The sequence below is a fragment of the Anarhichas minor genome, unplaced genomic scaffold (assembly GCF_050575085.1).
Source record: "Anarhichas minor isolate MPS153535 unplaced genomic scaffold, ASM5057508v1 ptg000004l, whole genome shotgun sequence".
Lineage (NCBI taxonomy): Eukaryota > Metazoa > Chordata > Actinopteri > Perciformes > Anarhichadidae > Anarhichas > Anarhichas minor.
This window is the reverse complement of record NW_027466450.1, coordinates 1,094,417-1,332,856: the sequence shown is the minus strand read 5'-3', so window position 1 is coordinate 1,332,856 and position 238,440 is coordinate 1,094,417. Positions and strand designations below refer to the sequence as shown.

The window sequence follows — 238,440 nt, the reverse complement described above, 5'->3', positions numbered from 1 at the left end:
TTCAATTTGAAAACTTAATTATATATTATATTTTAAAATATAATTGATGTGTACTTTCTTTATTTGATTTGACAGTTGTTGACTACACAAGAGATGTTGTTACTACTACTAGGCTACTTGAATATATATATGGCACTAAATAGCGCAAGTTAGACATTATTGTAATGTCTGGACCTTTGCACGAGTAGATTTTCTCAATCTGGACCTTTTGGAATTTTAATTGAATACCCCTGCTCTATTAAATATTACTGATTCACTTCACTTCACTCTTTTTTATAACAAGTTCATTTTTATTGACCTCGCATTGCAATTCTTCTTGCATCCGGGTGTAAACAATAAATAAATTGTATCCTTAAAATCCTGTAAAATGAACAGAATCTGTGAAGGGTCTTTTACTTTGACAAAGTAGTCCTCTGCAGTTCATCTGATGTAGATTTTTCTCTGTGAGACTGTAAACATATGTTGTTAAGTATTAAGTTTACTGACATCCTCTCATGAGTTTCTGACCAGGAGCCGACTCTGAAGAGAAGGAGCCGGCTCTCTGCTGCTACTGGAGACCTTCCCCACAAGAGGAAGCGCACCTCCGTGGCCCGTCCCCTCCCTGAACATCCAGAGGTTTTGGACTGTGTCCCCACTCCGCAGCTTTCCACTCCAGCTCGGGACATTCCAGGGTCTTTGATTTGGTCATCAAGCAGAAGCTGTGGGAGAGACTGGACCGTCCTCTGTTTACCAGAACAGTCAACGGAGACGGACTGGTACACGTGGACGCCTCCTACCGGGTTGGAGTCTGCCCTCCCCTCTACGAGGTGGACATTTCAGGGGAACCAAGGCCAAGGACACCACCAAAGAGCTAATCACTCAGTAATGATCAATTAAGATCAGATCTGTAAATAATATTGCAAATAAGTTTAAGTATTGTAGTTGTAATTTAAGAAATGTAGTTTTATGGTAAGTATTGTAGTTTTAAGTTAAGTATTTAAGTTTAACTTGCAAATAGACAAACTCCTCTTCACTTCCAGCCTCTGTCACTCTGCTGCAGATCCAAACTCTGCCTCCAGCTGACAATAGCCTTCTCCTGCCTCCACCAGCTATTACCACCTAACTGCTGCCCCATGCTCCACCTGCAGCCTCTGAAGTGTCATGCTCCAGACAAGCTACATCAACAACTTCCATTGACCAGCATTCAACCTGATCCACCACCTGCAACCTCTGCCAGCCTCCACATAAAGCCTCTGCCAGAACATGCATTTGTCGCCTCCACCTGCATATTCTAGCAGAAGGCTGTAGCCTTATCCTCCACCTACAACCATCACCCTGCACCTCCAACTCCGCCTGAAGAATCTGCCAGACAACTGTAGCTCCACCTACAGCCTCCTCCATCAACCTGCACCACTGCCTCCTGTAGCCATGTGAAGACCTAAGAGAGGAACAGCAGGGACCAGAGACACACTGGTAAATAGAACCTTTCAGATAACATGCAACAACATAGCTGAGTAATAATCACATCTCTGGACTGATAAAGTAAAGCTGTCTTTCTGTTTACATTCTGACAGGTGTCTCAGAAGTATTTCCATTCGCTGACTGACTGTGATGCTGAACTCCATCGACCAAAGAGAGCTCTTCTTCCTCCCACTAGTCTGAACTCAAGGTAGTGTTGATCAGGTTGATGTATAGCAGTGTGATGGATTAGTGTCTCAGGGTTTAGCCATGTGTTTTAACTTCATGTGGTCATTAGATATGATCAATCCTGTAGAAGTCATTCAGTTAAAACGAGGATGTTACATGTTTGAGTGATCATCTTGGAATAATATCTGACGTGGAAACTCTTCATTAAAGGAAAGACCTCAAATGTTAGAAACTCTGTTTCCATTCTGAATGTAAACACTCCGACATTTGACTCTGAGTGTAATGTTTTTTTTAAAGGAGCTTTGGTGATGCATGGTCTTTTAATACAACACATTTTCTTTGTGGTTTTCTCCAGACTCTGTTGGACTTCACACGTCCAGATCTACCAGGAGCTGATCAAGGGCCTCCAGGACAATTCCTTCTACGACAAGAGTCATGTTCCAGAGATGCTTATTCCTCCTCCACATTCACCACCAGACTCCTGCTCCTCCTCCAAACTGAGAACGCACCTCCCTGTCTCTGTTCCCCACCACCAGTTTCTCCCCGAGCACGTTAATGGAGATCTGAAAGCAGAGACCGTCCAACAAGCTTCCTAAAAAATAACTTTCTCTGTTACTGTGTACCTGTAAGCCTTTGCACTGATGTTCATTAAATTCCATCATTGTCTGCAGTCATCAGATCAGTCTTGTTTGTGTCCACAGGAATTCACATGAAACAGATACATTCATATTAGAGATCCTACTGAGTTTGTGTGATTTTGAATGACATTTCCTCGTCACACTTTTATTATTATTTCTTATCTTTCTTATTTTAGTTTGCCAGCAGACACCTTCACTTACTTGTAATGTTTTGATAAGCCATCTTTTATGAACGGCTATGGACTATATACTAGCTTATAAATGCTTGTGTTTCTCTCATTATAAAAACATCATCCAGTCTGACGTTAGAAGTGTTAGTAAGTCACTAATGAAGGGCTGACTTTCTCAATTTCTAATATGCCCTCAGCAAAATGTTTCAGTCAACTGCAATTATAAATTCAAACACATCATTAATAATACATTTTTATATTAATCAATCAATTATGCAGACGCATCCCTTTGAGGGATCTGAATCTCTTGTCCTTTGCTGCAAAAGCCAAACGTGACACTAGGTGGCAGAAACTCCATTATTTTACAGTCCATCAGACACTAAGCAGTATCACAGGTAACAGCCGTTGTGATTGGCTATCAACAGTCAAGTGCTTGTGTTTGTGTGCTTGTGTTTTGGATTTTTAGTGGCTAAAATTTCTGTCAATCAACTCCAGGACCCTCCTACTGCATTCCTGAGTCTCTTCCGCATTGAACAAGGTGTCATAGCCTGAAATCGGCCAATCATAGGCTTTAGAAAGCTCCAACACACACACACACAGAGAGACGAGAATATCTCTGGAGGCCACATAAATCGGGCCCTGAGAGGTCAAAATGGCTCAACATTATGCCAAACTGCTGTATTAGGATAGATTGAACATTATTAGTGATAAAACAAGTGAAATATATAGTTATATAGTATATCAAATTAGAATAGAACAGCTGCAACAGCTGGTTACAAAATGAGAATTTGGCTTGACCCGCGTGACCTCTCTGAACTGAAACCTCTATAACTTTGGCCTGCTTCACTCTATCAAAGTAAAACATTTTGTGGAGACTTCTGACATGTTGTGCTATGATTGTGGAGTATTTTTAGGCAAATTCCTGCATTATTTCAAGGACAGAAAAACAATAAACGTGCTTTCTTTTCAGGCAAACCTGAAAACTTTCAATTTGAGCTGTGCCATCTTCATAACATATACACTGATATTTACACATCTGAACAAATATCACAAGTGTTTCTGTTATTATAACATCAAAACTATTCAAATAGACCTTGTAGTTAGAGAGATACACTCTTTTGAGTAAGGGTATGCAATTTTCGAGCAGAGGCCTAAAAATAGGGCTGGGGTTTAAGAGGTTAAATACCTTTTAAGTAGACTCTGTGCTCTGTACTGGGCAAAATGAAAGGCTGATTCTCATGAATATATTTGTAGAATGTTTACAATCCTTTCTTTTATTGAATAAACACCTCACTCATCATATTGTAACCGGTATGTGCAATGCATCTCTAATTTAGCCTGTAATAAAACTTGTAGCCTGCCGATACAAATGTCCACTGCAAAACGTTCACACTGCATGCACTAACAGGAATCTCTCTGTCTCCTGAAACAGAAACTCTCATCTGGTCAGGAAAGCATATTTGGGATGCTGTATGATAAATGTGAGATGCTTTATATTCATATTCGTATTCATTCAGCTGCTGTGGTTGGAATCTTTGAAGCTTCCATTAACTTCACCTGCAGTATTTGACTATTACTTTGAAAAGTCTGGTGTGATTCATTTCAACTGCATTAAAAGCTGTAATAGTGTCATTCAATCAAAAACAACGGTAAACCTTACAAAGTGTGAGTTTGAGATCTACCTCGGCCGGGTGTTTGGCCAAGTTAGTCAGTGCAAAGGTTCAGGCCACTGAACAGTATCCAGTTCCCACAACAGAAAAAGAGTTGATGTGTTTTCTTGGCCTTGTTGGCTGTTATAGGAGTTTTTGTAGAAACTTTTCAAAAGCTGTGGCACCACTCACTGATTAAGGGTAAGGCTACATTTGTCTGGTCACCGGGCTGTCAAAAAGCATTCGAACAGGTGAAAACACTCCTCTGCTCTTCTCCAGTTCTGGCTGCCCCACGCTTGGACAGGCAGTTTCAAATATAGGTGGATGCTAGCTATGGAGGTGCAGGGTCCGTCCTCATGCAAGCAGATGGCCTGGGGATAGACAAGCCTGTTATTTTCTTCTCAAGGAAATTTAACTCCTGTCATTTAAATTATTCGGTTATTGAAAAAGAAGTTCTGGCACTAATCCTGGCCTTGAAACATTTTGATGTGTATGTTGGAGGCAGTGGTACAGCTGTAGTTGTTTACACTGATCACAACCCACTGACCTTCCTTAACTCGTTGCAGTGATCCAACCAGAGGTTAATCAGGTGGTCACTCTTTTTGCAGTCTTACTGTTTGGATATTCATCATGTAAAGAGGACCGACAACGTGGTGGCGGACGTGTTGTCCAGGGCTCCCCAGTAATGAGGGTTTACTATGTGTTGGTCTCCTTGGTTCTCCTCTTGTCTTTTCCTAACCTCCTAAACTGCTTCCTAGGTGCACTGGTTGATGGGGCGGGAGCCTGGTGCAAGGGATGTTGGACTGCTGGAGAAGGTCAATGGTTCACCTAAGATGCTTTTCAGATCACAACAGAATTATTGGTAAAGTATATGGACTCTGGGATTCAGACAATTTTTGTCTTGTTTTGGTGTTATTGGAAAAATGTGTTGTATTATAGTTATGATATTTTGGTACTGGGATTCCCTTCAGGACCCAGCTGTTATGGAGGGGTGTGTGACCGTCCCCGAGCTGTTTACTTGTCGATGTGTCTCTTTAATAAAACAGATATCTGGAGGCGTTGATTGCTCTAGTTGGAGGCACCTGGGCCGGTGTTCTCCGAGTATGAAGCTCCGAGATTTTGTTCCCATTTATACAACATCTATTTCTCTCAACACACTCAGCACTCATGCACACACCCTACACCACTGATTTTACTTACTATCACATCCCATCATTTCCCTTGTTGTTTTGGGGTTTATTGCCATCCACTTTAGTTATAATGACTTACTTATTATTTGGCTTCACTCATGCCACGCTCATTAGCATCACCACAACTTACAGTAAATACTGGATGGACAAGTATGAGTATAATCCTCTGTTGCTGTTTAATCCATTATTTTACCAGAAACAAAGACTTGAGTCTAAAAAAGATGAAAACATATTTCTACACCAGAACATTTTTTTTCATTTTATATTGAGTAGAAACATGGAAACATGGACTAAAGACAATATTCTGCTGCATTGTTAGACACTAAAAAACATCATGTCAGAGGCACAAACATAAAAGCATGCAGAGTATGTAAATCAGTCAGACACAGCTAAACAACAATAAAAGACATGCATGCAGGTAGATGAGGGTCGACCGGCAATTTCAAGACAGACAGACAGTTGACTACAGACAGATCGAGGGAAGTTCAACACAGACAGATTTAGGACAGTAAGGTACAGTTACATTCTAGTGCTGACAGAGCTGGGTACTAACTAACCATTTCTTTAAAGGAGCTTTAAATGAACTGTATGTCTGTAGTTCTCTAATGGTCACTGGGATGGAGTTCCATTCTAGTGCAGCTTGTACAGAAAATGCAGACTGACTGAAAGCACTTGTCCTGAGTGGGATGATGCAATCCCCTCTTGCTGCACCTCTTGTGAGCCGATATGCAGTTGTTCTTGTGAACTGAGTTTTGATGGGATAGCACCACCGTGTGGCCATTTATAAAGCACTTCATATTTTGGCTGATAACTCCTAAAACATGAGGTCTAAAATCAAACTGGATTTTAATTTGATATGAATCTGCCCAAACAGAGTGTCTGTAATCCTAAGTGGTTGATATTGTTTAGCATCTTTCAAACTATACTGACGGCTTAAGTTTTTGGCCATCACTTTAATTACATTATTGTTTGGATATGCAAATAGAGTATTATCTTATCATATAACCAGGTTTAAATTATTGTTTTATTTTGCTTATATATTAGAGTCAATGTTTTTTTTCACAGCCATAAAAAAGAAAGAAAATTCTCTGTTTTTAGGCAAAAATGAAACTGGGATGTTCGGTGTATGTAAGTGCTTCTGAAGTGGAGATTTCAGAGTCTGAACAAAATAAATCATTAGTGAATAGGGTTAAAAGTGTAACTGACAGATATCATGAAACTTCATTACTTAAATTAAGACCCTTATTTTTGGTACGACAACCTTTTCTGAAATGTCTAAAAATGCAAATGGTGAATTATCATGTTACGTGTTGTGTTTTCTCCCCTCCTGCCCTTCTCCTTCTCTCTCACTCTCTCGCACATATTCCTAACCGGTCAATCAGGTGATTGGATTCCACCTGTGGGGGCCGGTCGGGCTGCTCTGTGGATGGCACCAGCTGCAGGCTGGCCAATCAGCAGAGGGAGAGCCGCAGATAAAAAGCAGGAAGCCTCGGAGTTCAGGGCCACTTCACTTCACACTGTTTTTCTGTCAATGCTGAGAGCTCTCAACTTGTTAGGGTTTGTGGTGAGAGGTTGCGAACAGTAGGTGATTCTGGGGTACCCTGTACATTGGCATACACATAATATATTTTCTGTGTCTAGATACACTAGGCTTATTGGTCGGTGCCTCATCTGTGTTTGGGTTTTGGTCAAGCACATTTAGATAAGCTAGAGAAGCCATTTTGTTTGTCTGATTTCAGAGGTTAGTTAGTTAGGCCAAGTTCTGTTATATTGGTTTCAATTGTTTGGCACGACCACACCTGTCCCCTCCTTTCCCAATCCTGTGTTAAGACTCACTCACCTATAACTGTACGTGAGCATAATAAATATTGTTTATGGTACATGGGCTATTTGTTTTTCATTTGGGTTGTTTTGTGTTAGTCCCTACTCCTTCCCTGGACCAACCGAACAGGGACGTAACAGTTCTTACAGTCTGTATATTATTAGGTATGGATATATTAATATCTGCTGCATGTCCCTGCAATAATTATGTAGAATATAAATGTGAATGTCTTTTTTTTTATATTTATGTGTCTGAATGATCATATAATAATTATTACAATAATAATAATGTATAATTTTGTAATCTAATCAGCCAGAACTCTCCTTCATATGAATTATATGTGATGTGCAAGCTGTTGGTTTAGACTGCTGACATATTTTAATTACTATTTCACCATCACTCTTAATTAACATGTTACATTAAATAACATGGTATTAATTAACATAAGCATTCTAGTCTGTAGCTTGTATAAGTCCAATGGCACTCTATGAACTCATGTACAAGCAACATCATCTTTATTCCTTAATCACAAGTTACATTTAAAAAACATCTGTGCAAAATATTTGACTTGTGTTATTGATGGGAACGTGGAGGTAGCAGGTACATAAAGATGCACAGAGGGCAGGAAGAGGGGGTCAACTTTTTATCTGGTTCCCTCATGCAGTCATGTGACCATGACTGCATGTGCTTTATACAGATCTATCTCTACACGGAGCAAAGTGGACATTCAGTCCAAGTCCTCCCTTCTATTCATGACTTTCTAATTAACAATCATGGCCCCTGATAAGTCTTCAACTGGTTCTTAGAAATATCTAAAAACTTGTATTAGAAATATATATTGTCTTATTGTAAATAAAGTGCTGCTTAAGCCATCAAGATAATCTGAAAGATGCTATAAAATATTAACCATCAAAAAAAAATGTATTGGGCAGATTCTTTATTTACCAAGAAATGCAGTTTGATTTTAGACCTCATGTTAGGAGTTATCAGCCAAAATATGAAGTGCTTTATAAATGGCCACATGGTGGTGCTATCCCATCAAAACTCAGTTATTCCCTTGTTCATGGCCGAACTACCCAATAAATGTCATTAGTCTGTTGTCTTCTTTAAACAATATCCTGGTAACAAACAGGACCACATCGCATACATGTGGTTTACATGTGTTTACTATTGTGTCTATACAATGCGTGTCTCTGGTACAGCTGATAAATCAGGCCTAATACAGGTTTAGGATGGAATATATATTATTTAATCACATCGATCATTTTTCAGAGAAAAGAAAATTGCAGAAAACATTGCAGCTGGAAAATAATGTTTAAATAATGACATAATTCTGCAACAATCAAGCTTTGCCTATATACATTGTAAAATAAATGATTTCAGTAATAACATCAGACATGATGGCATAGTGAGCTGGCAGAAAGCAGAGTCATCATACATGCTGATGTTACTAATATGTCGTGTGAGGGGGTTTTCTGTGCTCTTGTGCTGTCTGTGTTGTTCTGGGACACAGAGGCCTTTTCTTTCAAGAGATCATTCGTTGTTCTCTATCTTAGTGAGATTACTGTGGTGGGTTAGTTGTCACTGCTTCTAGCTGCCATGTGAAAAAGGCCAGCACCACTACAGCACGACCTGGTTTTTTTTTTTTAAATTCTACCAATAAACAGTTCAACCACTTACCTGCCGAAAAAGAGCTGCAGAGCATCCAGAACGTGTGTGCAGATATTAAAGTCATTAAAGGGTCCTTCAAATGAATGCCTTATCATTCCTTAATAAGAGACTTAGAATCATGTCAAACTAATTGGCTTCACCAAGTTAATTTTTTATTTTATTATTAAAATATTATGAAAATGATTCACTTCATGACAATACACATAAAAAAAAACATGCACAAACAAATATGCACAAAGACAAATCAGGTGGCATAGTTAAACTAACAAACACTTAGTCATGTTCAGTCAGCCATGGTAGTCGGTCTGTTAATCTGGGAGGAATAAAAATGTAAGAGTGGTCATTATGGAAGTGTTTGACCTCATTAATCTCAATCACGTTGCTGTCTTTGACACGTTGGAGGCAGACAAATAGGGCAACTGCAACTATGCAATTTAACAGTATGAAATGATATCTGACACTTTGCAAAATGTTCTGTTTCTTGTTAAAACCGTCTGTTTGAGGCAGGAGAGGCTGTTTATTAAACAACTGCTAAATCCACATGCTCTGCTTTGGACTGTTCACACTTTCGTACATGCGCAACAGTTGCAACACAGACCACGTGCAATCCGATGGTAGAAATGGGCCTCTAAACACAACTTGGATTGGCACCTTAACATCGATGTAAAACATGAAGCAGCAAGAAGGTGTCACAGATAGAACTGATGCTGTTTATACAAACTCAGAAGACTATATAGGCATGGAGGTGTTCAGGGCTTTTACTGTGGAGGTGCAGGTTTATTGCTTTTGACAAAAGTGGCTTTGCGCTCCAGCGTTACGGCCCTCCTTCCAGGCGTCTGGTTCAGTTCGCTCATGTCCACGCCCGAGTCTAAGCTGGTTTCTCGACTCTCGACTGGCCTTCGCCGCCTCTGCTGCTCTGACACTGCGTAATGGATCTCAGCTGCGGGTTTGCCCTCCAGTGATACAAACCAGGCTCGAGGAGGCTGAGTTGAGGGGATTTTAGAAAGTTCTGCCAAGGCATGCACGGAGTGTCTGCCGCTGGCCCTGATTTTATTCAATGTCCCTGGGACCGACGCTGACTCCGTGAGGCTGAAGTGACCCCTGGATGCGTTGGTTGAAGTTTCAGCCAGAGAGCCCTCTAGAACCCTGAGCTGGTCCTCATTTTCCGCTGCCTGGTTCTGGTTGGCAGAGGGACCTTTTGGCAGAGCCTGCGTAAAGCTGTCTTGACTCGGCGGCTCAGCTGCGGAGCCCGCGCGGGTGGCCGACTTGCTCCACTGGGGATGCTCCGGCTGCTCCTCCAAGTGGAAGAATGCTGGAGCGTGAAAAATGGCAACAGGTTGGTTGTAGAAAAACAAATTATCCGTCAGTGAGTCCGGAGCTCTGATCTGATCTGTGGTTTCGTGCAAACACATCAGATCATTCAGGGCAGTGTTTCGCTCCGGTTCGTTACGCTCCACCCTGATGGCCACAGCGTTGGGGTTGGCTATCACATCGGCGTTGTGCATAGAAATAACAGTGGCGTTGTGCCGATTATCCCCCCTGTCTGCGAATGAATGGTTCATTCCACCCTGTAGATGAAAGGAATCCGCTGAAGATACTTCAAAGTCTTCACCCTCACATGTTGAGGTGGTTTGGTCTTTTCTCATCGCTGGTAGGATCTTTGTTTTAGTTTCACTGAGCGAACGTCTGTAGACAGAAAAATAAAATGTATACGTGGCATACACTATGAGAACGTGGTAAAAAATACAGATTTTAGCATTAAACTTGGAAGAATAATGGATTTTACTGATATCAAAGTGCTTTTAAAGGAACACTCCTCTGAAACTGATGAAATACTCATGCCACGCTCATTAACATCACCACAACTTATAGTGAATACTGTACGGACAAGTATGAGATGGAAGCCTCTGTTACCTGCGATAAAACAACAACCCAACCAGGAGACAGGTGACAATAACAAGCAATCCTCCAAGGACAACCATCAGGAGAGATGAATGGTGTGAGATGAAGTCAAAGGGGATGGCAAGTCTGAAGAAACCTAAAGCATATAGATGGTCAGAAGAAGAGGTTTGGATGAAATATAAATGCAATAAAGATAAAAATGAACATGGTGCATGTTGTATCCAAAAATGTTACAAAGTCCATTAAATACATATTTAGCTTTTTTTTCCACTGACCTACGCCAGTTACAATCCAATTTGTTCTCATAAAAAAATCAAATGTCTTATAGTCATTGGGCTTTTTTTTGTTGGAAAAAATAAGTCGCCACAATCGGAGCAACTCCATTATACAGAACCTTTATCACACCTATCACAGAATCAATGCTTGTCATTCAATAATTTCCATCTGACACATTTTATTTACTACCACAACATTGCCCTGTGACCATGGAACATGCCCAGGTTGGTAGTGTCAGAAAATATAGAACACTGTATTACATTAGATGAACATATTTAGGGTGAGAACTTGCCTCTGGTGGATGACAAAGGTGCTGCAATCCAGTAACCAAGGTGAGGTGCTGTGAATGTCCACATGAGTTTTCCGTCTACTGACACCACCACCGTCCCGAGCCCCTTTCTCATCCATCCACCTATAGGAAAAACAAACAAGACAACACAACAGCACTGTTTGTACAACAAACTATTTTTCCACAACTACCACAATCCTGTAAGACCAGTTTGAGCAAATATGGCACAAAGTTATTTTTTTACCAACTGTTGCTTTAAATTACAATTCCCTGTAGAGGCCATGAAATCATCCTCACTTTCCCGACTCTTCTAAAATCAAAAAAAGGCTAGATTTTGGTGTGTGTGACTGTGACATCTACTCACCAGTGGTCCGGTTAAGGAACCATGCTGGAACAACATTGGAAGTCTGAAGCCCACAGCTGTCTGGAATGCTGAGGCTGATCTGTATGGGCCCACTCACATGCAGCTCCGTGTCTCCTGAGAAAAGCTGCACACTGACAGCCGCAACCGGACTCAACTCCACACTGACGTATCCTTGAAAACCAGAGGAGGTAAAGCTTAAGAGAATACGTGGACTAGACCAATGAAACTCATGGAATTATCTTGAAATATTCATGAATAAACACTTTGATTGAATGGTTCCATTGTAACATTGTTACAATTTTAATCCATTTAATACAGCCTCATATTGGAAAATGTTTGGTTGTTTTTTTAATGCAAAATAAATGAGACAGTCACGGTTAAAATTTGTATGTAGTTGACATATTGTCTTTTGTGTTATTATCAATTAATTGCTTTGTGAATACTGTCACTGTATACCTGATTGACTGCTCATGATGCCCAACGTATGAAGAAAGCTGTCCTCCTTTGACGGCAGCTTGGGGATGGTCAGGTACGCTTTAACAGAGGTGGCATTACTGCCGTCTGTCAGATTCAGCAGGCTCTTGGGAAACTGGACAATAGGCTGTGACGCAGCATCTGCAAATAAAGGAAAACATGATAAATAACAGGTGGAAATATGTGTTCATAAAATATACGTATTTTTCCATTAGTGGCGCTATTTTTGGATAGTATAATGTGTTTTTTTTAATCAATGCTTGTACTGACAATCAAAGTGAGAGACATAGAGAACATGAGCAAGGAAAAAAAGAAAAAAGTGGATTTAACAATATATACAGTACCAGATGTTTTGCCAGTGATAAGGACAGAATCATCGAAGAGCCAGATGTTCCCCTGATTCAGACCAAATAGTGACATGGTCACAGACGAAAATACTACAGCAATGATAAAAGAGGGAAGACAAGATGCAAAATTAGTAAAAAAGTACTTCCTTTAAAAACTTGCAGTCTTTCCACTAGATGGCAGTGTGACATTGTGTTATATCAACCTCTGCACAGAGGCAAGAAGTGGGTGAGTTCACTTTTCTGACAAGGGCTTATCTAAACTAATAAATAATAGCTCAAGTTTCAAGAGGCAGCGCTTCACTTTCAATAGAAATGCATATCCCTGTAAGGGGGCAAGCCTAATAATAATGGACCATCAGAACCATAGCACCGGTGGATGTACTGATCTGAGGGAACCTAGGGCTGAAAGAACATAGGGCTGAAAGAACATAGGGTTGAATGAACATAGACACGCTGGAGGCCCACACTCCAGACGTGGATTATTAAATGTTCTCAAAGAGCTCTGCCTGGGTGCTGCACCTAATTGGGTGTCAAATGCAGTGGGGTGAAACAAAATTTGGCCCTGCGATAACAACCACTTTAGAAAATCACTGAAGTATTTGAAGCTCATGTTTTCTGTGATTATATTTTTACATGACACTGTTTGAAGTGTCCCGATTTAAGAAAAAAGCCTGCTATCTATCCTTCAGTGCAGATTGTGAATACAGATCCACATGATGTGACTTTGTGTGTCAAAAAAAAACCCACCTCAACAGGCAGAGCCATATGGGACAGCAGATTTCTGAACTGCCAAGAGGAGAGAGAAACTATCCTAATGAAGTGGAGCCACTCAGTGGACAACTTTCAGCCATACTAAAAACAGTCAACATGTGCTCACTGACATTTCCATAATCGTAAGAGCCAATGATGAATAAAAGAAAATGACACTGCATAAAGCTCATTATCTGATTCAGCTAAACACTTTTCACATTGAGCACAACCACACTTTAAATATCTTACTTGGCATTCTGTTGGTTTTACAAGGCAGCAGTGTGCAAATGTAGCCGTCCTTGCTGGCCACAATTGTGATTGGCATCCCAGTCTGGTAAGGTACATGGAGCAAAACACCGCCGTCCTCCCCGGTAAGAGCTGTGTTGGTCCTGGTGTAGTTGATGTAGACCTCCACCACCGCCTGGGTCAGGTACTGACGACTCAGCACGCTGTTAACCTGGACCTTTAGGTCAAAAGCAGAATCTGGGTAAAAAAATAATAAAGATTGGGTTAAAAGACAAAGATGGATTTGGGATGGCAACAGTACTGCTTTTAGAAGGATGAAACAATTCATACAAGTTCAGATTCACACATTATCTACGAGGGATGGTCAGAGTGCAAACCACTAAAACACCACAAATTGCAGTCTCAAAAATTCCACCTCTGACAAACTGTCAGCGAAATGTATTATTATAAGCTGCCCCAAGGCAGTACTTGTTGTAGACGGGACTACATTAAAAGTAATTGTAGGGTGTTTGTTATTTTTTCATGCAGTACAACCGTATGCTTTAACAGAATGGGGTTACCTATGTTTCCAATTAACCTAGAAGGGACCTTATTGACAGCACGTTAATAAAAGTAATTTGTAGAATCCCTGGAGGATATCAATCAATTAATCCAGGAGATTTTATAGAGGTGGACACAAATACAAATGGTAAAATTGGCCAATTAGTTCAGCAAAGCGTGCATTCAAGACAACATTATGCTGCATCAGCATGCAGACAGCTAAATACAGTGCACACTTCCAATAATGTGATTCATGAAAAGGCTCTAATCGTTACATATTTGCAGGTAGCTTGTAGAGAATACCATCAGACTTTAGCGAGGCCTCCGGAAGCAAACAGCCCGCCCCGGACCGACCCAGATCGGGGTTAGCTGCCGGAGGAGAGTTCAGCACCTTCCTCCAGCCAGGAGCAGAGATTTGCCTCGCTGCTCCATCGGTCGCCCCTGGGAGCTAACATCGACACTGTGCTGCTGGAGGCCCAGGCCGTATTGCTGGGCCTGCTGGAGGGAAGGGAGTCACGGGAGAACCAGAACCAGGACTGCGTGTAGCAGACTGTCAGACACCCGCTGCAGTAAAATTAGGTTTTCTAAAGGGAATGTGGCGCTTGTGGAGGGAACCCCAAAATAAACACAACATTAACAATCACTTTCAATGAAAGCCAGCGTGTTTTCTGGTGGGTTGTATTGAACACCTGCAGTCATTCAGCTGTAAAGGTGGCATAGCAGTGGGTTAAAAAAGCACATTTGTGACCAGAAACAAAAATGTATGATGGCATGGACCTGTACAAATATGAGCTCCAACAACTAGTGATGAATCCATGAACAGTACTTCAAAGAAACTTCTCAGTACCAACCGTACCTACTTTGTAGAGCTGCAAAAGTCTGCTAGGACTGGCCAGCGCCCAAGGAATCTTCCTTCACATTTTACCCTGCTATGAATTTTCTCCACTGAAGTGACTGTCCTTATGCCGTCTGGACCAGAAAGAGCCAGAGAGTTTTGGGAGCCATAAATCTCAGCAGCCAGGCTCATCATCAACCCTCCACAGCTACACTATCATAGCTATTTAACGCTAAGAGGCCATAAAATGTCCTTACTGCCCTTTTTATTAGTAGCTAAATGCTGCAACATCGCTACAGCAGCAATCCTACCGGCTCATAATGTCGAAAAATATTTCTCTAATGGTGGCAATTCGACACTGATGCTGGTTGTATTGCTCATAATCCTGCTGTGAAATTATTTGCCAGAGCTTTACTGAAAACTCACAAAGCCATGCCTTATGTTACCAGCTTTCAACAATATTTCAGCAGGTGCCAAAACCAGATAACCAGATCGCCCCATATCATTGCCTCAAACAATTCCCTTTGATAATGAGCAGACAAATGCCAGGAGCTACCGCGCATGGGAGGAGTTGGCATCCTTTCTGCCAGAAATCTCCTTTGGTTTCAGCAACAAACCTATTTGGATAGGTTTAGAAAAAGATCATCTTTTGGGTTAAAATAAACCAAATCATGCACTGTGCACTGTGTAGCTGCCAGGAGTATGGAAGCCCATTTCAGCCACTAGGATAAAAAATTTAGATAAAACCTCCCGTAGGTCATTGATTTAGCATCTCAAAATAATGAGTTAGTATCAAAAAAATACAGACTAAGCGTCTCAAAATAATAGTATGTGAAAAATAATGAGAAACTATCTGAATAGTTTGACTTAGTATCACAAAGTTATGAGTTAGTATCTTAATTTTCCGACTTAGTATCTCAAACAATAATAAGTACGTACTCAAAATAACGACTTATTATCTCAAATGAATCACTGTGCATCTCACAAAAATGACTTAGTATCACAACATAATGACTTAGAAGCTCACAAGAAATACTTAATATCTCAAAATAATGAGAATATATCGACTTGCACTTCCTTCTGTTGCTTTGGTGGATATGGAAGACCATTGAAGTCATTATTTTGCATTTTTTACAGACCTTTTTTTTTTGTCATCACAGTGGCAGAAATGGGCTTCCATAGCAGTGCCTGTATTTTCATCCTCACTATGAAACACTACATTTGGCAGTGTTAGTGTCAACCCACTGGGATACATACACCAGTGCAGATGGACAAGAGGATGCTTGTTATGGGAGAGGCAGCGTCCGCTTTATGTGTGCTCTGCTTGTGGCCAAACATAACAGAAGGGGGTCACTAGATCTGAAGTGGAGGTGTTTTGTGCCAGATTACTATAATCTACGCATTTGGCGCACTGAACCATGGCACAAAGAGGTTTATGAAGTGGATTGAAATGGGCCGTCTGAGCCCGCCGAGGCAGATGAGAAATAGATGCCACGTTGTGTGTGTGTGTGATATTGCTTGAATACTGTTGTTCCCGAGCACATGACAGCCCCGGTGTCCAATAAAACTAATGCATTTACCCAAGTGAAGTGTTTTCAAACCATTTCTTTATCAACTTGTGAATTTTTTAAAAGACATTTTCATTCATAGCGCAAGGAAGATATTTCCACTGTTCAAAGACTAAATTGTGAATGTGGCAAAAAAATTTGAATGACAAGCTATAATTATAGAAAAACACCATGTTTGCATATCAAGCAAAAGGCACAAACATGTTGACTGGTCAATTCCATGAGACCACCAGGCAGCACAAACAGATGGTCCAACAGGGACTTATCTCTGCTGACCTCCCCCCCCCCAAACATGCTTGTTTGTGTGCGTGTGTTGGAATTAGGCCATACATTCCACCGACGGAGGAAAACACAAGTGCACCCTTTCATATGTGGGCCAAATCGCCCTCAGGCACGAGTCAGCAATATCAAATTGAACTGACACGGATTGAAGTGAAAAGATGCTTAGGGTGAAGGGGGGGAGGGGAGGGGGGGGGGGGGGGGACTTAATGTCCGAACAACCACCAGTACTGTTGTCAAATAACTGCAATCCTCCCCTGGGGTGGATGATTAAATCTTTAAATCTGTTGCTTTGCCCATCATGTAGGGACAACAATGAATCTCCTAATAGGTGTCAAAAGGAGTGGGTTTTTTTTTGTACATTTGTTTATCTGCATTCTCTCTTCTTATTTAAAAGTAGAAGCGGAGAGTGGGCAGCCCTTCTACAGAGAGCTAACTCTGTAGAGGAGGGAGGCTAAGAGGAGAAGGCTTGGCACGACACAACGCACTGAGGGGGGCGGAGAGTCCGGGAGGGTGCAAGTGACAACAGCATGCTTGGGTGCATTTCCAAGTGTTTTCGGCCGACGAAGCCGACCCGTGGATCATGTGGTGACGGATGGTAATGTACTCCCACAGCGGCATGAATTAGTCATGAATCGGTTGATGAAAAGGGTCACAAATCCCTCTTTCAGCTCCTCTCCGCCGCTCGGCTGTGAACAAGAACATTGCCATGACAAGCACATGCATCTGTGTGTGTGTGTGTGTGTGTGTGTGAGAGAGAGTGAGGCAGAGAGACGCACTTTAGATTTAACCATTTAGATTTATAGCTACTTGGCACAAAGAAGAAGGAGTGTGCTCTTCTGTAAACACTTGATTTGAATGACATGATAATGCAGAGTGGTATGATATTAAGGGCCCTCTGAGCTGAGCATCCAAACACATGATTAAAACACTTTGTATTAATAGACAAGGAATGCTGACATCTTTTTTATTTTATTTTTTACTTTTATGAATATTATGGCAATCTCCTTTACAAGGCTAACTGTCGTTATAATGTATGAATAATGCTCTTATGAACTGATTAATTGCTGTCTTAGTGGTGGGGATGCAGTAAAAAAACAACAACAAGGGACAGATGGGAGAAACCGTTACTCATGAGGTGACAGCAGCTCCATCATCACATTACTCATGAAGTGATCAGTAGATTTAGATACAGATGGTCCGACCAAATGAGGACATGGGAGTCTTTAATCTGTGAGAGAAAGACCTGTACTATGATGGTTGATGGAGTAAAAATAATAATAATAAAGTCTAATTAATACTAATATTCTCCTGCTACAATGTGATTTATTTTCAGCTTGCGTTAAAGATATGAAGCACATTTATAGGCCTATAATGATAGCTCTGACTATTGATACAGTGAAGGCCACACAAACCTGACAAGGCATCGCGCGCTTGTTGTCGGTGCTGAAAGGGCTCTTGTCTCATGTGATCCCGGTTAGAAGAGTTCCCGTCATTGATATGCAGAGGCTGTCCGGTCGGAGTGGACTCTCCAGTCGCTTTCCCATTCCCGCATGAAATCAGCGCAGATAGCAGACCGATCAACAGGCGCATGGCTTTGAGGGGGGGGGGGGGGGGGGGGGGGGGGACAAAACAAAAAAAGTTGTTGATCGGAGTCACTTTCCGCTCATCACAGGTCCAGTTTTCATCTAGTTTATAACTTGTACACGATGTGTGATGCCCACTCCACCGCCATCCCGACGGCTCTGCTGTCACACTGCTCTTCAAACTGCGCAGACAAGCTCCTCCCCTTTAAGCTGCTTGCGTTCAAAGACTCATTTTTATAAACTGGCTTTTAAAATGTCAATATTTGGACTGTTTACACTAATTTGTGATTGCAAATGTATTTTCTTATAAATGTAATTGCTGTGGTTGTGTGAAGCACTTTGTACACTTTCAAATATAAATAAAGTATATAATAATGATAATAATAATAATAGTTTTAATAACACATATTTCATTATATTCTTTATTTATCATTTTTTTAAGCAAAAACGTTTGCAAGGTGCTTCACATAAACACAAACACAGTGCAATGACAATTTAGAATGAATCCAATATGTGTACTACTACTACTCTAAGTTACTCTAATTTGTACATAATAGCTAAATGTTTATGTTTAGTCTTGTTCATGTTTGTTGTCCTAGCTATGTTTCTATTTATCTGTATTATTAGAGCCACAAAGACCAGAGTACGATTCCTGGTATCTTCTCATTCCTCGCCAATAAAGCCGATTCTCATTCTGTTAAAAAAAAACAAAAAAAAAAAACACTTGCATCAACTGATTTCTACCACTAGATGGGGATAAAGCTATGCTTTACCAGTTGAAACACTGAACTTTCATGCATACATTTATGAACATATCTGAAGAACATCGTGTCGTGATAAAAAACACACACACACTGGTGTTTAACCTCAAAGTCTGCCCTTGATTTGTACATGACTGTACTTGTGTGGTCAGTGGTGGTGGTAGTAGTACATGAAGTAGCAGTGGTATAGTCAGTAATATTACTACAGATGGTTAACAGTTGTAGTTCTGTGGGACTCCCCAGGTCTAATAAATGCATTCATTAAACATTTACCATTTATTCTACATCTTTTATTTCTCATCCTTTCACATGTTGTAATCACAAAATCTGTCCACACTGCAGTCTGCACGCCTACATGCAAGCAAAGCTCCAAGCTTGGCAGGAAATTGTACTTTCTCAGTCAGGCCTTTTTGTCCTGGTTTTTTTTTTTTTTTTTTTTTTTTTTTAATAGCTAGAAACACGTTTGAATGGAGAATGAACAGATTTATAGTGTGCCTTCTTCTTGTACTATTTGGTGCACTCTACTTAAATGTCCATCCTAAATGTTTCCAGCTTTCTTTCTTTTCTTATTCAGATTGTTTGCTTTGTCCTAATGTCATCTTCAACATTCAGAAAAGGCCTGAGTATAAACACCATTATTAACCCGCCCTCCTCTACACCCTGTACATTTAATCAACCTTTTCTAAAGAGAAGAACACATCAAAAAATACTTCCTCATTCAGTGTTTTGATGTTTGCTGAAAGCAATACAAATCTTCCATAGCCATTCAATTGGGTAGATACATGGTGACTGTGAAGGCCACAGCATAGGATTCACATTATTTTCAAACTCATCAACCCATTCATCGACCCCTTGTGTGCAAATAATATGTTTCCCGACTCTTTCATTCAGTTCCTTTTCTTTAATTTGTCCGTTCATCAAAGTCAAAGTGTAAAGCTATATTATGCACACAAATCATCAGCAGGGCGTACTGGGTGTGTGACACTTAATCTCTGATGACTTGAAAAAGTATTAACCGCATCCCTGCCCATGTTCAGAAACCGCATCAACTGCAGACTGGTGGATTTAGGTGAAACCTCGCTAACAAGTCAGAAAGGCTATCAACAAGTGGAGTCCTGCTGTGGTCGGCCATGTGTAAAATGAGTGACCCCATTTTTAGAAGAGACTTTGACATCAATTTGTAAAATGTTTTTCCGCGTGTTTCCTATTTGTCGACCAGTGAGTGACCTTTCCAACAAATTACCCATGTCATGCCCTGCTTCACTGTATCACATCCATTACGTCGCACCTGGAGATTGGCTCCCTCTGTGACGTCGGCCTGCGGAGCTTCCTGTCGCCAAACAAACCTGAGTGAATCCTTCCTCGGCTGGCTTCTTCGCCGTCATAGCTCTTCTGTGACAGGGCCCTCGGAGAGGCGGTGAGCTGACACATTTGTCCTCCCAGCTCCAGTCCCCTCTGACAAAGTATAAATCGGAGTCTAAACACACAAGCAGGGGGATGGATGACAGCCTGAGTCTCCGGGATCAATTTGCCACAAATTAGATACAGTAATGGTTCATTTCTCCTTATAAATAGCGGCATCTACTGGGACTGTTTTGGAAATCTGCTCACTTTCACCCTGAAAATCTGTGGCCACTCTCAGCTCCATCCCTGGCTGCTTTGCTAATCTTATCAGAGCATGAGTAGACTTGCTCTTTGTTTTTCTACTCACTGCCTAGTTCATTAAATTGTGCCAATAAAGCAAAGAGATTATTCTCTTCCACCAGTTTTTATTTTCATTTATATAAACATTTGGTCAGTGTTATTCAAAGTAAAATAAACTGCCAGTTACCTGTGAAATAGCAGTTTTCTCTGTCTTTAAAAGGTGCAATGTGTAACATCTGGCCACCAGGGGCAGCATTTCACCTCTATTACTGGATTCATACAATTCAAATGTACAATCAGTTATAAAACAAAGTCTCTGTACATTTTGATAGTTTGTTTACTGGACTAAAATCCAAAGTGAGTCTCCTCCTTCCTTTACCGTTAGCTGAATGCTAACTGAAGGCCTGTCTTCCGGAGCCGCAGCCAACCCTCCTCCCAGCAAAATGTTGTATTTTCAGTTCTGTTTGACAAGTTTACACGCTTATTTGAACGCCGTGTGTAATTTGCTTTAGATTAGTAACTAAGGATCAAGTTCAAGGTTATGGTTATTTTTTATGATCTTAAAGTTTTGTGTTGATTTTGTCATCCCTGTGTACAAAAGCGGTAGTGTTTCTGAGCACCACAGTCCCTTTAGAAAACCTCTCATATTTCTGGAGCAGGGTCAGACAGTTTGCCCCGCGCAGTCCTGGTCCTGGTTCTCCTCTCTCTCTGCCTCTCTTCCCTCCAGCAGCACAGCCTGGGCCTCCAGTCAGCGCGGTGTCTGCTGCCGATTGCCAAACAAGGGTGGGTATATATCTCTCCCATGTTTGGTCTAATGGTATATTTCAATGAAAGGTCATAAGGTCACTAAAAGCTATATTTTTCGTCCTTTTACAGAGATATCAATACTTCTTGCTTGTTGCCATTAAAGGCTAATGTCTGTAGGTCAAAGATGAACAGATAGATGAAAAGAATGATGCAGGATGAAATGTAATATTTTCTTGACATTGAATAAGTGTCGGTTTCAGTGCTATTAAATCCATTCGAATAAAAAAAAACCTTGTGATGATACCATGTTGCATCTCAAAATACCTTTAAAATGAATCTCTCACTTCTTACAAATATCACAAAGTATATGTCCTTGACAATTTTTTTCTGGTCATAGGTCAAAAGCCATTTTGGAAGCGACGACAGCCTGCCAGGTGACGTCTGCAGCTGGTGGATTGGAGTAAATGTAAGGCTTTGGCAGCTGTGCTCTCACCAGAGATGGACCAGAGGCAACAAACTGACGTGAGGGTGTAAGACAGGAAACGCGCCAAAGTGATAGACAATGTCACACGGGGATGAGCCCTTGCCCGGAGAGACAGGTGCATGACTTGCCATTAATGATGATAACATCAGCAAGGATTTTAGAGGTGTACTGACATGCCACGGAATATTATTAAAAGATAAAAAAGACTTTTGGTAAGTTTAGAAAGTCGGACAAAATGCCATTCATTGTGTTGCTCTCTGTAGGGGAGAGACTGCAGGACATTCCATCAGGACTCTGTTCAACTGCACCAACATTATTGAAGCAGAATTCAAAGGCTTTTCTTCAGAACTGTTTAAATTCCCATATAAATTTGAATGAAAGTAACTGTGACTAGATAGCTAAGGGATTTTAATTCAAGTCAAAAGTAAGACATGGTACTAAAGCCTCTACAGCTTTGTCAACTTCAAACTCCGGCGGCTTTGAATGCAGGACTTGTAACAATGGAAATTCAGGGAAGTTGAACGGCATATTGAATATTGGCACCTGATGCATTTCGGCTTTTTGTGTGGGTGTATGAGAAAGACTAAGGTGTTTTTTGTTTTTTGTTTAAGGGCCAGTGTGGAATATTTCGGGGGATCTAATAGCAGATATGGAATATAATATTCATAACTACGTTTTTTATTAACGTATAAGCACCTGAAACTAAGAATCATGGTGTTTTCATGAGCCCAGAATGGACAAAACAAATAACGGCTCCAGCGAGAGCCTTTTGCGTTTTTAAGTTACCTGAAGGCTGCCGTCGTTTTCTCAGAGGCGCTTCTGAAACTGGGGCAACGTGAGCCGCAGAGCGCACAACAATGGAACCGCCAGCTAGATGCCACTGAATCCTCCACACTGTCCCTTTAAGAAACTTCTAATAAACTAAAATGGGTAAAATGCGTAGAAGTCCATAGCTACTCTAGAAGAAGAGATCTATGGTACAGAATGTAGGTCAGTAAGTGCGCCACTTTGGTCAAGAATAGCTCGATATTATTATCTGCCATGCAATCTGATGCACATTTAATTTTCCACGGTATTAATCACAGTAGCAGGTCAAAGTGTTCAATCATTCGGTGACATTTCTCCATGTGCCATGTCTTGACCCATCTACCCGACCCATTTGGACTGTCTCGCTCCTTATACAACGCCTGTTGCTCTCCCCGCAATGTCGTGGGTCGGTGCGTTGCATAGACACGCTAAATGGGCGTTGATGCCGAGGAGAGGAGCACCGACCAAGCTGTGTTATTTGACGGTTGGAAATGAGAAGAGGTTGACATTGAAAATAAACAGTATGGCACCGTGTTCTTTTATTATGTGTTTAAAAGTTTCCTGTGTAGCACTGTGGACGTGTTTAAATGAGTCAGCTGTTTGTTTATCTCATACACACGCTCATCGACGCACAAGTGGGTGACGCGATACACATTCCTGCAAATAGTTTCACACTATTTCATGTATTTATTATGAACCTTATTTATACAGGTGGCAGAGATGTGCCAAGAAATGGCACAATGCACACCCAAAGGGCAGGGGAGAAGACGACAACTAGCTGGTACACATGGACGCAAACAATGTTGAATTGTTAAGCGTCAGAAAAATCGGACTTCCCAAATGACTTAAATGCTGACATTACAATTCGGAAACTGGTTATCACGTTAACTCTGATTTGAGGATCATTAACACGGATCCGAGCTGTAGATCGCTAAAGAAACCCCATTTCTCTAGCAGAGCACATATCCTGTCAGAACTGGTTGCCCACTGCAAGTGGTGAAATATTGCCTTTTGATAATGACCCACAGTAGTGTCTGTAAGCTGTCTTTAACTTAACATCCTGGGCTCCACCTCAGACAGTGGATGTGCATGAAGGAACGTCTCCTGACACTGTATTGATAGACTTCCAAGGAGGTAGGAGCTCCTCGGGCAACAACCATCATCTTTTCCTGTTCTGTAACACGAGAATGTGGCATAACTTTTTACAACCGTTGAAAGGCTAATGTGAGGGCAGTCAAGATGGAGATGTTAGATAGGGAGGGAGGCAGTACTTCATTTGTGGGTTGATTTAGAATGTATTCACCTGGTGCAATATGGATTTAAAGGTCCAGTGTGTAGGATTAAGTGGCATTTAGCAGTGAGGTTGCAGATGGCAAACTGAATACTCCTCCGCTCACCTCTCCTTTTTCAGAGCTACAGTGGCCTTCAGGTAAAAAAAAAAAGCGAGAAAGGCCCACTCTAAAGCGAGTGTTTGGGTTCTGGGCTACCGTAGAAACATTAAGGTGCAACATGGCAAACTCCGTGAAGAGAACCCGCTCATTCTAAGCTCATAAAAACAGGATTCTTAGTTTTAGGTTGATTATACACTAATGTAAACTTATGAATACTACATTCAATTTCTGCCAAAATCCTACACACTGTGTCTGCTGAATGAGTAGAATTCAGCAGTAGACAGCACTGCACAAAATGATTGGATGTCTCTACCCTGCAGAACATAGAGGATTCAGTGCACAAACTTCATTACAGATACTCAGCATCCCTTCTTAGATTAGCTAACATTTACACCGCTGTCTCCAGAAGTGGGCAAATTTGCGCTGAGCCTGAGTGGAGCTTTATGTATTAAGATGTACCCAGCCTGAGACATGAAACTCATCCCCAAAAGCCCTTTGCTGATCAAAATGCTTGTTGGTTGTTTGTCAAACAATTTATATTTTTTCATCCCAGAAGAGGTGGATGCAAATTTTTTTTTACAGACTGCATTTGTTCTTTAAAATTAACTGGATTTGGGGATTAGGGGAGAACATGAGGACGAGCACAATAGGACGTTAATTGATGTCGTTTATTCTTGCACTGTCAGTGCCGCTGCTCCACCAGTCCAATTACATCAGTGCTAATACTGACCCCCTGCTCGGCAACCGAAATAACAGGGTTTGGAGCCGACGTGCTTTCTGAGTGATTGATAGAGTTGGCTTGGAGAGTATCAGCTGTGATGCAGCAGCAAACTATCAGAGCTGACTTTCCATTAGCAGCACGCAGGATCTCATCCAATTGCATTATCAAGAACAGCTGCTTCATTTCCATAAAGAGGAGTGAGGGCCTGTTTCCCCACATGTTCTCTTCAATCTGTAACTGACCTGAACCTGTTTTACAGAAACCTATTACCTCTGCCAGTGGCAGTCTATCCTGCGTATCTTCTAACCATTTGAATGTCTGCCCACTTGTTTATGACTATTATAAATAAAAAAAGATGAATGTATTTGCATGGAATTTGTCCGTACTCTCTAGTTTACACTGTCTATCCAGCCTGGTCTCTTCAAATGGCATATGAACGACATGACAACTTGTCATTTCACGTGCAATAACAACGCCATTCTTGCATTTTGTGTCATTTTACGCCATATAGTCTGTACTGACAGCAATGAAAATGCAACTGTGTGGATATGGTACACTCAGAGCAAGTGACATAGTACATATGGTGGGAGGTAGGGCTTTCAACCAGGAGACCGGTGTTTGTGTTACTTTGAAGTTACATAGTTGATCTTTGTTAATTTACGTACTTATTTTAAGCCCAACTATAATGTTTTACTTAAAACGGAGTATTTTTGCTGCCTGAACCTAACTGTGGCCGTTTTGAGGTACAGACGTGGCTTTCCCATAACATCAGGTCGGTCCATCTCTTAACAAATACTAAACTTTTGTATACATAAATATGCAAGCAAATTAACCTTGATTTATCTTTGAAGTTTTTCACAAGTGTTCATACATATTCATAGAATTTATTGCAATTTTTCAAGCAATAAATGTATGATTTCAGACAAAAGCAGAATTTGTGTTGCTTGTTGATTTCATTGGCTGTAGCTAGTAAACTTGAATAGATTATTCAGCCTTTATTGTCATGGTACAGAATACAATGGAATTGAGGGCACTACTGCTGATCGGCGCAATTAAAAGACGCAGAAAAAACACCACAAAAACAAGACAACCTCAGTCAACACATGACCACAGCAGACAACAGGTTCTAAAATAGTAAGTCAAATAAATAAATACAATCTAATTATTCCACTAGAATAATGTAACCATTGAACTCGTATGAATATCATAATAGCACAAGAGCCAGTGGGTTTATGCTCACAGATTGCATACGAGGGGTCATTCAATGCTTGATGGACTTAAGTGTGCTTATGGCCCAGGGACAGAAACTCATTTTAAGTCTGGTGGTCTCTTTGCTGTCTTAACTTTTCCTGATTGAGGTTGATATTGAGCATTCTGAAAGAGTAATATTGAATGCTGGATTGGTGGCTATTAGCCTCATGTTGTGCAATGAAGGTTTAATCAAAAAAACATATCTTTTGTGGTTGATAATAATAACTCTTATTTATACAACACATATCAAAACGAGAAGCAATGTCATCAAAAGAACAAAGGATAGCATACACTGCAGATACACGCCATGTTTCCACATAAATATATATTTACAAACACACATGACTAAATCTGTAAACTACAAGTAGCCTACAGATCGGATCTAAAAGCAGTTTTTTGTCAACGCCCCCTGCTGCTGCCTGCTCTTGTCCACTTTCCAGGCGAGGCGCAGCTCATCTCAAATTAACCTATTATGTGGTTTGGAACTCATTCTAAGCCTTTCTTCCAGATCAGCTGCATTCCTGGGAATCGGTACTGCCACACCCTGAACCGGTTAAGTGGTTTAGAAAATGGATTAATGGATTCCAAAATAGCACCCTGCTTTACATTCATTTTATTAATGCAATGAACAGTGTATTAAAACTCCTTGCTGCCCTGCTCTGTGCAGGCACCCTGATTAACCACTGGAAGTCGGATCATTGCTTCAAAAATACACTTCCAGTTGTCTTGGTTGGAATACATGATCAAGCCATGACGATGACACATCTTTTAATTTAGTGACCGTCTGACCTTTTCTGTTTTCCCACCATCAGGTCTGACTTTCCTCTATTCATATTTTTAAACAATCCTGACTAGAATCCATCACAGCTACTCACTACTTTGAAAAAACATGGCAATAAAGTTGGCAGAACCTGATCAGGTAGCCATAGAGGTATTAGCTTCCAGAGGGAAGCTGGCAGATGAGTTATGAAACAACCATACCATCATGAGGGACTAGTCGACACATATGCTTGTTGTGAGAAGAAATGGGCTTAGTGGTAATATTGGAAAACCAAAACTAACAAAACAACTTCTTACAGGGCAAACGTCTCAGCCTTGTGCGGCTTATTTTCCACACAAATGTAACTTCACCACTTCCGGTAAAGTGCAGCTCACAGTCGCTTCCCCAAGCGTACGGGAAGCACCATGGAGCAGAGAGACAGTCCCAAACAGCGTAAAGGTGTCTCTAAGCAGGGGGGGGGGGGGCACAGAGGACAGCGACACAGAGCGGTCAAGTTAAAATAGATGAAGCTCAGCTCTTACCTCCTGCAGTGACTGGCAGTAAGTGCGATATTTGCACTTAAAGTAAGCCATCAGCTAACACCCTCCCTTTCAGCCAATCTAGGTCACCTTGTAGACATAGCCTCTGGGAGGGCAAATCAGAGTTATCCTATATGACTTCACTCCAAAGATAATGCAAACGGATTTGCTCAAACATTGGTAGGCACAATTCTGTCCTCCAAAAATGTTGGAGGTGGGGACACTAAAGTCCATATGCAAACCAATGGCCTAGAGCAGTTCGCTTATTTGTCAATAAATCATTAAATGCCTATTAATTCAATTATTGAATAAGATTCATAAATGCTATATTTAAGATCAACAAAAGATAAGAAGGTATTTGCATTATTTAATAAATGAAGTACAATCTGTCTGTTCTTGTTCAATAAAAAAAGCAAAGCAACATTCAAAAGATGAACAATTCTGCCAGAGCTGGAGCCTCGTGCCGTGACCTGGCATTGGGAAAACTGCACTTTGGGGCAGGGTTAAATTCACCATTGGCCTATTGCATTCGCCATTAGCAGGAATCTGTCTCTCAGCCATTTAACAATCGCATGTGTTCTGGAAAGACGATCCCTATCGATCACAGGATCAGCACCATTATCGGCAATTAAGATAAACTTTGCCTCAGTGTTCCACTTGAGCTGCATGGATAATGAGAATTCATTGATACTGTTGAGCCTTTTTTATTCAAGCTGAGAGAGTTCATTTCACATTGTAATTCAGAAGTTTCTAGACAGATGCATTCCCATTGATCTGAGCCGTTGGCCATTCCACTGCTTGACGACAGAATTGAAAGAACAATGCTGAGTCGCAGTATATTTAATTGGTACCCTGTCTAAACAAAAATGACCTTGTTATTTGTGGACTGCATTATACTATAGTAAAGTGTTATCCAAGCCATTTGTGTTCTTCCTGAAACGGATACAAGAGAAAGCAAAGGGCTTTGATTGTCCTAGCAAACCACTATACGTAATTCCACTTGGAGACTGGACTGTTTATAGCCCCAACTCCACAATTACGTAACCAGGACAAGAGTCTGTGTCTATTTTTTCCAGGGCAGATAGAAAAGGGACAATAAGCTTTCAAGATTTTGTTTATAGGTCTTTTTTTATGCTTTACCCAGGAGTCACATTGCTTTCACAGTATTTACTGTACAGTGTTCACCTTATTTGGGAATAGATTTGTCAGCCGTGTCTATAACTGGATGCCGTAAAGAGGCTTACTCATGGCAACAATATAGACTTAAGGTGAAACGTCCTGAAAAGTTCCCCATGCTCTTAACTTTTTTCAGTCGGTAAGAAAGGGAAACTAACTAAATTACGTATTGCAGATGCGTTGACTTTCCAACCCCAAAATAGAAGCCAATTCATATGGTGACTATATTATTTATGACATTTATACTGATTAATTCAACTCAGTGCTGAACAATCTCCACAGACACCGCAGGGGCCAGTGGCTGAACCATGCAGGTATCATGAGCTCCTCATCTTTCCGGAGGGAAAACGGGGCAGCACAGACATATCTCCTCTTTCCTGCCTTTCTTTACTGCTTAGTACTTGTTACTCTCTATGTGCTCGTCCCTCTTTTTATCACTTCAAGGCTGAGGGGTTGGCTCAATAAATTGTCCCATGCGGTGCATATGGTTCGATTGATCTTCTTTTTACTGGCAAACACGAAGGCAGTTTTGTTGTGACACAAATCTCTTGCTTTTACTCTTTTGAAACGATAGGCCACAAGCCCAATGGGGCAGAGAAACGGGCCAGCGGCAGGTGCTGCCAAGGATAGAATTGCTCCAAATGGAGCCGTTCGCTAAGCATCACATGCTTTAATTAGATTGCAAAAAAAAGGTTGAACATACGGTCATAAAAATACGTGTTTCCACGCCTGTTGTGGCTAACATTGGGTCATATCCAATCAATATTTTACAGCAAGGGAATACAACGGATAGAGACCCAAATGGCCCCTTTGTTCCAGCTTTCAAGCACATTTCACACAGAAGCTCACAACAACTAATAACAAGCCATTCCCAGAGAACATTTGTCTGTCTTAAGCCCAGAAGCCAAATTTTCTTTTTTTGTTGTTGCCGTTCTTCGTTTCTGCAAACCAAACGTGTGAATGTGGACGTTTTTTGCAGCAAGGGACGTACGACTAGCAACACGCAGATCAGATGACTCAAAATATCGAGGGATCGTTAGTGTTACATGGTATAATGGTTTTGAAAGTTACGTGGTATAATAACGAGTACAACAAACGAGAAAGGGTTTGGGTAGGGAGGTGGATGGGTCAAACAAAGAGGACTTTCACCCAGGAAACTGCTGTTCGTGTCCCAAGTGAAACCAAAAGTAAATGTTGACTTTAAGCATGTTGCGTAACTTTGTATGTAACATTACATCAGATAGCCCCTTTGCCACCCTTGTATCCTCCAGGCTAATAGCTTACATGTACAATAAGTTTGTAACAATTTTCTTTTTGCTAAATACAGCTGCTGCTGTACTGTAGATGTACAGTAAATGAGGGTGGCTGATATGAACCCAAATGGTAAAGTTGAGGGCCATGAAACCAAAACAACCAGCTAGAAAACACTCAAACCCTCCGTAGAGCTGTGGTAAACTACAGACATTACATGTACTAATTTGGTCTGTTAAAAATAATAAAATATTGGTCAGCGAAACTTTAAAGGAGAAGTCTCCAGATATTCCATCTTATGTCAACAAATCGCATGAAACAACTAAAACTGATATGATATTCTCTAAAAACTTCCTGTCTTCCCTACCCTGTCAGTGACTCTCAGCCCAAGTCGAATGGCTCCTACTGAAGATGCTAATCTTTAAAAACAGATCACAAATATATAGCTTCTGAAATGGTTTAGTCGTTTTTTTATAACAGCTGGAAACCATCACTCAATCAAGAGTAAATAGCACATTTAATGTGGACTATTTCTGGCCAAGAATTGATACTCATTCAAAAATCAATAGTGAGTTACTGCAGCAGGGTGGTGTATGGATTGAAATATAAACTACAGTTTGTGTTCATGGTAATCAGGAACATGTCACCCAGTGCAACAGTGTGGACAACTGATGTGTTTTTTGACACCAATGGCACAGATGAATAATATATTAGGCTTTGGCTACAGATACAATACTTGTTATAATGATCATTTGTTGGTTTTGGTCTTCACATGCTGTGTATTGAGAGTATAAGAAATATAAAGTATCACCAGCCGTATATATTTTAAATCGAATACTCATTCAGAAAGGGATTGAAGACTATTAAGTTGTAGCCAATGTTTCGTGGGGAAAAAACAAGTTGCATATCTAATACCGCGTTAACTCTCTTTAAAAATGTGTTCTCTTTGGAGGAAGTAATCCTACCGTTGATTTCCTTCCTAACATGTTCTCATTATTTTTGCATGAGCTACATCTCAAGTATTTTGCCTTGTATTATAGCAACAATCTATATTCAATATATACATACGACTGAATAGCCCCTACCAGCTATGATTCCAAAGCAGATATTGTAGATCCTTTTTCAGAGAGAATCAGTTTTTCAAGAGTACTCCTACCGCGCATTACGATTTCAAGCCCGTGGTGACCACCATCTTCTCCCGAGCTGAGAATGCAGTCACCAGCAGGGACGAGTCTTGATATTGTGAAGTACTGGAGGTTGGAAGTATTGAAACTTCACAACCCCATTGTGGCTTATTATCTGTGAGGTTAATCCTCTGTGTAGCTCGAGTGCAGCCACTGCACATGTGTGACAAACATTACATTTTGTCACCTTGAAGCTTGTGCTTTGTTGCACTGCATTCTGCTTTTTTCAATTTTCTGCCATCTATGGCGTTGCTGTGGTGAACAAAATGTCTTTGGGAAGTGCTGATTAGAAGGACATTGTGAAAATACAAAAATGTAATGTATAGCACTACTGTCAGATATTGCATTTTACTTTCAATTATCTGTTGGCCATGTTGCTGTGCAAATATCTCCCCGGGAAAGATATCAATAGAGTTATTATGTATGCAATTTGTGGACTTTTATGAGCATATATAATACAAGAAAGCTCTAGTCTAGAGTGAGTTCTAAAGAGTAAACATATAAACATGGATACACAAAAGAGTCTTTAATGTGTGCTGTATGTCCTTTAGATGCCCTTTAGCTGTGCAAGCAGGCCATCTAAAAATATCCTCTCCCTGCTTTGTTCACATCCTTAAAGGAGTTGAGGTTTTCCAGCTCACATGAAGCACAAAGATGATTGGATGATGAATATCAGGGCTAATCAATACCGCTGTCACAGCAACACTTAGGAGCAATCACCACAGTCACTGAGAAGCGAGAGGACCAAATCATTATCATTTTTCCAGGGGGACTGTCATCCTCTTCTCCAGCCAGCTGGTGCAATGAAGTGAAGTATGTCTGCCCCTCTGGGTTGTGATTTTTTATTTTTTTATTTTCTTTTTAGCTGTTGATAAGAAACAAATGACAAGCTTTACAATGGACAGATTAGCATCTTAAACTAGACAGAGTGCACTGAAACACCATGGACTGGTGTTCTCCCCTTTGTTGCTTTGTTATTATCAATATGACTTTTTTTGTATTAGTGGAGTTACTTGTATTGAAGTACTGTAATTTTCTCACTATCCTTCAAAAAAACATCTCACGATTTGGAAAGAAGTCCAATTTGTGGCTGAATGAATGGATTTTTCATGGTCAAAGGAGCACATGCAAAACGGTGGACATTACACTTCCTATAAATTCTACAGAACAAATGTTCCCTGTTATTTCTGCTGCCTAATTCTCCTCCCTGCAGTATTAGTAAACTTGCTTTATTAACAAATACCTGCAAAACCAAACTCAGATAGCTCGGTCATAAACGTATTTGGTGGTTTCAGAAGCAATCTTCCACATGCTCTGCTGAACAGAGCAGTCACAACAAATCGAATGCAATTCTCTTCCGACTGTTTCACATTTGCATACAGACACAAGATAATCCAATGCTGCAATCACATCTTTAAAATGATAAGATGCATTGAAGAGCATTGAAGCGAAAGCTTCAATCAATTGTCCCACATAAAGAGTGTCTTTGGTTGGCCATAGTATAATATGCCTGACTGCTAATGGACTACACAGCGAGCAGATGACCCGCCTTCCCCTCAAAAGTGCTTGCCCAAAGACGCATTGACATGGACTAGAGGAGCCAACACAGTCCTGATTTCTAGGACAACTGGTGTGGAGGTTGTGGTGCATTTAGTCTGACTCACACTGTGTGTGTGTGTGGATACAATCAATCTATTTTGCAAGGACACCGTCGCTGCATCATGTGCTTAGCACCATTTAAGATTATTGTGATTGGTTTAGCGAGACCTTTCTATTACAGAGACCTGTGGAAATAGGTCACGCTATGTGAGTCTATGATGCATTATTAAGTACATCTGCTTCTGATTTATCATGATTACCTATATCAAGGGTATTCAATTAATACCCAAAGAGGTCCAGTTACTAAAACGTCCACAAGCGAGCGCTAAACTGTAAAGGCATCAAAGTGACAACATTGCTGGGTCCAAGTTTCGTGGCGGTGCAGGCAACATTATGGATGCCACCCATTTTTAAGATCCGTAAATTCTTGCAGTCTATACTGCATTGGAAGAAACGGAATGCTTCTCTGTGCTGCTGCTCCTCATAAGAGAGAGATAATTACTTTACAAATCAAAGACCCTGATAGATCCATACATCCTTTGAAAATCATATCTCCATCTCGACTGCTCATAACACGATGAAACATAACACATGGTAACGGCGTGAATACATGATGAGTGTCTGCAGCTACAGGTTGTCATGGTGCTGAAATGACTATGTTAAAGCTCATTTGCAGAATTAGCTCAGTACAATAGATATTATTATAGTATTAGAACTATACTATATTTCTTTTCATTCTTATCATTTCAGAAGAAGACAAAAAATATATAATAAATCCTTGTAAGTCTCCGCAGTTCTATCAAAACTGAAGTTCACTCAGAGGACCAATGCAAGCAAACTAGATTGGATTCCAAATAGATGAATCAACAGAACGGGGATACATTTTTTCTAAAATATGACAGCACGAACAAAAGTCTGTGGAAATGAAGTCTCAGAAAAAAGCTTCCTGAGACCGCTTGTTCCAAAGTTGTTGCCGGGTCCAACCATGCATATAATAACAGCTTTATGAAGACTGCCATACACATTATTTCTCAGTACTGGAAGTTACCTTTCAGACTAAAGGGAAAGAGAATGGTGCACAAATCCAAGTCTTCTATATACCACCTATGCAGTGCCATTCACATGTTGGTGTGTGTATCAGCAATTCATTTTACATTCATACTTTCTATCATAGGAGACATTGGGTTTGGGGGTCCTTTCCCAAGAAAAATTTGGATTTTTTTTACTTAAAAACTGCAATTTCACAAACATTTTGAAAAGATAAATAATGATTTTATTATTCACACATATCACAGCCTCTGTCTTAATATTGATAGAGAGTAGAGAGACAGATTGGAAAGGGGAGAGAGAGAGAGGGGACGACATGCAGCAAAGGTACATGGGACACCTGCTCTATAGGTGAGCTATCTGGATGCCCTGTAAACCCGAACATTTAAATATTCTGATTAATTATTCTTAATTGTTCAGCCCTTCTGTGTGTTAGTGTGGGTTCTCTCCGGGTTATTCGGCTTACTTCCACAGTCCAAAGGCATGCAGCTTAGGTTACTTGATTACTCTAAATTGCCTGTAGGTGTGAATGTGAGCATGAATTGTTGTCTGTCTCTATGTGACTGGCAACCTGTGCAAGCAACCCTGCCTTCGCCCAATGTCAGCAATGCCCCGACCCTGAAATGGTAATCCCAGGATAATCTCCGCTTCTGCTGCATAATATTTTGGCTATTATGGCTGAATGCCCTGGGACCTCTCGTGGTTGTGGTGACTCACACTTTCTCAAAACACCTTTTTATTGCCTGTTTTATACTGCCATTGACTTCCTTCTGAACCCTGACTCACTACTCTTAACTGGCCAGTGTGCAAGAAAAAGCCGCGGTATGCTAAAGGGTACAATGTAGAGGTGCCGGTTGTGGATACAGCTGAGTACCGGCCCATTTCGAGCACTTGCTCTGCATATTGTAGGGCATTCACAACTGCTGCATTTTAGTAGTCATCGACTACTCCTAAAAATGGTTGATTAGTTGATTAATAACGAGAGATATATCATATTCATCTTGTCCTTTTGGAGAGACATTGCCGTGCCAGCAGACCACAGATGATGCACAGTGTCAAGGAGTGGTTTTGATATAGTTGACTATTCTGTGAAACCCCTAGTGTATTGCAATACCCGTTTATTGCTACAGTAAATGTGTTCTTTAACAGTGAAGGCCATAGTTACAAAGTTAATATGCCAAGTCCTCGAGACAAGTACGTAACGACAAACACTCCAAGCCAACAATAGCGACAAATTGCCTTGGGGGCGAACAGAAATACATAATTGAGGAAAAAGATACATTCTTGTGTCATGAATGAGATGGTGCAATGTCATCCCAAGAATAATAAGAGTGCGCCTTGAGCCCCCCCCCCCCTTATCTGTCAGCCCAAATCTTGTCTGTCAAACTGTGTGTCTTTTTACATTTGTTGAGACAAACTTTGTTTTAGCAAAGACAAAGACATGTTCGAATGCTATCATTAAAGCAAATCATGGATAAATCAATGAAATTATTTAATTGAATATAAAAACACTCGGCTGCAAATGAAATGTTCTTTTACCTAACTTAAATAATGTTCCTTAACACCCTAATGACTGCAGTGAAGATACGGGAGACATCAAAACTAAAACACTTCTGCGTGATGGGATGAACTCTTGACAAATAATGAATTTTTGAATGTTAACTTTGGTTGTTGCGTATTTAGTGATATCTGTTGTTGTAGCGGTAATCACAAATATCACGGAACAGAATTGTAATTGAAATTGTGTCGTAATAATTCAGCAATAGCCATTCAACATATTTACATTCACTCACTACGTCTCTATGCATTATTTTTCACTGTGGTAGATTGCTCTAATTTTGTGGTGTCAATCTCATCACCTCACACTTAGCGTAAATTAATGTATTCCGTGTTTCAGTATGGCCTAACTAACAACTGGAGAGCATGATACAAATTCACATTCTACTGGATTTTACTCCAACCGCTTCTTTAACTTCTCTGCAGTACAAGAGCATCGCACTTCCTGCATTGTAACAAAATGTTACCAGTGAACATAATGAATTTCTTGTTCCTCCAGAAAGAACATGCCCATATAAATTACATTTCTCCAATGATACTTTCTATGAGAAAGGGATGCTGTGCTGCTGCAATTGATGCTTCAGTCACTCCACGTTGTACTCTGATCTCACAACACGTCTGCTGGCCAGGCAGCCTCCCCGTCTCTGAATGTCCCCATTTTGAAAATGTATTGACTAAACATTGCTCGGAAGCAGGTCACCTCATTTATTGGCTACACTGAAAATCTGATTTACTACGCGGCGCTGCTTGTCAGTTTCTGACATCACGTTATTGAATTCCCTCCAAAAGATGGAGTCATGTATGGATAACGTTTACATGCACTTAATAGTCTCCCATTAATCTCTGCAGCGATAAAGTAATTGCCTGGAGCCTGCACACGTAAATACTTTCTGTTAAAGTGCAATTTTCTTTTTTTTTGTAGAGATTGCAGGGCTTGCTGAAAAAGTACGCTTCTCCGAGTAGAAAATCAATACCCTTCATGCAACTGGACACAGAGTATACCCTACTCAAAAGTCATTATATACACATAGAAATATCATGAAGTCTGGTATTCAGAAACTCTTGTTCATAAGCTACAATCCACAGAAGTGGAAATGATGGGCAGCGGTAATTTTAGTGAAATATGGTCAGGCGTTAATTGAACACGTTCTCGTACCAGCACCAGTGGGGTTGACTTGATGACTGCAGTTTTCAGAGATGGGGAAGTGATCCAGTGGGAAAGCAAAGTGCTTTGTCATCTAAATGAGATCATTGAAAAATAATGCCGCAACACCCAGTCCGGGGCTCTCTGGACCTGGATCTCTAGTGACCTGTTGATACAGTAGGTGTGGTATCAAAAGAGCAGGTGACCATACTTTGAATTCAAAACTAACCTGTGCTTTGATCTTAGCACAGTTGCATGACCGTGTTTGAAATGAACTGTAATTTAAAGTTACGAGGACCTTTTTAATTTTGTTGATTTTGCCGTCCCTGTGGAAAAAAAGTGGTAGTGTTTCTGAACACCAGAGTCTCACATTTGGGGTCCGACAGTCTGCCCTGCTCAGTCCTGGTTCTCCCGTCCCCCAGGTAATGCTTATTACTGTAATATGCGGTAGAGCCAGCATTGGAATTATTTGAAGTACTCCCACTCCTAAACTGAAAAGAAACATTGCAACTCTAGAAATACATTTAGCAAGCTGAGCTGTGACTTCAATCTGTATTTCAATCAACAGAGTATAATACATTTTTGAAACAAAAGTCTATGAAAATGGTGGCAGTGTAGAAGTCTGAAATGATTCAGCAGGAAGCTAGGGAGATTATGGCATGTGGCCGGTTAGCGCTTTGCTCAAGGACGCTTTGATGCGGCAAGACATATTCACCAGTTGAGGGATTCCAACTGTGACCTTCTTTGGCAGTCTCTCAGCCACCTGCTACCCATGCCCTCCAAATTCCCAAAAATTGTCCAAATATGGGAGACTTGGTAGTTTTAGGTTAGTGAACTGCAGGAGAGGTTACAGCTAGGAATGATTCAGGACGACCCAAAAACTGTCATAAAATGCTGTTGTCATTTAAGGCCAGTGTAAAGGTGTGCCCTACATAAAGACATGTGGTAAGTTGCATAAAAGTTTTTCAAGTTGTTACCTTTTTGGTCTCAAAGTCTAAAATCTGTTGACATTTGGGTGGAAACATCAGGACCTTTTTGGCCACTTAAACATGCATGCAAAACTTTAAATAGTCAAGCTTGAACACCCAACAAAGCTTACACTGTTTCTGGTGTTTATTGCAAATGATATTATTAATGGTTGTTAAATGAGGTTAGCAATCTATTATGTTGAGCGTCCTTTCAGTGTCTTCTCAAGTACAAAGTGGATATTTAGCACAGTACACTCCATAAACATATTACCAAAGCAGTATCTTATCACACAAAACATAACAAAATGCTACTCTTACAAAACACATTTCAGACAAATTGTATCCATTCAACTTATTTTCTGTAAGAAATTCAAAGTTTTAAGTAAAAGAAAAAGCATATATAGTTAGTTTGGATTCTTGAGTTGCTTTTATACACACGCAAATGTGCTCAATGATTTGGCCAAACTTTAATGTCTGGCAGGGTAGAAAAGCATTTGAAACAAAATGTACATCATGAATACTAGAACGATACAATAATGACTTAAAATCAGGTGACCCAGATTTGTGTCCAGGTGGCGATGTTAATTGGCGAACTACCCAAAACCTTTTGAATGACTCTTTGGTACGAGCGAAGTGAACCGAGTCGTATTTAGGAGAGTTCTTTTTATAGCTGTGCCCAGATTTCACTGCCTGCCCTATCCGCAGCGCCGGGAGACGGGCGAAGGCGTCACAAAGTGACCCGAAGCACTTTCAGACACTAACAGACACAAGCAGAGAGAGAGAGAGAGAAAGGTTGGGTGGAGCAAAAGAGCAGTTCGTTCACCGGAAATGAAGCTGAAGTTTAGAAATGAGCTTGCCTGGGTCCAACAGCTAGGTCTAGGAAAAATGTGTAGTTTACCTCCGTCCTACAGCTACGAGATGCCGGGTTGAGACTCTAGCCCGGCTTCCTCTCCGTTAGCGTATCACGGTCCCTCTTCTCCACTCGGGCCTTCCTCATTTGCGGCCGTGAAGTTAAGCTCCGACTGCCACCTCTGTACAATACATTGTGAATCTTCAACCCATTGAAGTAATCTATAACATTTACACAAATCCACCCAGAAAAGACACTGAATCGTTCACTCAGTGGCCTTTCATGTCTGGGCTGCTGAATAAGAGTCATTAACAAAATTAACTTGACATCTACGGGGTGTCTTCTTATTGCCCGACTTTGTATCAGCTAGTTCTGGTTCTCTTTTAACACCAACACAAATTATGTTGTGATGGCAACACATCACCTGCCAATTTAAAATGACCTTTGATTTAGGCAGATACTTTGGTCTCTAGTGATTGGTAAGTGGAACTCAAACCCCCGGCCACCTATGGAAGTTGATTAGAGTGGAGGCAATATCGGACTGAAATAGAAACAGCGCAACGTGTTGAAAATTCTGTCTGATTGGCAAAAAAAGAGCTTGAGGTGGTGTGAAAAGCCAGGCTACTTCCCCACTGAAAATTGACATATTGCAGTGCATCCTTCCCCTATGTTAAACAGAAGAGAAAAGAACAATGAGCCAGTCTTTTCAGCTATTGCATAGGAAAAAAGCCAAAATATCTATCTCCATTCAAGGAGCTGTACTACCACTTCTGGCACATAGATTACCTTGCATGGCAGCTTGATTCTCAGAATCAGAATCAGCTTTATTGGCCATGTATGCGTACGCATACATGGAATTTGGCTCCGGTTTCCACTCCGCTCTCAATGTACATACACTTGTGACCACGGTAAGGCCCGGATTGGGTTTCGAATTTACAGTGCACTGCACCTTTAATACCGGCTCAAACCACTGAAAAGCCCACAGATTATCTCTAAGGGTACATGTGGCAGTGAATGATTTACTGAGACCAAGGATTACCCCAAGATTAAGACATTTATTACAACAATTTAATATGTTAAAAACAATAAAAAAGGTATATATATATATCTAATATACGTGGTGAATCAGTTTACAATAAAAGAGGGTACCTAAATAAAACCACCAACACAAAGCAAAATCAAGCAACACAAAACCTTGCAAAACAAAACCATGAATACAACTAAATTAATAACTTAAACAAAACAGCAGTGGCAGTCAACATCTCCTGCCTGCACACTGCACAACACCCATCTGGAAAGCTTGATGGGGAAGTGGGAATCTCTTTGGTGCTGGACCTAGAGTAAAATAAGACAAAGGGTGAAACCCACGGCAAATATGCCTCACATAAAAAGCTAAAGTTCACACCTACCGAGAGCCTGGGGGTCAGAGAGAGGGAAAGACGCAGCTCATGGTTTGGCTATTTATGGTGGAACAAACAAATTGGGAACCAGGAAGTAGGAGGGGCTGAGGCCTACCCAGTCCTACAGTAGCCCAGGAGGAACATTTCATTGCCGGCTACACACTATTTTACATTCTCACAATAATACGACATCAAGTGAGACTCCCAGGATCACTCGTCAGACTTTAAGTCGTGCATTTGTGTCTGAACCAGTGTCCAAACCAATCAACGTTCTGTGAGGAGCTGGAGGCAGCTACAGGCATGGTTTAGGTGTGTGTGATCTTATTTTTTTAAATATGCAATTAAGTTTTGCATTATATTTTTCTATGGTCATTTTTACCCCCTGAATATAGCTCCAAGTAGCTTCAAATTTGTTTAAATCATATCATTCTACACTGTCTGACAGTATCATTAATATCTATGTTTAAGAGGAATTTTAAATTCAGCCTGCTATTTGTTCATAGCTTTAGAAAATGTCATCTAAAATTGAAAATAAAATGTGTTTGAAGTTTGGCTGCACAGCACGTGATTGCCCTACATTGTAGGACATACTGTTAAGTTTGCTTTGAGTTGTTTGCCGTTTAAAAGTGTAATAATAATTTGTTATTAAAAATATTGCACCACGTAATAACAAAGACCAGTTTCTGTTTCCCCATAGAAAGAAAAATCCATCCATCCATCCATTTTCCTCCGCTTATCCGGGGTCGGGTCGCGGTGGCAGCAGGCCAAGCAGGCTGACCCAGACTTCCCTCTCACCGGCAACATGTTCCAGCTCATTCTGGGGGATCCCGAGGCGTTCCCAGGCCAGCTGGGAGATGTAATCCCTCCAGCGTGTTCTGGGTCTTCCCCGGGGTCTCTTCCCAGTTGGACGTGCCTGGAAAACCTCCAGTGGGAGGCGTCCAGGAGGCATCCTAATTAGATGCCCGAACCACCTCAGCTGACTCCTTTCGACGCGAAGGAGTAGCGGCTCGACTCCAAGCTCCCTGATGACCGAGCTCCTTACCCTATCTCTAAGGCTGAGCCCGGCCACCCTACGGAGAAAGAAAAATATTAGATTCAATATGTGGTCGAACCACCTGCATTATTACCAATTTGATTAAAAGACCATGTTAGCCTGATGCATCGGTTCAACCCTTGATTTAAAAGAAATCAAAGTAACACAAAATAAGTATAATAATCAGTAAAGGCCACAGATTGGATGACAAAATGTATATTGTGCTTCTTCAGTCTCATTGAAGACCCGTACCGTTTTTTAATCCCCAAACTCAAGGGCTTCCGAACAAGAAGGAATGCTATCCGCTTTCACTTGTCTTCCTCACAATAATTATCAGGGTCTTCAATTAAAATGTTAAAGATATTTCAACTAACAGATGGTGCAAAGGGCAAATAGCCAGGATGAAGAAAACGCAGGAAGGCGTGCTAGTCGGTGACATTTCAGCCAAGTGCGTCGCTGTACATGTTAATCACCAGAAGAGAAGAATAGATTATGTTGTTCATGGAGGGAACGAAAAAGGATAGTGATGTATCACGCCAAGAAAATGATCAGGGAGAGAGAAAAAAACGGAAAAATCTGAATGGAACTACAATTAGCCAATTATTGCCTATTCCCGGCACTGTGCAGAATTGGAGTGAGGTCAACACCCTCTGAGGCCATTCATTTAGTATGTCTTGATCTTGCTGATGATATAGGGTATGATTAGTGTGTAAGATTCGCTGATGGACTAGTGGGGCATCCGCAATTAAGAGTTGGCCTCCCGGGACGCTCCTGCAATTAATGTTTGCCTTTTAATTAACCGTAACCATGAGCCTTTCCCCATCCTTCACAGTGTTTTAGTTGCCTAACCTCAATTGTGATCCTTAAAGTGTAAACTCACACCGAGATCTGAGCCTAAGTCCACCCAACGCATAATTTCTATAGAGGCTAGACAATAGGTAAGGGGCTAAGAGTTGAAACCACGTCTATTTCCATATGGTGAAAAGCGTTGCCACAGAGTCAACAGATATGATAGCTACAGCAGCTTGGATAATATTGATATGACATAGGGCACTGAATTTGACGGATTTACTGTTTATCAGACCACAAATTAGAGAGCGCAGGCGCCAGCCTCGGAGACGGACCGTCGCGGTTGTGGGTACTGGAATTCAGCCAGCACAAAACCCTAGCGCCTCCGTCTCCGGAGCGGATGTCTGCTACTGGCTGTAGTCTGCTAGTGGCTGGGAGCAGGGACCCAGTGTAATGTTGGCATTAACACATGGTGGAATTGGCAAGCTCACATTACTAGCCAGCTGAATTTCATTCCCAGTATGTCCCTGATGGACATTGTTGTCTGGTAATAGTTGGCTGAAGAAGAAACTGCGGATTGAGTTGGGCTAGAGGGACTCGGCTGCTGTAGACTGCTGCAGCCACAACCAGTGCACTGAAAAGTGGAGGAACATGAATTAATGGATGGATGGATGGTCAAACTTGGACTATAAATGTTTGTCTGCACATTGGCATAATTCATTGAAATGCTTAAGTATAGCTCTGCAGATCATTAGAATACTAAATGAATTGGTTTATTTCAGTTCCAGATTCACACACCCCTGCTGCAATAAGCCTACCGCCAACATCTGCCTCTCAGATCCATTACCAGAAACTCTGTTAGTTGACAAAGGGCAGCTAAGAAAATACAGCAAAAAAAGACAATAAACAGTGCAGTGCTGAAGGTTTAGGAAACACCAATTCAGATAATTGCTACTGCGAGTCACAGAACTTTAGTGACACTGGCCTTTGAAACCGATGCAGCAGCCACAGGTTTCTCTCGGTAATGAGTCTTTCATCGATCTCCGCACTGTGAACTATGGATACTGGCTGGATAAGCCAAAAGCTGCAGAGCTTGCTTCTCTGGACACCCTGCACTGTGAGGTGCACTTGCTTGGAAGATTAATAATCCGTTATTTGTCATAGTAATGCCAGGTCACTCTGTTCCGTCATGAAACCTGCTTACAACAAACAAGTTGGCCAAAATCAATGGCCGCTGATAAATCACCACAACAAATTACATTCGATGATTTTTGTGGTGGAATGTAACTTTGTACATTAGCTAAAGTACTGTACATAAGTACAATTTTGAGGTATTTGTACTTGAGTATTTCTGTTTCCTGATACTTCTACTCTACTGCCTTTCAGAGGCAAATATTGTACGTTTTACTCCACTACGTTTTTGTGATGAATTTAGGTAGACCTACTAATTAGAAATATAATCAACTCGTGAATTATGACATTATGGCATTATTATAGAGTGTAAACTATCCAACATTATATGATTGCTATTTTACAGATAAGTAGTATTTGAAATACAGGACATTTACTTTTAACAGAGTATTTCAACATTGTGGCATTTTGTCCTCATTTTCAGGGAGGAATAGTCCTCGTCATTGACCTTTTGCATCAACAGGGAATGGAATTATAGCTGATGTCAAATAATGTCATAGATCCGCTCCTTTTATTTCTGCAGCTAAAGTGTTTGTTGCAATTTAAGTTACTGAGAAGGCGAGGTCGAAAAATCTGAAAGACAGAAGGTCCAACTAATACACTGTTTCGATGATGAAAGCGGGCTTCCTTCATAAAATGCTTGGCCATCATCAACTTTGGAGCCAAAATACGAAATGTGAGAAGATTGAAAAAGTTTTGTCCTGAAAATTGTTTTTTTTATTTTTTATTTTCAATTGCTGGTAAGGTGTCCATTGAAATCCTTGAAATAAAACAAACACATTGAAACAAATAGATAGAAAATTGATATTATCACAAACACAGTTATTGGAGCCCTTCCATTTCCATCACAGAAATACACAGCTCATAGACTAATTCTTCTACAGATGAAGAAGAAACATCAAACAAATAGAAATATACTCAAACACTTTGACGTGGGTTTAGCTAAAGACATATTTTACAAAAAATAGCAACACAGATGTGTGTGCTTTTTAGATTGTAGAAGTTGTGTACACATTGGCCAGCACAAACATTTTCATAAGACAGTTCAAAACTGCACAGACAGGTCGACACTGTAACAAATAGACCTACAGCAGTACAAAAAGACTACTTTACTTTATGCAAGTACAGTATGCAACACTAAAAACAAGTATTGGTTGCAAATAATTCAGTTTATTTGAACCTGGTTGAACTACTAGATGAGTGGGAATCACCACATGAGGACAGGTACAGGAAGTTGTCAATCACAGAAGAGCATGTAACACTTTCAAAGACTTTTCTGTCATTGTCTTCTGGCACTCGTTCTTGTCCTTTTTTTTTTGGAAAAATCCACCCATTTGTGGAATCGGGGATCAACACCATTATGACTCAGCACCCCAGCCCTACTTAGAAACTAGCTAGGCATACCTTATAGCTATAGAGTTCTGTAATGGTGGACAGGGAGAGGACTTAGCACTCAGTTGTTCTAACTTAGTGCACAGTGCTATAGTGTAGGAGTCCCAGAGAGTAGGCACTTGGACACAACTCATGAATTACGTTTGTGTACAGTGTACAATGAAATCAATTATAATAATGGAAATGCCATGTTAATATAGCTGTTTGTGTTGTGCCGCTGTGGTTGACAAGTAACAGATATCATGTGGTGTTTGACACTTCTGAACATTGACATCCAACATAAATACACACAGTCATTTTGGACCCCCATCAGTACAAAGCTGCGATGATAAATACTTTTTACATGACAATTCTTTGTGATGACTTATTTTTACCTGTGACTCCTCCTAGATGTAACACAACATTTAGCTCAACTGATCTTCTCTCTGTGGTGTACCGGATGATACACCAGTGCAAAACTGTAGTCCTACACAGGAAATGGTGCAGCGGAAGGACCATTGTTCCGATGGCCCATTATTCTGAAACCCCAATAGTCGAAAAAATGTCCGATTAATTAGAACGAAAGCCTGTTTGTTCGACAGCTCGTTATCCCGAAAACAAACACCCATTCTTCCGAGGGCCCATTGCTCCTAAAGTAAGGTCAAGGATTCAGGGTCAGTTCTGAAGACATCATTTTGCATAATAGTTAGCCATGTGCTTCTGTTTCGAGTGTTTATATTTTCGGAGCCTCGGGCCTGTGGAACAATGGGAGTTTGTCAGACAATGAGACATTTTTCAGATTACTAAGGTTTCCATATATTGGACAATGACATGAACCGTGGTACAAAAATATAATCAATTTCTCAAGCAATCATGAAATTCACAACAGACTGCAATTGCAATGTCTAACCTTCCTCCCAGGGTACTGCTATCGTATCAGGTTATCCTATAGGGCTTTAATATTGAACCAAAAGGCTGTAATGTGAAAGGGGTTACAGAGAGTTATCTCTCTACTATGACCTATTACACCTCTCTTAAGCTCAGTTCATTTGCTTTTAACAGACCACTGATTTGGCTGGAAGTATGCTTCTTCAAGCTGCATGTAGGCAATAATGAACAGGGGTCGTTCGGGTACGTTTGCATGGCTTGTGCTGTGTTTCTTTCATCTCTGTTTCAACCCTGCTTTGTGACGTGAGTTTACTCAACCAATCGACTTCTTGATGTGCAGGTCCATATGAATGTTGTTGAGATTTGGGAGGGGGGCCTCGGCTCCCCGCGAACCCCTGTGAACACCTTTTATGCGCAGTTTCATGGTGTTCTCGACTGTTTTCGGCAGCCTAGTCTCAAAAAAATGACATTGCCATATTACGAAACTGAATTTTTAATTATCTTTTGAGGTAACATATTTTCTATTATTTTCGATTATGTTTGATCAGAAAAAAAATTGTGATACGTCAAAACCAAAGTCTACTTAAGTCCACATAAGGAGGAAGACGAGCCTGATGACGAGGTCAAACACAAGACTTTCGCAAAGGAGACCACTGTTTGTGTCCTGTGTGAAACCACAAGTAACATACTTATTTTAAGCCACAACAAGATATTTTACTAAACCTAACCAAGTATTCATGTTGCCTAAATCTAAACGTAATTGAGAAAGCAGTTTGGATACACCCAAAGCGCAATTAGCAGTTAAAACACTATAACATTGACATACACGTAGGTTAATATGAAATGTATTTTTGGTTCAGAGACATTTAGTTTCAATGTAGAGACATACTGTACAATGCCAAAAAAAAATTCTGCGACTGGGTTGATTTTCACAGATGCATTTTAAAGGGTGATCACTGCTCTGATCAAGTCATGTACCAGCAGCAGCAAGCGGCTGTTAACAGTTGTTTAATCAATAAATAACTGATAACAAATCAGTTTACTTTGTTGTGTGCACCCCTATACTTCTACATCATCGCATATTACAATATGCTGTCTGTCACCCTGTGTGAAAGACATTTCACCTAGAGCCGTCAATGCAGGAATATCGGCTGGTAATAAAGTAGCCCTGTACCAAAGACACATCAGAGCTGCTAAAGTATGGCAACTTCTCCTAGTTTGAATAGATTCGTGTCTTGAACATGACACAATGCAGTGTTTGCACAGAGTAACCTTATTTCCTGGGTCAGTAGTTTCCTGGAGACAGGGCTGTTACAAATGCTTTATGCACACTGAATATGAACATCTTGCCCTATTTTATATGTTAGCCAAAGTCTCGTAAAAAGGCCTTTACCTTGACCGGAACAACATAAATCAATCGATACAAAGTAACTGAGGGACACAGTCGTGCGACTCATTCATCTCAGTCCAAACTCAATCACACTGTGGATCGACACCAGAGTGGGAACATTTATCTCTCTAGTCTAGATCTATCATCCATCATGGAAATGTGAGTATTTTGTTTATTATGTGCTATCACTGTGGCTCTGTCTGGTTCTAGAGCCAGATTTACTCATATTTAATAAAACGTAAATGTTTTTGGAATTTAAATAAATGTATTTACGGGGCCTGAAAAAACAAAATGATCCATTTCAGTCACTGAAAGACCTCAGAATAATGTGCTTAAACACTAGTGTTGCAACAGCTTTTTAGTCATTTAGTACATAACCACACATTTACTCACATATTTACAGGCACACACACGGCCCTGCTAGAGAACAGTGCTGATGGTGTCAAAGTCCTTGCTGATCTGCGAGCTGCTCGGCAGTGACTTGAGGTACTCCAGGTGCCTCCTGGCGTCCTCCTGATTGTGTCTCACATAGTAGATGACGTACGCGATCACCATGGTGAACCACCCGAACATGGTGACGAACATGGCTACGTCGGTGGTCTTGTGGTGAAAATTGCAGAAGTTGATCCCTGAGTCCAGCACCTGGATTACCGGTTTGCCTGCATATTCTTCCTGCACCGCCGTGTAGCAGATCACCTCATTCACCGTCTCGGGGTCCAGCCGCAGTTCCCTCAGGACCTCCTGCAGCGTGCACTCGCAGTGCCACGGGTTGTTCGAGAGGCTGATTTTTGCTCGCAGGCGCGCAAATGCCTCTTTGGGGACACTTTGGATGCGATTGTTTGATAGATCCAAGACCAGGAGGCTGTCAGAAACACCCTGAAAAGCTCCGAGGTCCACAGTTTCGATGTCATTGTGAGACAGGTCCAGCTCCTGAAGGTAGTGCAGTTCTTTGAAGGCGTGGTTGGGGATGTGGGTGATGTGGTTGGATGCCAAAAGTAGGACAACAGTATCTCTTGGAAGATCTGGTGGGACTCTCTCCAAGTTGCGAGACATACATTGGACCACAGTCATGCCACTCTTCTCTATACAGTGACAACTCGTGGGGCAAGCCATCCCTGGTGCACTTGCAATGAATAATCCAAGGAGCAAGCCCCATAAGAGGCCAAAGCCATCAAAGATAGGGAATTTCCAGGGCATATCAGGCCCTGCTATGTCCTGCATATTCAGCAGCGACCTCCCACAAGTCCTGTCAGGCAAAAGCAATCATAGTTCCACCTGTTTCGCGGCACTGAATGGTGATGATTGTGGCTTCATTAGCTTTCAAAATGCCCAAACTGATCCGTTTATTCACACTAACATAGGGGCTTATTATGAGATACTTCCTCAAAATTGATTTGAGAGAGTTTTGTATAATCTTTTGAAATTGGTTTCAGAAGAGCTCATCCAAAAGCCGAGCTGCTCACTGAGCATATTCCGGCAGGGAACTGTAATCTCAGGTTTATTGTGGCGACGTTGAAAGCCTCAGAGCTCGGAGCGGAGCACCGTCGGTGTTGTGCACTGAAAGAAACAAAGAGAATAGGGTTATTCCTGTACAGCAAAAAAAAGTGCAGTTCTTCAGTGCAGCAGAAGATGGTAATAGCTGCTGTCAGTGTACATGACGAATCATCCAGACAGTGACTCCTGCTGAGATCAGTCCTTTTGTAAGTGAGCTGGCAAATGCCTTTTGTCTTCCCAAATTGAGCTGAGTAAATGCTATTCCCACAATGTTTACAAAATGTATAATCTGATTATTGTGAAAAATCCATTCCACTGCTGCAAATCCCATAAACCATGGAGGCGTGCTCGTGGGTCATAGCCAGCATCGGATCGTCCAATTAGGATAACACAATGTTGGCCAGCATTGTCTACTATAAAACATTACATGAAGTGATTCTCTGACATTAGAGCACTTTAGTGCATATCAATAATAATTTCATTATGCCAAAGCTGGACAAAGAAGAAAAAACAAAACAATGAAACAACTGATCCTGACTCCTACAATGAGGTAAATCTTGTTTGCACAGCTCCCTCATGTCTCATTCACCGGGCGCATGATCGGAGTAGCTGTGGGCTCTACAATGACTCCAGCTGTCCTGCAGGAGGATCACTTTAAAACTGCGCACCCTCTGGTGGGCTAAACTGATCGCACCATAAACCCCTCGCTGTGTTCGAGGTCATGCGCCCCACAGAGCCATGTGTCTTCTTCTCTAATATATATCTTTTTTTTTCTTTTTTCATTTGTCTTTGCCAAGGGCCTCATAGCTTCAGGACACACAGACACACACGCAGGCAAGCGTCTTAAATAAGCGCCCCACGTTCCCATCAGTCTCAGCTCAGCAGGAGGTGTGGACAAGATGTGGACATCTACACACACAAGGGCAGCTAAAACACCCTGCACTTGTGTTGTGACACCACTACATCATTAAGTCAAACAGTAGCCTTTAGGCTAAGTTAAGGTTTACACATGCGTGATGTGCTGGAGCTTGTCTTATCTGTCATTTGTACCATCTTTTCTTTTCTATTTTTTGTAATATCCTAAAGGGGCTGTAACTCCAGATTATCCCCAACTGTCTGGGTCATGATTTCTGGAAATAGACATTGCTGTTGAGTTTGTCAAATGGATTTTTATTTATTTTTTTTGCACATTGAGGACCACAAGCCAAGTGCTATATAGTCTCATTATATTGGAGAGAAGGCAGACATCTCTACGGCTGATATATCTCCAAAACTAGACAACACACACCAAGCAATCGCGATTGATGAGTGGCACTCATGTAAGAGGAACAATATGTATATTAGATATCGGTGTGAACTGCTCTTTTAAAATGAAATTAGATGGCAAATTGGCGGTTTAATAGTCAACAGATGTTTGTTTTTTTCCAATTTTTTGCAAGGGAATACATAATTTCAGTGAAGCAACTAAACGTATCACAGCTTCACTCACAATTAAGCAGAGTAGACATGTATCCACCCTAAATAAGAATATTAGGTGCGCCTGCAGAGGAAAGAATAGCCTCGGCAAAGATTTGAATTCAATCAGGCTAATGATGCCTCAGTGCAGAGTAAGCAGACTCGTTGCGTTTTGTAATATTGCGGATTGTAATCACATTAACATTCTGTGGTTAAAATATTACATCGGCAATAAATAAATACACATAGGCTATAATGACTTAATTAACAACTAGTTTTAGAGGCATCAGCTATACTTACCGGGAAAGAGTTTTATCCTAATAGACTTTTTTTATCCAGTTTCTGTCTACAGTACCAATGTGGATACATCGCCGATAGCGCAGCAGTAGTTTGCTCACATCACATCTGTATCATGGTTGAAAGAGGGATGGACATCTCTCCAAATAAATACTACAGTTACTACAGTTCTTAAAAATGAGTTGGAGGAAGAAGAAAAAAGTCCCGTCAGCTTGCTCAACGCGTCCACATGTCCGCGAGGGAATAAACGAAAGACGGTAAAGTTCCTAAGCGGCACGCGGGGAAGTTATTACATCTCCGAGTGAAATGAATCCTATTTCCAAACGTGGCTCTTCTCATTAAACACAGCACGGCAGTGACACTTGTTGATGCTGATGATATTGATGATATTGGTGTTGGTGTTCAGGCGAGGTCTCGAGGAGCCGCACCGGTCCGCGTTATCACGCACCACTCTCTCCGAACGTTCGCGCGCACGGCGCCAGAAGGAGTCCCGGCTGCGCGTGGTTTGGACTGCTGTTCTGCTGGCAGCTCTCCTTCGTCCTTCAGTTCCTCCGCCTGTCTGACTCTGACCGTACTGTCTGTCTGTCCTCCTCCCCTGGCTGCACCTTCTGCTCTGCCCCCCCCATCACCTAAAACAATTAACCAAGCAAATGAGAACACCAAACTCCACGGATAACAAGTGAAGGACACGACACGTATTTTGGTTATAACTTTTAAAATTACCATTATGTTGTTTGATACCTAAATTAAATGATTACTTGCATTAAGACAATTGTTTTAACTACATTTTTTTTCGGAAATGTGTAATTATTTGACTGAGGCATTAATGCTAACTCTTTTGTGATTCTAGGACAAATCTACAGATGCAAATGAACAAAGTGTAGTGAGTTAAACACCTAAATGTGTATTTTAGATGTTTCTTTCCACTTGCTTGAAATATAAGACATATAGGGACATTGTAGGTAAAAAACAAAACAAAAAAACAAAACTATAATTAAGGAGCATGGGGAGGGGTTATCATTCATTATGAGAAAATTGGCAAGAAGAAAAAAAAACTTCATAACAACTTCATGACATTCAACGTCATCAATTTTTCTTCACAAACTTATGAATTTAATCTCGGAAACTCTTTAGTTGTTTCTCAATAATACCGCCTTGCCAGGCTCAGTAATTATTATCTTTCTTTACCTACAATGACCTGTTTTTTTTTTTTACGGCAACACCCCATCAGAAGACAAAATAGCCCAAACTCTCAAAATTGACGAATTTCCTGTTCTGTCAATCTCCTAGTTAACAATAAAATGCTCTTCCCTTTATTTTTGACAATGTTTTAATCAAGTCCTGCAGTATAAAATGCAGGAACTAAGTCATAATTAAAGGGTGAAAGAAGGATTTTGGGAATCACTTATCTTGCAACACATGCACCTTAACTCAACACCTTGCCTATGTCACATTGATCTGTGATGTATTGAGTATTTTAATCACCCCAAGTGCTGTATGTTGGGGGATTATAGCACAGCAGTGGATCAAGATGCCAGCTTGGCGGTCTGCACTGTATTCTGGTGGTAATTGCCCTATTGAAACTGTGGAGGCTTATTCCCCACTCACAAACTGCATGCAAAGTCTATATACGTTTTTGGTTTGTCTTTTTTTACTTAATGCTACTCCAAGACGAAGTCAAGCACCGTGCATGTCTGCGTCATCTAACAGCAAATGTGAACATTATCCCTAACGAAGACATTAGTGGAGTTTCAGTAAAGAGATTGTTATGCAACATTTTGTTCAACATGTGGCTATACTTATAGAAACGGGAGGAGTGTGAACAACACAAGTAGGACAATTTGCATCAGTAGGGTAATCAATGTTGGATCCAATGTGACCTCGACAGATTGACTGTACATGACCGCACATGCAATGAAGCGTTCAGCATTTGGTTTGTTCGAATAAAAGGTCATTTAAACCGTGCTCAGGCAACTTAAATTGCAGTTTTAAATGAAGCGCAGTGCAGCTAAATTGTTCATGAAATGTACAGGTGTTACAATTTAGTGCAGGTTATAAAAAATAGTTTATGTCAATCTTTGAGATAACCTTGAGAAGAACACACACAAAACAAATCTGGGCTTAGAATAGTGAGTTTAACCGACCGCTTCATTTCCATTTGCTCTCCCCGATGGGATTCAAATGTAGGTCAGCTGGTCCCAATGTTCCAGGTGTCATTTGAACTAAGGCGGAGTGCAGTTTTTTCATGGGGCCTGTCTCAAACCCACAGATTTTGGGTCAAGTTTCAACAGCTTTCATGATTTCCATGTATTCATCCGGGCAATTCTAGCTCAACAGGCAGGTGAAGAGGACAATGCAGCTTTTCAATGGCGCTGCAAAAACGCCGACGGTAGGCCTTCACACACCAATCCAACACCACGGTGTCGCAGCTGTTAACGCGGCACCCCATTACAGAATCAGTTCATAGGCAAATGTCAACAAACCTGCAAAGAAAAGACGTGGATCCCAGTTAAGAAATACAATCCAGTGATAATTTCCTCCCTTTTGATCAGATTTATTGTGTGTTTTTCTAAATATTTCAGATTTTCAGTCCAGCCAAGACATCTCAATGAATCAACCAGCCACTGACAAAGAGGAGGCCGTCAAAGTGAGTGAGCTCTAGATGGTGTGGCTGAAGGAGGATGCTCTCTTTTTCTTCTCATTCTTTGTGTATATTTTGTAGTTAGACTGAGAATGCAAGTGTTAGGATTGAGAGGGGAAGCATTTTTAAATGTACCTATACAGCAGAGGAAAGCCTTGATTGTCATGCTATGAGCAAAATGGAATTCCCCTGCTTGTGTAACGACTTTTCCCAATTTTACAGTGATGCTTTACAGACTCAAAATATCCATTTATTATTATTTTCAGCAATTTTTCATAACCATAACAATTGGAACAAAATAATGGCCAAAACATTATGTGTTGGGTCAATAAATCAAGATTTTGCAGAGTTGGGTGATGCTGTAAAATCACACAATGTTTTTGGTCAAGGAGCTGCCTTGACCAAAAACAACACCCACAGATTAGTGGTGAGCTAAACTGGGAGTCATGCTGGGAAGCAGGGTAGCTCCAGGCAGAAAAAGCAGTTCACAGTGCCAATCTGATACATCACTTTACATTAGCATTACTTCCATCTGCTTCCTCCTTTTATTTGCCACACACGAAAGCTAATCATCACCGGTCTTTGATTGATTTAATACCAACAAAGGAAAAAACCAACAGATATCAATTAGAACAGGTGAGCCCAAAGATGTTTAGGTTGCCGGAAAAAAAAAAGCATTGCTCACAGACAACACAAGCAGCTGGAGGAGGGATTTATATCTGAAAATATATCTGCTGAGTTTCACGATTCTCGTGCGGACAATTTGCATGCAAATGTCCTCCTTTGTCCGACCACATGAAGGGTCCTAACGGGGAATCGCCGGTGGTTTCATTCTGACAGAACACACACAGACGAACACACGAACACACGAACACACACACACGAACACACGCCTACACCTAAGTCAGAAAACGTGAAGAATGTGGCAGTCAGATAAGAGAAAGCCAAGGTCAGGAATTTGGAGCGCAGCTGTTACGGGAACAGCAGAAATACCATGCAGCAGGTTTTCCATGTCAGCGACTTGTGCTAACCTTCCTCAATCAATTCAAGGGACCCGGCAGAGAGAAACTCCAGGGTTGGTAGGAGGCGCGAGTAAGCGGCCATTAATCTCGATGAACAACTGTGCTGCGTTTACCTCCACATCCATTTATTGTGATTAATGTAGCCACAGTAGAATCTTCCCCATATCAGGATTTTATTTGTTTCCCCCTTGCAAAGACATGTTTTGCTCTGAATACTTTTTTTTTTCAGTGTATGAGTAGGAGACTGTGAATAAGATGGCCTTATTCTACATTTGTCTGGTGATTAACCCTGGTGATGTGTTTCTAATGGTCACCATCTATTCATATTACTCACACTTTAGGACAAATTTGACTAGTCTCTGCCTGTAATTGCTCTTGGGACAACTAATAACAGCTTCCAAACACAAAACACATTCATCCAACTCCGCCAGCAGCCAGGGGAGATGGCCCGCTGATGTATGACCAGTTGGTTGTGGCACTGAAGATAAAGGACAGAGGTGCGGTTTGGCATGTGTGTGTGTGTGTGTGTGCGTGCATGGCATGGCTGAATTTACTCAGCGTGCAAAAACCACACGTCCAGTTGTCTCCAGGGGGCCTTTTCCCCCTCACCTCCCTGTTCACCTGTCCCTTAATGGATCTCCAAATGCTTTGGCGGAGACAAATTATCCGTGGCCGCTGCCTGCAGTCCACTCAACCCCATGGCGCCTACTTACTTATCCAAGTGTGTCACTTCAAGATCTCCTCCGACAAAGTGAATTCATCTCTTCTAAATGGGGGGTCAAGATACTGATGAGTGGAGCCTTTGGTTTGGAGCAATTCATCACAATTACGTACAGTGACTGTAGCAGTGTCCAAGGGAGCAGAGTATTAGCAGCTATTAGCATCCACATGCGTGGTGTAACTGTCTTATTAGCTTCTGCGATACATCTAGGGCTGTTTGTGTGTGACAGGGTGACGTGTAATGAGACACAGATTGCACTGATGCATGGCATTAAATCGGCAGGAGGTGATTCATCATGGTGGTGTTCTTATTAATTATGCTGAACACGTATATATAGATTAGCCATCCACATAATATACATTGCAACATAACAAAATGTGAAAAAAGTGAGAGGGTTTGAATACTTTCTAAATGCAGTATATGTAGTCTTATGCTGAAATGATTTAAATTAATTTTCTCCCTCGCCAATCTACACTCAAAACCCAATGATGACAAAGTGAGAAGAGGATTTGGGAAGTGTATTACATGTAGTAAAACAACTGGACTTGCACTTCGACATCAGTATTCAGACCCTGACACTTCCCATTCCTCTTGATCATCTATGTTTCCACAACTTGATTGGAGTCTGGTAAAGCGGTGAATTCAACTGATTGGAGGTGATTTGGAAAGGCACACAGCGTTAAGGTCCCCCAGCTGACAATGCGCATCAGTGCGGAAACCAAGCCATGAGCTCAAAGGTGCTGCCTGCAGAGCTCAGAGACAGGATTGTGGCAAGGCGCAGATCCGGGGGAAGGCTTAAAATAAGAGCGTGGTGACTTACAATAATTGTAAAATGAGAGAAGTTTGGAACAAGCAGGACTCTTCCCTGAGCTGGACATCCAGGTGAGAAGGGACTTGAGAAGAGAGGTGGTCACCAATGGTCACTCTGCTGACCTCCAGATATCCTGTGAGGAAAGACGAGACTTGTTGGACAGTCAAGCAGTGAGAAACCACGACCATAAGCAGTGTGCTGTCTTTTTAGCACACTGCTTATGGTCCCTGTAGCTTGGGAATCGTTTTCTATATCTTTTTGTGGACATCTTCCTTGTGGCAAACCCCATCTGGACAACAATTTTATAATATTAATTATAATAATACATTTTATTTATAGAGCGCTTTTCAGAGTACTCAAAGACACTTTACATTAAAATCATCATAAAAGGCTATACACTAAAAACATAAAACACACAATAATGATCACACATTAAAAGCAGGTGGGTTTTGATTTGGGATTTGAATATGGAAAGGTCAGTGCAGTCTCGGATGTGTTTGGGGAGAGAGTTCCAGAGGGAGGGGGCAGATATGGAGAAGGCTCTGTCACCCCATGAAGTCGAATTTAAAGTGTATTGCTGGTGCCGTTTTCTCTTTAATATTATAAACGACTGGCCTGAAGAGGGCAGAACTAACAATGAAATGATCATACTAACCATAGTGTGTAGACGTGACCTGATATTGCTTGTGTCTATGTGCCACAAAGCTCCATTTCCATCGATCTTTCAATTTAAATTAAATCTTTTTTGGTCATTAAATGAATGTGGAAATGCAAATAATGTCACTGGTTCTATCTTTTGCAGGTGCCCCAGCAGATGCCAAGCCTATCTTAAGCCTCAACTTTAAAACAACAACGAAAACTAATAATACACACAATACACAGTTTTTTGTTTGAAAATGAAACACGTTTTTTTTACAAAGCCTTTTCTTAACATATTTCTGTTAACTTTCTCTCTGTGACTGAGTAGCCGAATTTAAATTTTGAATATACTTTGAGGTCTGATCCTGATCAGATATTTCTGTTCATTGCGTACGTTCAGTCTAAAGACTTTTTCTTTTACATTTACATGCTTCGACCTGTGACTAATTCTCACACATCCTGCCATTCACTTCTCTCACGCATGCTCACTCATAAATTCTTTGCCTTCACTTTTTGCTGCTGTCACACCCATCCAATAACACAGAGACACACCTACATTTGGTAGCCTATCATGTTTATGCTTCTGTTACGCGCCCCTCCACCTCTGCAAATTTAAAATGACTCCCATGTGGATGTCAAGGTTTTCGCAGTGTCTTTGAACACAAAATAGCAAAGACTGCAAGTCATTTGTCTCAGATAATGTGCTGCACTCTATAAGGATGAGCACCACTCGTAGGGTTTCTCTTATAAATGATAATGAGCAGAATGGGGTGCATAACTTTTTAGGAATACTGTATCAAGGTACCTTTTATACACAATACTTAACAAAATGTTTGAATAATGTAAAACAATTCAATTTAAATATTGCTCACCTTTTTTACAACCATTCATTCAATTTTCAGTCGGCTATAATGATGGGAATACAAATGTTCTGGCTAGATTAAGTATAATTAGTTGTACAAGTTGAAGGCTCATTATCACCACTTTGTACAAAGTAAAACAGTTTGCAAACAGACTTGGTTTGCTCTAAAGCCCCATGTACGAGCATGAATATTCATGAAGTAAATTACCGAATTGCATTCCATTCACACAGTTGTAAAAAACATTAAAACCCATTTTTCTTTGGTTAAAAACTAATCTAAACCCAAGGGTGGATTCATTTCCTCATTTAAGGGACAGAAGGCAAACGGCAGAGCAAGAAAAGTGTGATGTGTTGAAAGAGTCTGTCTTAATGAGACGAGTCATTTGACTTTTTTGATTACCTTCAAATGCTCCGGATGCAGTCATATAATGAGAGCATTAATGTTTAACCGTAAAGGTCTTTGCACTGTAATAACACTGGCGAAGTATCTTTTGTGAAACGGAGACAAGGCAGATAGAAGTTGCAAGTAAAGTGCAAATCAGCGGCTGCAATTCGCCCGTCTGTCTCACCGGGGATCAGGACTAAGGTCTCTGATTAGGGACGATATAAGTGCATAACAATGCATCTCAGGCCATTAACAGGATGCCGAAAGGACAACACAGTTTTAGGAATGCATCCATGAAAGCATTCTCTACCTTAAAAGCTTTATAAGAAATGCTTACAAGGGTACATTTCTGCTTTATGAGTTGACAGAGGTTTCGAGTTTTTATCTGTAGTCTGTCAGCAGTGACTAAATGACTTTGTTTTAATCAATATGCAGCAGACAGCCAAGAGTATGATGGCTTTCATTCCAACCAAACACTAGAACCATCTGATTTCCCTAAGCTGCAAAACCTTAACCGGAGAGGCTGCTTTACCCCACATGGAGTACCAGATGGATGCAACCCAACACACCAGAGCAAAGCAGATTGGGTCACATAAGCTGTTAATTATAAAATATATTAAAGTCTCAAATAATTATCTGTGATTAGTCAATCAATGCAATCCGATTGGTATAGCAATAGTTTATGGAGCCCTGAAACAGTTTTACACTTTTCCTTTAACCTCCAATCGAATGAAAACAAGCTTTTTACTCTTTTCCTTGAATACTAATACTAGCCAAACCAAGCCACCTCGAACACCCTTCGTATTGCAGGATCGTAAGAAGGACATTTTTTTGTCCATGGTCCAATGTAGAAAGTCTACAAGAGTTTATTTTATGCCATTTATGAGTGGTGGGAGGGAACTGAAAGTCAGCTGGTTGGAGGAAATATCGAACGTGTGTGGTTTGATATTTCTTTCATCATGTCATCCTGTCAAATTACAACAGTAAAAACTTATATTTCGACTAGAAGAGAAAGTATAACTTTGTATACTGCATTTCCATTTTAATAATTAAAAAGCGCTGGCCTGGAAATTCAGAACACATCTATTATATACGGCGCAAACATCGTTAGTGTTGATAGAGCTAATAGTGTTTACCTGTGGGGGAACCGAGTGAGAGCAACTTCATTCTCTGCTCAGGTAGACATTACTCCTCTATATCTTTATATTGCAAATTTTTTTTTTTTTGCTGCTGTGTTAATGCAATAAATGTTCTATAGAGAACCTTTAAACAACAAACGTGTCTGATGACCTTTACTAGATTTGTTTCTGTTTTATAGATAGGCCTACACACGAACATACAGCTAATGTAGTTCATTAATCTGCTTGCATTAGATTTGTATGGTTTATTGCGGAACAGATTGTTTTTTCATTATATAAGTATATCTCACAACTTACCTGAAATGCCTTGAGCGATCTTAAAAGGACTGTTCACACAAATGTAAGCAACCATTTCTTCTTTGACAGAAAATCATAAAAGAATCATGATGATTGGATGTTTGCAAAATCACAATGAGCTTCCTAATTCGGAGCTTCCTCGTTTCCTGGCAAGGTTGTCAATCGTTTCTCACGGGGATTATCCCTCCTTATTTAGACTTGGTGAATGTGTTACTAAATGCAATTAGGGGCTTTGGGAGCACGATCAAAAACTGCCTGAAACTGGGCACATTTAACAGCCATGAAAGATTGTGTGAGGACTGATGGTCGAGCTGTATACAAGGTGACCTCTTGTCGCCCCTGAAGAGCGACAACGTTAATTTGCAACATGCCTGTGGACACAAAGGCGTCCCTTGTGGCTGAGTCTCTTGTGCACACACTCCAGCTGAATGTCAGACACAACAGCTACTTCCAATTAACAGCAGTGACTCTTTAGCACACTGTAGAGCCTTTCTTTCCTTACATCCATTTTTACATCCACTGCGTTACATTTTGAGAATTGTGTTCGTATTACAGTAGACTGAAATTATTAAATTGGAAACTAAAGTGTCTCACAAGGCGCTCAGGGAGAAATCAGAGAAAAATGAAACCCCTGTGATGGTGAATTATGTAATTTCTTTAATTAACACTTAACTGTGTCATTGTCTCTTAATTTGTTAGTCTGGGCTGAGAATGGCATGCAGGATCAGCATGTGCTCGACTGCCATAAGAATATACCTCATACATTTGCATAGAGTTGAATGAAAACCTCACTGACTGAAAAACAGAGTTAAGTTCATGAATTTCGAAATCTTTGCGGGGATGTTGCAATTGGTTGCATCATGTTGCAAGGTGTTCCTGGTATTGTGTCCACACACACCCTCGATGTTTCCATCTGTTAAGGTTTCTGATATTCTGAACTGAAAACAGATCCAAGGACAAAATACAGCGGCCAAATTGCTGCATAGAAAGAGCATGCACCAAAAACCTGAAAAGTAGTGAGAATAAAAAAAACTTTCCCATCAGTTTTAACTAACTTTTGTTGTTAGAATGACTGTGAACATTTGGCACTGTGGGAAACCCCTGCCTTTGTGTGCACGAGTAAATCAGAGACTATTTAAGGGAAATGAAGCCAAAAATCTGGAACCTTCTTAATTGTCACAACGTTTGTCTGTAACTTGCATTTCAGAGATTTACTGTAGCTATTTTCTCCACTTGATGGTCATTAGGTTGTGCATAAGAATGAACTAACTGGCCTCATGCAGGGTTATCTTGAAATCAGTTACACCAAATGTTCAAGATCTACTCACTGGGGGCTATGGTGGGATTCATTAGGAAAAAAAAACCCATCCCATTAAACAGAAGCACCGAGAGGGGATATGACGGAATATGAACATTCAAACTAAATGAATGCTTCTCACAGTGCAGTAGTCTGTTAGAAATTATTATTATGTTGTCATTAGTGTTTTGATATATTACCTTTTGTTGAATAAATGCTTTGAAAAGGGCATTTTAATTAAGACCCGTGGTGCCCAAGAAGAACTAAGAATGCAGCAGCCAGTCTGGCTATTCAGACGTTGCTTGCAGATAATCCTGTGCACAATGATGATGTTACTGCAGTGTTATTCAATGAATATTAATTAATTTCCGTTGAAAATATTGTTATGTGCTCTGTACGGAAAACACCATTGGTCGCCTGTACCGAGCACCGATGAGCCTTTTGATCATCCGTACACAGGTGGAGGAGACTGTCCAATGGAAAATAAGGAGTGCTCACTAGTGTGCACTGAAGGGCAGAACGTGTACGGAACACTGTTATTCTATCTGACCTAGCAATTTAACACCAGTAAAATTGAATAAGATAGCTAGTAGCTAGGGATTGGCATGAGTTTCATCGCACAAGTACACATTTTTGAGATTGGTATTAGTTCAACATAACGTCATTGACTCAATTTAGAGTCAAACTTGCGGTTTCTGATGTATATTCTTGTCACACTGGTTGTTGCCGGGGTAGTAAACAGCCACGCCTGTCTGTTCCTCCTGCTAGCAGTTAGCATGTAAGCATGACGGCGTTAGCCAGCGCTATAGCACTCGTCACTACTTCAAAAGGCTGTGTGTCTCAAATACTCATTGCCTTGATAAACCAGCGGCATGCAGACCATAGACAGATGTCCATGTTGTTGTTTGCGTGCCAATTCGTTTTGATACAGGTTATTAAAAGGCCCCTCTCCAGACATGTTAAGACATGTGTAAGACATGTGTGTTAAGACACCTTTTAATACTACTACTTCTATGTATTTTTTCAGTTATTGGCTAATCCTCCCAAAAAGTTAAATTAACTAGTTTTTCAAAAGCTCATCTTCTCCCTCATAGAATAATCCATTCTCAGCGTATGTGCACTGGAGATTGGTTTACATTACATATTGGACCAGGATTGACTTCCGATTGTAATCAAAATGTAAACTGAGATTTAAGGTGAGCACGGAGGAACTTTCAAGCTTCAGCACAGGAATGTGAAAACAGCCTTCCGGTGTCAAACACTGTGCATCATTCTGCACAATGAAGGTCAAACTACACAGTGAAGTATAAGCACAACACATTATTAGGTGGAGGGGGACTTACGCCGTTCAACAATAAGTCTTTTGGGGGTAGAGCCTTTTCTGACAAGTTTCCCCTGTTTCCATGATGGAATTTCAAAAAGCAGGTTCTGTCAATACCTTTTAATTCCAAAGTCTTACATTTATTCTTTTACTCTGTACTTTATGTCCTTCGCTGGCTGGGTAAATGTTCAGCTGACCTGTATTTGACCAGTATCGTTGTTGTATTAAATATTTTAACCGCCATGGTATTCTGCCGTGTGTGTAGCGTGTTTTACTCTTGCTGTGGGGACATTAATCTATTTTCACAATCACATTGTGTGGAATCGCGTTCCAAAATGCACGTCCCCATAACATTACATTTTAGGGTGAAGACTTGGTTTAATGTTAGGATAAGGGTTGGTAGAGGTTATGGTTTGGTTAAGTCTCCAGGAAAATGAATGTAAGTCAATGTAACTCAAACATAACTCTGTGTGTGTGTGTCTGCGTATGCATGCATGCGAGTACCCATTACAATTGTTGTCATGTTTTCAAATGGGTACATGTGTTGTTGGGCAAAGTGTCTCATAACAGAACAGATCTATTGAACACTGAAAGCCAAACTGGCTACTATTGTACATTATAATGATGTTTTGCTCGCTGTAATTAATCACACAGCCTTTTGAGCGTCATCATGTGCTTTACTTTGTTACACACTTACTTGGGTTTATTTCATCTCACATGCATGTAGTAGTGCATAGTTGTGGAAACCATCATCTCCTCTTTTAGTGGATTTGTTGGTCAACTCCCAAACCACCAACATAAAAGCTCATTTGTGTTACATAAACCTTTACTAAACCACTGAACTGATCAGTGTTTAGGAAAAAAATGCATGTGTGTTCCAATAACCATACCTCCATTCAATTAATATGCCAGAAAAATATCTAGTATGTCCTAATACACAGTATATCAAATACAGTTTGCCACAAATACCAGGATGTACTGCGTCTGATACGTCATATTTAATTTTGAGGAGAAAACACTGTCTGGACAGATTGTTTTGTATCTCCAATTCGGTGGTCCTGTGGGTCTAACTTCAAAAGAGTCAGATCCAAATATCAATCCAATCAATCCAGTGATACTTGAAGCTGAAACTTACAACACATTCAGTATTAAAACGTAGTCTGTAACTTACTTCATAATACAAGGGGCCTAAAGATTAGCTTTGGAAATAATGAAGGCAAATATCCAACAAACACACACACAAAACTCCTCAATCTACTACTGTCTCTAAATGTAGCACTTGAGTAGATCAGCATATTTGATAAAGTGGATGTGCTTATATAATACTTGCACATTTTAGGGTTGTACCCTTTTGAATGTGCTTATTGTAATTTGCTGTATCGCTAAATAAATGTAATGTAATCATTTAATTCACAAGAAGTAAAAACTGGAAAAATGATGACAAATGCAAGTCATGGGAAGAAAAACACAAACTTTATTCTCTTCTTTTTACAAAACATTTTCATAATCAACCTCAATAAATAAATCAAATACGGTCCTTCAAGAAGCAAATGATTAAACCTAAACATGATCAAACACATTTCCTCAAACAGCATCATATAGCGCTATAGCCTTTATTTTTTGCTGCTCTAGCACATGACAAAATGTAAAATGACAAAAGCAACACAGCAAGACGTGTTTGACCAACACCGCATTGTAGAATGATGAGCACATGAGCGATGCCATGATTATGAAACTTATGAAAATCAAAAAGGCAACTTAGACGTTTGCAAATGTGTCCTACTGTAAAGTAACATAACTGCATCATGGCTGCCCTGTCTGCACACAACCAGCAGGCCCCTTGAATCTACGCACACAACCATTAATGTGAACTTTACAGAAAAAAGTTAAACTACTTTAATGATCAGGTTCTGCAGATGATAGGACGTTTGTAAATTAAACATTAAAAACCAGGTAGCCCTCAGTCAGCTATTCCTCAGTTTCCATCTGAAACACATGTGGATGCAGAGCTACAGATTTACATTCGTAATGTAAATGTGAAACAATGTGTAAATGTAAAGCAGCCGAGTTTCAACAACATCAATATATTACTGACTCGAAACCGATGTATTATCGATTCTCAAAAGTACCTGAGCCTAAACTGCAATGACGCAAATCACATTCTCCAAACATAATTTCTAGTAATGCATATCCAGGCTTCGGGAGTAAAATGTATAATTATTTTATAATACGGTGGCTTATAAATAGAAGCTAACCTGCCATCCATGAAACACAGTCATGAGATTGACATCATATTACTTGCAGGAGTGTCCAGTTTGACTTTGAAGTGATCGATATAGATATCATTATTTTATCTTATAGCCTACATTTTGCAATGAGAGCTGCAGATACCAATGAGGCCATTCATTCTTTGCAGAACATACAGAAAGGTCTTTGTTTATATTTGATGTCTTACATCACAGAAATTAATAATCATTCTGCCTCATATTCTACTGCACAAAGGTAGGTAGCCTGATTTAAAATGAAACCTTTAAATGTGTTTCAACATGTAATTGACATCAGTTGAAAGAGATTTTGAAATACATTCAGCTTTAGTTTGAACATGGACACAGGTTGGGTGTGTGTGTGTTAGTAACAAAATCCAACAGCTGAAACAGATATGCAGCGTGGTGTAACCAAGGATATACTGTATTCATTAAGAGTCATAAATGTATATTTAAGCCTTGACTGTATGTACATTGATTGGCTGATGTAACATTGTAGGTACATATGTATTGAAAATATTTCTCTAATGTTTCATACATGCAAACCAGAAACGCTTGCTTGTTGCTTACCAAACCAGCCCATGACTCTCATACATAGATGGCAGCACGAAAACATGATTACATTATGTTTGTGGCGTATAGGTGAATACAGTAGGGTTTATTTGTAGCATGCACTTAGATTTCACTCTTCACTGTAAAGTTTTTTGCCTATTTTCATTTGTCCACCCAACCTTTTCGTCAGGTCTCGTAGGAAACTCGGAAAGACGGATATTTGTGCATTACAGTGGATGTTTTTTGGCCTGTACCCATGAGGTCATTTTAAATTGGAGTCAGTGTGACACATCCAGATCATGTTCCATTCCCTTTCACCATTCAGTCTTCCTTTCCACCTGTTTGATTTTGAAATAATTTGGAAGTGCAGTAGTGTGTCATGCAGATACATCTATAGTGTAAAACTCAGACATCAGGCAACTTTAACTTTAACTTTTTTGTTCAGTTATGCATTGACAATGGTATGGTAGTTTTTTGAATATGGAATAAATATGTGTCAATATATTGTGTTAATATATTGAATAGAATGTGGGGTGCATGAGAGACAAGCTTGATTTGAATTGCTATAGTATTCTTTAGGTTTACTTTGCATTTACTTTCGGCTGCCTCCAGTGCAAGAAAGAAAAGTGCAGTGACGTGTTAAAACATGAGGTAATACGAAGCGGCGCAATGCGTGAGATGCCATGAAAGGTACTAGAGTGTCAGAAAAGTAAGGCGACCTTTCAGTAACAGAAACATCAGGGACAGAGGAGTGAGGCGTCCTAGCAACAGTGCAGATACACATGTTTACAGTAAATACGAGAAATCATCAATCACTTAAATATCAGGACAGTAAAATACAGATAAATAAATATACTAGGTGCAATGCCATTCACTCAAAGGGTCATGTGATGCACTGAGGGAAGATGGGTAGAAATTAGAGCGTGCCCATTCCAGTGACTTCAGACGTCAGCCTAGAACAGTTCAGGGAAGGCGGAGGAGCGGGGGTGGAGGGGAAGGTGGGGAGGCAGACAGAGAAAATAAAACAGCTGTGAAAGACGAAACTTTCGCTTGAAAGTGAAAGTTATGCTGCTATGGCTGGCTTTGTGGAAAACAAAACAAAAAACTGGTGCCAGCAAAAACTCGAGCACAGATTTGATACCATATTTTTCATTGTACCCTTTCCCATAAAGCTTCTAAAAAAATATGGTAACATAACCATGCAACACTAACCGCCTTCATGAAGCCATGCAGTGGACAGAAAAGAATGGTGGTGTCATGAGATTTGTAGAAATTGCTGCATTCCCTGACAGAGGCATCACATCCCATTTCTTTCTAACAACATTGCTCAAGTGGCAGTTATGTGTTTTGTCTTTTTTTTCTTAGCTTTTTTGTTCATTTTACATTTTTTATAAATTGTACTCTTTCCGGACAATGACATAAATTCGACTAAATAGGGAAATGGATCTAATATAGTAATGACAGAAAGAAATACAATATTATTATTGACATGATGCATGCTAAATAAAGAGTCTACTAAAAGGAATAATTTGACATTTTGGGAAATGCGCTTAATCCCTTTTCTTACAGTAAAATGAGAATACCACTCGTATGTCTGTACGCTAAAGCCAAGCGATGGTTAGCTTAGCTAAGCATAGCTTAAAACCTGGAAATAGGGGTAGACAGCTAGCCAGCATGGCTTTTTCTTATGGTAGCAGAATCTGCATTCTAGCACCTTTTATAACTCACTAATACATTACGTTATGTTTGTTTTTAAAGGTAAAAAACAAACTAAGCTAAGAGTGCTAACAGCGCTAATAGTACAATCAACGGCAACAGTGTTTACAGAGCTAACAGTGGTATCCGGAGGGTGGCCGGTGCACTTCTGCAACAATGTTGTTGGTCGAGACAACGTTATCAGCTATAACCGTCCTACGAGCACAGTGCAGAGCGGCGGCCATGAGGTACCCACTAGGCACGCTCACATGAAATAGCATTCCCTAAAAGGAATGCGCGGATGGCCAGGCTATGTCAACAAAGCACGGAGAAGCTCAGTTATCTGCTATATTTAATGTTCTGAAAACTGTATAGAGAACCTTTATTTCATTCAAACACTGACGTGTAAAAATGAAATGTTAAGGTTTGCACAGGAGCGTTATGTGCCAAACTACAGTGACTTCCTGGAGCCTTGATGTCCAAGTGAGGTTGCCAGGCAATTATGTTAATTAGTGAGCTTTAGATAGATAGGATAGAGCCAGGCTAGCTTTTTCCAGCCAGCTAAGCCAAGCTAGATCCAGCTTCATATTTAGCTAACAGACATGAGCGTGGTATTGATCTTCTGATTTAACCCTAAGCAAAGATAACAATAATAATAACTGAACATCCCAAAATGGCAAACTATTCTTAACGATACACTGGCTACAATCCATTTAAAACAAATCCCAGTGTTTTTTACTGTAGGTCTCCAACAGGCTAATGCTAAAGTGTTTTGCAAAACCAAGGGAGTCGAGGGGAAGTTCCATGGGATAACACAAAGAGGTTAATTGTGAAGCAGATTTGGGGGTGACTTCAGGATGTAGTCATGGATGAGGGGTCATTCCACATGGCAGCCACGTCCCTGAACCTGCCATTGGAATTGTGGGAAAGCAATAGCCATTAGTTTCTGAGCGGACTGTTTTCTGAAATTCCCTTAAGAAGTCAAAGAAATGAAGTTGAGTATCGGTATGTGGGTTCTCCTGCTCTGACGCTGATAATGTTTGCCTTTGAGGTGTAGGTAGCCTGTGGACATCAGTTGAGTTGTGGATAACACTTATTTTCTCTGTTGATAATGATTTACTGGTTTCAGCGGATAGATAGGGAAAAGGTTGTTGTGGAGCACGGCAAAAAAATGTAAATGCAAAATATGTTCCTCAGTATTTTACTGGTATGTGCAGTATCTATACATCTGAATATCTCGTCTTGTGCACAGCTCAACAGATGTTGTCTCACAGTTAGTTGTTTTTTAATTTAATAACATAAGTAGCTTGTGTGTATTTACAAAAAGATCATCTGCTATATTAGGATTTGTCATGAATATTTTGTCCATGCACCTTCCAAACTGAAGTTGGCACTGATCATTTGATGATTTACTTATTGAACATTCAGTTTACTAATCTGCAGGTTCTGTCCAAAGACACAGCTTTGTCTCAGTAGTTGGCATTTCTCCCATGAGCCACTTACTTGCAAAGAGTGTGCTGAAACTTAATGCATTTTAATGTCTACACTTGGGTGGAGTTACGGAACAAAAGTAGAAAGGAAAAACCAAGAACATAACCTGAATAGCCGCATTATTCATGACCTTATCTGTCACTTGTCAAAACCTGACAGATATCGTGCTTTTTATGGCAACTTATCAAAGTATCAGTGTCATGAATGTCAACACTAAACTAGCAAGCTATTTCTTTTTCTTTTCCTATAGCGGTTTACTCGGATCTTTGATATGAGCATGGTCCCTCAGATGTTGTTTTTATCCTTTAGATTGTGCTGGAGGCCAGCAGTTGGAGTGGAAAGGTTACCTGGCATTGATGAGATACTGGGCTAGGCTGATGTTAGCAGGAGTCCCTGTGATGGTGATCTGGCGCTCTGACGAGCCCTCCATGGCATTCGCAATTTTGATCTGCGCTCCAGACATCTGTCGAATCTCATTTATTTTGGTTCCCTGGCGTCCAATGATGCAGCCTATTAGCTGAGGGGAAAGCAGAAGTCTTTGGACGTGATGCAAGGAAACGTCCGTATTGTCTTAATACATACATGCTCAAGACCTAGAGTTATACAATTGACATCTAAAAGGAAGTTTAATGGGTAATGAAATGGCCAGGGTTTCATTTAAATACCATCATACAGGAAATTAAGTTTGATTAATGATAACAATGGATCAGCTGATAGGGGTTATTCTGCTGTGTAAACATTAGGAACTGAAATTTGCAGGATTATTTTTTGTTTTGTTATAAGTCATTTGTGCTAATAACATTCAAATACGTTTGAAACAGGATTATCTCACAGTACATTTGCAATCCGTCTTCTCTATGACAAAAGACTGAATGATTTGAGGTAATACACTGTGACATATATTACAATCTTTTTGCACAATGACCAATCATGTCAACATCACCTAAATGTATATGACATGCTAAATAAAAGACATCATTTGAAAAGTACAGAAATTTGAAAAAAAACGGCTATCCATCAGACAGCTGCCTCAAGAAGGCATTACTCACATCATTGGGAATGGTGAGTTCATGGGTGCTGGCTGGTGGACTGGCATCCAAACCTGAATCGGGGAGCAATGGGATAAGAAAAAGGAGATTTGACTTTAAAAAGTCCCTTTAACCTTTCGAAGGACTATTTTTTATATTTTGGGAAATGGGCTTATTCGCTTCTTTGCCAAGAATTGGATAAGAAGATTGGTACCACTCTCATTGTGATGGTTGGTGACAATGTTGTCAGCTAACTCAGCTTTAAAAGTGTTGGTAGGCAGATTTTACAGCTAGCCAGGCTAGCCACGATAGCTGATTTCCTACTGTTACTAGTCTTTTTTGCTAAGCTAAGCTAACTGGCTGTTGAATCTAGCATTAGAGTGGTATTTTTACTCTTGTCAAGATAATGACTGAGCATATTTTCCCAAACTATTGAACTGTTCTTTTAAATATACAACCTTATTTATTACTAAATTAAATCTTTGTCTTAGTTTATTTTCACACCACTTTTCTTTATTAAATTGCTCGTGTTTGTGTGTGTGATTTGATGTGAGAAAAGTCACTTAAAATGCATTTAAGGGCATTGTTTTAAAGAACTTGTTTTGATTCAATCAATAAATCCATGTATAAGAGTAACACACATCCGTTTTGATGAAAGTGGTAGAAAAAGATTCAAACATATTTATTATTGAGATCTTCAGTTGTTTTTTTACAAGTTCAAATGCAGAACATGATACAGAAAGAATAATATATGTACCAAGGTCCATATAAAAACAGATTCAGTGGGTTATTTTTACAGTACAATGTGGCAAACCTATTTTACGGGAGGTTTTCATCTGTAATGGAAAGTTAAGAAAGCTAAAAATGTGTTAGCGGAACGATCCTGTTTCCAAGTGATAACACAATTATGAATTCATTGTTTTAAAGTGAAGCCCAGTGCTTTTTTTAAAAATGCATTTCACCGGCATTTCAGACAGAGCCAGGAGAAAAATATATACATGAAAAAATCAAAGAAGGAGAGAAACCACGGGGGTCAAGTCATGCTGTGCCAAAAGAGAGATAAGGTGGAAGGCAGGGAAAGAGAAAAATGTTTCTCTGGATGCAAAGAGAAGGAAATGTCTAAAGGGCCTTGTGGGTACGTACCAGGGAAAGCAGGGGTGGTCTGTCCGAGAGGGGTAAAGGGGGTTTGCTGCATAGCCAACTGGTGGAGCTTGGTCAACTGCTGAAGGGGTTAGGAGGGAAAGTAGAACTAAGAGGTTACTGTTACACAGGTCACACCAAGAAATGAGGCAAACCAAAACTACAGTGAAGAAACGGTGAGGAGAAGGAGGCCATGACACAGGGTGGTGGAGGACAAAAAAGTAAGAGAAAAAGAGATACAGAGAGAAGGGTGATTGTCTGTCATAGAGTTGTAAATTGCTTGGTAATTTAATTATTATTCCTTTTCTGCCAAATTCCTTGTAATTTTTATATGAATCGATGAATTGATTTCCATTTGCCTCCTCAATTACCATGTGTCCTTCTAGCTGGCACTTACTCCGAACTAAAAACCTTTGCTTTTTTTACATGCCTGTCATAGAAGCCGCTCTCTCCCCCCAGACATGGTCACAGGACGTCCATCCCCTGCTGTGGATAATTTCCATCAGGAATGGGGGAAGACGGATGCTTTCAAGCCTTCTTCTCCAAGGCTTAAGAGGAGTTTTAATGAGGGTGGAAGAGGGTGTCAAGCCTGTACTTGAGTGATTGTACCGTCAACCACCACCTCCAGTGGCATCAATCACTGCCCAACTTTGAATTAGTGTATGTGACACACAGTAGCTCTTGAGATGCTCTTACGACAAGGACAGATGAAGGCAGATTATTAATGGACACTATATGGTCAAGTGGAATTAAAGGGGTGTATATATCAAAACTGCCATTATTGTCTTTGTCTTTATTGTTATCCCCAACAGTCAACGTTTAGTTATCAACCACTGGTAAGAGTTCCTTCCGGTAGTTGAGCTGTAGTTCGCACTTAAAGGGACAATGTGTAGGATTTGGTGGCATCTAGTGGTTTGGTTGCAGATTGCAACCAACTGAATAACCCTCCGCTCACTCCTCCCTTATCAAGACTCGTCGTAGTACAACGGTTAACAGAAAAATGGAAAAGGATCTCTCTGGAGCCAGTGCTTGTCGGTTCTTGGCTACTGTAGAAACATGGCGGTGCAACACGGCATACTCCGTGAAGAGGACCCGCTCCCTATGTAGATATGAAGGGCTTTCTCTAAGCTAACGAAAAACCAACTATTCTTAATTTTGGGTGATTATACACTAATGAGAACATAGTTATGAATGTTAAATTTAATTTATGCTAATAGATCCTCAAAAATGCTACACACTGCCACTCTAAACCACAAGGACAGGGATTTAGGAGGCCAAGATTTACGACCAGCCGCTAAATAACTTCAAAGAGCTGGTGTGTCCATGTAATAAGATGTCTGCAACTATTTTTTTTATCATACATGATTAAGATACAGGTAGAATTCTTGACTGAATAAAAAAGAGACCAAGAACTCACATCTGGATGTGGTATGGCGTATTGTCCCTGAATTGTGTAGGCCTGAGGAGATGAAAAACACAACAGATAGCAGGTTTTAGCATCTCGTTTACAATAAGAAGGGGAGAAAATCCAAAACATTTTGTGAACTCGTCAGAAAATGCAATCCATCGGTTTTGTGTACAGGGACACGAATTGTCCGTTTATTTTGTGTCGCTCGGCACGATTTCTTACGCAACAAAACCTTTGGACACACGTTGTATATCACTGGTCTCTGGTTGAAAGTCCTGGGTTTGTTGGAATCAGAATTCTGATTCTGATTGGAACGGGCTGGAACTGTCCACCTACCTTCCCACCATCTATAAGTGGTCTTTCTGGATATTAAATACTACATCACTAAATCTGACCATTGCATGGTCACGTCGATGCAATAATAATTGACTTTCTATTTGCATTGTTTTTGTGCGGAGCGAAAAAAAATAATTTGACAGTTTGTAATTAAATACACAAAACAAATAGTTTGTATTTCTGTGTTATTTCACGTCCTGCTATGATACTGGGCTAGCAAATCACACAGAAAACCAAGTCAGCTTGTTCATTATCAGCTATATACAAACCCTCTTTACACTTTTAGCTCAAAAGACCATACAAATGTTTTGATTGCAAATATATTATGATCTTCAAAAACAGTAAGATATATTACAGTAACTGATCTTCTTAGCCACACTCATTTCGACCACATTCAAAGCGGTGACATCAACCCAATATGCAGTCAACATGTTCTCATCCCAACTGGTCAAGACACTAGGCATCGCTCAACTGTAAGAGACCCACATAGACTCATTTTTGTCTTTTATAGGAGGGGAGAGGGGATCTTTAGGAGGAGCTGGCAGGTCATCAGTATAAGCCGCATCATCTGAAATATGGGAACCAGAAGATTCATTTGAAATGCTCAGCAGGGTGTGTCAAGTGGTTCTAGTCATGAATCAGATATAGAAATTAAGTAATTAATTAAAATGAATCGTGAAAGTGTAAAAGGGCGTAGAACATTATATTGGACGTAATGATGGCCATTATCATGCTCTATTATGTCTTATAATTTTTTGCAGCAATTTTTAGATGGATACCATTTGTTTCATAGATGTGGTGCTAAATTTAACAATTTTATACATCTCGAGAATGGATTAAGACACACATTGAGACATCAATACCTTGACGAAGTCCATAGAAAAAGTTTTTAATTTTCATCAAAAACTTTTGACATTTGGAAGTATCACATTTTTGCCGATTGGATGGCGAGCACTTGAAACTGCTCAGAAACCCACTTTTTGTCAATGTACTTTTTCTGAATGCCAAAGGTCTCTTGTTCTTGGTTGTAAAGTTTCATAAGGCTGAGATTAACCTAGAGGTCACAACAGGTCGTTTTATACAGTGAATCAAGTTTTGAAAATGGTTTCACTATGTCAAATGGCTACTCTGGGGACATTATCACACATGAATATATTTGGCCTCATTGAATCCAAAGAAACTTAGCTTGTCAGTCATATGCAATTTGTGTAATTCCAAGACTGATTAGGGACCCCTGTATGCAGAAATATTCAAATAATGTGGGAATGTCTGTAAAGGGGGGACTCATGGGTACCCATAGAACCCATTTTCATTCTCATATCTTGAGGTGAAAGGTCAAGGGACCCCTTCATAAGGGCACAAGCCAGTTTTACTTCACCAAAACGTAGCCTAACTTTGGAGCGTTACTCAGGCTCTATCCCGACAAGCTAGCATGACATGGTTGATGGTTTAGCTTCAAGACGAGAGCCAGCTTCAGCTTCTTAAAGACAATATGTCGGCTACGAGTCTGCACTGGATAGCCCAGCACATCAAATCATGATGGTCCACTACAGCCGCAGTAAACATGTTGTGAATTCAAACAAAATCAACTCAAAAATTACCTCAAAGTCACCAACAATTTTGTCTTATGTTGCATTAAACATCCACTGGGTATGAGTTCCAGGCAAAGGTAAATCCACCAAATTGTCACAAGTATGTGAACTGCCAACACATTCTTACTCCCAACTTGTCAAATACCAACACTTGGTCAGTGGCCCCAAACTTCAAACTATGACGCTCTCGGTACCCCTCTAGCGTCAGTTTTGGACAGGGCAGGGCAGGGTGTGTCAGTTTCCACTTGTGTGCATGGTGTCTTTTCAAATAAACTTCCGTATTCACAGGAATTTCAGGTTGAGGCAACAAAACCACTTGGTTAGGTTAAGGAAAAGAGCACGGTTGGCATTAACTTGACTGACTAACGTCACAACCAAGTCACGTGACTGCCGACTAAAGTGAGTCATGTAACAAATGACACTAACAACTCATGTGACTGGGCTTACGTTCGCTTTTACCTTTACATGGGACACAAAAAGCCGTGTCCTGGAGGAAAGCTCTGCATTTGTTTGACCTATCTGTCTACACGTCCTGTGTGGACTATCTCGCTATTTATACTACATTAGTTGAATTGAGCAGCTAATAATGACAAGGGTGGGTTTACATCGGAGTTAGAGGAAAACGCATTGTGTCTCATACGGACGCTAAGGGGTGACTCTGTGCATCGGTATCAGACTCTGTGGGGCACTGACCAACCGTTGGTATTAGAAAAGTTGGGAGTGAGACTGTGTTGGAACTGCATACTCTGGTACCAAAGTCACATGTATTGTACACACATCAAACCAAGCTTGACTTTTTGAAGCAGTTTAACAATGTCACGCTACTTCTGCCTTTGCTGCTGACAGTGCACAAACCTATTTGCACGACTGCAAGAGGTTGTTTGTCAGGAAAATGCGAACACTGGCCATTTTAGTGTTTGAACATATAACCAATGCTGTGATGTGTTCCAGAGAGGACAGCCTCATGTTGGGTTGTGGTGGCAGGCATTTTTGCACATGAAAAGTAGAAAGGCTCGCAGGAACAAGCAGAGGCTGACGCTGCAGTGAAAATCTCACGTTGGCTGTGGGCACAGACTAACAAGCTAGAGCTACGTCAACTCTTACCTGGCCACCAGAAAAAATGACCGGTGTGGAGGCGGGCTTTGGGCGATAAGGGATGGTGGCACCTTTTGGTGGAGACTAAGAGAAAGGGAAGAGAGACGAGAGGCAGAGTCAGAGTCAGCATGTTTCTACTTTATTTTGAAAAAAAGATAAATGCTCGTTCAGCATTTTTGGGAAATGTACTGATTCTAAAAATAATATGAAAATTAGATGACACGATCCAAACCACTTTCAAGTATGTATGCTTAATATCTTAGCTTAGCATAGCATAAAAAAATCCACCTACCAGCACAACCAAAGCTCACAATGTAGCATGTCATATCTTGTGTGTTTAATACGTATAAAAAAAACTTAAGAGGTGGTGTTGGTAGGCAGATTTTGTTACCTTTGGAGAAAGTAACAGTATTTATGCTAAGCTACACTAACTGACTACTGGCTGGCGCTTCATTCAAATGAACAGATATGACGATGGTATTGATCCCGTCATCTAACGCTCAGCAAGGAATCTAATAAGCATATTTCCCAAAATGTTGAACTGTTTCTTTAAAATACTGTAGTACTCTTGTGTTTTGACGTAGTTTGTACAATTGTATGTATATGGAGCAGGGTATAGATTGTAAAAAAACATGATTTTTCAATACTTCTTAGTGTTAAATACAGGAAAAGCATTCATTCACTTGGTAATTTACATGTATTCATGCTCTCGATCACATTTCATCAGAGAAACTGCAGAAAAAATCACTCTGAGATAATATTGCATCTTGATAACTTTGTGCTCTTACTGTGAGAAATGTTTTTATTTTCTGGCAGCTTTTGAAAATTGAATTGTTGTTGGTGAAAACCAAAAAAAGGAGTCATGGGGCTCAGAGGTATTAGGAGTCTATTCATGGAGGATTCAACATAATCGGGTACGTGTGAAACCTGATGACGACAGATAAAATGAGCCTTCACCACCACACTATTTTATCTTTTATCTTTTTTTTCCCAAGACAGCGGGGAGGTGATTTCAGTGAGAAGGCAGGGAAGTTCCATTTGCAAACTTACTATAATGACACAGAGCTATAGATTCATGCTGAGCTGCAGCAACAAGGCTGTTCAAGACAGTGGAGAGGGCTTAATTAGATTTCCTCTGTAGCTGCTGTGCTGTGGAGGGAGGACTGTCCACTTAGGTATGTGCTTTAAATACAATATGAAGAAACAAGAAGTGTGTTCCTAATGTTACAGAAATAGGCTTGGGTATTTCTGTCAGTTCACCTGGATGGTTATACGCAAAAATGGTCAAGTGGTAAATACAAATTGCTTCCTCTAAACTGTAATGAGACAATGCTACTATGTATTTACAAAGCAGTTACACCACAAATAATTCTGCAGTTTCTAATACCTATCCAAGTCTGCTACAAATTGGAAAGTACATGGCTAGACACAAATTACACTCTCAGGGCCTCAATTATGCAAGCAGAGTGCTTGTCAAGTTGACAGTTATTGACAACAATAATCAGGTGTTTTTGACCCAGACAAAGCCTAATTTGTCTCTCATATTATCTTTTTTCAAATTACAAACACTGATTTCCATTCAACAATCGATTCCTGAGAAAATGTGTGCATGAATGTCTCGCCAGAAATGTGACACAGCTTTTGTAGCCTGAAATTGTAAGTTCTTCAAGAATAAACGACTTCATTGTTACTAAAAATTTGCGCTTGAATAAATTAGCGCTCAATCTTGACATACTGTACCTCCAGCATGACCACACAGATTTGTTTGACACACTGGATGATGGCTTCTGGGGTCCCAGAGATTGTCACTGCACGTTCTGTGGAGTTGGGCAGCATGTCCCCTGCCACCTGGACCTGGGCCCCTGTGGACTGGAGTAGAGTAAGGGACTTTGAGGGACAATGTTGACAGGATTCAGTTCTAAGTTGCACAGGCTGTTGCTCATGATTTTGGTGTGTATACGAGTATTGAAAAGTGCTACTTTCTTGAACCTCTGACAACATCCAATATCACAGCTGGGTATGATCTGGTACTGTTGTAACCAGCTGTGTTGTAGCATTGTACTACAACAGTGGCGCATTGCACCACTGCTGCACAGGGTGTGGATATAACATGTTCCCATCACTAGTTGGCAGTGCAGGTAGAATTATTAAACTGTAGTCAGTTTGAGCATGTTAGCATGCTGACAATAGCATTTAAGTGCAGCCACCCAAAGCCACTAGCATGGTTGTAGACTCTAGAGTCAGATGTGTATGTGTAGCCTTGTCTCTTAAAAAATTCCGTTCCTGAACGATGAAACTGCATTGTGAATAACCTTTGGAGGTATTAAACGTATTTTGTACCGGATTACGTTTGTCTTTGACGTATCACAAATACGTTTCTAATGATAGTCTGCGTAAGGTAGGTTGAGGTGGTGGATGGGTGAATAGGTCAAACAAACACAGGGCTTTTACCCAGGAGGCCACTGTTCATGTCCTGTGTTAAACCAAAAGATAACGTTCGCTTATTTAAATTCCAGTTTGTAGCTTCAAAAACAAAAGGAATTTGGGTCATTTTGACCAAAACAATGATGTTTTTTACCTATCCAAATACTTTTGTTGCCTTAACCTAACCTCAGTTAACAACCGTAGCCACATGTTTAAAACAGTTTAAGTAAAACTGAGACTGTAATCAGAGTGAAAATACTTTTTCCTTGAAACATCATTGTGAATGCAGTTTAATTGTATGGTAAAGTAATTTTATGGGAAACAGGGTTGGTATATGTACTAGTATTAATTCCCAGGATGTATTGTGCCCCTTAAATTCTACAAACTATAATAATCTGACTTTGCTTACTCATGCTTGTAGACCCCCTTAGAGGAAAACGCCTGTGTCAGATAGGATGACATGGCTAGAGAACTCTGTCTATGCTACAACGTGTAACCTTTGCTGTCACTCCTCAAGTCACTGACATAGTGGATGGGCTACATTTACATTTCCCAAAGAGTATAGCTGTTGATTCTATGCTGATTGGGTGAACATAAAGTTTGTAAAATGTTCAATGTGCTGCCATCATGAGTTGAGTATAAAAAGTCTTCACCTGTGCTCATTAAACTATTGCTGCAACAAGGTGAGAATTTAGGCAGCTATTACATGATCAAATTCCAACATATCAAATAAAAACAATAAAGAAAATTCACACATTTCTATATGCATCCTCCCATTAAAAGGGGAACACCTCCTAAATTATGAATTCCAACAATATGATCTTTCCATGGTCAAAAGCCAGAGAAGTATCAAGCCTGTGATGTCATCAGGTATTAAGTCAAGAGCTGCTTCGTAGACAATGAATAGAAGACTGAGTGTGTGGGTCCATTGAATGCTTGGTTCCTTTTTTATACACAAATGAGCTTTATTCTATTGATGTGTTCAGTTCTGACACAGAAAATGTACCCATACTCTCAGAACATTACCCTGGCTGCACTTTGTGTCATCTATAACATCTTCATTTATTGTCATTGTCTCCTATATGGAGCAGTTCCACACTTTACTTCATGACATCACAAGTTAAGTTATTTATGGATTTAGGATTTCAGAGAGTGTTGGCAATGTTTACTTGTATCTTTGGACTGTCTAAGATCATTAGACCAACATGTATGAATTTTGAAAATGGGGGTAGTTCCCCTTTAAGTATTCATGGAGAATATAAATTCACAAAATCTAACGAACACCAGGGGACAGACCAAAAAAGTGGCTACGCTACTTTGTCTTGCATAAAGAAAAAAGGCAAAAACTAGAAAAGGCCTGACTTTGTTATCTGTGTAGCATTTGTGGTTATCCATAAAAAAATATTTCATACCATACCTCTCTCATTTCTTTTATCTTGGAGCCTCCTTTACCTATGAGGGAGCCACACTGACTGGCCGGCACCACAAGCCTTAAGGTGACTGGGGGCTTGCTGGTTGCTGGGCTGTTGCTCATCGAATTGATTATATCCTGGAAAAAGAGAATGTATATTTAATTTTGCAGTGGTGAAATTTTCCTCAATGTGACCCAAACAAATCAATGATGCCTATCCATATGAATCAGTGCACAAACTCAAAGGTACGTTTCAATCATTCGTTCATATCTTTTCTGCTTTGTGAATGAGCACTGCTCTGTGGCTGTCAGTAAATAACGAAAGCCTTGTTTCAGCAGACCAGATTTTACACACATCACTAAGGACACAGCAGAGGGTCTCCTCTTGCAAGTTTCAGTCACAGTGCTTCGGTATATCAAGTAATTGAGTCACATCAAAGACACGATCAGAGGAAAAAGTTGATTTAAATTCCCTCAGTCATGGGATACAAATATCTACCATGATGGAGTATGCGCCTTTTATAGATGTGCTGTATGTGTGTACCCATACAGAAAATATATCTGTATATATATTTAACAACTGGAGATTTATTTTGCATCCCATTCCAGGACGGTGCTTTGGTCTCCCATTAGACCTGCATTTTTCACTTTATATAGAAACACTGCTGTCACACTCTCCTCATACCTCCTCGAATTTGTAGGCAATCATAGCAAATGCCTTGAAGATGGTGTCTGTTGGTCCAGTGATGGTGACAATCCTCTCTGGACAGTTGCCCTCAGAAATATTGATTCGTGCTCCGCTCTGGAAAAACAATGCAAACATACTGTCAATGGGGTCAATACAATTGACGCGAGTCCTTAATCTAGGAATAAATAAATACTAAATTTGAATCATTTATTCATTATTGAATTATTTAAACTGTGTTTAGACTGAAACCCACCTCTTCTCGCATCTTTTTTACTGTTTCCCCTTTCTGTAAAAAAGTACATTATATTAAATTACTTTTTTTTTTAAATGATTAAAATCATGGTTCATACATTTTTAAAACATACAAACATGTGTGATCTAATAAAAATGACCTACCTTTCCAATTATGCTTCCAACCTCCTACAATAACAAAACAACAGACAAGAGAGTAAAACATGGATTTTCAGACAATGATTAATTGAAGAAGGTGCAAACAGTACAAGGACAAGCAAAGGGTTCACAGCTGCATGGCGGTGTGGAGGGACACACTTACCATTTGCATGTAATTACTCTTCATGAGCTTGGTGTGGCACAGTGAGCAAAAGGCAGAGGGCCATAAGCTTCAACGCAGGGTTACATCCATTGTGACGTTAAAGCTGCAGGCCAGTTGCGGCGCAAGTCTTTAGCTTGTCGCTAAAAGTTGCAGATTGTTTGATAGATGGATGACATGATATTATTTCAATTTTTTTAAACTTTTCATATATTTTCAAATAGGTGGCTGTGATCTAAAAGGGTTTTAAAGTCCTTCTTATTTCATCTTGACTTAATTAAAGCAATTATTTGCATTCACAAAGGATTATAAAACGTTACATAGTAAAAATACTTTGTTGTTGCCCTAAAATATTCTTTTAGGAATTTGTACTTCATTCAAGCATTTTCTATCTATTTACTCAAACCTTTACTCCACGACAATGTATGTATTCATCTATTTAATTATCCATGATTTATTATATTGTATGATGGCAAGTTACTGTCCATCATTAACAAATGACATGTCTGTTTCCATGCATTCCGCAACTTTATTACAATAGATTTATTCAAGATCTTACACAATGATGCATCATTCACATCTTACAGTTCAACCAACTCTTAGCTACAATAAATCTAATCAGATGCATATCTTTACAACTGAATTTATGCTTTGAGGAATCTCACACCCAGATCTGAGACCCTGTGTGGCTCAGGGTTAGAGCGGGTCGTCCTCACTCAATCAAAGGATCGGCGGTTCGATCACCAGCTTGTGGTGTATGAATGTTAGTTAGTTGTGATGGGCAGGTGGCCCCTGCAATCAGTGTATGAATGGGTGTGAATGGTTGAATGACATGTAGTGTTAAAGTGCTTTGAGTGGTCGGAAGACAAGAAAATCCATTTACCATTGACAACCTGCGCTCACCACTTCTGCTTATACAAAGTCCAGAAAACGAACATCCAGGACAGTACATACTCCACCTTCAGGGACACACGTGTCCACCACAAAGTCTTTCAGATGTCCTGCGCCACCAACACGGTGAAGCAAAGGGCTCTATAGACTGCCCCATATAGACCATGCTGACAATGCTTTCTAACACCGCACCCAGCCCAACCAAATGGCAGTCTTCTGCTGCAGTGAGCAAAAGAGCCACACCAGTGTCATGCTGCCAAATGTCCTCCCCCATACACCATTTACTATACATCTCTGGGGCCTGACTGGGTCTGTCTTGATGCAGGGTTATTCAAACTGTCACTGGGTCACCGGTGTCTGGAGCTCCTGCATGAGCAGCCATGCAGTAGGGTGAATCATCGGGCTGCAGATTGATCAGCACAAAAAACAAGGGGAAGATTCTGTCCTTGTGCCGTACACCCCACCAACAAGGCCAACTCAGTGGAGACGTGCAGCATGGGTTTTCCATTTACCTAGCGGCCAGAAGACTTCCCTAAAGACGAAGGCATTTAAACTTTCATTCAATTTCCCTCATTACCCTTTAATAAACTCTGAAGACATAACTGAGGCAACTTGCTTGCCATTTTTAGTTTGTGAATCACAGCGTTAGCACCTAACTGCAGAAGGGACAGGAAAGCAATGGCCAAGTTAACTGAGCATGACCAGCGGGGGCAAACACACACACACACACACACACACACACACACACACACACACACACACACACACACACACACACACACACACACACACACACACACACACACACACACACACACACACAAAGAGTAGAAGGGGAACAGAATGGAGGGAGAGCACAGTACACATAAGTGCTTGAACAAAAAATCGATGGTGGTGCCCACTTACTCTGTGCCCTGGGAATCCTGAAAACACTAAGGGCAGACAGACAGGAACACACTGAGCAGAGTCGGTAGAAGCCTGTCACTCTTAAAGTCTGGAAGTGGAGTCTCTGCTTGTGAGCTCTAATCAACCGTCCCAATCCCAGAGGCTCGGTGTGTGTACCAACGCAATAAACTGTTGTGAGGTCAAGCTAGTGCAGAGAGCTGGACAGTGGCGCTGAAAGACAAAAGACAGCTGCTGCCCAGCTCCCACGATGTTCTTATACAGAGAAACGTCAACGGTCGGGGAAGCTGAGGGTGCAACAAGTCCAACCTCTGTATCAATTCTGTCATGCTATATCAGGGCTTAGGAAGGTGCAAACTGCTGTGGGATCAGCAGAGCTAACATCAAAGCTCTGCACTTCCATCTTTAACACTAAAGGTCATGTTTTATTCCCAGTTGGATGTCGCAAGCTGCACAGAACCCACTGTCATGGTGAGACTGGGAGAGGAGCGGCAGCAATACACCAAGGAGATAAGATGAGCTTTCATGTTGATCTTTCAGGGTGAAAATGGATGTACAGCTGCAGTGGATCTGTGAGTTCAAATAGTTTACTGGGCTGTTGTTGCAGAAAAGCAGAGCTAGTGTAGTATACTAATCTTCAACGACAGATTTAGAAAAGAATGGTCAGCAGCTGAGGCTTTTAGTCTCTACTGTGGGTCATGCTTCAAAAACATCTGGGTCCGTATACTTCCCATGATGCAACCAATCATATTTTCATTAGACCTTCCCTGCCTGGTAAATGCAAGGAAATCCAAGCAGAGATAAACAGCTGATGACCTTATCAGGGTTATGAAGTTATTTTGAGTAGGAATCTTCTTGACGAGCATAAGTATAAAAGCGGTGAGGTGACCCTTAAAGTAACGATGCTACTGTTAAATTTTGCCCCCACTGGCTTCAATTCATCATGACTTTTCTCTGTTTTTTTTTATTCTCCTTTCGCCGTGAAGGTATGCAAAAAACAAAGTTTTATCAAAGAATTCAAGGTAACATACGGAGAGTAATGTAAAAACAAATTATTTTGTGGTGGAAGTGTTCCTTTAAAAGGTCAATAATGACTTAAAGGCCCCTTTAATGAAGAAACAAATTGCCAACATGTCTTTCCCTTCTACTACAGCCAGCATAAATGTCTGTGCCTGCTTACTTTTCCATGCATGAGGAGGCGGATGGTAAGGGTGACATTGAGGCCACCATCTGACTGGACTTTGGTGGGCTCCATGCTTGGGGAGGGAGGGGGGGGGGGGGGGGGAGGGGGGAGGGAGGAGTGAGACCAAAGCACCGTCCTGGAATGGGATGCCCTCAGAAGGAGAAGGGGTAGGGTGGTATTCCAGCCAGCCAGTCACCTGCCAAACACAACATCACATGAAAACATGTTATCTATACTATTATACAAGTTCACATATTTAATCTGACGGATCATAAATACCAGATGATACATAACTTCTGTTCTGTCGGGTTGCAATACAACAGCTTTTGTGTTTTTGCAAGAAATTCAAGAACAGATTTTATTTTTTTGTGTCTGGCCAAACATATAGGACAACATGCATTTGTGTGCTTCCTTCTAGGAATGTATTATCCACAAATTCATAAATTCCAAAGAAAACTCATCGTGCTCAACGTACAAGTCACCACACATCTCAAACTGCAGCTGATAATTTAGCCAAAAATGTGTGCAAAAAATAAAACACTGTAGAGGGGAGTCTGCAAATACAGCACAGCTAGGCATCACTTGTATGAGGTCCCCACACAATATTCACTCCATAAATAATACATAAATATGAAGAGAGGATTGGGAAATAACCAAATGTAATTAAATTCAGCTCCCCCAGGTATTTACTGTCTCATAAATGAATAAAAAATAAAAAAAGGAACCTGATTGTTTTGTTTATAATTGGACCCCACATTTCAGAGGGAGCAAATCGGCTAACCTTTTTAATGGTATATGTAAAAATACATTTGGGACGCTCAATGGTTCACAAATCATAATACTGACCACTAAAGGGGCAGAACTATTCATTTGTCACAAAGGGCTGCACTGGGGATGAAACTAAATGACGGTAATGAATGCATCGGCTAAACTCCTTAGAATGAATATCCCTGTGTAATAATGTTCACTTCAAGGTGCAGCATGTTGACTTGCAAAATCCTTAGTGGCAAAGTCCTCACCGGTAAAAGGCTGTTTCCAATGAGTCAGACTTTTAAGTTTTCTTCCAGTGCCCTAACAGTAGTTAGTCAAATTACTTTTTCTACTTATGACAGCCTGTATGCATGGATGACTCTGCCAAAAAGCATAAGTCACTTTTTCTGTGGAAGAAGTTAGAAGAAATGTTCTGTTCATTGTATTGTCTTCCCTTGCTGAGTCTACACTTTACATATTACAGAATAGGAATACATCAAGGAATACACAATTAAGGAATTGTTTCTGCATCGATGCCAAGTTAGGACTGACGTTTAATCATTGTGTAATGACATCATAGATAGCTCCATGGTGTCATTAGAAAGATTGCATGAGAAAATACATTTTTCCAATAACATGAAAATGGAATTGCGATTTGTGACATTTTCACTGTACTTACAGCACTCCTAAACTTTTCTGAGATCATGCGTATACTAAAATGCAATTTCACAAGATTTATCTTTTCTGTAATGTGAATTGAAATATCTGCTGTGACATTTGAAACAGAAACTGTATTCAATCTTTTTTTCCCCCATGGCTTCAACTATTGTGGTTGGTCTCTAAACATTTGGCCAATGTCATTACACACAGAGAGCACGATCCAAATATTAATTCCTTCATCCACTCTGTTGACTTTCTACTGCTATAATTACCTGCACAAGTTATTTAAATTTCTCTGTAGACTAAAGTTGAACATTTCTGATTTTATGTGGTAGCTTCTTTGGTGACAGATTCACATGCAAAAATGTTTTCTAATTTTCAGCCAGACACAACCTCAGGCTATTGTTGTTGATTTTTGCTCATGTGAAAATAATTCAAACTCACACTTTCTTTATCTCAAAATGTAGACAACGTTTGCACTTTTTTTTTTAAATAGGAGTGTTTGGCATTTCATTTGTAGGAAACAAGCCAGGTGACTAGGCTCCTTTAATTAATCAATAATGAACAAAACGTTGCCGCTGTCATCTCACTGCGAAAATTGTGAATGGACTCAAGAAACTGGAAAAATGTGAAATGAAGCCAGCCTTACACTACAGTACAGCACATTGGCAATAAAACAATATTATAAGTTAGCTGGCATGTCTTCTGTTAATGATATCAGCTAGCTTAACTTAACTAACACCTTGCTGTAACATATAGTACTGCAGCAATGGAAGGTGGACACTATAGACTTCTGGTGAAAAACGACTCGACAAAACTATGCAGTTAACCAGCAGGCCTCCATGAAGAAGCTTCATCTCAATAACGTGAGTAAAACAACCATTTGTCTTACTCTTGCTTCGACCAGCAAATCCCTCATCAACACCTAAAGTCTTAACACTTAACTCCTTGCGGGTGAGATTCATTTATCTTGAGTGTCTTTCCGACTCTGCCCAGCATGTACTTTGTCTGTGTGTTGTACGCACAGACAGCATTTGTCTCACTGGCTGTGTGACGCCATCACACAATACAGTGCAGCGAGAGTGGAGCCTCCGCAGGGCATCCAGGTACACTCCACGAGAGCTTTATCCTCATTCATGGCCTTCCTCAGAGGGACGAGGGTGGCAGGCATCTGCGCAGCGGCATCTCTGTGCCCTTTCTTCCGTTTCTACCCTGACTACATCGCCTTGTAATGGCCAACGTTGGATCCTGCTTGTGGCGCCTGGACGGTTTGCAACACCTGTCCAGCCATTCACAGCCTATCTTTCTCAGAGCCAAACCTGTAGAGGACGTCTCAGATTGGACAGCGCGCCTATTGCACCCACCTCCTGAGACAGAACCCCACAGAAGTGGCTGCCATCATATGAGTCATTTCAGCATACCCCAGCGCCAAGCAGAAACCTGGGGTACTAGGATGACCGACAACTGCTCCAGCCTCACTCCCTCCAACAGAGGAGGGAAGAGAAGTAGCGGCAGAAAGAGATAAAGCTGCTTTCTTGGCCATGGCACTAGTGCAAAGGCGTCCACCTCCAGTGGTGGTCTCCCTGCTTTGCCAGGGAGAACTATAGCAGGCAGTGGGTGTTGCGACAGTTGGCAAATACATCCACTTCTGCTATGCCAACCCGGGGATGTTGAGAGCCTTCAGAAACAACAGGTAGTCAGGGGTGGACAACCACAGGCACTCTGCCATGCTCAATAGGGGCAGCAGACCAAACTATGCCCTATCTGTTGATGTGTGCCAACACGGTGCGGTTGTCAGACTTGTTTATCCTGTATGGGGTCTGGAATCTAAAGTCTTCTTGGAAATCAGGAAGTGCGTGGAGTGAAACCCTGGGGGGGCTTACTGAGATACTCTTTGCAACCTTGCACCCTGAGAAAATCCGCCAGACCTGGAACCGGGGCTATAGTCTTCAGTGGCTGCTGCCAGGAAGCCTCGACCCACTGCCAGATGTCTGGTAAAGGGGGCGACAGGAAAGCTGCTATTAAAGGGGCTAATAAAATCATGGCGCAGACGGCTACCCGACCAGGTGGAGCTGGGGGAGGGCAGCGGTAGTCCATCACACCCCACAGCGGTGGTCAACAAGCGGAAAGGCCCAGCAAAGAGATATCGGCGGTGGGCTTCCGCAGGAAGTTAGTCTACCTTCGCAAATCCTGGGTAGCCAAGCCGGGCCAAGCTAGTGGTTGCTGGACACTGCTCTCTGTGTGGTCTGCGCTGAGGCACTGAAAATAAGCATCTTGAAGATCCATACAGTACCAACGGGGTTATTGAAGCAGCGACTCCATCCCTGGTGGTAGGCTGTCAGTGGGCAAATTGATGTCTTTGCTGCCTCGTGGTTATCAACGTGTATTTGGGTATAGGCGCGTCCTGATTGGCCGACACATTTTCAGTGGGTAAATGCGTGCTTGTGCTTTGAGTATTAGCCATTGAGTCCATTAGAGGGAGGAGCCTGTGTGAGTTAGACCGGCCAACTCGATGCGTGTAGTGTAAGGCTTAGTGCTTTTAGCACCTCTTCGGGATTAATTTTTCAAACCAATAAGCACCACCTAGAAAGCAGTGAAAACTTAATGTGTTAGCTTGGAGAAAAGACCCCAAAAGACCTATCCATATGTGTCCTACTTGTTTCAGCTCTAATGCCCACAGGTGCTTTTGTTAAAAGGTGGCAGACGTGGCAGACGGATGTGTGTAGCAACTAAAGGCGCTAACAAGCTCATGTGTCAGATAACCATCCAGACACTGTCCAATCATTATTATTTTTCATTACTGTTTTTTCTTGTACACGCTGTGCCCCTGCAATTTGTGTTTTCTTAACTGATGGTACTGGAAAGAACTTTGTAACCTGTGTGACAAAGGTTGAAGCATTTGTTTGTGGGTTCACCTAGGACTGTGGTGGAGGGGAGGCTGCCCTCAAATCCTGTGTGTTGATCATTGTTATGATCTTTTGCTGCATTGTGATTATTTTTTCTCATTTCATTTATGCCACAATTTGCTTCCTGCTGCTGCCCCTTGTGATGCACCAAACCATTTTAAAATAATTTCTGCATTTTTCTTTGCTGTTGTAGATTTGTCTTTTTTACTTCTACAATTGAGGGCACAGCCTGACTTGTGTTATACTGTCGTTTTACTTTTGGAGAAACCTTGAAACACAATGAAAGATTTAGGTTAGTGGGCCAAAAACAAGTGTGAATGATGTTAAAGAGTATGAGAAGATGTGTGTATCTCTAATGTCGTCTGGCTAGTTAGCCTCAGCATGCAGCACATAAAGCGTGAAGGAATAGTTCGACATTTTGTGAATGCTGTGAGCAATGACGTCTTGAATTCTCTGCTGGTTTCCATGCAACCCAATGATGGCGACGAGGGAGGTCCCTGAAGATGTATCATGAATCGCACAATTACTCAATGGCTGTTGTCACTAGCTTTTGAGTTTAGGTTAACGTTGTTTTAGGCCAGACTGGTCTCATCCAGTTGTATGAGGATGCGTTGTTTAGCGGGTGCTAAGTAACAAAAAAGACAATAAAGATGTACTTTTTTGCAGGAAGAAATACAAAAAAAATAATCTTTTAATGAATTTTCCTGCTGATACAACAGAATATTCAACTGAAATCAAGTCCTGTCAAGGTGCCAAACAGGTTGCCATAGCAGAAAAACTCATAACGGTATCTACATTGTTTGATCAAGGCTCCCTGTCTGTGTGTAAGCCCGCTTGTAAGCCCTCTCTCGCCACGGTGGGCGGGGTAATAAAATCAACTGTCAATTTAAGCTCTGAGCACATCTACTGTCACTCTCTCTCTCTCTTGCTCAACCACACACTCACTGCGGCCACACATTACGCCGCTCTTATATCAACAACGTAATATGTAAACATGTGCATTGCACCAGGCCATGGCCATTTTCACATGGTATCCGGTCTACTGCGAGCATCACAAGTTGTTGCATTAAAGAAGTTGGAGTCACCTGGGCCCGGTACTGTCTTGCTATAAAGCTCCACCATTCTGGCCGTGAGTTGCTCTTCGCTGTCGTGCATTATTGTTGTGAACTCTTCCATGTAACATATTTTTGTCACACCACACTCATGCAGACACACACTTTACACCACTGATTTTACTGATAATCCCATCCCATCATTTTCTTAGCTGTTTTGGGGTTCATTATCATCATCTTTATTCAAATAAATGACCTATTATTTGTCTTCATCCTGCATCTCCCTCTCTTTTTGTCACGGCTTCAGTATGGTAACATACATTGTTATGTAGCGCTCTAATGGTGCACTGAGGCACTGGCATTTCAGTTGTTAGGAATTTGTTTCTTCTCAACATAATTTGCTGCAGTTGCCTCAGCAAAATAACACATAATCATAACTGTTTATAAAGAGCAAATAGATGCTGAATCAATATGTGAAACAGGTGTCTTTGTCTGCTGATGGTTTTAACAAAGACGCATGATCACAGCAATGATCTGCTAGTCTACGTGAGTAAGTGTTGCTTTGCTTTTTTAAACCATAGAGGTTAACACTGATGATTCCCAAGGTAATCCCATTGTGGAGTGTAAGCGGTAGAAGCAGAGGGCCACGTTATTTTTGCTGTTTGGAAAAGCTTGTTGACGCCATGACTTGGCGCACCAATCACAATTTAGTTCTTTAAACTTTGTTATTTCTTAGTCATATTCTTTTTTATTATTATTTATAGGTTCTTATTTCAGTCTTTTTTTTATTGCTGCAAAATCACACTCAAATTGACACACAAAGCATTTCAGCAAGCACTTGGCTTTTTTGTCTCCTGCTATTCAAATCATCAGCGCATGCTGTGTTTCTAAAAAAAAAAAAAAAGCAGGGGACCAATTAAACTTGCCAGTCTTTGAGATTATAACCTTGATCAAGAAGTGACCTTTTGTTTTGGATAAAACTGTGTCCTATTAGCACATTCCCTCTACAGCAGAGCAATTTCTAAGATTTCAAAATGGTCTCTCAACTATAAAGAGCCTAGAAGCATTTGGGAAAATTAGCTGTAGGAAAGCAGAAAGGGAATGTTCAATATATCCGCAGATAGACATGCCGAGGAGCCTTTTGTTGCGGCAATACAGTCTGCAAGCAGCCATCCTGCCGGACCTATTCAAACCTGTCACCTCCAATCAATTGGCCCGGTTAATATCTCGAGCAATCGCAAGCTGACGGCCCCTTGCATTGTTCCTCTGCCTCCTAGCATTAGCTTGGAGGGTTAACATAGTTTATTGGTGCGTGTCTGCTTATAAGCCATGCAAGCGGACAGGTTACCCTTTTCTTCAGTTTGACCAAAGCATCCGTTGAAGAGACGATGCTAGTTTTGTTCATGCTGTGGGTAGTCGCTAGTAGAAAACAATTACTTTATCAAATACTGATTCATAAGATAATGATATTGACACAGCTAAGAGTAAACTGAATTCCCGGTTTCCATATAAATAGGATAGCAGGTTTTTAGTTGCATCATGAACTGAAATCCATGTTCCATGTTCCTGACGATATGAGTCTATCATTCACAGTGAACGCACACGCCCACACGTGTAAACTCAGCACACGTATCCCCCTGTATAATGCAAGTTAAGCAAGTAGTATTTATAGATAAATAGTTTTATGATAACTAAAAGGATGTCATGATGGCACCCTATTGCTTGGTCTCGCTTTTAAATCTATCGAATCATGAATCCAAAAAAAATGGAATTAGACATGTGGGAAATTAACGCGACAAGTCACAACATCTCATCCAATTAGGGCGATTCACTGGCAAAAGTTTACATTTTTTGTCTGCTCTTATTATTTGTCTGCTCTTATTATTCCCCCCTTCCCAAGACGTCACACTGCATGTACATACAAATAGTCGCCAAGCAGAATAGCCATGCGACGAGATATTATCTATGAGAACCACAACATTTGACTACAGCAATAATCTCATCTGTGACATTATTTTTAAATATTCAGAGAGGATTTACCTTTTGTGCAGCTCCAAACAGTTGACCACCACGTCAGATCTTAACAAAAAGATTAGCAATGTAGAATTGAAATAATATATCCCCCCCCCCCCCCCCCCCCCCCCTATCACTAAGACATGATGAAATACTGACAAGTCATTGGCCAACACAGAGAGTCATGTGGGCAAAGCGTCACAACTTGACGTCACCTTTGGCGTGTAACCCCAGAAATACTCCCCCGGTCTAGCCGTTTCGTCATGCTTTGACCAATGCATGGGCAAGTGTTCTCCTCTACATGGGCAGAAGACATGATGGGTGCCCCAGATTAGGATGCCCTTTGGGGTATTGTTGGGGGGGAGGGGTCGGATGTGGCAAACAATTGAAATGGGTGCCTGGATATTCTGAGTGACATCAAACCTCCTCCAGGCTATCAAACATGGTAGCTCAATGCTCCTGCCGGCGTTGCTGCTGAGATCGGCTTCTGATTTTGTATATTGTACCTTGCGATGTTGTAATGAAAACCTTACCATCACCATTTCCCTGCCTTACACGCGACAAAGCCAGCTTCATACCACAATGCTTTGGTTCACGGTAGAGTGGAACACGGTAGCCCACAGACTGATATATTATAATGGTAAAACCATTAACCATGACCACAAGTCATGCTGACTTTTTCTTGCATACAAATGACCATACTGTTGTGATTCTTATGCCACTGTGTTGCAACAAGCACACAGAACAGAAGTACAAATCAACTATGAAATTGACTGAATCCATTTCTCTGCTTGAGGAGGAGTCTGTCCCAGACATTCTCCAGCGCATGTTGTGATTAACTGATAACACATTTGCAATTACTTTCCAGGTCACTACTGACACTTGCAGACCTTATTCTTATCTTACTGTGCTGATTTTATGTTTGTTTTGTTAATTTCCCACCATTCCGTTCCATTGCGCTCCTTCCTGTCTGTGAGCAATAGATATGTCTTGTGTTTTAACAATCCTGGTGGAGACCGTGCATGCTAAATAAATGTTGTTTGTTTGTATTGTACCTTGTGTGTGTGTGTGTGTGTGTGTGTGTTCAACTTCTTGCTGCAGTTGTGTGATAAATTAGCATGCAGACACAGAAAGGGGCTCCTCTTTCCACACCTTAATACCCTTGCCTATGGGCGTTTTAGCAATGTTAGGCACAGAGCGATTAAAACCCTCCTCTGCAATCTCTCAGCAAACAGTGGGAGAAAAAAATATATATAAAATGTTGTTTTACTAAAAGGGTAGAACATAAATAGCCGTAGGCTACTGAAACATGTGTTAATTGAAACAACATCTTACTCTAACACTGAAAGATATTTTAGGGGAAATTCCCCAGCTAGTTGTTCTTCCTTCATCCGGTGGCGTGAAAGTGATGTCGTTGGTGGAAAGGAAGAACTACAGTGCTACTACTTCAACTTTGGTAGCTATGGGGCTCAAAAACCTCCTTGTTCTATTCGCTTCTATTGCAAACTAGTTATGTTTCCAACAGCGAAAATGGCATCTCAAAATATGGATGTAGAGGATGGACAAGGATTTTTTACACTGTTCATTCTACATCGTTTTGGCTGACTTTGTTATTCAGCCGGCAAGAGGCCACTCGAGGATGCAGCGACCCTCCAGAACCTAAACTACCGAGACCAAACACGACTGACTGGTGGTGCCTTTGCTCAAATTGCCCTCTGATGCCAACAGAAACAGACTCATTCAGCTGTAAATAATGCTGGCGTGGGCAGTTTTTGCTGAATGCTGGCGCAGATGACAACCCAAAGAGAGCATGCCGTGTGTACGTTACTATGCACCAATGTTTTCCTCCTCACTCGGACAGAGGTGTGCTGCAGAGTTTATTTCGTTTATTTATCAGACTAAAAGAGAGCTTGTGTAACGTAGCAAACTCGCACACAATGCATCCTGGTACATATAGGCACAGCCGGTACGGCACCGCGAAGTGGGGAAATCAGCTTTAACCATCAATACAGAAGGCACTGGGGAATTGTTTTTTTCAGTGGCCTACATTTACCATCAGTACTGATTGGACGTCCACATAGAAGCTGGGGATGTTCCTCTTGAAGACGCTATAGAAGCTGCTTGTGTATGTTTACTGTGGGACACTGTTAAAGTTGTGTAACTTTGGCTGTGGCCCTCATGACCTCAGTATACCACTAGACCTTTGAGTCTTGGTATTATTATTGTAAATTAACATGGTTTACATGGTCCCCACTCCAATGACCTCTCGGGTTAAAGCCATTATCTTTCCATATACAGTGAATACAGTATCCACCTGAACCGTGACCTTTTCAGAGAGGATGAAAAGGTCCTGTGCAGTAATAATCACAGTGAGATATGTCCAGGGATGTGTTTTCCAAAAAAATAAAGTATATCTTTACAAGGTTTTCTTCTGAAAGCCAGTGCCAAGCGTCGAGTGAAAATAGATATAATAAAGAGAGGTCACTTTAATCTTAAATGGATTACTTTCTCCCCAACATTGGATTGTTCTTCTTTAACTTCAGGTTACTGAAGTGAAGCTGCGAAGGCGTCACTCAATCACTAACATAAATCATAATGAGTCTGCACACGGATGGATGGAGAAGAGGCAAAAAGATCTATTAAAAACGGAACAGGAGCTGTTTTATCAGATGTGATATGGCTTAACAATTAAGTGGGACAATTGACTTAAGAGGCAAGGTATTGTTCAGAGGATAACAAACGACCTTCAGGCAGGGAATCTAATTCCATTCGCAATCAAACATCTTTTCCTGACTGCGTTTTCCAAGATGAATCGCACACATATAACGATGGGTTTAAACTTAATAGATGATATCAGCAGTAAGAACAAAGACAAACAAGTTGCAAGTCTTGAGCCCAAAACAAAATGACTTACAAGAGCACCATCCTTCTTAGCTCAAGCGCCCACAGCGCTGTCTGAACTCTCTAATCACATCCCACCTCCACAAGCCATATACCTATTAAATCCTGTCTCAAAACAAAATGTTTGAGTATTCCTTCACAGCAGGCGGTTCAACAGAGCTCTTTAGCAAATGTTTTCCGTGAACGTACCTCTTGCGTAGTTTCGGTCTACTGTACATTCTTTTCCTTTTCTTTCATTTAATGGTACATTTTCTTAATGAAGAGGTTTCGAAGGCTTTGAGACTGTCTTCTTGTTTACATCAGACAGCAGTGTCGGTGGACTCAAATTTCATATAGTGGACAATATTACTGCTCACAGTTGGTAGAAAATAGTTTCTTCCCCGGTGTTAAAGAGCAATGACACGTCATCCACATCCATAGCTTTTGATTGTTTTTAACTTGAAAACTTTTGCTGAAGTGTGCTGTTCGGATTTCACTCGTTTTATTTGTTAACAATGTTTAAGGATAACTAATCGCCTCATTTGCATAACACATGATTTTGAACCGTGAAGTATTTTAATTGTGGATAATCTTCTTTGTTAGCTCTCAGAGAACCAGAGAACCTTTATAGATATGTTTATTATTGAAGACAAAATCTGTGTCTTTCATTAGAGGTGGTCGTCCAATATGGGTCAACATTGAGGGCCCCTGTCTCCTGAATGGTTGGCCATTCCGGTTGATCAAACCCTGTTCCTGTTATAGGTTTAAAGGTCCAGTTTGTAGGATTTGGCCGCATTTAGCGATGACATTGTAGATTGCAACCGAGTACGATGGTTGATGTAAAAAATGCAAAAGGCCCTCTCTCGAGCCAGAGTTTGGTTTGTCCGTTCTTGATTACTGTAGAAACAGAGTGGACTCTGTGAAGAGGACTCACTCACACATTTAGATAAACAGCTAAGTCTAAGGTCACAAAAACACAACAACTCTTATTCTCAGGTTGTTATACACTCAAGAAAACGTACTTATTGTGGTGGAAATTTATCTTTTTAACCTCCCCGTGAGAAATAAACGTGAAGAGAAATATTTTCATATTTTATTCCATTTTTGCCAATAGAAAGGCTACACATTGGCTCTTTAAATCAGGTCATGAAGTGATTTATTTCAGATGGAATGCCCCGAAGCAAATAATTTTATTGGTAAACAGCTAGCACTGCAGGATGAATATCTAACCATTTTCATACACACACACACACCTGTCCCCGTCCACATGCAATATACGGATCTCTATCATCATTATCTCTATGTGTGGACATTACAGGGCATGCTAAATAATACCAACTCATTCTGTAGCTTTATTTATTGCATATTAGTAAGGTCATTCATTTCATCGAAGTGAGCTCTAACGAGTTTATATGCAGTCTTTTTTTTTTTTTTTTTTAATGATACATTGAAAAGAAATGCTGCTTTCGGAGATAGAGTACTCAAATAGCAAAGTAAGTGACAGCCTCTGCCCCTTTCAATATCCATTTTAAAGCGATGTTGGCAGCTTCAAATTGGAGCAGTACATAAATGTTTGAAAAATTTAAACTACAAAATCCAGAATCATGTCACATCATGTTTGTGAGTCGGACTGGACTGTGATGCTTGAAATGAAAGGAAGGACTAAAGGAAGGAAGGATGGAAGGAAGGATGGAAGGAAGCAACAAAAAAGTGCAGGTTTCTCTGGATGAAATAATTCCTGGCGACTGATAAGAAAACAGTTTTTGAAATAGTCGGTTCAGTTCCTCACGTTGGCCAAGTGCACATATCCCAGTGGCAGAAATTAATTTCAATAACTGTGTGACTAAAGCGGGTCTCGATTGCTTTGCTGGTCTTTTATCTGACTGAAACCAATTTGTCAGCAGCAGTCCAGGCAGTGGTCAGCCCTTTAGTGCGTATTGTCCAGTTGCGTACATGATGTGAAGCAACACATCCTGTCATCATGTCTATCTGACACTCACAGTTTAAGACAGCCAAAAGAAAAAAAAGAAAAAAAAGCAGCACATTGCGATAACAAAACTGCTTTTCCACAAATAAGACAAGTTAATTTAGCTCAAAATGACAACTGTGCTACTTTGATCAGTCTGAGTATATAATTTGTCAGAACAAAAGACTATTCAATTGGGAACCCAATGTGATTGTATGCACTTAAAATACTTATACTCTACTCAACAGACTGTCCAACATGTGGACCGGCAATGTCTTTTTTTTATTTTTTCACAAAGTCATGGATCAATGTCCTGACACCTCTCTTTGTTAGACTTGTTAGATGTTTTGACAATGAATTTAGGGGCAACACACACCAGCGGATGACGTCCGTCAAAACATCCACATCCATTTTCTATGTAAGCCCACACCGGTGGCGTCTGTCAATCCTCAATGACATCCGTCAGCTTTCAAGAAAAGCTGCAGAATTATCACATTTGCTCCCTGATTTGAAACAAATCCCTGCTACTGTGTGACTACTCCTTCTGCCTTCATGACACATCCAGTCTGGGCTGTGGGCATCGTTTGACACGTGTCAAGCGGCTGATGTGGGTGGAACTTTAGTCGGATCAGAGACAAGTGGCCTTCGGGTAGATGTAACCGAATCAAATCTAAGAGATTGAAAACAGATGTTCATTGAAAAACATCTGCTCAGTTTAGTTAATATCACAGTGTAAGTGAATTTGTTTTGTCCAGTCATAAAGTTTCTGCATAGTTAATAGTTTAGCATTAATGATGACACTGTTCATTCTTAAAAGCAGAAATCAAGCATATTTCTAACACAAACTACCTCATGGTGCATGGACCAATGCCTCTAAAAGCAACATTATAGAACAGCCAAAATCACAACTCATACAGTCGTAGAATTAACCAATCAGAGGCGAGTAGGCAGCTGTTTAGCTGGCATATGGAGCTTGGGAAACCCCTTTGCTAGATTTAAGACACTGGGATCATGTCATGAAAGTAAATTTCAACCAGCTCATTAATTAATATTTATCTTCATTGCATTGCTTAAGTGCTCGTCCTCGGCCAGTTTGGGGATAGTGCTGGAGTGGGACGCAAAATAATGAGGGCAGAGCTGCACTATGACATTTTAGTGCATAGAAACAGTACTACTGTAGAGGGTAGATTAATCAGGCCTCAGTGTGTCTGTGTGTATGTGTGTCTGTTACACATGTTGTAATTGCTCCCTTTGCTAGATTGTACATCCTTTTTATACCGTATACTCTGTGGATGTCCTTGATTGATTTATTATGAATGCATTTTGATGATGCCTAATTAGGTGGTCTGGGAAAAGACAGTGAATTACATAACCCTCCCATCCATCAACAAGACCCACAAAATCTCTCTCTGTGCCCATGTCTATGCCATTATATATAAATATGATTTGAATAAATATTTAAATGCCCTTGTTAATCAGTGTGCCATATCAACATTAAGTTTAATTATGACAACACATCAAAATTGAAATCTCTAACAGATCTGTAATCTTTTTCTTCTCCATCCATATAGACACGGTGCAAAGCAACATTTAAAAAAAAAAATAATAATAATTTTCTCCCATAATCTGGACATTGTAAGTGTGTATGAATGCACTAACAAGAATGCTGCCATCTCTTTTGAAAACATCCATTTGAAATCTTTAACAAGATCAAGGTTCTGTACCAACCTGCAACAACCATTGTTCATCAGCAATAAACTGAACAAATTCTGTGGGGAAGGCAAGGAGTGCTAGCCAATCAGTGGCAGAGTAGGGCGGGTCTACGCGGAATACGGGTGTGGACAAAATCAACCAAACTACTGCAAATAACAGTCCGTGCAACTGCCAATGACAGTTAAAGAGGTCATTCGGCATAACTATAACAGAGCGTTTCAACATTTCCAGAAAACTGTCTTGCACTCTTATTGCTAAGGTGCCATTGGGTAAGCTGCAGCATACCAATGGTGGCACAGTGCCTAAGGTTGCCTACCCGTGGTCTAGTACAACAGGCCACAGACCACAGCAATGGTACTGGGCACTTAAAGTTACAATTTGAGCAACTGTGTCAAAGTGAAGCATGGGAATTGCTGAGACAGAGCATGAATGCCCATTTTGGAATGAATATGGGTGAGTGCTGCACTCTTCGAATGCCATTTTAGTTGATCTGATATAATCTTGATCACAATTAAGTCAGCAAGCACTGTCAGCCACAACTGAGATCCTACTGGAAATATGTTTTTCTATCATCCTCATTTGTGTGAATATTGAAAGAACAAAAATCAGTATGCTTATGAAATCAAAGGTAATCAATATCTGTGGTTGTGCCTGAGCATTGGCTGCCTCGCGTCTCCTGCGTCCGTTTGGAGCGTTGGGTGGAAGCCATATTATGGCCAGAGGTAACAAAAGCACAGTGTTTTCTTCTGTAGGGTTACCAAAGGAAGCCAGTACCTGCTGATTTGGTTCCTATCAGTCCAAAGCAGGGCTCTGTAGAGGGAGCCAGCTTTGATATTTTTATTTTTTTTGTATTTTCTTCTGAGGATCAATCTATAAAGCTTCGCTACAAGTATTTAAAAGTCAAAACACACACACAGATCTGTATGCGTAGACACGTGCAAACATGCTCAAAGGCTTTGAATAAGAAACAGGCCGACAGACAGACCATCATGTCCATGCAGAGAAACTTAAAAGGAAAGTTGTACACTTCTACTTCCTCCCTTCCCCCTCACTGTCTTGGATGTTTGTGCTCTCAAATGAAGTATGTATGGTGGACACAAAGCTTACATGAACTATTAAAAGACAGAGTTGAAGCTAAGCAATATCAGTCACCACGATAGAGATAGGGGCTCCACTGTGATGTGGACAATCATGGCGAGCAATGCAAAATAATTATTAGTAATACTCAGTGACCAAGCTGACTTTCCATCTTTGATAAATGTTAAAAAGGTGTAAGAAATGCTTTATATGTATAGCATGCCATCTGAAATGAATGTGCATTCCCTTATAACCAAACAGAATTATTTATAACTGAAAATTTGGTGATAATATGAAATATGAGTCAGATGCAGGATGTGCGAGGATAAGAAAAGTTCAGTTTTGTACACAGCCTGTAGTTGTAGCCTAACTCAGCAAGCCTCTGTTGTTATTGTTGGTGAGCTTTAGATTCCTGCAGAGTCAACTAACTTAACATTTGAGCCACATGGATGAATCCCTCAGAGAGGATAAAAGAAACTGTGTTCCAGTTCGCCTCCTGCCTCTTTGAAAGTCAACATGTCAAGGCTGAATGTCATAATGCTGTCCTGTCCCAATGGCTCCACCAAATATTGGCAGAAATATACTTGCCCAAATATGGAGGCGTGTCCTTGACAGGTCTTGGTCTCCCTCGATCCTTATTGCACTGGTCGTTTGTTTAACGGTGCATTCATGAGATCTTTTTAAGTCGTAATGTTGGGAAATAAGATGTAAACATGTCATATCAACCAGGTCTTTGTCATCAGTCACTGGTGAAAACATGACATGAACTGGGACCATGAGAATCTACCACCAGGGTTCAGTACTGTGGACATGAATTCCACTATGTAAATCACATAACCATTGGTACATTGTCTATTATGTGTTAAAGTGAAACATCACAATTCATACTTCCTACTACGTTAGCATTGAACTACCTGAACCCTAACACCTTTTTTTTTTTAATTTTGGGATGTTTCAGTGAAAGTATCAGACAGTAAAGAAGACACAACAAGAGAAAGGCGGAGTAATTAATGCCTACATGTGTTGAATCAGGAGGGATAACATAAATATTTGAAAGCAATAAAGAATCCCTGATAAACTTACTGCATTCTATTCAATTATATTTTTCATATTTAAATTGTCACCATGCCGAGTGATTTTTCTTTTTCCTTTACATAGATAAAGACATTTCCACCATAAATTGGTACAAAAAAAATTCAACAGAATGCAGGAAATGAAATGTTTGACACTTAACATTTCATTGGTTTTTCCCTGATGGCTTTGTGTTAAATAATTTAGAACTTGATGTTGATGTGCTATTCTCAAACCTGACAGTATTGCCTTTCCTTGGTAACTTCTGACACCTGGAGCAAATTAAAAAGCTGTTACGTTGGCAAAGGGTAATGTCCGCCTTAAGGAATTCCTCCCCACACTCCACAGTCTCACCTTCCAAGAATGGCAAAATTGAGATGGCAGAGTGGGTTAAAAAAAAAAAGTCTGATAAAAATGCCTTCAAGTTTTTGAACCTCTGCTATCTGCAGGAGAAATGCCCGCTTGCATTCCAACACTACCTCTCACTTCCGTTACAGGCCCCTTCTTTCACTTTGCCGCTGCAGTAATTATGTCTCCACTGAAATATAGAAAACTGTCAGAAAGTTAGTTTATTTTTTCGGTCTCCTGCTCTTAAAGAAGGCTGAACTCTGCATGCTGAATGTCTGCGTAGCATCTTCGCCACATACTGTCATTGTGATATGCTGGTTCAACCAGGCAGCCATGGCTATAGTCTTAAAAGATGCTTACTGTGAAACAGAATTTTCAACTTTTCTCTGGTACCTATTTACTTTTTTGTTTTACTATACTTTATGAAGACTGCATTGTTTACATGGATGATTACATTGGTTAGCAGCCATCTTCCTTGGTTTTGCCATAACGTAGTTTGCTATGTCAAGTTGGTTGAGTTATGGTTTCATGTTCTGCAGCCAAGTTCGGTAAAAGCGTTCACATTACCATTATGTTTACGCAAACCACTAAACCTCATGGGAGATTGTGTTGAAATGACACTGTGTCACAGAGATGAAGTTGCAGTGACAGAGGTGTATATTTGTAACTTTTATCTAACATTCAGAAAAGAAAAGAGGAAGATAAAGAAGAGGTAGGGGAATATAAAAAAAAATGATCAGTGACTATTTGATGTGTAGACATGAACATTAAACATCTCTCCTATTTATGGCCAACTACACGTATTTTCCACGTTGTTTCATTGCTAGTAAACCTTGCCTTGAGTTCAGCACTCACTCCTCCAGTCTAAAACTTCAAAGCAAAGGACACCTGCTTGCTTAAACCTCTCTGTAATGGGGGGGGGTAATACGCACACTCAATTTACCTTTGATGGATCAAATGTTTGTCGTCACTCACCAGATTTGCGCTGGGTGCTGTGCGTTGGGTGCTGGGTGCTATGCCAGCGCATACAGGGCACCAGAGCAATGTGGTCTCACACGCACACAGATCAGTTCATCAGCCTTTGGACTTCCCTTCAGGTTGATAACCAGCCCATGCTGAAGCCCTAAGAAAACTGATAGACATGAAGGTTGAATCAGAGGATAAGAAATGTCTTTTATCATATTTACTTTGAGTCTTCAAAATGATGTGGCACCGCAAAATCGCTTTAAAAACTGTATTGAAGTATACATTATCACACAGCCTGTGCTTCTGCACAGGATCAACACATTTTTAAGAAAACCGAGACTGTCCAAAACAACCACCGCCTTTCAGTCAGAATGGAGCAACCCGTCAGTCATGTTACCTCATACTGTGTTGCAAGCAATAACATCAAGAGGGTGTGTCTCACCGAAGAGGGATCCCAAAAGTCTCCCAGGTTTTTTCTTCCAGGTCATGTGACCTGTGGCTGGCAGCCTTCCAGCAGAATGGGGAGACCAGACGTCTGGCTGATGGGCCTAAACAGATCACAGGGTGAAGAGACGAAAACATGATTGGTAACAAGTGCAGTCACGTGACGGGGTCACAAGTCAGGGATCAGCCGAATCAGCAGCGGATCTAAGAAAATCGGAAACCTAAAATATCGTGCTGTAAAGCATCTATGTAGCGGAGTGTTTACAGCATGCTTTCCAACCGCAGTGATCTCTGTGGCATGTCATACCCCCCCCCCCCCCCCCATTTATACCCCACCATCCGTCAAAAAAAAAGTAATAACTTGAACATTTTTGCAAAGATGAGTGGGATGTAATTCCATAGTCTGGACTTATTCACAAAGACTTGCTGCTGTAATGAATACAAAATGTGTTTTTTTTCTCTGGAGTTTTGCTTGTTGGAAGATTCAATTTCACTTTTCAAAAACCAGCAATTTCATTAAGGTGTGTAGCCTTTTTATATCCACTGTAGATAAATCTGCTCAGCAATTCAGCGGACCTGCATTGGTTTTGAAATATTTTACAAATAGAAGCTGAGGGTGAAGAGCATTAAAGTCCAGGACGTATACCTTTTTAAAGAAATTAGTGATCTTTAGAATCAAATTCAACATGACCACTTACTTTGCTGCGCCGGCCCAGCAGAAAGGGATTAGAGCAAACTAGTTGTTGAAGTGGATTCAGCGGATCTGTTGGAGAAAGGACAACACTGCTTTATAGGCAACACTGAATGAGTGGAAGCACACTATCCACCCCTCTGCTGTTGGAGTGAATTGTTACGTTATCATACTGAGTGAAGTGAAGGCATGAAGGGTTTTGAATACAGGCAAATGTACTGAATGATTCATCAGTGCAAGTCGTGCTAATGTTTCTTACAATGTGCAGTTGAGTTGTTGACAGACAGCGCACCGGGGAAGAGGAGAGGAGAGGCGAGGAATTCCTGTGAATGAGATCCATTTATAAATTTTTTGGTGTTAGCAACTTCACATCACAGCAACAGCTCCTTCCATCTCCATCTGCCCAAACACCACAGAGTCTCATTCAACCACAGCCACACCCAGCTGTATTCAATCAATACATACACACACTCACACACACACACACACCTAAACACACACACATGCACACACACGCAGGGTTTGAGGTAGTATGAGCTGCCAAGCCTCGTCTGTTTCGGAGGGTACCACTGCCCTCTGTTGGTGCTTCACGTGACAAACACTATTCACTATTGACGTATTTGTTGCAATCAAGTGACATCAATTTGGCCTTTGGCAAGCTCCGATCGGCATTTGTACTATTTTCTGGCATTTTAAAGGTGAAATGATGAATTGAGAAAAGAACCAGCAGATTGATAGATCATAAAAAATAATTGCTGCAGCCATACTGAACTGCATTCTTAATAAGGGAACATGAACAGGGTTCTATATAATATAACTAGTATGAGAATGACACTGTTTCCCTGTCTTTAGTCTAAAACGAACCAATACTTGAAATAAGAGCAAAAGTAATTTGCTAAATATTTAAAATTAAAGACGTTCTGTAGGAAAGTATCTGAAGTGCTTCTCAGGATTAAGTCCTGGGTTAATATATGCAAGTCCCTTCAGGGGCCTTTAATAGTTTTAGAACAGTTCTAATATGCGTATGTCATACATCGTGAGCAAAAGACCGAAAGGCAGCAAGAGAGAGTGCATGACCTCACATAATCCACAACTAAAAGACACACACACACACACACACATTAAGCTCATCCTCTGACGCGAGGTGGCGATGTGATCTGCTCTAAGCTTCAGCGCGTGCACCGAGGGCCGGGTTGGGGGTGTTGAAGGTCCCCAGAGGTGAAACTCTATTAGCACGCAGCATGAAAGTCAATGAAAAGGACCCCAGTGTGCTCCAGCCCCCTGACAGTGTTAATGTTTAATGATATCTAAAAAGGCTAATACTCATCCCCCCCTCTCGCTTTTGCTTTTATCCTCTCATTAAATATCCTCACAATATCATCACCTCCTCAGATTAGAGCACTGACCCCGTCTGCTGAAGGACTCGCCCTTCACTGACAATGAACACCTCTCTCTCTTTCTCTTTCTCTCTCTCTCTCTCTCTCTCTCTCTCGCACACAGACACACAGACAAAATATTTAAGTAGCCTTTAAGGGAAGGAAGCAGAGCACCATATATTGGAATATGTTAAATAATACTCTGTGTACACAGTGACAATTATGTAAATAGCTTATACAAAGTGTGTAAAAAATGCATCACTCTGTGTGCACATGTTTAATATAACTGTTGTAACTGTGTCTTGTCGCAGCTAGGGGATTCATAAAATAATAATGGGCCACCAGTGGGACTCCCCTCCCAGGAACCAGTGGCAGCAAATCTGTAGGCAAGAAGGAAATTATCTCTCAATGAGGCCTGTTCAGCTTTAACTACAGGTCAGAGAACCAGGCAGGCTTTTTTCCGCATTCATTACAGAAACAAGAAGAACTAAAACTAGGAAAAATGAACATCTCACATGTCTAGCAAACACTGTGACGTATCACAATTTGAACATTAGGTCCAACATCTTTTTTACTCTATGGATCGATATCAAAGTATTCACTTGTGTGAGGACTCACCCAGACTATGACCCTATAACGGGGATGAGTTATGGGAATGAAGCAGGTGAAACGTATTGGGTGTAAGTGCTGGATGAGCAGCTTTCACTGGAAGGCACCACAGCAGTCCCCGCTGTGTACAGCAACGCCTTATTTATTTTTAAATAAAGGTTAAATTTAGGTTGCCTGCACCTGTGTGCGTGTGTGTGTGTGCGCTGTGTTTGCAACACAGACGAAAGTTGTCGTTGCACCGAGGTTGTTGGAGGTGTGCATGAATACACATGACACATACTGTAACACAGGGGCTGATCTCAGTAAAGACGTGTGGAAACAGGTTATTATTTGAACACACGTGCCAACACCAACATCAACGAGCATGAATACGCCGGTGTCATTTCTCGCGTGTGTTTTTCTGAGTAAGCGTTTCATGTCAAAGTGGTGCAGCGTGAACTTGCCATTGAGTCTACAGACGCACTACAGCGGCTCTGTGAGGCTGTACTTGAACAGCGGTCTACACCGAACAGGATTTTAATCCACATCATCCAATAGTTGAGATACTTCAGTCTGGATCACTGTGGTGGCGTTTTGACTTTTGGTGCCATAATCCTTTTGCAGGTATTGACTGACTGACGTCTCTGGCCGAAAGACATCAGCAAACATTTGGGTATCTTTTCCGGTTAGCTCTGCCGGGCCTGTACTTCAGACATCTTCACTCCTTTTTGGGGAAATCCTTCAGGGGCGTTTGGCCTTATTTTTGTCATCAGCAAGTGCAGCACAAAGAAACCAGTCGGATTGAGATCGTAGGTGTAACATGGTAAGTGAAGACTGCTCGTGTAAAAGATGTAAAATGTGGTAACACAATACGTTAAAGAATATAAGGGGCATTACCTTAAAATAAGAAAATAACACATTATATTAAAATGAAATGACTCGTATTTTGTTTGTGGACACTATTTGGGTCGGGGAATGGGTCTGTGCATCTGTGAATACTCTCGCTTCCAAAAGCTGCTTAACTGCAGTCATTTTAAACATGGGGCATAAAAAACCTTGTATGAAATGTTGCAAACACACTTCTCAGCACCACAATGCGTCAAGGCAACACAGATGTACGCTCTCACACAAATACACACCACAAAAAAACCACCGCAAATGCACCAGTGAGCATGTACTCTACACACACACACACACACACACACACACAGCAACACACTCTCTAGTCTAGGACACACACAAACAGGCAGCTCGAGCAGGCAAAAAGTCAGAGGAAGTGCTTATGCCTACAAACACACTCAGGAGGGGCTGCGCAGCACTAAAGTGGTCACTTTCACACACAAAGGCCAATCACTGGAGCTTAGCTGGCCCCATCAAGCTTTTTTAGCAAATGCTGCCATGCTGAAATTGCTTGTTTAGTTAACCCTGTGCGTCACTGACAGGAATGCGGTTCCATCACTCAAGTCCGTGTTGTGGCAAATGCTTCGCTTTGAAGTCAGTTAGAGGGAGACCATTCATTGTGTGTAAGATGAGTCGGCCTTGTCATTTGTGAGGAGGGATTAGTCATGCTGTGTTTGTTGGAGAGTGTGCATCAGCTTCCTTGACTGCTGCGTTTTAGGGATTTTATTCCGCTTCTGAGGTGTTTTTGTCGGAGTTGCCGAACACTGACACTGAACAACTTTCTGAGCACCGAGCAAGCTCTATGACTATCACACAATAGTCATTTTGGCATTTTAGAGAGTTAAAGTTTCTTGAACTTTGATGTGCATTTGCTGTGTTCACATCATCAAGTTCATGGACTTCTGCTCTCTCAGAAATTATAAAGCAGAAAAAAGTTTGTCCACGTGGGCCATGAGGGTCAGAACACAACATTTCACACAACAGTTAAGTCCCGTTGTTTAATGTTGTTGTGTTTTGTGAAATGTTCTGTTTTTAAATGAATTAAAATGTGAATTAAATGTGAAGGTACTTAGATACAGGTAATTACAAAGAGTGAAACTGACCTTTTTATGTAACTGAATATGGTGTGATTCATACAGACGCCCTGCCATACATTACGCATTCTGTTTAGGACCAATCCATGTTGAAAAGATGGTTTTGGAATGTCAGTGGTAATAAAGATAAAATGGGATTAAATGTGTCCTGTTGCAGCCTGATCTCATCCCTACTCGTCATATTTTGCCACTTGGGCAGCTTTTGCGTGGTATCTTGACGCGGAAGGTTGGCGTGAGGTTAACGTTGTGAAACGGTCACGGTTAATGCTGTAACGCGTGTTTAACTTTGATAAATTGTGGCAGTTTAGCAAAATATAAACAATTTAGTATAGGGGTGAGGAAAAACATCACATTTTTCTTGTGACTGTGGTGTAACGTCACGTGACATAACGTCAGTAAAAATCAAACGGTGGGTTTCATCTGGGACAGGAACGTTGGTCCCCTAAGTGAAAGTCCTCTTTGATTGACCATCCACCAACCTTCACTTTCATGCTCAGTACTTCGCACCATTAACACTACACCGTGGGAGTGAGACCAGGCTGCCTTTTGCTGGTAGAAGCAGTTGATCAGGTCACACATGACATTTCAATATCATCTAAAAATATTACACAGGATTAAAATATATCAGATTTGATTTACATATAGACATACCAATGAATAAAAAAAAGTGAAACATTTTAAGATGATATCTGCTTTAAATGATCACAGTGTATCCTGGTTCTGGTGTGGACGTCCAGATAGCTTCCTTGGTTGTAGGTTGCAGCTGCACAAGGCATCAACGCACGATGGCTGGAAGTGTTTGCATAATCCTCAATTAAACTGAGAGGTCATTTTCACTTTGTTATATATCCCTTCTTTGACCCCACCTCATCGGGTGTGTGTATTTCATATGTCAGTGCTGTGCATGCACGTGTGCAAAGCCATGCTTTTGTCTATGTGTGTATTGCATCCCTGCATGAGTTGCAGAGAAGGGGCAAAAAAGCAATCGACGAGGCTTCAACCGGAGATGGAAGTGCCGGCTGTATATCTTGACGCTGGACATATTTATGCCCGGAGAGGCTCTCCTTTCTGCCTGCTCATCATAGACACTGGCGGTTGATGAACTGTTTGTGTGTGCGGGGCCTGTTTGTGCGTTGATAACAGGAGACCTTGTGCATTACGCATGTGGCGTACGCCTCTTTCTATTTGCATGTCATTTTATGCGTGTGTGGGCCTTTGACCAGTTCGTGGAGTTACACTTTTGGTTACTGAGAGAGTGCACTACAATTGCATCGTTAATACGAATTTGCTTTTTTGGCATAATCATAAGTACGGTATTTCCAAAGAATGTTGCACAAGGTTTATCTTCATACACCAATGCAGGATGTGAATGGTAAATGGTTTGCACATTATGATATACAAGGAGGACTTTCTATGGCCTAAAAAGTATCAATCACTGGAAATCATCAGCAAAGTAAATTTCAATGCCATTTAGAACCGAACAGACAATAACAAGTTAATTTACCCAAAAATATGTAGTACTTATTGTTATAGGGTTGAAACTTCTCATGTTGTGCCCACTAACAGTTGAGAAAGAGCAGATTTCTGAGTAGATGGTGGGTCAGTCAATCCATCACATGAATCCTTAAAGTTGCCTCAAATGTTACTTCAATTTTCCCATTTTGTTTATCACCACAAGACTGAAACACATAAAATAAAAATGACATAATAAGGAAGTCCAAGTCAGCAGCTGGTTGTGGGCTGCTGATGCTCTATTCATCTCCTTTGGACTTAGACAGAGTGTTCTGCCTGTTGCTGTATAGGACTCTACTGATATGAGCACATCGGCCAAAATCATTAAGGAATTGATCAGGATGTGTTGTGAAAGTAAATTCTGTGGAAGGTCCCTTTTGGTTGTCACAGATCAACGGACAGCAGCATACCAAGCCACCAGTCTCTGGCCTGCTGAACCGTGACACGGCCTTTGATTAATTCAAAGGTCGGGACATCGTCCTCAACTGTGATTGATTCTTCTCTTTGAGTTGTTGCATGGAAGATCTGCCGTGCCGTGACCTTCGTCCTGGTGATGGGTTGAAAGTATTGAAGGTTCCTATTGCCTATTAAAGTTGTTGCCCGACTGAAAACGCAACTTCAGAAATGTGTTCTCAGAGAGCCATTGGGATATTGTACAGTATTCCACTTCAACAGCGGGAAAAATGTCCTTAGCAAAGAGAAGCAATTGTATGTAATTGGTCCTGAAATGGGCGTTGTTGCGCCCAAAACACACCAGGCAGCTGCGAAGTGCGGCTTGCCAACATTTTTTTAACTTTCTGGGGCTGGGAGGAGTGTTCATGTCTTTTAGGCAAGAATAAAGTCTGTGTAAGATAGGTTACAGTGTCAGGAAATAACAGGAGTCTGGTTACTGATAAGGCCCCAATTTGCCGTTTATTCGGCTGCAGCTCGCTGAGTTGGGAGCAGCTTTGCATAGGCATTGCATGCCCCCCACCAAAATAAAACAATGGCATGCCCTCCATACTCTCCGTCCCAAAAACTATGAGGTGATGTCATCTTCATTGATTCATAGAGGTGCAGCGGTGACGTGTGTCAGAGTTCCAACTGCATTTTCTGAATTTTTTGTATGCTAAAATGCTAAAACTGTTCAGTTGCTCTTGACAGATTGATTTGCAACAGTTAGTTTTTTTTATACTATAATAATATCTACATTGCTGATGCTTAACCCTGAGAGATGTGCGAATGAGACTCGAGTCCAAGTCCAAGTCAAACCATAAAAAGGACAAAGATAAATATGTGAGCAAACTGAGGCCTGTCAGGACAATTTTATGGGCCATTACGTTGCGGTGTCTGATAAATTACATTTCACTCTGGTTATTCAAATCAGTCCATCCTTTGTGACATCTGCGTTGCATGAGCGTTGCGACACAGAGCTTTGAATACAAATGGCACATTTCTCAAAAACGATGATTATTTAATGTGTGTTCTTTTGACACCTATCGCAGCAGTTTTATCTATTCAGGTCAAAGAAAATTACCCTCATGTTTTTGCAATATGTTTTGTTTTTCAATTTGCATACACACTGTGATGGGTGGGAAAAAAATGACTCATCCTTTCGTTTTAGAATACAGTCTAGAACTAATTTGATCACAGTGCTTGAAGAGCCAGAATCTCTGGCTTTGAGTTAATCATCACATCTTGACATTTCCCATCTCCACTGAATCCTGTTTTGAAAGTGCAGTACCCCCCTGCCCACTGTTGGGGGTCACCCACAGCTTGTTGGGGGTCAGAAGCTAAACGGAGGACTTTTGACAAGCAACTTGTTCAATAAATACAATTTCACCACCAATGTATTCCACAATTAACAGTTAATCACAGATTTAAGCTTAAATTAAGCTTATTCCTCATTGCCAAATGCGTAACATTAATGTAATCGAGGATATGAGCCTTATTGATCCTGCCTACATCTCCAGAAGGAAAGAGGCAGATCACCTCTGCCGAGTATTCAAATCTCAGTTTCACATATTTCTTAAAGAAAAGTGGAATTCTATAATGTGCCTTGTCTAACATATCCCAATTCTTTATACACAGTCAGCCAAATGAGTTTCATGCATCACGAGACATAACCCCCTTATGTGCATGGATATTGCACAGCTGTTTTTTCCCCTGACTAGGACATTTTTTCCGCAGCTAAAAAGTGCCAGCTTTAATAAATCACCAGTTGCAAACTGTTGACTACTCAATTTTTTTTTTCTGACCGACTGTATTACCTGATTTTGTTCTTTGTATCAAGACGTACTGCAAATGAAGCTTGATTGCTCCCCAAGGTGGTGAGTTACAAATTGAATGATGTTGGACTAACTCAGCTTAATTACATTACAGTCATTTAGCAGACGCTTTTATCCAAAGCGACTTACAATTCAAATTGTATCACATACACCGTAGACACAGCTACGAGGTTAAGGGTCTTGCTCAAGGACACATCGACATGTGACTAGCAGAGCCGGGGATCAAACTGCCGATCCTCTGATTGAAGGACGGCCCTGCTCTCCACTTAGCCACAGTTGCCCTTTAGTGAATTATCTCACACAAAGAAAGTCGGCTGCTCCGTTCAGTATCATTCCACTCTCACACACACGTAAAGAGGATGGTCACCATTTACAATGGTTACAACAATTGCCATGACTGCAGACTAACAGAATGTCTTGACTAACAATTAGAAAACAGCTGACATGTTAATACACTTAACAGTGATTTTTTTTCACGATAGATTATGAGCCTTTAAAACAAACCAACGCCTTCTTGTGATCCCTCATCAGATGCAAGATCCAATGCCACAGACACACAGACACATCCCCTACAGTGGAATTTTAAGGGCCAATACAGGTATTAAAAGGATGTGATAGCAATATCGGCGTAAGTTTTACATGAGCACAAACATAAACAAAGATTTGGGAAACCAAGATATGTTTTGAACAGGGCTTGTCAGTGTTCTCTAGTGGGACAACTGTGTAATAGAAACCCTATCTCTACCTCAAATACTTTGGCATGTATGTTCTGCATGTCCTTGACTGTGGGTATAGGCCTGCCATTGGCTACATATTTCACATGGCATTCTCCTCTGCTGCCATCTACGCGGTGTTTCCCACACATAGACTTTACTTGGGCGTACTGCCAAGGTATATTAACGGAAGGCCCAAGTATATAAGGCTACCCATTTAAGCATTTTTTTCATTTTTATTTTATGATCCATCTAAAAAAACAGCAGCGTCCGCGGTCGATTAACGACAGGCCGCAGCGGGTCACAGGGAGAGAGAGACCCCCTTGTGATAAAACAATGCTCCACAGCGCTACTAGTGGTCAAAAACCTTTAAGGGTACCTTTAAAGCACAGATATACTGTATATACCAGGTATCTGCGATGAGCTTGTTGTGGCGCTATACCTATAGCCAAAGAACAATGTCTCTCTTTTAGGTTGTTTTAATTTTCATATTTCACCCAAAAAATGCAAAGCAATCTTGGTAACCCACAAATAAAGGCATGACCCCCCAAAATCGTCTTGCAGCCCCCTGTGGCGTTCTGACCCTGCGGTTGAGAAGCCCATTGCCAAATGGTAGATAGAAGATAATAAAAGACTGTTTGATGTAACCACATTAATGAGGTCAGCGGCTAAGAAGACCTTTGAACAGCACTGGTGCTCTGATGTACATGCAAATGAATGGAGCTAAACATCAAAGGTAAAATTGTTCCAATCCCCAAAACCTTCATGCTGTTCGTTGCACCAATGAACCGATATTAAGAGGTTAATGTGCGGATTTACAAATACAGTTGTTCTGATGGTTTCTGGAGACTTCAGTGTGTGAATGTCCATGCATGGGAATGTCAGTATAATTCAGTGCGGGGTAATTATATACCACCTAGCAAAAAGAGCCAGTTATATACATAGGCTTAATGTGTGTGGTTTCTTATGTGTATGTGTGCGTCTCAGGGGAAGCCTAATATCCTGCATCGCTAAGCAGCATATGACATCTTCACACCTTCATCATAGAGCCTTTCCTTAACATGGAGACGACACTGAAACTCTTTGATGTTCCAGAGTCTTTAACTACTTAATCCCTAAGAGAGGGCGGAAATTAAGAACCTCCTACGTTTGAATGTCGTTTTTGTGTAGCTTTTTTAGTCTCTGAACGTTGTGCACACACACAAACACAGACACACACATATATCTGTCTTAAGTATAGAGACTTGTACATAGTGCTTTTGTAGCTTGACATCCATGCATTTGTGACTTCTCCCGTGGATATTTCAAAGGGTTCCCGAGGAATGAAATCAAACAGCAGAGATGAATTTATCCCTTCAAGTAAATACAGTGAAATCCCCCCAACAATTACACTTACAAGGTTTGCACATGCCAACAGCAATATGCTCATGTGTAGTGAAGTGATTGCAGCTTGGGCATGGAGCAGAATGTACATTGTTATTAAAGGGGGGGGGTAATCATGATGTCATACTGCTTTCCCTCTTGCAGAACGACGAAAGCAAATTAGCCGATGGATGAAGTTCCATCAAATCCGGGTGCATGGAGATCACACCATGCTGGTTATATAATCGGCTTCCTCTTTGGATTCTCCTGCAGGGAAACAGATTGTGGCTGAGCTCACGACGAGCTGTACAAAATGTCAAAGAAAAATCAAGAGGATGTTCTTCCAGTGAATGTGATCCACTTGGTGTCACAGTGTCAATACCAATCCGTTGTCACTCCCAACGCATCAAATACTGCAGCTCGGCCAGTGCTCCTCGGCGTCTGACGAAGACGCACGGAGGAAGTCTTTAGCATGTGAATGCGACGCACAAGGCTTGCGACTAACTCCTATGTAAACACACCCACGTCCGTATTACACACTATTGATATGACTTGTTTGTCACTTGCTAGTCACATGACTCGTTAGTGTCGTTAGTCAAGTGAGTCAAGAGAGTTGATAGTGATGTGACTCGTTTGTCGCTCGCTTGTAGCGTAGTTAGTCACGTGAGTCATTATCCATGTGAGTCGCTATTGTCATTAGTACCATGAGTTGTAGTGTCGTCAGTCAGGTGAGTCACATAAGTCGCTAGTCACATGACTCATGTCTGTCAAAGGCTATTTGCGTAAGTCTTTAGAGAGTCAAGTAAACGTCAACCCCGCTCTTTTCCTTTAACTTAACTAATTAGTTTATTAGTAAAATCTATCTTCTGCAAAGAAACAAGTTTATTTAGAAAATATACTGTGCATGTAACAGGTGTATATAACACACATTGTCCCTGACAATAGGGGTTAACAAAGAGTGTCAAAGTTTAGGAGACATGATCAAGCGTCAGTATTTGACACATTGATTTGACAATGTGTTGTCAATACACAGGGGATACGTGTAGCAGAATGTACATTATTATAAAAAGTTCTACGTCTAAGCATTGTGTACCTGATTCAAGCTTACAACATAAGGACAATGCTCGATTTTTTCAGCTCTCTGAATTGTTGCCATTGTTTTAGTGCTCATCTGAAACAGATTGTGTGTCTGAAATAGCCCTCCCAAATGTCATGTCACTAATGTCACCAGGTGATAATACACATCAGAGAGGAGATAAGAGGACACGGTTATGTCACACAAACAGAAAAGACAAAAAAGCAAAGACTAAGGCAGGAGAGTAGGGAGCGCCAATGTTGCACACCAGGTCTGGTACAATATCTGAGCAGTTGCACTGACACAGATTCAGTATTCCATTAAATGAATAATAGAGGAAGAAGGGAGGGTTAAGAGCATTCCCTCTTTCCTAATATGGAAAGAAAAGAAAGACAGACAGGGAGAAAGGAGCACACAACGAGGCACAGCTGAAAGGTGATGTTTTCTTGACAGTTATTGTCAATGCACACTTTCAGCATTATTTTGGTACATCCGGACCAAATATTTCTCTTTAATAGTACACATAGTACACTTAATAGTAGTTGAATGTGTCCCCTAGGGGTTGTCTCTGAAATTTTTAGTGATTAATGAATTAGGTTGTACATATGGGTAGGTGGAAAAGCACAGCGCGGGCTAATGGGATTTTAAGCTCTCCTTTTTTTCAGACCTGCCCCCATTTCATTACGGCTGCCCCCCCCCCCCCCCCCCGCCCTACACACACACACACACCCGGCAGACCCACTACCTAAGATGCTGAACGCACGCCAGCGGCAGCAACCCGGGGAAGTGTTTTCTCAAGCTCGCCTCCTTTTTCTACATCTGCTTAAGCACACTCGGCTGAGTTCTCGCTGACTTAGCAGCCTCTTCAGCGCACGCTGTAATGTATAAAAGTATAAAAATAAAAAAATAAAGAGAGCGTTCAGGGAAAGTGTGTCAGGGAAACAGAGAGCACCGCTATACCATAGTTTCTTCTCTGAGATAGGAGGATGAAATTTGAAAGAAGAGACCGATGCAGGGGATTAAATATGGTGAAATATAAAAACGCATGCTTTGGAGTTTACAGCAGGGTTAATGGACTTGTTGCCCAGGCTTGTTCACCAGCCTAATAACCTCATAATAGGAAATGAAAACTCTTTATCTTAAAGTAACTCTATTTAACAATCATCGCCGTCTAAATGTTGAGAGCTGATAAAAGGAAATCAAAATACTCCCAATCTCAGATCTTGCACTTTAAATTTAGTAATCTGCTGAATCCCTGGAATTGCTGTCCTGCTGCAGTTGATTCCCTCATGTCTTATCTTAATGACACTTACATATTCTTTTATTACCTGTAGATACTTTGTAATTGTGTTTTTTGAAGTGCTTTGTCCTGCTGCCTTAAATATTTGGTGCTAGCTACTTTCTCCTTTCCTTTTTGAATAATGTTTGCCGAAAACCACGGAGCACAGCTTTTAAGGGAAAACATTTTTCCTCAAAGAATGGAAAATTATAATATACATGTTACGTGATAGTGTCCAAAATTATACCAGTCAAGAGATTTAATTATTATTTATGTTATCTGGGGGCGTGCACACATGTTCTCCATAGATTACTCTATTCATCCTTCAACCGTTTTTTGTCGTAGAACAGAAATAACATTCCTAACAACCAATACATTGTGTTTACACATTTCTGTGTACCATAGTCTGTCAAACCATGTCCAAACGACAGAAGAAGCTCTTGTCTGGAAACGAGCTCTTCCTGTTTTAACCATTAGCTTCGCTTTCACATGTAAGGATCAGAGCATGTCCATATGACATATTGCCTTTTTAGACAAAATTAACAATATAGACAACATAGAAATATATAAACAATAGACAATTTTGTATCGTTTTGACGGTGGATTATCAAACCATCAAATCAGATCAAAGGCGTATGCAAGGCTGTTGAAGTGGCATTGTATGCACTATTCCATTGTACATGTCCACCTCATGAGCTGAATCCCGAGGTGAGCGTCTGCTGTGTCTGTTCGTGCCTCAGCCTCCAGCTGGGGCCAATCTGTTGGTCAGGTGTGGCTCGGTGGTAGTAGCCGCGGCCTTGCCAGCAAGCTGAGAGTACACACAGCCCACATACAGAAAGGGGAAGCTTACACTGGTAGAACTACCAGTAAAACACAACAGATACAAAATACCCCCATGGTAGTTCATCGTAACCGTTACGGGAAGGTTTCTGTGCCTCTAGAATGACGTTTGAATGGCAACATGAATAGAGATGAGTTAGAATAACCTTTCTCATCGCAGTAAATGAAAAGGGACAGTGATGCAGAAACTATAACGCCAATACAGTTGCATGGCCCTTGTGCAATAACAACAGAACAGGGACGGTGAAAGATCCCTACACATTAAGCGTTCACTTGCCATGTCGAGAAAAAGGGAATGATTTGCTGCGATGACAAAACGGCAGCGATATTATGACCTCTCCAGGAGGACATCAGAAGACAACCATTGATGCATTAAATCCCAACGGAGGGACTTCCCCCTGTGGTCTACGGTGTAGGACAATACACAGTCTGGCTACTGCTAGCCAGCTCCATTCAAGAAGTAGGGAGCGAGGACCCTACGCCGGGTTGGATTATGTCTAAATAAAGCCCCGGCGGTGTATGAATCACTGTGTCACTGATCCCCTCCGCTTCCCAGACAACAGGTTTGCTTTCTGCAAGCTGTCACTGGCTTTCCACTCTTTTCAAACGAAGAATAAAAGAGAGGGAGAAATCGAGACTGTGTGAGGGAGAGAGGGGAGTTGACGTTCATCACTCGAGTGCCGTGGCTTAGCCTAAGAGGCTTGAATAATCAGTATGTTAAGCTGTCAGGGTGTGCGCTCGCACCTACCACGCGCTTACAAACTCCTGGGCGCTTTTTAATCAAGCAAAAACGCTGAGAGGCAGTGGCGAGTGCCAAGAGCCCAGGCTAAGAGATGAGCTTTAGAATATCTGTCCTGACATCACCAGACGTGCATTTTCACTGTAAGCTGCAGATGCGTCTGTTTTTTCTTCTTCTTTCTTTTCTTTAAAAGAGGACACAGTGAATTTTCCCCAAGTTGTTATGTGCTGTGAATCATCATATTCAGTATAACTAGCTCATAGTACGACGATTCTCTGCACGTTCTACAAACAGATTCCACATTCACCGTGCATGACGGTGTTATCTACATTGTTTTGGTAAAATCCATCCTACGGTGCATTCGAACGTGTGTTGTCCCACTGCACTATATGTGAGACAGTACTGTCAGCAGCAGTCGCCAGCATTGCTGAACTGTCATAGGATTTTGAGCATTACTCCATTTAAGTGCCATAATTATTTACCCCAGTATCATCAGAAAAAAATCTGCTTCAAAGTGCTGTTGAAAATTTGACTGAAACGTCTCCCCAAATAGTGCATTCATGGGAGTTGCAAAGAGAAAATCGTTTATTAATCAGAAGCTAGTTTGTAAACGCAGCGCTGTGTTACTGGTGATTTCCAGCACTGAAATGCGTCCGAAGTATTTGTATGAGTGATGAAAATCAAAAGAGAAACACTGACTTTTCATGTAACACCACGAGGTTGACATTTATTGTTTTAAAATAAAAACTAGTGCAGCGCCTGTTCAAAACGCACATGTTCAGAACAGGCCGATTGCTTAGCCTGTGTGGTGTTGCTGCTTGCAGCTTTCTCAAAAAGCGCTTATCCAAACAACATTGACGCTGCGCTTCCTTGGGTCCTGATCAACACACCCGCCATGACATAGTTGCATCTGCTAGCAAGGCTAGAGTTTACGCGTCGTTTGAGAGCAAAGGTTCGCATGATCATCGACGGAGAGCGAGCTGCACCCAGCATGCGGTTCTGCGGTGTGACAGTTAATAGTGGTCCCCTCACCATGCATTACACAGTGTGTACGTAACCCACTATTAATAAATATGTCCCCTAGATCTCAAGAGCTCACACTTCACACTGCACCCCATTGGGCCCTCAGCAATACACCCACCAACTGTGAAGTCGATCGGATGAACGGTTGTCAATACAATCAAAGGACAGACACACACAGACAGAGATTTCCTCCATTTTAGTTAGATAGTTAGATATCCAACTACTGATGCAGTTACTTGAAATGCAGCAAACGTTAGCATGCTAACACGCTAAAAAACAAGGTAAACATTCCTGCGTACCTGCTAAGCTGATCAGCATGTTAGCCTTGCCATTGTGACCATGTTAGCATTTAGCACAAAGCACTACTGTGCTTAAGTAAAACAATAAATAAATCAATTAATTACATACCGATATAAATGCATAGTATATATATATATATATATATATATAAAGAGGTCAACATGCAAGAACATGTAAACTCTACACAGGCCAGGAATCAACAGTATTAGCCACTTCACCACCATGCAGCGCTTAACAGGAAGGTGAAGAAACTTATCGTCTGACCCCAGGGCACTAATGGCGCTGAGTGACAAACCCTCAATTTACGAAATGGCCAGGATAAACTCACAGAGGGGGAAAATTATAGAATAATGAACAAGATTAAGTTTCCATTCTTAACACTTGAGCTACTTTATTGAACAATGAATATTTCACAGGTTAGAGGCCCTGATATCCGGCGTCTTTCAGAAGACCCAGAGGAAGACATGGGAAACTAAAGGAAACTAACTCTGACATTAGTGAACATGAAGTAATATGCTTTGTTTCACTAAACATCTGAAAAGTACCAAAGTTACATTGTAAATGTTGGAACTCGGCAGAAACTGAAGAAAGGACATTAAGGTGGAAACTGCTCCGATTTTGACCCCATCCTCCTTGTTTTATCATCTACACTCCTGAGAAGCAGAAACACTGAGCCACAGGGACACATCCAGCTGTGAATAAAGGCTGACGTTGATCTTTAAAGCAAAAATAAAAATGAATACTCTATGTTGAGGTAATGTATGTCAAATAATGTAAAGAGTGCTGGTTTTGAAATTAATTTGTAAATGGAGGAGCATCAACCCCCCACCCTCCCCCTTTCTACTCTGTTCTTATTCCCTCTCTCTACTATAGACTGATTGCATGAGATAAAATCCACATCTGTGATTAAGTTGGTAATAAATAAATAATTATAAACTGTGGATCGAAGCCTTAAGTAGGCCTATATTAATATGCTAGTAAGATCCTCCTACATAAGTATGTATGTGCATATTATATGTCCCCAGAAATCTTAAACAGAATTTCAGGGTGCGCACTACTTAATCCCTGTATTTTGAATATATATTTTAATATATTACGAGGAAAAACTTTGTCTTTCTTTGTAAACCACTCACAAACTGACTCATCTAAGTGTTTATACGTCTTTGTTGTGCATCTTTGTTTTGTAAGTGTACAAAATTCATCTTACTGACTCAATAAATATAGTGTGTCTATATTAATTATACATTAATTGTGAAAGCTTAGACTTATCTCATCCATTCATTACACACATAAATATATAGACATGATGCCACCTGGTCAAATGTGATCCTTTTTGGTCGTTATTCATTGTACTCAACATTGTACTCATTTATTCATCCTTTATTCACTTCATTCATTGTGTTCCTCGTTTGTTATTTCATGTGTCTGTTGAGTAGTTTAGTTTTTAATTAATAGATCAAAAAACATGTTATTTATGAAGAAGTTGATCATGTTATTGGTCACTGTACACCATATCAAGAACTCCGCACTAACCCTGAAATCTTGAGATTCAATTGATTCATATCAGTTGTGGAAGTTCTCTCTGTTTTTACAAAATTGGGTGGCATCTTAAATTGAATCTAGTCTCAAATTCTGTTACTTTAAATAATTGTGTCTGATAGCTCAAGCTGAGTTCCATCACTCCCCTCCAACTTTCACTCCAATTCATGGGTTTATGATTCATAAATTTGGATTATTCATTATCATTACATATTTCGACATTCTATTAAATCTGCTACAAGCAATAATACATCATCACAAACTGAATTACAGTAAAACAGCGCCAGCTGGATTCCGTTAAAGTAAATGAAAACAACAGTTTTGGTTTGAGAGAGTTTGAAAAACAATGGTTACAAATAAATCCTAACTGACGGCAGATTGATTCATGGAGTGGGTTGAAAAGGTAACCCATATCATACCGAGGTCAAGGATAATATTCCATATCAGCCCTTCTTTCCATTGTGCTTGTCAAATGTCAAACTACTGCCAGATTATTGTGGCACATCATTCATTTCATCCCTCTCCTGTTCATGTCACTTGGTTTCCACAAGCACTCATTCCAAACACCATGCGTCTGTTTTAGCAGAATTCACGGGAAACCGTCACACCTTTCCTGTTGTTTTAACCAAGAACAGAATACTTTGTAGTAGTCTGACCTAATATACAAAACTAACTCTTTTGTATATTGGATCTTGTATATGAGCCCTAATGTAATAAAGAATTAACAACACAAGGGTAATTCTGTCACAACCGTCCTCCACGGGTATACGGCTAGTTCTTTGATCACTGCAGCTCTCTCAACTCCAAGCCAACAATAATATGTTCTTGTGACTTCACCACTTGAGCTGGTTCTCCAAACCCCCTGCATTAGCGAGTATAAAAATAGCAGCAACACAGGGGGCAGAAGGGGCTGCCTATTTATGACCATACTTTGCCACCCAGAGTGAGCAGCGGGGAAGGCTGAAGCCCTGTTCCTGCTCCACCTTTCCCTCCTTAACCCGCAGCCTCTTCCATTTTTTCTCTCCCAACTCTTCATCCTCTCTGATTGATCTTGCAACCCTTCGCCGGCTTAAATTACATCTTTGCAAGGAGACAAAAAGGCCCTCAGGTTTCACAGATCATAATTCTCTCCAATAGCTTCCACTTCTAAAAGGTGCCATGGTTAATTTCAGCCTCTGGCACTGCATCACAGCCCCCAACCCCTCGCATTCTGTTATGAATTATGACACAGGATAGATTGTTTTTTAAGTTTACAGCCCAGTGACAGAAAACTGCTAACCAATCAAGTGAGTGTGAAGGAGGGAGCAAGAGGTAAAAACAAGTCAGTGCCAGCAAGAGTGTTCAATGGATTATTTGTGTGATCAGCCGCTTGCTGACCCTGTGGTTAGATTTCTGTGCATCACTGTACACACACATATCCCCTGCTGAAACACACTACTGGCTCTAACTTTTAAAAACAACACACTGTTTTCAGGTTGATCTGTGAAGATGACTATGGGTGCACTAGTCTGCATCGCCACAGCTTATCAAACTGCATTCCTAAACATGGCCACTGCCCAAAATGGAAGCTCTCCATGGTCTTTTATTTTCTCATTGTAATGAAGATGAAAAGTGATGCCCACGCAGGACAAAAAGAGAAAAAAGGAAATGCAAATTAATAAATATATCATTCCAGCAATCTTCAGCTTCTTTGACGAAGCAAAGGATGTGGAGTTAGATCATGGTGACGGCGGGACAACATTTGCAATTTGCAAGTGTCAGTGAGAAGCATAGAGCTACAGTACCAGTAGTGGCAAATCAATCTATAATAACTAAAGCTAAAATGTACTTACATTTTTGCAATAATGTAATAAGTTAAATTATGTTGATTTTAGGATTAAAGGCAAAAACATTGATTTCCATGCACTGGTACATTTTGAAAGTTTTTAGAGAGAGAATTTCCTTTAATTTAGTGGAAAGACAATACCCACAGCTAACAGTATTTAGTATTTAGGGATAAACAAAGATATCCAAAATTCCGTCGGAAAAACCTTTGACTGTAGTATGTCAACATAAGCAAACACAAAAAAATTAACTTTATCCAATGTTTATTGCAAGTTAGTACAAATTCATTAAGAAATATACCTCATTTGCATATTTGAACATAACAATTAACACACAAATAATTGTCTTGATGAAAATAATCAACTGGTGATATTTATCTGGCGTGTCTCTCCTTAATCTGAGCAGTCACATAAAAATAAGCTGCTGTGCTCCTGGTGTGATTGTTGGGTTCAAAGGTGGTCATAGTCCAGCCTGGACTGTAGGTGGTGGTGAACCCCCTTTTATTGTGATTTTAATTGAATAGCCCTTGCATGCTGTGCTGAGACAGGTGGTCTGTGTAATTAACCAGGTGATCCCCTTGAAGAATATAGTAAAGCACCCTGACAAATTATTGATTAGGATCAAAACATGTCTGCATCAATCTAAACCTACATGCTAAGCAATGTGTCTAAAACATTCAGTAGGTGGTGATCAAGACATGTATGGCCCCATTGATTCTTTTGATAAATTCAAATGTTGCCTTAATATTCAAAATAAAAAGCTGATACATTCCCAGATTTTTGTAATTCAATTACATAAAAGTAATCAACACTTGAGGTATAACTTATGCAATACTGTGTTTGATGTTCTTTGTTTACCACAGTACAAATAACAGGGTTTCCATTTTTTATTTGAAAACGATTTTGACTCTAAGTTTGTTTAAGATTATTGATGACCACATCATGGTCGTAATGACGCTTCATTTGTACTCATTTTGTAGCATCACAATCCCTGGATGTGTGTTGTGTGTTAACAATTTAGGTTTGACGAATGTGTCGAAGTTGGACACTAAGTATTACAAATTTAAGTCCACCAAATATTACTCCATACACGGCACGAAACTTTGATTTAGCCCATTAAAAATGATGTATTCGATGTAAATTCCTATCGTGAAGAAGTAGGCGCCAGTGTGCAGCTACTTTTCCAATATATGAACTATAAAGTCAGCAGCCAACAGACCAAACACATTAATTCCTCTGCAGGCCTTTCGTCTGCGTCCATTTGCCCCCCGCCCCCCTCACCCCCCCATCATTCTGTGGCAGCTACCAAGACGGCAGCCAGTCAACGTCAGTGGCCTTTTTCACGCTGAGCCAGTCCCTACCCAGGCAACTCCCGGCATACTCTGTGCCCTGAGCCAGGCCAGCGGGAGATCCGGAACGGCTCGAATGGGCCAAGGCACAAAGGGCCAGCTGCTTGCAGAGCATTGGCCTTACATAGAAGGAAGCAGGGCTCACTGAATATGCTGGATACATGTGATCCATCTTTTTACAGTGCGGTTGTTCCAAATGGCAAATTAGCAGAGGAACACATTGAAAATGAAGACCTTTATAGAGTATATATGTATTAATGTATAATTACTGAGGATTCATTGAATAATAACAAGCAAGTCAACTCGTATGCCATCCTCAGCTTCATCCCCGTCTTCTCTCAATGGCATTATTTGAAAAACAAACGCCTGTCCGCTCAAATTTGATTTGCTGCCACTTCAGCAGCTTCATTTGCGTGCTTCGCTCAGCTCAACTCCCAAACCTTCACAACACCTAGTGACCCTGACTGACATCTGTGGCATTATGTGATGTGCAAGTGTAAAACTGGTCCGACACGGTGATGCACACTCGTTGTCTGCATCAACTGCATGCCGCTCAAATTAAGCTTAAAAGCAGCGGCTTACGGAGGCAGCATGCAAGTGCACAAGCAGGAGTGTGCAAACACACCGCCGAGGCTCATAAATATGTCATTCTACAAGGAGTTTTATGTATGCATTCTTATGAGAGCTTACACTGAAAGAGATGACGTGCGGTAAGTGCATTAAATATGGCTGCAGAAGAGCTGCATGGGCTCATGTGGGGAGAAATAAACACAAGTTATATTGGCCAGGTATAGTCTTCAGTTCTCTCAATGATTATCCTTGAATTTGACCAAACCTGGACTATGCTACTTTTGTTGATTTAAAGATCATTATTTTCAGATGATGATTAAAGTTGGTGACCTTAAGCTGTCTCAGACCTGAATGATTCTATTTTGTTAAGCGCTAGTAAGAAAGAGCCTTTTTCTATAACCAAGAAATCATTTTCCTCTGAGTCTAAACATCATCTGTTCATTCATAGAAAATACATAATTCACAAAATACAGCCGAGTGCTTGACAATAAAGTCAATCTGCCAAGATTGTTTTTATTGGTGAAGAACATTTTTCACCTTGATTTGTGTTTTTGTTCAATAAGCAATATATCTTTGCATCCAGCCTGAACTCCATAGAGGCTTAGAGGCCTCCTATCAACATGCTGTTTTTGATGATACATGGAAATCAGAGTCTGGGTTAATGTTTTGCTTTAGCATCTGGCCCAGAGCCAGCTGAGCATCTGAGGGTTAGCGCAGACAAACACCTGCATGTTTCGTCACGAAGTAGAGACACCCAATTTACACGTCCTAATAAACTAACCTGAATGCATGAATATGTGACCTCCGCCAGCAACATCATAAAAACGCTCTTCACCGACATATTTATGTTCAAAAAACATCATAGATATGTTAAATATAAGTGATATCCAGCATTAGATTTTAAGTTGTCAGAGATTTCCGTTATTTTCATTCCGTTGTTCCACACAAACTATCACAATAAAAGCCTCTCGGTGGAAGCTGCTCTCCCTCGAGGCAGCCTTGATGAGACAACCCAACATTCCCAAGATGCTTTGTCACAGATGCTCTTTTTGAGTAAATTAGAAAACGATTATCACAGAAAGAAAGGTCAATCTGTCTGATAGAGAAGGCCAGCGTTCTTTTTTTATAGTTGAAAGTCACAGGCAAACTTTATATGATTGCATAATGAAAATAGTTCAACAAATTAAAATGCCTTCTGTCAAGACCTGGGACTGGATTATAATAATGTTGTGTTTGTTAATTAAAGTATTTTTTTAATGTAGGTGCTATATAGACATTTAAATAATATGATGACCTAATAAATATCGGAAAAAAACCCATCAAATTTTCATCCACATTTGCTCCTCAGTCATATTTAAACATTTAAACACCCACCTCCTCAGAACCACACCACAGAAACAAAACACCACACCAGGAGAAGCATTTCCTCCGTTGTTGACATTGTTGTAAGGTCCAATTTTCAGATATGATAGAGTGGCTTTAAAAACTCCAGGCTGACAGTATTGATGTCTCAAGCACTTTAGCAGTATCTCTGTCTCCCTCACAAACACACACACACACACACACACACACACACACACACACACACACACACACACACACACACACACAACACTTCCCCTTCCTGGTAAAGTACAGGATGTGCGGATGGAGAACTAAGCAGTTTTTTTTCCTGTGTGTGTGTGTGTGTGTCTCCTCTGCTGTTGCCAGGAATGCTTTATGGGCCATGTTAATGTTGGACTTCTCTTGCTGGAGAGATTGCTTGATTCAATCAAGCAAGTCAATGCCTTGTAAAGTCATTACACTTTGTGCAATGTCATGCATTCTGGAGCCAGTGGACAGTCCTGTGTTCTGTCCCGGCATCAGTGGAAGTGGCCTATAGCGAAAGCACGTGTGCCTGGCGCGTCAGCACCTATAAATAGCCATCACCAACTAACATAAACACTCTTCAAAAATGAATTAGAGATGCATTTTCCCGTAAGTAAAAATACAGCATGTTGTCCTTGTCGACTTGTGCTCTGGGCAGACTTAGAAATAAAAGGCTTGATTCACTTTCCCACTGAAATTTGCACACGCTCAAAGCCAGAGGGTATGAGATTGCAAAAGACAAGAGGAGAGAAGATGAAGAGATTGTGTGGTAGAGAGAGAGAGAGAGGGGGGGGGGGGGGGGAAGTTGATATCAGAGGATGAAGAAAAATAGAGTGACCTCACTGATATTATCCCCTGCAACTGTGTCACTTTTCTGAGAGGGACAGAAGCGCCGCAGGGAAAACTTGAAATATGCAATGCAGGAAAGGAGGAGAGGCCAGAGGGAACAGACACAGCCGAGTGTAAAGAAAAGGAAAACAAGAGCAGAAGGAGAGGCGGGAAGTACTTTTTAAAGCCTCAGCGCCAGCTGAAAGAAGCAGAGTCTTACCTGTTCAGAGGTTTTGGTTGGTGGGACGGAGAAATGAGGAGAGTCAAAGGGTCCCGGGGTGGTCTGGGTGGTAGGGGGGGGGTCTCGGTCCGGCTGAAAGCAGGGCTGTAGGGTGGTCCAGGAGAGGGGAGGAAGGATGGAGTGACAGGGAGCAGGGAGACGGGGAGGCTAAAGGGGGGAGAAGAAAACGCTGCTTGCCTCTCCCTCCCTTACTCTCTCTCTTTATCTCTTTCCTCCCTCCAATATACACACACACACACACACGCGCGTGCGCTCGGAGGCAGACACCAAAACCCAGAGTCACTCAGATAATAGGCAGAGAAGGAGTCTTTACATTTACACGCTCTGCCACAGGGGGAGGATGGGGTGAGCTCTCCTCCCACTCTCCTCCAGGCAGCCAATGGGAGGCGGCACAGAGGTGTCCAGGCAGCCAATGGAAGGGGAGGCAGCCGGTGCTTTTGCCCCAGCCAGTAAGTGCAATAGCTCATATCCAGTTGAAATAATTACAATATGGAAGGAGTCGTGGAAAGCTTCCCCTTTTTTTTTTGAAGGACAGACCGAGCCTTGCTGTCCAGTCAGGGAGTGTGATTTAGGGCTGCAACAGACATCAGAGTGATTAGATTCTGGGCCTCTTAATCCGGCACAATATCACCGCATGGTCCTCTGCAGACCTGGCAGAAACCCTTCTGTGCCACACAGAAGAAAGAAAGAAAAAAAAAGAGGCTTCAGTCAGCTGGAGTTTAAGAATTACTCATGTGCGGTCAAACGAGCCTCGTATGCACAAAGGCAGGAACACACGACGACATGCATGGCATGTGTGTTCACATTCACAGGCTCTCACACACACCCACATGATCAATTCCCTTCTGCCACGCACAGTACATTTACACTCAGCATTCTCCAACGGCGCCCATCAACAACACCGAGCAGGGAGAAAAGTGTGAAATTTCATCAGGCGTTGTTGCCCATATGTTCACCGGGGAGCATACCGCACTTCCACAAGTCTTATTTAATTTCCCTCCCTCCCCTCCCCTCTCAATCGATGGCTCTGGCAAGCACCCAGCTTGATAAATGATCAATGGTGAACTGTCAGGTTGAGGAATGAAAGGCACGTCACCATTCCACTCCTTATTCTGCACCGGGGAGTGAAGGAAACAGCCGTTATACTGTTACATCAAGGGCCTTGCAAAAGAAGCAGTACTTTTCCGTTGTTCTCAAACACGGCTCGGAGACCTGCTGAAATATTTTGTGAGGGATGGAGGGAATTGTCATTCACGGCTGGAACGCCAGCTGTGGGGGGGTGCAGGTTTTTGTATATACAGCATATACTGTATATCGCTTCTTCATGATTTTTGGACAGTACGCCCTGGACAGATCGGCAGTCTATAACACACACAGACGAACAAGATCACACTCACGTTCAAGCCTGTGGGCGCTTGAGTGTTTTCATTTCACCTAACTTGCACGTGTTTGAGATGTTTTTAGAGGAAAAGCCCATGCACACATATCAACTGGCAGCAGTCAGACATTGGGTTTCCAGGAAATGCTCGTAGTTAATACGAGAGTACATTTTTTTCTGCCATCTCCTCTCCTTCAGCTTAAGATCCCTTGTCAACTTTAATCTGGATAGGCTTGACAATGTCTGCCAATGCTTATGTCTATCCCTTTTCCCAATTTCAGACATGGAAACATGTTCAACCATATGTCTCCATAAATTCAGTTTGTCACAGCTTTACTTAGATGTGACAGGACCATTTCAGAAATAACCACTATACACACAATGCTAATGTGACCTGGTGCAGGGAGAGGCAACAATGGCACAATGCAACAGCAGAGTTCCTGTTTGGTCATTCATTGTATGTGAGGCATTTTGCTGGGTCTTTCTTTGGTAATAATTAATTTGATTAACTTTTATTTTATTTATAAGAACTGATGACTTTATATGAATTGAGTTTCGGGCGGCAGCCAATGATTACCTTCATTATCGATTGATCTCCCTTATATTTTCTGGACTCACTGTTTGGTTTCCAATGAAGTGATCGTGGTACTCTTGAAGCAGAGCAAGATGTGGATTTTCTCTCTCTTTCTATTGCCTCATTTCCACTGCGTGCTGCCAGCACGGCTCAACTTGCCTTAACTCGCTTGAAACCGTTCTTGTATTGGTTCTCCATTAGCTAAAGTTGTGGATGAAACTTGGTACCACTTTGGGCGAGGTTCTGCTAAGAGTCCTGTCTGCATTGTCTACGTTTACATACATGCACAAAATATTTCATTTTTTGCCCTTTGCAGCAGTGCATACCATAACATAACAACCCCCCCCCCCCCCCCCATGATGTACGTCCTGAAGCCGCGCCCTTTAAAGGAGACATATTATACTCATTGTCAGGTTCATACTTTTTATTTTGGATTTGTACTAGAACATGTTTGCATGCTTTGATGTACAAAAAAAATCTTCATTTTTCTCCTATAGTGTCTGTATGAACATACGTGTTTACACTCCTCTGTCTCTCTGTTTTCTTTAAGGATCTTTAAGCCCCCCTGCTACCTGTGACTGTATAGTTGTGATACCACGATCTCACGGAGGCTGTGTGCATTTCTCCATGAATTGAACATATCGACACTTTCACAATATTCACAGCCTTTTTACGATTGCACTGTATACATGTCCAAATAATGCGCCTGAAACCCAAATAACATGGGCTCATCCCACATGTCTTCATCAGTCTTAAACATGTCCTAACCTTATTCAATTTAGAATATTGTAATACAATAGTGGAATATTAGTGTGCATGTAAACGTAGGGAGTGACGGGATATTATCTGCAGTGGAAAAATATATTGAGAGAAGCACCTGGTATCATAAGTGAGTACAGTTTTTACCTAAATACCTGACATAATTCATTTCAGACTTCTTTACATAATTTTAAATTCCTCTTTAGAGTTAGGTTCCTTTAATGCATTAGTTCTCGCCTACAGCTCCACTCCACCATCTTAAATGAAATAATATTGGATTCAAATCCTCTTTATACAGTATATAGTACATAATCACCAGCTGTGTGAAGAGGTTAGTAGAAAATAAAAAATAAGGAGATCAGAAGAAGAAGAAGTTATTTTTCCATCTAGGTAAAACAGTTGCATGTGCAGGGCCTGCGGATCATCACATTACTCTCCTTTTGAAAGATCTTAGATTTGCAAAGGGGCCCTAAAAATCAATGAGGCTGTCAATACCTGAGTGCATTATAGCGTGGTCAGATATGCACAGCACAAGTGTGGCATCAAACTGTCAGTTTAGCGGAGAGTAAAATCCAGAAGTTTCTCATTCTGTCAAATCAATATCGCCAGACGGGGGATGCATGAGAAAAGAATATCCCATTACTGGGCCGCCCCTTCTATAATGCCGTCTAAGATTAAACATACAAGCATGATTCCTTGTAAGGAAAATAATTTCATGGATATTTATAATGTTTGACAGGATTTTCCCCTTTCCTGCATGCATGAGTTTGGATCTCGACGATGCAATGATTGTTAATTATCTCGCCAACGCGCCAACGCTGTGTATTGAAATGTCTCTGGACGGAGCAATTGGCGAGATACCTACATAGTGCGATCTATGTCCTATTAGGACAAAAGGGGTCACGGATTCCAAAGGCAACGCCGTCATTTACAGCAGCATACTTTCACAGAACAGGGCTGATAAGAGGCCCGTCTGCGTGTGAGTGGGAGAGGAAGAGACATAAAAAATTCATGAGAAGATGGAAGGAGACGTCACATCGAATATGTAACCAGCTGCACTGATGACCATGGGCAGAGAGCTGTGTGAGGTTGGTGAGGGAGCTGTGAACTGCCACTGTCCTGTAGACCAGACCTGGGGGGATTGTGAGTTACACGATCACGGAGGCCTCAAAAGATGCAAAAAACAAAAGCATGATACATATAAACATATATTTGTTTTTAGCGGTTATTTGGTAGTTCGTGGTAAAGGGTCTTCGTTGATGAAATGTCACAAACAGTATTTAACAAGAGTGGATGTCATTTTGGTTCAGAATTTTGGCAAGAAGATTCATTTTCGCACAGTGCTGCTAAGTGACATTGTCATCCAGATACATACATAAAATATAGATGAAAACCATTCCATTGATTAAATTGCATCAGTTATGTGAAAGGCAATCAACGATAGAATAATCTGTATTGGGCCAGCGTGGTAAGTCACAATCTTTTCACCTCTGTCCCTGAAGCCTGTTTGTCAGTAAACGGCTTCACCGTGACTTTGAATTATGCCTTTCAAATGTGAAGATCTTGGAGCAACCTGGGTCAGAGTAAAGGAGAGGGCATGTATGATGAAGTGGTCAAAGCCAATGCCAGGAATATCCACTCAGATAGCATCCTCCTTCATCAATTATTTAAAGACAGGAGGGAAAAAAATTGACTTAAATGCCATATATTCACAGGGGGATTAAAAGACTGGGAGATTGTTACTCATTATCTATCTAAATGTCAGTGAAATGTGAAAGCCTTGCGGTGGGACTCAAGTACTTCAGACACTACACAAATGTTGCTTCAGGCCTGCTTATTACCCTTTAATTTGATGGGGAGCATGTTGGTCTACTTGGAGGCAGAATGCATTAAAATGGTGATATGTGAAGACATTTAAGCAAGTAGTCTTTTTTTACACACACTTATCTTCCTGTCTATATGATAAGGTTGGTAATACATAAAACATAAGCTTGCTCTTCTCTCAGATGAAACACAGCACAAGGTCACAATACAAAGTGGCTCTGTAACCGAGCCGAATCCAGTGTTAGATCTGGGTTAATGTGACAGCGAGTCACCAACATCGGATAAACACAGACCAGAGATCTGACAACTGTGGCTTTTCGCTTCCGCCCCGAGCGTAATTAAGTCCCCCAATATCTGGTTGTCACCTTGTTGTATCATTACCGTAGCTGGATCATTTCACTGTACTTAGCTATTACTTGGCACCCACTAAATATAGCTTTCCTCAGGCAGACAGTGTGATAGCACCTCGCAGCAAAGCCAGCTGCGGGTTATTACATCCCAGCCACCCATCGCCCACTCTAGGCCTCACTCAGTCAAGAAGACTTAAATGGATAATACGTCACTCAGTCAGTTGTGTTTATTTTTCCCTGAAGATTTACTCAACCAAGGACGTTGAGGAATCGGACAGGAGTTATGATGCTGGTCTATTTTTCTTTCAACCGGGGACTGCGACCCCTCCCTCACAGTCAATTAATATAAGCCTTGCAGCTCTTGTGGGGCCGCTCAGTTGGCTGAGATGCTTAAGAGGCAGATTTGATGAAATTGAGTGGGAAGTGACTGTATTTACTGATTATTTTTAAGGAATGCTCGCTTTTTTATTACGGGTGGGCGCGTGGATAAATTCAGCTGCGCCTGATTCATAAATGACCTGCCACTAAAGATGATGCCTTAAGGCTCCCATCTAATACCGACTTAATACTAAATTCGGCATGAGTTTATTGAAATGTGAAACTTGAACGAAACTGACCCGAGCTAATTTTTACAATGTTCACTGTGCTCTGTATTGAAGTACGGGCCTGTTAAGAACCTGTCCAGGAAACTATTCAGCACAACAACATTAACTGTCTCAAAAACCAGGCTGATAACCATATGTTGTACAAATTGTAACCCTAGCTCTATGAAGAGGATCTACTATACAGACTTGTCGAGTGACACCTAACAGTGCAAAGAAATTTGCCTGATTAGGTGGTGAGCATCAGTCACAATCAAATAGTCCGGTGGATATGGTATTAGGGCGATACCGCACATTTAGGTGTTCTGTTATAAATATAACAAATTCGGCAGAGGAAACCTTTACTCTTGCTGTACTTTGCCTTGGCGTCATCTCTCTTCAGGACACATTTTCTTAAATTATTTCTAATTAGAATATTTTTGTATTTCAATTTAGTTGTTATTTAGCCTTTCTGATCGCCCAGATGCTGCTCCTGGTCCGGTAAATTTGTGCAAACATGGTGATTTATTCACGCACACTAAGGAGATTGATTCAAAGCACATTAGTTATTTTTGAATTTGTATTAACAGTATTAGAAATAGGCTCACATTTAAACTGCAGTAGACTACATATCATGATTTATTGGGAGAACCCAAGCAAATCTATGTAAAATCAGACATTCAGCACCCCACATATTGCCGCAATGAAATGATTTGTTGTTTCATAGCCACATTTTCCCACCACCCAGTTGAATCGGGCTCCTTAGATCAAATCCTCAAATAGTCGACTATTTAGGGTCACCCCTCTAGTTCAGATATTCATGACCCCCACAAGAGGAATCATGATGACTTTTCATAACCTTCATCTTTGGCATTTTTTTGTCCAATACTTTGGTTCCAATACCTTAAAAATAATGACATACCTATCAGGCTCAGATTTGATTTGTTTAGTGTTAATTAGTGATTGTTAGCATGCTAACCTAACCTAACCTAACATTGTGAACATGGTTAGCATTTTACCATGTAAGATGAGAGTTTTACTAAATGTATCTATGTGTGTGTTTGATTGTTTTAGAATTTTTTGTGAAAACGAAACTGCTTATTTAGCAGTATGCTCTGGAAACTGTTTTAAAGCAATTTTATATTTTTATATGTGTGCTTCGTGTTATATTTAGATTTGAGTTTGCGACCCCAAACTACAGCTGTCTTTTTTTGGCATTTGATGTCCAGTGTCTATCTAACTCTATTTTTTATCATTTGGATGTGTTAAAATAAGAAACCATACTGTGCATATGCTATGATTTATTCTTCTCAAAGTGAACATACACAACATGAACACATCCTCCACATCTCCCACTACATTATATATACAGATTATATTTTATATGAACCATACACACTCCACACGTAGAACATCCCCAGATGTTACAACACCACCAATGATTCTGTTCAGCATGGATGTGGAAGCTTCTGAAACTCACTAATAGCACAATAGCTTTTTGTTTGTTTGCCAGCTGGTTGTCTGGGGGAAAGAATCCAGGAAGAGAAGAGCTGGTCACTTAAAGCTACAGTTAATGACAGCGATTTTGTGCTTCATTTTTTGTATGAATCAAACAACTGAGATACGACGTGTTGATTAGTGAGGGTTATACTATTTTGTATGACTCTTTTGTGGCTCTATGATCATTTTCATGACTTTTTTTATGACATACTATCCTATGATATTTTTATGATCTTTTATGGCATACTGTTTTTTATATTTTTATGACTTTTATATGACATACTACAATATGATATTTCTGATGTGACTCTTTGATGTTGTACAATAATGTGCTATTTTTATGGCAAACTATACTATGACTTTTCATGACATTTTGTGGAATACTATACTATGCCATTTTATTGATATATTATTATAGGGTATTTTTACAATTGTTTTATGATGTTGGTTTATACACCTGCAGTAACTCATAAGTGATGATAATGCTACAAGTCCCTATGAGTGAAACAACTATAAATGTAATATAACAAGAATATATATATATATATATATATATGTGTATACTGTGTATATATATATATATATATATATACTGTGATACTGTATATATATATATATATGTATATTAGTGCTGGGCAAGTTAACGCGTTATTATCGCATTCATTAATTAACGCCGGCAATTATTTTATCGCGCGTTAACGCATTTTTTTTTTTATTATTAAGCGGACATTTTTAACACAAGAACCGGGCAGCGAGCGGTGAACAGCTGTGTTTGTGTGGCATCACTTCCTGCTGCTGCTGCCCCCCCAATCAAACGTGACAATACCAAAATACATATTCTCGTGTTTTTAAATGAACATATAAGCACGTGAGAACAAACTGCTCTTAACTGCAACTCTTTATTAGCATAACTTCCTCATGCAGGTTACTGCCACGGTACAGACCCCCTCCAGGTTCCCTTGCTTCACCTACATTCCCCTGGGTCCTAAGTCCCTCCATGTATAGCTTCTTATCACCCTCTATGTACCAACGTACATTTATAACAAATACCACACATATTACCGTAATCAGCGTTGCATATGTGTCTGACCAAAATACCAAAAAAAGCAAAAAAGAAATGATTCATTTAAATTATTTTTTTTAGAGTTTTTGAAGTTGTTTTGTTTGTAAAATGTATAATAAGCATATCATTTAGTTATCGCTACTGAGAATTTAATTAAAAGAAACATGACGTAGATAGGTTTGCAGTTTTCAAGGTGTATATTTCAAATTGCATTTATTACACACATGCAAATAAAGTTGTGAACACCGGCTGAATATCTATTATCAGAATCATAACTGTATTTTAACTGCTACTGTGTAAAGCAGGAAAATATAAACAACACAGTACAGTGCAAGTCCTGCCTTCCAGCTGGAAAATGTTGTTATCATTCAAGTTCTCAAATTATTTGGCCCACTAGTGTTGCTGGATGTTAACAGCAGCAGCAGTACCCATAGACATTAAATGAGGCATATTTGTAACGCTGTACAAAATGCCTTTTTTACCATTAAAGCCTCGAATGAGGTTTTTCAAAAGAAGCTTTGAATGTCTGTCTATGATGTCATCACCCTGAAAAATTGGCAAGATATGTTATATGGAAGATGTAATATGCAAGATAAGACTTTTGACCTTTGAACTCTTGGTAGAACAGTTAATCATGACTCAGAAAAAGGTCTGGTCTTAATATCACATGTTTATTACAAGACCAGTTTAGCATATGAACACTTACAGCTTTACATAACTTGTGAAAAGAATGCTTTGACTGTTACTTAAGTTTTTATATGATCTTTTATTAAATGTTAATGATATGCGTACATTTATTACTACGAAAAGTTAACTTACACACTGAATACCTCCTAAGACCATGTTCAAAAATAAATCATGCGTGACTTAGCCTGATAGCAATAGTCTCTAGCTCTACTTACATGATTACAATTAGCTTCATTATCATTCATTATGATAATTAAAAAAGGCAAATGTAGATTATAGTTCTGCAGATGAAATCATTTTTGTTTCATATATTCCTGTACTCTGTAGTTTAACTGCCTGAGATATCAAGATATTGTACACCTTAAAGCTTTTTGGAATCCTTTAAGGAAGTCAGCCAAAAAGTCATTACTCTCCTCAGCTTCCTTTCTGGCATCTTGTACATGCCTTATCTGCAACGTTTCTCTTTCTTCTCTCAGTTTTCTGTCATACTGTTCCTTCATTTTATTCTGCATGTTCACCATATCATTTTCTTTCTCCTCTCTGTCTCTCTGTCTCTCTGCTTCTCTCTCTTTCCTCTCCCTCTCTCTGTCCTCACCCAACTTCTTCATCGTCTTCTTCATTTTCTTCTCATACTCTTTGCTCTTCCTCTCGCTCTCAGCCTTGAGTTGGTCATGCATTTTCTTCATCTCTTTTTCATATTTTTCCTGTAGTTTCATCTCCAGTTTCTCTTGTTCTTTCCGAATTTGCTCTTCTTTCTCTTTCAGGATGCGTTGTTGCTTCTCTTCGATTTTCCTCTCTGCCTCTTGGAACATCTCGTTGGTGTAGTGGCTTCCTCCGTTCTTCTGGGCTACAATTCTGATCTTCTGGAGCAGCTCAGTGACCTGAGAGCGATCCTTCAGCTTATTGTTGAAGACATGGTACTGGCCATTACATCTGTCCACTAGTTCCTGCAGGTCCGGGCAACCCTCCAAGAACTCCTCAATAGATGTGTCTTCAAGAAGGTCACCATGAGTAAAGAGCACCATGCTGTATTTGTCTGCAGCCTGGCCAAAGAGTTCTTGAATTCTCTGCACCGTCTGCTTTTCCTCTTCAGTGTATCTGCCCAGCTTGATGATCACCAGGAACACATGGGGTCCAGGAGCAGCATAAGAGATGCACTGGCTGAGATCTTTAGATGTTTTCTCCATTTTAAACCTGGTGTCAAAGAGGCCCGGGGTGTCGATAACAGCAACCTGTTGCCCATCCACCACAGCGTTGCCCTTGGAACAGTATACAGTCATAGACTTTCCACTGAACTTTGATTCAAAGCACTGTCGTCCCAGAATGGTGTTTCCACTGGCACTCTTCCCAATTCCAGTCTTCCCCACCATCACTATCCTCAGCTCCTCATCATTTTTTCTGTTGCTTCCTGTGTAGAAGAATGAGTGACACTGAATAAGACTCTACATCAGGTTGTACACACGTTGTACTCAAACTTGTACAGATATAGGAGAAAAGAAGCATCCATTCTGCTGCTTTGACAGAGCCAATAAAGGACTTTGTTGGAGGATCCAATTTACAACATTTTTTAAAACTGTTTGTCAGTCACATCACTTAATAAATCAAAGGAAACTCTCAACTGAACCTCCCTTCAAAAGACAATTCAACCTCCCTAATAACAATACAATGACAAAAACAGAACAAATTAACTTTTGACTCTGATTCTTAAGAACAAAAACTGCCTTTATCTGACTCAACTATGGATAATTATTATTTTTTTAATTTTCTAGAGATGAAGAAATTGTGATTTTAAGTATTCCAGAATTTATATCAGGTTACATTCATGGTACTAAAGTCAAACTAAATGTATTTACAGTTCTACCCAGTAAGTCTAATACAGTATTAGTTTATAGGAGGTACAGAGGAACATTTCATGAAATTTAATTCAGCAGTGAGCAATGCTATATCAACATACAATAATTTACTTTAAAACATAGATACAGTTTCCGACTTACCTAGGTTTCTGGCCATGTTTGGGTTAAAGAGTGGAGTAGATACTGCAGCTGAAGTTCAGACAGTTCAGAGTGCGTCTCCTGCAGCTCTGTTAGAACGGCCCTATATGTACTAAACAACACCCACAAATAGAAAGGGAAACCAAAGCTATTCATGGAGGTATCAGTTATGGAAGGATTTTTTAATAGCTGGGTCAAAGGTGAGAATATATGCTAACTACAATATACGTAGTCTTTAATCATTTTGGAGTATATGTATCTTGTCTTAACAAAGAAAGCAAGAGACATTAGTTATTCTAGATTAATTAATCAAGATAGTATTACTATAAGCTTAAACAATCTCACAAGCTGTGTCACATAACACATTCAGTTATTACCAGAGCTTTAGTTTAGTATACATTTTTAAGAGTACTTTCAAATGTTTAAACCTTGATCCCTTTCCAAAACACATCCATGACCTCAGGTTGAAAATATTGAGAAAAAAAGACAATAATTTAACTCTGCATACAGTAATGATAATGACTTAGTATATCCCAGATAAATATGGAACTTGTGTGGAGAAAGGTTTTTCTCGATGACCAAATGCTGGCTTATTTGTCACAGCGTTTTATAATTTAACTTTCCTTTGCAAGTTCCCACTGTTGTTTGACTTCTGTTTGAATTCAGCCTTTCAAAAGTCTGACAGTCTGTCCCCTGTTTACTGTCTTCTGTATCAGGCCCTGCATTACCACAACATTCCTGAGCATTTACAAGAAATGGCAGCACTTCTTTAAAGCAGCACAAAGCTCCCCTTCAGTATTTACAGGAAAAGGCAGCAGTTCTCTTAATAGTGCAGGGCTGCAAGACATTGCGAGCCAAGTTTATTTGAATATGACATACTCAAATACAATTCAAAGTGCCTTTCAAAATGTATTGACCACATTAACCAGAAAGTGCATCAATAGAAATGGAAACAAATTACTGTTAAAATTTGGAAAAAGAGAGATTTACAAGACTAAATCTTTAGGTTCTTTAGTGCTCGAGTACTTAAGGTTTAGTCGATTCAACATATTCACACAGTGGACATATGGCTCTGACATCGTGCTCAGGGTTGGAAGGAATCTCCCTGAAACTAGTCAAACTGCTGTATAATTATGGCGAAGTGGAGCAAACAACTGTTGAGTTAATGTGCATATAATACTTTGTTAAACTATTCCTTGTTGTTTGACCTCCGAACCATCTGTGGGGAAAGAGCTCTATCCATTCAGCTGAATTATTATTAATGTCTGTTCAATAAATATATTTTTGATATTTTAAGAGTTTCCACCACAAATGGTGACGAGGATGGGATCGGACGAGTAGTCAGGACTCCGTTAGACGACAGAAGCGCGCAAACAATAGTTGATTCCTATTTCCTGGAACTGGAAAAAAAATCCCACCCGGTGAGAAATTATTTTGTGATGGAACAGACACTTTGAAGTGGTAAACCAGTATTATCGCACATTAGGGTGCTGGACAGTAGAGTCCTGGTTAACTTGTAGTTTTTAGAGAAGATTTGGTGTATCCTTTCAAGTCTTGATTGAACCAGATTGTTTTGAAGATACCATAAACAACTAACTACTAGAGAAAATGGGTAAAAGTCAAAGTAAGTCTGAGCCTAAGCAGCCTGATGCCATGGTCTTACCTCCAATAATAAAATAAATGTGGGACGAAGATAATCAGACTGCCAAACAATTGGAAGAATGGATGAAATTGGGGTTCCCTGAAAAAGGCATTTTTAGCCTAAGACAAAAAATTGGATTAACTCAAAACGTGTTTGGAGCAAAGAGAGAAAGGCACAGCAGAAAAATGTCCAAGAGAGAAAGAAAGAAAGAAATGTAAAACGTTTAAAGTAGACTAGAAAGCATATAGTATGTGGAGAGAGATAGCACAAGTAAGAAAAAGAAAGAGATTAGGAAATGAATGTCAGAAAGACACAAGAAAGAAACAGGGAACAATAAGACAGATAAAATCGTTTTGTTTTGTATTTGTTTTATCCGAGGTAGGCCTACATGCTTGAATTAGTTTAAATGAAAGTGTTTAAGTGATCATCTTTGAAGATTCATGTGTTTTCAGTGGACTCATTTTCCCCCTCGGTGTTGACAGACGAATAAATCCGTCAGTAACAAGAACTAAGGAGTCGTGTATTTCCTGGAGGGAGTGATAGGAGCATTACTACTGTCTTAATTTGTCTATCGTGACCTTTTCATGATATGGTTAATATTGTTCCCTCTGATGTGAATATTTGAATGGCCCGTGCTCTTTACTGTGTGGTGGAATGCATGTTTTGCTGGATTGATTTTGACGATATGCATTGTCCGTTAATGACGCAGCATCCCGCTATGCGCGTATTCATGTATCTGCACTCTGCAGTTAGTGTATTTGTAGGTGTTGAGCTTCATTTTTACACGAAACAAATAATAACCCGTAGCTGTGGCGTGATAATGAGGTTATTAGGAGGTGGTTCAACTGTAGTAGGACAGCACTGAAGGCCCAGGTATAAAACACACGGCCCACCAGTGCTATACAACCACCTGAATGTAAGAATCTCTCTTCTGGTGGGCATACCATTTTAAAGTAACTTCTAAATTAGGCCAACTCTGAATAATTCAAATTAATCTTCTTAATCAAATATTATCTTGAAACGCCTCCTAACTTTAAAGACGAGATTTAAGGGGATTTCATGAGCTATCGCCAATGACTGGTGACCCAATTCAGTTCTCTTTTAAAATCCACTTACTAGACCTACAGCAGATGCTAATTTCCTTTTTTTTTCTTCAATTTTATGTCAATCTTGACATGTTCTTCTGTAATTGTGTCCTAATTAGTTCACAATGACACATACATGTTTACTTAACTCCTAATCAGGAGACATTGAAAAATTGTACATTAACTCCTTCTGGCAGTACTTTTTTGTTAGTTTTAACATACCCATAACATTGGCATTTACCATTATGGTTGCTGTTGTATCATCTATGTAGTTATGTTGTTATGGTTAAATTGAATGAAGTTGCATTTGTAGATTAACAGTGATGATGTATGACCAAGGCGTGTTGAGTGCCTCTCTTTACCATGGACACACTGATTTGTGGTGGAGTCAATGCCACCAGCAGCAGCTCATTGAATAGGACATAAAACTGCTAGTCAGGGCTGCTGAGTGAAACCTATCAAGGCCACAGTGCCATCAGAGCTCCTCATGGGATGGGGCCATTTGTTTCAGCAAATGAAAGTAATTCAACACGCTGTCGGGCTACATGAACACGACATCACATTATTGATGTAGTTGAAAAAGACCTTTATTCAGTGCCTGGGCGAAACAGTACAGCACAAATAGTTGTAAAAATGGATATCCACAGGTTCAGTCAAGATATTCAAGATATCAGTAGCATTAAGGCCGGGTTAGTCTCTGAAATTCATACAAGGCTACTGCAAGAGCTTCTCTCCCCTTAACATACTGTTGTATCCGGCCCTAACGCCCGTGACGGCAATCCCTCCAACAAAGATTAGCAGCAAACTAATCATTTCCAGCTTACTCACTGATCGGTTTTCATGAAGTGGTAAAGGGAAAAATAATCATTTTAGATTCATAAGGCTCAATTTTAGCTGGGATGAATCTTGCCCTGTGCATGCGGGATTATTTATTACAGTGGTGTCTGTGTCCAACAAGGTCATTTAAATTTAGCAAAAGTAAAAGCATCTGAATGCAGTTGAGCAAATGCTGCTGTAACATTTAAATATTTGTAGAATAATGCTTATAGCTTATTGTGTAAAGCAGTCCTGGTTGTGTAAAAAGGCACAGTTTCTGATCAGAAGCTCTTTTGAAAAGAATGAAATGTTCTAAGTTGTGTAGAATATAAATGAGGGTATTAAGCATTTTTTTTATTTTTCCAAATCATTTCAAACCTTACATAACTTCATTTAAAAATAAATATCTATTAACTTCTTTAAAATAGTCTTTAAACGTTTGCCGTTTCCCCGTCATTACCCACAATTTTAAAATGAAATTGGAAAGTGGAAATGATCAATACTTAATATAAAATTAAAAAATAACAGGATGGATATAGCATTTTTATAAACAGTTCAAAAGGTAAAACAATGATAACGTCAACAAAAAAAAAAAAAAATCACAAACAACAAACATGTAATATACAGAATAAAAACAAAAAATGGATACAATTTGAGAACACATTTTCTCCGCTCTCGTTCCGCACCTAGGAGAAAATATGTGTCAATGCCCCCGAGAAAAAGGACCAGCACCCCTCTGTTCGACCCATCTCTTTGGCGTTTATGGAGGGCAGGAGCAGACAATGCAAAGGGTCTCTGCCAGGCAAAGAGCCACAGGGCCAGTTCATTGGACGCCACATGGTCACCAGGCGTGTTCTCGGGAAATTAAAACGGTGTTTAACCAGGGCCCAGAACAAAAAAAAAATAAATGAAACAAATATATAGGAGGATGGACGGGATTTATTTTTTGGAGTGTGATGTGAAGGCGTTCTCGATGCAGAGGACGACGTAGGAGCCGGAGCAGCTGCTGGAGGTTTGCTGCAGGAGCTGGCCGCTCTGTAGAGATGATGCCAGACCAGTCACAGCGTGGTCGCCCGCCCGCCATGTTTCGCAGTAGTGGTCTGTTTGCCGGTGGCCTTTGTTGCTTGATCCATGCCAGACCATTTTCTCCGGCCTGGAGGAAAGCAAAAACAAGCACATGTGTCAGAATATATATATATATATAAATGCTGCTACTACTACACTAACAGCGACATGTAAGTGCATGGGATGCTGTATTAAAATGGACGACAACTGAACAATTGACATTAACAAAGACTCACCATGCGCTGTCTCTGACGATGTCTCTACCATCGAAGGAGTAGATTGGTACATTCTCCCTCATTTTGCTCACGTCGTCCCCAAAGAGAGACTCCCAACTGCTGAACAACACTTGGTCCTGTAAGGAGAATATAATGCCTTATATTTAATTTCTCCTACTCTTCATATAGCAGCAAGATAAATTAAAAAAAACGTAGTTCAGACAACAGTTAAAACACAGTCGAAGACCACAACGGTTAATACAGAATCCTATTTCCTTTCAAGAAACCTTTAAATATAAGGTGTCAGAGCTACAGTTGGACTGTAGACTCAAAATCTCTCTATATCTGAGAGGGTCAGCCTATGCAGACACCCAGTGTAGTGTAAACAGGAACCCTTTAGCAATGCTGCCACTTCCCCATCAGTAGTAGCTGACCTTGAGGTTCACGATGGGGGCGCTGTCCCTGTCCGACCTGCGGACGATGGTGTAGAGGTCTTGAAGCTTGGAGGACAGGAAAGCTCTGAAGGTCCCCTTCAGGCCCACAGCGCGGGCCTGCTGGAAGCACAGGAAGTCTGCCCCGCGGATTCCTCGCATGTTACCAGTTTGAGGGGCATTCAAGGCGATGATATGTAGCTGGTGAGGAAGACACGGGTTTCTGTTAAAAAGAATTGCCTCTGTAGGACCAGCTCTTGCTACACATCGGTTTAGGATACTTTTTTTGATATACCTCGTTTAGCACATTGTTAAAAACATTTTTTCAGATACAATATTGCATATTTAATTGATTTGCCATTGTGAAAAGCTAGAGCTCTTAATAGGCTAGGCCACTGTATCAGCCAATATTAGCTCATTGCAGATGTACATATGTCTGCTGATAAGTAATTAATAATTTGAGGTTATTTAGAAGAGACACTGTCTCCATCATTTTGTCCAACAGTGAGCACTGACAAGTTGATTTTCAAGTGTGTGGCTCACTTATGATCACAGTAAAAAGAAAAGAAAAGAAGACTGTCACATAGTATATTACTGCTGGATATTAGATCCTCTCAAATATTGATATCAGCCTCAAAAGTCCATTATCACTTATCAGTGAATAAGTATGTCAAGATTCCAGAAATTAAGTCAATACCAGTGAAGACCAGAAAAATACCACAAAGTACAAAGCAATAAACCATCAACATGCACTCTTTTATCACCATTTGCATACTGTTTTTTGCAAATGCATTATGTTGTTAAATAAAATATTGTATTATATTATATCCAACCAGCATACTACATTATTAGAGTCCTAGTCCTAATCTGAAAATAGGACAAAAGAAGCACTAATTGGATGTGACGGGAGAGAAAAACAAAGCAGGTGCTTCTTATACAAAGGTCAATAATGACAACACAAGAGGGAAGAGATATGCTGCTGCGCTGTCCTTTCTGTGGATAGCAACAGAGGGAATACAATCCCCAATCAGTTTCTTCCCTTTCTTTTTTAACCTCCACGTCAAATATATATACAAACACGCCGAATTTTCATAATTATCACTGCCTTTAAGTGCGCTGCAATATTATACCCTCCATAACTAACTAACATTGTTGACATTTACGAGCTCTACTCACTCCTGATGCTGATGGCTCCACATGGCCGGCAGGCTGCGCTACAGGCGGGCTGGGTCGTCGCTGCGGAGTTACAGGGTATCTGTTCTCAGTCTGTGTGGCTAATCTCCCATCTGTCTGGCCTGTGTGTCTCGGGTCTGGGAATCTGGGATCATACTGTGCGGGGTATCTGGGGTCTACAGGTCGTAGTGGTGGAGGCTCAATGGGTCGTATGGCTGAACCACCCTGGGAGTAATGGCCAGCTCCGTTGTTGTGGGACTGGTCCTGCGACTGGGGGTACTGGATCACAGGTGGAGGCTGGACTTCTGCCACCTCGTTCTCCTTTAAATGGAAGTTAGAGAGATTTAAGAGAAAAATCAAAAACAATCAGTGGATGAAAAAGGCAAAATATGTCTTCTATCTCTGTATTCTATTATTCTTCTGTGGAATGTACCAGATCTCTGAAGAAGGGACTGTAGTTTCCGAGCTGAGAGGAGAGGAAAAATAGCCTTTTAGTGAATACTGACATCTCACCTCACAATTAATGAATGGCCTGATCTGAACTGAATTACATAATAATGTAGACAGGGTATAGTGTCACTGTATTAACTCAGAATATTTTCTTTTTTACATAAACACATAACTTAAAAAAACTTTTCATATAAGTAAAGGTATTTTACAGTTGAATAATAAAATTGTGAAACAGGTTGTGAAAGACAGGGATATGGCAGTGACAGTGGCTGTGCCAACTTCTTTAGATTTTGTTATGCACCCTAGTGGCCAAAAACTGACCACAGCAGCTTTAAAGTCTAATAGTATTGAAACTCTACAGTTTAAATGCCTCTCAAAGCATTGTACTGTACCATGACTTGCCGCAGTCCATCGCGCACTCTCAAATAGAGGTCAGCTTTGTCAATGATGTAGATGAGGCTTCCCTCCGTCTGACTTCTCGCAGTAGCTATCATTGTGTCGTATGACCTTAAAATAGTAACCTGTGGAAAACAAATATACATGGCGTTTAGCTTTTGATGAACATGAATGAAATAACTGATATATGCCAATTGCCCCTCAAATGAAAAATGATGATCAGCCTTGAATATACTATCAGGCAATTTTAGACACAATATGATCAATGGGCAACAACTGCTGCAGTATGCAGACTGATAATTACGAATAACTTAACTTATTATCAATGCCAGCCTAACAATCACATAATATATTCTATGATATTAAAGTGCAGTGATTGTACTTACCCCAGAAGAGTGACCAGGACTTCCAGGCGGACCAGCAGGACCAGGAGGTCCAGGAACATTGAGGGCTTCAAATGTAAACAAAAGCTTGTTAATGATTTAGCTTCTGAACAGCTCAAGTGGAGTTTGCCTCCAGTAGCCAACGAGCTGAGTGCAGACAGTAGCTTAAAGGTCACCTCCACACTAGATGTAGCAGTGTTCGGTTTAGAATGATCCAGAATATTGAAACAGAGAAAAAAGTCGCTTACAGTGATTGGGCCTATATGCTCCGGGAAGTGAGGAAGATCCTTGGGGTCCTGGTGGTCCAGGTGCGCCTGGAGGACCTGGACGCCCATCGTAACCAATCCCCGGTGTCCCTGGTGGCCCCTGGGGTCCAGGAGGGCCCAATACAGGTTCTCCCTTTGGACCCTAACATGAAAAAGAAAAAATCTAAATGACTGGAATGCGTTTTAAAATGTTCATCATCTAGGTCATGACAAACAGTTGTGTGTATCAACGGGTGATGTGCTTACCGTACAGGTAAAACCACAAACCTTCTAACAAAATAAGATCTGGGTCGTTGACACATGTAAATATACTAGGACAGACTCTTAGAACTCACCTCTAGGCCTGGTTTGCCAGGAGGCCCTGGTGGGCCTTGTACTCCTCCAAAACGTTGGTCATAATATCCGCCACTAGGCTCTCCCTTTTCTCCCTTCACACCGAAGTCTCCGCGCTCTCCCTTCAGTTCATTCTGTTGGAAACAGTTTAACATTATGAAGTACTGTACATCCAGCACACTCAGGAAAGTGATTGGTGTGGTAGCGACAAGCTAGTTTACCTTGAATGTGTAAATATCGAAATTAGAGGCGGCCCCTGTAAAAAAAAAAAGTGTTTTAGTAACTAAGTACTAATAATTCAGTTCTACACACTCCTGCCGTGCAGTGGACATGTATGTCATGATGGTACAGTATGTGTATTTTACACAAACTTTGGATTTACCTGGGATTCCTGGAAGGCCTCGGTCCCCATGCTCTCCTTTTTCCCCTTTGGTTGCTACAACAAAATGTAATTTTTAACATTGGTGAGTTAGAACCAATATCCCACAGGTGTATCTAATATGCAAAATTGTGGCATTGATAGTGACGTCTTCTGCGTTTTATCAATTCATTCTTCAAATCTAGTCAGACTTGACAGCCTAATCTCTTGACAATAGAGTGTATATCCCCTTCGGGCTGAGGCAGCTTCATCAAACTGAAATTAAGATAGAACTGGTTATCTCTGCAGGCACTTAAAGCCCTTTCTAAATCTCTCTTCCTTGACTGGCACTCTTTACTTCTTCATTCTGATCCCTCTCTATCTTACAGTATTATGTATCGGTGCGACGTGTGAGAGAGGTCATACCTGGGTAATTCCTTGAAGGTTCATCATAGCGCTGCGAACGGGGGGAAAAAAAAATGAAGAAATTCCCAGCATTAATAGAGGAAAAAATTCATCTAAGGTGTATGCCAAATTATGCAATTAGCGACTCAGTAGTTTCAGAAGACAACAAGGCAAACGGAACAAAAGCACCAGATAATGATTGTCTGCTTAACCATATGATACTATATCCGACCACATGAGAGACATTAACGTTGTGCTAAATAGTACATGCACAAAGTTTATTTCATGGTACAAGGTTTTGGAACTTGTGTACTCACGTTGAAGCGATCTAAGGGAATGGGTGGTCCAGGGGGTCCAGGTGGTCCTGGTTGGCCAGGGACTCCCTGATGAAAACAAAGTGATTCACTCTTACTGTTTGGTGAGTCTAACAAATAATTTTGTCGACTAATTGATGACTTGATTTAATCAGCAGACTCCACAAAAGCAACACTTTAAGACTTGTGTTTCCCAGACATGTGTTCATACGTTTCTTGGATATACCGTAAGTCATTCAGCATGAAAAAAAAGCATAAAAAACAACTAATTGACTAAATAAATCTCCAAAATGCCCGATTCTTCCAGTTATCAACTAAGAGGGGGCAGCTCTACAACAGATCATTGGTTTTGTGGTCAGTTTTTTTTTTCAAAGGTGGCGTATGGTAGGCTACCCCGAGTAGCATAGCCTACAAATTGTAGTTTTCCTGTCAACAATGCGTTTGTTGTTTATGTAACTCACAGGGAAGGCAAAATGTTGCCACATTGGTGACTTCAGGGAAGCGGGAGGACTTTCCAGTTCTGATGTTTTCAGAGGTTGAAATCAAAAGCTCATTTCTATCGGCTTAGAAACAACATTGTGACACCCCTACTAGCTAGTGCAAGCTAGCTAATTGGCTACTTGTCAAGAGGTTGAAAAGAGGTCCCAATGAACGTTTAATAAACAAGCTAAGTAAAAAGCTAGCTAGCCAGTCAATTTTTGATGCTCAATGCGAGACTCTCTTCCTTTTCACTGAGTATGTGTAGTTCCTGGCATGTGCCACCTGATGAAACGCAGACACGTCCCATTCAGTGTCTTTTGTGACAACCAGGCATGGCTAAAGTAAACAAGATGGTGTCAAACTATCTGTATTAACTTCTGCCACTGTCAAAAACGATCTTTCTAAGGTATTGGTAATAATAATAACACTTACTGGGTAGCCATAGCCAGCTTCTGTCTCTCCTTTCTCCCCCTTGTAACCATTTACACCAGGGCGACCCTGAGGGGAGAAAGTCATCAATTAATATTTCCCTGCACTTGGAAACAGGAAACAATGGTATTCAAATGTAACTGGAGCAATATGCAATAGGTCAGTAAAATTACTATGTGGTAGGCTACTTAGTACAACCACATAATAGTAAAGCAACATCCAACCTAGGAAGGGCTACTTACAGGTCTTCCAGGCATTCCGATTTCACCCTTTATTCCAGAAGGCCCATACTGGCCCTATGCAATAAATCATGAAATGAAACACATTGTGAGCTGACAGGAGAATGAAGTGGGGAAAAAAATAAATTTTTGGTTTGAAACTGTTCAGTTACATCAGTGTAGATATATTAGATAGAGACGCTAAAACCCTTACAGTGGGTCCAACAGGTCCAGGCGATCCTCTGTCTCCCTACATGCAGTGTAGAGGAAACAGATTAGTTACAACAACAAATGTATCACCAAAACCGGGCAAAATATTAAGAAATGAAAAGCAGCAACACATCATATACTTAAGAGGAGAGGCGCGTACCTCTTTTTATGAGAGAGACAAAACAGACGAAAGCAGTGAGACTCACCTTCGGACCCGTCAGCCCTTCCAGATGCAGAAGGTTTCCATCAGGTCCGATTACGAGGCCTGGTTCACCTTTCTCACCCTGAACACGACACAGCACAGACGAGGCAACGCACACTCAATTACAGCAGTGTCTCAACGACGACGAGTGGCTAAATGAATAGTGGAACGAACAAATAACCAAGACTTTACCTTGACCCCGTAGCTTGGAAGGCCAGGGTCTCCTCTGTCCCCCTTTGGTCCAATAGGACCCTGCAGGATAAAGACAGTACGGTTTATCAGCTTTCTTTGGCAGCCGGAAAGTCTTCCCCCAGATCAATTCAAGCCATTCCATTACGCTCCGTCTACACAGTTCTGCTTGTATTGCTGAGTTAACCACTGTTTACACATTCAGTGTAGAATTAAGTGGATGAGATGTTGTGGGCTTCTGGGAGTAGATGCAGTGCCAATATGTTGCCCGCTAACTGTAGCGCAGAGAAGCATTTGATGCTTGCTCACTTTACTGTAAAAATTGTTCGGAGGCATTATGGGAATTTAAAAGAAATGGAGGTAGAATTGATTAAAGACACATTCCATAATCCAAATGTGAGGATCACCACCCACACCATAATTCAGCACGCAGAATTGGAACCTGTAATTAGATCCTCTCCAACAATAAATTGATCCTATAAGTCGGTATTGTCTGAGTAGCCAAAACCTGATAGCTTGATGCATCTTATTCCTCTTTTAAAACAGTTTGAGTGAACTTATCTAAAATCAATCTACAGTGCCCAACTGTTGAAGGAAAGTACTTTAAAATTGTATCATCCTTTAAGCCCGTGGAAACGTGGTTTCATATCTTAAGTATTTCTCCACAACATTAAATACTCATTACTAAATGTGTAACAGTCACGGTCAAGAGTTTAACACTCTCAAATAAACTTGTAAATCTGATTAACTGCAAACAGTGAGGTGGCAACATAAGCAAACACCTCAAACAACTGTGATCACATTTTGATTCAAATGTTAAATCCTGAGTGATGCGCTAAAATACATGACATGGCTTTTTTTAACCGAGCACCGATCACTTCAAACCAGTAAGAATAGCTCAGACAAAACAAAAAACAAAGACATTTTTCATAGGACATTTTCAAAACTTTGGCTGAAAATAGTGCATCCATGTAGGACCTGATCATTAATAGCATGAAGCTGGTTGAGAAAATAGGGTTTCGGAGCCTTTAATTTACGTTTAATATAATTGTAACCTGTTTTTGTAATATTTGCATCTTTAGTAGGAGTGAATGGTCTTGAATAGAGAAGTTGGAAAGTACTGAGAGGTGGATAAAAAACATTCTTGGTTTTGGTCTTTTCATGGCATTTGTTGACAATAATAATGAAAGAAAGAAGAAAATAAAAAAGAAGAAATGTAAATTAACAGGTTAAAAAAAACACAAGCAACAAAGAGACAACACCATTAATGTGAAATGTATTTACCATTAGTGTGAAGTAAATAGATTTAAAATGTTTGGTTACAATAGGGGAAGGTACATTAATCATGTAACACGGGGACACTTACAGGGAATCCAGCTTGACCAGGTAAACCAGCTCCTCCCTGTAAACATAGAAATACAACTTTATTAAACTGGTGTTCTGTGTTTTGTTAACTGACTATCATTCACCAATTTCTTTTTTCAAACTTTACAATAACTGTAACACAACATTGTACAAGTAAATCTACACACAACGTATTCTTGCCCTGATTGGTTTGATTCTAAAATGGAACCTGTTAAATTAGTGCAGCTTCCTCTCTGTGGATGATTTGTGTACAGCTGCCTGAAATACAATATATTCAAATGGAAAGAGAAGTTTTGAGGTTATAGGCTGTTAGTTAGCAGTTGACTTTTTTTTTTTTACCACTGTTGACTGTGAATTTAGTTTGTATCAAACCAGTAGGAAAGGTGAAATGCTGCCACTTGTCCAGATTTAAAAAATTGTCCTTTCAAGATGTTTGTCTTAAATGTTTTTACAAAAACTATGTGTGTGCAGTCCCGCATTCATTGAAAGAAAGACACACACATTATCAACTCCAACCTCAAAGACTATGTTGTATTAGCACCAGAGTTGTTTTGCTGTATTTCTGTATCACTATTACTGTTTGAACATGAATACAAACCTGAGGCCCGTCATAGCCAACAACACCATCAACCTGTAGTGACACATGAATGCCATCACTGCTCTTAGTTTAGAATGACAGTCTACAGTGTGCCTTTTGTTGCTTACATTGCCAGATGTTTGGTGAATGATTTGTCCTGGTGGTCCAGGTGGCCCGGGTGGCCCTTGGAGACCTGTTCCATCTCGACCCGATTCACCCTAAAACCACAACACACACACACACACAGCAAAAAAGATGAGCAACTGTCCATCCAAGACAGGAAATTAATCAAATGCTGAATGTGACAAAAGCTTTAGTCTTCTAATATCTGTATAAACATAAAGAACAACAGTATCTTCAAAGAGGATACTTTTTATCTTTTTCTTTTTCAGAAGTCTTTTATGGTCTAACAGATCAAAACAACTACACAGAAACAGACAGAAGTGAGATGGAATGTGTGTTGCAGTACAAGATTGAATTAGCATCATACAGACAATTGCTTTGTAAGGAAAATAATGTATATAAATGAACAGAGATTTTAGGGTTAAAAATGAAGATAATATTCACCCTCTCTCCTGTGTTGCCATGGTCACCCTTTGGTCCCTGTGAAATTAAAGAGGAATGAGACAAAAGATACTTTAACAAAGGTGAAAGGTGCTTCACAAAGATCCAACAACAGACGAGAGGAACAACCTTCATATTCATTGAAAACTGAAGACAATAAAACCACTGCTTCTTTCATGTCACGTAGTATAATTACCTGATAAACCTGCTAAATAAGACGTAAAGTCATTTATGATTCCATTCATATGTAAAAATGAATTCCCAATACACCTGCCATTACACAGTTGCATGCCCCAGCAATGCTAGAGCGTACGCGCCATTTGGGTGCTCGCACGTCCATCGACAGAGAGCAAGCTTTACCCAGCATGCCGTTTGGTGGTGTAACAGTTGATACTGGAGCATGTGACGTATGAATAAGAATATCAACTGAGCCATCTTTATGACAGCCAAACAAACATGATGATGAAGACCATAACATGCAATTGAAAGTTCATTGAAAAAGCTAGTAAATGGACCTTGTTAAACAACTATTTCCAAGGTCAAGAATGAACTTTCATGCTAATATTGGGTATTACTTCCCAATATGATAGTACATTTTAAAGCAGTTTTTGACTGAATTTAATATAAATTGGTTGACACAGGCTTTGTGTGAGGGGTTGGCCTTTTCTTCTGTTACTGCATCTTGTCAGCATTTGCATGACTTCAGGCTGCATACTCGGCTGTTTTTCCTCCATATTGTCTAACCCGGAATGTGCTCAATACAAAGGACTTTATCAAATTACCTATTGTGGCCACAGGGGTAAATGACACCAGACATCAACATTTGAGAATGCAAAATATTTTTGCCCCATGGCTTGTTAGATTATGACAAGTCTGCTACATAACACAAAAAAACAGATACAAAAACAATCCCCAAATAAAAACCATGAACATTTCCTTGAAAGTCAAGTATCCTCATTTTGACAGCTTGCTCCGTTTATGAAATATTCTTATTTGTCATCTAGATCTATTTTACCTGAGGTCCAGGGAAGCCATCCAACCCTGGACGTCCATCCGTTCCTGTGAGACCTTCACTGCCCTTCTGACCTGGTATACCAGGCAACCCAGCTTTGCCCTGCAGAGGCACAATCAAGATACGACGGTAAAAATCACACTTCAGGGGAACACAAAAACAAAGTTACTGCCACATTACTGCCCATAATGTGAAGAGTTTGCCCGTATTTCTTAACACACTTAAAATCAACACCCAACTCTACGCTACTCAGCTACTCTCTGCTCATTGTTTAGCTTTAGGCAGATCATGTTGACACATGTTTGCTAACACACTAACTTGGGTACACTTGTGCTGTGTTGCTATGACTTTGTCTTTCAGCCCCCTTCATTTTCACACATTCTTAATGTCCCTTCTATCTATGCATTCATTTAATGCTGGGGTGGCCAAACAACTGCCTGTTTTTTAATGGCTCGTGGTGAATTCTTTAAGATAAACTAGTATAGCTTGAGGATATTTTGAATAAATTGCACAGTATGTACATTGCACATATTCATTTAAACACTATATGTCCACTAGGCTAAATTTCATGATATTTCCTCCGTCTTAACCTCTTGGCACAAACATTTCTGACTGTTGTGTTTGTTAATATTAGAATTAGAGATTCACATTTTTACACCTACATTTGTAGCATAATCTTTTCATTGAACCCTTAGGCCATGAACAGAAACCAATATAGGTATTTGGCAATTTTCTCCTGTTTTAACTTAAGTTCTTTACAGATTTACACATAGCATCATAATATTTTAAGTGGGCGAATATGCCATGCACTGTATTTCAATTTAAAAGTATTGAATTTATTTGAATTCAAAATAGATGTGGGCAAACCAGTAAATAGTAGTTATTATAGTAGTAGTGTTGCGTAGTTATTTTGATAGCATGGGGTTTTCTGGAATAGAAACAGTTTTTCTTGCAGTTTAACTGGTTGAAAACTACGCATTTACTATCTAATATGTTTCTCTACGTGGCCCACGATCAAAAACGTTTGTCCTCCCCTGATTCAATGTATTCATTTTTTTGTTACTTTCAGTTCTGTTTGTGTGCTTGTATTGTTTCTTTTTCCCCTGCTTCTATTTCTTTAGACAGGACAAGGACCTTCTTTCACCCTCAGAAATCAATTAAGGTGCAGCTTTTTTTTCTCAACCCCAATGGTTTAGAAAACACACGCGTGAAATGACAACGGAGGAGAGTAGCAAGGATAAGATTACCAGCAATAACCAAACCTGAATGTTATGATGCTTGAGGGTGTGCATAGGCTAGGTAGCTGTACCTCGCGCTTGTTTGCGTGTTTCCACTAATTTCATGGACTCAAAACTAGACCCCTTCTTGAGCCAATAGTTTGGCAATAGCAAGAGGACCAGCTCATCACAAATTAGAAAAATGACTTCAGTTACTTACCGGAAGTCCAGGCAAGCCAGGAGAACCCTGAAAGCACACACATTTGTCTTGGTTATTATGCAAGTTCATGTATATCTTCCTCGTGCATTTGCAACTTTCTACTATAAACAGGACCGGTTCCAGTTCAATAACCACAGACGTGTAAAGTGTAGTCCTGTACAAAATGCACGGCATATTGTTTTTAAAGAGACAATCAAATCATTTACAGAATGTATGGCAGCTAGGCCAAATAGGGCACAAATGGGACACAAGAGCACACTCAATGGTATTAATCAGTCACTAATTTACCAAGTGACAACAGGACTTTAAAGCTGCTGATCAGATCCTGGTTCAGAGACTTACTCTGGCTTGTAATATGGGGACTAAAAAAAAACAATATTTAAAGAATTTCAGCACAAGGGGGAACTATTGCTAGTTTTAAACCGTGTCCGTATTGTGAAGAATGTAAGATACAGCATATCGTCTTCAATTGCAGTACTGACCTGTCTTCCCTCAGGTCCTCTGACGCCAGGCAGTCCATTGCTGAACCCTCCACCGGAGGCCTCCATGTCATCCTTCAAACACCAACAAAGATTGTATGACAGTTAGCCAAACAAAACGTTTAGTTGGATTGTTTTTTTCTATCCCGTTTAATTATTTTTAGATTGAATGCTTTCACCTCAAATGATTTACCTCACTGTTATACATATGAATGGACAACAACAATGTGTCTGAAGTACAGCTGTCTATATTATTGAGCATCATTTCATATTTCCATTTATTTTATGGAGAACTTTCCCAGACAACCAAATTACACAGATGAAATTTAGCTTTTTTTGGGGTATCTTTTACATTGATATACAGTCGACTCTACCAAAAGGTATCATCACAAAAACTAATAGAGAACTTACAAATCCAACACGATAGCTTGATCCAGGAGGCCCCGGAGGCCCTGGAGGCCCAACTGGTCCAAGAGGTCCGGGCAGACCAGCCAGTCCAGACTCTCCTGAGGTTCCTGGTAAACCATGGTCTCCTTGAGATCCCTATAGGGTGAAGCGACAGAATAAATAAATAAATACAAAGTGTAATAAAAGCAATTACAAATATTTCATCTTCATTGAAGTGCATCTTACGATGGCAAGGTAGTATAATTCATTGTCTCACATATCCTGCACAAAACTATTTTGTAATGAAACTGTTACCATTCATGCAGCATTTCGTATAAGTAAGTGTGGTTTAATAGTACGTAGATTAATGTAACTGCACAAAAACCCATGCTCATTGATCTGGGGCCAAATTCAGACGTCACCAAATGTTAAAGCAAACCATAGCCAGCACTCAGATTAAACTTTAGGTCTAGCTGACAATATTTGACAAACATTTGCATATTGTTAGAAGACACAAATCCCCTTTGATGGCTGACGTGCTGGAGCCCAGTTACCTGCGGATGGGAAGGCTTAGGAAAGTAGGAGGAGGATAAATAGTGGGGCAGCAGATTGGTGAGAAAAGAAAAGTAGGAGCTTGGCTGGAGAAATAGAAATGGAAGGGATGAGAAAAGCTTTAGAAATAGTTGGATTGAAGTTGATATTCTAGTTAGCCAAACAGTACTGGTATTTCAAAAGCAATCCAGCAATTCATGTACCTTGTTTTCAGGATTATGTGTTCTATGATACTGGTTCCAACAACAAAGGCAACTTGCATTTAGTTGTGTTTTTGAGTGTGGATCTAATTGTAACGTGTCAGCTACTTTAAGGTAAAACTGAAAAAAAAGAAAAAGACAATGAAATCTGCACCTTCTCTCCGACTGCTCCTGGAAGACCCAGATCGCCTGAATCACCCTAGTGTAGGAAAAAGAGTAGGACAAAATGTGTTAATAAAAAACGCTCTAAACTACAATGATACTGTTGCTATTGTGTATGTTTCTGTCATTTTTCAAAAGAGGATTGAAAAGATTTGGACATATTTATGGTAACAGCATCTAATGGCAAACCCCCCCCCCCCCCCCCCCACCCACCCATGCAGCTACAACATACCACTTGGCCGCAGTTAGCCATTGCTCTGGTGTGTTTTCGGCGTACAAGCCTGAGAGCCAGTTTAGCCCTTTTTCCGTCTTCATATGTTGATACAAGCTGTTGCTTCTTTTTTTAAGCTCACATGTTGGTTATGTAAAATCAGTTCCTTTACAACATTAGAAATTGGGTTGAATTTCCACTCGGAATGCGGACGCTAGTTAGCCTAGTACGCTAATGTTAGCGCTAACTCCCACTATACATAATTTTTTCACACGTGCTGAGTCATTAGCAGATCCCAGTCTATCCCATTATAGACGAGTCTAGCTAGCGGTAGCTGTCATTTTCTCATGGGTGCAGTCGTGAAACCGCTATCGACCAGACTGTCAACAGTCACAGCAGTTTTAGCGCTCCATTCATTACCCAGTGATTCAAATTACAACACAAATCACAACACAGAATCACGTTGAAGCTGAGGTGATATTATCTTCAGTATATTAGTGCCCGCCCACACACCAATCACAATAATCAATATTTTCAACAAAGACCAAGGCAAAGCAAAACTGAATTTTAATTTCAGTTCAACTTAGACAGATCCAACTCATGTTTACACTATGACTGCTACTGGGACCGCCATTGACAAACTTCGAAGGCTGCTAGAAAGATACATTTTGTTAGAGTTTACAGAAGAAACAATCAGTCTCACAAGATCATTACCGTATCTCCCTTGGGACCAGAAACCCCTGGGCGGCCATCAGTACCCGGCAAACCAGGCAAGCCCTAGAAGGATTTGGTTCAGGCATTCAGATGTTGTTGATTGGGTTAGACTCTACAGTCATTTTATTCAGAGAGCTTAGAGAATTATTTGGCTAGTGATGCTGAGAGACAAACACATTGACACCTACAGGTTGACCGGGCACCCCGTCCTTTCCTGGTGGTCCGAACGCCCCAGCTGCTCCTGCTGTAGAGGCAGTAGCAGGACCGGGGGGACCGGGGGGACCAGGAGGACCTGGTAGGCCACGCAATCCCTAAAACAACAAAATTGATTTTCATTTACGGATGCTGGTTACAGTCTTACAGCAACAAAGATGATGTCCTCCATTACATAGCTTGTTTCGGTTGAGAGTAGTTTTTCAACTTTAAATACTTCTCACCCGAACAGATTCCAGATCAGGGAAACCAGAGCCTTCCATGTCCACAAAAGTCTAAAAAACATGGACTGGAATCAGTTGTATTCAACAGATAAGTCACAAAGGCAGGACGCCTGCTGGTAGAAGTTGTGCCTAAACATTATGCAGCATGTGAGGCCAAGATTAACTCACAGATCTGAGTCCTGTTGCTGGGGGTCCCGGAGGTCCTGGGGATCCCCTCGGGCCAGGTTGACCCTCTCCACGGTCTCCCTGTTTGCACAAGTCTCATTATTATAATCATATTTAGAATTTTTAAAAATACAATCATAATATTTGATATTCTGTGAATTTAAGTGGGCATCTAACCTTTTCTCCTTTAGTTCCAGAGTCACCTGGGGTTCCTGGGAAGCCAGGTGGTCCATCAGCACCCTGTGTTGAGGAAACAATAATGTTAGGGCACTCATGGTGTTAATACAAGGAAAAGTGTTAAGGAGTAGGTATCTGCTAAAGGTGCTCCGATCAGGATATTTGGGGATGATCACTGATCGCTGGATGCAGTATCGTCTGTCAACGTCATCCCATACAGAAATATATCACTTTGCATAAAGTCGCCTCATCGCAAGAATAGCTGTGCCCGATCAAACCACGCATTCCCCCAGAGAACAAGCCGCAGCTAAGACACGTCGCCCATGATCCTCTAAGTATGGCAGTATTTAAGAGGGAAACTTAACAATGTGGTTATTCCGCCATTTTATATGTTCTGTTTACTTCAACGGCCATGTATGAGTGAGAAAATGGCTTTAACTACCGTTACAGACTGTTACTGAAAATCGTTTCAATTATTTCCCTTGTCACAACCGTTTAAAGTTTTAAGTCAAGTTGTTACAAACAAAATACAGATTCTCCAGTTCGGGGAAAAGGGTTTCTATAACATACACTACAGTGATTCAATGATTCTGTATCACAGCAATCTTTTTGAATATGAGGTTGTCACGAATTCCCCTTCATATTAGTTTGTTTTCATCCTGTCTGCTTATTTTACTAACTCTCCTGTCATTTCAGATCCTACCATTCACACCCGATCATCTCTCATTCCCCTCACCTGGTCCTCCACACCCATCTCACCTGCAGCCCATTCCCTCATTAGCCCTCACTATTTAGGTCCCCTCACTTGCACTTGTTCCCTGCCAGATTGTCTTGTGTGTCTCTGCCAAGCTCTCCAGTGTTATATATATCGTACTATTCTGATCTGCCTGTTCCGACCCTGTCTGCCTGTTTTCTCGACCTTGGATTTTTGCCTGCTCCTTGTTGGATTTGTTTGCCTTTTGGACTGACCTCCCGGTGTTGACCCTGCCTTTACCAAGTAAAGAAATCTATACCTGAATCTTGTCTCCGAGTTGTGCTTTTCAGCCCACCGATACTTTTGGGTTCTAGTATCTGTAATCCTTACAGAGGTCAAGAAATTTCCTGATCAGTATCTGATAAATGGGGTCTATTAGCTTGTTACATTTGTTTGTTTTGAGATGATTGAATAAAATATTGAAATACTAATCAGACAAGTTTTTGATATCTATTTTGGGTAAGTTAAGTGTTATATTAATCAGGTAATTAAAAAAAATTATAATTAGAATATTCCATAAATTACAAAAATGAATATTGTTAAATTAATTGATAAAAAAAATAGATGTCAGGTGCAGACCTAATCATAGGGTCTATTTAAATCCTTCTATTTACATAGCATTATTTATTTAACTATTATTTACAACACTGTATATTAACTGTGTTTATTGGCAGTCAACTTGTGCAACATATTCCACTTTCTCTCTCTTAGACACAACTCCTAACTCCGGTGAAGACATTTTTGTGTCACAGAGAAATAATCTCGCGTGTTTTGCCTCATCTGATCCGCCTTTACAGAGACCACCAATCAAACTATTTAGAATGAAACCTTTTGACAGTTGATAAGAGTTCAAGCCATTCATCAGTGTTCATGGTTTTGTGCAGAAGGGAAAAAAGCAACTTACCGTTTTTCCATCCTCACCAGGATCCCCCTGTAAGAATGAAATAAGGAAATACACGTCAGACAAATTTCAAGATTGACAATTCCTTTTTTCAATTCCATACACATTTTAACTTTATATTTAAACTATTAAAAGTATCACATTTGAAACTTTTGAATCAATTTCCTTTCAAGACTCTAAAAAGCAAATGTAACAGAAAAGATGTGCTTTATAGTTCAAGAAGAACAACCGCACGCTGCGACAAACACAAGGAAATCTTGCTTCAAAGACCACAGCGCATCTGTTGCGTTTGGATGATTTCAGGAAGAAAAATTCAACTGCAGTCTACTAACTGGCTCTCCATCAGCTCCTGGCGGTCCCTCGGGGCCCGCAGCACCTTGTGGTCCGGCCGGTCCTCGGGGTCCGGGGCCTCTGGAAGAAACTGAGCCGACGCTGCCGACTGAGAACTCGGTTGCGGGCCCTGGAGGGCCGGGGGAGCCGGGTGCCCCAGGTGGGCCGATGTCGCCCTTCTTTCCTTGGTAGCCGAAGCCTGCACTGCCCTGGAGATAAAGAAGGTGGTGACCAAAGCTTCCCCAAAAAGTACAACAACATAAGAATAATAAAGTGATCACTGATACCAGTGCTCAATAGAATACAAATAAAAGTAAGATAAATGTAGTAAAGTATAAATAAACTAAAATAGAGAAGTAATATTGCGCATGATCCTTGTTCTGTTTGTACAAGACTCCTGTAACTTTGCTCCTGGGCGACTTAAATCAAAGAGCCGAAGATGACATGATCTCTGACTTACCTTGAATCCCTTTTCCCCTGGATCTCCCTGAAAATAAGAAAACAGTGCCAAGTCAGTGCCGGCTGTTTTCATTGGCTGTCACATTCGACTTAAAACTCTAAAATGCACTGCCATACGTATCCACGGACACATCCACATGTTGGAGAACTTCACATTTAGTATATACACTTCCAGTAGGGGTGGCACCAGCGGACATTTTATTTGCGACACACGTGTATTTTGTTTTGTGTATATTTGGACAAGTGCATTATGTGTATGTTGTTCTAAGACAGAAGGGAAACAAATCAATGTCAGGCCAACAGTAATGTCCTCAATTTAGAGGATCTTCTTCATTTTACAATTATTGTAAAATGAATGGCATTTGGCCGCTCATAAGACAAAAGAACTATGCATAAACACACACACACATCTTAAAAATATAAGAAATGTAAACTACAGTATGTAATTAAATGAATAACAAGAATAAACAAAGTAACATAACAATGGCTTGACATTATATTGCACGTGGGCCCTTATGGAACACATTGATATGATTGGATATCATTTTACTGAGCTTGGAGTATCCTGTTTCTCTCATTGTGCAACTGCAAACTGGAATAGCATGCAGAACAATCTAAAGCTTACCTCATTTCATATTTCACTTCCAGTTATAGTTGATTGATTTGCTTTAAATTTCATGTGCTTTAATTATTCTTAAGGGTATTATTATTTTACTAATTTGGCTTTTTATTATGTTTTTAGCACCAATTTCATCGAAATTTTTCTCTTGTCTTTCTTAGTGCATAGTTTTTTGTTTTTTTTTTCATCTTTATTGCAAATGACGTCTCTATCTCAGTGTATTTTTGAGTTCAAATAAAGGTTGAATGACTGAATTTGCATGCATAAATGTAAGACTTGCAGCGCCCTCTAGTGTTCCTGTGGGACATATAACCAAAGGCCATATCACTGATGTTATTACCCTCTGCTCTTGTCCAGCTCACTCACTGGCCATTGCAACCTTCACAAGGACAAACCCTGGTGTCATCAGTGCGTCCCACCCTTCCTCACATGACAAAGATGACTTGTCTCATACGAGTATTCCATCCACAATCAAAGCAGATTACACAAAAAAGGTCCAAACCTTCTCTCCACGGGCTCCACCTCGAGAGCCGGATCCAGAGCCAGCGTCTCCCTTCGGCCCAATTGGACCCCTGTCTCCTTTCAGTCCTGTGTCCCCCCGGTCACCCTTTTCTCCTGTACCCCCAGCTGGACCTGTGAACAGCGACAAAAAGGACAGAGTCATTAATGCCCTCATGAAAAGACCTTTCAAAATTGATGAATGACTGTATCCCACATCCCAAACAATACAAAGCCAAAAGCAGGGGAGAAAAAAAGGGGAAAAGAAAATGACTTTTTGCTTGTTGGAGCGAGAATCCCAATGTGTGTGTGTGGCTGTGATTTAAAGGCCATGTGAAGGTTTTGAGGTTGTAACACCTTCCCAGCGCTGCACACACGAGCATCCTGATATTTATACTCTGGTGTGAGCTCAATTGACCCTAAACCCTTCTCACAGAATGTGTCGCTTTCAGTGCAGCACGTATGAAATGCGACCCGCTTCCTGAGCTGTGAAGAAGTGGCGCATCTCTGAAGCCGCTGACATGCACAGCAACATGATGTCCGCTTCAAGTGTTCCAGTTCAGGGATTAGAGTTTAGCAATAGAAAGCAGGACCCCATGCCCTCTGAACGGATACATAAGCATGGCATATTCACAGAAAAACACTAATACCTCATATCAAAGCATTAGTAGCTTAAGGTAATATGCAATATTTTCTTTCTTATGCCTTTTTAATTCTCTCTCTCTCTCTCTCTCTCTCTCTTCTATTTTCTCTTTGTGTTTATCTTTCAGAAAGATAACAGCCTGAACGGCCCAATTATTTATTCCCCCTGGCTTACATACGAACGTGTCCGCCGCCCTGCGTGCATTCAAAAGCATAACATAGAGAGGTTCATGCATGCTCGTGTGCTTTTTAAAATCCATGTGACGTCCTGCACGAGGAGTACACATGAGGTAGGCAGAGCATCAGGCCAGAGAATATAAAAAAAAAAAAAAAAGGAAGTAAAACACGGGAGACTTGGATGCTTGTCTCTGTGTTTTAAACTCCCCTCGACCCACCTGGTGACCCAGGAAGCTCCCGTCCGGGCTCCACAGAAAGTGAAACGTACTCGGAGTCACTTGCTGAACACAACCCAAGAGACAGTGTTAAATTCACTTTCTGGAGCAACATTATTTCAAGTCAGTTACAGTACACGGGGGCCCCAGGATGTGAGGCTAGCTATTTTGTTATTTTGTCCATTCAGTCACGATTAGGTTTTTTTCTTGTTTGAGTCTGTTTGACTTGACTCTTAAGCATTTAAAAAAAGAAGTTGTATTTTATGTCGTAAAAGAAACACAGGACGGTAATCATTCCAAGTCAAATTTTACACTGTGAAATGGACCAGATCCTGGTTACTCAGATGAGCACACAAGATGCTGTGCCTGTGACATAATATTGACATACTGTACTTAATCTTAAGATAGTTCATCACAGCCCCTTTTCTAATGTTCACAGTTTCTAGTTGAATTTTCATCGTGTAAGTGTCTCTGAGACAAAACAACTCGCTTTGTCTCTGTCACGAGCTGACATTGGCATCCCACCACGACAACTGAGTTCCGTAGAGTGCTTCATCAAAGACCTACATTGTATTTAGCATTAGTGTTGACGCTAAACCGAAGTTTCTCTGTGCTCCAAGTTACGTATTTTAATGTAATTCACACAGAAAGCAGCACAACACGTCAGCGCTCATCACAGATGAGAGCCTTCCAACCTCTGTTGCATTAATCCTTATGTCCACTAGATGGAGACATGTGTCAGTGCGTACCTTTGTAGCAAGCTCTGACTAGCTCAGTTATACATGTTGAAGGAATATGAACTCTGCCACACCATGTGCCATCATGAACATTCCCCCTCCATACCCAACAGGTATGTGGAAGTACAATCCCTATTTTTCATATATCAAATTATAAATGTATGAAAGACAGTGATACAGCGAGGGGCAGATCCAAAGGCATCTGTAAAAAAAACATAGTCTGAAGACGGCTGACAGAAGGAAAGTACACTAAACTTAGATTTTTGTCCGGTATAGAAATTAGACAGAGAAATGAAATTCCATCTCATGTTAGAGCTGATCTCTCTCTGCTAGCAGAACGTAGAACTGTGAGTGGTCCTTGATTTAAACTCACCTGTTTCTCTTGCAATTGACAGTTCCTCTTTCCTGGTCAGTGGTGGCTGCTGAATGGGCCGGGAAGATGGAGGAGCAGTCTGCAGGTGAATGATCATGCAACAGGGAGAGAAACATATTATTTTTCAAAGGGCAACGGATTACATTTACTGGAAGCTGAACTCTAGATTGTATACCCCTGCAAACAATGCAACAGCCATGTGCCTGCATGGGAACAAAGTAGGCATTGTGTTCCCATAATGTTTATAGTTTGTGCAGCCAAAGCTCTCTTCCTAACGAACGAGGCCGTTTCCCAGCTCTACACGAAGCCTTTTAAAACAGGGTAAACATGATTGAGTCAACATGAGGAGCAAAACTTGTTCTTTCGTATTTTGGCAAATCGTTATTGTTTTTCGGTAATTGCAGTTTATGCGTTACCGCCGTCAGACATCTTGTAAAACTCTTCTGTATGTGAACAATATTAAAGCTTTCAGGGAACACAGCTGGCGGTCTATCGCGCTGATTAAAATATCATCACCCAGAGTTATAGTGACACCCAGAGTACGATGATTGAGTTTGTTTACGGCAACCTTCATTAGTATTCATGAGTGTGTGTGTATGTGTTTGGTCAACTCATTGCTGCAACTCCTTGCTGCAATTTTTAACCTGCTGAACTGTAAAACCCCGATTATCTTATATGAACTCGGGAAAAAGTTATGACGTGTGTTTTTGTGTGTGTACATCACTCATCACATTTCTGCCCAGCTTTTAAATTGTCCTTGACCTTTGCACTGCCTTTGTATGACCGCATTAACAAATCAGATGAATTGTTTTGTCAAAATAGCTGAATATATTTAGAAGTTATACCTTTTTTTTGAATGTTTTTGTGTACTCTATATTTGTGGGCATAGGACAGACAGATCAGTCTGTAGTCTACCAACAGTCCTCCGTCACTAACAACACAGCAGGACTGAGAGAAGCAACGGGACTTAATGAAGGTCGGGGGAGGAGGGCTCCCAAACTGCCTTTGGCTAAAGACCAGAGAGGGGGAGGAAATAATGCAACCACCCCCCAGCCAGTAGCTCATTCTTCACCGGTGACACACCTCGATTTGTCACCTGTGGAATTCAAGAGAGGAGTGGGATGAAGAATGTAGGAGAGGGGGCAGCCGAGGGGGCAAAGCGAAGCCACTGTTGATAATTAACCAGTTTCCTTTCTGAGGAATTCTCCCCACTGTGTTGCACGGCACTGGCTATGCTAAGAATTTGCCCAGGCCGCTATTGACGGCTCTGAGTTGATACATGTATCTGTTCAATGTGATAAAGAATACCCCGCTTGTTCACTCCTTTACTTATCCATCATAGCTGGGGTTGAAGGGTGGGAGGCTCCAGTCTTTAGAACATAGTGTTGATGGATTTGAACCGCATGACCCCCTGAATCTAAGAGCAGATATGCAGCTCCCTCGACAATGAAGGTATTCCACCTCTGGAACAGTGTATGTTGTTTTTTTTCTTTTCTCAGTGCATGTCCTATAAAGTATTGCAGAGAGAACTCTGGTTTGCTGTTGTTGCTCTTAGGGTGAAAGACAGACAGCCTGACTCCCATGGTTTGCCTCTCATGTGTTTGACTCTTATTGCATTGTGAAATGGAATCTGGAATCAGCAACAAACAAGTCTTTTCCATTTTTTTCCCAAACTTTGCTGCTTTTGATTAAGATTGAAATGCAGACTAGATGCAAAACATGTTTGTTGGCCAATCAGTTAGCTACTTTGAATTTTGAAACGAGAGGCAGAAGCTCCTTCAGCACTCGGTCTAACAAAGCCGATCAGCTGTCACATATCACAGCAACTATCAGGTTAACAGTCCCTGTTAGCTCAAACCAAACCTGGTCAAAATGTCTGTTATTTGTATTTGATTAATTACTAAAGAGAACTACATTCAGAAGAGCAGTTTTTAATAGTCGTGGGTCACCAAGTCAAGTCTCCTCAGCCTTCAAGTCTCAAGTCAGGTCGAGTCTTCAGGCGCTCAGGTCTCAAGTAGGTTGAGTCTCACAGCAGACGAGTCGCAAGTCTACAGCTCTCAGAAGAGTATAACTCTTAATACACAAAATCCATGAATGTGCTCACATTAAGTATTTATGAAAGCTTTCTTAAAGGACATTACAGACAAATTGAACTTAGCAGCTGTACTCTACCTGAAACAATACCTCGCATCACATGCAGCTGGAATTAAGCTCCAACATTTCCTCTTTGGGTTTCATGCTGAAGGAGACACCAGCAGTGACACTGCTATGGGTGACTGACTAGCTCTGCCATCTATCACCACGAAATTCCAGGATGACAAAATGGAAAGTTTTACTTGTACAACTCTCCCCGTCTCAGTCGTCTCTGCCTGGACTTGCCTTAATTGCAGCGGTGGGACAGTTGCGCAGAGTGTAGGTTCTACCTTCTGTGAACAGACATCGGATGGAAAAACATCGGCAGGTAGGCATTAGATGCCAGCTGCTGGGTGTCGCGTTGCATCGCGTACTGCATGATGAAAGCCTACTGAACAGATGGAAAACCTTATAAAAGTTGCTGAGTATATGGCAGTAACGTTGAAGAGACTTCCGACCTGCGGTTCCTCTCCTGCTCTAACTTTCTTTCCACCTCACAGAGTTGAGTGTGATAGAGAAACCAGTCAGAATAACAGAGCCTTTAGGCGGTGGGTGGGGGGGGGGGGGCTCTGACTTGGATCCGATTGAGTCCAAATTGACATCTGGTTTTTCTAACTCTCCAGTGTAATTGTGAGTGGGAGTGCATGCACGCAACAGAGGCGGTGGTGCAGGCTGCCGGTGGAGGCTGTGCTGCATTTCAGCCTGCGTGACTATCTTTGACAGGTGGGAGGATGTGAGTGGGTGTCTGTAGAATCTGATTGTGTGAGTGTGAGGGAGACAGAGAGCAGAGAGAGGAAGACAGAAAGACAAGGGACTGGGGGGGGACGGGGACGGGACGAAAGGAGAGATGAGGAAAGATACCGTAAAATACAACAACATGCAGAGATTTAGAGAACTGAAAAAAAAACGATAGTGGGAATACTAATAGCGTGAGCATGTCAGTGTGAGTGAAGGGAAAGGTAATATGCAAGGTGAGTAAGAGTATCTGTCGGTCCTCTTGCAATATCTGTTATGTTAGGCCTTCGTCCAAGTCTACAGATCTATTCAGAGCGCACACGCCTCACCTGACAGCAGGTAAATCTCTGCTCTTTAAGCATACCGTCCATGCTGAAATAAAATGTGCTAAAACCAACATTCGAAGCCGGACATCCTTCTTGCTGACTTTACTTTCTGTTTAGGCCGCTATACATTTCAGAGGAATGTCATTAACTCTTGAATTCTAGAAAAAAGCCCAGTTTTTACTCCCCAAGGTCATTTGCCTTTCTAGTCTGACAAGAGGAAATGTAAAAAAGTCTTTGTCCCCAGATCTATAAGACAGAAGAGGCTCGATTTCCATACGTCAACTCAGCAGTTTTTAATCTCTCTTGAGGGATGAGTGTTCACTCACTTATAGCGAGCAACTCGAGACATCAGTGGTCTATCTAAGACTGGGATGACTCGGTTTGCAGAAGCAAAGGAATAATCTTTATAAGCCAGGTTCGCGTGTCTGGCTTGGTCAGCTGTTTTGCGTTCATTCATCTTCTCACTCCCCCATATCTCGATTTATAGTTTTACACAACTTCCCAGTGAGACAATGGTAGACCAAACCCATAATGTTTCAATATAATGTACCAAGAAGAACAAGAGCAGCAAAATAGATGCAAGGAACAGTACCGTTATTAATGAAACATCACCTAACTTAAATGATGAAGGAAAACAAACATCAGCGGGTCAATATTGTCAAACCTTTGTTTGTAAAAGAGCTAAATAATAAATACAAAGTTGTTCCATACCGTCATTCTATGTTTCTCCACGGTTGGCTGTGGGGGTCTGGTTTCTTCATAGCCGCTTCCTTCACCTGAAGCCTGAGGAGACCAATCAGACATGTTTTAATTTTATGTCAACGAGATGTTCTTTCGTTGTTTTACTGAACTGACAATTAAAAACCTGTCACATCGAAAAACAGTTCTTTAAAATGCACGTGTCCATGTGTGTCAGTTCATGAACTCTACTTTAAGTGTGGTAAAGTTCAAAAGGAATGTAGCTGTTTAGTTAGCAGTATTTTATTAAATATGTGTACAGTACATGTATTTTACATAACTACATAATCTCTATCAGACCCAGCTCTAGACAACAGGGGGCCCTCGAAAAGATTTTCTTTGGGGGCCATCCTTACTTTTTGTGTTTGTGAGAGAGAAAAACACGCACACAAAACAGTTATGAGATTGGGGTGGGATCGTATTATCATGCTTTTTTAAGGTTATTGCGATTCATTTTTATTTTTTTAAAGCAGAAGACAACCATTCATTCATTTTCCTTTTCCTTAACTATTGACTGCATTAATGTGTCAGAGCAGGGGCTTTGAATAGATATGGCAATAAACAATAATTTACAACATAGTACATCGCTATATAATATAACCTTAAAGAAACTAGATATAATTACTACCACAGCCGTTGATTGGCTTTTTGTCCCCCAGCAACTTTCTTTATTAAAAAAATAAAAACATTGCGAGGACCTACTCAATTGGGCGGGCTAGCACTAACCTCTATGCTATTTGTGCTCTGAGTGACAGTACCACTTGCCTGGTGTTTTTATTGCTGTAAATGTGTTTTTTTATGCCATGTTCTTGGCCAGGTCCATCCTAAAACATACATCTAATCTCATTGAGCCTTTTACCTGAATTAAGGTGTTATTTAACACTGAACTCTCTCTAAATTGTCAATACTCTATGGCGCTCCACTAATGCCATTAAGTCAAATGCTTGTATATTTGTTGTATCATTTACAATACAGTAAGTTTGGGCTCATTGGCTTCAGAACGTCTTGGTAACGCTATACCTTGAATGTGTCCTCAGAACAGCTGTGTGTGAGGTTAGCATTTGAGATAAAAGACACTTCCTGAATCGGAAACCTGTCATTTCCACTTGGAATGTGATTCTCCCATCTAATCCAAACAACATCTAAAGATTTGACGACAACAAGCGGTAAAATCTTGAACCTTGTTCTGTCAGTAGGGTCGAGGTTTTGGTGGTCTCAGCGAGCAGAGCAGCTGTGGAGGCAGCGTTTCATTAAATGACAGTAAATGCTGCTGGTGGGCTGCAGCGAGGCACCTGTGTTTGTGTGTGGGTGGCCAGGGTCGGCGCTGAAAAGGCTGCACTCGGGCTCTTATCTGTTACGGATTTGCTATTGTAAAATGCTGGAATAAATCAACAAAGTACAGTAAAATTAATACTTGGGCTTCTCCCTGATGCAGTGGCAGATCCAAAAGCAAAGTCTTAATAGCCTATTTGAAACGATGGGTCCCTGATTTCTGAGAGAGGTGGACTAAAGCAGGCTTCTCGTTGCTAGCCGGCGACCATCAATTTTGGCAGATGCTGGCAGATTTCATTAGCTTCAGCTAGTTAGCCAATTAGCTTAATGTTAGCTCCAGGACTTGGTTGAAAACGTTTCCAGCTGACTCTTTTTGAAATGATAATCTTGTTAAGGGGGTTTTTAACTATGCACATGATGGCTGGAAATCTGCTAACATTAGCCTGAACTCTGACAGCATCCAGGACTGGCTTCCTCACAGTGGGGAAGTACTACACAGTGGTTCTGCTGGATGTGAAACAGGTCTTTCTTTTGTGACCTTTAACCCAGGGACTATATAGAAGAAGTGGACTTTGTCACGGTAAAGTTACCCATCGGTTTGAGGACTGCCGTTTTGAAGCCTTGAGTTTGGCATTTTGGCCGTCGTCATCTTGGTTTATGGCCGTAGCCATCATGTTTTTTTTCAAGCAGAAGCGACAGGAAAAGGTGGAGCTGAGTACGATTGAATGCTGAATAAGACAATCTTAAGCAACCAAAATGTTAAAATTAACTGTCATGAACTGAAAACACACTTTGTAACATTTAAAGTTTTAAGACACACGGACAACACCCAGGCTGGACAATGCAGTGGTAGCAACCTGTCAATCACAAGATAGCCACGCCCTGAAGCATACACTGCTTTATGGTCTATTTTACTGTAATTGGGACAAAAATGTATTAAATGATCATTCTGAAAAAGACTTGAAACTAGCGACTGAGGCCACAAACTCATGTTTACAATGTTTACTGAGGTAATAAATCAAAAGAGGAGTAGGGTAAACTTCTCATAGACTTCAATACAATCAGACTTCTTTTTGCAACCAGAGAGTCTCCCCCTGTGGTCCATTAGAGAGAATGCAAGTTTAAGGCACTTTTGCTTTGGCTTCACTTTTCAGACGCCGAGGTTGCTGCCTGCTGTAACCGCACAAACTAATGTGACCCCGTTAGATAACGATGCTCTATGGTTGTTGTAGCGCTTGTTTAGCCACATGCTAATGCTCTGAGCTTACGTTAAAGCAGATAAACATAATCAATACCTCACAATTTGCTCATGTGTTTTTGGTTTTGGAAAGACTTGACAGGCCTGCAGTGCCTGCTAACTGTTGCTAAGCTATGACTGGACAATAATTGTTTGAGGGAGGGGTTGTGCTAAAAGTTGACATGTGTGAACAATCTCATCGCCAAATACTATTTTATATTTCTGTCTTATAGTAGGTCTATTTCTTGCAGTCATGGCACAGTGGTTCATCACATGTCAGGTATCTTCAAAGTGTGATTAGATGTCATTTACCATATCTGAGTCATCTTCATCCTCTTCACAGTGCCTCTCAGCAGCACGGGGGTCTCCCACCACCCTCAGCTCACCGATCACTCCCTGTCAAAAGACATAATATGTGCGATGAGCACTTGTTCTCAGACACACAGACACACACACACACACACAGTATGTCTTACTTTCAAGATACAAATATGCTTATCTTATCTTCTATATTTCAAGGAATTCCCCATTTCCGTGAAATCAGAGAGGCTATTGATGTCTCCATTTTTAGCGTCGGCCTGTGAAGTGCCACTATCTCTGCCCCACACAGACACGATCTGATACATGTTCCCACACAGGACAGTTGCACAGATAGCATGAATGCTATCTGAAGGCCTATCAAAGGGCCATTAGGTCTGAATGAATGAGGCTTCTCTGCTGCTGAGTTATTTGAAGTCGACTCTTCAGGACACATTTATGCCCTGAGAAAAAAGTCAAATGGATTTTTTAAGAGAACTTTGAAGATAAACAGCAAAGGCTCTTTGACATTGGAACCATGTCTCTACACAGGCTTTTAATGGTCGTTCTTTTTTTGTAACTTACGCAATGTTTAGTCGACGTGTCATGGTCTTTTTCTAACAAATTGCTTTAGATCTTCACTAAAGTATGGTTTTCCTGCGAGGATAATACAAAAAAGGGACATCAACTAAACAAATCCAGTTTCAGAATGGAATTTCCATTTTATAAATATATAATGTAAATATTTAGATGCCAAATAAGCCCTCCAAGTCTTGATTTGATTGGAGAAATTAAATTCGCAAGACATCTCCAGCTTAGGGCCATGCTTGGGTCAACATATGGCATGTGGCCAACATGTCAGGGTTAGGTTGCCTTTTCCAAGTGAGCAGCTTGTAATACATCTTTCTCACAAAATATCCGACTCCAAGGAAATACCTTATATGGGCTTGAGTAATAAAAGAAAGAAAAGCTCAAACTGTGTGTAGCAGAGTGACAACGTGGTTTACAGCAAAATAAGTAATAAAAATGATTAAAGCAAGTTAGAGCTGACAGAGGAAGCGAGAGATAATGTTACAGCTGGGAGAACACTAAAAACATTATCTCAAGGGCTCGCAGCCAAATGGGAAGTAATCATTTGAATTTTTGACATATTTAGTAGTTTAAATATGTCTTTATTTCTTTATAATGTACAAATATAATAATTGTTATTAAAATATACTCTTAAGCTGTGGCTTGAGTATCCCCCCCAATAAGCCCCTTATTTGGCTCGCCTGTAAAGGGCTTGTGCCCTCATGGCTTCAGTCTTATTAACACAACAGGGAGGTCATATATGTCCATATAAGCAGCAAGACTCCCTACTTGGCAACACTGAAGAGTGAAAGCGGCAGAGAAAAGCATCATCGTCATGTTGAAGTGAAACTCAAAAACAGAAAGGTCATGTTGGGATGCCGACAAAAGCCAGCCATCTATCAAAAGTCAATGAATAGCTTCCAACCAAGACAGTAAAAGTCTTTTAAATATCAAATTTCTAAGATAAATAAAAACATTTTTTGCATGAATTAAAGATATCTCCACACACTTTAATGGATTGTATTTTCAGGTGTAACTTCAAAAGAACTGAAGTAATGAATAATTGTCAAAATATTACGAGAGTCCAAATAGTAATTTTTCTCCAGATTGTAAGTGAATAATGAATCATAAAACAATCAGTCAATAGTGATTGTTTGACTCATTGTAAAATGCTCCCAAGTATGTAAATAACTTAAGCAGTAAAGTAAGAGTGTCTGGTAAAGTAAGAGTGGTAACGCCTGCAGCAGTGGCATGTTTTGTCCGTGCAGGTAGCCGTCGGTGAACTACTATAACCCTTTAACAGCTAAGGTCAACAGTTGTTGGGGTCAACCGCTGGGATTTACAGCAGTCAAATGACTGAAGTTAATTATCTCCCAACTGTGAGGTCTTCCAATTATTTGCAGTCTACTCTGGAGAAGATGGTGAAGCGACGCAGACATTTATGTTGTGGTTTAGAGTAGGCCAATTTGAGCAATGAAATCATATGAGTTATTCGGCCAAGATGTTTCACATGATTGACTGTGGAAAGTCAAAACACAAAATGGTGTGTGGGAATGCGAAATGTGTAGTCTTCTGACTCCAACACAAGAATTAGTGTGACTTATTGAATACAATAGAGCCGAAAAATAAAGATTGTTTTCTCGACCCTATGAACACAGTTTATCTTTCATCGTCATACAGCCCTTAAATAAATAAAAAATCCTGATTTCCCGGGACTGAATATTGTCTTGTTGAAAATAGACGACGCCCGTGTACACACCACAAACTTGTCAGGATCAGCTCCTCCAGCTTGCCCGACAAAGACCCCGGCACCGGCCTGCAGATCCATCTCGTCCGGGGACCTCTCGATGCGCATCACCTGAGGGTCTGTGTCACAGTTGAGGTAGAACATCACCTTGTCGTCCCTCACAGCGATGGCAAAACGAGTCCAGGTGTCCCTCATGGAGGGCACGAGGAACCTGGCCGCCTCGTACGACTTCTGCGAGTTGGGCTCCGTGTAGTACAGGAGGACATTCTGGTTGCCGCGCTGCACGGCCGACAGTTTAACACCCACATACATGATCTTCTGTGCGGCATCTGTGACGGAGAAGATGACGCCGGCCCGCTCGGTGGTGGGTTTCAAGTTGAAGATGAGGGCGAAGTCTCGGTAGAACGGGCTCGGCAGGTGGGCGCGGGCCAGCTGGCCCGTGTTGGCGTCACGGTCAAAGACATAGCCGGGGCTGCTGTCGGGCCCATAGACCTGGGCGATCGTACTTGGAGGAGGATCCCCAATCAGCTGTAGCAGGGAGACTCCATTGTCTTCTAGAGGGGGAGAGAAAAAGGATGTGAGGCCACAATGCGTATGACATATGTTGGAGGTTAGAAGAGAGGGCTGCATGGCAGGGTACAATGTTAGAACAGGTTATATTAGGCTGCTGGGGGTTGACTTCAAGTGAATGTGCCTGTTGGATGCAGGAACAACTGATATTACTTGCATAGGACCGTAGTCTTTGTTGCACAAGAACAAAACAAAAAACAGCATAATTGGTCAAAGATGTTTCCCTTTCAAAAGTGATGTAGATTTCAATGAATGTAGATGGAAAGTGACCACAACTGCCTCCAACCAATCTGCAGGCTTTTTTTGAGAAGCGTTGGCAGAGCTACTCTGTCTACTCAGGGGACCAAAGAACAAACATCATTTTAGAACTTCTAGCCCGAAATATGGAAAAGGTTGACATCTCCCAAAAAAAGCCAAAAGGATAGGCCACATGAGACGATGAGCAGATAGTTTAAGCAGACATTGCAAAACAAACTTGTAATTCAAAATCTGAAGGGGTATGAAAAGGCAGAGTCTAAAAGATACATACAGTACTTAAGAGTTGACTGATTTAGCTCTCAGTATCTGAGAAAAACAACTCAACACCTAATGTGTCGAGAAAACAATCTTTATTTTTCTGCTCTACTGTATTTACCTGAGAAAGGTATGAGCGTTATTATTGAATGTAGTGACAGAGGAGTCGCAAACAGAGGAGTCATAGGAGCTATAGCTTCTAGATGTGGTCTCTGCAAAACTCTACGCCAGAAAATGACATCATCAGAGTGAAACAAATCTTGCGCATTTAAAAATATTGAAATTTTCTATAATATTGATGAATCTAGTGCGTGTAGAATAGGGTAAAGATTATTATAGATGCATCACATTCCTGACGAAACTAAAAATAAAATAAAATTTTGAAAAAATCTTCCGACTTGTGTGACATCTACTAAATGTCACTGCTCCGGGGCACACAGGGACCAACAGCTGGGCCTCCTGCATATCTTTGCTCACTCTTCCATCACCCTGGGTGACTCTGGCGGGGTCGCTGCATAATGATCGGAGGCGTTTAGGAAATAAAAGGAACACAAAGAGCGATGTGTTCAGATAACGGTGGAGATGTCCTACTAGCATCAAACTGGAGACCGCACCTTTTCGGCTTTGATCAAAAAAATGATGTGTCCTCATGTTAAAAGAGAAATCACTGTTTTGGGAGAAGACAACGTCGTTTTCTGGTGCTTTGAAGAAATGCTTTGGTTTGCCACCTGGTGAGTAATGCGCGAGCTCCATCGCCCGGTTAAAAGCCTCCCCGCTGGAGATCAGTGGGGTCTGCAGGCGGCTTTGTTGAGAGCTCAAACACGCGATGCGTCTAGCTGAACCCGAGGTCCTGCTTTCTGCTGTACAACCATAAACCCGGGTCTGAGCTTTTTCTGCACGCTGTCTGAGAACTGAAGATGCTTTCATTTGAGTCTGAGCAAACAGAGAACACAGTCACACTGTATATGGAAAGCAATACAAATACTTTCCAGTATTAAATATGAAGTTCCCTCCGCACCAATCAGACGGACATTTGTGAAGAAGACGCCTCACTAGATGCACATGTTATTATGTTACCAGAATATATAGATAAAGCACCGATAGTACAAAGATGTGCTACGTTAGTTCACAGTACAAATGCTACACTTTGGGTCAATTTCAAAACAGTATAATAGTGGAAAATCCAATAACATACAACCAATATAGCAAGCTAAAAAACTGATTATAATAGCTATCTATAGAATATCTACTTATAAAAGACACTACAAATGTTTTACATGTCACTTGATAAAACCTTGATAAACCTTTCTTAATTTGAAAAACCTGAAACAAACATGACCTTAGCATAAAACTGACATTTTCTATGTAAGAAATAGACGGACGCATTCACTTGCTTCAACAAATTTGAACGTTTTCAAAGAAACATGCAATTTGTGAACTGTACATTAGCAGCTGGTCATGACTATCAGATTTGTATGCAGATTAAACTTCAAGGTCTGTAATGAATTGGAATGTGAGGTCTCTCAAACAGAGTCTGGTTGTCCCCTCTCAAGAAGACATCATACATGCTTCAAACATCTGATTTTCTTATGCATTCGCCAAATGAACAGCAGACATCCTCACACATGCACACAGCTTCCGAGCTTCCCAAACCCCTTATTAGCGAAACACTAGTCATCACTCACACCAACCAGATGTGAATTACCAAAAAGAAGACACATCCTCATGAACCAGACGGTAATCAAACACTAGAAGACAAACAGGATCAATCTTTACTACAAATACAAAAAAAGAATCCTGATGTAATTGTGCCAGATGCCAGGAAAGAAAAACAAAAAAAAAGCTTTGAAGTGTAAATAAAGACAATTTCATCACTGGATCTAAAGCGGCTAAAAAGGTTTGACCTGCTTCAGGCTTGCAAAGGAATGCTTTGGCTGAAGCCTGTTCAATGAGCCTGCATTGTCAACAAAGGGGCAGCCAGTCATTCCTTCTCAGAGATCAAAAATTGCTGGGTACAAACAAGGTTCACCATTAGCATTTTAAGTGCGATCTCAATTCAGGTTTTTCCAAACAGCTTTTGTTCACCAATGACAGCTTCAAGGCCAATCTTGAAGAGAAAAGGTCTGCTGATGAATGGAGCGGTGCCGGGTTTATGGCACTAGTTTGTCTTGTCAAGAAGGCGGCTTACTGACCAGAAACGCGGCTCTTTTTTTCATTTCCTAAGATTCCAGGACGGGGTACCAGAGCTTGTGATACCCTGTTGATAAAGCTGTATATACAGTGTGGGGCTGTGTATACAGCTTTGGGAAGTACAGGATCCTGTGTAATCCATGGGAAAACATTTGAACATCTGGACAGTCCCAGAAAAACTTTGCGGTTTCCCTGACTACGCTCCATCACCATTTAAAACATCCCTTGAGGCCCGCTGACAAGGGCAATGATCTCTCCACTCACTCTGCAAAAAAAGCTGGTCAGTGGTCTGACCTGTGTTCAAAGAGAGTGTCTGTTAGAGTTCAACTCTGGAGACATGAAAATTACTACCCCATGATTTTACAAATGTACTACAATTTGTTTGCATTTGCTGCATAAACTATGTCTGTCAGCCAATTGATTTAAAAGTGAAGTAAATTAAATTTGGTCACCGCTCAATTGATCCCTGTTTGATCTTAGTTCCTGTCTGCTCACGGGACTAAAGGGAGCCATTTGCAAGGCTTACAATGTTAAATCAATGACAAGTACTTTGTGGAGTCCATTTTATCTGCAAAAATAAAATAGTGTACATGATTCATTTTGATACGACATGTCGCCCACTGTGTTGCGGAACAAATACATGCAAACACGGGTGTTTGCATGTACTCAGTATCACTTCAATAATTTTATCTTGTGCGAGTAAATATAGTACCGTGATTACTACTTACATACTACATACTATAACAATATCTATAGTAGCATAACTAATCTTCAACAGCTCCATAACCAACACCAGATTCCACTGCCAGGAATATGAATTATTATGTCCCTAAATTATAAGAAGAAAAAAGAACACAGGACGTTTTAAATATCAAGGTACATATCAACACACTGGATAAATGCTGCTTTCTTTCTGCAGAGGATATTCTGTAAACCCCTGGGCAGATTTTGCGGTATCTTTAACCTGATGATGCAGAATGCTCAGAAAAAAAAAGATGTCAAACCAAAAACCACATCACAGTCCAGGAAGGAGATTTCATGTTGGCTTGCCGTTAAGATTCAGCTGTGATTCTCAAACCACAAAGAGGAAGATGGGCCTACCGCAAGCTGTGCACTTTAGTCTTTGGGGAAGGAGTAATACGATAGTGTTCAAGTTCTCTACCTGTAAGTGACGAACACTTAGTCAATATGCAGGGTGTAAACAAAACCCTTCCACATGCCTGTAGCTTCATATGTCTTTTTGGAATGCTGGGGGGAAAATAGTTTGTACGATATTCACAGATGCACAGTGGAAATGCTTCTAAATAGGTTTAGAGCTCATTAAAAATGCTGAAACAGCAGCGCTCTCCTCTAGAAACTGCTATAAAAAGCTTTTAAGAGTGTCACAATTGGGCTATTATCCAGCGAGAGTACTGTGTGTTGCAACACTGCCTCATCAGTTCTCGTTTTGTACCAGTGCAACACAAACCGGAGGGGGGGGGGGGGGGGAGCAATGAGTTTCTGGCAGCAAATAAAATCGGGCTACACTGTGCCCATAATTGGAACCCTCCTGAGAGGCAACTCAAAATGATTCCCTGGCAAGCAGCGAGCTGAAGAACTGGAGCCAGCTTTCCTGTCATGAGATACAATGTCAATCTCGGGTCAACTGAACCTTGGTACTATATAAATCAATGTCAAACCACCAAAAGGGTGCACGAGCCACAAAACAACGACTAAATGTACACCGATGCCACCAAAAGACAGTGTATATCTTAACAGGAAAACATATTTTTTCACGTTTTTTAGACCACCACAGAGGTGGTGAGGGACAAAAAATCACTTTAAATTAAATGAATCAGCCTCAACTGACACGAGAGTAATGGAGTTTCTCATACAGGATATAGTTTTACTGCCGAGAACAAACCAAAATAAATTGCGGTTGACCTCTAGACCCTGATATGAATGACTGCTCATCTTTCAAGCGGGAGACTGGTAACCATGGAAAAACATCAGGGGCTATTGTGCCCCAACAATCCTGTCTTACCTCAAGGGTAGCCCCCCCCTGTGGTAAAAGGATCACATCTGACAGATTTCTTACAATGTTGCCATGCACACACTGATATCTCTGCGATCTTCCCACAGTGATTACACACATATATAGGCTATATTTTAGTATATAAGGTGTTACCTTATGTTTCTTGCCTCATGCCGATGGCCCTTAACTCTAATTCCATCCAGAATACCAAGTCAAAATGACGGGTATATCATAAGGCATTCTTACATGACAGGTCATAGTTAAATGTTGTGAGAGTAGGGTAGTATTAAGGAGAATATGAGTGCCCTCCTCTCATACATCGAGCACACACAGCTGCAGATAGTGGAAAGTGTCTACAGCTTCCCAGACACTGCATAGGAGGGGCTCTGATCAGTGAATCCGAAAGGTCAAAGGACTCGTGGGTGGGTGGATGCAGCGGAAAACAGTACCAGGTTAGAGTTATTGGGCTAGTAAACTGGGAAATAAGGCATTTTTGCCCGTAAGGCACACATTTACAGAGCTTTGTAACATATTATCTTGGCTATTTGTGTGTGACCTCATTCGGTTTTAGGCCAAAGCCCGTTAACTACGTTCAAACATTTACTGGTAAGACCACTGGCTGCTGCAGTAAGACATCGGCATTCAGCACACGAGGCGTTTTGTTAACAGAAACAAGGTGAAGTTAGATTGCTAGGCAACGTCTCATTGACTCTGAAGTTTATCAGTTAGCTTCAGGATGTGGGGGCAAAGAGACCTCACAGAGACAGTGATAAGTCAACAGCTAAGTCATTTCTTACATCAAGTCTATTCAGCCTCACTTAATCACCATCACTCCATCAAGCACTGTCCATTAGTAGATTTTTAAGATTGCTGTTTTTCAATGAGTGGTACCAGATGGTCTTTGACTGCAGTGGCTTTCTGTCTATCCAAGAATGATTTAGAGTGACTGAAAGCACTGCAATGATACCTTGAGGGTACTCTAACAGGTGATACCCATTAAGCACGTCTTAGTGGTGAACCAGCTTTTGGAGAGCCTATAAAAGCTGACCTTGGGTTGTAAGGATGGCAACAAGATCGGACCTTTTTATTTGCCTTAGGTTGCAAAATAGCAATGTCAGAGCTGCTGTGTATGAAGGCCAGTACACACATCTTGATCTTTTTTTTTTTAGCTTTCTCAAACACAAAATAAGGAGCAGTCAAAAGCTCCTTATGCATTACTGAACACTTGTATCAAACCATTGAAGTGTAAAGCTATGCAGTAAGAGTCACTTTTGTGGCATTTACAAAAAATCGACATGTAAAACCTAAGCCTAAAAGCCCAGCTCCCCTGATGTAGAAAAGTCTTGCACTCCCAACACATAGAAAGAAAAACATTTAAAAAACAAATGCAAATCTATTTGGGCCCAGATGCATCACTTAGTCCTGGAACCAGGGATATCTTGTCCACTCATGTCTGTCAATGAAGCAAGCTGTCAGAAAGATAGTGAGGCTGTAAAAAGACAAAGTCTTGAACTCCCAGTGATATGTAGTGGAAGTGGAGAGCAGCAGCCCAGTAAAAGGAATTGGGCTTTAAAAATGTTCAGAATTGAAGGCTTGCTTACAGAAACAGACTTTCTCTTATTCGATTGTTGGATTGTTAAACTTAAACTACGAGTTTGCTGGAATTAGTAGAACCTCACTGACATTTATATATGATCGATTACATATGTTTGAAAGAGACATTTCAAACAACAAATGAGCTGTTCTGGTATTTGACATGTCATATTTAATTAATCAAATTGAATTCACCTGTTCAATTTGTTTTAACTGAGTGAAGCAACTTTCCAGTTAAATACTTTTGCCTAGCACGGCTGTAAAATGTTGACATCCCACTGAAAACCGTTGATGCAAGCATGACTGCTTACCATGCATAACAATCTAATCTGTCCATTTCTGGAGAGACAAATGCACATCAAGCTGCCTGCAAGTCACTCGCTGTCAAAAAAGACATGCAATTCTACGTGCCACAATTATCTACAGTGTTTCATGCACAAGTTGTCTACAGAAGACATGCCTCTGCTTTATACAATTTTCGGATGCATCGAGGATTAAAAAACCGTGCCTATGGCAGAAAAACAAAAATTTGATTAGTACTAAGAGTAATCATGTGTGGAAACAGAAAATAGATAAATAATTTTTTACATCGTGTTTTCTGACATTACTACAATCTGTATTTAGAAAATATGTAGTTGAATTTGAAATGGTGGATTCTTTCAATTCACATTTCATTTTTGTGGCATGCTTAAAACACTATATGCCGTATGTCTGGTGATGCTATGATTGCATTGCAGAATAGGATAAACAAAACTTACAAAACCATGCAAACTCCCTCTGAGCAAAATATCACCTTTTGAATTAATAACTTACACGAATGACCCATAAATCCACTGTACTGTGTGTGTGTGTGTGTGTGTGTGTGTGTGTGTGTGTGTGTGTGTGTGTGTGTTATAATGACCTTCAAGTAGTAAGTCACATGCGATCCAAAGGACAAGGGAAACACATACATGCAACACTGTATGTAAGGAGTGCTGGCACCATGCTTGTTAAGCTTTAGCCAGAACTTTTTACCTTTCAACATCAGGACAAACAAACTTGAGGCATGCTTATTTTTTCTTCTGAATTGTTTTGCTGTGCATGGGAATTAAGATATTGTTAATGTCTTTGAGTGGGCTGACAGGGATAACTGTAAATTATTTGGGTGGGTATCGGTTATTGGGAATTGGGAGGAAACACCAGACAAACTGGGGGGTAAGGATACTGAAAACTGGTTTAAAATGAATCCCAAAACTAGGTTTCATTTGAACCAGTAGTTACCTTTCTGGTTACTAACTGACAAGCACTGATACCCATCATCCTCCTCGTCTGGTAGAGTGTGGCACTCCACAGGGAGGCGTCCCTCATCCAAGAGTGCCCAGCAACTGTCCCGCAAGACTTCGCAGAAACTCCGGCAAGGCAACACCGGCAGCGGGACCAGAGAGCTGCACTTTGGTACCAAGAGAAGGCAGAAAAACCACTCCAAACTATGGTGGCAACGTGACTTCAACAGCCATGCCCATTCATTTAGAAGTACCTGGACTTCCTCCACACTGCTCTGGTTGAGGTAATTGGGCACAACAAACCTTTCCCCAACCATGGAGGAGCAGAAAGGGAGAGCAGTATCAAGCAGTAAGCATTGAGGGGATTTTACTATAAGTGCTGATTTAGCTACTTCTGTGTGGCTTTCACCTGGTGCCCACCCACTTACAGTTGTTGGTCTAATTATAGTTGCTTGGCTAGGCTCTTGCTCACTTACTGATGATTGAGTAGCATCTAAGATTTGGTAAATTTGTCTGTTCACGTTCTGGCTAGTTGCTGGACTGGGTACTTGAAATTGGGCAGCTATTGGTATTAAGGTAGTATCTGGTTTCCTGCTAGCTGTTTGTGGTTGGGTCATAAACATTATTGGGGTAGTAGTTGGTTCTTGGGTTGTAGAAAGTGCCTGGCGAGCAAATGAATCTTGTCTAGTCTGTAACACTTGGTTAGATAAAGTTTGCAGGCTAGCTGTTACTTCACCAGCTGGTAACTGACTAACGTCCACTAGTTGGTTGTCCTTAGGTACCTGGGTAGTCTCTACAGAGTTGTTGCTTACAATTGGGTTGAGTATATCTCCTAGGGTAGGTATTTCATGAGAATACTTTGTCAAATTAAAGTCATTAGCATTCCAATTAGAGCTACTGTTAAGCTTTCTATTTACTCTTGTGTTATTGCTGGTTTCAACAGAAAAATCTAGATTTTGCTCTGATTTTGTGCTACCGAGATTATGGCCCTCATTTGTGCTGTGATGAATTACCAAGGCACTCTTTTGAAATTCCATCTCATTTGTTTGGGACACTACACTGTCTCCACTATCTAACCCCATATGATCAGTGGGCATTACAACTCCTTGATGGTTTTCCACAGAAAACCCCTGTGTTTCAAAGCCAGCTGTCCAGCTACTTTCAGATCCGGTTGCAGATCCAGATTCAGAATTGAATCCAGAGCCAGACCAAAGACCTGACCCAGTGTCTGATGCCAATTCAGACTTGAGCCCAGATCCAAGTCCTGAAACGTCTCCTGCAAACCTCAAATGATCAGATCCTCCAGAACCCATACCCGTTAGAGAAGATGTGCCATTACCAGGTTTACGTATGCGTGACGAAATCCCTGCTGTTCCCTTTTCTGATTCACGCTCATTCTCCGGTTGTGTTGTAGGTATTAGAGTGGTCAGTCGAAGTCCCTCTGTGGTCTCATCCCAAGTCTGCACATTGTTTTGGATCCGATGTCCCTCATCAATGATCTCCGCTCCAACACCTGCAATGTTCTCTGATGGTGCATCTCCACTACCTGCTGGACTGCCAGACCCCTCATGGTCCACTGTTGGGGGAAACGTTGTAGTACCAGTCCGGGTCCAGAACCAAGCATCAGAGTAGACCACCCGCAGGGTCAACAAAAACAAAACTCCGAACTGGGTCCTCATCTTAGGCATCATATCAAGTCTTGACCACGTCCACCCACTTGATCAGGCTCCCAGACTGAATTGTGTCATGTCCACACTGCCACTACACTCCTCACACACACTTTTCAGCTCTGTCTCCGCACACACTCCACTAGGCAGAGAGCAAAAGTGAAGAGGAGTGTCCCATTCAAAAGAATAAAGGGGGAGAGCAGGAGGAGGTGCCCTCCGTATTGGCTGCCCTGGCAATATTTCCTCTCCTAACTCCTCCTTCCTCCTCCTTCTCCTTTTGTCACAGTAGTGAAAAGCGATCTCTCCTGCTGACTGATACCTTAGAATTACGGCAGCTTTGCCTTTCAGTGTACAATACTGATGCCTTCAGTGTCTTACAGAGTAGGGTAATTTGTTCCCCTTGACTCGTTCTCTTTGTTAAAAGAAGATAATGGGAAAACTACAGATCTAGCTTTAAAAAACCTGCAAACTCTGTGAAACTACACAGTGGGAGCAAAAGTTGTGCTCATGTGGTTTGCTGAGTTCAACAAAAAAGATTTGTATGCAATTTTGTGGTGAAGGTTTGAAATGTAAAGAGCTGAGCTGAATTCCCAGCTGTGGATTAAACAAGTCCCATTCCATTGCAATAATGCAACCAATTATGCTGCAAAGTTGTTGTTGTGACATGTAAACATGTTTAAATATATTCTAAACAACAATATATTACCACAGCAATTGTATCATTTTTATGGGATTTTGGTCAAATGTATCTAAACAACCAAATTCAAAACCACTAAATATAAATTCAATCCACCGGAGTCAGTTGAAGCTCTTATAATCTGTCTTTACATTTCAAATTCAAGGCATAACGTTGTCATTTCCTTCCACTCTTCCCTGCCTACATTGCCCCTGCTCTACATGGTGCCATTTATTGTCCAATACAAGTAAGACCCCTGTTTTCAGTGCTCTGTGGTTACACGTTAATCCAGGCCTCACTTTCTTGTTCAGACTGGTTTCTCACACTGCCTATGGGATCAGTTGACAGAGACCCTCAACATCTGGTAATGGGAGATCAGTGATAAAAGGATCAGGAGGTTTGTGCAAGTGTGTCTCCAATAGTACCGGGTTTTTTTTTAATAAAGGCAGGCCTTTTTTTGCACGTAAACACAGTTGCTGATAGAAAGGAACCTGGGTCAAATGTGCACAGCATGCAAACATCCCTGTGAAGGTTCCAGACGCTTATGTTGAGATGCATAAATGTCTTGACACAAGCTTGACAACTTTATCCTGTAGCTCTCCGTCATGGCCCGGGGTCACTGATGATCCATCTGACCCCTGTCTGCAATATTATGTTTGTTTAGCCTCGCAACGGGGGAGGTGAACACCAGAGACATTGGAAAGTGCTAAAAAAGAAAATAACACAGTATAGCTCACTTATGTATCACAAGGCCGAGCTATTTTGTGCTTTTTGCCCTGATGACATTTTCAATGAAAGAAAAATCTTGTGTGTAGTCATATGAAAAGCAGCTTCCTTTTGGGCAAACATGACTAAGGGACTTGTGATTGTCTTGAGTTAGTGTCTGCCTGACTTTTATCTACAAAAACATTTATCAGTTAAAGGAACTAAAAAGAAAACAAGGTCTATTTGCCACTACTGAAATAATATATAAAGAATACTACTTCAGGAATGGAAGATCTAAGGCTTTCTATCCTCATTTCAGAGGCAGAATTCTAAGAGGCGAGTTGCAGTAACAGTAAATGTAGATTAGTTGACCCTCAAGGCAAAAAGGAGTTAACACTCTAACCAAGCAATTGTTCACTCTAAAACTGTCAAAAATAGACATTTTAATTACAGCAGTTGCTTGAGAAAAAAAACAAGGAGTGACATCTCATTTTTAAGGTGACTTTTACGCAACGCTATCCAAGAAAGAGAACAACACAAAATGTTTCAGGAAACATTAAAAGTGGACTGCAGACATATTCTCATCCACTTGCAGCAAATTGTTCTGTGGTCGGACAAACTCAGTGATCAAAGTCAGTCTGTAAACCAAAATAAACACAATGTATAGAGTAGGGGCTTGGTTAATAAACCCTAGAGTAATAAACTCGGTGATAGGTAATGATTAGCCTCAAACATCAGCTCCCCCTCGCAGGGTTTATTGTCTTATTGTATAAGTTAGGAGAAACCAAAAAAAAAAATAGCAGACACTTTCTTTTGCAAGAATTTCCACATGGCTCATTCAAACCAGATCAATGTAACTTAATGATGGCAGAGATGGGTGTGCTGTTTTACTCTTTCCATCTCCTGTGGGGATCCCCAGCAGCATGATTGGCTCTTTTATCTCGTCCCTTTCCGATCTTTTTACTACTCACAGAATCCCGACGGAAAGAAGAAACTGTCTAAAAAAAAGAGTGAGACTCCAATCAGTGTTCGGAGTAGCCTGAAGATGTTTTTTGTACGACACTGAAATATAAAAGATGGTACAGAGTTTACAAATGTTCAGACACACTTTAAAAATGGGAAACTTGCCAAAAGGCTTGGGTGGCCAAGCCTTTACCCTGTCACCATGGAACTGGAAAACCTGACAAGGAAAAGGTAAAATTGCACTTAATGAAGGTAGCACTTTTGCGCTTTGGGAGTGACAGTTTTTTTCAGTACAGGTAATCTGCACATATCATAACATACCTTGAACTTTGTCAAAAGTCTCTTCTTTCAACATCCCTTTAATGTGTACTGCTGCCAGTACAGAGTACAGGCTGCAAGAGCTATTTGACAACACTGTGTCCGGTTTTCAAGAGTGACGTTTGTAATTCTAACAGGTGATTACAGAAAGAATGTTTCAAAAGTTTGCACTGTGTTGTATGTCGAAGATAGTAAGAGGCTGGACAAAGGAACTCACCAACTGTGTTTAGCTGATGAGACTTCTTTTTCTGGGGAAATCAAACTCAAAGGGTGTCTGACCCCTTGAGCTGTCCTTTTAATATGGATTATTACATATAAAAGAAAAACTAACGATTAGGATGTTGTTGTTAATTGATCGAAAATAACAGCTGGGCAATTGTTGTCAATGAAATAAAGTGTTCAAAAATGCATTTGTTCAAGATATAGTTATGTTAAGATATGTTCTAAGGGTTTCAGAATGTCCCTTTTAGTTCACATGCTGGTCACTGCAGCCCGCAGACAGAGGACCATAATCTCAGCAGGGATCTCTCGTAATGTAAAGGGTCAGTTCACCCAAATGCTTTTGGCACCACTAATAGAATTCCATTCACCTCCAATGTATTTGTGTGGTGGCAGAAATATTTTCCCATGAATACTCTATATTTCTACTCCTTTAAGAAAAGAAAAGCCTTTATCGCACATGTACTGCAAAATGGTATTCCTTGTAAATGTGTGCGATGTCTGCGGCCTGTGAAATCCTGAGATGTTTGAGCAGGGGAAGAAGTGAAATTCCAGGCCTCCCCAGTGTCCGTGCTCACAATACACAGACAAAAGCGTGAAACCCAAGACCAGGAATGAGTCTGACGCCTGAGACCATCAATGGGAGGATGAATGATCGACTAATTACAACACCAACAAAAAAAAACAGCTGAACTTAATCCACGAGGGACCAAAGGTGTCCAATTATCTGTCACTGCACTGCATTATCTGTATTTTAGTGCCAAACTGTCATTCAGAGCTTGAATTTCAAGTACAGAGTATCGATCATTAGAGCTAAATATTATTTTTGTGAATAATTAAAAAAATAAGAGGACATATGTGTGCAACACAAGGTCCGCTGGAAAGAGAGAAAGTATACGTGACACATACAGATTACAATAAACCTTCTCTATTAACTTGAACCGTCACTTAGCTTCTTGAAACATCTAAAATATACACTTAAATTATTGCTTTACAGGCATTAAGGGTTCTGCTGCAAGGAAACATTTTAAGTCAAACAGAAGAGCGTGAAACTAAACGTACGTTACAACAGAGGTTGTCGATACAGAAAAAAAGAAAAGGTGAGGGGTCTATTCTCCGTAGGCCTTGGAGCAGCTAAAGGGCCTTTTGGGAAGCCCCCCCTGCACCTCCACTGATGTTATTTCAGAGAGTGGGGGTCGGCGACCTCTCGCTGTGAGTCATAGTGTAGTCTCCGTTACACAAGCATTAAGCCCCGAGGCACTCGGCTCTGGGAGTTTTAAATGACACAGACGAATCAGCATGTCCGCACAGACACTCATGGACAAAGTCAGCCCACATATGGTTGAAACACATGTGCACACACACACACACACACACACAAACTTGGACTGCAGTCGCACAGCATGTCACAGCTGAGCAGCAGTATAAACAGTGAGACACAGACACAAACTAGTGAACATATGGCTACCACACACACACACACACACACACACACACACACACACACACACACACACAGGACTCCCCTGCTTAAGCTGCAGCCATACAGCATGTCACAGCTGAGCGGCAGTGTAAACATATCTCAATTTGAGTTAACTGCAGAAATTTAAAAAAAAACACGTGAGGAAATGCCTGTGATACCATCATTAAGAATCTGCATTTGCATCCATTCTCCATCCAAAAAGACAACTTCTCTCATCTGACCCAGTATCCCGGAGCAACAGGTTGCAACAGAGCGGTGAATCACTGTACAGTGAAGGCACTATTCAGTGGCTCTCCAGCAAAATTTAAAGCCGGTTGTGAATCTTGAAAACGGAGTGCTTTCACTTGTCTCATCCCCTCTTTTAAAAAGGCACAATCAGCAATTTGTGGTCATGTACCGTGCCCTAGTTCTTCCAGTCTCATGGGAATTAGTGTAACACACGGTGTATGTGCCAGAATGTAAAAACTTTACTTTCTATTGAGTACAGGCTAGCCTTGCTAGATGGCAGACCTGGTGGCACCAGACAGTGAGACAGCAACAGATCCAGAGACCCTGAGAATGGAGGATGAACACAGTTTTTAGGCTGATGGAAAGACCCCGATTCAAATGATGGCATCTTCCCTCACATCTCTAAGATCTCCAACCGGTGCATGTGTGTCACTGACTGTGTGAGACAGCCAGAATGAGAGGGGGGGGTAACAAGAGTGGAGGTCAGAAGGTCATAGCTATCAGATTAGGAGGGAAAGGGGTCCCGTTTCCCACCAATAAAGACTTATCGCAGTCCTGGAGTGGCCTGCAGGAGCAGGTTGTGAGTGAGAAGCCCTGCCTGCAGTGTAAATGTCTTCCATTCAGACATGACAGCTTTTGTAAACTCAAACTGTTGGAGTTTCTTAAATTCATCGTCTATGGAAGAGAGATTATCTAAAGACTTTAGAAGAGTGCTAGAGTTCATTCAGCCTCTAGCATTGGAGTGGGCATGAAAAGAATAAATATGAATCAAGCCGTCCAGTGTAAAGGCTTCACAAAAGTAATCTGTAATTATCTGTTTGTGTTCAAAATACGATTGCCTTTCTTTCTCGCAACTCGAGTGACGCGGCAGAGGCACCGTCAATGAACGGAACAATGTTAATGCTACAGTGTAGCTTTGACTGTGTGGGTGGGTGAGTTACTTGTCACTTCGTATTCATTCAGAGCGGTTGCAGCGGACCCATTGAAACGGATGAGGAGACCTACAGCATGCGTTCCAACAATGCAATTAGCAGTCCGAAAGCGCCATTAGTCCTCTTGGGGTTTTTTTTTGTGTTGTGTTTGGAGATCGATGTCAATTGTAACAAGTATTGATCAAGGCCTAAGTCACTAAGTGGTACTCCCCTTTAAAAGGAAATGAATAGTGATAGAACTTGTCTCACAAAAGCCTCTGGCACTAACTCTTAAAGAAGAAAGTGAGTTTGACAACCAAAAGCCCATCACATGGCAAAGTAAGCACTGAGCTGTCAATACAATCCTATCAAATCCTGAAAATACAGGCAGTGTTGAAAAGCACTAACTGATTGCTTTAGAGACTGCTAAGCATAAATATATATAGTAATATCACAAATTTGCCTCAGGGGCCTTTACGTTCCGTACAGCAAACGACACTCTTTTCGACCCTCGCTTTGGATAAGGCGAAACTCCCCCACTCAAAAAAAACAAAAACCTAAGCTAAGCTGCATCTTTCAAGCGTCTCCGCTGAACAATCCAGTATTCTGTAGAAAGAGACAGCCGGGCAGACAGAGCCCTGCAGGGTTCCTCACAGTCCTGCTCAGGCAAGCAGAAAGAAGCTCTGCTGTCACTCTGAATAAGACAAATTCCATAACAACAGCAGAATAAGTAGCCTGTGGGGGCCAAAACAAAAGTTACAGTATAGGAATGAGGTACTATATATATATATATATATGGGATGGAAGGGAGGATCACATGTTTCACCGTCTTTAATGCATGGAAGAAATGTGATTTTTTTTTTTTCAGTAATCGCTATCACTTATCTAACAGGGCAGATCAAAGCTACGCTGCTGTTCCGCACATTAATTGCACCCTGAACTACGAGTCCCACTTAGGACCAGTGACGGATTGGTTCCTTTGTTGAGTCTTTGGCTTGAGATTTAATCAAACATGAAACATGTATGTTTCGGGAACGAGCTACCCATACACCAGCAAGAAACAGAAATATTTATGTTAAATAAACTAAAACTATAATAACTTAACATATGATAGTTATCAAGACATCATTTTCAAATTGTATTAAGGCCAGGAAATTTCAATTAATTCTGCTTTATGATCTACCTGAATATAACACAGTAAAGGAATCACCTTGGTAGACTATAACATGGAACATGACATGGCCTTAAAAAGAGGAGTGATGCAGGAAATGACCCGAGGATTGAAACCCGCTTGCCGTCACCATTAAAAAATCCCCACTCTAAAAGGACTACTTTCTTCTGCCTGCAACGATTCCACTAATTAGTGCGCGGTGAAGTCAGAGCATCCGGAAATATCTTAACTGTAATTGCCCCGCGATGCCTGGGAGGTGTTGTCTCAACTAATGACAGAGACGCCGTATAGATTCCTCCTCAAACTAAACGTCAAAGAGGAGACAGGCGGAAGCTGCAGAGAACTTTACTCTAATAGATGTTTACATGTGAACGTGTGTGTTGGCTCAGAAAAGGCAACTTTTTACACTTTGACTTTTTTGTGTCTGCTTTATGGAAGCGCGTTATTGTCATCTATTAAAGGTGTTAGGTGATTTTCTAGGAATGTTGGAAAGGAAGCATATTCGCACATACTAAGCAGAGGACCACATGCTGCATCACAAATAACAAGCAGCCGGTTAGGAAAATCTGATTGTGCTGGTGTTTAGTATCACTTCACATCATGTGTTTGGGGTGGTAGCTGTGGGGAAATAGCTCCCTCTAGTGGCCACAATGTGAGCCACACCTCGTCGCAGTGACGGTACTGCATTGACCACACAGCCTTGCCTCAGCTGTCTATTATAAACTGATTGATGCCAAACTACATTTCAAATGCAACCCCAATAGAAGGAAAACAGTTCTTTATGTTGTTGTTTTTTCATCCCATGGAGCGTCCCAGGACAAACAGTTTACTCTTGGTATACGCGGCCGCATTGTCTCATGAAGACAAAGATGTTGACAGGTGTAAAATGGCTCACAATGATCGGTAAAATCAGCGGCTCTTTGACGCGGCGTCCCACATCCTCGCTGCTGCAAAAAAAGCAAACCTCGCTCGACAGGTGGTGCTCCCCGAATGAAAACACACCTGCGGAAAGTCAAACACACCGTCGGTAAGGCCTGTCAACAGCCTCGGGGGCAGATGAGGCACGTGGTCAAGATGCTGCAAAAAAAGATTTGTTTGCTTGTGCATGATTGTGTGCAGTCGGCAGGAGAGAGAGAATGACTGTATTGCACACTGTTTAATTTGATGCTCGCTGAAGATAACCATTTAATCACAAGGTGTTTATTTTCATCAGCTACAACAATGCGGCAGCCGAGCCTCCGGCAACACTCCCTCAACACACCTGCACTGTTGATGTCACAGCAGAGACAAAACCACCGGCGTGTTCAATTCCAAGATTACCTCCTCAAAGGGGGCCACTTCTCTTAACATTTAACAGCGCATGAGATGACTTGCAAGAAGACATATGGATGGATTAAAGAATTATCACCGCTGCCAAAGTAAGTAAACCGCTCGCTCACTCAAAGCAAACTAACTCAAAACTGATTTTGTTTTTCCATTTTGGTGCCAAAAGAGTAGACAGAAGATCTACATAATCTCCACGTACTTCAAAGACATGTGAAAGCACTTGTGCTGTTCACCTTTTTCATCAGCAGAGGGAGACTGGACCACTGTGGGGTTCATGACGGGGTTCAAAGGGACACTGGCCTCATTACGGTCCAAAGCACTTAGGTCACAGGACTGTCATCAGCACGCGCACACACACACACACACACACACACAAATATCAGATGAGAGACAGGCGGGGCCGACACACAGGATAACTAAGTCCATTTAGGTCATCATAGGAAACGGAGTCTTAATATTTTGTTGCACTAACCTGCAGCAGAGTGCCATGTTGCACACGGACGTTTGGACGAGTGACTTCCTCCAACAACACCTACCTGTAGTAACCGTATTTTGTATTTATAATTGTCCATTTTAACTTCATTATTAATGCCCATATCCTTTTTCTAAATAATTAAACAATATAAATAGAATGATGGCTGACTCCAAACTGCCACTTAAAGCAAGGTTATTTGTTACAGTATGTATTTGCAACATTGTAGTTAAAACAACAACGTTCCCCACCAAATCAATACGCCTTACTCCAAAAGCTGACTGAATTAAAATAGGAATACAATGTCAAATCTCAATAAATATGTCACAAACAAAAATTTAATTAACTGATTACATGTCTGATATCTTAAAAACCTAAAAAATGAACAAAAATATCAGGTTTAAAATGAAAAAAAAAGTGCCACTCAGTGCGGAAAAATATTTGTCTGTGTCAGTTCCTTGCTGGCCTGAGTAAGGACAAGTCACAAGTTGATGTTCAGAACAGTGACACAAATACTTGAATTGAATGAAGTGAATAAAGTAATGTACCATAGTCTGTGTGGAGCCTTACACAGTAAAGGAAGAAAAGTTAATGCTGAGAAAACAGGTACATATGAATATATCCAAAATAGACAAATAGCGCAACTCAACCGAGACTTCCTACCAACCGCTCGCCACCATATGCAACTTATTTATTCTTAACAAACCTTGAATTTATATCGTTGTATTTGTTCATTTCTTCATCATGTGCATCTGAGAGTAACTCATTTTGTTCTTAACGACGGCCCGGCGGATCTTTGGGTGAACTTGAGGTAAAGGGTCACCCCACTCTGACCAATCATTTACCTGCTCTCTAAACCTGAAAAGAATGGAGAGGGACTCTCCCACACCTGGAATCCAGACACTCTGCTTGTCTAATATGGTCAGGGCTAGAGGGTCACCGAGTTGGAAATGTCACATTCAGGTTAGCTACATATTTACCATATACCGAAGTCTGATGAACAAAATAATGGTATTCAAGTTTTTTCTTCAGTTTTTGAAACATTTGGGGGCGATTTGATTATTAGTGATTGCTGTCATTTCAACGTTTTTTTTTCTTCCTCTTTGCGAGATTATTTCCTGGTCACCAGGTGGCTACAGGTCAGAGGATTGGGGCCTTTTGGCCGGAGGGGTTACGAGTTTCACCGTCAAGACCAGGGAAAATCTGGATTGAGGGAATAAATGCATCACGGTGTTATGTCCTTTGATGAACTGTTATGAAGATGTCCTTAAGCAAGGCACTTAGCCTCCAACTGGAGCTCACTCGCTAATGATAAACGGCCGTAAGGGTCGTGTGAGTAGCTCAACCACTTGGCTCTAGTTTAGTTCAATTTCATGATTTTAACTTCATGCATTGAATGTCTCTGTGACGATCTACAACCCACCATCATATTGCCCGAGTGTGCAGAACACACAAATTGAGTGACGCTACATAACTGCCGCCCGTGTTCAGGCTGATCAAATCCAGCCTGTTGATGTCTCTCTGTTGGGAGAGCGCCACCCAAATTGACAGTCTGCTGGAGAAATGAAAGAGAAAAATAGCTATTTTGCCATTGGTAACCACCAGTTGAGGGGAGTCTGGAGGGGGAGAGGTTAGTAAAGGAATTGCACATACCAGCTGTTTCTCTGGGACTGTCTAGCAGGACAGTGCACGGCAAGTCTGAACTCTTCCTTCTTCAGACATCTGACACATGAACGAGGCCAAGGGGTCCAATTTAGAGGCAAATGTTGAGCCATTTGTTTTTTTCCTCACCTCATAAAAAATGTCAGATTCCAACCAAGGCCATGTTTAAAGAAAGTCAACTGCAAAAACTGAACAGCAGATGCATTGCCAGCACCACCTTTAAACCACCGGCCGAAGATCAGAAGGTAAATAATTTCAGGTTTTGCGTCACCAGCTCAACCAGACCAGTCAAAAGAGAAATGCCGGTGGCTGCGACCTGATCGGCTATACGGCGATACGTTGGGGCCAGCTGGTGATGACAACGCCGTCATTCTCACTTCCCACAAAGAAGAAACAACGCGGAGATCGGAAGTCCGGCATTAGGAGTGTTGACTTTGGGGATTAGGAACCGGATGGGCAGAAAAAACAGAACAAATCGTCCAGATACTTCTTTGAGAGGCATCTGTAAGTGACTGCAGGGAAACAGAAAACAGCGCTGACATCCTTAAAATAATCCTTTGATCTTTGTGTTTTCTCTCAAAAAGGCTGCATCTGTTACTCTGACATGTCTTTGCTAATACAGTACATTATATTTGTCCCCTGAGGAGTCTTTCATGCACTTATTTATTTATTTATTATTATCCTTTCCGAGATGAGAACTGGCACAAGTACGGGTTATGAGAATTTCTGTGAATATATTGTTATCTCAGGGGAATGGAAGCAAGATAAACCCCAAACAAAATCAGCTAAACTCAGTTAATGCAGCCTTTGAGGAAGGGCAATACTGAATTTAGGTAATAATCTGAGAAGTCGTAGAAACTCAAATTATGTATTTCACAAGCAAAATGTATAAAAATAGTATCTTAGACATAGATCGCTATGTCTACCTTCCATTGTTTGCCTTAGTTGTTGCCTGTAATTGGCATTGTAGCTGGAAATGAGATGTTAACAGCATGGTGAAAAGTGCTGTTGAAAGCACCCTCCATGTTAGAAGAATAGGCTCTTATGTGAATAGGAGAAAGATCGGGTGTTTGTTTGGGCTCGCTTTGTTCCATTAACACGAAAAACAAAAAACAAAAAACAAAACATAAATCTCCTTATTGTGGCCAGGTTGTCTTTTATGTCGGAATTTACTTCATCTTCACCACAACAACAATTTTTTTTCCAACCGGGTAAATTGCGCTTGTTTACCCACATTACTTGAGAAAATTCCTGTCACACACACTGAAAGTCTTTGGCTGGGTTTCAATGGTGACCTCTTTAATGTCTCTCACCCATAAAACAGGCCCGGCAGACAGACTGGGAGACTTGGCTTCAGTACAAACCAACTGTCATCCCTTTGCCAGGAACAGATTGAGACCGCGATGCGCCGAGGCATGTATTTACAGGAGAGTTTCTTTTTTCAGTTTTTCTTATTCATAATTTGTGGCTATTTACGTTCATCTCCCACTTTGTGCACACCATGAGAGTCACAGCTATTTAGTCTTATTTAGAAAACTACCTCATGTATAACACACACACACGCGCGCGCGCGTGCTGTCAAACTCTTACAACTGCCACTGTCTGTAAAGCTCATAATAAAGTTGAATTTCACTCCTTGAGGCACAGACACTACAGAACAATCAAAACACAGCATTTTAGATTCATTACAGATGATATATCCGCCTCGGCGTCTCAGACGGTTTATTTCCGCTCGCTGACTCACGAGTAAAACTTGAGTCATGGCATGAGTCAGGACAAGCGGAGGTGAATCGGAAATGTCTCCCACTTGCAAACAGATGGAGTGGAAATCCAGTCGCTTACTTTACCAGTCGATAACAACCGGGGACGGGCCTTTCGTGTGAGAAGGATTTACAAACATTTATGCCATGTTCACAAAGATGTCGGCAAGATGGCATGCACATCGTTTAATCAGAACAACTTTAAAGAGATTTGGAAACACAAAAGAATGATTTCATCCAGGAAGAGGCTTTCAGTCTCTAAATTGAATGACGTCTCATAGCTGCCCAGCTGCGGTGCTGGTGGGAACCACCCAGACGGTAATTCTAGCTAAAAGAGATTAAGATTAAAAGCCAAAACGGAGTCTGGTTTTGACACTTTTAGGTACAGTTTTTTGTGTGTGTGCATTAAGGTGTGCCAGTGAGGGCCAGTTGATGCTAGATGGGCAAGAATTAAGCCTTGGACTTTACAAATCATTGGGTAATTCCAGCAATGTCAACCAGGCCATTTCCTCAGCCTCTTAATCCCAAAATGAGTGAAGCATGTGTTTGAACATCAAAAGGTCCTGGGACCGTGGCCGTTATGGGAGCATTCTTCTGCGTCTGTGCAAATGAATGGGGGTCATTTCCAGAAGCTTTACTCAGCCGACCAAGCATTAAGTGCCCTCAATTGGTCTATTAGGTTAAAAAAAGAACAAGAAAAAAAGATTAATTACAGTTAAGCATTTTTTTTTACATTGTCAGTCCACGGAAAATGAGGGAAAAATAACATGCCTTGTATTTTCATAGACAGGGAGAATGCTTTTCCCAGACTGCTGAACCAACCCGGTCAGATGTCCAGACCATTCCAATGGAAATTACTTTTCTAGGATGTCTAGATCTATGATGACTGTTATCTGAGTCCAGACAAATACATAAACTAATTTGCTTGGATGTCTATAAACCAATCACAGCTTTCCACATCTTCTAAAAAAGTGTACTGCAGTAGAGCCACGCCCACTTCTTCGGAAAGCATGGCCGACCCGTAAATCAAGAAAGGCTTAAAAGAGGAGATATGACGTCATATCATTGGGGTACAAAACATGCGCAAAAAATCAGGTGAGAATTACAATTCTGAAATTATTGAAAATATATTTTTTTAAAGATCATAAACAAATGCTTTCTCTTTAAAAAAAATAGATTATATATTGGCTGAGCGCACCCAAAGAGCACGTGAATTGACACTATCCCTTTTATTTCTAATTCGTCTGCTGTGACCCTCCAACATCGCAGCTCCAGTTACACTGCACACGTGTCGAAGCTCAAGACCGCGTCCAAGCCTTCATTCAATAGCCTTGGAGTCCAGGAGGAAGCGTAAGGGATATATTCATCTATTTGTCATATTGTTCAAATACATCATGTGTGTAAAGTAAACATAAGATGTTATATACGTATGCACGATAAAATATCATATGAAAGATTTATAGCTTTCAGGATGTTTTTTCATGAAAATCCGTCCTGCGGATTAGTCGGGGATCTGTTAAGTTTTTGCATTCATATTTTCCATCCATTGGAATAGATAGAAAATAATAACAGCTAATAGAGTATTCTAATCTATTTTTGTCATTGCTAATGATGTACGAGTAGAAAATCCACCATTACAGTATTGTTTATGTGCGTGATTGGATTATAATTGGGTTCAGAAAGGGTTAACTAACAGTGGCACATGGTAAATCACACAACTGTACAACTGTATGAAATGATCACAAACTAAAAAGTTGCAATCAATCCGGTGCCGTCATTATCAGCTGTTATCCATTTAAGATAGCTCCATTTATCAATCAAATTATAAACAGGCCTCACAATGAAGCAGATTTATGAACGTGTGCAAACACCACTCACACAAACACACCACTCACACAAACACACTACTCACACAAACACACCACTCACACAAACACACCCCTCCCAATGACCTTTACCCGACCGTGTGTAATGATTCAAATGGCAGATTAAGCCATATTTCTTGCAAAAAGAAAATGTTTGGAACGTACTGAGAGAACAGAGAAGCAGATTGTGCTTCAGGGGAGGTTTGAAATGGATGTTCTGATAGCTTTGTTGCACTGCAGCATCACTATTAGAAATCACTTACTGTCATGACTTTAGCTTGATGACTCTCAAAGAAGGATGTGAACATTTCACCGTCACCTTTCAATCTAGAATGTTTGACACACTAAAACATTTAAGACACTGTGCCATCCCTTTTTCTTAGAGATAAATACATACATGAAAACATAGAGGGTTTGGTAACTGCTGTTTGGAACATATTTCCAGAACCTTTCTAATGTAATGCTACAAGAGAGCTACACTCACCACGTGACTCACTTTCTTTGGGGAAATACTTTAGAAACATATGCAACGGCAAGAGGTTCAACCGAGAGCCCTGAGGTGTCGCAAAGCATTCACCATACATATTCACAAGCAGAGCAGACGCATGAAACACACATTTTCCCCAAAAAGGGACATCAAAGGGAATCGTTCCCTTAGTTCAGCGGATCTAAAGAGCGAGTTGTGGAGGAAGAACCGGGATTACAAAAGAGGAAATTCTGTGGCTTTGCATGCTCAGTGGAACTTCATCTCCATAATCCACTGTAAGCACAGAAACTGTTTGCAGATGAAAGCCCCTGTGCAAGACAAGACGATACAAGCATGCAAAGGCAGTGGTAATAAAACAGAAAACTGCTGACTTGATGAGGACAGCAGCTAAATGTGCTTAAAGCACCTCCAAGAAATTCAAAACATATTATTTATACTTCAACGTTGGGCAACTTTAAGACGAGAACAACTACCAAAGCAATGATGAAGAAAACATATTCTCTGATTCTCGGTTCTGTGTTTTCATAATTGTAATTAAAGGCTCTCTTTACGACATTCTGAGAATTAATGTCGCAGCAAACAATTATTTAATGTGTAAAAAATATAGTGGAGTAATGTCTACCTGAGCAGAGAATGACGTCGCTCTGTGTGTGTTTTTGTCAAAGCTTCTCCGTTCTTTGGTGACAGGCAGCTCAGGTCAACACTGTTAGATCTGTTAGCACTGTTGACGTTGTTTGCACTGTTAGCTGCAAGCCGCCTACTCAGCCGTCGCTAAATTGAGAGCCATGCTCAGGATTTAGAATTCAGCAGCTTTACTGCAGATACTTTTTCTTTGCTATAATGACAAGGGAAGATATTGCACGAATGTGGTACAATTAAATAGTTAAAGAAGGTTTTTATCCATTTACTCCCACGTAAGTCCAAACAGTAGTAAATGTATTTATTCACCGAGAGCCCCTCTCCCCTCAGTTTCTTTACACTGTGTGTAAACTATAATAACAGGGAACTGTGCACTTAACATTTTGATTCAAATTCAAATAACATGTGGTATTATTTCAGACATTTCGGAACACACATGGCCAACCAAGACAGAAAATACTTCTGTTGCCAAGTTTTCTGTTTTATTCTTTCAACTAATGCGGTAGCTTACATTCCCTTTAGTTTTATTAGAACTCACCTTCCCTTAATCATACCCCAGTCGAGCCAGCAGACAAAACAAAGCCACCTCCAGACACTATTGCCAGCTTTGGGCTTTCTGTTGTTACAGGAAAACAATTGTAAAAATGATACATTTGGGTTATTTTCTCAAACTTGATGATTTGTTTACAGGCTAATGAGTACTATCCATGACTAATAACTTGACCTTTATGAGAAAAATTAATGGAGTGTGCCTTTAACAGTATGATACCAAGATATGTTCCAAAGAAAGACCAGGATTGCTTAAATGCTGTGTCAAAGCTACCTAAATAGTCCAGACAAATAGCCTAATTGTAAGATTTTAATTAAAGAAAGAAAATCAATAAAGCAACGGCCTGGACTAAATCAAACAGACCGACTCTGACCAACAAAGGTCTTTCTGCAATGTCCATCTTTTCAATCTTCACCTAAAGCCCAAAACAGACCCCTTACCCCCAGCTCCAAACCCCCAAAGTGAAAACATTCCTCCTTAAATTATCCCATTAGAACAAAAGAGCCTCTCTACAAAAAAAAAAAAAATGGGACAAAAGAGGGAAAAAAAGCATTCCAATCATGTTGGTTCAGGCTTTGCAATACCAAAATACTGCATGTGAAAGAGGAACGGCAGGCAGGCGCACCAAGAGTGTCGCCCCGGGGCTGTGGTTTTGTGTGGTCAGTCAGAGGGGGAGGAGTTTGTCTACCACCTTCCTGGAAACTTCCTGGAAGCTTCCTGGAAACAAGACAGTGCATCTCAGTTCCATTGTTGGCCAGAAATCTGTGCATTCATTTCTTTGACACAAGCGGCAGGAAACAGTGGCACATCAACAGCGTTACAGTCGACGCCGCAGCCTCTTGTACCACATCGCATCCCTCGCCAAGTCAGGTCCACGCCAGGTCGGCAAGAACTCAATAAAAGTAGATTTAAAAAAAAAAAACTATGCTCCTGGGTCGTAAGATGGGGATATCAGAGAGCAACATTAGTCACTGCGAACGGCTCCCATTTCCTTTAAGAAGGAAAACCTGAATAATGGCTCTTTATTCTGCAGGGCAACCTGACAAGCGGGGGAGTCCCAGAATCAAGTGTCAGTGATTGATAAAACATGTTGAGATGATTTCTGAGGGAATAGGGAGAGGGAAAAGACAGAGGTGTTTTCAAACCGTTACGTGATTTATTTCACATCTGTAACTCTTTCATGAAACATTGGCCAAAACAATGACAGCTGACAGTGTAGGAGGAGAGAGAGACGGAATAGGAGAGGTTGCGGCACAATGTGTCTTCTTCCAGACACATAACGTTGCATCTGTGTTACTGAAGGGCCTCGATCATTTAAACAGACGTACAGGGATTTCCTTTACCGTTTATTTGCATTAGTCATGACGCTGAATGGTTACAGACATAAGGAAGTGATATTTGTACAGTCTCAATTCAAATATAATTTTTGTACTTCCTAAAATGACCATATTTTATTATTTTGGTTTATCGCTGATATTGACCTTCATGGGTGTTTTAGGGTTTTCACATTCATACTGGCTGAACACTGCTGCCGGGCAATGAAAGACAAACATACATACAATTTTTTTGTGAAAAGTGGCCAAGGCGGATCACCATAACCTCCATCCAGCATGACAATGTGTTTTCTTAACTTAAGACCAGGTGGTGGAGAGCAATACGCCCCCTGAAGCACTTCCACATTAAGTAAAGCTGGCTTCAGCCTGGGCCTCGCAGAGCATCACCAGAGAACCTGGTTGCATGATTTATGCAGAAATATTAAAAAAGTTTGCTCCATTTCAGTTGACTTTCGCCTGTCCAATCGTTTTTATGTACCTTAAAGTTGTCGGAAACCGAGTCCTTCGCCGTTTACGTGGATGAAGACGCATTAAAATACAAAGTAAATGCTGCGGTACCACAAGCTTCAGTGAAGGACCTGCCTCTGGTTCTTTTCACCTCTGCAGCAATTTTCAAAAATAAATATAACAAGTTGACATAAAAGCATATTTAGAGAGATGTGTACACTATAAATCAAAGAATATGTTAACAAGACTAAGAATCCGAGCATTTGCTGGCAAATTTCAATACTTTTTAGAGTCAGATACTTGGTACTCGAGACACATTTCTTTCTGTATAAAAACACTAACGTTTTATACCTTGCCATACTCTTTTTTTACAACTAAACAAACAGTAAAACTGACAAACATCCCCAAAAACCCACAAGGAAGCACTTATAAACACAGTAAGAGTCCTACAGGATCGTGTCATCTAGACGCTGTGCTACCTTTTTACAGTCCGGGCGGGGTATACAAGTCTGGCCATCCGAATACCTGCTCTCTTTACTCGACCCTCTTTCTGTCCCCTCGCATGTTAACTTTTATGACCCGGTCCCTCAGAGAAATGCATTGGGTGTGTGTGTGGGGGGGGGGGGGGGGACACTTAAATGTTCACAGGCTGTCCTCGGAGACGAAAGACAAGATGGGAAGGCTGCATCCTTTCATCCCAAGACATCAAAGATTTGACCGAGCCGAGTGGGCAAACCCAGACCCACAAGTACAGAGCAGAACAGCTAACGCATTCCACTGCTCACACACACACACACACACACACATCAGCATCAGTGGGCCACCACTGCTACAGGATAAGAAAAGCTTTTTCTTTTTTGCTCTTTACTGTCCCTTTACATGGCACATAATAGTCTGTTTGTACTGCGATTGCCATCACGCAGTGTAACTGTTAAATGTTTGCAATGCTATCACGCTATTCCTTAACTTTATCTTCTTTTTCTTTTGTAGTCATGTCATTTGTAATCTGACAGACCAGCAGAGGGCTGGGGGGGTATAAGTCGGCCATTCTCCTCCCCTTCAGCACTATATATTTTTGCAGAAGCACCGTCACTGACTCCTAGACTGAGCACCGCCCGAGACAATTGTGATTGGTCGAAAGAAATACAAACAAGCCAGAGCATTCTACTTCCCCCCCTATACCAGAATGCTAACGTGTGGAGCCAGACCTTTCATTAGAGCTGACGAGTGGTGCCACGGTTAGAGGACGACCGATTGAAAGGGTGGGACGGACGCTGGCGCTAACTTTAAATTAAGTTTAATAGTGTTAAATATTTTAAAGCTCTGTGGTCGCTGATTCTACAGTCATATCTGACACGTTTTACGTCCAATCATGGTTCTATCTCGAATATTTAACGCAACACTATCAGCTCTTGATAGGAATCGGCCAATTAATTGGTTATCGACCTTTTCCTGCTCCAAACTGTTCGTTAACATTATTGTTCTTATTTTAATAAACTGTCAACCTGTAGTCACCACACTGGAATTCTCAGTGGTGCCAGCCATCTTGTTCCCTATAATATCTGATAAAGCAACCATGTTTTGAAATAATGGGTCAAAAGTTTCCTCAAATACTTTCTTTTCCTAATTTAATTGTGCTCTTGTTTTCTCTCAGGTTATTCCCAACACATTTTTGTTCTGGCTCCAACCGCCCTGGCTGCCAAAATAAAAACAGGTGAATAGTGATTATCATTACTGCCACATGCCTGGCATTAAGTTCTTTAATACTTTAGCTTTCATGTCTACCTTAATTTGGTGCGACATATCTACTCAATTCAGATTGAAACTTCAGAGGTTCTTCTGAAACAGTGTCGGCAGCATTTAGCTGTTCTCGTTGGCCTGCTTACCCGCTCAGATCCGCGTCGCTACACAGACTGGATCTCAGAGTCCTGCAGCGTTTCGGTTGGATGGTGGGAGAAAGTAAGTAAGGATACATGGCTATTGTCTGCTCTGAGGCATTCCCCACAAGCTGTGCCTCTTCACCAAGGCGACTCCACTGTGTGCGAGGGAGACAGCGAAAGCATGCCGGGCCCTCGCCTTCGACTTTAGCCACTGAGCTTATGGCCATTTGGACTCACTGAGGGGGAGCAGAGATAAAAAAAATGAAGTCAGGCCTTGGGAGGTGGGGGGGGGAGGGAGGGGTAAGGGACCATTATCGTCGCGTGAGTGACGGAAATCCTTAACCTCACGAACGTGCGCACACGCACCACAATTTGGAGCCACACACACACACACACACACGCTCAGCTTGACGCAACGGCGGAGGAGGAGGAGGTGCAAGTGTATGTGTGTGTGTGTGTGGCCTCATTTTCTTCCCTCTGACAAACAATGCACCATTCAACTGGAGCACAAATACAACAAAAACTACAAAAAGTATGCGGAGACAGCTACAAATTGTTACAGGAAGGACAGTCAGAGGCTGAATTTCATGAAGCCACACACAAGAGATAAACCATTTTCCCAAAAGCTTTATGAAGCAGCAGGACGAGTTGTTCTTCTCTTCTTGATGTTTCCATTTCATCTCGTTTGTTTTAAGCCTAATTTTTACCACCAAGTGCTTGATGAAAATAACTAACTTTTCACATTTCCACCCTCCTCCTTCTGCAAGAGAAGCAGAAGAATGAGCCCACCTTCTTAATAAAAGTCCAGGAAACTATCCGTCATGGCTTGTTAGTATGTGATGAGCGTTCATGAGCATTTAATAACCCCTGGGTGGGCTCTGGGCTTCTACTCAGCTGTATGATGTCTCACGCCATCACTGGACCAACTTTGATCTTTTGGGTCTTTAAAGCAATGAAAAAAAACTATTTGAGCATTTTCAGTAAAACGTTAGCCTCTGTGATTTTAACCTGCAAAAAAAAAGTATGAGGTACAGCTTTCTATAAGTAATAAGAGAGCCGATCTCATGACCACGCTTCGCTTTTGAGCCCAGATCAGACCTATTAGGTAACTCCGCAGTAACCCAATAGCACTGCCTCGCTCTGTGGGCTGAGCGGCGGTATGCGCGGCCGGAATGTGTCCAAATACCTGAGCGGTGGCGGGAAGAAAAAAAGACGCATGGAAGTAGGTAAGGAGCAGGAAGTGGAGGCAAACGCACACACACCTCGTGTGAGCCAACGCGGTCCCGATGGCTCTTTCTCCTGACGAGGTTCAAACACTATAAACGACGCACTGAACCTTGAACCTGTTCGACACACACACACACACACACACTTCCATCCACCTCGTCCCGCATCCTTAGAACAATCGCCTGCCGTGGGCCTCAGCTCTCCCCTGAGTGTATCAGGAAGTCTTTAGCCGCTTTGACCTGGTGTACTTTTCACCCCATTGTGTGAAGTGAAGATTCGGACTCTTGGAAAGTGGCCAGCATCTTAATCGCAGTCCCTGTGGAACCCGGAAAGACACACCTCACCACTTTATTTCTGTCCTGGCCCAGAGACATGGTCAGGAGCCTGAGGACTTGGTTTTTAGTGGGAGGGGAAGTGAGAGGTTTGACTTGCCCTCAGGGCAAGCATGCTGCGGGGGTGTTGGGGTTAAAAAAATAACTAAAAACATCCATCAACGCAGTGTTACAGCAGGGCCGTTGTCATCAGATTCTGCAACTTTACAGGAGATACTGAGGAAACATGCTTGGATGCCTTGATTGATGCTCCCTTTCTGGTTTATTGCACAATAAATCACCTGTAATTAGTCTTTACTCACTAAGTCAATTCTCGTCTGGATCCTTGTCATTGGCCTTGGCATTTACAAGCATTAACTGTTAAGAAATTACATCGAATCATCTTGCAGCTCGAGGGAGACGTTGAAAACATACAGTTGCAGAACTCTTAACTCTTTTAAAAGCTGGGAACGATTTGAAGGCTGTAAAAATGACTGAGGTGGGACGTGTGACACTTAAGTGACTTCCTGTTGTTCCTGGTGCTAGGCCCAAAACATTAGAATCCGACCTAGGTCGGTCCGATACCATGAGTCAGCATTAGGATAGGCGAGCAGCCTTTTGACCGCAGTCCATTGTTAACAAACACTGATTACAAGAAATCCCAAAGAGGTCTAAGGGCTGACATTTGCTTCACTGTCTTGCATTAGAGAGTTGATATTTTGTTTTTATGATAAGGGATTGGTATTTTTTCATAAATCACTTTTTGACATTTTTTAAAACAATAAAATACTGTTGAGAGCAAACCATGTAAATGAGCCAACGCTTAAACATCCTTTACAAACTTGAACAAAAAAAAATAAAAAATCACACAGACATTCATATTTTCTAAAGCTAAAAATCCACATTTTGGCTGTAGTGTCATCAAGTTAGAAGACTGAATGAATTTAAATATGTACTAAATTATTCAAATTTCATCCCTGAAAAAACGTTTGCCTAAAGGTCACACCTTAAGTAATACACTGCTTCCATTACTTAGTTTTAACTGGCAGAATGCATACAGTAAAAAAAAAAAAAAAGATTATTTTCTGACTACATATGTTTAATACCTGAAGGTCTTGATCATCTGACGGCAGTGTGCACTCGTAAGAGCATGCCAGATTCCAGCAGCTAAAACAACAATCTTTAAAGAAAGAGCTGAAGACAGCTTTTCTACGACCAGTCTGAATTGTAGGAAGTGAATGAAGAAAACATGCTTTCCCTACACAAATGGAAAGGAAAGGAAAAAAACTAAAACTGTACACAGTCTAACCAAAAAGCAGCTATAAAATGAACCACGAAACCACATGGATCCAAACCACAGACCGTACACTGTGTGCTTGAGCTCTCTAATCTTCCCACTTGAGCCATTTTCACAGCAGCTTCGTAACCCACGTCACTCAAACAGAAAACCACCAAGAACAAGGGAAATGACTTCTGGAAAATTGATTCTGTTCAGACAGGTTTTAGTAAAAACAATAAAATACATCCATATAAAATACATAACGCCCTTTTGAGCTTCAGAAAGTGTGATAATAAAAAAAAAAGAATAATTACACTTTAAAAGCCCACTGGCATATAACTAGCTTTACTTTCAACACTTCACTGTCTCAACAGTAACAACGGTTTTCCAGGAACAGAAAAGGGTAAAAAACAAAAAGTGGAAGTTGATACTTTAGGCCGGTTAGGGCCAATGTCTGAGGTTGGTTAGACATTTCTTCAGTTGTGTAAAAGATTGTTGGAGGTTTTTTCTCCCAGATAATAATGAGTGCAACAGAGAAGCATCAAAAAAAATGTTGATTCAGAACTTTTTAACCTCAAATTAAAATTGAAGAAACCCAAGCCAAGTTTCCCTCAGGTGGCTGTACAGTGTACAGCCTCGCTCTGACTCACTGATGTTGTGTCGGAATACATGCCCCTGAGAAACAATTTACACCTCGGGCACAGTGGGAGACGAGTTTCCATCACGTTGGCACATTACAAGATGCTGCTGTTTCACAGTAGAAGCCTTCATCCAATCTATTTGCTTGTTGGACTCAATGAAGATATTTATTTGAATTGAATGATATCGATTCTTAAAATCAAGACATCGATTTTTGTAAACGTTTTGTAAGTGGTTCAGTTCGGGCGGTATGATGTGTAAAATGTCTACCTTGAGGTTTTTATGACGTGCACAAAAAAAGTTGTTTTGCGTTTAAAAAAAAATAGTAATTTTAATAATAGCTGGTAAACGGTGACGTGAACAGTTACAGTGTAATATCTTTGTGAGTCGGACAGCATGTCGAGAATTGGCCCATCTTAGAAAAAATAATGAAACTATAAATGAGTATTTCTGACCAAAACTGGGAACTCAAAGGACTTGAGAACTCTACAACTTGCTGTCGCTTGTTGGCTCTATGAGGTGCATTGTGGTCACATTCCAAGACATGCTCATATCTAATAAAATAGAGGCCCACCTCCTTGGTGTGCAGACTGTCCACTGACAAACTTCCCAGGCTATCAGCATTCTTAGGATTCTCCTGCCAGTCACACAGGACAATTTATTGACTGACCATGTAACAACCTTGATGCAGTGTTTCAACACAGAAAATCCAAGGTTTAAGGTTCCTAAACGTTACGTAATGACAATCACATCAATACGGTGCGTCGTACAGTAACAATATTACAACAACTGCATAACACTTGCACCTCGGGGGGGGGGGGGGTTTGGCTGGAATAGGTTAGTTTTCATCACCCTGAATGACTTAAGACAAGAACTCAAACATCAAAGGTCTACGAAAGAAACCTGGATCATTAGTTACAAATTATGAAGCCCATGTCTAGGCATGTGCCGAGACATTGATTGCTCAAGCCATATCCAGATGCTGCTATCCAAAATAAGAGAGAATGCATGACTGGGTTTTATCTTGAAAGGTGTTTCGTTAGACCTTGAACACTTTGGCCTGGTAGACCATGAATAATCATTCAGTGATTGTTAGGTAGAAATGTGGAGGGAAGATTCCCATATGTATATTCGAGGTATAGTTACAAGATAGAGCGTCAACATTTCCACATTCCCTCAGTGATTTCAAAGCGACGTCTTGCAATGCTTGATGGATGCTGACATCTCTATGGTTTTGATTCTCTATGTGGCACAGTGACAAGGTCCTGAACCATGTCCATGTTGGATTTTAGTTTAGGTATAGAGAATTGAAACTACTAGTTGCATGATGTCTTAATGCAGTCAAGATTAAAAGTGAAGTGAGTTATCGTTCCTGGGATGCCATCTGTAATTTAAACCTCCTCTAATTTTCCCTTTTTCAGATTAGAGCCTTGTCTGTGCTCCAAACTCTGGTCTCCTCTACTTACAGTATGTTAAAAACAGTTGTTTGACACAGTCTACTTTAGATTATGTCACAGTTTTAAAACTTTGAAAAGTTTGAATTATAAGGAAACCTTTCCTGTAGGCTTCTTAAGACTCAATCCTCTCTTGAGATATAAAGGAAAGCTTTGAAAACGTGACACTTATATGATAATATATATGCCATTGCTATATATTTTCATGACCCATTAGATCCTCCCATTCACCATGAATGTACAAATTCTACCTGCCACCACAGGTTTACCGAGCAGCTCAAAGCGCTGGCAAAGGCGAAAATGCATATGCGCATCCGATCAGCATTCGGCATGAGCCAAAAATGAATTTCCCCTCCATTCCTGTTGCTGCTCCTGAATGCATCAGTAAAAAAACATCCTCCACTGAAGACGTGGGCTTGTGGAAAGAATGTGCATGCAGATCTCATTTGTGTGTTGCGCGAGGAGCAGATTGTTATATCAGTCCGTTGGCCAGTCCCCGTCTTTGTCTCGAAGCTGGTTCTTTGAAACCGCGAGGCCTCACTCAAGTGTTGAGTTTCAGCTTTGCACAGCACTTCAAGGACGTGTCAACGCAGATCAACACTTTGACAGTAAATCCAAATCCATGAAAGAGGGATGTAGAGTCCTTATTTTCTGTCACAAAGCTTCCCTCTTTGCATGGGAGGGAATCATGGGCGCGGACCCTTGACATCCGCATGCAGACTGATACGAATTCCGCGGTGAGGACACCGCCACAATAAAATGAAAGCAAATAAAAGCGGGGGATGTGTGCTCCGCCACTTACCTACCCTGCACTGGACAATCACATATGTAAATGTGTTTTAAGTGGACAGTCATCGAGTTGGTTGAATCCACGCTCAAAGTCGGGCTCACCACTGAGAGACACTACCCATGTATTCAGTCCTAATCCTTGATACTTGGCTGCAAGAGCACCGATCGCATCCCGCTCACGTAGATTAAAGGGAAGCACAGGACTTTGACCTTTCTCTCGGACGATCCACCACAGACCCCTACAAAGGCAAAGTCTCATCGTCAACATGCAGGAGGGGTGTTGACGGGGGCACAAACTTTTAGCTTACGAGGCACAACACCTTCAAACACACCCTCAGTGAATAACGCTGGTGAGTTTATACTTCACCTTCAGCTGACACTTTAATCCCCTGTAATGAATGGTGACAATGGTTGGAGGGGAATGACGTTATGCCTGTGGCTGTATCGGAGGCCCGGGGGGGGATACAGTAGATGAAGAGAAGTGAGAGGGACAGAGAGGGCTTTCATCGACAAGACAATATCAGCGCCCTCAATTAGTACGGGCCAGACTATGGGTCCATGGTGCCAGCGTGCATTGTTCCCCCCGCTAGGCACTTTAGCTCAAAAAAAGTCCACGGGTCATGCTCTTCCTCTGTTTCAGCTTAAGCCACGCAAAGGCATGTAATAATCCACGTGACGGGGCTTTGGTGAGCTGGTACTCCAACTTCATCTGAACTTAGTGAACCAGCTGAAAGATATAGTAAGCAGATTTCTATTTAGCTATAGGTATTTCAACAATGATAACCAACACAAGAGCTAGGACAGAATACCCTTTACCCTACCTGTAGAAATAGTATGTTTCTAGGCCAAATTAAACATGGGTAATGCTCTGCCAATTCAGCACACCAGCAACAGGAACTATTTAGTTTCAGGGCAGAGTGCAGACATGCAAAATGACTCAGTTAGAGATCAAAATATAAACTAAGGTCGGAGAATTTATTCTCAAATACAACCCGTCTCCCGTCTGATCTGATCTACGTATTGTGTGCCAAACCACAGATGTAGTAATTCCCACCCGGGGGCATTCATAGATTAGTGACCTTTTCATGCTTTCAGAGTTTCACCGAGAGAGAAAGAGAAGAAGGGAGGAAACAAGAGACTTGAGTGAAAACAAGCACATAAACCCGCCAAGACCCGAGGCTAGCGTGTGCCTGTTTAGGAGTCCAGACTCTTCAAGCCAACAGTGGGCTGCCAGGTTCAGTTGGGTATTGCACTGTTTTGCTTACCACATACAGACTTCTTAGTGGTTATTTCCTCTCACTCAGATGCATAGTGTATGTGCACTTTGGTAGCCAGCAGTTAGTAGGCGTTATGGATATAAAGTAACATCTTAAATCTTTTAAGCCTTGAGATAATATGCATGGATAAACATTTGTCCTCTGACATTGCTATATAAACAAGGTTGCAATTCAGTAAAGGGGCGAAATGGGCTTCACAACTTTTAGTGATAGGTAAATGTGACCGGTTGGCGATAGTTGGTTAGTGTGTAGTGCTCCTAACAAGCTTTGTAACTTTAAAATGTATTAGTGTCTACACAACCTGTGTAGCAAAAAGCAGCATGCTATCAAGGCAGTAACAGCAGGTTGCGTGCTCCGTACACACAGGATGGGTTCAGGTCCTGCATTGAGTGTAGTGTCACTTGCGTTTTGGCAGCGCTAAGAGCCCAACACACAATCAGTGTAGTTAGGAGCCTAAAATTACATTTTTATGCTTGTAGAGCACAAGTTAAAGGTAAGCCATGGCCCATGTAGAGAAATGTATTGATTCAAATTGTATCTGTTCAGAACTATGACTGAAAAACTGACACCTCCTACATTTTGCCCAGAGATGTGAGAGGAGACCAGTCCACTACAGCAGAGTGCAACCTGGATGGATACTGACTCCTTTACTATCAAGACAGGAAACTAAAAGGTTACAAAGACTTTACACAGCCAAGTCTATTACCACACTCAAATAATGAACTGGACTTGTAAAACCACAGGGTATACTGTCGAACGCGACACTAACCAAGTTTCCCGGGTTGTTTCAGTAAGTCAATTGGCCACCGAGAGACAAATTTGACCTCCGTCCCTTCAGCCCACCTCCCAGACTGATAGTGCCACGGTCTCAGAAACGGAACCGCTGTTCAAACCTTTCACTGGACCTCTAAATGTTCCTCCTCTCTAAACCTCTCAATGGATGGCACTGTGCCACCTGGCCCAGTGAATAGAGGGCACCCTTTATTGTCTGCGAGCTCATGATTCACACAACAATTAGCAGCTTCCAAGTTACGAGCGGCCGAGGCATTCACTTTGTAAAGGTCCAGGCTCAGCACATGAGCCGACAGGAGCTTCAGTCCTCTGCAGTGATGGAGTGTAACGAAGTACATTTACTCAAGTACTGTAACAATTGTCAGGCACTCATATACAATTGTACTTGACACTTCTATTCCACCACATTTCAGGGAGAAATATTGGACTTTTAGTCCATTACAGTTCTTTGACAGCTTGATTTACTTTTCATAGAAAGATTTTAGATAAAACATGATCATACAATAGAATACATTGTTGAAGATTAAACCAGTTGATTACCACACTTTTCACCCCTCTAAACTTTTCACATGGTTTCATTTAAAACAGTTTGAGGTTTAAATCTGAGAAGTCAAATTATCCAATAATAATCAAAGATTAGAGAAAAGTCCAAAAACGAAAACAGATTTGTTTCTTTTTCATTTTCTTTTGTTCATTTCGTTGAACTTACACTTTATAACTTCAAAATATTTTTGATTGACTTATAATTCTTTATAATGTTTTTTTAGTCTTTTTCCTCTCCCATTAATCATCTCATGACTACACAAAATCACCTTGTGACACTTTGGAGGGGCCAGACCTCTAGGTTGGGTACCACTGGTCTAAACTCCCTAACTATACATAAAGTAGTCAAAGCCGGCTCCCCCTCGACCTGCTACAGAATGATGCGTACACGCTGATGCATCAGTAGTCTTTTAGTGTATTAGTCAACGGAAACTCTTGTTTTTCCCCATCTTTTTATCTCTAAATTTAAGTCCACAACCTGATAATACACCCAACGCTGAGTGCACCTGGGAAGTCCACCTCTCAGTTCGGGACAGGTACAGTGAAGACAGGCCATGTCATCGAATCCCAAACCTTGGCCCAAAGTCCTACTTCCGGCAAGTCCATACCAAAGTGGAGGACAGAGGTACAGGACTCGGCAAATCCCTCTTTTGTCACAGGAGCTCTAGGCTTGATGGTAATCTCTCCGTCCCATGGGATTCTCCTCAGTTCACACCCCCATGGTGTGAGATTTTGTGAGGGGGTAAAAAGGAGAAGTGCCTACAGACATGGCAGCCCTTGAAGGACGGGTGAATGAGTGGAATTCAAGGATGCCCTGAAAAGCAGCCTGCACATCACGAGAGTCAATCAGGAGATAAGAAGACGTGGAGAGCGAAAAGAGGGATATAACCACAAAGTGAGGGTCAGAACGCACAATGGCATTCCCGAGAGGGGCCTCATGAAATGCTCAATGGTCTATTCATTCATTAAAAAAAAAAAAAAAAAAAAAGAACGCATTGGGTGGTAGCATGGTGCTTGTATTAACAGTGTTCACATCTGACAGTTAAAATACGCTTATTTCAGGTCTGGATCTGAAAAGTGCCTTTAAAATAATGTCAGCAGGCGGTTTGTATGGTCTTGGTCACTCGGGATCAGCCCTAGTTCACGGAGAGTGAAAAGCTTATGGTATAGATTTCTTTGGACAGGAGAATGTAAATGGGAGGAGGGGGGGAGGGGGCTCTCTAGTTTCATGCCTCCCTCTGTTCGGCAGGCTGTCAGTGAGGACAAGTGAACACTCCCTAGCGCTGGAGACGGGGGACAAAGTGCCAGGTAGACGGATCTGGTTTCCTTTGCTACAGCCAAATACGGCTTTGTGGTGGAAAAAAAAAAATAAATCTGCACCTGGTGGCCATGGAAACCAGCGTTCAGTAAACGACCGCTGCTGTGTTCACCCCAAACATATTTAATTCTGGGGCTTTTTTTTGCTGATTATGCCTGCCTGGCTTGGTAGCGTGCGCTGCAGTCTATTAGTACTCCTGCAACAAAGTTAATGGAATCAAAATCTGCATATGAAGAAGCAATAGCTGCCTTGCTACAGAACTCATCTCCTAAATGTTGGAAGAAATAGAAATGTTTTCCCTGGAGCAAATGCATTTCAAGAGCATCTCCAAAATATGCATCCCCGTGGTTCCAGAGATGGACAAGGCTCACTTTTACCTTTGTTGGTAATACATAAGCTTTTCCATCTTGCTCTATATGTTCAGATCCTTAAGACTAAACCTGCATATACAGTAGGGTCCTGTCATTTGCAGAGCTTCACGCCTTCTGCTAACACTCGACTCGATTGCGGCTGGGAAAGACGAGCGAGTAAGTGAGGGCTTCGCCGCAAACAGGAAAGAGGTGCCGAGAGGTAAGAGGGCACTCGGTGTGCCATTAGCGCTGGAGATGGTTGGGTGTAGAAAACAAGTGGCCCTACAAATCCTCTTCTCTCGGAGCACAAGCAGTAATTATGGCGTACCTCTGTATTTTTCCGCTGTCAACCCGGCATTTTGACATCAGGGACGGCATGACAGAACAGCCGAGCGCACCTGAAACGGCTGAGCGCTGGGAGCCCATAAAAATACAAATAACAGCTGTCAGAGACATTCAAAAGGATGCGCTGCCATGGAAAGCATGCAGGGATCACAAATACTGGGCAAAGCCCGCTTTACACATGGCGATAACAGCAAAACCATGTTGGCCCCATATCAGGTCACTGTTTTGACCATGTTCAGGGTTTTTTCACGCTAATGAATTCAAATGAATACAGCAAGCAGACGCTCGCTTTACTACGATACATTCTCACTCTCACTGTTTTCCATCGGTTGGTGAGTGTGTGTGGTCGGGCGGGGTTAAATAAGATGATCTTCAATGGTAATCTTTGGTCAAATCGAAGGAATTTAAGATGCTAAAATAGACCAGCATTTTAGGGAATACACAATGTTTAATTGGTAGACAGAATACATGAAAAAGAATCGGAAAAATGTAACTTCATGCTTCCGTTGTGTACACCCAGCCTAATTCAAAAAACATGCCCTGGATGATCCTCAAACTGGGCCATGTTCGTCAACGTCCAGCACAGATACACAACTCCTCGGATCCAGATGGGTTGAATTAAGTAATCAAAGCAGGATGTGACCACCGTGGTGTTCTTATAAAAACACACCCCCATTGAAGTAAACTACACCATGTCTAGATTTCCTTTTCAGTCTCCTTAGTAAGTGTTTCTCATGTCCCTGGTCTTAGACAGCTGTGCTGCGTTAAGCGTGTGGTCCTGTTACGCTGCGTGAGTTTGAAGAGACAGGCACGAATGACCTTAAAAACAACATTGTTGTGACAGTCTTTATGAAAAATGCTACATATGGGGTCTCCAGTGTTTTTACAGCAAAGCATCAAATGGGATTTTAAAAGGCCCGTTCAGTCCATTACTGAAGTGTCAGCAGAGGGCTTGAATCTCTCTTGTGTCTTCCTGAGTGACGGACAAAAGACGGTTGCCTCAGTGGGCACGAGTAAGAGCATAAATGCATAAAGGAAGTGTCAATCTTTAAAAAGAAATTATGAAAAAAGGAGCCAGGGAAGGGAAGTACAGATACCCACTTGACATTTTGAATGACCCCCCCTACCCACAAGCTCACACACAAACACACACGTACGCCAACATTGAAATTCACGAGCCAAGCTGGACACTCAAAGATAGAAAGGTTTAATGACCTTTTAAATGCTGCTAGGCCGACACAATACAACTAAACAATGCCAGACGGGACTTCCGAGCCCTCGATGCGAGGGCTCCTCCAGAGATGTCGATCATGAATAAGTAGGTTTACCGACTAGAAAATCCCGGGATTAGACATCACAAGGTTCACTGAGTCAGACGGATCCGTGCACAGTCGCTCTATTTATTTCATGTGAGAGTTCCAATGATCCTCACGGAGGCACCAATCTAATAGTCATTCACCATAGGACGCCGTTTTATTCTTGAGGGGGTGGACTTTTACAAAACACAGCACATACTGTGAGATCTAGAGTTTACCACAACTATGTCTTTTCAGAAATCCTGTTCACATCCAGGGTATCTGATGGGAAGGATATTAAGCATCTATTATCAATTCCACAAGACTTTTAGAAAAATCACTCAATAAGAATTTTGTGAAACAAAATTTGCAAACTTTATTGAGTACATATTGATCTTTGATGAATCCTGTTTTACAGCTAAAGTTTAATATTGTCTTAATTTCAAGATTGTCTGTCAGTCTCTCTGCTATCTAATAAAATGTTATAAGAAGACTCCAAATACAAAATGCTAATAATTAAAGCAGATATTCTGCATAATAAAAACTGTTTCTTCAGTACTTCTATTTACACTGATAATCATTCTCGTGTCTTGCCCTAACTCACTTCTATTAAAAACCACAATGGTGGCCACTGTTGAAGCCTGAAAGAATCCATTCACACAGCAAACTGAAATGCTGTAGTAGATTAAATGATCTGGTATTACGACAGCCAGAAATGTCAGAAAAAAAGGAAAGTAAACTGAACTTAAAAGTTGTTAATCTTGCAGCTGCAGAGAGCAAACGAGAACAAAAACACCAAAGTTCAGAACATCGTTCTCAGGACACTTCTGAGATGTGGAAGCAGATGTTTTCTCTATGAATGCTGCAACTATACGTGACGTGCCAACGCATGTTTGCCAAAGGGCGCTCTGCTTCAGACCTCTTCTATCATACCCAACAGCTAGGGCTGAAGATAATCAGATGGCAGTTGTAGAACCACTTTAAATAGAAGAACTGTCAATAAAACATTTATAGAAATAAAGGATATTCGATATGTTCTGAAGCAGATAAAGTACTATGGGGGATTTTAAAAAAGCCTCTCATTTACCACTTTTTCCACATGTTTCAGATGGCTTTCCTGTACCTCTGGCCATCGCGCCCTCTGCACTGAAAAGAAGAGAACCCAAAGCCAGCTGTGATTTTCAATGTGGCATCTAATTCAGCCATTAAATGGCACGGCGGGGTGTCCCCCTATAGCCGTTCCCCTCCCCCCCCCCCCCGCCTCCCTCCTGCTCCCCTTCAGGCAAAACCACGCTGGGTGCATGTCAAAGATCACATGACAATAGAGATTCCTGACCCAGCCAGGGACTGGGAACGAATCAGACCTAATTCAACCATGTCGCAGGCAGCCAAAGGCATCGCTCCTGAGACGGAGTGGCAGGCCTTTTCAACCTGGACACACACACACACACACAGACGGGACAGCTTTCCCTGTGAAAATGTCAGATTGTTGGAGAGTTACGTGAAATGTGTTTTACCCTTTTCAATTTGTTGGTGTTTTTTTTTCACCTGTGGGGTAAAAGATGGAGAATTATCAAGATGTTAATATATAAGAGAGGGCCAACAGAGGCAAAACTACTAGATGGGTCGTGTTAGATACAAAATACAAGACAATGAGAACTAAAACGGGTGCAGTCTTCCCCCAAAGCCCCTAAAATACTGCATCTAGCTGCTATAGCGATCACAGCCAATCAAATATTAATCAGTGTCCTCTCGGTTTCCTCTCCCTATCACCTGACAGCGGCACCGTTCTCCAACTCAACGTTTACTAAATGAAATGAAGGACATTAGTGGGGTTCAAATGTAAATTATTCAGCAGCAGAAGAGAGTTCTTTCATTCAGTGTCTCCTGTAGCTCCTTTAATACCATGACCATTGTGTGTGTTTATAAAATAAATGATCCTTTGTCATCTCCTCTTTGCTCAAATGTTGTGATGTTATAACAGCTGGACAGATACAAGTGAGAATTCTGCTTAGGTCATTACAAAGGGGGAAAAACATCTTTTAGTGTTTAGATGCAGCCAACACAAGCAACAGTCAGACACAGAGCAAGAAACAGGACTAACAGGGAAGGAATGTAGCTTTCTGAGCACTGCAGACTTTGGACTTGAAAAAAAAAAAACCTGTAAACAGTCCCAAAGCCTCTTTGACCTTCTCTGAATGGACAAACCGCTGTTTTTTTTTTTAATCACTGGATCAGAACTATGTGTATTCGCAGCTTTGTGGCAGCCGTGCTGGTCTGGTCTGTTAGTGTCTGTTAGAATAAACAGTAGACTAATGCAATCCAAGCCAAAGAAGAGACAGCAGTGAGCAAACACCGTAGCGCCATAAGGGACACATACAGTAGCTTGCAGTTGTAACTGTATCTGAATCCTAACTTTTTCATAAAGGTTACACATTGGTGCTAAGTTGGGCAGATAACTTCCAGGAAAAAAAGGCAATTTCTTAATATAAGACAGTATTTTACTATCTTAAGCTTTTATTGTGAAGGAACCCTGAGTGTAAGCCTACTTAAATATGTTTTCAGCAAAGAGTATTAACAATGCACAAGAAGTTAGTAGGAAAAAAAAAAACGTCACAACCAGAGCATTTCTATTATTGCATTCATATTGTCACCATTGGTTCCTACCTGGCCATGGCGATGCAGCGGAGCTGACAAGAAGAAGGACGCAGCAGAGAAGGCGCTCCAGCCGCGAGGAACACCTGCAGAGGCAGCAAGCAGTCACATTCACAACGTTATCGGCGCACTGAAAAGCTACAAAAAAAAGTTTAAAACACAAACGCAAAAACAAACAAAAAAGAGGTACCTCATCGGCATCTCTTCTTTCGCAGATGTCGAGCGGGGAAAAGGCTACATGGGCCGTTCGGAGGTGACGGAGGGTGAAAAAGTGTTTTCTTCCTTGGTCCTGCACCGCTGCTGCACGCGGCTACAAAACAGCTGATGGGGACTCCGCGCTTTGCTGGAGACAAGAGACGTGGTGGAGAGGAAGAGAGAAGTGACCTGCAGGGGTTCATCAGGGACTTCCGCCAGGTCCTAAAAGGGAACTCTTTCCAGCGATTGTCAAGATACAGCAGCCTGTATGATCAGGGGCAGCCAAAAACACACTATAATAATAATAATAATGATAATAATAATAATGATAATAATAATAATGATAATAATAATAATAATAATAATAATAATGTGTTGTAATTATGTGTGATGGTTTTCAAAAAAATCTAATTTATATGTTTTATTTTCAAGCTTAAAGGGACAGTTCAACCCAAAAATAAAAATGTTTATTTTTTACCTGCAGTGCTATTTATCAGTCCAGATTGTTTTGGTGTGAGTAGACTAGTTTTGGAGATATGAGCCGTAGAGATGTCTGCCTTCTCTCCAATACTATCTATGGGACTGTATGGCACTTTGCTTGAGGTGTTCAAAGCGCCAAAAAGATGAATTTGAAAAACTCAACAGCAATGTCTCTTTCCAGAACTCTTGACCCGGTTTACTCAAGATAATCCTCACACATTGCTGTGAGCAGCTTAATAATGTAGGAGCGATGGTTGAAAGAAAATAGTTCCCATACATTAAGCCGCTCGAGCCGAGTGCCATACAGTCCCATTGCATTGGAGGGACAAGAACAAGGCAACTCACACCAAAACAATGTAGATTGACAAATAGCACTACAGGTAAGAGCAAAACAATGTATATTTTGTATTTTGGGAGTGAACTGTCCCTTTGAGGTCATGCGCCTCTTCTGACATTAGCTGAAGTGGATGTGAATAGGTGACAAACTGCAGCATGAGCTGTGTAAACCTAAGTTTTCCAACGGAAAAGCTTCTGTCATTCATGCGGAGTTTACACTGTCACTACCTTCTCGAGTAGTAGTGGGCTCACAAGACCGGACTTGACAAGATAATGACCACATGTAGGTTCAGGGAAGGCTTATTTACTTTGGTTTACTTTGCTTGGAGGTAAGACAGAGGTGAGAAATCCATGAGGAAGAAACTTTGTTTTCTTTTCCCTCTTTTTTTTAGCAATTTAAAAAGAAATTCAAATGTTTTCTTTAAAAAAAAAAAAAATGTATATATAAGGAAGAAAAAGGGAATTATTCTATTCAAGTAAGATTACCTTCTGTATTATTATAATGTATGATCATACTGGATAAGCTTAACATGCAGCAGCAGTTGAAAATCAAACTCACAATGCCCACGTTGCAGAGCATAAGATACGTGATCAAACTAACGATACATGACAAGGGATATTAACATGTGCAAAGTAACACAGGTGCTTAAGTAAGAAGAGGTGGTGCTATAGAAACGACAGGCCATACTATAAGTAAAAAAAATGCTTCCAAAAGGAGGTCCTTTAGCCCCACTTACATCTTCAATCTCCAGTCTGATCGATGACAACATAAAACAATCCACTCATAATCAAATACTAAAAGTCTTGGTATTCGCCCTGAAGAGCACGAACATGAGCCAAAGTCGTGGCATGTTGCACTTACACAAGATGACCAGCAGAGGACGACGTTGGTGTGGTTCTTGTCTGCAGAGGAAAGATCTAATTGTGGACGGGCCTGTATCATCATGGCACTGCTGTCCCCCTACACTACACCCTGTTGATTGGGTTTGGTTGCTTCTTCCTTTCCCCTCGTGTCTCCGCTTTAGATGTAAACACAGTCGCGTCCTCGTCTGTGTGGAGCTTGTGGGACTGAAGAAACAACAGCAATCGTTGTCTTTTTTGTGAAAAGTCCTGAAATAAGTGGTGTATGTTTGTTTGGTTTTTGAAGTGATATGAACGTTTACATGTTTGTCAAATGCGGCAAACGAAAAAAAATAAAAGAAACAAGAGGATGCAGCTAAATATAAGCACTGCAAAATAATACCTCAATCCCAGACTGGCTACATTGCCACGAACAAGAATGAAGACATGACCTATTTCTTTCTTTTTTTCTCTCAATGCAGCAGTTCTAGTCGTACCGACATGAACTGATGCATGTCTTGATTCTATAAATTATGATTTGAGCATCTTATGGCATTAATAAAACATGTGTACTCATATTGGTACTTCCTTTACATGTGCCAGTTCGTTAAGACTTCGTATACAGTAAGTTTGTTTCACAGGAAGGAGGCTTCAGTCCTCTGGCACTCTGTATCAGACTGTATTAGCGGCTCTATCTGTAGGCCTCCGGGCTACTGTCTGAACACGTCCACAGCTCTGTGAATGTCTGCTCGGCTCACATTCCAATGTCAGGGAAAAGAAAGGCAAAATTGCCCGTTAAATGCTATGTTGCAGTGTAACCTTACAGAGAGCAGGGCGGGACTCCTTCCACAAAGAGTAACATCCAGTGCCAGCCGCCGCTCTATAATGAAAACATAACCTCAATTATTATCACCTGACGAGCAACGTGTCACAGCTGTAGTCATGCTGAGTGTTTTGTCCTTTTTCTTTTTTTTTTCTAATAACAATGGAAGACTCGCTATACGGTACATGATCAGAGTATTAAAAGCAACATGACAGCTTATTTACTTGTTTATTAATCTCTTATTACCTCTAAATATATATTTATTTTAATCTGATCAAAATACTCAAGTCAATTTGGAGTCCAACAGCAGCTCAAAGTGGTCTTAATCCGAGAATAACGGGTTCAGTGTCCAATCCGTTCAGAGGTGCTCAAAGTACTCACAAGCAAACAAACAAGCCTAAAACTTCTGTTATTAAAAGGTAAGTAGGGAAACAAGATATGTTGTTTTTTTTGTCACATTATACCGTAAAGTATTGCTCTGACCTAATTCTTTGAAAGGCCCTTTGCCCATAACAGTATCCATTCCAAAACTTTACTGAGTCTACATTGGAATTGATGCTTTATTGGATGACCTAAATGGTCAATGTGGCTTTATAAATGAAAAACAGAACACTTTGTGTGAGTTGAACTTCAAAAACAAATCTAAACTGTTTCATGTGAACAGCAGATTAAGAAGATTCATCAACTCTTCATTTGTCCAAGAACACATTGTGCACGGTTGACAGCAACATTTTAACTATCACAACCACAACATCCAGGACTAGAAAACACCAGTAAAAAACCTGCCAGTGTTTATTTCTGCAGAAGTGAAAGCATCAGATAGATTGATGATATTACCAGCATCATCATCAGCAAAGTATGAAAACATTACAGTGACAGTTTCTCATGATTTAGTAAATCCAAGCCTTTTGTGTGTTCTTAGTATTCTATAGCCAAAAATACATTGAAAAACACATTGACCTGGATCTGATACAACACAGAGAAACGTTACACACTTGAATTTCGCTTTCAGCTCCAGATATGTGAGTTCTGATAACATAACAACACTCTGAGTTGCTACTCAGCCGTAGGCACAAAGCGTTTCATAACCAGCTACAGGGGCCTTACTTATATCAGATTACCTTCCAACAGCTGAAATCAGGGAAGGGGGAGTGAGGGGGGGGTGGAGCCACTAAACAGCTGAAGGGACACTGCAGCCCACACTGAGAGCAGGTCTCACAACCACACAACAGACTCACACACTGAAAACCCCAGGTCCACGTGCTGCCCTTACCACAAGGCACAGCACAAATACTGCCTATTGGCTCCTGTGAAGGAAAGGAAAGTAAGGTCAAACTGCATAAACTGTTGATACCGGATAGAAGAGTATAGAAGCAATTATGATGTATGAACCGATACAGAACATACGGTCAACAAACGCATTGGTTAAATTAGAAGTAGTTTACTAACTTGACTCCTGCAAAGACTGAAAAGACAAAAAAACGTGACCTTACGAAGCCTAAATTATCAATAAGGACAATTTTCAATCTATGCATAGTTACAGTACTAATCCTCCAAAATAAGACATGAAACTAGCGATTGAGGACATAAACTCACGTTTACAATGTTTACTGAGGGAATAAATTTAGTGAGAAGTCGGGTCATTTTCTTAGTCTTCTATACAATCTGACTTCTGTTTGCAACCAGAGGAGTCGCCCCCTGCTGGCCGGTAGAGAGAATGCAGATTTACGGCACTTCCGCATTGACTTCACTTTTCAGAACCGGAGGTTGCAGCCTGACCTCTATCATCACTATCATACGCCTCTGATGGATGACCAGTGTATGCGGGACATTTAGGTCTCTTATATACAAATACATTTAAAAATCTTTACTGGATAGTGAAAATACAGCATAATATAATAACAATAAACACATAAATAAATAGGCAAAAATACAATAGATAAATATTTATAATGTTCAACTGTGTATTACTGTATATATGTATAATATAATGTAATTTAAATACACGTAAATAATATATATTTTAAATATAATTTTAAATGATAAATAGATGCAATTGAAAATACTGTATATATTTTTGCCTTTAAAAAACACAGTTGAGATCAATAAATTGTCATGAAAGCAGAAAGCATTGTATTTAATACAAACAAAAAATATATATAAATCAAAATAAAAAGTATCAATAAAAATCTTTACTTAAAAAAAATGAATACTTTCCTGATAATTATTTCCAGTGTCAGGCTGCAAAGGGCATTGCAAAGTGCATTGTGTTGCATGACTTCAGTATTTTTCTAATTAGGTATTGCTAAATTGCAACCTATGATTTGAAGACATTTTCCAACACTGCTAACAAGTGAAACTGACAGACAACACAGATGCTATTTGCACTTCTATTCAAATTGAAGCAGTGTGCCTATATGTATTTAAAGGCAAGCTACACAGCCAGTAAGGACGAGCACATGAGCTGAATTTTACTTGCCACACAACAGGTCTTTACTGTATCCAGCCAGTAAGACTCCCAAACATCAAGTATTTACAACATGGAGATGCTTACTACTGATGAATTACATGTGGGTGTCAATGCAGTTATCCTGGTTGACAATGCTGAGAAACATATAACATATCTGTGCTCAACGTAGGTGGGTGGAAGACACGATCTGCTGTGTGGAAGCGTACTGGTATCAGCTTTGATCACACAATCCTTGCTCCAGGACCAAGCATGGACTTAAAGACACACACATCCAGCAGGTAGAATGTAAGTGAACAGGGCACTGACCAAAACACAACTGCACACATTTCCTATGCACATATTCAACTGAATTAGACTGTTGGTGTTGCAACACTTCAAGAAGAGTGTGTATGGATCATGGAGTGCATAATTGAGGGATGAGTTAAGGGACAATAGAAGATAAAAAATAAATCGATGCAGCAGAACCGCACATACCCTTCTTCCTCATCAAAACATGGTGGCTACATCACCCTCAACAACTCCACCACCAAGACGTTCAGCGATACTGGGGTGTCTGCGATGAGGAGAGGGCTAGAGAGGTCTGTTAACCTCACTTCCAGCACTTCAGCAGCAGCAAACTGAGTGAGTGTACTAGCAGAGTGATAGAAGTTGTTATGCTAAGTCTACAGGCAGCAGCAAAGGCTTCCCCCTCTTCCGTTCTTTGTAATTAATAAATGATGCGAGGCTGGACTGTTTTTAGAACTGTACATGCTGATAAATGTAGACCTGTAGAGATTAATAGTGTTTAAGAACCATAAAACAACATCTGTACATAATTTCATGTTATTTTTTTGCTTTCAGTTCTTCAGTACCCGTTAGTATTTACTAGTCTAATCAGAATGTACTGTGAGGTGGAACTCTCTGAGACATATTTATCTAATTTACAATTCCTGTTACAAACACTTGCTTTCTTACTGTCAGCACACTGGAATAGTTATGGACTGGCATAACTTGTGAAAAACTTTAGCTATAAAGATTTAATGAAGTTGATCTTTAGAATATGACCAGAAGCTTGTTCTTCTCCTTCGATTTTTATTGCAAAGCCTCAAGTAAGCTAAGCAGTCTGCAATGCACCGGCCACCTGAACTATCTTTAGCCCCTGCTGGCAAGTGAATGGAAGTGCCGGACTTATCTTCACTGCTGTCATCGAGGCAGTCAGTATTTTTAGGGGACAGCAGCAGCTGCAAAAGCATTTAACGGTATTCCATGAACAATGACACTCGGGGTGTCTGAGGCCTGAACGACACAGAGATTGGGGGGGACCACTCTGACGTTTGTTTAACGGGAAGCTGGGGTGGACACTGAAGTTGTGTTTTTTGTTCCTCCTGCCGGACAAAAAGCCCATGGAGATGTGCTGGAGTACAACGTGGGACCTTTGAGGAGACCATGTGTCTGAGTCTGAAGTCAACTTGGGACATTACTCAGCCTTCAGGAGACGGGCGGCATCGCTTCTTACCTCGACGAGAGATTGCGAGCGCGGAATGCATGTTGACGGTCGTTCCCCGCGACTGAAGCGAGGTAGGTCATGTGGGGGGTACACTGCACAGCTTCACAAGGGGCAGAGGTCATTCCAATTAAATCAGACAAGTAAACACAGGGGTTAATCTCCTCTCTTTAAACCTCCGGAGGGAATATTGAAGACACTTTCAGGGCAATGTCCAGACCGGGCTATATGAAATAACATAATGAAGTGGTATACAAAATAGATTTCCAGTAACATTAAGACTAATTTTAAGTACAAAGGGATAAGCAATTAAAACTGTTATGTTCAACATTTTTTACATGTATTCAAATTGATTTAAATTTGACCTGCAATGTTAAGGGCTAGCATAAGGATTGGTGATACTTTGAAAGGTGTGAAAGAATACAAGACAGTATTGTTCAGTTTTGCAGTATTTGACCAGTGTTTAAATACGTTATCGTTATCGTTATCGTCCTGTTTGTGTGAGCACGCGGGTTTTCAGAACCTTCTTTGTGATACCTGACACACACTCCCCCTCGCAGGTCTTTATTTAGGGCATACTATATTAAGCACTTTCCCATTGAAATACAGCACCAGCTGTACTGGCTATGTGTTGTGGCTGCTGTTGCAATAGGACTAGGCTGCCCCCCCTTCTCACTGCAAGCCTGTGTTTTCTCTCATGCGGACAGATCTAATTCAATTAGTCCTAATAATCATACCATCCGTTTGTGCTGACACGCATGCACACAAAGGAGGCGGAGGCTGAGCGTTGTCCATTCCAAAATACGAGGGTTCCCCACCTTATAACAGGAAGGCTAAAAAGTATAACTTCATCACATCACAGTTACTTCATATCATGATCTGGCTATGTTAGAACTAATTATAATTTAGCTAGTTTCATTTTCCAATATTATGTCAAACTCACAAGCGGTTTGATATTAAAGTCATTTGTTTGTTATTTCTTTTTTAGAAATTTGCAGTGGAGAAGTTGGACTGTCTTCCCCCAGTGAATAACTGCTACTTATTAATCTCCCGGACGGCTTAAGGTGAAGTGAGGCTTACACCAAAGCAGAAATGGATGTGTTTGGTGGAGCACCACGTTTCTTTGCTTATCCACGACCTGTGGTGGTGCAAAGTGGAGCTGATGCCGTCCTAAAGTGTCAAATTGGTGGCGATCCAAGGCCTGCAGTTATCTGGGAGCGAAACAATGAAAAGATCAACCCCCAGGAACGATACAGGGTCTTTGAGGACGGTAATGTTTACAATCTCATAATTTCGGCTGTGACCAAAGAGGACAGTGGCCAGTACATATGCAAAGCAAAGAACAGCATTGGGGAAACGTACGCGGCGGCCACACTGAACGTGGAAGGCGAAGCACAAGAGATGGAGGTACGAGAGGAGAATAAGCCGCGGTTCCTCATCAAGCCCCTCTCCACTCGCGCCGGCCGTGGGGATGATGCCGTCTTCTCTTGTAAGCTTTGGGGAAACCCGCGGCCAGAGGTCGTCTGGGAAAAGGACGGCAAGAAACTCAATGAAATATTCGAAAGCACGCATTTCAGCGTGGGCTTCCAGGACGGTGGATGGTTCCAGCTCAAGATCTTTAAGACTCGTGCTCCAGATGGAGGCGTATATACGTGCAAAGCCAGGAATGAGTTTGGGGAAGCGTTGGCAGGAGCTGTGTTGCTGGTTGATGCAGGCCCAGCACATGAGGATGAGGCAAATCGCAATGGCTACATAAATGGCCACTGGAAAGCCCACCAGGGAAAGCAGAGGAGTGGCAGGCAAGTGCTAAACCGGCTCAAAGACGACACCATGTCCACTAAAGTGAAAATGTTTGCAGTGACTGAGGGCAAACATGCCAAATTCCGCTGCTTTGTGACTGGGAAGCCCAAACCAGAAATCATTTGGAGGAAAGATGGCAGGCTGATACTGTCTGGAAGGCGGTACTTGTTATACGAGGACAGAGAAGGATACTTCACACTTAAAGTTCTGTACTGTAAGCAAAAGGACAATGGAGTTTACGTTTGTGCTGCATCAAATACTGCCGGTCAAACCCTCAGTGCCGTACACCTCTCCGTAAAGGGTAAGTCAGATGATTTTCAGTGGCTTCACAGTGTAAACTTTGTGAAAGTGGGAAGAAATGTAGGTACAACTTAGAGAGTGAATGCAGAAACAGTTGCAGCCTCCAGTGCTTTTTGTAGCGAGTAAAGGAGTGAGTGAATGTGTGGTGTGTTCTTGGATCAGATTTCAAACCATTTCATGCTAGGATGATGTCAGTGAGATACCTCCAAAGAGGTACTCTGAGATCATATATTGGGTTAGGGCCAGACAGGGATGGCAAAGTTGAACTTTGAAAAGTTGTATGACAGTGTCATGACATCTTATCTCTAGGAGATTGTATTGATTATTGGTACAAAAAACGAAGTAAAGTATTGTTACAATCTTTTCTATGTTCCAAAAACCTAGTTTGACGATCAAAGTATATACCCGAGTGGTACAATAAAGAGTATCATCTCAGTAAATAGAAAATAGTTACGGAAGTGATCAGTGCTCTTACACAGCAAATTACAACTCATACCGTCGAATAGCACACTAATGCTAAATTGACGCATGTTGCTGCTCACAAACGCCTACTTAAGGAACTCAATGACGTAAATGTCAAGTATATGGCTTTGTATCATCATTCAGTGAATTCGTAAAAAATGCAGGTCAGCAGGCTAGTGAGCTGCAAATATAATCAGCTACCAGATGCATTAAAAGAAATTCAACCCCGGTCCACTGGAGGATTAACCAAATGTATTAATGATCTGAAATTCAACCTGAGAAATATCCAAACAGGCAAAGTCAGCTTGAGGTAGATTCCAAGCCAAGCACTATAATGTCTGCAAAGTCACTTAGCTTGTGAAAGGTGTAGGGGGGGGCGTCCATGTGATTTTGGGAAGGAGATCATATTTCTCACATGGCCCAGAGACGTCCAAACTCAAGGCACCAGCAGACAGCATTGTACTGTGTCAGATGAAGACAGAAAGGTGGGATTAATGGTAGATTTAAAGGTGATTTGAATGGAAAATGGTGAATGTATTTCATCAGCTGTCCTTGTGTTTAATTGGACTTAGTAAGATAAGGAAAGTAAGAGCTTTGCAAGGACTACTAAATACAGTCCACATTCCTTTGTTTGCAACTGTCTGGTACTGTCTGATGGTGTCGGTTATAAACACTTTATTTCCTATCCAATACCTCGATGTGTTAATGACCTTTCCATTCCTCAACTAAATGAGCCATGATTTTTCACATCTTGTTTGCTTCACTAGAACTTACTGCCAAATATATTTCAATTTACACCGTTTACTTCAAGGACACATATGATGTGCTGTGTAAGTTTTCTCCAGGTCAACTTACCTGAAGAATTTATTCATTTTTTTGTATATAAGTTAATGAGCTTGATTTGAACTTAACTCATTTTTAATTCGGAGACGTCACATTGGCTTGATCAAACTGGTGTGCTTCCTCCTCTTTGGTGCCAGAGCCGCCTGTGCGGTTCAAGCAGCCCCTCATTGATTTAGAAGTGTGGGAGCGAGATTTGGCTGTTCTCGAGTGTGAAGTTCCAGAGGACTCTGTTCCAATCACATGGTATCTGGAGGACCGACGACTGCAGCCAGGGGCCAAATATGGAATGGAGGAGTGGGGAACAAAACGGCGGCTAACTATCCGTGACATCGGAGTTGACGATGACGGGATTTACCTCTGCGAGATGCCCGACGGGGGCAGAAGCATTGCAGAGGTAGCTGTGAAAGGTAAATCATGATGATACAATCAAACAGCTGTGGTACATTTACTATATATTGGAGTTTCATTGAACACCTATGTGCTCATACAAATACAACAGGGACAATCAAAACCAAAGTTGATACAACCTAAACTGTGACAAGCCTAACCCTTAATTTGTTTTCCTTCTGTCATTTTTAAAACACATACGATATGGCTGACAAAAGTTATAGCATTTCATTCCTTTTCTCTCCTCCTTTGAGCTGGTTTGGGACTTGAGAGACGAGGCAAATCCTTGTAGATGAAATTTTTAACAGCAGTGAACATAAAGTCTGATGTCTCAGTTTGTCAACTTTGTCAGGTAGTTGGAATTATGGAAAGCTCTCTTTGTGTGGCGTTACTTTCCATCCATGTTTTTTGGACCAGTGCCAAATGGGAAACACTATATAATATCAGTAATTCCTTTATGAGACGGTCCTTCCAAGAAGAAAGGCAGCACCCGTTGTTCGGGAATGGGCCGAAACAACAAATGTGTATGTTTCAATTAGAAAGCACTTTAGCAGAGTAGAAGAGGTGGAAGTGGTTACACGTCAGAAAAACATTGGACTTTACCATGGGAGACCGTTTCCTACCGACAGTCAACAGTGTTTCTTTAAACCATGACCACATTCCCTGACCTTAAGTAGTTAATTATTTAACCATGATGTTGAAAGTCCTCTAACCTTAACAATGTAGTAATTTAAATTTAAAAAAAGATCTTTCCCTAAACCTATATAAGCCTAAATAAACTTTTCCCATAGCAGTATCAGATCAGAAAAGGATTTTATTTTGACAACGCTGATTTGTATTGATTTTGGAGATCAAATGGCAAATGTTGATTGTAAGGTCATTGTGTTTCATTAGATAATCAATTCCTCATCCTGTTAATGTGCAAAGGAGTCACTGACTTCCAAAGTGTTTCCTTGCAGGGACAATTTTGCGGAAGCTTCCAAGAAAAGTGGATGTATTGGAAGGTGAAAATGCAGCCTTTTGTGTTGAAGTGGACAAAGAAGAAATGGACATACACTGGTACAAGGATGCCATAGAATTGCGTGAAACGCATCAGACCATCCTCAAGTCCTTCGGTCGAACTCACATCCTGGTTTTCGTCAATACAAATCCCCAAGACTCTGGCCTTGTGACTTTCCTTGTTGGCAGATCCAAGACTTCCTCTCAGCTTAGAGTGAAAGGTAGGGTGCCTCATCTGTAGATCATTGAATCCCAAACAATATGTTTGCACACAAAACAAAATATCGAGATCTACTACTTTTGGAATTGCTCAATATGTATCAGTCATTCCAATTCAGAGAGACATTGACAATGGGTTTGTCTTGTTTCAGCGGCCAGACATTGTCCTCCGAGTTGTCCAGTGAGTGTGCAGATCAACACAGAGCGTGCTAACGCAGCTCTTCTCTCGTGGTCTCCTGCTCAGGACACTCGAAAGAACCCTCCATCTGGATATGTGCTAGAGCGACAGGAAGTGGGCACAGGCTCACAGGAGTGGCTGCAGTGCCTGACCACCGACTCTGCAACCTCGGTGGAGATCCTTGGTGACAGCGTACCATGTGAAGCCGATTATCGATTCCGCATCTGCAGTGTCAACAAATATGGAAAGAGCAACAATGTTGAGTTCCCAAAAGCTGTTCATTTGGGTAAGTTCTGCTGCCTTTAACATGTTTGTTTTTTTTGTTCCTGATAAATGAAATCACATGGTTGAGGATATTGCTTGCTAAATCATGTATACTCTGATTCATTTTCCAGTTCCAGTTGCCAGAATACAAGCTCCCTTACAGGATGCCTTGGTGCCCGAGGGGCAAGACGCCCTCTTCTCTATTGAGCTCTCTGCTTCAGTTATCGGTACATGGTTTTTAAGCGGTACTCAGCTTCAGGAAGACGAGCGTTATTCCATGCGCAGGTCACGAACACACCAATCTCTTCGCATTCGAGGAGTTCGGGATACAGACAATGGAGCCGAGATCACGTTTATTGCCTATAGCATCCGTGATTCTGCCGCACTGTACATTCAAGGTGTGTATGGGTCTTGTTAGGCCAAAGAAGTATTGTGTTTTTTACCTGTCTGTTTTGTTTTAACTGGAATTAGGACAAATGTGCCAATATTGTTTGGCACCAACAGTGCAAGAGGACACTAATATATTATCACTCAGTTCACTAACCTAGATGTAAAGTCTCAATTATGTAAAAACTTTTCATTGTTTTTCTAAAATTTGCAGCTCCTCTTGTCAAGTTTTCACCAATGTCAGAAATGGATCGAAACAAATTTGTAGAAATGGGGAACCCCATTGTGCTCTACTGTGAGCTGTCAGACCCTGCAGCTCCAGTGCACTGGTACAAGAACGGGGTGGAAATACAAACACTGGAGGGTCTGCATATCCAATCAGAGGGCACCATGAGAAGAATTGTCATCCAATCAGCAGAGTTCTCACACTCTGGAGTGTATTGCTGCGATGCTATCGATGACGTTATCAGGTTCAATGTGGAAGTAGAGGGTGAGTGGAGCGAGTTTCTTACAATGCTGTCGTCTTTCACTAACCATCGTTATTGCCCCTTTCAACCCCTTTTTGTCTTTTCTTACCTAAAAAATGCATTTAGTCTGACTTATCAAAACATATTACATTTATAACTTAATGAATTTAAATATCCATAGCCCCACCCGTGAGGTTTTCAGCAATTCCAGATGCTGAGAGGAGCCAAACCATCGAAACGGGCTACCCCATTGTTTTATGCTGTGAGCTCTCGGATCCCTCTGCCCAGGTGCACTGGTACAAAGACGGGTCAAAGCTTCACCCTCAAACTGGAGTAGATATTCAAACTGACGGCTTGGTGAGAAAACTGATTGTCCATTCAGCAGAATTCTTCCACTCTGGGTTATACTGCTGCAAGACAAAGGGTGACACCGTCACGTTCAGTGTGGACATCAAAGGTGATTTGTTTTACCTTAAGCAATGTGAACCATTAACAAGCCCCTCTCCAGCAAAGCAACTAACTCTGGTGATACTTTTGTATGTCGTCTGTTGCCTTTCTTCTTAGCACTCGTAAGAAGTGCAGCTAAGCCGTCACCTTTTCTTAGACTGCATTACAGCATGTTAGCTATTTAGTTGTCAGTAAATAGATTATGATAATCTTGAAAGGCTGGCATGAGGTTGACATAAGATCTAAACATATCTATAGCTCCACCTGTGAAGTTCTCAGCAATTCCTGAGGAAATGAGGACCAAGTCGATCGAAGCGGGCTGCCCTATTGTACTCCAGTGTGTGGTGTCGGATCCTGAGGCCCACGTTTGCTGGTACAAGGATGAGACGCAGCTCATTTCAAACTCTGGTTTAGAAATCCACTCAGAGGGCGACACAAGGACATTAGTTGTTCAGTCTGCAGAGCTGTGCCACTCTGGTGTGTACAGATGCAGCACACAGGATGATACCATGGAGTTTCAAGTGGAGATCAAAGGTGACTTTACACTTTTTATCTTGTGTGTTAATATTATAACCCCACCTCCTCTTTACAGATGCCACTAATAATCCCCGCTTGTACTGTATGTGGTTTGACGTACTGTTTCATGCATATAACCTTAAAGCATTGTTGATGCCCATGGTAATAATTTGCTGAAGGCTTTTTAATCTTTTGCTCAGCAGTTACATTTTTGCAAGGTGTCCGTTTCCACAGTCTTGATTTGATTTAGCTCTCCTGAATTCCCAATGCTAGCTATACCAGTGACGCGCTCTTCTGTCGTTGACGTTGAGAGAACCAAATCACTTGAAGAAGGCAAACCTTTGGAGCTGGAATGTGAGGTTGCAGACTCCACTGCGCCTGTGTGCTGGTATAAAGACGGTGTAAAGCTCTCCCTGCAGAATGATTGGGATATACAGAGTAATGGCACATTGAGGAGACTCATTATCCCAGCTGCTGAGCTCTTGCACTCAGGGCTATACAGCTGTGAAACCTCTGATGACACTATTCACTTCACTGTGGATATCAAAGGTGATTACTATTTAAATGTGTTTGAGCAAACCCTAGAGCTTCCTGGTGACTAGATGCAACTAACACTTGCAATATATCTGTCTGTCTGTTTTCAAATGGTGCTTTGTGTGAAGTTGTAACAGTTTCTTAAATCAAGGTCAAATTTATCTCAAAATGTTACATCTATGTATTCCTTGAAAACTTTTTTTTTCTACTTGAATTTGGTCTGAGATATAAACGATTGGTTCCCTTCAGAAAGCTGAATCTATAACCCCTTTCTTAATCAGAGTGTACATATGCACTGTTCAGTCCGCAATTATAATATGAATCATCATCTTTAGCTCCGACGCTGCCGCTGCCGCTGCTGCCCTCACCAGAGGTGGTGGAGACGCATTCGCATGAAGCAACCTGCCCACTTGAGCCAACCTATGAAACCTCAAACCCTGCTTCCCAGGTGTCACTGCAGAGGGATAAAGAACATGATTCTAATAAAGAGCCTAATTTGGAAATGGGAGGCATCAAGAAGACCCTTGTTATTGAACCAACTTCAAACTCTGGAGCATACTATTGCGCAACAGCAGATGATGTTGCCCAATTAATAATAAACAATCAAGGTGATTCTGCAAATGTGTTTCAGTTTAGTTATGACAAACTAACTTTTGGTCCATCTTCTTTTTTGTTGTTACAAATGCAGAGCTAATATCTGTGCCAGTTTTGACAATATTTCTTTGAAGTCATCTAGAATAATGTACATGTAAATGATCCCCCCCCCAATGATCTGTAGCGCCACCTCCTGCATATCTGCTTGGTCCTGATGTTGAGAAGTCAGAGTCTGCTGAAACGGACTGCCAAATTGTTCAGCAGTTTGAGATTTCAGATCCCATTGCCAAAGCCTGTTGGTACAAAGATGGAACCCAGATCTACCCAAAAATGGAAGCCGACTGTGAATCACAGGGCGGCAGCCAAACTGTGCCCTTCCAGTCACATGACTTGCCTGGTGACGGGAGGTTTGGCTGTGAACCATCTGGTGACGCACAGTTAAATGTGGACATGAAAGGTGGTGTTCCACATTGTACCTGCACAATTAAGAATCAAGTATTTGGTGACTTGCGTGAAGGTATCACCCAGCTCATTGTTTTCTCTTTGGCTTTGTCCAAACAGCAGAGCAGTGTCACTATGGTCACGAGATTGGTGAGATAGCTGAGGCATCTGCCCAATACGCTGTGGATGTCGAAGGTGATTTGATATATTTCAACATCAGTCATCCATCTTAACCCAGCACATAAATGCCACTAACAATAGTGGTGTATTCTACTGTTAGCTCCATCATCTGAGGCATCTGCATCTTTTTTTTCCTTTAGAAGTTGCTTTTTGTCATATTGAATCCTGGTCCCATGTCATTTCCTGCAGTGTTTGGCTCTTAATCAAAATGTGGGTGTTAAGTAGCTGTGTAGCTGTTCCTAATACTAATGTACATGTTGTGTTTGTCAATTAAGTCTTCATTTTAACAGCCATCTTTGCTTGTAACAAGCAGCTTACCACTCTTACGTCCATCTTAAGTCTTATTCATCATCAGATCCTCTCATCCACATTGCTGCCCTGAACCTCTCACCGTTGCAATGACAATGAACTCTTATCAAAGAGAAGAAAAATTGATGTACTTTTTAGGTGTTAGTGAACATTCTGGTGGTGTAACAGTATTAGGAGTCAGTTCAAGGGGGAAATGTAGGAGCTCAATCTCAGACCAAACCTGGTCGATCTTCTTGCTTGTCTTTGCAATGAACTATCCCATAACTCCATGCTAACCCACACTGATGTAAAATTCTGTTATGAGAAGAAGTATTGAAACCATCAACCACTGAAAACCTTTCTCTGTGTACATCACAATGCTTATAGCTACATCACCAAGGCTCTCTTCCGACCAAGAACAGAAGTCCACTGAAGAGGCTTGTCCTGTTGAAGTTGACTGGATGTCCTCAAAATGCAGTTCTGGCACCTTCTGTGGCAATAGAGGAGACACACATACCGATGAAGAACATTCCAGGCCTATGCCAACATATGAATATATGGCTGACCAGACTACAACTAAACCGACAAAGGAGCTCTCTGACAATCAACAAACAACAAATGCCCAATCCCCAGTTTACAGTAACTCTGTAAAGCCAACAATAATACAATCTGACACACAACATCGCACTAACAAGCCCACAGAATCACAAGGTGAGGAATTAATTTACTATCTTCAGCATGAAAAAGCCCCACCTGAAGAGCTTGATAATTCCCTGCAGACAGATGAGTTCTGTACTTTTCTTCAAACTGCAGCTTTTGAATCAGACGAATCTGCTCTCAAGACTCTAATGGCCCAATCAGAAAAGCTAAGAAACTCACTACAGATGCCAACTGTCCAGTCAGAGCTAGATAATCCACTACATACTTTAACTGCCCAGTCACAACACCTTAATAACCACTTACAGATTTCAACAGTCAAATCAAACAAGTTCTGTAACTCCTTAAAAACTGCATCTCTGCAGTCACGGGACCCTTTTAAATCCTCACACACTGCAACTGTCCAATCAGACGAGTCATTTAAAGCTACACATACTACATCTGTCCAATCAGAAAAGCCCTTTAATTTTTCACATACTGCAATTGTCCAATCAGAGGAGCTCTGTAGCTCCATACCGATGCCAGCTGTCCTGTCAAAGAAACCTCTTGATTGCTTACAAACTGAAACTTTCCATTCAGAGGGGCCCTGTGACTCCTTCAGGACTGCAACTGCCCAATCAGAGGAGCCTTTTAACACCGCACAAACAGAAACTGTCCAATCAGAGGAGCCCTTTACATTTTCTCATACTGCAACTGTCCATTCAGAGAAGCTCTGTAGCTCCATACCGATGCCGGCTGTCCTGTCAAAAGAACTTTTGGATTGCTTACAAACAGAAACTTTCCATTCAGAGGGGCCCTGTAACTCCTTCAGGACTGGAACGGCCCAATCAGAGGAGCCCTCTAAATCCTCACAAACGTCAACCGTCAAATCAGGTGAGCCCTTTAAATCTTCACATGCTGAGACTGTCCAATCAGAAGAGCCCTTTAAAGCTGTACACGCAGCAACTCTCCAATCAGAAGAGCCTATTAAATCTTTAAAAACTGCAACTGTCCAATCAGAGGAGCTCTGCAGCTCCACACAGATGCCAGCTGTCCTGTCAGAGGAGCGTCTTGATTGCTTACAAACTGAAATTGTCCATTCAGAGGGGTCCTGTAACTCCTTATGGGCTGCAACTGACCAATCAGTGGAGTTTAACAGAAACCAACAGACATCAACTGCCCATTCAGAGAAGCTCAGTGACTTACGTAACACTGTATACCCTCAATCATTGGACTCTAAAGACACAGGAATGGTCCAACCAAGAAAGCACTACAACTTGCGACAGTCGCTGCATGCTAGAGTGGATGACGTCTATCACACAGGACAGACAGTACATCACCAGGCAGAAGTGCTGTCTCAGTCCAAGCAGGCCAAACCAGGCCATGCAGAGTGTCACCACACCATGAAGGCATCAGAAGACCAATTAGACAGCACAGTTAACACTGGGCAAAGATCCTCTACCCAGTGTGCAGAGCCTCACTATATCAAGCAGGCTTCTACTGTCCAATCAGAAGATATCTATCTATCACGGACATGTGACAGTCACTGGAGTGACAGTGTCACTGCAAATAAGGTGGCTGTTGAAGGTGATTTAAACCGTTATCAAGCAAAAAATGGACGGGCACAATGTTGACATTGTGTAAAATGAAGAGATTGCTTATTGCGATCCTTAACATTTTGACAATTTCTACATTTACTTTATTTTTTTCATTCTAAAACTACTTTAATAGTCAGTGTAAAAGTTTGAGCTTGGGTGGTCTGTGAGGAATATTAAAGATAGGGAAAAGAGTAAATACATTATCTTCAAATCCTAACTTGAATGCCTAGTTATCTCAAGTCTAACCAAAGATACCTCTTGTTAGATTACTAATAACATGAAGACGTATCTTTTATAATTACTGATTTTAACTCTAAGATTTATTGGCATGACTAATCTTGATTTGACATTTTGCTCTTCTGTTTGAAAGATCAATTTTGTTGTAGTCCGTAATAGTGATGCAATTTTCTCTTGATGTTACCTCAAGCATCCCCAGCTCCACCTGTGAGAATTACAACACTTTGTGAGGCTGAGAGGAACAAGTCTGTTGAAGTTGATGAGCCAATAGTGCTGCGATGTGAGATATCAGATCCTAACGCTCAAGTTAATTGGTACAAGGACGGAATAAATCTACGGGAAGCAGCTGGGCAAGACATGCTGGCAGAGGGTTCCATAAGAACACTGGCTTTCCAGTCAGCGATGCCGTCTCATGCAGGGATTTACAGCTGCAAGACAACGGATGATGCAATGCAGTTTCATGTGGATGTTGAAGGTGACAGAAGCTCTTCTCATCTGTTCTGCAAATACATTTTAGTCAGGGACAAGTGCATCCAAACACTTGCTTTGCTTATGAAAAAGAAAGTTCTCATTATTACTCTGGATGATTACAACCGACCTCTTCCAACAACAATTAAAGACACTGCCACAGAGTTTAAAACATAAAATCTTCATTTGCTCCCTTTAGCAGTATTTGGATGCAACTGTAAAGTTAGCATATCTGTACAGACTAACCGCCTGAGTGTGTTTTTTCAGGTTGTGTTGCCCCACAAGTGTTTCTAGTGTTTGTAGGTCACAAAGTATTTTAAACTTTAGTTTCTAAACGTCAGGCACCAAGTCTCACACACCGTCAATGTCACACTTTGCCAAGGCAGCCAATCAAACCAAGCAAGACACAGGGTTTACTTCTTTACCACTTCATTCCTCTTTTGATGCTGGTAGATGTGGTAGGGCCTGCTAGCTAGTTAGCTGTTGGCCTGTGAGAGAGCTACAATATATGTGAGAGTGAAGGGGGGGATTCATATCTCATGTTGCAATAATTTGGTGTAGGCTAAAGCAAGCGAAGGAGCGCGTTTTCCGTAATCACATATGATTGGTTGCGTTATCACAGGTGCACAACGCCATTAGGCCTGACCTGCTTAACCAAGATGTTTTTAAAGCGGACGCGCCTATATCAGCCCCTAAAAATATCTTAGCTATGTGCTGCTTTTTTGTGCAGCTTGCAAACCAACAACACAGTGTATGAGTGTTATAATTACTTTGTTACAATAGAAATAGCTTTAGTGTCCATATAAGTTGTAAAAGATGGCAGAATCTCTGCTCTCTTGCTCCATTCTACCTCTATATCAAATGTCCCTTAGATAGAGTAAGCCCCTCATTAAAACCTACCTAGTTATGACATTATAAATCAAAGTAATCACTTAGTCATGGTAAAACCTTACCTGAGACAGTGTAGCGCCATCTACTTCTCTTTTTCTATGTCTGAGCGTAGCTGGTAATCTAGCTCGCAAGGTCGTTCATGTAAAGTGCTTACTTACACTTTTACATTTAGCATAAAGCTCTATATGTCTTTTTTTCGGAAGGTGTTTGAGCGCTTTACAAATGTTGGTTTGTAGTTTGTACTTTAAATAAGAGATAAGGCCTGAGCGTTCTATGGCGCATGATTGGCATATGTCAGTGGATCAAACATGTCCTGAAGATACAGTACCCCTCTCTTTAAGGCTCAATTTCCTAAAATCTCTACCAGAATAGACAGTAGAAGCAAACTGTTTTGATACAGTCAGATGAGCTGTTGATGCTAACTTTTGGAGGTTTTCAGTTAGCTCAAGATAAAATTAGAACAGGTTAAATGGGTTATTTGAAAGCTACATATTTTTCAACACATACTAAATCAAAATTGTTGGGTAGGATGAAAGATTTGCATGCATTTATATTGGTTGAATGTGCTGCTGAAGCCTTTAGCGTCAGGATTGTGCTTTGCTTCCTTTGGTTAACAACAATATCTGTTTTATTGACCAATTCTATTTTACTTTCGATCCTGTAGCTCCACTTCTGAAGTTTTCAGCTTTATCTGAGGGTGACCAGCAAAAGACGGTCATGGCAGGCTTTCCCATTGCTCTACAATGTAAGCTGTCAGATCCCACGGGACAGGTCAGTTGGTACAAGGATGGAACAAAGCTCCTCCCTCAAAACCGAGTGGACATCCAGTCAGAAGGAAGTTTGAGGAGTCTAGTTGTCCCATCGGCAGAGCGGGCTCACAGTGGCGTATACCGTTGTGAGTCAAAGGATGATGACATCCAGTTTGCTGTGGAAGTAAAAGGTGATGCTCAAAAACTCTGTTGTGCTTTCACTGTCTTGCACGGCGAACTAACTGTAACAGCAGGTGATTACGTCAAGTCTATCTAATCACCAGACAGACATTTTTCTGCTTTCTTTATTTGGTCAACTATTTTTCTCAAAAAGCAAAGCAAAAGATTTCCTCTGAAACAGTTAAATCTGTTGTTAATTTTGTTATCGCATGATCGGTTACGTCTGTCTAAAGAAAAACAACTCCCCGTCACACGTCATCATAGTGCCCATTGTTAACTAAGTGAAATCAGATAATAAAGGACGTCTTCTTTTAAAATGGCTTATTAAATCGTGCAGCTTCACAATGCATCTTCTTCTCATGCATGTCCAATATCTTAAGAAAGCTAACGTTTTGTGTCTTGCTCTTTTTCATTAAAGACACTAACTGCATACTTTATTATAAACAAACATTTTGGCACTTTCTTGTTTGTATCTAACATGTGGCTTTCGTCATGTGCTTTTTATCCAAGTGTACAATGTTGTGTTTTACTTATTGTCCTTGTTAAGCAGGTTGTGTTTATGTTGTATGTTATGTTGTTTTCTCTTGAAATTCTTTATTTAATATACAGTAGGTTGGATATTGAATTACTTCAAGAAAATCACATTTATGGAGTATATTAAGACACTCTTTTTGCAATATCTGAAACATACAGCTCTACCTGTGAAGTTCTCAGAGCTTCAAGAGAGTGACAAGAGCAAGTCTGTCCAAGAAGGTTCTCCAATTGTCCTCAGCTGTGAACTCTCTCACGATCCTTCTGCTTACGTCGACTGGTACAAGGATGGGTTGAAGCTCCTACCGCAAAACAATGTGGAAATACAGTCAGACGGTCTTACAAGGACACTACTCATCCACTCAGCTGAAAACAAAGATGGTGGCACCTATGAATGTTCAACATCAGATGATACCATCACATTTAAAGTGGACGTAGAAGGTGATTCAATTCCATCCTTACCATCTTCTTATCAAACATACCACGTCCATCTTACGCTATGGTTTGAGTGGTGAACAAAATTAGCTTTGTGTTGAATGTTCATGAGAACATGGTATGGCTGGCTGGACAGTGTGTTTTGTCTACTGTTGTGAATTCATCTGTTCTCCAAAACCCTTGTTATGTCCTTCTCTTAGGCCGATTGCCACAGATCATGCCAATCCCACTGTCTGAAAAGTACAAGATGGTTGCAATGGGTTGTCCAATTATCCTACAGTGCGAGGTCTCAGATCCGGTCGCCCAGGTTTCCTGGTTTAAAGATGAGGTGGAGCTCTTTAGCAAAACTGGCCTCGATATGAAAAGAGATGGAAGCCTGCGAAAACTAATGATCCATTCTGCTAAGGTCTCCGACTCTGGCCTCTACAGTTGTAGCCTCGCTGATGATGTTGTGACATTCCATGTCGACGTCGAAGGTGATTTTCTTGTTTTCAGTGTTAATTAGCTTCCAGGTGTGATATGAATATTTCCTTGGTTACCCTTAACCCATTCTTTTCCACAATTTCAGCTAGATTAATTTAGTTTTTTGTAACAGTGTCTGAAAGCACAGAGCTGCATACTGTATATACTATGCTAGAATAACCAACAAGGTTGATGATGAACACTACATTTTAAATGTTCTGACAGCTTAACAATAGATATACAAATCTTATAACACCCTCCAGCCTCACCTGTGAGGTTTTCAGCACTTCCAGAGATCGCAAGAAACAAATTTGTGGAGGCAGGCTGCCCAATAAAGCTGCAGTGTGAAGTCTCAGAGCAAACTGCCCAGGTCTATTGGCACAAGGATGGAGAACAGCTACTTCCAAAGTGTCAATATGAACTCCAAGCAAAAGAAAAACTGAGACCATTGGTTATTACATCAGCAGAAGTCAGACACTCTGGTGTGTACAGCTGTGACGCCGCAGACGACCATATAGAATACAAGGTGGATGTTGCAGGTGATCCAATATTTTTGAGCTTTGTCAGAATCACTAACTTATTTCAGTGCTTGGCTACTAGACCAACCGATTTTATAGCGTATATTCTAAGATGAGGTGTACTTTCAATATTGCTTCTTGTTTGTTAAAGCTGTGGCAGGTATATAGATCAATGTCATTCTTGCCCTAACAAGCAAATGCTTCAAGGCCCTTTAAGACTGGACTTTAAGAGCATGGTGGTAAAACTGTATCTTAAAACTACACAAATCAAAAATTATATAGACAATGGATTAAATTACTAGGTTTAATGTGAAAGGGGTCTCTCGAAATAACAGACCACAGCAAGTTACCACCTTACTCTGCAATTTCCCCAAGTTCCACAGAGCATTGTAGTGCTTTTAAACACATTGTTTTGGTTTTACAAGAAGCAGCTTTAAGGTTTGGTTCAGACTTGCTGCTCTCATCAACCCCGTTTCCAGATGCAGTACACTATAATTTTAAACTATAAAAGCTCTGATAAATAGACTGTACAGCAAATAGCGCACAGTGTATGCTATTTGGCCAGCATGTTGAGACTGACAAAGTTAGCAACTAGCTAACTATGGTGAAACTTGTGGAGCATTTAGCAGCTAAAAAGAGTTTAACTGCTCAGTCCAGTAGTAACGGTTGAGGCCTACATGACTCCTTTTGCTGGCACACTGTTTGCATTTGAGTCCATGACTGTTTGCAACTGTTGTCACCATCACCCTGTGTAGGCAAAAACGTTATCATTCCAAACAATTTAAAAACCCATCTGTTCAATCTTGAGTAAAACGGTACATCTTACAGCCTTTAGCCTGTAAATCCAAGTGTTACATGGCATAGCAAATCTGATTACTGTTCCATGAATTGAAATTCCTATAGCCCCAGTTTGATTCTCAGCTGTTACAGAGGCTGAGAGGAGCAAATCTGTTGAAGCAGGCAGCCTGATCAATCTGAAGTGTGAGATCGCAGACCACACAGGCCACACCTCCGGGTGCGAGGACGGAATAAAACTCTTGCAAAAATTGGGAACAAACATCGATTCAGAGGGCAATAAGAGGACACCGGCTATGAAGTCGGCCACGTCTTCAAGCTCTGGAGTGTACAGTTGTAAAACCAATGATGATTCAGATTTCAACGATTTCTATGTGGAGGTGAAAGGTGATATGCTAAGCTTTTTCTTGGCAAGATGTGTCCATTGTGGAGTCTTACACCTTCATCATGACCTCTAATATCCAAGAAGGAAGCGAAACCTGATCATCATCATATTCATCATAGCTGACTTCAAATTTGTCCTAATTTTGTCGCTTCTCATATACGTGCTTCACATTTCATGGCATGTATTTTCATGAGTCAACTAGTTTTTCCAACACACCTATGGTAACTGCATTAAGTCAATGCACTGCTTAATTTAATTCTTTCACTTTGCTTCAGAGATCATTATAATATCTTTAAGGAGTTGTGTTCCAGATGGCAAGGCTTGCAATCAGCATGTCTAAGCTGTGAAAACCTGACCTCACAATTACTGCATGCATAATCATAAACTATGAACAGTACATTAGAGCAACAACTTACTTCTTTTGTGTACCGTTTTCTGCAGCGCCACCGGTAACATTTGCGGATATCCGAGAGGAGGACCTTTTCAAGAGTGTTGCGGAACAAGAACAGTTTGTTCTGTCTTGTGAAGTATCACGGGCTGACGGCGTTGTCCAGTGGTACAAAGATGGAACTGAAATGCAACCATGCAACAATATCACAATGCAAGCAGAGGGCACCAAAAGGAATCTGACAGTAGACTCAGCCCAACTGTCCAACACAGGCACATACACATGCCGTGCAGGAGACAATATTCTCATGTACAAAGTTAACATACGAGGTAATGAAATAGTTGTGAAAATCCTCACAATATGAGACATAAAAACTGTTCAAAAATCACATACATCCACTCACAGAGAACAATGTCTCAATTCCATGTATTCTTCTTCCAAAAGAACCTCCGGTGTTGATAATCTACCCCAAGGAGGATGTCCACCTTGACCGTCATGTCCCCGAGGAAATTATTCTGAGCTGTGAATTGTCTCGTCCAAATGGTCTTGTCAGCTGGTTCAAAGACGGTCAAAAGCTGCAGGAGAGCGAGAACATCAAGCTCAAGATTGAAGGCCCTTATCGACGACTGAAGATTGTTTCCAGTGGAGTGGAAGATTCTGGAGAATACGTCTGTGATACAGCCGACGCTTCAATATTCTTTCACCTTAGTATTACAGGTAAAATCTCTGATACTACATACAGTAATAATGCACATACATATAAATATGTATCACAGCAAAACAATAACGGATAACAGCGCAATGAGTAGATTGTGGTATATAAGGCATCAGTATGCTTCAAACAAACACGTTTGTGCAGTCTCATCGGAGCATGTATAAAGACAAAAGTGTATCTGCTCTGAATCGCCACATTGAAGATTGGTTAAAACGTCTGCCATCATAGAAAAGGATAAAACGCTGTCAATTGTGCAAATAGGGATAACAACCAACCAACCAACACATAATTGCGAACAGTCTCTCCTCAAGGGCATTTTTGTTTTAAACTGACAGAAGGGGGCATGCTTTTTATCAGTTTTGGAAAGAAAATTGTCAGCAGCAGACCCACCAATTTTAACATTCCAAAGGTGGGGAGAAGGTTTCAGACGCTATTCAATGATCTGACAACAAGCACTTAGTTTGAAACATAAACGTCTTTAATATTGCTTAAGTTAGGGGTTAACTCATTCATCAATGATCCAAGATGTCAAGTATGTAAAGTCAGTCCTGCAGGTAATATATGCATCCACTTGACACCTAGGAAACAATGCTATTCTATTGTAGTATACATCAGCCTAATGAGTGGTGACTAAATCGGGTGATAACGCCCCTTTTCAGAACCTCCAGTGCAGATCGTGTCCCCAAGTCAGTCCCAAATGGAGCTGTGCCAACAGGCCTCTGAGAGGATGGTACTGAGCTGTGAGATCTCCAGGCCCAATGCAGTGGTGCGCTGGTATCGAGACGGACTCGAAGTGGAGGAGAATGGCAACCTTATCCTAGAGGTGGATGGCGTCTACAGAAGACTTATTATACCGGAAACTACTGTCAAAGATTCCGCCGAATACGTCTGCGATACCGCAGATGACTCCATGACATTCTTTGTAAACATAGCAGGTAAGGGACACTAAGGAATGGAAAAAAGTAGATCCTCTAAATGTGTTGCTCTGTCGGTGTTAGTCCATTTCTAACACAAAATTTTCTAAACGCACAGAGCCTCCTGTTCGTTTTGTACGTCTAAGGAAGATGGCAGGCAGAGTAGACAAAGTGGCCGGGGACACTCTTCTTCTAGACTGCGAGGTTTCAAGATCGAATGCAGAGGTCACCTGGAAGAAGAACGGGGAGGAAGTAGAAGACTCCAGAAATATCACCATCCTTGAGGATGGCGTCATGCGTCAATTAACTGTTCACTCACTAACAATGGAAGATGCTGGGCAATATGTCTGCGATGCAAAGGATGATGTGATGGATTTCCATGTAAAAGTACAAGGTAGGTTATTGTACTTAAAAGATAGAACTCCCGAAAGATGAGTTCTGTATGTGGTGCACTCAAGATCCAGACTTTAAACCAGATCATTAACTTCATCCAAATACTTAGAGAATAACTACTGGGCACAAGTAAAACAAAATATCAGTGCTTTGTACTATGGATTATGCATAGAAAGGATTTTCTGATCCAATAAAAATATGTTCTTTCTTGTTCATTTTCAGAGCTACCTGTGAAGATTCTTGGAAAAACCGACGCAAAAACAGAAAAGCAGTTCTTACTATCAGATGACATTATTCTAGTGTGTGAACTGTCGAGATCCAATGCCTCAGTCAGTTGGTACAAAGACAATCAGCTAATCGATGACACTGAGCGATACTGTAGCGAAGAGCAAGGCGTCTTCAGATCACTGGTCGTCCTAAATGCTGGGCTAGAGGATTCAGGAGAGTACACCTGTGATGCTGTGGATGATAAGATGGTCTTCTACATCACCGTCAAAGGTATTCATATTATCAGGTCTGTGTAAATGTTATCCGTCTTTCCTTCACTCGGAAGGAAAATAATGCACAGTATTTTATCTTCAGAGCCTCAAGTACAGATCATTGGAAACTCCGGCCACACGGAGCATCACATCCTGGTGGCAGGAGATGACCTTATTTTGGAGTGTGAGGTGTCTCGGCCGAACGCCACCGTTCAGTGGTTATGGAATGGCGAGGTCTTGAAACCAGACACTCGTATAAAGATCAACAGCTATGAGGTTGTGAGGAAGCTTGTTCTCTCTGGACTTCGGCCCTCAGATTCCGGAAAATACATTTGTGATGCCATCGATGACAAACTGACAACAATTGTTGAGGTCCAAGGTAAGATTTAAATCACTTTGAAACATTTTTTTAGATTTAATTTCTGTAGTTTCCGTTTGAGTAACGTATTGTTCCATATTTGAACACAGAATTAACAAGTAACTTCTCTGTAAATCTCCCTCTCAGAGTCCACGGTCAAGTTCGAAAATAAAAGAACTAGCAACAACATCTCAGCCTATGAAAATGAGAGTGTTACAATGTGCGCCATTGTGAGCCGAGAAAGAGCGAACATTCGTTGGCTGAAAGATGGCCAACTATTGAACGGGGACAACATTCACATCTCCAGTGAGGGTAATACCCACAAGCTCACCATTAATCCCCTGCAGCTGTCAGATTCTGGAGAATATGTCTGTGACGTCAAGACAGACGAGATGTATTTCAGCCTTTTAGTCAAAGGTAAGAATGTGGCAATCAAACTAAATGGGACAGCAATTTACACAAAGCTAACATCTCTGACATCATATTTCTTCATTCTACTCATCAGAAATGAAGGCGAAATTCATCAGACCACTGGAGAACATTGTGTCTCTGAAGGGCAGTAGCCTTATATTACGATGCGAGATCAACAAGCCCAAAGGAGATGTCCAGTGGCTAAAAGATGGGCAAGAGATCTCTCCAAGCCGTCAGCACACAATAAGAGCACAAGGCCGAGAGCGAAGCTTCACCATCCACCAACTAGTGGAAGAAGA

At 41.0% G+C, this 238,440-nt stretch overlaps 6 protein-coding genes across 6 annotated transcripts in view; 1 reads left to right on the top strand and 5 right to left on the bottom strand.

The window, feature by feature from the left end:
• Positions 1-9,524: 9,524 nt before the first annotated feature.
• On the bottom strand, positions 9,525-18,229 carry LOC142964648 (protein FAM171B-like). Its single transcript, XM_076105060.1, has 8 exons — positions 18,052-18,229; positions 13,418-13,651; positions 12,416-12,508; positions 12,054-12,212; positions 11,598-11,768; positions 11,237-11,356; positions 10,681-10,804; positions 9,525-10,452 (listed from the first exon to the last, which is right to left on the bottom strand). Exons 1-8 carry the CDS (start codon positions 18,227-18,229, stop codon positions 9,525-9,527), a joined length of 2,007 nt encoding a protein of 668 aa, XP_075961175.1.
• Positions 18,230-46,585: 28,356 nt separating this feature from the next.
• Positions 46,586-47,386, bottom strand: LOC142962353 (leucine-rich repeat-containing protein 3-like). The gene has a single exon (XM_076102806.1). It carries the CDS (start codon positions 47,384-47,386, stop codon positions 46,586-46,588), a length of 801 nt encoding a protein of 266 aa, XP_075958921.1.
• A 14,611-nt stretch (positions 47,387-61,997) lies between these two features.
• Positions 61,998-122,702, bottom strand: LOC142964841 (poly(rC)-binding protein 3). The gene is made up of 17 exons (XM_076105395.1): positions 122,500-122,702; positions 99,994-100,057; positions 99,742-99,806; positions 99,042-99,147; positions 98,609-98,765; positions 81,195-81,393; positions 78,067-78,090; positions 77,924-77,956; positions 77,668-77,784; positions 76,989-77,120; positions 74,888-75,016; positions 73,157-73,231; positions 70,134-70,175; positions 68,720-68,798; positions 67,598-67,650; positions 66,896-67,065; positions 61,998-65,964 (listed from the first exon to the last, which is right to left on the bottom strand). Exons 6-17 carry the CDS (start codon positions 81,267-81,269, stop codon positions 65,910-65,912), a joined length of 984 nt encoding a protein of 327 aa, XP_075961510.1. The 5' UTR covers positions 81,270-81,393; positions 98,609-98,765; positions 99,042-99,147; positions 99,742-99,806; positions 99,994-100,057; positions 122,500-122,702; the 3' UTR covers positions 61,998-65,909.
• On the bottom strand, positions 112,590-132,629 carry LOC142971133 (GTPase IMAP family member 9-like). The gene is made up of 2 exons (XM_076111768.1): positions 131,832-132,629; positions 112,590-112,708 (listed from the first exon to the last, which is right to left on the bottom strand). The coding sequence occupies exons 1-2, from the start codon at positions 132,604-132,606 to the stop codon at positions 112,590-112,592; spliced, it is 894 nt and encodes a 297-aa protein (XP_075967883.1). The 5' UTR covers positions 132,607-132,629.
• Positions 132,630-136,880: 4,251 nt separating this feature from the next.
• col18a1a (collagen type XVIII alpha 1 chain a) lies at positions 136,881-177,307 on the bottom strand. Its single transcript, XM_076105382.1, has 42 exons — positions 176,968-177,307; positions 167,499-168,040; positions 165,185-165,268; positions 162,337-162,408; positions 158,432-158,510; positions 157,325-157,387; positions 156,292-156,422; positions 155,172-155,198; positions 154,714-154,920; positions 154,385-154,411; positions 152,727-152,789; positions 152,553-152,630; positions 152,385-152,435; positions 152,136-152,258; positions 151,948-152,010; positions 151,015-151,059; positions 150,133-150,264; positions 149,725-149,796; positions 149,243-149,269; positions 147,809-147,907; positions 146,797-146,832; positions 146,358-146,447; positions 146,251-146,283; positions 145,654-145,689; positions 144,291-144,350; positions 144,103-144,180; positions 143,901-143,936; positions 143,711-143,764; positions 143,472-143,537; positions 142,563-142,628; positions 142,267-142,297; positions 141,865-141,918; positions 141,704-141,738; positions 141,485-141,616; positions 141,132-141,291; positions 140,887-140,951; positions 140,497-140,625; positions 140,088-140,120; positions 139,658-139,975; positions 138,485-138,682; positions 138,072-138,187; positions 136,881-137,923 (listed from the first exon to the last, which is right to left on the bottom strand). The coding sequence occupies exons 1-42, from the start codon at positions 177,305-177,307 to the stop codon at positions 137,710-137,712; spliced, it is 4,365 nt and encodes a 1,454-aa protein (XP_075961497.1). The 3' UTR covers positions 136,881-137,709.
• Positions 177,308-218,384: 41,077 nt separating this feature from the next.
• Positions 218,385-238,440, top strand: part of LOC142962336 (obscurin-like protein 1) — a 29,204-nt gene continuing 9,148 nt past the window's right edge. The window contains exons 1-14 of the mRNA XM_076102805.1: positions 218,385-219,393; positions 220,835-221,104; positions 222,044-222,304; positions 222,455-222,766; positions 222,876-223,142; positions 223,346-223,621; positions 234,925-235,200; positions 235,316-235,588; positions 236,246-236,521; positions 236,619-236,894; positions 237,116-237,391; positions 237,476-237,751; positions 237,878-238,147; positions 238,236-238,440. The exon at positions 238,236-238,440 is cut by the window's right edge and continues 62 nt beyond it. Coding sequence (XP_075958920.1) covers positions 218,385-219,393; positions 220,835-221,104; positions 222,044-222,304; positions 222,455-222,766; positions 222,876-223,142; positions 223,346-223,621; positions 234,925-235,200; positions 235,316-235,588; positions 236,246-236,521; positions 236,619-236,894; positions 237,116-237,391; positions 237,476-237,751; positions 237,878-238,147; positions 238,236-238,440 — 4,523 coding nt within the window. The remainder of the gene's footprint in view (positions 219,394-220,834; positions 221,105-222,043; positions 222,305-222,454; positions 222,767-222,875; positions 223,143-223,345; positions 223,622-234,924; positions 235,201-235,315; positions 235,589-236,245; positions 236,522-236,618; positions 236,895-237,115; positions 237,392-237,475; positions 237,752-237,877; positions 238,148-238,235) is intronic.

Coding starts and splice junctions, on each gene's coding strand:
- LOC142971133 (XM_076111768.1), bottom strand. CDS start 132,606: ATGGTGGGGAAGACTGGAATTGGGAAGAGTGCCAGTGGAAACACCATT. Junction 112,709..131,831: donor GAAGACGATGAAGAAGTTGG/GTGAGGACAGAG, acceptor GTGTACTCTCAG/CTTGCTGGCAAGGCCGCGGC.
- LOC142964648 (XM_076105060.1), bottom strand. CDS start 18,229: ATGCGCCTGTTGATCGGTCTGCTATCTGCGCTGATTTCATGCGGGAAT. Junction 12,509..13,417: donor TAAAACCAACAGAATGCCAA/GTAAGATATTTA, acceptor TCATTGCTGTAG/TATTTTCGTCTGTGACCATG. Junction 12,213..12,415: donor TATCACTGGCAAAACATCTG/GTACTGTATATA, acceptor CTTTATTTGCAG/ATGCTGCGTCACAGCCTATT.
- LOC142964841 (XM_076105395.1), bottom strand. CDS start 81,269: ATGGAGCCCACCAAAGTCCAGTCAGATGGTGGCCTCAATGTCACCCTT. Junction 77,121..77,667: donor TTGCCTACAAATTCGAGGAG/GTATGAGGAGAG, acceptor CTCTTTTTCCAG/GATATAATCAATTCGATGAG. Junction 65,965..66,895: donor CAGTATCTCATCAATGCCAG/GTAACCTTTCCA, acceptor TTCCAATGGCAG/GTTCAGGGACGTGGCTGCCA.
- col18a1a (XM_076105382.1), bottom strand. CDS start 177,307: ATGAGGACCCAGTTCGGAGTTTTGTTTTTGTTGACCCTGCGGGTGGTC. Junction 152,436..152,552: donor CAGCAACAGGACTCAGATCT/GTGAGTTAATCT, acceptor CATGTTTTTTAG/ACTTTTGTGGACATGGAAGG. Junction 144,181..144,290: donor TTCCAAGCTACGGGGTCAAG/GTAAAGTCTTGG, acceptor TGTCGTGTTCAG/GGTGAGAAAGGTGAACCAGG.
- LOC142962353 (XM_076102806.1), bottom strand. CDS start 47,386: ATGCAGGACATAGCAGGGCCTGATATGCCCTGGAAATTCCCTATCTTT.